The following is a 288,358-nucleotide window of genomic DNA, read 5'->3' as shown; positions in this document are numbered from 1 at the left end:
AGCCACATACTTTATTGTGGTGGAAAATATGATAGTTTAGTTTGACAACCATCTTATATTTCACAGTACTGTAGCCAATGTGATGTCTCTTAGAAAAGTGTGAAACCGTTGCAAAAAAGGCTGAATTTTAGGTCAAATCCATGTAACATCAATTTAAATATCCAAACAACTCATGTGGTCAAGACCCATCACAGTTAAGTATCTGGCTCTATTTTCAGTTTGATATTCCAGAAAAATACCTGAATTTGGTAGACATCTCACTATGTCATGCTATATGCCTTTCAGACTGTTAATGCTTTGAAATGCGAATTACAGTGGAAATTGCAGTGAAAAATAAGCATTAATTCATTTTGCCTGCCATGCTTAGCAGAAAGCTATCTTGGATTGCACCAAACCAGTCCCCTCCTTGCATAGGATTTCTGGATTGCTCTTTGGAGATGTCAAACGGTCTTGATGCAGAAATAAGGGATTCTGGATGTCTCTCTTGGCACAGATGCTTAGTAGGTGCTTTACATCTGGCCATGATTCACACTTCAAAGAACCCTTAAAATATTATTTTACTAATTTCATAAATATTTATACAGCACTCAGCAGGGAAGCTACAGTCCTGATTACAAGCTACTTACAGAAGGCATTGCTGCAATCCAAGTAATAAAAAACCAGATCATTATAAATGTAATTGCTGAATACCTTGAGCTTATGGTGAATTTTAGCTCTTCTCACAGAATTATGGTGTCTTAGTCATCCTTGTTGTATTGACAGAATGTTTGGAGAAAGTCTCCTTATTCAAATAAACCTAATATTAATGCCTGACTCACTGATACTGCAATATTTTTTATACAAATATTTAAAACATCTTGCATTTGATTGTGTATTTTATGTTACTGTTTACCCTTTTCTCCCCAGAACACTAAGTTTTGAGTAAAGAAGTGGACTATTCAAAAGATTGCCTGTAGCTATCAACAGAGCAGCAGTGAAACAGGGAGCAGTCATGTTTTCACTCCCATCATGGCAATGACAGTGACTGTGGACTTTGCAGAGCATCGCCTCTCCCTCGAGGCCAGAAGGTGGCATTCCCTCCTGTTGCAGAATGGAAATCCAGGCTCGGCAACGTGAACCAACATGAACATGAACTTTTGTATAAAATATTTGCAGAAGAACCAATACTAGCCTGGAAGATAATATTGTTTCTTTATTTTATCACAGTCTTCTCATCTACACTTAAATAAAATCATTTGCATTATGACTGTGCTAAGATTGGCGTATACAAAAATATATATTGCTGAGTATGTCCAGATCTCAGCTTCAGTAAGATTTGGAGACACTCAACACCTCTAGTAGGGCTTATGACAAGTTGGCACTTCAGGTCCACCATGCCACTAAAATACGTTTTGAATTTTGGTCAACCCTGAAGTGGTCAGACAGTTGGATTAGATGTTCATTATAGGTCCCTTCCAACCTAAATAGTCTATTCTATTCTATTCAATTCCATTCTAAATTTTGGTTACCCTAGCCATATATTCCTAAAGGTGTGTAAGGAGGAGATGTATTAGTCTGTCATATTGGTTTTATTTGTTATAACATTTGCTTTCTACAAACCCAAAAGTACTAAAACAAAATTGTAATTTGCAAAATTAGAATGTGTGTTTGGTCTGCTCCTCCCTGACATCTTGCTTCGGGTTTTCGTGTTTGTAGAGTCTTAATGTTGCTCTTTCCACATCAATTGTATCAGGCGGCATATAAAGTCATTTAGAACTGGGCTGTGCACCTGTACCCTACAGGACAACTCACATTGTCAAGTAGATACTAATATGAGTACGACTGTCACAGCTTAACTTCTGGTTTATCAGTTGAATCATGATTTTGTGGCACCATGGTCTTTCCTTGAATAATGATAATTTGTAAAAAACAAGAAGTAGAAAAATATTTAGTTCATGAAGCATTCGATTTTAATTTTTTTTTTTTTTAAGTTGCTAATGTCTAAATAACTCTACTCAAATTTAAATGAGCTGAAGCACACTACTTGTAATTTATTTGGTCAAAATAAATAGACAGTATTCTGAAATTATAAAAATTATTATTTCTCCCATCCACTCTTCTTTTTCCTTATTACTCATCTGAGAATACTTTTTTTTAGTTTATTTTATTATTTTGCATTTTCCTAGGTAAGCAATTTCTTTAGATTTTTTTATTAGGAACCTCTTTCCTTCATAATTAGAATATTAAAATTGCCAAAACTTTTACATGTTAGACAAACTGTATCTCCAGTAGTCCAAGTCACTGAAAGGTAGCTTGAGGAACCAGAAAGGCATATTACTGCCGACTGTTTTTCTGACAGTCATATGTGAAACTTCCATTAATGAATTTTGTTGTTCTATCTATGCTATTAAAACATCTTTAATGCTTTAAAGATTTAAGGAAAATTCCTTTACATGCAATGTCCACAGACATAGGGAAGATTACTTCAGTGCAATGTATGATTACAAAAGATAACTACCAGTCTGATCAGCTGATATTCAGATACGAAATAAAGTCAAGTCATTATAAAACACAGTTAATTTAGGGTTAAAGCAAACAACAGCTCACTCTTGCATGCACTACATTTAGTTTATCTCCTCCTTTATGCACCTCATAAGTGAAGGGCAGATTTTTTTATTCTACTGCTCTCAGAGGACTAATGCTAGAGTTTTGCTTTTCTGTATTTATCTCTAAATATTGTAGGATTGTCTTGTTTGTTTGTTTAAATTTGTACTATTAAAATTGTTAAACATCACTACTATATTAAAAGTACAAAAATTATAGGCAATACAGTGAAATTTGTAAATCAAATCTGGCTAAACAGAATGTATGTTAGAATTAATTCAACTTTACAATCAGGAGGCACTTCTTCAGGAGAGATGACAAAACTCTTGGAGAACAAAAAACACAAAGGATATGCCCAGTTACCAGAAGTTACAATTTGAGAAATTATTGTCATTTTATGCTGTAGTATTTGAAAGTTTTGTGCAAGGCAGGAAAATGGGCAGACAGGGACCTTAATACTCAGAATGAGTGAAAGTTTCCTCCTGTGAGTAAAGAATTAGATTTGCTATTAAGGGTTTTGCTTTCTTAGTTATGTCAGTAAGAAATTATGTTAGTAAGAAATTTAAATTTAAAAGCACAACACCTTTAGATAAGGCAGCTGCTTAGGCTAAAGCCCAAGAGAAAAACAGGGGTTTTTGCAGACAGAAGTTTTGGGAGACTGTCAAATTATCTGGCCAAATACATATATACATATATATACACATATATAATTATATATGTATATATATATAAATATATTTTTAATACACATTTATATAAGTTCTCTCTTTGACAGTAGTAAAATGTATCTTGAAGAAAAGAGGTTATGGACATACCCATCTACAGCATCCACGCAGCCAGGCCCCTGTGCCTGGGATCCACAAGACAAGAACATGTGCCCAGTGACTATTTTGTGGGATTTCCAAAGTCCAGTCATTTCTAACACAAGCAAAGAGAGTTTCCAGATTTCCTTTCTCCTGTCCTCTCTCCCCCAAGCTCTGCAGGCAGGAGCTGTCCCCCTCTTCCCTCCCTCCCCATCTCTTCCCATTAGAAATGTCACTATCCCCATCTGCTGCCCCTGAACTCGCTGTGCTGGCAGGAACACACGGCCAGAACAAGCAGCTGAAGTTGTTGAGCACAGCGTGCTACACTGACACTTCAGAGGCAATTACTAGCATTTTCTGCAGAGAAAAATATTGTGCAAAAGGGATTAATGCTGCTATGTATCTTTTGCAATGTGTCTAACACAGATCAGAACACAGCTCCTGCATCATCAAGTCCAACTCGTTCTTGCTGCAGGCACTGTGTAGTTTATTCGTTAGGTATGAGTATGCATGCTTTTTAGCAGCTAAACCAACTGGTGACTGAGGGATTGCTTATGCCTTCCAGTGCGTCTCTAGAAACAAGATCTGCTCTCATAACACCTGAATTATGGGGAATTTTCCTTTTGTGCCTATCTCAAGTGATGTTACGATTTCAGCCAGCAAATGTATGTGTTATTGCGGTCAGCAGGACTTCTCTCGTTTGAAATTATGCATGCTTTACTGTTTTTATCAAATGAAATTGTAATAACACTATTCACAAAGTGTGTGCTCTTATTGGAAAACGCATTTTACAGGAACTGCTTCTTCTGATAATTACATATTTGGCGACAGAGGGTGAGGGGGTGAAGAAAAGCTATTTTCCCATCTGCAGCAAATCCTGACAGCCGCTTAAAAACAACAGTAATGAGGGAGAGAAAAAGAGATATTTGTGAAGGCTTTAGATATTCGTTTCATACAAGTATGCTGCACGCAGGGCCTTCCTTGATTTGTTTTGGTTTGCAGGGGATGGGGCTTTGCACAGCTCACTGAAACTCTGGCAGAATACAGATATCTCAGGATGTGTAGGTCTCACTGAGTATTTTAAGCAAGTGAATTGTTTACTTCAAGTTTAAACTTAGTGAATCGTTTACTTCACAGCTTTCACACCATTCAAACTCTGGACAGAGCCAGGAAATGAAGAGGTAAAAAAATGGATCAAAGTCTACTGATGTAATAAATGGAAGAAAAATTAAACATTCAGATCAGTCTTTACTGAGTCTAAGTAATTCACCTCATCCTGAGTAGACTCCTCTTTGCTGTAGAGCCCTGAGTATGGACTCAGGAAAGCGTGGAAAGGAAAAAAGTTAGATGATAACCGTCGTCAACTCAGGACGACAGTGGAAGAAAGGAAAGCCTCGTAACAGCTCTGACCCAGGAACAAGGCATGCACAGCACAGCTCCGCCATCAGCTCTGCCCTTCACCCTACAGCAACGCAGCGATTTAAGGGTGAGCCATTTGTATGATCTTTCACCTTACAAAAACCTGTATGCTCTTGTCGATGGGGGAACGTGGCGTAGCAGCCACCAGCGCTGCAATAAAAAATCTTCCTAAAGGAAACCTTCCATCATGAGCAGGAGAGAGCTTGAGGCCTTTGCAAGGTCTTTGCTTTATAAAGTTGTGGCTCCTGAGTTCTGCCTTGCAATCCTATCTGCTGGCATGCGTAATCATAACCTTTCAGCAGAAGATCTACACCATAAAAGTCTGCAATGCAAGCTATGGAATACATATGTTTATCATATGACAGCCAACATGGCTTCACCAAAGGCAGATCGTGCCTGACCAACTTGGTGGCCTTTTATGATGGGGTGACAGCATCGGTGGACAAGGGTCGACCAATGGATGTCATCTACCTGGACTTGTGCAAAGCTTTTGACACTGTCCCGCACGACATTCTTCTCTCTAAATTAGAGAGTCATGGGTTTGATGGATGGACCACTCGGTGGATAAGGAATTGGCTCAATGGCCGCACTCAGAGAGTAGTGGTCAACGGCTCGATGTCCAAGTGGAGACCGGTCACGAGTGGCGTCCCTCAGGGGTCCGTGTTGGGCCCGACCCTCTTCAACATCTTTGTCGGTGACGTGGACAGTGGCATGGAGTGCACCCTCAGCAAGTTCGCCGATGACACCAAGCTGTGTGGTGCCGTTGACACGCTGGAAGGGAGGGATGCCATCCAGAGGGACCTTGACAGGCTGGAGAGGTGGGCCCGTACCAACCTCATGAAGTTTAACCAGGCCAAATGCAAGGTCCTACATCTGGGTCGTGGCAATCCCAGGCATAAATACAGACTGGGTGGTGATTGGATCGAGAGCAGCCCTGAGGAGAAGGACTTGGGAGTACTGGTGGACGAGAAGCTCAATATGAGCCGGCAATGTGCTCTTGCGGCCCAGAAGGCCAACCGCGTCCTGGGCTGCATCAAGAGGAGTGTGGCCAGCAGGTCGAGGGAGGTGATTCTCCCCCTCTACTCTGCCCTTGTGAGACCTCACTTGGAGTACTGCGTCCAGTTCTGGAGCCCCCAACATAAGAAGGACATGGACCAGTTGGAGAGGGTCCAGAGGAGGGCCACGAAGATGATAAGAGGGCTGGAGCACCTTTCCTATGAGGACAGGCTGAAAGAGTTGGGGCTGTTCAGCCTGGAGAAGAGGAGGCTCCGGGGTGACCTTATAGCGGTCTTCCAGTACCTCAAGGGGGCCTACAGGAAAGATGGGGAGAGGCTGTTCAGGAGGGCCAGTTATGATAGGACAAGGGGTAATGGTTTTAAAATAGAGGGAGGTAGGTTCAGGTTGGATATTAGGAAAAAATTTTTTACTATGAGAGTGGTAGAACACTGGAACAGGTTGCCCAGAGAGGTGGTGGATGCTCCATCCCTGGAGACGTTCAAGGCCAGGTTGGACAAGGCCCTGAGCAACCTGATCTAGTTGGAGATATCCCTGTTCCTTGCAGGGGGGTTGGACTAGATGACCTTTGAAGGTCCCTTCCAGCCCTAACCATTCTATGATTCTATGATTCTATGATCTTTAAATGTCCCTGATTAGGTACAGAAATTCTATTTCTACCTTTACATATACTGTAGATTTTCTGTAACATCTATAAGGCATTAAAATGTCCTTAAAAAAAAAAGGGAGTACATGAACGTCCTTGATTTCCAGGAGCTGTTGGTCTCTCCTACCTGTCATACTCGCTGCTTAATAAACAAAACATTTCTTCTAACACCCCATATAATTCAGGGCAGCAAAAATCTCAGAACACTAGGTCGCTAAAAACTGTTTTGAGGCTTCACCTGGTAGTTGCCACTGTGAAGTGGGCACACGGGGACATCATACAGTAAGAGTGTTACCTAGACCAGTAATACTATCTGAAATGGGCAAAATAGTAGATAAAAAGTAGGTATTATCAGGCTCTCTGGCTGCTTTTTTGATATTTTAGATGAAGAAAAACTGATTGTAACTCTAGTAACTTGGTTCAAACGTAAGCAGGAGCTGCTGTGATACTCTGTCACGGATCGCTCCTGGAATGATCTGTGGACTGAACGCAAGCACAGATGCTTTCCCATTGCTACTTGGATGCAGGTGTGGCTTCTTGTCTCCAGTCATGACACAGTTCTACTTCTTATATTTTACTGCCTTGTATTTTTCGGTATTTTAGCTATACCAAAACCAAATTCTAAATGGAATATCTACAGTGTGGTTTTTGGTTGAGTTTTCTGATACCGAATTTGGAAAACATCTTTACATGTAAAGTGAGATTAAAAGCTTCATTTCTGCTAATTTTCATGCTTCGTATTAGCAGCCTGAAAGAAGATTGGTTTCTTCTAGTTTTTCGTCTTTTTCAGGCATTTGGAAGCAACTTGCCAGACACAGCACAACCTGGCAGCCAGCGCAATCTGCGACTTCAACACCAGCCCGTTCATTAGGGAAAAGTGTCTGAACTCACCACTGACTGGAGGCTGAGGATAAAAAGCGGACACGGCATCCTGACGTTGTAAAGAGGGTACCTGTCTGAAGGCAGGAAACGTTTGTATGCTGAACCGGTGAGCTGTCTTTCACCATACAGTGGCACCAAAGCACCATGAAACCTGAGAGGATGCTGACTCTCTTCCTAAGGGCCAAATCTTATACTCCATCAAAATCTCATCAAAGCTCTCAGGTGTGGAGGCTCAGCAGAGAGGGAAGGTGAGTACTGAATATCAGGCTGCCCAAGAGGCAGAAGCCAAAGTAAGAGCTTTAGGCATGCTTTTGGTAACTGAGAAAAGTATCAACCTGTTAGGTTGATATTTTCCTCCTCCTTCTGAACGAGACATCTTATGTAGTCTCTGCCCCTTGGACTCTGAGCAAGCGCTAAAAGAGCGCACTATGGGGTTGTGGTTACAGCTCTCGATGGCTAAATTCAGCCATGTCCTGTCAGTGTAACTGGAAACATGTTCCATTTTGGACATTATTCACATCAGCTAGTACCATATAGCAAATCGTTCCTGTGGTTCAGCCCAGTGCAAACAGAGCAGAACATTAGGAAACATCTAAAGATAATCAGAAAATAACAGGAGAATAAAAGACATTTATCAAATGGATTGTGCAAATGAGTTTTATTGTTAAAAGAAAAAAAAAAGAGAAAACAACAGGGTTCCTAGATTCAAATGGTTTTGTATTTGACTACTGGCGAACTTCCGATTCTTGAACTTCAAAACTTCTTGTACTAGTTCAGCTCAGTCTGAAGGGCTCAAGTTTTTTGTAACTCAAGGCATAGCACTGAAATGCAGTCCTCAGCCTGACATCCAGCCAGGGTTATTCTGTGGATTAATCACGATGTCTGATTCCCAGAGATTTTGTGCACATTGACTGAGCATCTGATTATAGCAGTGCTATAAATGGATAAGACTATCCATCATGCAGCTTTCCAGACAGTACATGGTATATTCTACCTCAGGAAAATTAGTATGCTCATTATTTGGCAGCGAGGATTCCAGTTGCTTGCAGAAGCGACCTCTGTACTCCAGAATTATTTGAAACATTTGTTGCATTCAGAAATCATCTTGTTTTATTATCATGGTTAAATTCAAGCATATGACTATATTATTCTCAGAATCATCAGAGAATCCTTGTAAAATAATCTTATAATTGCCCTAAAATAAGCAAGAAAAAAAGAAAGAAAATTAGTGCATGACACTGCCCACTCTTGTCCAAGTAGCTGCTTGGGACGGTTCTGGTGATTTCTGTTAGGACTGAAAAAGATTCCCATCAGGGACTGTTAGCACGGGTGTATTCAGATATATATGATTCTATGATTCTATGATATGTACATAAAAAAAGAGTGCTTGACTTTCTTCTCATGATCGGGGTACTAAGGAACAGCAGCAGGCTGTGGTCCATCTTGCCCATGTCAGGGTCCTCTCTCAAACCAGAGCCCTGTGCTCCCAAGGGCACCTAATCCCCCTTCCAGAGCCCTTCTCTTGACTAATGCTTCTGACTCCGCAAACAGGAACTAACTGAGTTGACACACCAGGCTGCTTTCTGCAGCAATGGGCTTTTTTGTCCCAACTGTGAGGCAGTAACCCCTATTAGCCCTTATAGCTTACAGCCAGCAAGGACTCACTCCTATCAACACTTCCATTTTCTGCTGACTTCCTGTCACCTTCTTGCCCTGATACCCGTATGCAGACCATAGGTAGTTGCAATAACCGCCTCTGTATTTCACAGGCAGTCCTAAGGAAATCCTCCAGGCTACACGCCACACAGCTTCTGACTAGTCTTGTAACAGAGTTTGTTGTGCTGGACAGTCCATCTTTTTGTTTCAGTTATCATCACATACTGGGTATTTAACTGCTATTCAGCCTCAGTGGTGTTTACCAAAATCATCAAGTTATGGTGAATGTATGATGCGAATACATCAAACTTCTGATTGATGAAAGCTAAAGCAACCTCATACTATCATTGGTGGCAAAAAGTTTGTCCTGAGTTTGGACATGATGTCAAGATTGGGATGAAGTACGCTAGAGAGAGGAGAGTGAGAGGAAGGACCCATGTGAGAAGAGCGCTGTAGTCGTTCTTTATTCCCTGATCAAAGCATAACCAGTACTTCTCCCAGTGTGAGGTCTCAAACTGCCAACTTAAATCACACTGTCAGGACCCAGCTCACCTCCCTCCATGGAGCGTCTGCTCCCTGACTAGTGGAATACTGCTTAGTGGGATATTAGTGGGATGCTGAACCTTAGCCGTAAACCCAGCTCCAAGTCAGCCACCCTTTCTCGCAGTGCACACTACCGAAAGCAACACTGGTCATGGCATCAGCTCAGCATTCCTTCCAGACCCATTGCTTTGCTCATCTACATCCATCAGTCTGATCCACAAAGCAGCATCACCCCAGGTTTAGCCATTGTCTGTCTAGTTACCCACCTTCACACCCTCGTGCAGACAGACTTTTGTAGGCATCAGGACAAACGATACCTTGGTGGCCCTTACTGAACTCAGCTTTTACCTCACCTTCTTTGACAACTGCCACCTTCCTCTTCTGATATGGCAAACTGGGGATGAGCACTAGGGAGCTGAAGGGCTCTTAGGGCTAATCTAAAAGATTGGGAAGCTTGTAAGAGTTTCCAGTTCACTCTAAAGGCTATGATTAGGGTTAGCTCCTGATTTAGTAGAGTCCCATTGGGAAGTGTCAGGTCTGACATAAGCACCTCATCTATAGGAGGACTGCATATGGCAGAGAATATTCCTGGCTACTGCCACCTCTGGGGCTAGAAAAGATGCCAGGCTGGACTTCAACACTGTTAGAGGTTGACAAGCTTTGAGTTAAGGGGAGGCTGGAGATTTTGTGCCAGTAGGAGCTCCTTAGTGACATCTGTGAGCATTAATAGGGACAGTAAGGCTGATTTTAGGGTCTTGGGAAGACTCAGGTGGCTGATGAGGCTGGTGTTGGATGAGAATGGGCTAACCTGAGGACTGGTGCCGCATTGCTTTTATTTTTTGATATTGTTATCCCTCTTCAAGTCTTTGAAAAGGGTTTCAGGGAGCGACAGCAACATATTATGAATGACAGGATGAGAGGGTTGAAATGAGACTCAAGTTACGCCAGGGGAAATTTAGGTTAGATATTAGGAAAAATTTCTATAGAGAGGGTTGTGAAGTATTGGAACAGGCTGCCCAGGGAGGTGGTTGAGTCCCCATCCCTGGAGGTGTTTAAAAACTGTGTGGATTTGGTGTTGAGGAACATGGTTTAGGGACCCTGACAGTGCAGGGTGAACGGTTGGACTCGATGATCTTGAGGGTCTCTTCCAACTAGATAGTTCTATGATTCTATGATTCTATGTGAAGAGAACACAAAATAAACAACAAAATCAGCAGAAAGAATATGAATGGATTTTCTCAAACAGACAAGAGGAAACACAATAATTTATCAAGCAAACTGGAATGATTAAGGTGACATTAACTAATACTTTTGGTATTTTCTTTTATAAAATAAAGGAGGAAAAATAGAGGAATAATAACCTCAGGACATCTAGCATTTCAGAGATGTTACCACTCTGGAGTCATCACTTCAAGCATGAGAAAGTTTTCTGACATGTCTTTTTGCTCTTTTCTACAGTTTCTGTGAACATGTCTTTCTAGAAAATATATACATGTAAGTATGTTATTTCACTATTGTTATTTCTTGATATAAAAATACTGAAAAGTACCTTTGGAAACTTTGTTCTTGCACCTTTAATGTCAAATGCTGCTGCAACTGTTTCTGTAAAACAGAGATAGTTATAATATAAATGGTTACTTAATCATAAAGCCATTAATCAAACTTTCTAAATAACTTCAAAGCAATATGACATATCTCTCATCAACACTGCCAATGCCATTCTCTCTTGCAGTGATAAAGCCCTCACCTGTTTCTTCTCCCAGAGCTCTATTTGTCTGAACCACATGTTAGAAAACAGAAATTAACCACGATGCTCCTGCATTATTTCCCACAGACCCATCCTACTGTGATAACTCCAACAATTTAACATGCAATAGTAGTTCAGCTGAATTATGACTGAAGAGAGCTGATATTCACTTTTAAACCAGGGAAAACATGGATTGTGTATTTTGATGTCCCTCCTCATCTTTTTGGCTTTTAGTTTGACATCCTGCCTGAAATCTTCCAGATCTGAGTCTGTGTCATGTTAATGTTGGTTGGTCCCTACAACAAGATTGGCTCTTCTCTAACAAAAAAAAGCATTACACATGGATGTAGAGAATCTCTTTAAAAACCCACCCAGACACTTATGTAAATAAACTGTGTTCTGGATATTAGCAATGCCCCTAGCTCCTCTCAAGTTCTGTGTGCAGTCCAGTCAAATGTAGTCTTTCCGTGTCATTTTAGACATGTTGACAATGAAAGTGTCATAATGAGATGAGGGATATTAGTAATTCTAATTTATAGAGATGGAAACTGCAGTACAAGGATGTTAAAGCATGGAATGTGGAAATTCTCTATTTTAGAGGGGTTCTGGTACTGACAACCTGCCTGCTCTGAAGTCTGCTGCCTGCCAAGTGAGGTGAGTTGGTCTAGGCTGTGGGGAGAAAAATTTGTCTGCATGGGTTGATCGATTAGTATTTTCAGAAATCTGCTTAGTGGTGAAAAAGGGCTGGCAGGATATGGCCCTGTGGTGGAGAGAACCTGCCAGGCAAAGGAAAGGTGCCTTATATTTTCCACACCGACCTCCTTTCAGCATTCCGCACACTGAGTATTTGTCGTCGGCTCCGCGGCAGATGACTTCCTTCCAGTGTAATGCTTTGGCACCTTCGTACCAGACGTTGAAGACGGCCTTCAAAAAGGTGATGTCACTTCCTAGTTAAGACATTGCAAGAAAGAAAATAGTAGCTGATGGAGAGGAAAAACATGTATGCAGACAAGCTATTTAGATAAAAATTAGTTTTCTCTGAAATACAATATTCTTTAAACTAACAAAAATACGTATCTTGAAAACTGTTACCTCCAGAAAAACAGAAAGCTGGTTTTCAACAAAAAACATTAGTCTTAAAACATATTTGAGTGAACAATTTCAAAATCTGTTCCAGCTTCTGGAACATGCATGTTCTTAATAGAAATCCTGCCATACTTGCATAGCTTAATGACGTTCTCTCTCCTTAAAAAAGCTCGCATCTTCTTCTGGCCAGAAGAGCTTCTGTGTTGCAAATCTAGTCTGCTTCTTTCAGGCAAATGTACGTGCACCTAAACCATCTCAGATTTGCACGTACAGTGCCAGTTAGTGTGCAGAGCTCTGGTAACTGCACCAAGTAAAACTTAAACACGGTTATTTCCACAAACCTTCATCATTTCTGTCCATCACTGTAGTTTATCTATTCGATTTTTAATCACGGAAACTGATCTCCTAAGTCATTTGGCATTTAGGGTGAAGTGTCAGGTTTTCACTTGCATTTAGTTTTTTGCATTTGCAGAATATAACTGTCTAATCAAGAGGGACTCACTTGGAATCCAGGTAAGAGTGAGCTTCCAGATGGATTTGTTCATGATGCTGCAAGGTGTCAGATTAAACATGAAAGCATGAGCTATAGAATCTACAGGAAAAAAGTATTTCGTATTGGTAGCATGAACAGGCTTCTCCAAGAAAATAATAAAAATACACATATATACACACTCACAATAAACACATTTACATTTTTAAATGTATTTAATATAAGGTGTATGCTGTAAAATTGTTTAATATAGATATCCATATTAAATGTTAAATATGTATTTTATATTATATTTTTAATTATTTATATGCTTAGAGAGCAAAAATAATATCATATTTCTAAGCAGCAAGAAAAGTCAATTATTTGGTTGATGATATTTTCCACACAATACTCAGAGGCAAAAGTACCTTTATTTCTCTTTTGAAGTTACACAAACTTTTTATTAGCATTAAGCCAGCATCATCCTCAGCTGAAAATATCCCTACTTATGCTAACCATGGAATCTATATAAACTCGCTGACAACAGCTAAAAATATTTTTAATGTACAAGCCTATTTTCCAGTATAACGTAACTGAGCCTTTGAGTAGATTTACTTTGTGAGTGACCCACCTAACACTGTACAATGCATGGTGTCAGATGCAGCATGATAAAGCATCATACAACCTGTGTCTAATCAAATTTAGAGCCCACTAGCTGATCTTTTAATTTTTAAAAACTCATTCAGTGACAGCCTTCGGAAGAATTTCCAGTCAGGATTTTAATTTTGATTTTAATTTTAGGACAGCAGTCTGTTCAATTCAGCTGGCTTCTGCCCTCCCCAGCGTGCTGACGCAGAAACAGCGCCCTGCTCACCGCAGGCCAGGAGGCGGGATGGGGAAAGGGTGCTCCCTGTGCTAACCCAGCTAGCAAACGGGATGGCAGGGTGATTTCCAGCGAAGGGCTCTGCCTCGTGTTTCGGGGATTAAAGCAAAGGGCGTGCCAAGGGAAACTGGCTGGCTGCTGGTAACCAGCTGTCAGCTTCTCATCTCGGATACAACTACGCACGGGAAATTACGACAGGAAAAAGGGCAAACAAAACGCACCGCAGTCTCAAGGGTTTGGTTTGCAAGCTTAAGTACCGCCACTTTTACCCTTGCGAAATTTTTAACATGAGCGTTGAAGTAAAGCAAAGCACCCAAAACAAACATCTCCTCCTGTGCCTCAGTTTATATAGCTATTTTACAGGTGATACACACTTGTAATGCACACAGATTTTCAAAAGACATGGGCCTTTTCTCACAAAGTATCTCTTCAAAAGCCTGCCTTCTGGCCACTGAGTCCGCAGGGGCACACCGAACCTGTTCAACATGGGCATCTAGGAGGTGCCAAGCTCTTGCAGAATTGACCAAAAAACTCAGTGAACTACACAGATACAGCAGCCCACGACACAGAAATGGCAAGAAGGTACTCGCCATGTTGTCCCGGAGCCTGAGTGATCCTACAGCCTTACAGAATATCACATTCCCCCTCTTTTTCCGTATTCTTAAAGCTAATGTATTGGTTAAATCAACGTGAATTATTTATACAATAGAGTACTTGCAAAATGAGTTTAAATCCCTTATCTTCTAATATTTCCTAAATCAAAACATGCCTGCTTTACTTGGGAGTAAACTTTTCTTTCGGCTGCGGCAACCACCATTGTGGTAATACTTACATCTATGCAGCATAATTCTTATAATACGGTAATTGATAACAAATATACTCCATCTGAACGTCTTTTTATTTTTCTATATTCTGACAAAACAAACTCGAAAGAAAGTTCACATTTCCTCAGTCTACAGCAGTAATTATTGTGCAAACACCAGTAAGAAAAGAATAAGCTATTTTTTACTTACCACAGAAAGTATATGATATATCTAGTTCTGACGACTTACAAATAAACTCACTGACTCCAGGTGTGAATAAAATGAAAAAAAAAAGTCCAAACATAGTTACTTATTTTGTTCAGTGTAAAACTTCGTTTTGGAGAAAGAGGAAGAAAAATTCAGCACAGTCATCCTCAGTCACATGTCTTGAGGGAATTCAGTTATTTTGTCAAATTCTCTGCAATCTTGATTAATCCTACTGCAGCACTATCAGTTATCCTCACAATAAATTTTGTGAAGAAAAATAATTTCTGCCTTCATTGTTACATTTTGCCCAGATAACGCAGCTCAAGCCACGAGTGAAAAATGAAAGAGAAAACTCTGTGAAATGGGGAAGTGAGGAGAAGTAAAATTATGATTACCAGAAGCACGTAAAGGGCAAGTTTAGTTGACTCATCAGACATAACATTTGTTAAGGCACAACTTAAAGGCTCACAGAGTTTCCTGTACATAATAAAGAAGAGAAAAATCCACAAATAATGAAAATCAAGTCCACTCTTTTATTGATATGGTAGCAAATAACTCTTACAAGTTTTCAGAATGAACCTGTTACAAAGCTCACCATGCTTTAAGAACATGCTGGCACCCAGACGAGTGTCATTAGATGATGTATTTCCAAATGAAGGGGAGTGTGGGAGCTGAACACAACCTTCTGGCATGACAGAACCACTGATGTCCTGCACGATGTCAGCTACCATCTTCAAAGCTGTATCTATCAATCATGGTTATACCTCTTAGGGAAAGCAATCTTAAAAATCCGTAAAATTACAACTGACAAGTCCCAGCCTCCCTCCGTGACCTCCTCCTGCACTGCATGATTTGCCCAAGAGCAAGGAGCCCAGCCCCTGACTGTTGTGCCAGTGCCATGCACGGGCATGGGTCCAGGCGACCACCAAACACGAGACAATTAATAAAAAAAGCTGTCAAATTTTGACTGAGATGTTTCTAGAAGAACGCAAAATCTATCTGTCACAACTGGAGATAGGTTAGGAGTCCAATTTTAACCTAGGTTGTTGAAAACAGTCCAGGTTGCAGATTTTGATAGACGGATTTGAAACACTAAACCAAAAACTCTTACAGCACTTTTGGTATCAGATACATCGCCTTATTTCTGTCTGTTAGTGCAATACACAAAGAATAACATATTTTGCCTGTATCTGCTATATCAATACTTTGGACTAAACTGGGTCAGCTTTTACTGCACAAACCCAGCAATATTGCTAGTCCCAACTACAGAAACAGATCATAAAAATTCTAATATCTCATTTGAGAGAGCACAATCACCATCTAACTGGCAGAAAACACAATTACACTTTTTTCTGAAAATAATGAAATATGGATACTTACTGAATTTATGGAAGAATGACTTAGAGAACTTAATGATATTTTCTTATGAGTTACCTTCTTGATTTATATGTATGTCTGCAGGTTCCTTTTACATTCAAAATTGTATTTTTTACAAAAAAAGAAACACTATGTACAATAGACAGATATTTGAGGTTGTGCTAAGCAGGAAACACAATAAAAATTACTTAAATATAACTTAATCAATTGTTCTGGCTCTCCCCATTCCCCATCACAGTGTCTAAAAGCTTGTATTGTCACAAATTCTGTGCACATCGGTGTAATATTTTACATGTTTTAAAGACAAAGTAGTAGAAGATTAAGAAATTGGTTTTCAGAAGTCTAAACATGCAATGCAAAAGATTATGTATAGCGACATGCACAAAAACATGACTGATTGTGCCCAGAAGAAGGGGAGAGTACCCAGACTAGTTAAGGAAGGTGAGAATTCAATTAAAAGCACCAACTAACAAGTTAATGCATCTATTAATTCACAAAAAAAAAGATAAAAATTTGAAATTTTAATACGGCTGGAGAATTCTCTTCAGTATTTCCAACCTTCTACAGACCACAAGAAGAGTCTCACCAGCCTGACAGAGTTCAAGACTGAAAGAAACTTCTAACATTTGGCTTTTAAATGAGAATTCAAAATTATACAACTTTCCTGGCAGATCTCCAGAGTAGATACATTGCACACAGATTTTCGCTATTGTTTAATAGGATGCTATAAAACATACAAACCCTTTGTTATCTTAGCAATAATATAGTTCTGTTTCAAAAAGGCCAAATTTTGCATAAAAAAAGTAAAATATGTAGTGAAATGGAAATAAATTGGGAAGGCTGTAATAGTTGGAAAAAAGAAACGGAGTAATGAGACAGCCACTAAGGAGTGATGAAGCAGCCACTAAAGAAGAGCTACTTTGTGCATGTACAGTCAAAAAAGGTTCCTTTCCACCACAAAGCCATGACCACTGGCGTGGAGCAAGTCTAATGAGTTAGACGCCAAGCCAGGCTCTCTGCTGAGTCTTCTGTCAGTCCAATAGATTCAGCAAAAGTCATAGGTCAGGTTGAAGTAGGCATGAGATGGCATTGACTGTATCCTATCGACATATACGATGACCCAGCTGAAAGCGTGTCTGTCCCTGTGTGGCCAGACTTGCACTTCATGCACAGCGTGTTGAGTGGCTGACGCACCCATGGGCAGACTGAAAAGAAGACTGCTGATTTACAAGATTTTATATAAAAGCTCTTTCAAAACAGATGAAGCCAAGCTCTCTGCTGAACTCTGACTTTCTAGACCTGGTTCACGAATTGGTGGTTTTTTTCAGATACTTTCTGCAGGAGATGATATAGATGAGGAATGAGTCCCCCCTGGTGGCTTAGACAGACAGCGACCTCGGGAAACCTCTCTGTCCTCTCCTGTTCCTTATTGTGCTTTTATTGAACAAGATTATCTCAATATTTTTAAAAAATCGGTGTAACTAGACTCCATTTTAAGAGGATCTGGCTGGCTAATGCCAAAATAGGAGCAATACACGCTACAGGTATCAGGGCGAAGATATCACTCATGACCACAATTGTAAAGTCTGCAACCTCGACCATTGTGTCTGATCAAACTGTCTTTCAATCAAAATAACCTCAATCATTTTAAAATCTTTTCAGCAAGTTCATTTTTAGATCTTTGTGGCTTTTGATGCCCATATCAATGCCGTTCATAGAACTGACCTCTTGTGATGCTCTCTGAAGCCCCAAACTAGTGCGCTATGGGTGTGAGGAGTCTGCTCTGCCCCTTTCCGGTCAGTATGAAGGGAACTGGAGAGGAAAGATATAAACTTCTATACATTTTACTTTTACTATATGCTCTTTCTTTACTATAATATTTTTCTTATATACTCTGATCCAGAAGAAAGGTGAAAAGGAGAGAAAGAGAAGTGGAAGGAGCTACACAACAGTGTTACTTCACTCGAGTTTTGGGACAATTTACTTCATTTATTTTGAAATCCTTTGCAACCTCATTTAGTAGGGACTAGCTCTCATATCCAGCTAGCAGCACATAAAATAAGTACAAGTCTAGAGAATTCGGGGCTTCATACCTATGACTTTTCATTTTGTTTACATCTGAGATGCTGAGAGTAGAAGTTTAACTCCAAGCCTCCTCACCGATTTATGGTTGAAATCTTTAAACTAATTTATGATATTTTTATCTTCTTTCTCAATACATCTAAAAAGCATTTAACTTTTTCTTGCTATTGCTTTTCAAAATAATCACTTTTTATTTAGGTTGCTGTCTGCAGGTGAGCACTCTGACCAGATAAGCACTTAGAAGTTACTGAAATCTCCCTCAGGAAAGATTTATAATATACATTGTCATAATATTCCATCACGGGAAAATAAATAACAGTATACTAGTACAGCAGAGGAAAGTACTCTGTTTCAAAGTGTTAGACAGAATTAAAAATTGTTTCCTAGTTCTTGGCATGTACCAAAACCTCACGTCAATGGAAAACTCCTTTAAGATGTTAAACATATTCATTCAATAAAGAAAGAGGCAATAATAATTTAATTTTCCTTGCAGGACCATTTGTGACAGTTTTTGAAGCAGATCTTTTTGCAGCTGGAAGAAGACATGTTTATTACTTCTGATCCTGAGTTTGGGGTTGCTGCTGAAGACATTCCAACATAAAGAGGCTATACGTAAGGTGTAAGGCATGCATTCACAAAACAGAAACACACTCGGCAATCAACATAAAAAGTAGAAAATTGTAGTGATTCACAAGTAAACCTCTATTCTCAAATCCTGTCATCCTATCTTTGATAATATTTGTAGTGGAAGTAGAAAGTCAAGCCCAAAGGTAGAAGATTCTGCTCCTTTACATGCAGCACTTGAGGGTGCCAGGGGAGTCTGACCCAAGAGCAGTGCACCAGCACGTATCCAGTGGTGAGTTGGTAGCATTGAAGTAAGAAAGCAAATAGCTGTGGAAAGAAAGAAAAAGTGATGTACATTATTCTGAATATGTTTTTTTAAATGTTATATGCACTTTGGCTTAGTGGTTTGATTTGAATACAACACATGAAGCCATTGGAGGCTATTAAATTGAGGCAAATACACACCAGGTGGTATCCTGTGGAAACAATTATGTTGGAAATAACTCTCTGTCTGTTGCCAGTAGATTTATGGTTTATTCTTTCCAAGCCAAGTTTAGGATTAAAGCTTATAGTTATAGTCTAAAGTATATATTAAACCATTAAAGTTGTCAAGGAGAAGAGAAAGCAGAGGGTGAAGGGTGAAGGAAGGGCTGTGTCCTATGAAAGCACACCACAGCAACACTGTCCCCCTGATATTCCAGAAATGGGGACATCTGGACATGTTTTGCAGCCGCTTGCTCGTGTTCGCTGTTCTACCCTGCTTAAAATAGCTGCTCGCTGAGGTCTGTATAGGTGTGAGATAATCTTATTATCGTGGATCCAACTCTTAGCTAGCACGCTTGTCCCATTTCTCAGGAGGGCTGCAGCACGCTACGCTGTGCATGGGAGCACAAAGAAAGACATAGTATGACCACAGAACTGCAGGGCAACCAAATCACAGCGGCTTACCAAGTTTCCACCTATTAAGTTCTACTGAGTAATTGTAATAATTCACATGTGTGCTTTTAATTTTTACAGCACGAATAGAATTTCACAAAGTTTCCAACACCTAAATTAGGCTCTCACGGTACTGTGCAAAAATCTACACAGCTTTTCTTCATCTCTGCCAGTGCGCTGACTTTGGTTTGTAAGAAAGCAAGCTCCAGCGAAATTAGTTACCTTTTGATTCTAGAGAGTGTGATTAAGTGTGAAGTACCTCGGAGCTTAAAAGATTTCTCTTTAAAGTATCAAAAGGGGATAATTTTCTCATCAGAATTTTTTACATTTCCAGAAAAGGCTGAGGGTTGTGGGATAATTTAATTGAAAAAATAACATTAAAAAATGACAAGAAGTATTGTACTCTATAATTAAGAACAGACAGAAACTAATGAAGAATACTGCGGACAAAGCCAAAAACTTGAGAAAAAGGGAGAGGGACAGTGGCAAGAAAACAGCATGTAGTCAAAGACTGAAAAGAAAAATTTGCACGCATCCTGTCTGTTTTCCTAGGAAATAAGCAGGTGTCTATGACATTTTGTGGAAGCTCTTAAGGCTGGAAAGGGATAGGAAGCAAGTGTCTAGAAAAGAGGCTTCCTGCTCTTCTCACCAGATTGAGTGAAACTGGTACCAGGGTAAGATGCGAGACGCAGCTGCCAGGGACAAGTGAATGGCTGGTACTGGAAAGGCTGCAGGAGCTGGTAACCTTCATGCTAGGTGTAGCCCTGCAAATAAGATGGCTTGTAAATCCTGTATTTTAGAAGAGTGGGCTTCTACATCAGTATTTCCTTCAGAATCTCCATGTGTAAGAGCATATTCTCTAGGCCTTATAAATTAATTGTTTCTTCCATGTCGTAGGCAAGTTACCTACACCCAAAGGAACATCAGCAGCTTACAGGAATGAAAACGTTAGCGGGCAGTAACACTTCCATAGTTAGAACTGGTTTTCATCAAGCGCATGAAACTGAAGAAAACCAAACTAGGAGAAAATAATAGTTCACAAAATTAATAGGACTGTGAAGGATGTGAAGCTAACATAATCGGGCTTTGGGAACTACTTGGTATCAATCCGTTTATTGAAACACACTGCAGTGAATTCTCTTGCAGAATTTGCTAGCAGCAAGAGGGCCTGTTTCGGAAAGCACGTTTCCTAGCTTAGAAGGACACGAGTTTCCAGTTTCCCACTTGGAAATGCACTCAGTGCACTATGAAATATCTGTATTAAGACAGACTGTTCAGAACTTAAAATAAAACAGAAATGCATCTAGAAGCATTTTGGATTCCATTTCCATTCCTTTATTTTGTTTCTAAGGTGAAAAACAAACTACAGTTGTTTGCATACTAGTCTCTACTGCTCTTAACAAGTTCTAGGGATCTAAACCAGTCATATATGTGCAAGTATATGCAAATACTGTGTTTGATTTTGAGTCCCTCACTATGAGAAAGACATTGAGGTGCTGGACTGTGTCCAAAGAAGAGCAACCAAGCTGGTGAAAGGTCTACAGCAGAAGTCTTACAAGGAGCAGCTGAGGGAACTGGGGTTGTTTAGCCTGGAGGAGGCTCAGGGGAGACCTTATCGCTCTTACAACTACCTGAAAGGAAGTTGCAGTGAGGTGGGTGCCGGTCTCTTTTCCCAAGTAACAAGTGATAGGAGAAGAGGAAACGGTCTCAAGTTGCACCAGAGGAGGTGCAAAAATGGGGAAAAATTTTTCACCGGAAGGGCTGTCAAGCATTTAAGAAATGTGCAGATGTGGTGCTTAGGGGGATGTCTTAGTGGTGGAGTTGGCAGTTAAGTTTACTGTTGGACTCTATCTTAAAGATCTTTTCCAACCTAAATGAATGTATGATTCTAAGTACACGCTGTAAGTAAAAATTGCAAAAAAGCCAAATCTGAGAATACTGGGATTGTACACAAGGACAGGCAGAGGCGGAAACGCTAACGGCGATGGGGCCAAAGCCATACTTACTTGGCAATCATAACAAGTAGTATGACTTTAATATTTACAACTTGGTTATTTCCTGAACTGAGTTTGGCAAGTTAGCAGCAAACAACGTAGAAGCAGCTAAAATATTGTGCATCTCTAGTAAGTTGGGTCTTCCCTTGCTTTAATATAAAAGTAGTATTAAAAGAAAGCTATTTAATTACCACTATTTTCAAGCTGCACATGGGAAGTATACTTTTCTGAGACTGTATCATGGCCAGAATCATCATCTATAACCTGGTAGAAATATGGATTTTTAAATTATGTTTTTTAAATCATCCATGTGTCTGAAAGTCACCTACTAGCTTAACTTGAATTTCACCGCCAAAAGAAAAATATAGAGAAGAAATAACATTTAACTTCCGTACTTTTTTTGAGAAACTTAGCCTCTGGGATGGAAACCTCTTACTATCACTGCTTAAATCTTGATCGGCCAAATCTCAAATTTAACAGTGAAAATGTTCTGCAGTCAGAAGAAAAGGCTGAGGATTTCGATATTGCTTAAGGGGCACATAAATACAATTTTGGGGCCTTTCCTTTACCTTCTCTTGCAAACTCTATTTCCTGTTCTCCCTGTACTTGTATCTTCTTGCACAAGAAGAGAGTGAATGCATCAGACACAGAAGGAATGGAAAAATTATTTTTAATCAATGAGGACAAGTAGTACAATCAGGTGATCAGAATTGCTTGTTACTGGCCTCACGCCTTCAACGCAATTTACGGAAATTTTTTTATATATAATTATTACCTATTAAGTGATATTGGCTTAATAGGGCTAGACCAGGCTTTTAAAATTATAGCTGTACCAACACAAAAAAACAGCCTCAAAAATATCTAGATAGGATGATTTGCTTTTCAGTTACTCAGCAAGTACACGGAGAGTAGTTTCAACAGTCAGAAAAACAGTATTTAAAAACACTGATGTTTTAATATGACTTATAGTGTCATCCTATGACAGGAAACTAAAATAAGAGTCTTGGAAGACATTTAGTCTTTTAAGTACATTTTTTCAGCTAGAACTTAGGAAATATCTGTAAAGGTAGCTATAATTATTTTTTCTTTATTTGCAGTAGCAGGATGACTTAATTTGCAGCAGGCATCAGATTTACTTATTAAAAAAGGCACTGCTATCACAAAACCATTAATTTGAGTTTTGGGTTGGTTTTTTTTTATTCAGTAATTTTTAAGCCTCAAAACATTTAGGCTCCTCATGATTTGAAAACAGGTATCTGCCAGTTTATGTGACAAAACTCTCCTTGGGCTAAAAACACTTAAATCCAATTTCTGAGTACTCAGGGTGCAGAACCAACAGGCCTAGTCACAGGAAAAGATCTAATCCTCTTTTTACTTGAGTTAAAGGTGGGCTTTCTTTGCAGAGCTAAAAATCAAGAGGTATGTTTTTTAAAGGCACAAGACCTAAACAGTACTCCACAGGAGATTCCCTTTTGCTTCCCCACCTTACATGAACGGACACGACAGAGCCCACTTTAACCACCAGCTGCTCGTATTTTAAGTGGGTTCAAATACAGCACGTTTTGAACAGTATATTCACAAAAGAGATCTCATGCTAAGGTGCCTAAACCCCGCCCAACAAAAGAGAGGCTTCTTATTCTCCACCTCCTGGGACAGGGCTCCTTGGAGTGGGCTTCAGCTTAAGAAATCACTTACTAGCTGTGAGTAGCTAGAAATTATTGCGACTCAGCCCTTCTCCCCATCTTCTCCAGAGGCCTGCAGGCCTCTAGAAGGATGCTGTAACACCAACTAGCAACAATACCTGTCTGCTTTCTGTAGATGACTCCTGGCTAGCAATGGTCTCACAAAGAGAAGTCAAAGCCATCTCCACTCCCTTTATGTCACCAGCAGCATTGAGGAAAAAGCCTGATCTGTTTGGATTAAGTACAGCTAATCTTTAAGGCTTAAAAGCTTAACTACGTACTTGACAGCTAATGAGTACTGATGATTTTTTTTCCATGAATGGTTTCTTCTGAAACGGAGGTCAGGAGACTGTCACACAGCCCATGCATTTTACAGTTCTCCTGGATAGTTAACAATAAAAACAAAGCCAAGAACAAACAAGCATAAGACAGAGCAAAGCTTTTTTTTTTTTTTTACTATGTTTTGTGTCATTAACTCTGAAGAAACCCTCACATTGTTTATAAGTTTAAAAAAATTAGATTTTTTTTTAATACATTCCAAAACGCATTTGGGGAACTCTAGCTATCCGATACTTACAAAAGTGTAATAGAATTTTACATTCTTTCACATATGTAGCACTGCACCAAGAAAAATGACAGCGACATTCATTATCTTAAAATCATTTCCTTTCATCAGGTTCCTTCTCCTCCTCCTCTAAGTTAAAAAAAAAGGATTTGTCATAGCCCATGAGATGGTGATAATCCTGAGGGTTCGGGAAAAGCGTTGGATTAACAAGCATTGATTTCGTTTTAGCATAAAATGTTGTGAACATCTTGGTGATGTCTGGAATCTTTACATCTTTCTGATGGAAAACAGTCACTTTTTCCGTCAAGATCGCATTATATGTAATGGCTGTATATGTGTCCATTTCATCTTTATAATAGAGTCGAATCACATAGCCTTTTGTAAGGACATGCAAAGTAACCGGTGTTACAAACGTAAAAAACCCGATCAACCCATAAAAGGCAGCTTGTATAAACAGGCTTTCAAATCCAATACCAGTTTTGAGCATGATGTAGGGCATCATGAACAGGTTGAATATACTGGTGGAGTAAGAGAAAAACCTCACACCTAAACAAAACAGAAAGAAAATGAACATTAATACTTATAAGTAAAATTATCTCTATATTTACATATGTTCTGCTATTATATATTGATGGCATTACTTGAACAGCTGAAGTTACAGAAAATCCACTTCCCTTTTTTTTTCTTTTGCGCTCACAAAGAAACCATTCAAAGTTCAACCTCGTCTTCTTGCCACTGTTCTGGTCAGTTTAAACGTTCATATTAGGTTTATTAAAGCTGGTAGCTGACTCTATTTCTGCGATGAAGTTTTCACTTCAGAGGTAGGAAACTGATTTCAAAGGGCACTTGACTCCAGTCCTGGACGTGCATAATGGTAATCATCATAGACACAACTGGGAATTTCTCTCTTCATCAAAAACTGCTGACGACGTTCAGTGTACATTACAGAGAAGCTTGCTTGGTCTCCCACCATACATAACTTGAAAAACCTAGGTTATTCAGTATTAACAAGTACTCCACAGCAATCTTGTGTGCAGCTTGAAAGACAGCAGCCAGTGTTGTGGATCACCCACAGTCTTTAAGCCACCATGAGAACAAGTAGTCTAAGATGCTGTGATACTCAGTTATGTTAAAGCATACTTCCTCCTTTAAGACACATTTCAAAAATCCTCTGAATTACTTTTCACTAGTTCTTTGTAGTATTAACTGGTCGAAGAAATATCAACAAAGTCTCATTACAGGCAGTGTATTTCATCATATTATCTGTCTACTTCAGAAACATTTAAGTAACCTTTGAAAGCACAGAGATAGTAAATAGCAGTTCCAGCTAGTCTTTGTTTGCTACTGGGTTGGATAATGCACTCCAAAGGCTGCAAGCAAAACAGAAGCAGGCTGAGGGGTTAGAGAGAGGCACAAGTACCTACAGAACTCCCTGAAGACCTAAGCGTAGAAGCAGCAACGAAGCACCACTACCACATTTGTTTTGCTGTACAGAGGATCCAGGTTTTAGCAGAGTTGGAAAGGAGAACATTCTCATTTATAATGTTGCATTTTAAAGTCATTAAGCAGTTGAAAAAAAAAAAAGCAATACTAATAACTTAAAATCACATACCTAACACTGCCTTTGCCAAATTTCCTTTATAAACTAATCTTCCGTGTTCTGGGTGATCATGAGGGGAGGATGTGCACAGGCTGCGAACAGCCACTCCTTGGAAAGATGTCAGCTGAAAGATGAAAGCAGTACATGGCCAAGCAACATCAGTACCAATCTACACTTCACGTATACATATATATATATATACACACAGACACACAAGGTTTCTCCTTGCCCTGAACCAATTCCCAGCATCTTAAATCAGGGATTAAAGTTAGGTTGTACTACAAGGCACATCACGAATAAACTTCAACTAAGATACTGCTCGATTGTTTCAATAGTTTTCCACCTAGTTGTTCCAAACTAGCATTAAATATTTGCAAACCCACTGACGAACATGAAGCTTGCCGTCCTTTTTAAACACGGCTTTGCAGGGAGACATTCCCAGCCCCCGCGCCGCCCAGGTCTCCGTCTGACCTCAGGTATGCCCTGCGGGGACCTCGGTTCCCTCCTCAGATCCCCGTTTTTCGCCTGAAAAACGCCGCGAACCCGAGGACTGCCGCCCTCCCTCCGGCCAGCCCCCCCCGCGGGGAGCGGGGCCGCGTCCCCTCGCCGCCACCCTCCGCACAACCTGCTGGGCCCCAGCAGCGACGGGCGGAGCCCCGCGGCGGCAGCAGGCGGCCGGCAGCCCGCGGTGAGCGGCGCCCCGCAGCCAGGCGGCGGCGGCGGCGGCGGCGGCCGGGGCGGCGGCGCGCCGGCAGCCGGCAGCCCGCAGCAGCAGCAGCATGTCGGGCCGCGTAGCGCAGCGGGCAGCCAGGCCACAGCGCACGGCGGTGCCACCCGGCGGCGGTCCCACCGCCCGGCAGCCCCGCGCTTTGGTTCCGCGGGCAGGAAGGGTCCGCCCGGCGGTGCGGGTGTCTGAGGCGGATCTCCAGGGATTCGTGGGGACGGTCGGGGAGGGGCGAGACCCGCAGCGCACGCCCGCACGGTTGGGAACCGCCCGAGAAGGCAGGCGCTCGGGCATCCCGGCTGCCGCCACCTCGGCAGCCCCGTTCCAACATCCCCCACCCCCACCCCGCGCCGCTCCTGACATGGCGGGCCGGCACCCGCCGCCCCCGGGAACTACGCGCCCCAGCATGCACCGCTCCCCGCCGCACAGCATGCCGGGATGCGCGCACCGCGCGCCTGCCAAGGGCGGGGCGCAAGGGGGCGCTCGCGCCGGGCCGGAAGTGCCCCCTGACCCAGGCGGAGGTGCTCGGGAGGCGGCCGGCCCGACAGCGCGGGGCCCTGCGAGCGGGGCGGCGGGAGCGGCGCTGAGGGGTGAGTGGCCGCGGGGGTGGCGGTGGCGGCTCCGCTCGGGGCGACGAGGCCCCGCTGCCGCCGTTGCCGCTCGCGGGGCGAGGCGGGCGGAAAACGGGGAAGGGAGAGCCCCCGGGGCCTGCCCCTCGGAGGGGAGCGGGCCTCGCCCGCCGCGCCGCGCTCGCCTCGCTCCCGGCGGCGGGGGCGCATTCCGGGCGGGAGCCGGGCCGCAGAGCGGAGGGGCTGGGAGCGGCGCGGGGAGCCGCCGGGGTGCGTACGGAGGGGCGCGGTGCCAGGCCGGCGTTCCCCCGCCGGGACGGTGGCGAAGGACGCGTTTCTCTCCCCTGCGTGCAAGGGTGAAGCGGTCCCCTTGAAATCCCGGCGCCGCCGGGGAAGGGGCTTTCCGGAACCGTGTTTTAGTTAAATATCGCTCGTAAACTTTGTCTGCCACACATGACGTCCACCCTCTTCCCACACCAGGCCCTAGAGAGAGAGGAAAAACTAAGGCCGAAAGAATTTAGGATGCGTCCCCAGGGGTTGTTATACCAAGGTGAGAAGTGCCTTAGCTGTGGCGGTCGATGAATATAAGCAAAGCAAGGCTGATGGAAAGGGTGATACGCTTAACATGCAGGAAGAAAAATAACCTTTTGAGTGCTATGTGTTCCTCAGAGGGAGATTCTGCTTTAATATAAGGGAACCTGAGTATTGGTAAGTTCTTGGTGGCTTCAGATATATGTATGAAAAAGTGACAGTGATGCTAGAAGTTACCTTTCACGGCTGATTTAGTCTTACACCATGCAATACTATGTGCAGGAACTTTATTAAAGATGTTTAATACTGTAGATTGTGAGTTAAGCCTTGTGCTGTAGGAAGACTTGGATAGTCATAGGCTATTTGTTTACTTGGGTTTGCTAAATACCACTTGCAAAAGTTCAGATTGGAAGCAAGCCAGAAAAACATAAATGAACAGATGGGTGAGAGACTTGTAAGATAAGAACCACTTTGTGCACTTACTTCAGAATAATCCCTTACGTGCTCCAATTTCCTCCTTTGCTTTACTAAGAATAAAAAAAAATATTATTGGGAGAGAAATAGTGTTTATTAACCAAAGAGTTCCTTAGAATGGGAATAAGCGTTATTTTTTCTATAATACATTGTCTACCATCTTCGCACATGTAGTGCACGCCTTGTGTCTTGAGATCTGCCTTTTAATGTGCTTAAGTTATGTCAGTAAAATTTTTGCTAATGTTTCCCATTAACATTGAGAGCTTTAAGGTAGTTTTTAGAAACTTTCAGCATTTCAACATTTGATTTTTCTGTCGTTCTATCGGAGAAAAGTAATTTGAGATTGCTTTTTTGGACTAGAATGGGTGATGAACAAATTTAGGTAGTTTCATGTAGTCTTAACCTGAAGACTTAATATCGATACAGTGAGGAGATCTAGCTGACTCTCTGAGATATCTTTTTCGGTCTCCCAACCGCATGTTTCTTTTTCTGATACATTTGTGTTCATGCTTCTGTCCCTTATGCTTTATGTGGGGATAAATTAATAACTTTCAAAAAGATAGTTAGCTTCAGATGTTTTACTGTGTTTTGCAATTCTCAGTGTATAATACAAGAAACCCTTAAGTGTTTTGTCATAAACATATGGATTTTGTCAGATTAAAATAAAGGAAAATTGATGTATTTTGACAAGTTCTCTTGCACCTAGGAAGGTTCAAAATGTAAATATTTTCTTTAGGGGATAGTTTTCATAATAGTAGTTTTGGTGAATGTTTACAACAAGAGGGCAGAAATCCATGCCCTATAAAATTTTGCAATATGCTAGCAGCTTTTTCTTCTGTTAATGGCAAGAGGTGTACAGTACAGGGCTTTTACTGTATGTTAGGAAGAAAACAGTAACACCACCCTACCCTTTCCCCCTCCCCCCCTTCAAACTTTATCGGGAATTACTGAAAAGGGAAGTTTCCTTAGACAGAAAAATAAGATCTTATGTGAGATCTTTGATACTCCATACACAATATCCTACCTCATCTGTTTGTCTTAACTAGCATTCACCTATAGTATACCTTCCTGTCACACTTCAGTGTGACCCCGAATGTTTGAATTTTAGAGCCTGTGAGTATGGAATAGAGAATCAGCTGATTTGGAAATCACACCATACCAATTTTCCCTCATGTTTTTTCTAAATATGCTTCAATCCTTATTTACATTCATTATTTTTTGATGTGTACTGAACAATGAATGCTAAACTGAAGAACAATATATGTCAGCAAGTTAATGTATAGGATCAAGAATGAGACTAGAATTTAGGATTGAACAGTTTACTGGTTTAACACTCAACAGCCTTTGTTTATTGATGAACACTTACTCATATAGAAATGACGCTCAGTAGATGTCACATTTGGCTTCTAAACTAACCTAGGAATTGTGAAGGCATTTGTGTGATGTGCCCTGCGTTTTCCAAAAATCGATAGCATAGAACACAGAAATGTCACCAGCTGAAGCACGCAACAGCCATGTGCACGAGGTGCGGCTAAGGAGCCGCAAGCCATTTGAGTTTCCTTAGACCAGAATCTGAGGTTTTTAAGAGTTTTCTGTGGTATCAAAGAATCTGAGTGCTTGAAATGTTTACATAGATTTAGTTTTCTTGAGCTATCTGGAATAAAGCAATGAGATTCTGGAATCTGTGCCATGGTTGCATGTGTTCGGTTAAATTAGCATATGTCCTTCAAGTCTATTCCGGTCTCATTGACATACAAGGTATGCAAGGAAATTATGTTCTGGAAATTCTAGGAAGCCTGGGAGATGAACACGCAGCTTTGGGAGTGAGGTGGAAGGATAGTGGACGTGCTTCTTTTTTTTTTTTTTTTTCCTTGCATTTGATGCTCAAGAGAAGGAAGAAGGAAATCAAACTGAACTCACTATACCGTAGTATTTCTTCTTAGAGTTGTAAGGAGAATAAGATGTTTAAGTATGCTCACGAGAACACTTACCTTCTGTGAGTTAATTACCATGTTTTATAATACTTTGCTGTATTCTAACCCATAGGTGTAAATGAGCTAGCCACTTGTGAAAATTTTCAGTTCTCTGCCAAGAATTTTATGCTTTCTGCAGCAAAAGCTTCCTTTTTAGACTGTTTGGAAAGTTTTTGCGCCAAATGTGCTGGTTTTAGTTGTATTGTATTCTCCCTCATTGACTAAAAAGTGGCACCTCCTTTTTATGTAATATTTCTGTTAATGAATGACATTTTTGCTCTTTTTTTTTTTTTTAGGAGACAAGGTAGGAGAAAAGTAATACCTAATATGTGCATTTTTGAGATTAAAGTTAGGGAGCTGAGCTACCCAATTGATAGTGTCCTATAAGCTTCTTGAAGGGGAAATGTAATCATGAATGTGCTTCAACAAAAACTAGTGGTTCTTTTCAGGAGTCTGAAATAGGTCAGAAATATATAATAAAAAAGGCAAACATTGGAGCGTTCAGAAAACTTGGATTGTTCTCTTCCCTACTGCTGCGTTGGTGTAGTCTTCGTGAAGTCGGACGGGGGCAGCTATAAAATGTGGAAAAATAATTAAAATATAGGTAGTTACCAGGCGTCTTCAGAATTCTCACAGAGTCCCTCTCTTCATGTTGTCTTGACAAATGTTGTAGTTTATATTGTTTTCATTATACAGAAGGAATATACAGTGACATGTTTTGCAATAAATAGTGTATTGGAAAACACACTGTAAGAAAAGAATTTCTAGTAAGAGAACATAGCAGGTCACTTGCCTTTGCTGCTTCTAACCTGTTATTTAATACTTACGGGCATGCAACTGTAAATGAAAAATATATATTTTGGTGCAGAAAATTTCTTTGCACACTCCTTTTGCTATACAAACAAGTGATAACTCGTGTGTGGTAGGGATTTCTACAGACTTCATCTACCTAATTTCTTTTTTATGTGCATTTTGTTTTTTTCTGGTTAATTTTTTTCTGGGAAATGTTAAATAACAAATCAAGATTTCTATCAAATATAAATATATCAAATATTGCATGTTTTCTGTGACAATTTTTCAGTATGCTTCTTTTGCTGTTCTTCTTTTTCTGTAAACTTATGAACCAATACAATAGTTGAGTGAAAAAATAGTCTGTGGCTTGCGCGAGATCATGTTGATACTGTCTCAGATAACTTGAGTGTGGCTGTTGGGAAGAAGTTACTTTTCACAAAATAGTAATTTTGAACTGCAATATGTTTGAATCTTCATAAAGTGTCATGACAGACTGAAGACTTCTTGATTCAGAAGAGGAACCAATAGATGCTAACAGTTTTTTTTGTTTTGTTTTCTTTGATTTTTCTGTGCTGTCCATGTTTTGTCAGGTAAATCTATACTCCTATCTTTTTAGATTTTTTTTTTTCAGAAATCACACATTGTTGTGTCCAAATAGAAACTGAGTGGAACCAAACCATGTCCGTTTCTTACATGTCAAATGCATCATGTAATGGAATTTATGATGTCTTTTTCTTAAAAGCAGGTAGACTTTCTGCATCTTTTAGTTTTGGCAATATAGTGTTAGTTTTGTTCTATATTCAGAACCAAACTTGGATTCTGGAATAGCAGTATACATTTTTTTCTTTTTTTAGTTTATGTTCATTTGTTGGACTTAAACTGAAGAGTAATGTTGGCATACTTCTCCCTCTTTGATGTTTATCCTTTTAATGAATTGTTATATTTATCTTCATTCCAGTTTTATTTTGCTAAGCTGAGTAAGCAAGACTAATTTTTCTTTTAAACAACAGGCTCTTTGGTACTATCAGTAGCTCCTTTCTCTAGTTCTTGTTTTTAAAACTTCCTTTTCTTGAAAACAGGAATTCAGAATTGCATGTGGTATTCCAAAACAGTTGTTGCTCCTGTGCAACAATGTTCATATTTCTGTCATTTGTTGCAAGTAAATCCTTGCTGTGTATTTGCCTCTTTCTCCGCCCTTGCCCCGCTCCCTCCTTTTTTTTTTTGGCCGCTACAGAAGAGCTGCATCAGTTTATAGTTGACCACAGAATGACTGTACTCCCAAATGACAAGCCCTGACTACATGAAAGAAGCTTGTATTGGTCCCTACATGCAGGAACCTTTCGTTTCATAGAATTTCATTTCATGTGGCTTCCACTAAGCCATTTTTCAAGACCAGTCACTTGTGTGTGTGTGGTACTCTGTTCCCCTTTTGTTGCAGTGTTTTCCACTTCTGTCTCATCTAAATCTACCTATTCTTGTCTGGCAACATTGTTTAAAAAAAAAAGTTGAATATAATTTATGGAGGAGCTAGTAGTTCTTTTCTAGTCCAGTTGTTCTATCACACTGTATTCTTGTAGAAAGTTTCTTTCTCATTTTAAGATTACTCTCTTCTCACGTTTATTTAACCTCAGATGATTTACTGAGTCCAGATTGCATCTTGTTTGAGTTTCCTTTTTTCAAGGAAATGACTGGTTCATTTTTTAAGTATTAGATTGGTCCAGCATGTCCTAAATCTGCTAATTTTTATTGCATTTTTACCCTGTTTTCCTTTTTAATACAATTAAATTCAGACCACTGAGCCAGATGATTTTGTTTTTCTTCTTTAAGTGTTAACTACTGTATTTTTTTCTCTCTCTCATCATATGATAGCACATTTCATTTGATTTTATTAAAATGCTCATTGCAATTTTTTGGGACATCTCTAATGTTTTGGCGTCCACATTGTTTCAGTTTCCCAGCTTCAATGTTTTAGTTTTCTCAAGTTACAACTTTACCTTGGGAGGTGTTAATATATTTGCATTGCCACTAGCTAGCCTGTCTTCATTCCTGTATTTAGTGGCATTATTGGTATTGGAAACCAAGCCACAGTATATCATCACCAGTACTTCCACAGAACGGTGTTGCTTCTGTGGGTTTTTTTTAATTATTATTGTTTATATCATAAGCGCTTTCTCTACCCTTTTGGAATGTAGGGAGGGGTTTTGTGGCTAAAGAACGAGGTAGCACAAGTGATCCTCTTCTGTGAAGTAGAAGTTATAATGTAGGGTATCCCTTCAGTTCCTGAGCACCAGATACTCTCCAGTATGATGCTTGATTTCCATTTACAAAAACTGTTGAAATAGGGTGAAAGATCCCATCAGTTTTGGGCTGCAACTGTTCCAGCACCCAAGTGTAATTTCCTTGGATGAGTTCCTGGTATTATTGAAAATGGCGAAGGGATTTAACACTCGATATTAAGATATTTCCATGATGATATACACAAGTTAACTCTCAAAGGGCATTCTTGAATATGCCTGACATTCAGGAACTTTTCACCTGCAAGAGTACAGGTGAGGATGTTCCTTATACCAGTGGGGAAGGAAAATATTTTACAAGATATTTCTATAAAGTCAGAATAACTTTCAAAGACAGCAACAATGTTAAGTGGAGGATGCTTTTTCCTCGGTTCTCCAGAGACAGCTGAAAACTGTTGGTTGTGCATGTGTAGTTTGATGAGGTGTACATAACAAAGCGCCTTCTTGTGAAAGCTTGAGAAAGCATTCAATTTCACGTTTGTAGTTAAGAAAAAAGGGAGATGGAACAAATCAGCACCAAAGTGCTGTCGAGAAGTGAAGCTTCTCGACGATAGCAACGAGCTGCAGCTTCTGAAGAGATGCAGAGATCTCTGTAAAACTTCCTCCAAATCTTGCAGCTCCATCCTCAACTTGCTTACACTTTTTGCTAAGCTTTTACGAGAAACATAGGAGGGAGGGGATGGGGGGAGTGGTCTCTATTCTGTTTTTTCATACCTCCTGCTCTGGGATCCTTCTCTAGTGAGTAATTGCAGTTCGTGCCTCTGCTGTTGCTCTTTGCTTTTTCGAGCAACAACATGGATTGTCAGAATTCTTAACAGTCTCTTTGCTGCCTCGACTCTGGATATCAGCTGGGAAATCACCCAGAAGTACTGGTGCTGTTTTCCTGAACCTGTGGGCACACAACAGTAGTTCATTGATTTGTACTTGGTTAACGTTTGGAGAGTAACTGTTGACGTGAAAGGAATTTTAGGACATCAGGTGGGTGGGGGAAATTTCCAGAGTTTTCTTTTCCACAGCAGAGATGCAGTTCAGCATAAAGAAATACATGTTGTATCTGAACAGATCGGATTTGTTTTGCAAATAAGTTCTTCTATTTCTCTAACTCTTTGGGTTCATTTATGTGGTGAAATACTTATGCAGCAATCTGCATGCCAATTTATAAGCTATGGAAGCTCCTAGTTAACTTGCCATGTGAATACGTACATTAAATGTCTGAAGTAGATTATCTAAGTGACATTGGTGGCTCTGTCAGGAACTGTCAGTCTTCTGGGAAGGGCAGGTTGGAGGCCGGTGCACACTGATTAGACTGATCCCTGAACCTTCTCTTCTGCAGCCTAAACAACCCCAGTTCTCTCTGCCTCTCCTGGTATGATAGGTGCTCTGATCCCTCGGCCATCTTTGTGGCATTTTGCAGGACTCAGTTCAGTCTGGCATATACTGGGGAGCCCAGAGCTGGACCCAGCTCCAGACACGTCCCACTAGAGCTGAGTTGGAGGGGCAGGATCACCTGCCTCAGCCTGCTGGCAGCACTCCTCCTAATACAGCCAGGGTGCTGTTGGCTGCCTTTGCTGCAGGGACATGTTGCTGGCTCACGTTCAACTTGGTGTCCACCAGCACCCTCAGGTCTCTTTCTGCAAAGCTGCTTTCCAGCTGATCAGCCCCCAGCTGGTACTGGTGCCTGGGGTAATTCTTCCCAAAGTGCAGGAGTTTGCATTTTCCTTTGAGCTTCACAGTTTTCTGTTGGCCCCTTTCTCCAGCTTGTTGAGGTCCCTCTGAATGGCAGGACAACAACCACTCCTCTAGTAGACAAGCCGTTCAGTCTCCTACGTGCCTTTTGCAGCGTGGCAAAACTTGCTTTCTTTGCCTCCCCAGTACCATGGCGTGGATGGCGTCTGTGGTGAGAAAAGTCGTAAGGCTCTTGAAATAACTCTGGCTTTACAGTCAAGGGTCTTTAACAAGCTTAGGGGAACAACTTCTTTACAGCGTAAGCTAAAATTTAGGGGTTCTTGAATATGGTAGGAATCTCTAGACAGCAAAGATAAGTTTCAAAACTTAGTGTTTTCAAAATGTAATGCTCATCGACATTGCATGCTGTGTATCATCATATTCTTTTCTGCAGAGTGTTTATGATAATACAAAGGCTAATAACTAAAGCCGACTCAAGGGATTGTACTACTGACTGAAAACGTTGCCGCTTGTGTTTTTTCAGACGCTCCTATTGCAAAAGCTGCTGTTGAAAAGAAACCATTTTTTTAATAAGAAGAGAATGGGTAAGTTCATCATCTTGGAGGTTTGTTTTCTTGTTTCCTATAACGTGAAGCATTTTCTCTCTTATGTTGGCGGAGGAGGTGGATTGTTAAGACTTTAAATCTTGATCTTGTCACTGTTTTTATCGGCTCAAAAGTTAATGGAACTTCCTACAAATGCTTTTTAGGAGGATTTTCTCAAGTGACTGTTCATTTTTTGAAAGACTTGTTCAGAGTGCATCTATCTAACAATAAATTTCTCTTGCTTAATATGCATAGCACATAAAATGTACTTGATAAAATAGGATGCCTTCAGGCTTTTATAGCACTAAACTTTTAGCTAATGGACAAGAAAATTTCCCTATGTTCTGTTTTATGGTTTTTTGTTCATTACCTAAAGTCAGCTGGTTGAATGCTGAGATCTTAACAAGGACTGACTTTTTCTGATAAATTACTGTGTGTTTGTGTGTGTGACCTGACTAAATGTCTGAAATTATTGTGTCTGCCTCTCTGCAAATGACTGGTCATGAAACACGATTGAACAGCTTCTGGTTTTATCTATACCTTTTCTGAATGCATTTTAGCATCTTTGGCACTGGCAGTACTTTACTAAAAATGGCAATAACTACATGGTAATTAAATTTTAACTTCAAATTCACAAAACAACTTAATTGATTGGGGCAATGTTGTATTTGCGATAATGCTAGATATGATGTAAAGTACTTATTAGAATATAATTAATGTAATTTCTATTCTTTTTTCTGTCAGAAGGAGAAACAACACCAACAATCCAATGTCAAATTTGTAGGCTATATGTGTTTTATCTTCTGTACTGCTGCATACCATCATGAAATACTGGCAGTGTATTACTTCTCTAGAAGCATACAGATCTCTTCTGTTATACTTTTCCAAGCTGGAAGAACTTCCAGGACTTTCATTTTGTACTTTCTGTCAAGATTGTTCTGAAAATCAAATTTTATGTGCAGTATCAACTTCAAGTATTTTTAAATGGAATTCTAGTAATACTTGCTATATTAGTCTCTTAGAAAATACAGTATATGAAGGAATGCATTAACTTTCCAGATTGATAGGAATTGTATATTCAGTAGGGCGGGGGTTTTTGTACACTCATTTTTTCAAAAATATTTTAATATTAACCGCGGTCTTTATTACTTAAAAGTTTACAGGAACTTACAAAGACCAACTACAGAGACAGTCTCCTTAGTGCTATGGTGCCCTGTTGTGGTAAGCACTGTAGAGGCACAAAGTAGTCAGTGGTTCCTGCCCCAGAGAGCATCCTGCTTAAATAGAGAAGATGGTTGCAAGATGGGGAAAACGTTAAAACAGTGCAGAGGGAGCAGTGCAGTGGTAGCAACAGTAATGTTGTTTTTTCGATAGCGATGTTAGGAGAGAATAAATGACTGAACAAAAAGGAAAGGGGGATAAGGGCTTATAGAGAAACAAAGTAGGGAGTGGATATATAGTGAGACAAGGGGGAAGGGAAGCAGAGAAAGTACAGTGAAAACTACTGTGTGAAGAATTTCCAAATTTCCTTGGTTTTAGTGCTTTTGCACTTACCCTGTTTTCCACCAAAAGTCACAACATGGGTGTGCACTAATGCTGTATGGTTCTGGGTCTGGCTGGGCAGTGTGGGAGGATGAATTCTATTTCATGTCATTCCTTCAGTACATGAATGCTGATTGCTTTTGTTCTTACCTGTGCTTCAAAAAGCTCTTTTTTTCTTGCAGTCTGTATTTTTAAATGCTAGATATGTATTTAGGTAACTTAACTACTAGTATGATAAACGTGGAGGGAAGCAGTTCAATTCACTTGAGAATGTCTGAAGGAAAATTTCATCCCTATGTACATTTTAGAAATCGTGTCAGAATTTACTGATGGAGAAATGAGAGAGGAGAGATGTTAATAAAAAAAAATCTTACTTTTTCAAAAAATCTTACTTTAAAACAGATTGCTGAGTGCTTCAGAGAAGTTGTCTTCAAATACATAAAATGCTTCTGTCATTTCTTGTTGTATTGGGTTCTTCTATCTACAAACATAGTTATAGAAAAGACTGCAGTTTGCATTCTTAGTGATGTGAATCAGTTGTCGTGTTCTGAAACTGTTAATCTGTTTTCCATTGTAGATGGAGAAGAGAAAACATACGGTGGGTGTGAGGGCCCAGATGCTATGTATGTGAAGTTAATATCCTCCGATGGCCATGAGTTCATTGTAAAAAGAGAGCATGCATTAACATCAGGAACAATAAAAGCTATGTTGAGTGGGCCAGGTAGGTACAAAAGATTTAGTACCTTCACATCCTTTGTTATCGTTTTTGGACAATTTGAATTTATATCATGCAGTGAGTGAAAGTTGGAGTAAATTATAACTTTTCCAGATCCTGACTAGTTCCTCTTTCCACTGGAACAGTCCACCTCTGTGGGGTGTTGTACTACCAGACATATAATTGGACTGACTCTGGTTTTGGACAGTTAGCAATCTTACAGTGTCATTACTACTGGTTTCCAATGGTATGAGAACTTGAGGGTATTAAATGAAACATATAGCAGTCAAGTTCAAAACAGACGAGAGTTAGTAGTTCCTCATTGCCACCTCCGTGGTGGAACTTTTAGTATTCTGTACTGATTCTGGCTGAGATGGAGTTAACTTTCTTCACAGTAGGTCACATGGTTCTGTGTTTTAGATATGTGACCAAAACAATGTTGATAACACACCAGTGTGGTTTAGATATTGCAGAACAGTGTTTGCACAGTGTCAAGGCCGTCTCTGTTTCTCACTCTTCTCCCCACCCAGTGAATAGACAGGGTGGGGTGCAAGAGGTTGTGAGGGAACACAACCATGCATATGACCTAAACTAGCCAAAGAGATATTCCATGCATTATAAGAGAGAAGGAGTTAGGGAAGTTAGACATCTTTTGCTTGGGAACTGGCTAGGCATCAGTCTACCCATGGGAGGGTAGATCAGCTTACAGAGGGGAAGGACCTCATGTGTTACTGAATATATGAGTCTGCCTCTGGTTTAAAAAGTGTCTGTACTAATTCTTGAAGACAGAAAGGTTGGAGGAGACAACAGGAAGAAGTTAACACATGTGCTTTCCTTCTTCTGTACCTTCATCCCGTACGTTTACCGTTGGCCACTTGAGTGGTGGGCAGTGGGCTACGTGGGGCTCTGGTCTGAACGTGGTCATTCTGTCGCAGTTTTGACCTGGCCGGCAAGCAAACACCACACAGCCTCTCACCCGCCTTCCCCTACCCCTGGGGAATGGGGCAGAGAATTGGAGGGGTAAAGGCAGGGAGACTCGTAGGTTGAGATAAGAAAAATTTAATAATTGAAATAAAATACAATTTTAAAAAATAATGATGATGATGATAATAATAGAATATGCAAACGAGCGATGCACAGTGCACTTGCTCACCACCTGCTGACCAATGCCCAGCCTGTCCCTGGCTAGCAATCCTGGAGGAGAGAAAACCCAAAATCACAATCCTGGAAAAGAGAGAGAGAGAACTTCCCAGCCAACCTTCATATATATATTGAGCAGGACGTCCTATGGTATGGAATATCCCATTAGCCAATTCCAATCAGTTGCTCTGCCTATGTTCCCTCCCAGCTTCTTGCACACCTGCACACTAGCAAAGCATGGGAAGTTGAAAAGTCCTTGATTTCTTAGCAACAGCTAAAACCATCAGTGTATTGCCAATATTCTACCAAATCACGTACTAACTCTAAACCAGCACTATTCTAGCTACTAAGAAGAAAACAAACTCTATCCCAGACGAAACCAGGACGCATTCTTATATTCTTTTTTAAATTCTGGCGAGGGGGATTACTGGAGAGATCTATTTGCTTAATATATTTTTTGATTACTTAGGAACAGTTGGGCAGACTGAGCAATTAAAATTCTCAGCTTAATGTTCTGCTAAATGTCATTGTAATGGTTGCATTTGAAGATTTATAGCAGATCTGTTGTGTCTGATCCACCCATATCAGCCTCCCAGACATGTAAGAGGAAGAGTAGTTACAAGACCTGCTCTGAATTCGTTCCACAAACAATGTGAAGAAATAAAAGGTGAAGGAGCTGCTTAGAGGGATAGAAAACTGACTCTGTGGAGGAGTTTGTATTCAAGCACATTTTGTATAAAAACTACCAAGATAAATGAGTTCATAAGGAAAAGTACCCGTGCTGTCTACTTCAGTAGGTCATAATTTCACTGATGTGTGTTTTCTATTTCAGTACTGTGACATTGCCAATATGCTAAGATTTCCTGTGCTAGAATTCAAGCCAGATTTGCTTCAGTGCATGCAGATGTTTCCACACAAATGTGTGTAGACATGAGTAAATAGCTCTGCTTTGTAGTTAGAAGGGGACTCCTATAGAAATAGTGGGACCCAAACATTGCTAGGTCTCCCATAAGTATGGAGTACCTGTTAATGGGTTTCATATTGTTTTTTCAGCTTAATGAGTTGAAAGTCCAGAGAGATGAAGAAAAGGGGGACGAAGATAACAGTAGAAAGGCTGTGGGACTAACCATCATATCATCCAATTTTCATGCTTATAGACACTAAAGAAAGCTAATGTCAAATATACTTGTGTTTTGAGATGAGAGCTTTGAATAAATTCTTCAATATCGAATAGGGATAAACTGATACTATATGTAACTTTTCCTCCAGTACAACTAGGGTTTTCCTGTCCCTCTTGCCTGCCTGTTTTCACAGCTTATCAAGTTAATGCATCTTTGAGGTTTCAACCTGCTGTCAAATCTGCCTGAAACTGACCGAGAAGTTCAAAGCTAGTGGGATCACAGAAGGGGCTACTGATAAGTGTGCATGTGCAGATACGGAACATCTATAAGCCACTTTTTTTTCTTGGATAAGACAGCTAGAAATTTAGATTGAGGCTTTTTTTTAACCCATTGTTACTGCCACCTTTAGAGCTGAGCACACCACAGTTTTAGAGCACCTATCAAGCATCAGAAGTAAACAGAATCACAGAATGTTAGGGATTGGAAGGGACCTCAAAGGATTATTTAGTCCAATCCCCCAAAATTCTAATTCAAAACTAAAATTCTGATGTAGTTGTTTATAATATTATAACAGGCTGCAGCCAAAATAAACATCTTGTAATGCAGGAGATCTTAATATTCTTGAGGGTTGTGAATGTGGCACGTCCTGCTTTACACTGAAGAATCTGATACCCAGGAATGTGAGACTTATGCAAGTCTACTTAGAATGTGTTGTATTGGTATGGTCAAGCCTTTCATTTTGCAGTGAATTGAGATTCTGATTTTTGGTTTGGTGTTTTGTTTGTTTGTTTTTTTCCCACAGGACAGTTTGCAGAAAACGAAACAAATGAGGTGAATTTTAGAGAGATCCCATCCCATGTCCTATCCAAAGTATGCATGTATTTCACCTACAAGGTCCGCTATACTAACAGCTCTACGGAGATTCCTGAATTCCCAATTGCACCTGAAATTGCACTGGAACTTCTGATGGCTGCAAACTTCTTAGATTGTTAAATAAAATAAATTATAATAAAAAATGTAAAACTTTTTTCAGTATTTAATACATGTAGTTCAGTTAGTAACTTTTTTCAGATAGCATGTTGCGTGTGTGCTGTTGAGAACTGTAAAGTTCACTGCAGAGGCAATTGCCTTCAGTCCTTTTGCATATAGCAATCCTTGAGTTGAAGTTTGTTTTGCTGCTTACACAAATAAGGACTTTTCACAAACTGAGACAAATAAACAAATATGCCAATTAGTAGATGGCTATGCCTTATCCTTTAGGTGTGGTAGAACTTTCTTTTAATACAATGACCATAGAAAATACTGGAGTTTAGTGTAATGCTCTCTAAAAGGTAATTGTAGTTAAATATAAGTAGCCGTTTAGGGTTCCTAACTTTCTCTTATTGTTAAAGTTTCTAAACATCTGAACTTAATCTCCTTTGTAAGATAACTGTCCTTTAGCATAGTTATACTAACTAGATTAGAAGTGACCTCTCCAAGGTTTGTATACTGGCCGTGATACTCCATTTAGGTTGAAAGTGGAGTATGTAGGAGAATGCTTAAGGCTTTTAATTTAAATCATAGTATAGACATGCATAAAGGTGTACTTGATACCTTTTCCTTTTATAACCTGAGTTTTCCCCGTTAGTAATTACAAATATTCAAGTCACTTGTCTGTACAGTAAGACTGTGATCCTGCTGACAGTGGCTTTTAAGGGGAAAAATAAGTGTTAGAATCTGTGTATATTATCTTCTGTATAACACATAAGGTTATTCTTAATGTACTGTCACTTGACTGGATATGGATTTTATATGGTTTCAGTTATGGTTTATTTCCATTGTTGTGATTGGTTATGTAAAGTCTGTATTTAATCTTTAGACTAGTAGTCATTTAAAGTTTGTAACATAGCAACTGAAAAAAGATAGCAATTATCCTATCTTTTACCTCTTCCTCGACCTCTCCCTTGTATCCACAGAAAAAGACCCTGAAATGTGGAGGTCTTTTATATTTGAAGGAAAGGGCATTAAGCAGATGTTTAAGGAGCTGTTTTATAAATTTCATAGGTATTTCCAATGTTTTTACAAGTATTTTAGGGGAAAAGGATTGGCAAGCCACTGACATAATACTAGAGTGGAACACATTGTCTCTTGGTAGTTCCTGCTGGTAGTTGCCTATACTAGCAGTTCTTTGTTCAAAACAAGTTTCCATAAGGGGAAAAAAAAATTAAACTCAAGGCAAGAAGTTGCTTTTTGTTCAGCTGCAGCCTGAAGAACCCTTCTGCCAAAATCATCTGTAAATGAGAATGAATCTAATGCATCATAAAAAATGATGCAAGAACAATGTATTTAGCGTTTCCATCAGCTGCCACTGCTTCAGCTTTGTTTTGATCAAGAAGTAGTTGTGGTCTTTCGTGGAAAAATCCCACCAACAGATGGTGGGACCTCTTTATTGATGTATTAACACATGGTGAATTCAGAGGGCTGAAACTCTCCTCTAAACCTGTTTGCCAATGGAAATACAACTTTGAAGAGACTTTTCTGGGCAAAAATTAGTAACTTACATAGACTATGCAGTCTGCCCATGGAGGAGTTTGGTTCTGACACGTGAAATGTTACTCTGGGCTTGAACAACGCTTGATAGACAAGCTGACGTTTGCCGACGTGTTGATAGATTAGCTGACGTTTATTCCCATCGCATACTTTGGCACAATTTATTGTGGTTAAATGGGGATGTTTATGACTAGATTGGTTTTGCACGACAAAGCTGAAGTGCATTGCAAGGCAATTGTCTGAAATCCTGTGTTTAAGCACTCTGGTCAGTGCTGTTAGTAACTCATTTTCAAGAGCACTAAAAAGATAAACACAAACCAGAGATACCCTGTTATGCTGCTTTTGTTAGAGCCACTAGGAATACCCTAAAAGGTCAAGGAATACCAACATGGATGTTTTAGTCCCAACGACATTTCACTCTTAGCAAGTCTTAAGTTCTTTAGACGTTTTTAATAGTCTTGAGTTTAATGACTTGACATTCAAAATTATTTAGTTCAAAATGGAAGTAGAAGGATGACACTTTCTAAATTTTTTTCCCTTCTTTTTTTTTTTCCCCTTTTTAAGCCTTCTAATACAATTTCCTGTTAAAATACATTGCATTTTATGATTCCATACGTCAGCAGTAAGGTAAAATAGCTGGTTTAGTTCTGAATAATAATTTTGTTGTTTTTCCTTCAGCTTAATGTATCATACAGTAGCTTTGAACACTCAGGAAATGCAGTAGTGTCCTGGAGCGCACTATTTGCAAAACCACCGGCTGTTAAGAAAACTAACCTGCAGATTTCTAAGGGGGAGGGGGGCAGAGGGAATTAGTGCAATTTCCGTGATAGTGACATGGGTATGCTATTATCAGACAATTGGAAACTTAACCACGCTTAACCCCTGAGTTCTAAATAAATTTCAAAATTGAAAATTTTTAAACCTGTGTTTCTGTTGATTTATGACTTCTCAAAACAAGTACTCATATGTAGAATCATAGTTTTCATGGTTATGTGGTGGGGAAATTGCTAGTATAATTAGTATTTGGGTAGTAGGTGGTGGAACTGCATGTATAAAATTAAAGGGCTTTTTCACAGTTCTGAAGAGTTTCATAGATTTAAAGTGTTTAGGTATCTTTGCTCCTCTGAATTACAAATATGTGCAACTCTTAAAAGCAACCAAGTACTAAAAAAGGATGGTATTCCTCAACAGCTTTGAAGAGGATATTTTGAAGACTTCAGGTGTCCCATAATGCCCCCTTTTACTTAGTAAGCTAGTCCTGCATCTGTTGGTTCAAATTTTAAACTGAACCACTGATTTAGCCATAAAAACTTGCAGATTCCTTACTAACTGTGAGCAATGAGAAAAGTCCTGCTAGGTAATGGGTTTTTATCACTTGAGTGTAAGCTGCTGAAGGAGTCTCTGATGGTCTCCAACATCCAGACCAGTAAGAACTCTGCTCCACAAGACGTGGAAGTCCTTTTTGGTTTTGAGGTTGAAGGAAGGAGGAGTCGCCGAGATTCACCACGCACGCCCTTATACTCAACAGGTGTGTTGAACACGATGTCTAAAAGGCATTTCTTAATTAACAGTAGTAAGAGTGGAAAATTAGTTGCTTCTGTCCGCGTTTTATCTCCGTGTATCGTATTTCACAGGTGTAAGTCGCAGCGGTGGCTATTTGTTTTTTTCACCCTTTCTTGCTTCTGCTGTTCCCATTGAAAGGCATTTCCCAGTACCAGCCTGAATCTGTTGGCATACGTGATAGATGAAGGGGATAAAGAAATTAATGGGACAGGAAAGTTAACTTTGTGTCCTTAGTTTTCTTTATTTTGTTAATTCTCAACTGTTGCCGTATAATTTAAGAGAGTAACAGCTACTGCAGAGTCACCAAAAGCACAGTGTTAGTGGGGAGGTACTAATGAGAAATAGCACGTTTTCCTCGCTGAAGACTAAGGGTGGAGGCTCTGGTGTAAACTTAATTTCAACAACTGAATGAGAGAAAAATAACAGGAGCTCATTTTTTAAGATTGAGTGGATTTGGAAATGAAACTATTTTGCTGGGTTTTAATAACAGATAGACCAAAGCTTTGCAATTAGCAAAAAAGGCATTTGGTAGTTTTTACCATGGAAAAAGTTCAACTTTGAAGGATCTTTGGACAATTAAACTGGATTGAAGTGAAGTTTATTTTTAAAAGTAGCTTATTAGGTGGCAGTTTTGTGGGAAGATACCAATGCTGTGAACTCGTGTTGCACAAAGGTTGGAAGAGTGAGAAAAGAGCACATAGTAAATTTTGTGATTATTATCAGCCACCTAGGAAGCTTGTTTGAGTGTCATCACTGGGGCAGCACACAGAAAAGAATGTGACGTTTTACAAGTTCAAGTTTTAACGAGTGTTCTGTGTCATGAAATAAAGCTTTCAGTAGGTTACATCTACAATGCAGGTTGTGGTGCAGCCTCTTTTATATGGGAGAAAGAGCACTGAGATTAAAAAAAAAAAAGAAAAGGAAATATTTCTCTCTGCCATGTTACTGTTTTATGTTTACAGAATACAGAATTTTCCTCCCACGCTATGTGGGAGGTGCAAGATCGTGACTGTTGTTAGACAAATTAGAGTTAGAGTACTTCCAACGTTTTATCCTATTGAACTTAGGTACCCGAGCAGTTTTCAAGATGTCAATCATGTAATGTTCTGTAGCCTCACTTGTTGAGGGTAGAATTGGAAAATTAAGTTAAAATTGCCCCTGAAATATGTACTGTGGTTTAGATTGGCGAAAGTAACAACTTGAGAGTTTTTAGATAAATTAAGATCTTACTGCACGATGCTAAAGTTTCTGGTTTTCAGAATAGTTTTGAGAGATGAGTTTTTTTGGAATACAGGCATGGATTAATGCTACTCCTTACTTATTTGTTGCCAGTTTCTTTTTGCAACCAGAAGTTACTTTGACCTTAAAACCAAATACTGTTAATTCTTTTAATGTTACTTCAAATTTTAAACTGCCTTCTCAGATGAGAATTCACAGCTGAGACTTTTATTCCCATGAAAAAATACTACTGGTATCCTACCTGCACTTAATAAGGGAAAACCCTTATCTCCAAAATCACCACTACACAAAACCGTGACATACGTAACTCATGTCTTCGGTTGCTATAAATTCTTGTTACTGTCTAGTAAAGCAATGAGGTACCAGTTATGCAGGTTAATTCACTCTTACATAACTAGTTCTCACTAGTTTTTTTGGTTGGTATCACCAGGCCTGAAAAACATGTAGAATCTAAATGCGTTTGGCACAAAGGATTTATCTTCTCTTCTTACACAGGGAAAAACTTCCTGCATTACCTTACTAAATTGACATATAAAACTTTCAAGAAGTGACACTCTTATTTGAGTCAGAATGATTTGTAGCAAACTGCTTCAAACATGTAAATGATATCTCAATATTGCACTAAGCTACTTTCAGATTTGTCATAAAGCACTTAAATATTGAAAAATATTTGGCTGATAGTACCAACTATGACTTAACAAGAGAACTGTCAGCAAATATTTAGCTGAAATAGGTAACTGCTCATCCGTTGTGTTTTCACAACATAGCTCAGTTTCATGGAAGGGACATTAAATCATAGAATCATAGAATGGTTAGGGCTGGAAGGGACCTTCAAAGGTCATCTAGTCCAACCCCCCTGCAAGGAACAGGGATATTTCCAACTAGATCAGGTTGCTCAGGGCCTCGTCCAACCTGGCCTTGAACGTCTCCAGGGATGGAGCATCCACTACCTCTCTGGGCAACGTGTTCTAGTGACAAACACAAACCGTAAGTTTGTTACAACCATATAAGTTACCCGAGAAGCCTCTTCTCCAGCAATTTTATCTCGCTTCTAGACTAGCAAGACCAAACAGCTACTTAAAGGAAACTCCTTACCAGCATCATCTTCTTCATCGGTTATGAAGTCAGAGTCACTTCTGGGTATTCCTAATAACAAAATCAACTAGGTATTCATATAACTCTTGGGCTTACCTGAGAAGCCTTCAGTCCACAGTCTCTAGAGGTAAAATAAAATTACTAAATGAGAATTATATTTGAATCTTACAGGTATTATCACTGAGCAGCATCTGAACCCTTGTATTTGACAGACACCGTAATTAACCTGCTCACAGGGGTTCTGGAAATGGATGCTTTTGATGTGGAAGAACTTTTAATAATTACATAACCTTGCACTTTATAATGCATTCATCTATTTAATTGAGTATAGGTCCTACACAATCCTCATTATTTTAATTTTCTATGGCTTTTATCTTCATAGGTATTTATCTCTACAGCATTTAAAAGAGTTAGAGGACTACTGGTGCCAAAAAAACATGGTTCGACAATTACTACAAATTGGTAATTATGGCATATTACTAAAACAGGCAATTCTGCTCCTTTCCCTGGCCACATGTCCTCCCCCTTCCCCTGCAGTAATTATAACAGCTGTGTGTCCGCATAATAAGACAGATTCTTTTTCTGATCTGATGAGAAAATTATTTTGGTAGTTTAGTCTCCCTGTGGATAAGCTGAAAGCCACAGATCACCCAGTGGCTGCAAAATTGTCAAATCCTATTCAAGAAAAGAAACGGAAGCACACGACATCCCAGAACAAGATTACCCTCTTCTGCAGGCACTTCACTTGCAGCAGATTAGGAATAAGGTGAAATTTTTCTTTCTTAGCTACCTTTCGTCCCTTTGAAAGTCCTGGAATGGAAGCGGTAACATGTCTGTTACTATTCAGAACTAAGATGAAAATGGAATATGCTGTTGATGAAAAACCTACGTTATCACTAAGGAATAGAACAACAATAAAATCTCTACAGCTTAAAGACATCTTGTCTTGGTTTGATTCTACATCTTTAGATGGAGTTTTCTGCAGGTGCATCAAGCTTATGTTTATCAGATGATCTCCATTCCACAGACTTTTTAAAATCAGTGCTCTTCCTTAAATTAGCAGGCAGGAGAGGAAGAAGTAGTTGGCACAATTCCTCTGGGACGTAGGGAGTCCTCCACGCTCGTGAGATGCAGTCTCTTGGCACTGCAGATTATGGTTGCTATGCCAGTGGAGCAATAAGGGGAGGTCAACACGAACGTGCAGTTGACTTCTGTGTGAGAAGGAGACAAGGTGGAAAGCTCAAAAAATACGGTGGACACAGACAAAAGAAATCAAGCTCCTGTGTTATTATAGTGGCAGAAATTGTGAAGAAGCAGGCAGTGATAGTTCAGTATGTGCAATGATACAGACAAAAAAAAGGGAGAGCAGAGGAAAAAAATGTTTGGTAATGTTTGAAAATGTTATGGATAACATAGGGAATGGAGTATAAAATTACAGGGACGCTAATCGAGAAACAGGTTTGACCTTTGTGAAACTGGCTAGATATATCAGAAAATTATCTAATAAATGCAATTTGAACATTAGTTGCATTGTTCCTGTAAGGTAATGCAAACTGAAGAAAAGTGGATTTTAGATCAAATTCATTAATATTTACAGAAACAATTTTAGTAGGGGGTACAATTTTTATTATTTGCTCTGTATACAGTTTTTGATATGATTCATAATCATGTATTTGATCAGATCAGTGCAAGATAGCTTCTGAAATAATGAAGATAGATGAAATTCCTCTTACGCCTAAAATTTTGAATATTTGGGACCTAGGACTCCGATCCTTGAAGTCTCTGGCAAAACTCAGGTTGGCTGGTGCGGTATCAGGCTGCATTAGCCTTTTTCATGCTTTCTTTTTCAAAAACCAAACAGCTATTGCTTTGGCTATCTCCACCTGCAACAGGACAGGAAGGGTTAACTGCAAAAGTCTTTTCTTCTACATTTTGCATAGGTAAAGGTCAACACTGAAATGAACAGCAAATTACAACCAGCTTCTTGTGAAATCTACCCACTCTGGGATTTTGGGCCTTTCATTGCTGAGATTACTGAATAACTTAGAACAAAGAATACTATGAGCCATCACAAAATCAAGAATGGAACTGTATTTAAGGAAGAAAATACTGACAGTCAAATAAATTCTTTCTGGGAGTTTGCTAGTAGTGTTTGTTTTCTTATTGTGCTTAAGGGATTGAATCCCCATAGCATTATGGACTGTACAAAAACACTTATTAAAAAGCACTCTCTGCCAGCCAGGTTACTGAGACATGGGGAAAGGGAAAAAAACAATAAAACACAGGGATAATTCTCCAGCTGCCTCTGTTCCCATGATGACAAGAAGCTACAAATGTTGGTCATATATATTAGGCACTTGCATGACACTTGAAAAAACAAAGATGTGACGATAGTGATAATAGATACCTTTGGTAGTCCTGTAAGAATAAACTCAAAGTGAATTTAGGGATGGGGGGATTCTGGTCACAAGTTTCAGCTGCAGAGTAAAGCTTTAGTTTCCTACATACCCAGTTAAGTTAGGGTGGGTAGTAATTTGTGCTTTTTTGTTCATGTGAAGGGCAAACCGCCCCTTGCTTTTCATCCCTGCTATCCTCAGGAGTGGGATTTGCAGCATAGATGAAGCTACCTCAGTTAACGATATTTTAGTCCAAAATGTGTTAAGTGCCTTGTTTTTAACATTGCAAATCTCTATGTGATAGGAAGAAAGACTTCTCAAACATAAGCACAGTTAAAAGCTACGATTTTTTGTTAAGGTGGCTTTTTGTTCAGAGATAATTTTTCTTTATTACAGAGCAGGAGTCATATTTGTACTGATTACAGTTAGCTTAAGACTACAAAGCTGATCTCTCCATGCAAAACCAGCTTGCGGTCTATGAAGTGTGCTGGCATTCATAAGCTTATGCCTTTTCTTATCTCCTGACCTTGAACAGAGTTTTCTGGAACAGGGTTAAGAAACTGAATATAATGGATTGAAATCGGTTTTATCTCACTGTAATTACGTCAACACGGATAGTCAATATGTCCATGTTTATAGCTGAACACATGTCCATTGCTTAAACTTGATGTTCTTGCTATCTTTGTGGCATATGGCATTAAGAAATGTATTTTAGGATAAACATATGTTTGGATCATGCAAAACAACAACATCTAGTAAAACAGAAATAGCGACGTTCTACTCAGTGCTCTAACAGCATAAGTTAGCTCTGAAGAACTGCAGGAAAAAGAAACCTCTACCAGGTCTAAATGTCTGCTTGATGCAATAAATCTGCTGCAACCTAAACAGCATTGCGAAACCGTGCAGTACATAAATACTGACTTCCAGGGAGAACACACACAGCAAGACTCTTCTGACTTAAGTGTTATTTAAACAAAGTCAGTAGAGCAACGCCAGCTTGCACAGCATCAAGAGCCCATAGCTCGTGACTGAGGATTGAGGTTGACTTTAGAGGGCAAAAAGTAGAGGATTCAGTTTACATCATGATACTTTTTCCATCCTTACTTTTGGTAGGTTAGTCTTCTTTCCTACTCAAAAATTGACACGTTTCCATCATCAGCAAACTCTTGCGAAGCCAAGAGGCTTGTTTCCTTCCGCAGCTACCTCACAGGGTAAGGATACTCCTGCTGCCTTCCGTTCTTCCCTTTAAGTAAACCCTGGAAGTTTGTATGGTCACTTTAACATTGGCAACATTGCTGCCACTGGATACAAGTTGGAAGCTGATGCCCTGGTGTGGGTTGGTTTTTTTTTTCCCCTCCAGTTAGCCGTTTTCAAAGTTGAGGATGCATAAAAACATATCAGAAGGCAAAGCTTGGAGGTAGAAGTAGTATCTTGCATCACACTAAATAATATGCTTAAAGAAAGCAGGAAGGCTTTCAAGTTGCACAACCCTTCTTTAGGTCTAAAATTAAAGAAGCAGATTTCAAAAGTAAATACAAACTGAGAAAAACTGTTCAATAATTTAATCGGATGTGTACCTGTTAGGCCATCTCTGCAGGAAAAATCAGGCGCTACTAGTTGAGCAGAAGTGACCCAAAGGGATTCTTTAGCATTATCAGAGAGTGTGGGTGTGAAGGGACAGAGAAAGGGCTCCCATGTTTTTGCAATGTAGAGTGAGATCAGCAGGGAGATGGAGATTATAACGAGCTGCAATATCAGTATCTCTATTAAATCTTCAGGTTTACATAGAATTATGAGTTTCATAGGTTTGTTGTTGGAAAAACATTTTGTAAGTTTATGTTGAGGATCCGTTAGGCCTGAAATACTATAGCTGGAATAACTGCTTGATGAAAAGTGTTTCTGCAAGTTGCTTAATTTACTGATTGCATGCAGGTTGCTTCTAGTGAGTGCTGCTTATTTATTTTCACCTACACAGTTACCACAAATCATCCAGCGCAAAGGACAGAGGATGTTCCAGTCCAGGAAAGGAAAACGTAGAATCCAAAAAACGCTCCCATTTAAAACACACCCGTGCTAATTGGGACATGTATGCCACCAGACCACCGTGCCAGAAAACCAAAAGACCTGTGGCAGAGTAGCACGTTAAGCACAGAAAAACGTCTCCCCAGGCCAGGCAAACCGTTCATCACCCCAAGCCGCAGGCAGGCAAGAGGCCTTCGCCCTCAGCAAACCAGCCGAGTGCCCTGCGGTCCGGAGCCCAGGGAGCCGGGCCGGGCCGAGTCGAGCCGGGCCGGGCCGAGCAAGTCCGGGGCCGGCCTGCTGCGGATCCCTAATCCGACCTTCCCGCCAGGACACACCAGCCATGAGGGAAGCCCGCACAAACCCGTAAAAGGGCACAGCCGGCGCTAACTAAATCCCCTAAAGACTCTGGACGTGCAGATCTAAAACCCTTTACGGAGAAGCCGGGCGGAGGGGTCAGCCCCTCCCGCCCCCAGCGGCGGTGACGGCCGGCCCTGCGGCCCGCTCCCACCGCGGGAGACGACAAGGCAGCCGAGCGCGGCCCCCTCCCCGCCGCCGGGCACGCAGGGGCCGAGCAGCACCGGGGCAGCCCCTCCGCGGGCGCCGCAGCGGTGCCGCCTGCCGCCCGCACCCAAGTTTGGCACGCGCGCGCCCCACCGCCGCCCCACCGTTGGCGCGCGCCGCCCCCCCGCCCCCCGCGCATGCGCGGCCGCTCGACCGGCCGGGCGGGCACGTGACCGGGGGGGGGGCGGGGAAGGGACGGGCGCGCGGCGCTGCGTCTGTGTGGGCCCGGGCCGGCGGCGCAGAGGGCAGGGGGAGGGTCCGTCATGGCGTCTATGCAGGTGAGCAGCCTGCGGCGGAGCTGGGGCAGCGCCGGGGCGGGAGCCGAGCAGCGGCGGCGGCCCAGAGCTGAGAGCAGCCGTTCCTCAGGGCGTGTGCGTGATGGTGCGCTCCGGAGACCGGTGCGGGCGGAGCAGCCGCTGGGGTAGCGGCTGAGGGCGCCGGTTGCTTGGCGTTTCCGGCTTGGCCGCGGGGGTAGGGGAGCCGGCAGCCGCTCGGTGGGGCTGGGGAGGGCAGGGGGAGGCAGGGTGGTGCCGGCGCGGCGCCGGGATGGAGCTGAGACCCTGGCGGGCAGGCTGTGAGGGGCGAGGCTGGGCCCCGGCTGCGGCGGGGAGGGGGGGAGGGAGCCGCCAGTCAGGGCGGGCGGGGCAGGATGGCGGACGGGGGAGGAGGCGGGAGGCACCGGGCGCTGGAGGGGCGGGGGGGAGGCGAGTTGCCTTGGGGAGAGATTTGGTAGCGATGCCCCCTCCCTTCGGGGAGGCAGGGGGGGGGCGAAGGGGTCTGTCTCTCCGTCGGCAGGGTTTGAGGGGGCCAGGGCTTCGCTGGCCGCTGTGGCAGGTGGCGGGCTCGTCCCCCTCCCGCAGTAGTGTGCCAGCAGCGTAGTGGGGGGGGGGGGATCCCTGAGACCTTCTCCCGGTGACACCGTGAGGACGGTGTCGAGGGATGTGACCAACAGCTCCGTCTTCCCGGGCGTTTCTGGCGTTACGGCACTGTAATTCTTGGGCACGGTGGGGCTGGGACAGACAAGTTTTGTCCCAAGCTGTGTGTCCGTGGGATCCTCTTTCTGTAAAATGAGACTGTAGTGTGGTGCTAGTCCTGTGGACAGATAATGTCTGGTTTTACTTGCTGTAGGTACAGTAGCATGAAACATCCTGCTGCTTGACAGGTATTTCCAGCTGAATTATTTATTCATACCTTCTCCAAAGGAGTTCTTCAATAGTAGCTGCAGAAATTGCCCTGAAAGAATGGATCACTTTCACTGTGTACTGCTCCGAGTGGGTGGTGATTTATTGTCACTGGGGCAGGAGAAAAAATCACTGCGTTTTGTGGCAGTGGCCCTTGTCTTTCCTTATTTCACCTGTAGCTGCCCTGCTTTTCCTTGAATTTTTAGAGTGTTCCATTTTGTTTTTGGATCAGGACGATCTAGAGCATCTGTTTTCTTTCTCAAACTGCTGTTTTCTCTTTCTTCCAGTATAACTTATTTTTTTGTCACTAGTAATGGAACAGCCGAGAAAGGGTGTACGAACTGAAGGAAATTAATTTAATTGCCTAGATATTAGGATAGGTAAAAAGAATTAAAACATCAAAGCATTGAACTTTATGGGGTAAAAATTCTGCTCATCAAGTTTAGAAGCATAAAACTCCATGATTTGTCTTTCTGAGTTACTGAAATGAAAAGGGATCAAGAACTTGAACGTACTGAACAGAATGTTCTTCATTTAGCAGTAGTTTAGACAGTCTGATATGCCTTCGTTTTATCAGCTCTAGCTGGCAAACACATTTTTGTGATGCTCTTCTTTTAATGTTCAAACTTCTGCAAGCGTGACTGCAAAATAGAGGAAATAATTTATTAAGTAGTATCTTTTATGAAACTGTGTGAAAACTATAGGAAAATGACAATTGTGAAGCTTGGAGGCACTCTGTGGGACTTTGTAAACCTGTGCTGTGTTACTGTTTTTGGCCTGGTAAATGACCTTCTTACAGCTTGCCTCACCCTCATTCCTGTTGCTCCCTCTGTAAAGGGGAAATAATGATTGCGAATTAAATGAGGTTGTTTAGGATACATGACTTGACAAATGTTGCCTAAAAGTAAGATAAGTTATGTGCGAAGGTAGAACTCACCTCCTGAAAAAACAGCTATGGTAAGTCTAACGTTGTAATTGCTTTCATTTTAGAAACACCAGCTGTAAGATTACACTTTCTTTTTCTTAAAATGGTGTTTAAGTGTCTTTTGATGAGAGGTTCAAGAAAATGTATGGGGTTTTTTTGTCTATACGTTGCTAGTTGTATAATGTTCTGATGACTTTTTCCTGAGTTTAGTATATTACTAATTTCATAATGTAGTTTAGCAAATTTGAAAAGGAATTGTCTAGTTTTGTTGTTTGTTTTTTTTTAAACCAGGAAGTATAAATGAAAAATTACTAAATGAACTGTACAATTAGTAAGTTTCTTAATAGTCAACACTTTCCCAGGTAAGAAAGATTTCAAGGCTCTGAATTCTTCTATTTATTAACATTTAAATCTTCAAGGTAAAAAACATTTTACAAAGGAAGCTGTTGTATATAATTTTAAGTGTTTTTTGGTTCAGGATCATTTAGTTTATTATTGTTAATGCTAACATTTAATATGTAAGTTGCCTAACATAAAAAGGAGACGTCCTTTTTCTGATTATGTACAGTGTTTTTAAATACCCAATGTTTAACCAAAATGTTTGTGCAACTCACTGCAGTCTCTAACTATACCTGTAGTCTGTACCATTATGGCAGTGTTATTTGTATTTCTGATAAGAATGATATATTAGTATGTGAAGTGAGTTTTAGTCACTTCTTAAACGACTGCCATTTTATTCAGCAGTGTATGATACCCTAGTTTAATTACATCTTATTTTTACAGATCCATCAAAATTTCTCTGATTAACTTAAAGCTAGAGTTATCTGAGCAGCCTGTTCTGTGTCAGTCTACAAGGAAAACTTTGAAACGGTAACAAATCACCTCTTTTTGCCAATGGCAGAGAACATCAACCTGAAGACCTACTGCGGTTCCGTTGATGCATAGTAACTTGTAAAACTTGGAAGTTTGAGCCTTTACGTGTATAATTTAAATTTATTGTGATCTTTGTCTCTGTAGACGTTCTTTAATGGTAGTTTTCTGTAATGTTTTTCTTCTGGAAAAATGGAAGCCAATGTTTACAAAATCCTGTGTTTTATTTTCAAACCACTACCACTGTATTGTCCAAAGTGGTGGCTGATTTAACACTGCTATATTGATTTAAATCTGGTTTGTGTAACTTTAAGCAAATGATAAATTTTTTCTTAAAAATGAAACAAACAAAACCCTCAAACAAACCTTGATGGAAAAGCATCTTTTTTTCCCAAGATTTCTCCCTTGTGCAACTATTCTTGCAAAAGACCAGAAATGTTCTGAAAAGTGGTGTAGAAGAAGTGAATAGAATGGATTTGCTTTAGAAAATTTGATATAGTATCTTTAGTAATCTGAAGTCTTAAAGCTACAGGTAACATAAAAATGTGGTAAATAGTGAAGAAATAATCGGCAATAAACAGTTGTTCTCAGAATAGCTGGAAACACAGAACTTGCATTAAGACTAGAACAGCAAGTAAAAAAAAAAAACTAGAACAAAGGAAGTTCAATTGAAAATGTATGGAAAATATACCATTGCTGTGCAAAGTGTTAGATAATTGAGACCTTTCTCTGAACCCAGAGATATGTACTATTAGCATCTGAAACTCGAAAGATTGGCTTTATCCATAATGCTGACATTTCAGTTACTATGGTTTTACCTTTCTCCTCGTTTCATATTTAATACCAAATTACTTCAAACCCTGAATTACGACTGGACACATTTAAACAGCTTTCACAAACAGATGTATGGGAACTGTTTTACGTTTGCATTTTATCACCAAAATAACCTCTTGTCTTTCTTTTAAAGTTTACACGTGTAGATACTTAAATCTGATAAATGCAAAGCTAATGTAATTAATGACACAAATAGCTTTAGTAAAGAGTGTGGAATGTTAGCCTTCACCATGCGTTTGTGTTATCGGGTTTGGTTTTTTTTTTTTTGCCCTTGAAAACTGCCTGTCGATGGGCCGCCATCAAAATACATGCGGACATCAAAACAAAAATTGCTGCTTGAAAGGTCTTGTTACAGCAATAGATTTTTTTCAAAATGTATGTCTAAACAGGCATGTAATAAAATAGTTGTGCTAGATGACAGTGCAGAATTCATGTTAGCTTGAGATCACCAGGAGCTTTTATCATAAAGCACAAGCCAGTAGCAATACAAAAGCTTCCCACAAGTTTCACCCCAGTGTTTTCAGCCATTGGGGTAGGGGATGGGGAAAATGTTTGCAAACAACTGAAATCTCAAGAAAAATTGTGTTGTAATTTCACTATAAGAAAATATTATGCTCTGGATATGCCCACTTTTGGTTAAACTTCCTTGGTACTATTCTTTACCTGCTTTTCTAGTCTCAGTGGAAGTTCATGTTTCCAGCTGTTTTCAGAACAATTTCTAATTGCTTGATCTTTCTTCAGTATTGTCAGCATTTTTATTTAATAATTTGGAAATAATTTTGTCTTTAATTATTTGTCAGCTTTGCCGAGGAGAAAGCTCTAAACTAATTTTAATATATATTAAAAAACCCCCACCACAACAAACTCAACCTTAAGGGAGGAGAACTTTCAGTCAACTGGAACTTCAGTGATGATGCACATGTTCTGTACTGTTAAACGTCACAGTACAGAATGCCACCTGTGTTATTTCAAATAAAATATTTAAAAAATAAAAAGAAATCGAATGTTTACTGTAATTGTATAACCAATTGTAGGATATAAATGCAACAAAATTATTGGTCGTTAGTAACAACTTGAAGTATTTAGTGATGCCGTTGATGAAGTACTGTTGAAGGTAAAATTTTTGATCATTTTTTAAACTGAAAAATGAAAGCACCATAACTGAGACCAGAATGAGTCACACAGTTTCCCCTGTCCATTGACACGTTGTTAGTCCTTTATGTAACCTTCAGTTATCGGTCTGTACTGATAGGTGGTATATTAGTTTTGGCTTATAGGCATGCTACAGTAAAATAAGATAAATTTATAGTAATTTTACCAAGATGAGTGAGTTTAATCTTGGGGCTTTTTTAATAAACTTATTAAGTGAGTTGAATATCAAGTGGATTTTAAAATTTATAGTCTTTAAGCCAGTAAAGATAAATGAAATTGAAGATATGGCTTTAGGCCCTAAGGAGTTTCACTTGCTTGTGTTTGTATCTGCTTGCATAAGTAGGGTTTCGAGAAACACTTTGCTATTCAGCAACTGTGCAGTTTTTGAGCTAGAATGGAAGGATTTGCTTCTGAAAAAGAAAGCAGTAGTAGACAAGTTTACTGAAACTAGTGTCCCTAAGTGATATCAGCAGATGTCTTCCAAATAGACCAACTATATAGCTAAAATATAGAAAACCATGAATGCTTTCAACCTGTCACATTGAATGTTGATATCTCGTGAATATATGTGTGAGTTAAATCAGGAAAATAGGAGATATTTATTGTAAAAAATAGTTATTCCAGTTGTTCATAAACATTTTTTGCTCAGTTCAATAATGTCTTGTGCTTGCTTTTAGGCCTAGCTATTCAAGCTGGGAGAAGGGGAAAAGAGAAAACAGTAGATTTGCAAAAGCTAGGGAATGTTGTCTTGTTAAGCTGCTCCCTTGGAAAGCTCTTTGAGTTTGTAATTAATAAGCCAAAGCAGCTTAGCTCAAACAATGTGCAAAACTCGGTGATAAAGCACTTTCTTTAATTGTTTGCTCAACTTCTACCCAGCTAAGGCTTTCAAACTAAAGGATCTTTGCTATTAGGTATAGGCTGTACTGGTGAATACTCCCAGAGATTATATGATTAAATTACCCCTATTAATGTGAAAAGGAGAAGGCACAACTTCCTTTGAACTTACCCGTAGTTATGTCTGTGTTCAGCAAATACAAATGTGCTCAGTATAATGAACATGTCTCTTGCGTAGACTTGGTTTACAGCTGAGAGACGAGCTTTCAAGCAGTTTGCAGGCTGAAGTTCCTGCTGGGACAGAGGGGAAGAGGACAGCAAAAGTCTTTTACTCAGTGCTTGGAGCCAAAAATTTTGTTCATCTTTAGTGGTTTTGAAGTAGTGAAGGACTGTGAGAGAACTGTGAACTGTGGGTTGCGTTTATGCGTTTTGAAGGAAGAGACAGTAGTATATATTCATTTTAACCTGTTATAACTTAATTTATTAAAAACAAATGAAAACTAAATATATTAAATGTTTTTAAAGAAAAAGAGCCAATAAGCAATATTTTGTGATCAAATGAAGGTCAGATAACCTGTCTTCTGCCTGCTTTTGATAGTTGAGGGCTTTCAAAGAGTATTCTGGAATCTGTGCCATGCTTTGCAGTTGTGGGTTTTTTTGTTTGGTTGGTTGGTTTTGTTTGTTTTTCCTCTGAGGTGACTTTAATCACTGGAATGACAAACAGGTATCAATCTGGATGGCAGTGGAAGAAGGGAGGGAACTCAATCGAGAACCGTATTCATGTGTTAGAAAAGAAAGGACAGAAGTTAGTGGTGGTAGAGCAGGAACTGTGAGACTCCTTATTTTTTGTAGTTAATGATCTGATTGAGAATACTAACTTAATCTTTTCATACACAGTATTAAAAATAACTTTTTCCTTGAGTGATTACAAATACAAAGTTGTGATTTTTTTTTATTCAACTTAGTTAAAAATACTGCTTGATCATCTTCGAGGAAAAAAAAATCCTGTTATATGTACCAATAAATGTTGATAATAGTTTACTAAAGTATAGCACATATTGTCTCTAAAGTCTTCTGGAATAAAATGCTTCATAGAATTTGATGCTGCTTGTTCACATAGATTTATTTATTTATTGTTTAGAAATTGGTGGCCAATAATGAGAAGATGCAAGGAAACTGAATGGATTTGAGGTTTCCCAAGTTAAGAATTCTCTCCCTGTCATATTTAAGGATATGGATTTGATGAGTATTTAAATCTTATTACAGTTTACAGCTTCCAACATTTTGCCACTTTTCTTTCTGGATGGCTTTTTGTCTAAATACAGCATTTTATCTCAGTTATCAACCTTCGGAATGGTTTTTATAAGGGCGAGGAGTTCCCTGGTAGGCATATGGTTGCCCTCATTGTGCCAGCCCGTGCTGTTATCTTAAATTCATTTCTTTAACTGAAGCATTTCAAATAATACCAGGCCCTTGTCCTTAAGAGATAAAATCATTTATGTTTGACTTTAGTACTGCATGAGGCTTGTGCTGAGTGTTGGTACATTTGAAGACTCCAGTTACAAAGCAGATGAGTAGCTGTCAGTTTCATTTTATTCATTAGTGGATTTCGCTTAATTTGCTTTAAAATGACAGGTTCATTGTAAAAAATTTGATTATCTGGCAAAAAGCTTTTCCGACTGTGGAGTACAGTGTTGTGTGTGTAGTTACTGATTTATTTTTATCATACTGTAGTTCTAATTTCAGGTTGATCTTGTCTCTTAGTGAATTTGTCAAGCATATTATTCCTTTTAGAAGAGGACTGTGTTGCTTTGACCTTCCAGTCAAATATTTAAGAATATCTTTGAGCGTGTGAAGATAGTATTCTGTTACCCAACTGAGAAATCAACAATCCTTCCTCCCAACCCCCCAGTCCATAACCTAATGAAGTTTTTAAATGCTCAGAAAAACAGAAGATTAGTGGTGGAAACTTATTTGTAAGTAACTTGTTAAAAGATTCATGCATTGCCTTTTGATTTCTTTAAAAAGAGAGAAATGTACCAAATGCCTGACATTCAGGACTTGAAGTATGGATTGGTCTAGGAAAATAACATTAGAACTGGGTTGCCAGATGTTAACATGTTTTATTAGAAATGAAGAGGAAGAGACTAATCTGCTTCTGCATTCTCAGTACAGATTGAAAACCTGATATTCAGCCAAAAATAGATAAAACTGAAAAACAATTCTTCAAATTCAAATCCTGGTATTATTTTTTTATGGACAGAGTATTTTGTGAAGTTGTTTTGTTATGTGTCCTGCTGGTGCTTTACTTGGGCACATCCAGTCAATTATCTATCTTTCCCCCTTTGGGCCTTGATTAAATCTTGCCATAAGAACTCTTGATTAGGAGAAATTCACCCAGGACTGTGATTATCAAGTATCTGGATGGCTTGTGAGTTTAGGAGTCTGAGCCAAATGATTTCACCTGAATAATAGGATATACTCTGCAGGGGCCTTCTTGAATGACCTGACTGATTAGGGAACAAAGGATTTCTTAATTTGTAGGAACTCTCTTTCATCTTTTCTTTAGGTTTCTTGAGTAGGAAGATGGACTGTAGCAGGTAATTTTTTTCTTAACTGTCACTGTTTTTAATCTCTATTTTGTTTCTCCTCTGTTTGTGAGCTTTTTGGTATTTTCAGTTAGGTTTCTAATTAGAGAGTAACATGCAATCGGTTCCAGCAATACTTACACTGTTAAAAATTATTTCTGTAGAGGAGTTTTGTTTAAAAAGCAAGACTATCTACCTTGTGTTTAGAACTTCATATTCTGGATTTGAGATACTTTTTAGTAAGAAATGTATGAATGCAAGAACCAGAATGCTGGAAATAGAGTTGTTATTTATCTTACTCTCTCAGGCTAGTAGGTTGTACTAGCAGAGTAGTAACGGTTTTGCCTATGAAACAACATGGTGGTGGTGTAACAGCACTGCGGTTGCAGCCTGTTAACAACTCCTGCTCTGGTACAAGGTCACTGTTTGCCTCCATTTGGTGAGGGAACGCTTGGAAAAAAATCTTTCTCCTGCATGCAAAAACTTCTTTAAATCAGAAAGGATGTTTTTTGTGTGACTTGAATGGGGGAGGAGGTGACAGCCTGTAGCTCCTAAGTGAGATGTAAATTCTTTGCCAGGACTTCATCATAGTCCTGACAATGCTTTTGTGCTAACATTTTGCTGAGGACGTTTAAGTCTTAGGGTGTGGAAGAGAATCATTGCTAGTTCCTGCAGAAATATTGTTTGGTCTCCCTAGGGTCCAGTGGCTTTAGCAGCATAAAACAGAAGAGTGGAGCCCCTGTGGGATTAATTTTTAACTTTTAACTATTTATGAATTAGTTTTTCTTCCTCTTTGATCTCCAAACCAGATTAGGATTTGAGTTTACTGTGTCTAGGAAGGCTTGGCCTTGGAAGGCTACTCCCTTCTTACATCATTGCAACAAAGAGAAGGGAATTTGAGTGCATGGAAATAGGTGGTTTCCAACAAAATTGAAGTGCAGATGTTTTGGACACCCATGCTTCCTAGTTTGTGAAGTTGTTCCATCTTTCGGTTTCTTCATATCCTCATGATAATGCCTAACTGAGCATGGCTGGTAGAGTCCCCACCACCCCGGCTGAAAAGGCTACCATATTCCAGCTTAATTGCCCATCACAGCTTGTTTTAGTGGTAAAAGTTGTGGTGATAGAACATTTCGTCCAGCAGAAATGAATGGAAGCTGTTTGCCTGTTTTCTCTTTTTGCTCTACTGCTAGGTTTTTGCTCTACTGGTAGAGCAAAATTGCTTTTCCTCCAGCTGGTATCTACCAAATTCTTACCATTGCCCTTAATATACCTTGTCTTGTACTGAATCTCCCTTTGGTTTAATCAGCTCAGGTTTTCTCTCTCATCCTTCCTTTCTCTAAAAAGAAAAGGAAAGTCTCTAAAGTAGACTTTAAAGTCTACTTAAGAGTTGTTCATAGGTGAAGTATTTGATTAAGATAGCTCATAATTTAGTTTACCCATTTAAGATATTACCCATTTAAGACACTGCACATCTTGTGCAGCATTTCGCGAAATGCCAAAAAGTGGAATATTCAAGAATTGCAAAGATAAGACAGTTGAATGTATGCATTGATCTTTCTTCAATTTTGTTTCCTTTGTATCATTTACCTTTATGAAGTTTGTATTTTCAGCTCCGAGGAGATAATAAGCCAGGAGTATGGGCACACAGTCGAACTTGATTGGATTATGGTGTTAATATTTTACTGCTAATCAACAGAGTCAGGGAAACAGTGTATGTATGCTTTGCCCACTCCAGTTATGAAGTATAGTATGTTAACTGAAACAATATTAATTGACTATCTTGGTTGCTCTGAACTATCTGTACGTGCTTTGTACTTGATAGTGACCCCTATAACTAAGAGTGTCTGGCTTTTTTATTGTACACGTTTTTGTTTGCGTATAGTTTTCTTAAAGCTTCACTCTCTGGGCTCCAGTTTTCCAAGGGAGAGGCAAAGCCATTGTAAAAGTTCTGACAATGGGCGTAGAACTGGAAATAGACACCTGATACTGTGATACTCCTTTTTAAAAGCATTGAGAATGGTAATTTTCACATCCCTGCAAGAGCTAGGTAAGTTCTTGTGGCAGGGGAGGAAAATACCTTTGACTGCACTTGTGGGGTATTGTGCTTAAAGTCTGTCTACCTGTCTGTCCATGGGTATGATCCTTGTTTGTGGTGGAATCAGGAAAAGATCCCTGGTTTTGGGGGGTTGTGATGGTGATATTGTCCTATATGCTTAGGAATGTAGGTTATTGCTTTTTGAGGTAACTGACAGGGACACAGAGACCAGTGAAATAACTTTTTGTCTGTCAATAAGCATTTATGTGATATATAATATCTAGCTCGGTGGTGCACAGTAACCAATCTGTCTGATTCTGGGAGATGTGTTCTGAAATACTCATGTTGCCAGCCTCCAAATCTCCTCCTGTCCTAAATTGCTACCCTCTCCTGCTTTTCACATATTGCATCTTTTTATATGCTTCTGCCCTGCCTCCTGCTTCTTTATATGATTCACCAGGAATCAACACAAGGGAATCCAGCTGTGGCATTTGAGATGTTACCACACCAGTTCCAGAGGTGGCCAAGTAAGATGTGTGCCAGTTTGGAGAAGGAAGAATGTGTGGTTTTGCTTAGCAAGGATGCTAGAAGCTATTTGCTTCAGATGTCTATTTAACTTGAACCATAACAGCCATCTATCAGGATTGAAATGATAGAGGTTGTTGTGAGCTGTCTGGGGAGCCAGCAGGAATTTTACTCCACTGACACCTGGTTAATTTTATGTTCTTTGCTCCATGTGCTTTGAGGAGTCTTATGAGCTTGACACTTTAGCATATCTGTGGAGGATAACTGGAGGGGTTGCACAAATCCTATTTGACAGAATTAGCAACAGTACAAGCCATTGCTGTGTCAGCCATGTCTCAACTACTTGAATAAACTTTCTTTTTGAACTGATGTTTGCATCAGTGTTAAGCTGTGTTCTTTGATTTCATCCTTGAATCGTCCTTTCCTGTAGAGGTAGGTGAATTAAGTAGTCTTAGTTTCCACCTTTTTGAAAATACTTTTGTAAACTACTGGTTATGTCACTACTCCTTGCCTTTGCAGGACAGTGGTGTTATCCAGTCTTGGGTTTCTGATCTTTCTACTCTGCTGTTCTGTTTCCCTCTAGATAGGGAATGTTTTTACCAATTTGATATTTTTTAGTTTTGGTTTGCTTGAAAGTTGCATTAAAAGAATGTTTAAGCATAAACTCTTCTCTCAAAAATAGGGAAAAGATCAAACTAAGGTTGCCTGTGCATCTTTCCTTTATTCACCCTTTAGGTAAATAACTCTGTGATTGCAGTCTGTGTTTTCTTTTCCAGTCTTTTTAAATAGAAAGTGGACAAGCAGGAAGGGAGCTTCTGCATGAAATTTTATGATGGATTAGCAGAAACATTGGAAAGATGGTCTTGGGAGTTGTGCTTTTTTTGTTGTTCTTTTCGTGTCACAAGAGCATATTGATGTATAGAAAACATCTGTTTGGAGGTTATTGTGGGAATGAGTAGCTGCACTAGCTTGTATTTTGACTTAAAGGAGCTAGTTGAGAGGCTGAAAACAACTTGAGTATGTGATTTAAAAAAAATGGTATTCCTGATAGATGGTAAGAAGAAAAGAAAAAGTACTAATGGTATTAACTTCAGATACGCATGTCTCCGCATAGCTGTAGATCTGTAAATAAAGAACAACTCCTGATAATTTAGAGTGTTGAAGGGTTACAAGTTTCTAGAAGAAAATACTAATTTACAGTGACAAGCTCTCTCAATATGGAAAAAATATAGAAATAATAGTGAAAGTCAATATGGCTACATGAGGAGCTATTTAGTAACTTGAAGACCGAAAAGGCTTTGTGCAAAACAGAGAAGTGAAAGTAAGTAATTACTCTTAAAGCTCAATGTGAAACAAAAGGACAAGCACATATGAGTGAAATCTACCCCGTGGTTCCTTGTTTTAAATTAGCAGAGTTGAAAAGCATTAAGAAAGGTTTTTATAAATCACTAGAAGGATGAAGAAAGGGATGAAACTATGTTTAGAAAAGGAACACAAAGAATAGATGACACAGATGCTTAAATTAACAACAAATCACACCAAACAAAAAGGACAAATTCAACACCTTTTAGGCATTGGTTATTATGTCAGTCACTAGGATTCAACTGTGTGGATTGATTTTGTTTTTTTTTGTTTTGGTTTGGTTTAAGTGTTTAAATGACTGAATCTGAGTTTTTTGGCAATTATTTTGAATCAGTTTGCAGATGATAAATGCTATTTTTATTCTTATGCTGTTGTGTGAAAGTATGGCTTGTGGAATTCACTGGACTGGATAGTCTCTAATAACTATAGGATATAATAGACAATTAACTTGTGAGTATCTAGATAAAAAGTAGCCAGAATGGATTTCAGAAGAAGAATCACATCCAAGTAACATGGTTTCCTCCTCTTTTTGTGAGATAACTATTGTGAAAGGGGAGCAGTAGCTGTATTTTCTGACTATGCAAATAGTTTAGGGTTGTGTTAGTGTAATCTTTGAATTACACAGGAAAAATGTGGTCTAAATCAGTGGATTCTTTTGTTTTGTTTTCTTATTAATCACCAAGACCGCTTCTCAAGGTATCAAAGTTGTAGTTTGGTTGTAGTAAAATCACTCTCGTTTTGACTGGGTGTTTGATTGAGAAGAGGGTGTTTGGTTCTGTCAAGCTGAGTGAAACAACTGCCAAGGGGTATTTTGAGGACAGTCTGCATTGGATTGAAAGAATTATGTGTTTAGTATAAAGATTGGGGAAGGAGGAAAGTAAGTTGATATAAGTCAAAGAATTCTCTTCTGTGTCCATGAAGAGTAAGAGAAGTAATTTGACATAATTTATTCAACTCACCTAGATCTCTTACTGTGAAGAAAGTTCTTCCAATTATAAAAGTGATGTGAGATAGTGATGTGGAAGAGTTAAAGGCTTTTAACTGCAAGCATATTTTAAGAATCTTTGATCCATTCTTATGTTAGGAGAGAGGTGACTTCCCTGAGGTATCTTCAAGTCCTAAGTTTATAAGATTCTACAAATAGTTAAAATTGTCTGGAAAGTGTTAAATCATTATACTTTGTCCTGCTGTGTGTATTGCTGCTAATTCTCAAGAATTTTGTGTCAGAAAAAGTTTTCTGTGTTCATGGCTGTCAAATACAAGGAAGGCCTTTTTCCCTCTGTAACTGTTCCTTATCAAATGCTTAATTTCAGAAACTTCTGGTTGCAGCGTGCCTTTTGTACATAATGTGTGTGGGCTTGGTATGTTAGAGTCATGTTTTTTAAAACTATGTAGCTGAATTATCTTGAAGTTAAGAGTGCGTGTTTCTGGATTTGGGCATGATATTACCATAGTCTTTAAACTTAGTGTTACTCTGAGAAAATTAATGTTCTTTGTAACCTCTTTGGTCAGCTAGTACAAATATTGTTCAGCACTGAAGAAGAATGAATTTCAAGTTGTTGCATTTAAACTTTGGATATTTTCTGAATTACTATGATAACCAGGAGCTAAATGTCTGAATTAAACTGCGTGAATCTGACCTTCAAGGGCTTCCTTTATGAGATTTTTTTTTTTTTAAAAAACAAAAACCAACCTTAGATCTGGCTCCTGATAATCCAGTTTTTGTGTATTAATGAGACACAACACAAGACAAATTATTTTAAGCTGTGGTAAAGAGAAGAAGGGGAAAAAAAAAGTCATAATATCTTTGGAGAGTATGTTCCAAATTTTCTGTATATCCTTAGCTATGTATTGGGCTGTGTGTGGAAGTCTATAGCCAGCGGCTCAAGGCACGTGATTCTTCCTCTCTCTGGCGTTTGAGACCACATCTGGAGTACTGTCTTTAGGAAGCCCCAGCGCAAGAAAGACATTGATGTGCTGGAGTGGGTCCCACAGGTGGCTACCTAGATGGTAAGGGGCTGAACTACACCACGAACAAGGAAAGGCTGACTGGATTTCTTCAGCCTTAAGAAGAGAAAGCAAAGGCAAGATCGTCCTGATGCCTGCAACAACCTAATGGGAGAGTGTTGGGAAAAACGGGGCCGCAGTGGGAAGACAAGGGGCAGCAGACACAAATTGGAACATGAGATACTGCAATAAGATATAAAAGAAACATTTTATATCATGAGTGTAGTCGAACACTGGAATGCTTTGACCAGAGAGGTTGATTAAAAGACAGTTTTCTAAATGTTAGTTAGCCCCTCTCTTAAAACAAATGTTCAGTGTTCAGGTTAGTAGGCCTTGGTGCCCTCTACAGTTTTGTTCCAGTTGCTGTAGAGTACTCTGTAGCATCTTTGGGAAAAGGTCTATAGGCAGCTGTTTATTAGTCTTCACAGAAGTAATGGAATTGATGCTTGATAAACAAACCAAGTTTTGAAATGTCTGGTGAAATCTTATTGAAGATACCCAGCTATGTTCATCAGATAAGGTATGATTAACTTGTATGCCATGATTAATGGAATAGTAGAGTGTTGTAAAATAGATAGTATATTTTATTATTCCAGTTGGGGGAAAAAGACCCCACACCAAATAAGGGCTTGTATTCCCAAAAGTATTCCATCTTAAATGTGGATCAGTTGGTCCAATAGAAGTAATTCTTTTTGTGTAAAGACTTTGCCTTGCTTTTATCTGTAATGGCTAGAGTAGTACTTGCGAAATGTTTAAAAGCTTTTTTCTTCCTTTGAGCTGCCTCACATTTTCAGGGTTCCTGTCATTATGGGGACTGGAGAAATCTAGGAATTTATTATAAAATGGTAATTTTGTCCTTTAATTTCAAGGGGAGTTATCCAAGATAGTCAGTGTTAGCTGGAGAGAATAAAAATGAAAAGGTTCTATGCCATCTCTAATCGCAGTTGTTGATCTTCTGTCCTGATTGCCTGCAATCGTGGGGTGAGGTCCTCTTCACTTGTGGCGGGGGGTGGTTTGTTTCTGTGTTTTTCTTTTTTCTTTCCCTCTGTTACCCTTAAGGGGAGCAATGTTTAGATGCGTGAAGTCTGTCAGGACATAGTATAATGGAAAAAACAGCTGATACTTCAAATAGACATAGGGTTGGAGTGGTTACAGTAAGGCTGAAGGGAACAAGACCTTTTGCTGATACTTGGTCCTGTTTAGGACATCAGTGTTAATGAAGAACAAGTCCCGATGAGCCATGAGTGTCTTGACCTCTGCATCCCCTCCTGACCTTTCCAGTGTGGAGCTGTGCCTGGGAACTTTCTGTTAGCCAGAATTGCACTGGAGTTTTTTATACGTAATAGGTAATCATAGTCAGGTTTTCTTTGTGGATTCCCTTATTTCAAAGTGATAAATTTCTTTGCTAAAGCTTGTTTTCATTTTGTTACAACACTAGCGATGTTACAGGCTTGCTTTTCTGGGGGACTTGTGTTACTGAGTTTCTTTGGCTTGATAGTCAGATAACATATCCATCTTCTACTGAATGTGCTCTTTTCAGCTTTATGTAGGACTGACATGGATGTGGGTTTTTTTATTGATATTCTCACTGTGAGCTGCAAATACAGGTCAGACTGAACTTGATGATGATGTTGATACTTGTTTGAACTGGCTAACTTGGAAATTAATTTAAATTTAAATAATTCTAAATTATTTAACTAATAATTCGAACTAATTAAATAATTAGAACTAATTTAAATAATTTCTTTTTTCACTTTAAAAATATGATTTTGTTTACTGTGATACTTTTGACCCAAAGTGTAAATAGTATCTCCTGCTATTTCTCTGGGATGCATTTTTTATATCTTGATATATTTTGTATTGCAACTGATGAGAAGCAATGTGTTGTCTGTATGTATTATTTACATTTAATGGACAGGCCCCCTTGACAGTGTCAGCAAATGTTTTAAGGTCAGAGGAACAGAGCACTTCGGTGGTACTCTGCTAATCAAATACACATTTTAAGTTTGGGGTTTTTTCCCCCTTGGGTTACTGTTTTTTTAGAAAGAACCATAATTATTATGTGAGAACTGAAAAGCTGTGAAGCAGTTGGAGAGAATATTTTTGCACTGGTGAGATGAACAAAAGATTGACTGAGACTGTATTAGACTGAAAAGATGGTTGCTGAAGAAAAGGGTCAAAGGTCCAAACTTGAAATGAGAGGATATTTTAAGTGTTGATAATTTGGAACTTTTGGTAGGATACTGAACAAAATTCCCTCTTTTCAAATCACTGTGTTTGATCAGATACTGATACCTTCACATGGCTTAATTTAAATTAAATTTAGAATGGATTTTAGTCTCCTTTTTGTAGATGCAGATATGTGTAGCTGACCTAAATGTGTAAGTAAATGGATCTACTGATTTATTGGCCGTTCTTATGTACATATGTTCTTTACTTATTTGTATCAAATGTTTTGAAATCACCTCTTTAAGGGAGTTTGAATTTCCCTTATCATCATATATAGTTCTCATCTCTGAACTTCTAAATATGTCTCTGTATGATAATCTACATGACAAGGCCAACACAGGTTGACTACCACTGAGGTTTATTTGATAGTGGTCTTGGAAAGTGTCAGAAAATTGACTTCAAAACGTCTGTGCTACTCAGATTAAGGATTTGTAAAATAGCTTTGGAACTATTTTCTTCTGCAGTTTGATTCATAATAGTGGTGTTAAACACTGTTGGTGTTTATAATCTGAAATTTTTCTGAACTGTGCAGAAAGCAAAAGATGAATGCTAGGAATCTAATCTGGTTTTCACTGTGTTAGCAATGTATGTAGCTTTCTTATGAAAATGCTAACATTGGTTTTTCAGTTTGTTTATATCTATACACCAGTTATAACAGCCTTTAAAATTCTTTTATGTTGTAACATTTCATTTGAAAATATTTGTTTAATTGCTTGCAAATGAAAGACTTTTAAAGTGTGTATTTGGGTTCAAGGTAGGAAGTTTGAAAATAGAAGCTCAAAGCAAGTTTTCAGAGCGGCTTGATAGAGACAAAGTTATTTCGAAATGTAAACTGTGAATGTATGTGGGCCTTTTCTTTAGGAGTTGTGTGTCTGAATTTGTTATAGTCCTAGCTCTAAGGTATTAATGAGATTCTGAATCACTTCTATGTTGACACATGAACGCTTTATTTTCCCCTGTGGATTCTTCTAAGTTCTCCTAAGCACGAGAAAAGTTGTTTGGAAAATTAATAAGAAACAGCTACAAATGTGTGATAAACCTGCGTTTAAAAAAAATTGTATGTTGAATCAAAATTAGATACTAAACCCCCAAACCATTTATTTTTATTCCTCTTGAGTGTAAGGTCATTTTGACTAGTATGATGATGGAAGTGGACTGGGCAGTAAATCTTAAAATTGTTGGCAGGAAAAAGGAGAGAAAGAAATGAGAAAACCTTGAACTTTCCGTTATCTAGATGGCTTAGAAATGACAAAACATATTGCATAACTGTTTATAGGGAGAAAATACACTCTGAAATCAGTGCCAGTGATAGTGCTTCACAGAGGTTGCATTGCCCTTGATCCATAGATTGTAAGAAACAGTTCTGGTAGTTCTTATGGAAGCATCTGGTTGCAGTTACCAATTTATCCCTGTCGAAATAGGTAAGAATTACCGAAGGTACTGGTGTAACACTTTTCTAAATACCACAACTCAGTAGGTTTTAAGATGTAGTTACTATAAAGTTACAAAATAGTTTGTGTTCTGCAAGTCATGTAGTCTTGTTCTAGTTTTGTTTTCTGTCCTCTGGGATGACTTAGAACAAGGCAAACGCTTGCACAGATGTCAGGTAGAGGTGTCTTAAATTTCTTAGAGTAGGAAGTGTTGTGCTTTTAAAATCTTGGAGAATTAGTTGCAAATCTGATGCTATCAGGGGAATATGAAATGCTCACTGCGAGGTGTAGAGCTCTGACATCTTTGTAATCTGACAAAATCCTGGATACCTTTGTGTGTTTTGTAAGACGACAGTTTTTCACTTAACAGTGTTGCAAATGTAAGTGCCGTTGCATTTTACTGAAGACGTAAGTTTAAGGCCTGTGTGTTTTTGCCTGTGACTTTTCAGTTTAATTTCTAGGAGAGGGGTCTTCCCTCTTTCTCACCTTTCAATTTAACTTTTGTATTTGAATTTTCAAATGAAACTCCTTTTACCTTTCAATAATTGATGAAATGTACTCTGGTGTGCATGTTTATTGTTGAACTTATTTAATATTTCAAATATTTTATACAATTTCTTTATAGAAACGATTACAAAAAGAACTATTGGCTTTGCAAAATGATCCACCTCCAGGAATGACTCTAAATGAAAAGAGTGTACAAAATTCAATTACACAGTAAGTATATATACTCTTTTTGCCATTAAGCTGAAAAGCGTAAGTAATGAAGTTCTCTGCATGCCACTTCCACTACTTATTTCAAGTAACATTCTGAATTTTTGTTCTTAGTCTAGGGAGTGAAACATTGTTCTGCTTACTGACCATATTGCAGTAATGTGCTGGACGCTCTCAGGAACAAGATAGTGAATTCATTAAATTTTTATTAGACATTTTCCTGCCTAACAAAATGTCAATTGGTAAAAGCTTCTGCATATTTTAGAATAGAATAACTTAACAATCTTTTGTGGCTACTAACCTCTGCAATCCCTGTAGATTTATTGAAGTAATGGAGTAGCTGGTTTATAGTCTGTTATTTGTGTTGAGTATATTTCCTAGCTGTTAATTCCCATTACCTTCTTTCTCTAAAGCAAGTGGAGGAAACTTCTTAAAGAGCAAAGTTCGTAGAATCATCTGGTTGGGAAAGGCCCTCAGGATCAAGTCCAACCATTCACCCTGCTCTGTCAGGGTCCCTAAACCATGTTCCTCAACACCAAATCCTTTGCACTTTCCTACCTGCTGTAATTTTTTCTGTGATTACCAAAACGAAGAGAAACATGGTTAAATATTCTGTGTTCTGTCCATTGGAAGGGACAGGGATTGTTCCTGGTACTGATTTAAATTATTTTTTAGCTAACTGAAATTCAAAGAATTTAGACTGTGTTGGTATTTCTTTTTGATAATTTTCTTAGTTTAGTTTTAGAGAAATGTTGAAAAATTCCTAGTAGATGTAAACATTTATGAGAGTATGAATCTCATGCTATATGTTCTGAACTCTATTATTGATTGATAGATCAATTTAAAAACATAACATAGATCTAACTTCTGAATTTGCTTCACATCTGCGTTTTTGATGGTGGCACTCAAACCATGAGGCTTTTCTGAGCCTTGTATATACTGAGTTACACACTGCTATTACTTTTTAAATGGTGCTGGGTTTTGTGATATTTTATGCAGATGAATGTGATGAAACCAAATTGAAATAGCACTTTCCAGAATTTGGTACAAATAATAATAAACTGTTGTACGATTGCTGAATTACAGCTTGTGTTTTTGCTTTACTTCAGGTTTTCTTTGGGAAGCAAAATACTTAAATTTTCAGGAAAAAAGACTCAAATCTAATATTGCAAGTGTTTTTCACTCACTTAAACAAAAAGCAACTATTAGGTGAAAGTTTACAGAAGATGAGGAGATGGAAAAAGAAAAGAAAAAAATCTGTTGTTTTTTTTTCCTGTTCATGGATTTCCATTTTTCTTAGGATGTCTCTGTTCCCAGGGTACTGCTTCATTATTTCTTTCCTGCTATATACAATTTTTATACCTTTTGATACCTTGCAAATGAAAACTTCCTGTTTACTGTCATGCTAGACTTTGGAATTTTGGAATTGTCACTGTTGAAGAAGCTTTCTGTCACAAGTAACATTGTATTTTTTCTTTGAGGGTTTTTAGTACCAAGTAGTATGTTCTGAGTTCATTAATCAGGTTGCAGTTTGAACTGGTGCAGTAAAGATTTGTGTAGCAATACTAGCTTGGATTTGAAAGATACTGAGTAAAATAATTGGATCCCATGATGTAATTGGGTCACTTGAAACGTTAAGCAATCATCTGTTTTAAATACAGAGGATTAGAAATTTGAGATGGCTAAACTGTAAAGCACATGGGAAAGATGGGTTCTAGTGATTCCTTGGCCATAAAAGGAGCAATGTCCAGGCAGACTTATCTTCTACTTAGCAAATGAAACTATTTTAAAAACTTGAAAGTGAAGGTTTTGGCTCACAAGGACCAATAAAGCTGAACAGTATTGTTGCACCATGTGGATAAACGTAAAAGCAGAAGGCATATGAAGAGAAAAGTGGTCTGGAGTGCAGAAAGATTAAATCGAAGGAGTCTTCACAACATTGAAATACGGAACACTAGTACAGCCATCACTGTGCACTGTTGAGATGCATTCCTTCTGAAGAGTGTGACAGCTAGCAGTTAAGTAGAGAAGCAATTTTTCTCAAGAACAAAAAAAAGCATGAGTAATAGAAGGGAAGATAAAAAGTGCGCATGGCTTAAATACATGAGGAGAGTGTATATGACAGGAGAATGGAGAGGTTGGGAATAGGATCATCACGACTGCCAACTGAAGGAAATGTTGACTTTTCTGGACACGTTGCTGTTCTGAAAATCTCAGCTGCCTCACCTGAGTCTGATGTAAATTTTTGAGCATTTTTGTAGTCTCTTGCTGAGTGTTTACCTTATTGTGTTGCTCAAAGGTATAAAACTCAATCAAAGATGAGACAAAAACAGGGGAGTGATGCTGCAAAGGATGGTATTAAGTGATCAACAACACAATTTGAGTGTGGCTGTATGTGTTGCAAAGCATCTATCTTTGACTGAATTAAAAAAATACCAACCCAACCCAAAACCAACAATAAAAAAATGCTCACTTAACAACTCCCCTGTCAATTACTTCCATGTTATTATTAGAGAAGGAGCAGAAACAGAGGAAAAAGAATACTGTGACATGTTGAGGTGTTATCTTTATTACAGTTGTAAATAATCCTTTTTTTTGTTTTATTTTTAGTGTTATATACTATGTAATTTCTGAGTTTTTCACAGATGTAAGTGCGAGAGGAGCATTGTCCTTCCCCCTTGGATGCAGATTTTATTTTAATAAAGTCTATTGATGATTTCCTTGACAGAAAAGTGAAACAAATACTAATTTGTTTCCTTCTAAGCTTATTATTGTGTAGGAATAGACTTTAGAACAGGTTTGTCTCACATTAACAGTCTTTTTTTTGGGAACTGATAGGTCTGTGTTGAGTTCAACTCATAATTACTCGTATATTTTGCAGTTCTATATCAATGCCTATGTGTAAAATAACAAGCTTGTTTCTTTTAAATGTAGACTTGATGTGTTATTCACCTTTGTGATTGTTATACTATTGGAGAGTTTAGAAGATTTGGCTGTGATTAGTATTTGATTTGATTAGTCCAGGAGTAATATTATAATTTGTCAGTCCAGAATACTAAAAATTCTTTTGCTCCGTTTCTTAGGTGGATTGTAGACATGGAAGGTGCTCCAGGAACACTATATGAAGGGGAGAAATTTCAGCTTCTATTTAAGTTCAGTAGTCGGTATCCTTTTGATTCGCCTCAGGTAACTGCTTTTGTCCTTCTTGCTTAATGCTACCTTCAGGTTATGACATCCACATATCATCCATGTATCATGATGTGAGGTTTAGTTACTTTAATTTGTATTAAACACATTGTGCAGGTGCCTTTTCTTTTAAAAATGACTCTGCAGTGAGATACAGTGCTGTGACAGTCTACTTGGTTTCATATGAAAGAGCAACGTAAACTGGAGGCTTCTGTGAGGGTCATAGTCGTGTCATATGAAAGACCAACACAGAGCAGAGTAGGAAGATCTCCTTTACTGTGGTATAGGAGCAGAGTAAACAACAAACTGCTTTTTCTTCCCCTCTCTTTCTGCTTTCAACTATTTTTTTTTTCTAGTTTGTTTTTAAGCCTCTTCCATCTTCTCTGCTGCCATTGTTAATACAGCTGGGGAAATACTGTGCTTCTGGTAGGGGTTCTTATGTCAGTTACCTGACATCTTTGAGATGCCTGCAAATCTAGTGGTTATAATTGAGGTGTGCGATGCTGTGTTGCTTTCATGGCAACTTAAAGAACTGAAGGGGCAGCAGCACTACTAGGCTGCAGAATGAGCTCTGTACATCTGTCCCTCTGTTACCTGAGGAGAGTGTTACAGAACATGGCTGGCAAGACTGGCATTCGTCTATCACCACCCACTTTTCTGAGAAAGGAAGAAGAAAAGCAAGAGTGCCTTAGTTCATGTCCTGTCTGTTTCAGCTCAAAAGTTCCAAGAGTGATCTCTGACACTTTTCTTATTGGTGTTGAGACTGAAGCATGGAGCTGTGAGACACACTTAAACCATAAACATTACGTATTTTTAGGTACCGTGATAAAAAAATAGAATGCTGACTTTTTGGCCTTAGGTTTTAAGGAACAAACTGGCCACCTGTACTTCTGCACCTCATCAGATTTGCAGTGAACTACTCATAGGTGATCCACAGGACAGTAGCCACTTTCATTTGGTTCCAAGTGGATACCGTTTGTATTCATTATCCAATCTGTGCGTGTGGCTCCGTGCAATTTATTGTAAAACAGCAAATTGCATCCGTAGATGTACACTGACTTTTAGCACAGAAAACAATCAAGGATTTAAGTACTGGATACTTGATTGTTGGAGATGGCTAGAATTTCTGTTACACAAATGGTACTGTGCATTAAGTTCATTCTGTATTACAAACCTAGGGGTCATAACTCTCTCTCCTGCAAATCTTACTGTGAATCGACAGTTTACACTTCTGCTGCTTAATCACTTGACTGTTTTCTGCCTTAAATGTATGTTGTCTATCATAGTCTGCATGCTTTTACTTACCTAGTACACCTAGTTCTGGTTTTCCTATTAGTTAGAAGTGAAATACATTACTGGATCATGAAGGTAAGCTCTTCAATGCTTAAGAAATGCCAGTTTAAAGATAACGAGAGGTCATTCTGCATTCAGTTTTTCTGCTACCGTAGAAACCTGTTTGCCATTGAGCTCTGTAATTTCAGTTTCCTATATGATGATGATGTTGCTTCTTTCTTGTAGTCAGTGATGAGGTGGATGTGCTGTGTACATGTGTACGTATTTATACACATACATATACATCTATATAATTTAGGAAACACTTAAGAGACTTCTGAGTATTGTGGTTATGAGTGGTAGAGATTTATTATATCATTGCATAAAAGGTGACAGTGGTTACGTTTGATAAGGAGCTCAGGAGGATAATGCTGCTAGGAAGGTTTCACTTTTACTCCATTTCCGTTGGTCCTGAGCCAGTTTTGTATTTGACAAAAACTTAACATAAGAGCAATAGTTGTCAGAATGGCTTTTCTAACCCTTTTTTGACTGTGATATTATCTTTTAATAGAGAAGAGTTAAGGTTCTAAATGCTGTTCTATATTTGTCCGTGTCAAGTAAAAACACATTCCATTTGAAATAATGATCTGAAAATATTTCCTATGTGGTAACATGCTTTGGTTATGCAAGTCCTTTATTTTATAGCTAATAGGATTGATGCATTTTATGCTCTTTATGATGTAATCTGGATGAATTGTCCAGAATTTAGTTTCTATTGTGTCCAGGGTTATAGAAATACTCGTTTGTGAATCTCATTGTGTTTCCTGGTGTATAATGTTGTGGCTTATGAAATCATTAAAATCCAGTGTTTTGGCTAGGCAACTGTATTCCTTAGGACATGAAAGATGGAGGCTGCAAGATATAAAAAGTTTAGTTTGATGTCTTTGCACTATTACCTTTGCATTTTTCTATGTTATATAAATATTCGTAGAAAAAAAACCCCTACATTTACCCATTTATTTAACTTCATCTTCATTAGCTATTTAGGCTTTCATTGTTTTATTTTACATTTCAGTTAATAGTTTCCAAAAAGGAATGAACCTAACATAGTAAAGTGTATTGTTTAGTGTAAGTAAAAAATGGCAGATTCACTTCTTAAATAAGATATTATTGTTTTCCCAAAAGTAATAGTCTTATTTAAAATTTGAACAATAAATTACAATTATGTTTGTTCTTTTTTTTTTAGGTCATGTTTACTGGAGACAATATTCCTGTTCATCCTCATGTTTATAGCAATGGTCATATCTGTTTATCCATTCTAACGGAAGACTGGTCTCCAGCTCTCTCGGTGCAATCTGTTTGTCTTAGCATTATTAGCATGCTTTCCAGCTGCAAAGAAAAGGTATGGGCTTTTTTAGTTGAAGTAGAATAAGTAGAAGTTAATAGTTTTCTACTTTGCAAAGTAAGATTTTCACTTCTGAAATTCTAAAATAGACAAAACCACCATATCTAAATTTCTACTACTGAAAAAATACTAAGCTAGAACTGCAAAATAAACAGTGCAGTAAGTACTTTGTCACTGTTTTCATGGTAACCTGCTCTTGTATCATTATTGGAAGAGAGGAGTGAACGGAACCCTCCTAGTTGTACTAATTGTGAAGTTCAATCATGTTTTAGGGCAATTCTTTGTAAATTGATTATGTTTCCTAAAGGCAGTGCAAAACGACTATTGAAATGTCTTTAGTGCAGATATTTGTAAGGCTTTGCAGCTGTACTATTTTGGTGATCTTGATAACTTTCATTTCAGGAAAGTAAATAGTGCTAAGCTGCTTTTTTTGGCCATAGACAATTGGCACTGATACCTTAGACCTTTTTTGTAGAGGGACTACCCTTTTACTCTCGACCGTTTCTTTTGCAGTGGAATGTCTGTGGAAGTTAGATGTGGTCAGAGCTTGTACATCTCTGCTATCCAAACATGCCTATTTATGTCACATCCCAGTCAGTCCTAGTCATGTGTATGTGGTAGAACACCACCCCCAAAATGGCTTCGTATTGTATCCTATGACTTTGGTTTTGCATAATGATGACACTTGCTAAGAAAGCTGAAGAATATGAAGTCTTGATCAGATACAGATGTTTAAGTTCATTTTTTCACTCACTCCAAGGTGAGACTAATGGATGTGAATTGGATGTGATGTATCAGAATTAGATTCCAAACTGCAAAGGAATTAAGTTGGGTTTTTTTTAACAACAGCTGTTAATTTCTTGTGGGTTGTTTTCTTTCTTTCTTTTTTTTTTTTAAATTTATTTCTCTCTCTATCTGTCTCCAAACAGTTTGATATTTTTCATTAATGTTTTACTTGGAGTATCTCCAGTAAGAATTGTTACCTGGATCTTTAAGAGATATTTCTTGACAAAGTTCTAGCCCTGCCTGTTACCTCATTTTCACTGCATTCACGTGGTAGCCTTTCATAAGCTTATTAAATAGCTTATGCATTATAATATGAGGATTGTTTGATTATTTGTAGGTCTTTTCTTCTGTTGCAGAGGCGACCTCCAGATAACTCATTTTATGTAAGAACGTGTAACAAGAATCCAAAGAAAACAAAATGGTGGTATCATGGTAAGTATTTAACTAGGACCAGGAATTTTGAAGGTTTTTTCCAGACTGAAGGCAATTAAAACGTAGAAAAGTAGGATAAATGCATTCAAAGACTTAATAATTTTTTTAAATTTCAAAAAGTTATTGAAATCCTCTTTAAAATACTCTGCTGTGATTTGTTTTATATCACATTTTAATAACTCCTGATGGAAATTTAAACAATGCAGATTTATATGTTTTAAATTGTAGGTTTAAATTTGAATGAAAGTTCTTGTAAACTGTATTAGTCCGTGACAAGTCTTAAGTTTGGGTTTGGAGAAGGTCCATAATGAAGCTAGGTTTAGCTCTAAACCCAGGATTTTTTGTGATTGGTAGTGCTTTGAGAGCTTTTATGGCCTATGTGTTTGTAAACAGCTATGCGTTTTAATAGATTTCCACTGTTAATCAGAATTTCCAACGTGGGACAGTTGGCTCACTTAAAGACTCTTAAGAACTAATAGTCAATAGTATAGTAATAAGATTCTACAGGTACATGATTAAAAAAAAAAAAAACAAACTATACTAAAATTGCTACATAGAGTACTACAGTGTCTGTAGTGTTGTGTTGTTTTGGTTTGGTTTTTGTGGGTGGGTGGTTTTTTTTCTTCCCTTATCTTTCCATGTGCTCTCTGTCTGGCTTTATACTGTGTGTTTTCTTTCTTCTGCCTCAACATTTGTCATCCTCTTCCCAGACCTGGGGTTGGCTGTATGTGCTTGTCTTATCCGCTCCATTGGTGAGGAAAGAAAGAAGGAAGGGGTAGAGATGAGCTATGCTCTTCTTCTCTCATCTGTCATTGGCCAATACTTTCTTTCCTTTCCCTAGGAAAATACTGTACAAATGGTGGTTATTGGAAGCCCATATATTTTGGGAAAGGATGTGTTAGAGCAGGTAATACTGTGTGCTGGGGTGGTGTAGGAGTTGATCCCATCACTAACTTTCGCTGAAGGGTCCGTCATAAGACATCCTCTGTTTTTCACTCCCTCCCCACCCCAGAACATAGTCTGTCCCCTACGTGAAATGAGACCAAGCGTTTTGAGACAGTGAGGGTTAATGACTGGAAAAGCAAATGCCAAAGGCTTCACCCTTCGATTCTTAAAAGCCCATGGATGCCTTAACAAGAAAAACTTGAGAGTTTCATAGTACTTGCTGAGCCCTGTGGGGGTTTGATGTATGGTGATGTAGCAGAATGGAACTCTGTTTCTCATAATACGCTAGTAGCATCTCTAAACCAGGATGACTTCAATTACAGTAAGAGGAGTGCTGTATGTCATGGGATTAAGAGGTATTTAAGAAACTCAGGACTGTTTATTTTGTGACTGTACATTATGTTGTTTTTAAAATTGACTTTCAGAATAATGATCCTTTTGCCTGCAAGACTGGGTTTTTCATCTTCACCAGATTATTCAGTAGTCACTTTCTCTTCTCTTTCTGTCTTTGCGCTCTTGTAATGTGTTTGGTGCTTCTCCATTTCTAGTTTTGCTTTCTCTTTATGGGCAATTTTGAGAGAGTTTCTATTAAATATTTTTACTTTCACTAGCTAGTTATTTTTAGAAAGAAACACGTAAAGTTTCATTTATTGGCTTTATCTTGTGATTAAAATATGTTCTGTCTACTTTGAATTTGTACTAGTCTCGTTTTGATTCAGGATTGAAGTCAAGGAGAATAATCAGCAGATATTTGATTTCTTATTAATTAAATTTAATTTTAGTTAAACAAGCAAAACACTAAATAAGTACAAAAAGAAACGTGGGTTATCTGACTCTGAAAGTTGCTATGTAATTGTGGCTCAAAGCCATCAAGCTGCTTATAGTCCACTGAACAAGTCATTTGATTACTTAGAAGTAACTATGCAGTGACTGTTTACTGAAAGTCAAAAAACCCCTACCCTTTCCCAAACTCAGAGCAACATAAAAACCAACCTGAGGCAAGAGAAAGCAAGTCAGTTCATTTAAATTTGTAGTGGTTTGCTTTGGAATATTTTAATTTGTTTTTTAGCTTCCTTTTTAAGTACTAATTACGACGATCATGATTAGAAGTTCATTTGGCTTCCTCTCCCCACCATTAAATTCTTCCATTAAAAAATAAAACATGCCTGATGTCCATTGGACAAAAATTTTCTTAAATACTAGAGGGTTCTTCCTTCAAGTTTTACCTGTCAATCACTCCTCCTCTCAGTTACAAGTAATTTTGTTTCTTTCCTGTGGACACAAAACAAGACTGCCAACGCATGATCTTTTGAATTTTCAGTGTTTTCTTAGTGGGTTTGAAGAAATGGTGGGTTACACTAAAATGGGAAGTGTAGCTTGTGTGCTAATTTTAACCACCTCTCTGGAAAAGAACTGTCTTCAACATAAATGTACACCTGAAAAGATTTACAAGCCCTTGGAAAAGGTGATTCTGTCATCTTCGTTTTCTGCTCCTGCTTCAACTAACATGTCACATACCTAATCTTGTGGTTGAACCACTTTGGGCTGGGTAAATTACAGGAGAAAAAACAATCCCAACCAAGAAAGAAAATCAGCTGGCCAAGGGTAACCACTGGGTGAAATAAATGCCAGTGCTAATACAAGAACATGAGGAGGGAGATACAGAGCGGTTCTGCCCTTTCTATTGTCAGCCATTGGACTGGCTTAGCTTTAATGTGAAGTTAAATCCTGGCGTTTTGAAGAGAAAGGAGGAAGGGTGTCATCACTTTGAATACACGGATTTGAAGGAATTCTTTTTTTTCTAGTGGGTGCTTGGAATTTATTTAGCTGGAAGCAAATAGTGCATGGTTGAGAGCGGATGTAAAGCAAACTGATATGAACACAGAGGGATAAAGTGGCACTTTGAGATATATTCTGACATGTAAACATGTGTCTCTGTGCGTTTAGCTTACTACGGTTTTTAATCCCTCATTTCATCCCTGCCCCAACAAAGCAACTTATTCCATAAGCAGAGTTACAGAACCTTGTTTGCTACAAACTGATGTCCTTGCAAGCCCTGTTTCAAAACTCCTGATCTTTGATAACTAAACATATTTCTGGATTGTCTGCCCTTCCCAACATGTGCTTCAACTGTACATTGAATTTCATGTTGAATTTCAATATGCGTTGATGATGATGTCTTAAAAGACAGAAGAGGATCTTCCAGATACAGTTTTCTTGGGCATCTAGGCTGAAATTGGTTTAATAAAGCCTGGCTTTGCTGTTGTCAGGAGGTAGATTTTTTTTTGAAAAAAAGAGGGCAATGGTGTTTGTTTTCAGCCAGCACCTCCTCACTGCTTTTCGGTTTTGGGTGGTTTAGGGTTTTTTTAGGTATAAAGTATTTTCTCTGGTGTTTGGGCTAAACTTTTAGTACACAGTTTAAATACCTCTTCTATCTCTGTTGCATCCTTGCCCAATCTCTTCTATATGCACAGGACCCTACTATAAAAATGAAGTGTTGATGACAGTGTTTTTCCAGTGAGAATGTAGAATTGTTTGCTGCTACTTTATACGTACTAAATCTGTAAACAGTAAAAATACTGTTTATGAGGCTATGTTTTCTAGGTGTGCAAGGTTACAAGTAAGTGCATTAAAAATAACCGGATAGTAAGTTTGCTCTCTGTTAACAAGCTTAATGTTTACTGTTACCAGATGCAAATATACTGCAGGTTGGTATGTGGAAGAGAAAGCTTAAAAGGGAGAGTTTTCACAGGCAAATATTTACTTTAATATTGAGCATGATGCAGAAGAGATTGGCACAGAATATGCTTTTTTTGTAGTATGTTCTGTCCAATCACAGTATCTAAAATATAGTGAATGTAAGTTATTTTCAGTTTTAGGATTTTAGGATTATAGTAGTAACCTCTTATTTTTGCATAATCGTGTCAGCTATAGTTCATGTTGATTCTTGAGTAATAGATGAACACACATAAATGTATAAAATGTTGAGAATGCATCAGGAGAAGCCCACTCTTCCAGGCCTTTTTGCTATATGTTCCTTAGAAAAGGATTTATTAATTCAATAATTAGGGGGACCTGCTGTACTTCAAGGGGGCAAAATGTTAAGCATGTTTGGTCTTTAATTTTCCTGATGAGTGGCTTTCTAAATATTAAGTGTGGAAATTACTCTCTTTTTAATGGAATATTTGCTAATACTAATATCCTTGGGGGTGTATGTGGATTTTGGAAGTTTTACGTTTGATATTCGCTTCTGTTTTTTCCTGAGTCGTCATTGAACAAAACCAGAGAATTATTCAATCGGCATATTTTTGCTGTGTGTCACTGTCTCTGTTAGGAATTGTTTCCAAATTGCTGATTTGGACTTAGAATGTTTATATGTTTTCCATAAATGCTCTTCTTTTATTTTAAAGATGACACATGTTGATGCCACCATTTTGTGATCCTCGTAGCAGAAGATAGTCCTACTGAGAAAATGAGCACTTTGATCATTCAGTCTTTGAACTTTAACCTTTGACTGGAAGTGACCTATAGGCAATGAAGACTACTTCCTTTGACTGCATTTTTACTAGTGTGCATTCTGGGCGCATGTTGATCGCTGGTTCAGTCCATGCAACTGACATGCTTTTATTAGTCATACAGTATTAATGCAGGTGTCCAGAAATGTCAGAATAATTCCATTATTTTTATTTTAAGATTTTTTGGAAGAATTCCAGGTCTTCATATATTGTGCAATAACACTGAGCTCCTTGGCGGTTTTGGTGCATCCATTGCCGGCAATGGACATTGTACCAGGGAAAGGTTTTGCTTCTGCCACAAAACGGATTGGTGCATGACAGAGCTTATGAAAGTTTTGGATATATTTGGATTATAAGCAAAGGATCTACCATTACCTGAAAAGCCACCCCATTCTTTTATATTTGGATTCTATGCACTGTGATCACAAAACTAGCAGCATGAGTTAACATGCCTAGCTGAAGGACTGTAATAAGATCGTTGAATATTTATTAAATTGTTTATCTGCTGTCAAATTGTTTTGACATGGAAGGTTTTTCAAGTGACATTGGCAGAGAGGTACAATGTTATCCCTATGGTGAAATAAAACTACTTTTTGTAAATAGTTATTCATATCTCTGAAGCAAAGGTATGAGTAATTTAGGGTATGAGTGATTTAATCAAGAATTTATTTTGGAGATAGGAGAGGATGGCAGTGATATAATTGAACTTGCTGCAGTCCATAATTGGGCTTGTAATTTGTACTTTAGAGCTTTTTCCAAATAGATTGCACACTGTTATTTCCTGCTAGCCATCAGCATGAGCCCTACTGCCTACACCAATATTTCATTTATTTATGTGTTTGAAAGCAATCCATATAACATTTTTTGTTTGCATTCACTGTTTCTTTTGTTGTTGTATGTCATGTTTGAATGTTACAAAACAATATTTTGATTGAAAAGCTTTGTCAGAAGATATTTTCATGTAAATTATTTCTTTATCTTGTAAGCATCATCTTGTCTTTTAATCCTGTACTATAAAAAGGAAAAAAAAATACATTTTTGACAGAGGCTTAATGTTTTGACAAAAAAGTGTGGACCTTCTTATTTAAGTTTAGACTAAAGTATATTTTCTTAACTTGCTTGTCCCACGCAGCCATACCAATTTTTTTCCAGGCTTTTACTTCACCAAAAAAGGGTAAAAAGCCTAAAATCAGATTGACATTTTTCTATGGAGCAACGTTTATTGGAATGATAGTTGTTCTCACCACTCTGTAATATTTTGATACTGCAATTAGGTTGTCTTTTTAGGAAGCACTTTTATAAACTTAATATCTTTACACATATGCAAAATTTCTATAACTTTTTTTTACTGTTGCCTTATTGTTGCACTCAAAAGAAAAATAATTTTAAAAAATTCAAGCGATTAATGCATGAATGTCTAAATCAAGTTAACCACTTGATTTAAAAACAAAGAAACAAAAGCTGAAAAGGAACCAAACTCAACCCAGAATTAATAACTACAATAACAAACAGAAAATTGGCTGAAAATGCAGATTTTATTTTTTTTCTTACTGCTGTGTGATAACTGACAAGTTTTATAGCCTTGTACATACTTCTCTGTTACCTAATGTTTAAAACATTTTAAAAAAGTATAGATGCTTAACTCAGGGTGGATAGAGTTCAGAGGAATTTGCTTCAGAGAAGTATTTTGTACAGCGACTGAACTATGGATATTGCCAGTGAAGTGAGGCTACAGTATACTTCAGGAACTGCTATTTTTTTCTACTGTATTGAAAATATCTCTTGGCCTTTAAAACTCAATGGTAAAATCTAGCTTTGGATAAAAATTTGATGTGTGTATGTATTTTCACAATGAGCCTTTAAAACATAGGAGTCTGTTTCTTTTGAGAGCCAAAAATAATAATTTTAAGCAAACGAAATAGTTGTTCTGCTCCTAACTTTTTGTTTAGCAAAACTTTATAGTTGTGAGTTAATCAAACTGGTTATTTTTGCAAATGGTTCATATGAAAGAGCAGTAATCTGATACTTAATCTATATATTAGTGTTAACTGCTCTGTATTGATTGAAACGATTGACGCCTCTTTGAGAAATTTATGTATGAATGGTTCACGTAATGGATCCTATTAAATAGTCCACAGGAAAGAGAACTGTGACACAAGGTAATGTCTCTGAAGAAATGGTTCAAGCACATCTTCTCAGATTCGTGGATCTTTTCATATGGTGGCTTGCCATACTGCAATACATGGTTTCAGAGAAGCTTTATGACATGCTGTATGTATTTTGTTGAAGATGGGTGTTGTAGTGCAAAGCATCGTGCGTTTTACTGACCTGTGCTATCACATGGACTGTGATGAAGTTAAATAATTTATGCTGCTCTTTAATACCCCCCAAATAATACACTTAGATCAAAAAAATGCAAGGTAAACTAGAACAGAATGTACCTCAGGTCTTTTAGTTTACAGTAGAAATGCCTCCATTTGTTCTCTTGTAGATCTGTGGGTAAGTTTGCCTATATACAGAGGGCCAAGACAAAGTCTACGTACCACTCAAGCCCTCAAAATAATGCAACTATTCTGACAATGCTATGGTGTCCTGAAATAGGGCTTGAATTAGATGAAGGTGGTGCCATCCTTTCCATAGGGTGTCCCTGTGTATGTAACTTTATTTCACTTGGAAATTCTCACATGAAATGGTTATAGAATTGGCTTGAAACGATCTTGCTTTTATTTTGTGTCAACGTTCATGTTGTTAAACACTTTGTTTTGTGTTTAGTGTCTTTATACTATAACACAATAAATTCTTGTTTTAAAATAGATTACTACCCTTGAATCGAAATACGTGTGGACCTTTTCATGGTGGAGTGCAGAAGCACTGTTCCTTATGTTCAGCTGCTCTTGAGACAAAACTGTCAGTAATGCCAAAATGCTGTGATGGATATCAAGGGAGGAATTTGGATAATAATGAGGTGTTTCCTCTTTTCTCCAGAGGGTGTCTGTTGTAACAGCTAAAGGAAATAGTTTCTTAAAAACAAAACAAAAAAACCCACCAACCAAACAACACCAAAAAAACCCTAAGATGTAGTGCTTTCGTTTCTAGTAGATGATCAAATAGTTCCTTACCACGTTTTTTTTCTGTTTGACAAATACTTCAAATATTGAATGGGGAGTTTCAGACGCAGAATTCTCATGTGCTTGCAATGGTGGGAAGAGAGTTTCTATTACTTTGTTAGCATACGTCAGGACTGTTATATGAGGCAGCAGTCTCATTTCAACAATTGCTTTCAGTTTTGTACAATTTTTTATTCAAGAGATGATGTCTGTTTCGGAAAAAGTAAGACACTTTCTTCATACCTAAAAAACCCTGTTTTTGTGGAAAATGAAGGGTTTTTTTAAATTCATATATAATGAATATATGAGTACTGTTCTGGATATTTGATTTTTAGTTATTACATTATTTGAAAGTGACAAAATATAGTTCACATCTCAGGTTTTAAAAGCTCAATCTAATGAGATCATAAAATTCTCTTGTCAGTAATTAAATTTTAAAGAACAGATTAAATAAAGGTCTATCAGGAAAGGTTTAAATATAATTGATAATAAGACTTTCCAGTCCTGTTCTTTCTGATTATTTTTTTCATATGTAAATATTTATTAAAATGAATGGTGTTTTAAAAACAAATGAGGGAAGAGCACCTGTGGCACTCATGTTTCTTATAACGTATCCTGTTGATATTAAAAGCTTTGTGATAATGCAGACATCTAATCTCTAGCTTTGAGAGGAAGCCAGTGTAGTTTTTGCCTCCTCTGGCAAGGCAACTCAGTGTTATGCTGTGCTTGCACACTCGCAAATCCTGATCACTCTGAAAAAATAGGTTTGAACAAACTTTCTTCCACAACCAGTTACTTTTAATCCAAATCACTCAGTCCACTTTGGATTTGTTCTCATAAGCAGTGGTACCTTATCAACTGGATGTTGAACTGGATAAGGGGAATTAAGCTGCCTCAGTGATATTCCATCTTCAACTGCAGCTGGATGGGGAGACAGACTTGGGATTTGGTTTGTGTGCTAGGTACTTGTTGGCCTGTTGTTTCCAGGACTTCTATGGACTTTCCAAACCATCAGGCTTTAAAATACCTTAATAAAAATGGAAGAGTAGAAATATCATGAGCCTTCGTTTAGTATACTAAAATATAATTCAGAAATACAAATTTGAAAATACTTAGTGACTACTTTTATTTAATTTTACTGATAATAGCAATGCAGGATGTTCCATTCACTTGTATTTTTTTCCCCTCCAGGTTTTAAGTATTTTTTGAAGTAGTGTTTGAGAGGTTTTGACCAGTTGATTCAACTTAAGAAATTATCTCTGGAGCTACTTAAAGTGAAAGGATTTTAAATTACAAAGCAAGAGCCTTTTCAGTAACTTTGTAGTTCCAAAATAATTGCTCTCATGAAGTGGCTTCCTTAGAAACCTGTGTAGGTTTCATTCAGTTAATTATTTTACATCTAAAAAAAACAAAAACTAAATGTAAAATCAATTGATCATGCACTATATGATACCAGTGTAGAGATCAGATTTGTAAGCTTCTGTCCACAGTCTTTTTAGTATAATCCTCTGTAGGAGCTCTTAATGTATGTGTCAGTGGTAGTAGAGTAGATTTTATTTAATGCCCTTCAGTTTACATACGTGCTATCTGCAAGCGTAACTTTGTCTTTTGAAGTGTTTCTTTTTTCTTGACTTGTGCTGGTGAAAGAGCTTCTTACAAGAGACTACTTTTCTGGAATAAGAATCCAGTGAAGAATTGGAAACCATAATGATAGCCTCAAAGAAAGATGCTACAATCTGAAATCCTGTAACACTGACCACAATTGCTTCCCTCATGAAAATCTCCATGGTGAGACCTTAGAACTGCTGTCTTGTCTTCAGCAGTTGGGAACCTATTCTCTTGGAGCTCTTTGGAGTGCTTTCTGCCAAGTAGGTCAGAGTTAAATCTGTTCAAATGAACATTCTGGGCCCTTGCTTTTCCCAGGACTACAATATTATCTGGATGGTTCTAATGCAGTTCTCCAGGGCATCTTATCTTTAGAGATAAAAATCAAGCAGGGTTCCTGCTATTCAGTGTCTTCTCTTAGTTTACTGCCACTGAAATGGAGAAATTTGTGCTCCTCCTTCCTTTCTAGCCTCATGATTCATATTTTTACCTTGCATCTAGCTTTATTGTCTGAGCCTGCACTGAGATGATTTAGCATATTAAACCAGTAGGAAACTGACTTGAAAAGGGAAAGTGAAAAATCTTTCTTCTCAGTTAGCAAATCAAATCACCTTGCTGCATAATGAAGAGTTTCAGAGCTAGTGCAAGAAATGGAAAGGATTGTCCAGCTGGGGTTTGGGAGGTGATGTCTGGCACCTGATTTGTATTTTTAGACTTTTCTGTGGAGTGTAAAGTACTAGAAACCTTGTTTTATGCAGAAGCTGAGTTATGTGCTATGAGAAGCCTGAGCGCTGGAGGTCTGGACTGCCTGTGACAGTCTATGGCAGGGGATTCTCCTATCTGTTGTAACTCTCTTTTCCAGTAAAAATTGTGAGGTTGTTCCAAAACCTTCAAGTTTATTATTACCTCTTAATTTAGATGCCTTGAGTTCCTGTGATTATTTTTTGGTTGGCTTTTTGGGTTTTGGTGGTTTTTTTTTGAAATAGCAAGGCTGCTAGCATTGCTATATGTGATATTTTTGGTGAAGTTTCTCAAACCTAAATGAAATACAGATTCAGTAATGCTGCTCAGAAAATGCCCAGTTATTTTCCAGAAGGAAGGCAATTGTTATGTTACAAATCAAATGTTCTCGAGGTTAGATAGAAAGCCAAATATGGTACAGTCATCTTCTAATACAGAAAACACTTGAGACAGAAGACTTGGATACAGATCTCATTTGTCTATTGTATAGTGAAAGAACAGGACTCTTGCACTGTGGTAGGAAGTTTGCAAGACAGAAGCATACTGTTCCTCGTTTCACCCCTTCCTCTGAAGGTCTTGTTCAAAAGGCAGATGAAGTGTGATGTTTTTGATCTCAATTTATACTGCGTCAGTAAAGAGTGTGTGACAGCTCTCATTCTGACTGACCGGTGATGAAGGGTGAATGGCTCTTGACTCTCTCTTACTCGCTAAACTGTCCATATGTCTACAGAAGCATTGGTAGCTAAATAAAAGCATTGGTGCACAAATAAAGTACACTTTTATTTATTGAGTGTAGACAGTTTATGGAAAATTGGTACTCTGAAAGCAGGAGTATAGGAAGGATACATCACTAAGTAAACAAGTCACAAAGACTGATAAAGCACCCAATCTCCATATGATTTTAAGTATATGGATTCTGAAGTCTTGATTTGCCTAAGGATTTGAGTTTATGGGGAAAAAAGAAATTTACGGCATAACCTTGCACTAAGGTGTTTTGTATCACGCAGAGTTTTGGACTGTAACACCTTTTTAATCTCTTATGGATCTGTGTATTATCATGTTCCCCAAGCAGTAACTTCTGTCTCAAGCATCGTGCTGGAGTAACAGGTGACTTTAACTTCCTTAAACAAGTCATAGCCCAGACAATCCTGCGTTGGGAATGATCCTCCAAATACTCCTGCAAATTGCATTGACTCACACAATGAGGATGCCTTACAGAGATGAGCTGTACTCACAAAGTGGGCTAGGAGGGAGAAATGAGAGGGGAGACAACCAGTTCTTGGCAGTTTAATGGATTTGTGAAGATTCTCAGGGGATTGGTGGCATGATGGTGGATTTTTTGGTGGGGTTTTTGTGTGGTGTGGGTTTTTTGCTTGGGGTGGGTTTGGTTTTGGGTTTTTTTTGGGGGGGGGCACCAGTAGTTGCACCAAGCTACAATTCTTGCATTACAAATTTCTTCAAAAGTGGAAGGGGGTAAATGCAATCCAACTATGGTCATAATGCAACTGAAGGGTCAGGGTACTGTATGAAAACCAATTATCAGAGTTCATCAGGATGTGCTATACTAAGAAAAGCCACTGGTCTGATCAAACTTTACAACTCAGGGAATGGATAGCCCTCTCCGTGAACTGAGGTGATAGGTTTCTTTTTGTCTTTGCAATAATTTTTCCAGAAATACTAGTAAACTCTGAGCCAAGTAGACTTCATACAGTGCCTGTCACGATTCCGAAGTCTTGCATGTGAAGTCTTGCAGGTGAAAAACAGACCTGGTATGGTACTTGGCTGCATGTTTTTGTAGTGCTGAAAGGTCGTTCTCTTAGCTTCCTTCCTGTCTTTAGTCTGTAGGAATACACCGAATTATATCTGAGCATTACTCATGTCTTCCTGGTATATCAGGTACTACTAGGGAATGCTATATAGAAAAGCTTGTGATTCTTCTCCATAAAAACTTCTCTGAATAGTTCTTAATGTTCATCTAAATGTCATCTACTTCTATACTTTCCTCATCAGCTGCTTTGTAATGTGGAGGTTTTTTAGACTTATTTCTGGGCAACACTTTTTGAAAGTGAACATTAAAAAGGTTCGTCATTTGGATGTTGATATAAATTGTCATTTCATCCAGATGTTCCCTATGTTAGTGACTGTAGCATGCAATATAATAAGGCTTAGGCCTTCCTGAATGATTTCTGAAAGGTAAATCCAGCTAAACTTCTTATCCAGTATTGGATGTACCTAGGTAAGTATGACAAGTTGTCTTGTGCCAGCCAGCCCAGTCTGGAGCATCGCTGCCTGCGCCTCATGTTTAATGTCTCTGGGTTCTCTTCGGAGTAAACCAAAAATCTACTTGGAAAATTTGCGGTGATCTCTGCATGAGCCGATTCTGTACTGTTTTGTGGCAAGTTAGTTTTCTATGCATTTCAAGGCAGCTAATAATGCACCTTGCTTGACTTTGAGTAAAGGATCCTGTTATTGTTAAAGAGCTTGTTACAAGGTAAAGCGCTTACTTAATTCTTTCTTATATTTGCAAAGTATTATTACCGGATTTGGCCTCTGGAAAGGAGTCCTGCTGCATGGTCTGCACCAGAACGCTGCTTCTTTCTGTCATAGAGCTTTATTTCTTAGTTTTGGTCTCCACAGTATTTTTATGTGTAGGTGCATACTAAAGAGGGTTAATAAATCTTGCTTAGACCATGCATTCATCTGGGTTGATTTTAGTGTACATCTTTATGTATGTTATATTTTACCTTCCTTGGTACAGTACATAGGACCTTATTATTTACAGCTATTCATTTAGAAGTGCAGGTTTCCATCAACTTCTACATTTTCATTCTTTTTTTCTTAAAAGTAAAAATAATGCATTAAGAATAATCTGGAGAAAAGGAAGCGAGAATTTGCTAGCCTGTGTTTTGAGGTAGAAACTTAGTCTGCTTCCCTCCAAATTTGGATTTTATTGTCTAAAGTGTTTTTTCTGTTTAATATTTTCTTTTATCGAATGTATATATAAAGCAATAATATACTGAGTTCCATAGTGAACTGCAGGTGTAGTAAGCAATTGAAAATCTTGGGATAGTTTTCATCTATCTGTAAAGACACAGCACGTTGTAGATTGCTTATGTTTTGTCTTAATAAGACTTTGAAGGATCAAAACACTATCAGACATGGGGATGTTTCACCAACTTCTTTGAAAGTGTGTGGGCACTGGACTTTAAAACTTTCAGAGAAATGGAAAAATGTGCATATCTATCATAGATGTTCTCTGTTTAAGCATTTTTAATTGCTGTTCAGGAAGTAGATTAGTATTGTTGTCTCATTAAATGAACACAGAACTCAAATTATGTGGGGATTTACTCTTGCTTAAATGCAGAATTCAGCAATGTTCAGTCATCACAAAACCAGTGCTTCTGGTGAATTATTGGATGGGTGGGAAAGGTGTGGTTCAATTAAGTGCTATACAGCAACATTTTAGTAGAAACATCCAGTTAGTGCATCTGTGTCAATTCTTGAAATATCCTAGAACTCCTACAACCCCCAAACTCCCATTGCCCTGGGGCAACTAGCACCTAAATTCCAAACTGACAATTTGGTGACAATGCAGGATAAGTTTGTTTTGTGTTTTTTTTTTTTTAAATAGGAAAATGTTGTGCTGACAGTTCATTTTTAAAAAAGAAAATGACAAGTTTGAACTGCTGCAAAATTTACTGTCCATTGTGTTACATCTTCATATAGCAATAGAATTTAATCCAGCTGGTTTTGTCAGATTACATGTGTATTTGTGCTTCCTTACTGCCAGTTATTTATCATTTTATTAGCAGTCCCCAAAAAAACTTTACTAAGGATTGGAGACTTAATTTTGACAGGACTGTGAAATGATCTGAAGCCGGACAGCTTTAACCAACTTCATCTAACGTGAATGTGTTTGTCTCTCTGTCAGAATACATTGTTATACTATTAATTCACTGTTGTCCTGTGAAAAAGCTACAGTGCTAGTTGCTATAACATACCTAACATACAGCAAACTTCTTGCATAGTAAACCCATCTAGAAATGGCTATTTTGTGGATGAAACTGAGTAGTTAAATTGCATTTGATGTAGGTGGAAATGCACAGATTCTGTATTTTCAACTCATGTAATACCCACTGTTTACTTAGTAGCACTGCACATGCTTTGGAGCTGTATGTTGCTGCCGTCCTTAGAAGTAGCAGACATCTAGTTGCTCTAAGAGCTGGCACTTAAAAAATTATGCAAACTGAGACTGAAGCTGATGTATGCTGGTGGGATGTAGTACTCATGGCAAATTGGAGGCATCGGTAATCCTCTAAAAACAAACATTGAGTGACAATGGTGCCAGTTGTTCCTGCTTTTATTGTTTCCATTCATGAGATTCTATAGGTATGAGCAGGAGTAGGCATAGTGTTAAGCCCTTTATGTCATTTTCTGATTCATGTTTACAATACTAGTAACTTCTGAAGCTTTTTGTTTTAGAGGAGGAAGCCTTTTTTCTGTACGAATGGTCTGCATAATGCTGTGTACAGAGAATTTTCTCTTTTCTGCTTTCTGTTTGACTCCATGTATGTCTGAGAGTCCTTGTTCCCAGAGAATAATGATTTTAAAAGTTACTAATTTAATATAGGTTTAACTTACTGTATAATTTGATAATCTTGCCCAATTTCCTTAAGTCATTTTTTCAACTTCTACAAAATGGTAGATTCGAGTGCTTTTCAATTTGTTGCAGTTTTTCCACTGTCCTGCAACAAAAGGAGTATTTCAGGAGGGTTAGGCTTTGTTTACCTTAACTACCTTGGTGGGGTAGTTAGTGAAGTATGCAACATATTTTACAGCAGTGTAACTTATATAGCTGGGTGGAAAAGCAGACGAACTATGCAACATGGAAAGCACCTTTCTACTGATTCAGTTCTCTCCAGACTAATTGTGTCCTTTTACATCTGCTTAACTATATCAGGTAAACTTAATGCCAGTGCAAGAGTGGGTTTGGCGATGAGTGAAATATTTAATTTTCATGTCCAACACTGGCCTTAATTTTCTTAAAGATTTAAAAGGCCTGATCCCTGCTTTCTCTGTCACCTAGTTAGTTAGTCTGCTGCTTATAAAGTTGTCAATAGGTATGATTAGGTACAGCCTCTCACCAGCATGACTATGCCAGTAAATGCACATAGTATTGACAGTGATGTACAGACAGACCGGTGCTGTTACTAGTGGTGGTTTCGGCTGTGTTTGAAGTATGCTGCTGTAATCTGTGCCTGCAGTGAGAGGCACTAATGAGAATCCAACGCACTTCAAGATGGGTGTGATGCTCTTGTACAACACTGTCAATGAAAATAGCATCGTGTCTGGACTTGTTCGAAGGCCTTCTTATGTAGTCAGAATGCTATCAGTAAAGCAAAACTCAAACAAACAAACAAACAAAAAAACCCCACAGAACAACCCAGACGTGTAAACAGGAATTTAATCTTATAGAATCTATTGCTACTTTGGCCTGTAGTTACACTTTGGCTTCCGCATACTTCTCTCCTGAGCAAAGCCAAGTATTCTCATGGAGTAGCAAAACTCAGTGGTGCAGAAGTCGGACATTCCTAAATGCCTGACTGTGTGCTTTGTAATGTAAAACCGATACGCCATGATCTTCAGGTTGTAGTTCTGGCATTGCCCTCGCTAACTTATCAAACTGTAGTTCTGCTTGTCTTCATTGCCTGTAGTCACGAGATTTGAAGCCCTGATTGACCTGAGTTATCTGGGTTTTCTGATAAAATTCTGAGTTGTGTTTTATAGAAGTAAACCAAACCTAGGCTTTTCTAAATCTGGAAAACACACAGGAAATAGGAGAAGTTCTTGGTGTTCAAAATAGACGATGAACTTGTGTGTAGTAACTGTGCATACACACACACAAGTTCATACAGTTACTACATGTACTAACTAGGTAGACATATATATGCATAATCACATTTTCTGTAGCTGTGAGGAAGCAGATGACTGTTCAGAAAGTTCTTACAGTTCCTTGTGTTGAAAATAAATGGAAAATGATGGAAATGGCTGCCACAAAACCAGTCGTGTTGTTATAAACCAAAGCAAATTAAATGTGCAAATTAAAACTAGAGACTTAGAGCTAGCTTTCATGCAATTTTGAATACATGAACTAGGATAATAAATAGTGTTAAGTTTTCTGAATGTGTAATACAACTCCTACTACACACTATAAAATAATTTACCAGTAAAATTTTTAAATTTCAGTAGTGTTATTAAAAGGGTAAAGCTTTTATTTAGACAAGGCTTTACTATTTCCAGCACTGATTTATGAGAGCAGTGGGAGCAAGTAATTACAGAGAAATACAATTCTGCCTGCAAAGTGGGCCAACAAATGGCTTTGATACAATGATGACAAGAGACCTAGATGTAAGCTTGTAGTTGCAAACTGAGTACATCATTTTGGTTAGATTCACTTTGGTATGTTCTAAATAACAAAACAACGAAAAAAAACACTAAAGGAGATGAGGACCTAGAAGTTGCACAATGTCCTTAGTACTAATAGTAACTTACAGTGATGGAAAAAGTAGAATATATACTGACAAGCGCAAGTTCTAATTAATTTCATTTAGATCCTTGAAGTGATCATGTGATTCATCTGATTTAGGGAACTCTCATTTTAGACGTGAATCGTGAAAGATAATGTGTTACGTGAGTTGTTAAAGCTTGGTGCTCGGAGTCTTCACTGGAGCATAAAGAATAAATGGTTTCCATTACCTGAGAAAACTGTGTAGTGTTTGCTGGTAAGTTTGTTGGTTTGTTCATGTCTCCTTCTGTGTACTACGTAAGGTGACAAATTGTTTCAGTCTGTTGTGTGACAGGCATTGCAGTCAGACATCTACTTTCATAGCCACAGTTCTGCTCTTGTAATTGAGAGCAGCGATCTGATTAGACTTAGGTTTATTAATAATACTGGGTTTAAATCAAATATAATCCCGAACCCCTGGCTTTTGCTTTTCTAATAGCTTTTAGTTATTGGAAGAGTATTAATAAAAAAAATGTGACCCACTCTTCTGATATTTAGCTATTAGAGGCTTTCATTCAGTTGAATGACTAATATAAATAGTCATTTATGCACTCCCTATTGGTGTATTAGGAGCTCTCTGTTTTAGCTTAATTACTCTTTCAACTTTAGTATCAAAATATCATCTGAAGTTCTTTAATATACATTTTAGAAGTACAGCTAAAAAGAAACTTTATCAAACGCTGGAACAGATTGCTGGAAACGGTGGTAAAATCTCCATCCTTGGAGATTTTCAGGACTTAAACGGAGCAACCTGCTAAGTCCAAAGTCGGGTTCGGCTTTGAAGTTGATCCTGTTTTGAGGGAGCAGGGAAGGTGGTGGAGCAGAAGACCTTCAGAGGTCCTTTTCAACCAATTTTTCTGTTTCTAATGTGTTGATTAAAAGTAGGCTCCCACTTCTGTGGTTCTGTCAATCTTCTCTTTGTTAAATACATCACTGTGCACTTTTCTTTGAGGATTTTTTTTGTTTGGTTTCTTTTGTTGCACCAGTGTGTATTGAGGAGTGGAAACTAATTTCTTGATGACCTTTTTTTTTAAAAAAAATACAATTCTAGTAATGAAACTTATAAGTAAAAGTTAAAATATTTGTATTTTTGCAAGTCAGCTTGAAAGTGCCTTTTTTTTTTTTCTGAATCTGAGGTTAAAAATGACAAGGCCAAGTGTCTTTAGGTGTCCTGCACTCATGTATACAGACCAAATGGAATTACTCTGTACCCTGTCCCCCAGTTAAGCATTTATGCAGGCACTGAGGCATTAGTGTGGTGTTTTTTTCTTCCTCTTGTTTTCAAACTGCATACTGAATTAATCACTCCTATTAACAACTTACCTGCTGAAACAAGATTGTTGGGCAAGTCATGTCGCTCCCCTTGTGTACTAATGGAGTAGAGTGGATAAGTATATACAAACTATGCATCTCCTCTTTTCAAAAATGAATTTTTTAGGTTCTATTACCCTAAAATTGGAGGTATTGACTAGCCTTTATCCTATGTCTCACTAGTAGGAGCAAACACCACAAAGGTACAGTAAATCTAAAGAGTGGCTAGTAATGCAACTTAGTTGTTAATATATGTAAAGCTCCAATCATATAGGAAACCTACTAAAAAGCAAAACACTTATCATGGACTTAAAATTTTTATAAAATATTTGATTCTTTGTTTTATACCTGAACAAAATTAGATCCAGAAGTCATGGATGTGTTTAAAATGGTAAGTTTTCAGATAAAATTTTCTTTTATATTCCATTTTCTTTCAGCTGTATGCCGTTTGCAGCACAGAACGTGTAAGAGTCTCAGTTCTGAGTTGATACATATATTTAAAGATGTATTCTTAAACTAAGCTTGTAGCTGTGTAGTAACAGCAATATTACAAAAACGTTAGGTATTGAAATAACTGCACAAACCGGAGATTTTAGAGGCTTGATGGGATTACATCTATCAGTTGCAGAATATTCAGAAAACTTCCCTTGTAACCTGATGCTGACATTCATAGAATGCATTTTTCGGCTGGGTACACCGATAGTAAGTATGTGCTATACTATAGGGTTGTTTTTTCAAAGTACTAACAGTAAGTAAAATAAAAAGTAAACTTTGACGTAAATTAAAAAAAAAAAAAAACAAACATTAAAAAAAAAACCACAAACTTTTATAGACAACGTCATCATGTTTCAGACTCTGAATGAATTGTACTTTTACAAAAAACTTGTAGTAGCCTTATGAAAAGTGTTTGCACTATTATCTGTTGCTAAATTATATCAGAAGAGTACGTAAGAAATTGCATTATACTGTGTACTTCTGTGCTCAGTTCTTAAATGAAATGAAATAAGGGGTAAGGAATCTCAGAAACAGAGAAGTGAACAAGAGAGGAATAAGAAGAGGAGGATGACAAGCTGCCGCGGCTGAGTACAGGGTATGTATGAAACTGTCTTAGCAAATGCTGAGTTCCCAAAGTGTGTCTAAACGAGTTGTAAATGTCATATTAGTGTTCTGTTAGCATGAATAAAACCTTGCCATTACTTAGATACTCATAATGCAGCCCTGCTGCAAAGTGTCGTTACACGTATTTGGTGTGTAAATTATTGTGTAGAATATACAAGCTTACTACCAAAACTCACTGGGCTGTGCGCTATTAAAGCATGTCTATACCGTGAGCACTTGGGAATCCTGTCAGACTACATCTCTCTTTTGCTCATACTGATCCACCACTTGATTTCAAGTCATGAGTCAAAAAAAAAAAACCAAAAAAAAACAACTCATGGAATAACAAATACTGGAGGAAATATGAACTCTAACTTAATTCTGATCTTGATTTAAATATCTTTTTTTTTTTTAAATTACATTTGCAATATCTAATGTTCTAACTCTCCTAGCTGTTATTAAAATCCAATTGCCTGGTAAAAAGATACAGGCATCTTTTTTCCCCCAAAAAAAATCTCGTTTTGTTTCAAAGCCGGAAGAGTTTTGTTTACTGCAGTCTCGCAAATCAGATAGGGAATTTGTTGCTTCACGTTCTGGTGCCTTTACCTGGCTTTGTCATGGATTTAAGAATTCCTGGTTTATCTTACTTGGCAAATAATTACTTGAGCCAATCAAGAAGGCAGATTTTTTACAAACTAAATTAGGTGAGATTGTGGATTAAACTCGGAAGCCTTTTTTTTATAATGAACAATAAACTTTTGATTACTTTGAGATAAATAATTTGAATGTTATCTTTTTAGTGCTAAAGCTGCTCAGAAATTAATGTCTTTGATTTCCCTCCCCCCTTTTATTCCTCTGTTAATTTCTAATTTCGGGGAAAACTATCTACAAGAAACTAGCCTTCAATCTCAATTTTGCATATCCCCAAATCTAACTGCCCAGTGCCTTTTGTAGTAGGGGACAGGCAAAAAACCCCAACCAAACAAAAAAACCCAAGAAAACCTGGAAAGTGGCAACAAGGTAAATAAATATTGCATGATGGCAGAACCACAGAACTGGTGTTGCTTGGAAGGGTATGAAAACAGGGCTGTCCAAAAAAAAGAAAGAAAATGCATCGAAATGCACTTATAAACAAAAAATACCTATCTAGATGTGTGAAGAGGGAGATTTTGCAGCCACACTGGGACCCTGCGCGCTGCCCTTCCCGCCTGGGGAAGGAGGTTCGAGTGATGTCACGGTCTCAACCTTCCGCGGCTGGAAAGGTATTTACGACATTTAAATAACCCCCTTCGTAGCTGGCGGCCGGGGGAGAGGGACCGGGACCGGGACCGGGACCGGAGACGTTTCCCGCGGCCCCGAGGGGGAAGGGGAATCCCGGGAAACGGCGGCGGGCTCCGCCGGGGCTGAGGGCGGTGGAACGGCGGAGCGGAGCGGGGCAGCGCCGCGTGCCGCCGCTGGGGGCGCTGCCCGCCGGGCCGCGAGAGGGACGCGGACGGCGCCATTCGCGCCGCGGGAGCGGGGGGGAGCGAGTCCGCGGGCGGGGCGCCGGGAGCACTCCGCGGGCGGCGGGACGCGGCGGGGGTGGCGGTGGCGGAGAGGCGGGGAAGGCCGGGGGGGGTTGGCGGGCGGTGCTGAGGCGGGGCGGCGGCGGTGGCGGCGGGAGGGCGGCGGAGAAGGGGGGGGGTGTGTGTGGGGAGGGCGGAGTGGTTGGGGCCGGCGGCGGCCGCCGCGGCGGCGGGGTCAGTTCTCTTTAGTGTTTGCCGATGTTGGAGGCGTCTCCAAAGTGTCCCCGGGAAGCAGGTAACCGGGCCTGCGGGGGCGGCCCTGCGCCCCCCCCGGCGGGCGGGGAGGCCGTGGGACGGGGGGAACTGTGCCGGGTCAGGCCGGAGGGGAGTGGGCTGCTTCAGCCATGATGTCCGAGTCCCGGTCCCGTCGCCTCCCTCCTGCCGCCGGGGCGAGGGTTCCGTCGGCCCCTCGGCGCCCCGCAGCTCCCCGGGGTCGGGCAGGAGCTTCTGCGCCACGGCGCTGCCGGCCCGCTCCGTTCCGGCGGGGGGCGGCGGTGGAGGAGTCACCAACCCCGCCATCCGCCCCGGGGCCGCCGCTCGCCTCCGCCGCCCCTCAGCGGGTGCCTGGGAGCGGGCGGGGGCACAGGTGGGCCGCCCCAGCGCCGCCGCCTCCGCGGGCCGCGGAGGAGCCCCCGCCGCAGCTTCCCCCGCCACGCACCGAGCCCGGCTGCCGGCGGCGGCCGTCGCGCCAGGGCCGGGCCGCGGCCGGCGGGGCCGGGCCGGGCCGTGCGGTGGGGCTGGACTCGCCTCGACTCGGCGGGACCGTGCCGGGCCTGTCCTGCCTCAGACCTCGGGAAGTACTTGGGTGCGACCTGAACTTGTCCCTCGTCCTTTGGCCCGCCCCGGCCTGGCGTGCCCTCTCGGCTCGGCGGCGCCGGGTTGAGGTGTGCGGCCTCGGGGGCGCTCGGCGGCAGCTCGCCGCCGGCAGCGCGAGAGGGGCGGCGAGGACCCCGCGGCTCCACCGCCGCTTTTTTTTTTTTTTTTTCTTCTACGCCGTGTTAATCGCCCTCGCTTTGCGCATCTTGCGCTGCCCCCAAACTTCGGACAGGGCCTGAAAGTTCGCCGGCAGGACTGGGCTCTCTCGCTCCCAAAATGGATGTCGGCGCCTCTTCCACGAAGCGATGGGCAGTGGAACGGTTCGCCGGCCTTCGCCCGGCGCGAAGGCTCCGGGGCTGTCGTTGAGGTGGGGTGGGACACAGGGAGACACCGCTGCCAAGCGGCCTAGCTTGGTCGCAGGCATTTTCCTGGTGTTCAGGTCTCTCTGGTGGGAGAAAGTTCCATCTTGCTCGCAGCCGGGCTGGAAGTCACAGCCATGCCCTGCTGGGACAGCATGGGCTGCTCGGGGTGCGCTGGGAGGGCGCATCCTTCAGAGGAGCCGTTTGCCTTGTGCTCAGGGTCCCACCTGCCCAGCCAGTGATACCCAAGCGAAAAAATCTGCCCACAGTGCATCCGCCTGGTGTTGCCTGACGGCCAGCGAGCTGTTTCTGTGGATACCGAGATGTAAGCTGCTCAGGCCGTGCTTGGAACGCTTCCCATACAACTACCGTGGTACTAAAAAAAAGTTTATGTTATACAAAAGAGTAGATGGAAGTGTTTCTGTTGTAATACCTCTCCTTATGTGAAATACTGCCTTGAACAGTACTGAGGAACACGCATGAATAACCGTGGTGTTGTAAGGCACAAGTAAGACTGTTTGTTCTGATGTGACTGGGTGTACTTGCATTGTGCTTCTGTAAGCGAGCATATATATTGCTGTATCTTGCTTATGTTACTAGTGGCATCAAGCTGCGCAGGAGTAAGGTCTTCCTGAGCTGTGTGGTAATTCCAGGCTAGCAGTCTACACCAGTGTAATAATATTAATGTATTTAAGTAACTGACTTAATTCAGGGAGGTTCTGTACAGGTTTTGTTGTGACATTGCTGCCTATAAACAGTGCCTGGCTGATAGATTTCTGAATGAAATCTTTTTTCTAGAAAGCCAGCAGCAGTGTAAGATTTCCAGTACTGATTTCCATCTGCTGAACCTTAGCTTTGCCCTAGAGAAACTCCTGGAGAGAGAGATTTCTGCTCTTACCTGTCTTTGCTAAGACTCCTGTTGCTGACAGCTAGGAACAGGTTTGAGACCGCCTGCTTGTTCGTAGTTTTTGAGGAGAAGGGGCAGTTCAGATTTTCTTTGTTTGGCAGAGAACTTTTCAGTGATGTTGCTGAGCTTTAGCAGAAGTCATCCAGCTTGGGTTCAGTTCAGGCTGTAGTCTGGAGGCCGAAGTCTTTATATATCTTAAACTTATATAGCTTAAACTACCTCGTCCCCCAAGAATTATGTCAACATAATAAATTTGAATAATCTTATTTCTTGAATTGTGAAAGTAGTTTGTAAAGGAAGATCTTAATTTTACCTGCAGGAAAACCTGATTAGAGGTGTTTTAATGACTTGACCAATTTTAAATAAGTGCTTGACTCAATCAGCCCCTTCCTTGGGGGCAAATGTCAGGCTTGATTTTCCTACCCAGGTCTTTAAACATAACTCCACCATAATTCTGGTTTACATTGGTGTGAATGAGGGAAGTGGATCAAATCCGATGTGTTTTGTTTGTAAAGTGTCATGAAAAGTGACCTTGGGAAGGTTAGGCAACAGGCCGTAGTGAAGCAGATCCTCCGATCCCAAGACTGCTTCTGCACCTGTCATGCTCTATCTGGACAGTTTGTTTTGACCTGCCCGAAATATGTGGCGATTGATTTGTCAGTCTTCAAGAAGACTGAAAAAACTCTCATCAATTATGTCCAGCCCTTCAACCCAAAATACATCATCTTATAATATCACACCATTGGAGAGCAGGCCTTATAAAGTGTGCAGGTTTTAGTGCTTTTTTTTTTTTTGGTTTGTACTTCATAAATACATGCATACACGTGCACAGATTTTCTCCCATTAGAGTCAAGTATCTGCTTCCTCAAGGTGTGTCACACCGATGTGGTGGGGAAGGACCTAACTGCGTCTTTTCAGGATCTGTAACAACGTAACTTCTGTTAGTAAGCCACCAAAGCTTTGCTTTTCCTTCCCCTGCTTACATTGATTTCCTGACAGCAACACCAAGATCTATAAGATAAGAGATAGGCCTGTCTTTTGCCAGAACCAATTACTTTGCAGTCCTAATCTTTGGGTCACGCATAGCCTGTATTTTTCACAATATTTCTTGAATTTTCTCTCTGTTCCAACAAGACTGTACACGCGGTCTCTGAAGCCAGTGGGTCAGAAGGACGAGGCAGGGGTTTCCATTTGGTTGAGGGGCATGTAAAGCAAAAGGATGAGGTTCTGCAAAGGCAGGTCAGGGAATGGGACTGGCAGTTTTGCTCAGGGAGGAGAGGATGTGTGGTGCAAGGGGGAGAATAGAGTTGGTGAGAGCGCGTGATGAACTCTGGGAAGAGAGGAAATGGAACCCATGTACAACATGGTTAGTACATATATATTAGAAGTCAAGGGCTCTGCATTCAGGGGGTCTGCTCATTGTCAGTGACCAGTCATGATCAGCATTATCCAGAGTATGTTTGCATTAAAAGATCAAGAGTTCAGTAAAAATCTGAGAGATGGCTTGTCAGGCGTGTTCTGGAAACTATTTAGAATAAAAAATTTGCTTGTCACAACTCCTAACCTAAAAATGAATTTTGAAAAACCATCTGTGGTAGTGTAATGCTAAAGTCACATGCATGTCTGTAGCTGCTAAAGTTCGTTCATACTTCATCTCAGCAGCAACTGTGGGTTTTTTTGTTTGTTTGTTGTTTGTTTTTTTTTTTTTTAAGCTGGTAGTATTTGGAAAGTTTCCCAGTAGAGAAATCTGTACTCCTGGGTCACAGTGCGCTCACCTGTATCGTACTACATGTTTTCTTTTGCTTTAATCAAGTACATTTCTGTATAGTACATCAGTAGTATGTTACAAATTTATTGATACTTAACCAAATAAAATCAAACTATAAAGTGTAATTTTTTTTTCCTGGTAAATAACACCTTTTTTTTTTTTGCATATTAAATTATTCAACTTTGTAACTTCAGTATGTGTCTGTATCCTCATATTCTTCTAATTTAGCCACCATTAAAATGATGGGGGGGGGGACTCTTTTTAGACTAATTAGAAATCAGTGCTTTTCAACACAGATTCCCGTTGGTGTTTGGGGAGGTCCGCAGTAACAGCCAGTGGCAAAGTATTATGGTGAGTATGGGTTAACCTGCTATCCTTAGTTTCTGGGAAAAGATAGCTTGCTAAGATGTTTACCATAGTACCACATGTTCGAGGGGTATGTTTACAGTCTCATCTTCTCCTGAAAACTTCCAAAGGATCATACCGGCAGTGGTCACGCTTCCAGTTTCACTGCTTGCCAGCTTTGAGGAGGCTGTTTGCCTCCAGGCTGAAGGAAAAGTTTTTGAGCGTAGACCAGGTTTTCTGAGGAAGTTTCTTGCAATGGAAATGTCCACCTGTTGGAACAAGAAGAGTTCTTTAAGAGACGAGGAACCTTATTTTTATTGCTATTGCTATTCTTGGTTTCTTTTGGTAGCTGTTATACATTTGTAGTTTTCAGTTTCTTATACAATAAACCCAGTTTAAAAAAGTAGTGTTACATGAATTTAAGGAAATTTCAGTACACTAAACATGCAGATTGATGTCAGTAACTGAAGTTGTCTGGATAAGTCACTGGCTGTAAGTGACAGAGAGTTTCACCCAGATGACACCTCCGTGCAACTCTCACATTTTGGAGGGAAGAAATCAAGATACACTGTTCCCAAGGTGAAAGTGTGGAGCTGATACAGAGCAATGTTGGGTCAATTTGTAGCGTATCCAGTTGTACCGATACAAATAAAGAAATGAAATAACAAAGTCTGTGGGAGCTTTGGCTTTGTTAATCAAGAACAAGAAATAATCTAAAATTTCTTGTTAAAAAGTCATGTTTTTTTTTAAAAAAAATTTTAAAATTTGGATTTTTTTCCCCTCTTCTTATCTTTCTTCAGTCCTGGGTACTAGGTTGCACGGCTTTTTCCTTTCTGGACTGTGGAAAATGTTTTCTCCACTTTTTATTCCAGTCTTGTGTATCTGATAGTACTTAAACCTGTCTGCTTCCAACTGTTCCATATGTGGTGGCAATGTCCCTTGAGTGGACGTTGCTAGTGGGTATTTTGTTTAAGAGTGTAAATATACACCCAAGAGACGTTTCTTTTGTGCCTGTTTAAGGCCTGGGAACCTTAATGAATGACTGCAGAGGGATTTTCTTTGAAACCCTTCTGACCTTCTAATTCAGTGCAAGGTGCTTTACTGGTCTTGTTTGAAATAGGTGTCCTCTCAGCTTCTGCTGAGGCTTAAACAAGTGAGAAGTCATTGACGATGCAAGGACTGGATCCTATTTCCATGGACTTGATGGAACTGTTGTTCCTGAGTACGTTCTTGATGTGGACTTGCAGGCAGCTAGGGGTATTTGCCAGGTCCCAGGAGAAGAATTAATATAGTGCTTTTCTTTAGCTGTCGTATTACAGGGCTCTTCTGAAACTGGCCGTTCCACAAATTACTGTCGGTAGCCGCTCACCAGAGGAGGTGGTTTCAGACACCCTTTCTTGTATGACCATTAAACTATACCAAAAACTTTGACTCTCTTTTTCTGGTTCTCCTCAAATGCTGCTGCAGTCAGAGCCACTTGATAGTTTGTAACATTCATCTTCACTACAGGTGGTCATGAGAGTAAACTCCTGTAGCTGGTGAAATGGATTTTTGATACCATAGCTTTAATACCGTATTTCAGGTATTTTAGAAGAGATACAAGTGACAACTTATCCATTCTGGATTTGAATTTTTTTTTTTTTTTTTTTTTTTGTCATGGTAGTACTTTGAACCTATTCAAGGCTTTCAAGCCAACTCTGTGCTCAACTAGGAAATTTGACATGTAGTACTGAAAAAGCAGTTTTATTTGCTGTCATTGCAAATACTGCCTGGTACTGTTCACCTTTGCTCAGGCACCTCATAGCTGACAGGAGCAAGGGAGACATACTTATTAACAAACTAATATCCCTAATATATCCCCAAGGTAGGGCAGGACAGAGCACTGCAGGTGAACAGGGTTAACAGAGGCATTTGTAGTTACAGGACTGGCTGCTTTTCAAATGTGGGTGTCTTTGCTATTGTGCTGGATTGCAGACCTCTGCTCCACAGCTCTGGGGTCTGCACTTCTACCCAACTTCTGCTGCATGTCATTGCAACCTAGATGCTGGATGGCCTTTGGGCTAAGAGCACTCCTTCCCTTCCTTAATGAGGAGCATCATTTTTGCAGGAGATGAGACTGTATTAGGCATATATATGTAGCCAATCAGTGTGTGTTCTGTTAGAGATCCTAGAAATCAGGGTCCTTCTTCCCTTTTGAAGTGCTTTTTCTTTATTTGATTTTGGTTTTGAGGGTAAGGAATGGGAGTCTTAGCTCAGTAGTGAACAGAAGCATTAGCTCCCTGCGAGGTCAAAAGCAAGTTTGTTCTTTCATTCTGGTTTAGGGTGGTTCCAGAGTCACAAAAGCTAATTTTACCCTGCTGAAGCTAATGGCCCTGGAGTCCTGAAAATACAGTAAGTGGTGAGAAAGTCATTCCTTTAAAGGGCAGCTCAGAGCATCATCCGTCCATCCATTCTGTCTGTAGTCATGAGCCTATGCTGTTGTGAACAGTGTTGTCGTTTCTCATATATGCAAACTTCTTTTTCACTTTCACTCATTCCTAGGTGCTGTTTCCTTTTATTTTGAATCATTTCATGTTACCACTGAATCAGGTTGCACTTTTAGCCAGAGTTGTCCTCTTTTATTTCTGACTCTTTAGCTGTGTAAAAATACTTGAAAGAATTCCAAATTTTAATTCACAGTTTGTTTACATTTTTTCCCGTAGTAGTTATGATTAGAACTTCCTTTGGTCTGGGGAAACAAGTTATTCTGAATCATCAACTACATGCATGGAGATCACTTATTTGCTATCGTGTGATGTAACCTACTTGGTGCTCCTAACCATTAGTACGTAAGGAGTTGAAGGAAGAAGTCTGATTTTTGTCATGCTGGTTCTGTGCACCCACAGGGTGCTCAATTTGAGCCAAATCTCTTTTTACCAGCGCTCGTCCTTTCTGTTGTTGGTTGTTAGTTTAGTATCCTCCTTTAGTATCCAATTCAACTCCAGAGATTAACCTTTTGCCATCCTGCTAGATGCGCATCGTCTCTGGGCTGCGGCAGAGCATGTGCTCAATGTGTGGCAAGTTGATAATGTTTAGCTAATGTTTAGCGTTGATCATATATCCAACAGTGTTTCTTCAGTGTTTTCTGCCTTTGCTAACTCTGAAAGAATCTGTAACACTATGATTTTTTCTCGTCGTGGATTGCCAAAATCGTCTATAATCTGCAGTTTCTTCCGAAGATAAATAATTTATTTGACTATGCTTCATCACACAACTTCATAATTTCTGTCCAAAGCACGGGTTTGCTATGAGGAATCAATAGGCAATTGCTGTCCTGTGTACTTCGCTGAGTTGTTGATGATTCTTTTCATTCTCAGGATGCTTAAGGAGTTTGCATTGATAGCTGCTTGCTGCATGTGGCTGGATCGGTTACCTCTGTTCCCTTTGGCTTTCTCTTAAACTCCTCCAGGCACATGCCTTTTCCCATCTTGTTTGCTGGAGTCCAATGTTAGTGGCCCCAGGTCCTCACTGACTATGTATGATCTGTCCACTTTGTTAATTTTTTGGACTCTCTGTTTTCATTGCTGTTGAGTCAGGCATGCATCATGAATTTTGCAACAGTTCATGACCTTGCCCCCAAACATAGCATCTGTAAACCCTTAATTTTCTCTGGTTGAAAACTTAGATGTTGTGCTTTTCTCCAATCAGAGATCTTGGTACACCCAATCCAGTACTCAGTAATTATTTTGCCTTTATTCATTGACTGAGGAGAGCTGCACTTAAAATAGGAAGGAGGCTCTTCGAGCTCATTGCTGAACTCCTGATCTGACAAGGTACCCTACACCTATGAGCAGAGGTCCCATTCTGTCCCCTAGTGAGCAGGGAGCTAGTCTCATGAGCTGTATGTCAAAATTATCTTATATCCAAGCGTCGCAAAACGTGTCTATTGGAGAGCTGAGAGAAGATGGAACTCCAGGAGTGATTCATGACCAGGAGAGGGCAACTTGACTCCAGCTGTGTCTGGGAGCTGCAGCTTCTTGGAAGCTGTATGAGATGTCAAAGTTGGCGTTCATCACTCTAGCTGTGAAGTACTGTTTTGTTTAAATACACTTGTGAAGAATGAAAAAAGGTACACAAACCAGAATTTTGTCTACTTCTAACTATAGAGCACAACACCTGCCGCTTTGTCCACTGAAACCACCTTCTCTGGTTATCTCATAGCTGTTAATGATAGGGGAGTGATTACAGTATGAGGAGGGCTGGTAGCAGGAGCTGTAACTTTTTTCAAAGAAAAAGGCCTGTTTCTGCTACTTCATCAAACTTTGTTACTTGATAATGAGAAGTAGTTTGTCACAGACGGTCAAGGAAAACCGAGATAATTTTCTGAATTCCATTAATATTATGCAATTTCTAGTTGATGAATAAACTTTTAGTCAAGAAGTAATTTTTGCCTGCTTCAGAACAAAATAACAGTTGTAAGGATATATTACTTAGATCAGTCCTAGAATAAAAGCAGTTTATAATTTAAAGTCAGTCAAAGCTTATTTGAGATGTTAGGAATATAACTACTAGTTGCTACTAATACAGCTTCTAGAAATATATATATGAGAGAAATTTAAAAATACTAATTAAATAAGAAACTGGACTCTTGGAAGGAGCTCTGATTAGACTCCGATATCACAAATAAGGAACCAATTACAGCTTTGATGCAGACGAGTCTGTAGTGGCAGTGTGTCAAGTCTGAGTCATGTTTTTTTCATTTACTTACTTAATCCCTCTCTGCACTTTTAAGCTGATGATTGATTGTTAAACTAGTGGCTTAGGCTTCCCTTTTTTTCAGCTATTTTTCTTCATAAAAAAGCTTAGTAACTCATATTTGTTTAACCTAAGGCGAATGCGGTTTACCTACCCATCATCTGCAGTAAGATGGTATGATGACCTCTGTGTACAATGGCAACCAATAACCATTTCAGTATAACCCTTGGGATCTCAGTGGGATATTTACATGGTTGCACTTGAATGACTTATGCTAGAAAGTAAAACTGAAATATATTTCCCATAATTTGTTCCACATTTTCCTGATTTCAGTTTCTGTGTTCACAGTTTGTGGAGTCATGGTATTAAATAGTTATCTCCTTGAACCTTTCTGACATGTTCTGTGTGGGTAAATTTTGAGGTAGCCCTGGAAATTCAGCCTAATTTGTGTCAGTGTTGCATAGAGTCTCTGTTGATTGTCCTATTCTCCCTTCTCCAGGGACTGTGGGATCAGATGAAGTCATCTTTTCAAAACGTTACAGATATGCCTGTATCACAGAGTGTCTGGAGAGAGAGAAGTTTTCAGTTTTCAAGAAGTCATGGGTAGCTTATAGTCATGGTAAGGAAGAGATGTAAAAAGTTATAATACTGGACAGCCAGCTTTTGTGCTTTGGATTCATGGTTACTCCCAGTTGCAGCAGAGAAATACAAAAAAGGACATTACCCTCTAGTGTTGAGGAGTGTGTGTAATGTCCTGTCTCTGATCTGTAAGCCTGTAAAAGCATCTATAAGCTGTCTTTTTGGATATTACCTCAAACTAAGATGGGTTTTGGATGTGGAAGGCCTTCCACTAAGAAGGCTTTGATGATCACCTTGCTGTTTCTTGGGGGGATTTCAGATTTTCTTCTCTGTAATAATTCAGGGTATCCTGGCTGGGTCTAACTGATGGCTGTGTCTGAACCAGTGTTTTGGCTGGATGGTTTGGAGACTTTTCTGGGCATAAAGTTTGTGGCAGCGTGAGGACTGTATTAGCTTATATTTGCTGTTGGAAATTTCCAAAAGCTTTTTTTACTATCTTCTCTGTTTTCTGAATAGCAACAATAAATTGAGACAATTAAACTTTCTGATGAATTTATCTTTGCAAGTTAGTGGACGTTTATGTGAAGCAGCCTAACCTTTCCCCCCTTGAGCTTTGGGTTAAGAAGTTGAAAAGCATTGGGATGCTCGAGGGGCACAGTTTCTGATGTAACAGATTGACTGTCTTTATCTTTTAGTTTTTTTCTGACATTGAATCTTTGGGTTGATAATACCTTTGATCTCCCATGTCATTTCAAACAGGAGTTTTGTAATTAAGCTTCCCAAACTGCTCTGATGCCAAGGAGCTGTCCCTGTGAAGCATTTGCTCTGGTTGCAGACTGTCTTCTCTAAGGGATTTCCAATGTCTGGGGTTTTTGTTTTGTTTCAGCCTTTGCTTCAGTGATTTGTGATATCGGTGAGGTTGTTTTGTGAGAAGACCAATCCTTTTTTCCATTGCAGTTCAAGATGAATATTAGTACATTTTCTTTACATAGGAGCTCTGTTTCACATCTGTCTGTGAAGTCTCCACTTGAGATGTTAAGTGGCTGTCCAGTATACACAGGACTGGATTATAATTTTTTCTGTTAGAGGAGGAAATTAGCTGTGTGTACAAGCTGAGTTCATTTAGTTTTGCTGTACACAGTAAGATACACTGTGGCCTGAGTTGCTCCTTTCTCAGCTTTTTCATGTCAGCCTTGCTGTTGCCAGGGAAGCGAGGGAAGAGCTGCACTCCTGCCTGTCAATATGCTCCACTTTCTGTTAAGTTTCTCTTGTTACAAGTTTTTAGGCTCTTGCACATGCAAATGTGCACAGTTACAGTCAGTGCCCTGACCCCTGCGTTGTCCATCATTCCTTGCAAAATTACCAGTCTTAGGCAAATACATTAGGTGTGGCACTTCTCTTTGCAAGGGATTTTATTTGCTCCTGTAGTTGTGTCTGTTAGTTTTAATAAGGTCCATGATCCCTTATTTGTCGAAAACAGGTTTGGCAGTAGACTTTGGGTAGGCTTCAGCTGCCCGTATTTCGGCATCTAGTGCAGTTTGAAACACCAAGTTATACTGTCTAGTTTTCAGCTGCCTCTCCGCTGAGTGACATAGCTAACCCTAAGGTAGAAGCCTACTTGCTGATCACCTTGAGTGATCGTAAAGAGAGTTGTTAGAGAAGTACTGAATTGGTGTCAAATGTAAATAATATGTGTTCCCAAGTAACAGTAATCTGACCATTGATTTAGAGACTCCTATGCTTCATGTAGCATCTGGGATCAACATAGTATTGGAGATTAGGGAACCGATACAGTTTCATGATGAAAGACATCTGCGAGGTGAAGCGGTTTCTAGCTCAGTCTTCTAAGGCTTAAGTCCTTTTCTTTTTTTTTGTTTTGCTTTAGTGTGCTTGTCCTGTGTAGTAATTCAAAAGGGAAGTTGAACTGACTTCTGTTTGAAGAAGTGGCTGAAAAGTGTTAGGAGTGCAGATTTTTAATCTGTTCTATTTCCTACTTGATTATTTAAAAAATATCTTCCTGCCTCTCCTCAGAAAGCTTCTTGCTGCTCCTTGCAAAGGATATTCCTCCATGGATGACGATAGCCTTAACAAAGCAACTTCTGTGTTTTGTGAAAGTGTGATGGGATTTAATGTTCTGACCTGTTCGCTGCAGCCCAGCCTTGCCTTCCCAAGGCTTTATCTGCAAAGCTCTTCTGCTCCAGTCCAAGGGCAAAGGAAGCAGCATGTAAGAAACTGTAGTATTTAGTCAGTCCTCAGGGACTGGGTTTAGCGCTGAGCAAACGGGAACTTTTTTGTAAGCCTTGCAGCTCCTTGGATTTTGAGTATTAGTCCTGAATATTCTGTGTCAATTCACTTTCCTTTTTGTGTGCATTTTTGTCTTTGCTTGTAAATTATTTTATCAAAGTAACCAAAATAAGAGTTAGTGATTTTTTTTTTTTTCTGCTCCCTCTTATGCTTCAGGAAAGTGAAATGCTTTTAAGGCCTAATTTCACTTGTTGTTTTGTATTATTTAGTTGTTAATTAGACAGTAGCTATGTCCAGATTTCCACTGAAATTAAGATTCTCTAGTGTGAGGCACTGTAAGAAGAACCAAAATAAACACAAGCCACAGGTTTCTAAAGATTAAATCATTGGGGCGGAGATCATGGGTTTTGTGTGGAACAGTGGGAAGGAGCTGAACTTCGGTGTGTGATTTAACAGTGAAGCTAAGCTGATTAGCAGGAGTTGAAAGACTAATTCCTTGCACCCACTCCAGGTCAGGAGTTTACAGGCCCTTTCTGTACAGACATGGATGCTTCTGTGATCTTCATCCTCATCTGCACGTGAGCTGGTTCAGTGAGGTAAATAGACAGGAGAGTATTAGATTTTTGCTGTAGGGTAGAGAGGATGAACAGGATTGTCCCCTGGCATAACAGCAAGTCATTAGATCAGTTTGGCTGTTGGCAAACCCCTCTAGTAAGGCAAAAAGCAACAAATTGATGGAGGAGCAAATGGGGAGGACAAACAGTGGGGACCAGCAGTAATATATAATGTATACCTGTGTGTAGTCTATCAATTTTGCCTATTTAAAATGTATAAAAAGATAAATTTTTTTTTAGCTTTTATGTAACTAAGTGAATAAAGTAATATCAGGAGAATAGGGAGTTTAATGGATTTTTAAGGATAAACCCAAACCCTCCTTGGTTAGGAAACTTAGCTCTATTAGGGTTATTAGCTCTATTATGACGTGGGACTTCTACGGAAGAATTGCATTAACAAGCTACTAACCAAAGCAGGGGTTGGTCTGGAAAAAAGCATTAAGATGCTGCCTGCTTAGGCACTGCCCCCAGTCTATTGTCATGCTGTTTCTGTACCTTTCAATATTTTCCTTAATGCTGTGGATGAAACAGTACACTTATTAAATTTATAGATGCTCTAAAGCAGGCTCGGAAGATTCTGCAAACATTTGACAACTAGAATTAGAATTCAGTGCGATCTTGAAATATTGAAATGATTGTCTCTTTTTTTCTTTTTGTTTTTAAATAAAAGAATTCAAGGAGGACAAAAATAAAGTCTCCTTAGCTGCAGAACAATCAGCTTCACAAACAGAGCACAGGCAACTTGTGGGGTAGTGATTCTTCAGAAAAGGACTTGGCATCACTAATGTGATACTGTTGTGAAAAATAGACACCTATTAGAATATATAAGCAGAAGTGTCGTGTATATGAGATACAAGATATGTCAAGTAATTTTTCTTACTCAGCAGTGGCTGGCCCTCAGTTGTTAACCTTTGTAAAGGTTACAAAGGTCACAAATATATAGTACATGCCATGTGTTACATCGTTGTACATAGATTAGATTTGGTATGTTGGGTTGTATGACAGAGCAGTGTGAAAGTGTGGTAGCACCCTCCTGAATATATGCATTTTCACTTTCTGCACAGATGAAGTTCAGGCCTCCTTTTGGCTGTTCAGGTCATTAGTTTCTCCAACTGTTGGGTTTTCATACAACAACTTGTGTTTCAAGTCAAGTATTGCTTTTTAAATTTTTGCAAGTTGTAAAAGTGCATTTAACTTGAAAACTCATTGTTTGTGTTTTCCACAGTCCGCTGCCTTTCATGTGCTGTGCATTTCATTCATATCTTATGTCATAAGATCTAAGGATATAAAGTGATGTATGTTCCAGAAAAGGACACGGAATTATAATAATCAGAAAAAATAAAAGTAATTCTTTATGTTGTGTGGTCCTTTTTAGAACGACACAGGTGTATTCACAGTTGTTAAAAATATTCTGCATCTGTGAATATAACTAAATTAATGTTGTGTTTCCTAACTTACAGGAAAAATGAATGGAATATTTGACAGCAATATTTTCACTCTAAAATGTGGTTGAGTTTTGTTCTCTTTAGTTTGTTTTTTTAACCTGAGGGTTTGTTTGCTTGTTTCTTAGCTAGCATAAAAGGAAAATTCACAGCTTATACATAGTTTAACAAGAAAGTTTATACCAATTGTTTAATGAAACCTGTGTACTTGCATTGCCTATGTACAAAATGCTTTCAAAAGTGCAAATGAAGTAAAATGCAATTATACTATATTTACATGCCTTTAAATGCCTGCTGTCATACTTCTAATACAGTTGTGCAGGTTACAGTAAGAGAGCAAAAAACACTGCAGCGTTTCAGAAGGAACCATAAGCTCTGGAATTTAACTTTACAAAAATGGCAGCAGCGCTGCGACTTGCTGACTTCGACCGGGTAGACACGTATGTGACAGAGACGGCAAGAAATACCATTGCTGGGATGTCTCAGCGTGGCAGCTGGCGGCTCGGTAAAGACACAGAGCTGGCGGCTGCAGCTGCGCCGCCCAGCCTTCCCAGAGAGATCCGAGCGTAGGTCACCACTGCCTAGCACCGAGGGAAACTCCTCGGAGACATCGGGGTGTAGCGGTTTCCTAGACGTGAGTTGGGTTAGCCCTCTGAAATGAGGTGGGTGGGCTATTCTAATCCTGTTCATAACATCCTAAATAAACTATCCCTTTTGTGTATGCCAGATTTTTCAAAAATATCCGCGTAGAAGATTTAAAATTATTTTGATTATGTAACTGCATTTAATCTCTGACCATCTTAGGGAAATCTCTCTCCCTGGAGTCCTGCATTTTGTTGTGTGGTAGCAAACAGCTCTGTGCTCGTGGCTGGAAGGCCCTAAAATGTTTTTCTTTCACTGTTTATAAAATGGCATGACCCTGGTATATATGTAAAATATGTAAAGAAAAGATGTAGCATACAGGTTTTGTCCCCTTTTTGTGATGGCATCAAAGGTTATTTGCTTGGGAATGTCAAAATGACATGACAGCACTGAAGCAACTGTATTCTCTCTGTTGTCTCTTTATTAGTGGATTTTTAGAACTGATTACAAATTGATTATCCTCAGATCTCTGAAGAGTTAGTCTCTACAATTATATTTACCTCCTGGCTGTCTTTGTGTGTGCAGATTAATTTATAAAATAGTTATATTTTCTTGTAGAAGTTCTTCAGCTTTAGATATATAAGAAAACTAATAAAATAATCAAACCCCAACCCCCAATATGTTATGATTTTATTCTGATTTCACATTTTAATTTCCTACATACTTTACTGTAGGATAAAGAATGTTTTTTTTTCTTGTAAACTTTATCTTGTTCGTTTTTACAGTTTCTTGATACTACTGTCGAACTGATTTTTTATCCTTAATAGAAAAAGATCAATCCTAAAAAATATCCCAGCAATATTATAGGAGCTATAAATATGCTTCATAAAACACATGATTTTATTTGGTTATTAGTAATGTTTACTTTCTTGAAAAGAAGAATAAACTTTCAAAATACTGGAAGCTAAAAGGATAATTCACAACTGGCAGGGCCCAAGAATAGGTGTTCAATAGTATCTCATACAATATTATGAGTGATGGCTTTCTCTTACTCATGGTTATAAGCTAAAATGCTGTAAATGCTCTAAGAAGTTTCTTAAACTTGAATTATTATGATGGTAATCACCCTCAGCATGTTTGCAGATGACACCAAGCTGTGTGGTGTTATGGACACGCTGGAGGGAAGGGATGCCATCCAGAGGGACCTTGACAGGCTGGAGAGGTGGGCCTGTGAGAACCTCATGAAGTTCAACAAGGCCAAGTGCAAAGTCCTGCACGTGGGTCGGGGCAATCCCATGCACAAGTACAGGCTGAGCGGAGAACGGGTTGAGAGCAGCCCTGAGGAAAAGGACTTGGGAATGCTGGTGGATGAGAAGCTCAACATGAGCCGGCAATGTGTGCTGGCAGCCCAGAAAGCCAACCGTATCCTGGGCTGCATCCAAAGAAGCGTGGCCAGCAGGTCGAGGGAAGTGATTCTGCCCCTCTACTCAGCTCTCGTGAGACCTCACTTGGAGTATTGCGTCCAGTTCTGGAGCCCCCAACACAAGAAGGACATGGACCAGCTGGAGAGGGTCCAGAGGAGGGCCACGAAGATGATAAGAGGGCTGGAGCACCTTTCCTAGAATACTGCATTCAGCTCTGGAGTCCCCAACACAAGAAGGACATGGAGCTGATGGAGTGGATCCAGAGAAGGGCCACGAAGATGATCCGAGGGCTGGAGCACCCCTCTCCTCTGAAGACGGGCTGAGAGAGTTGGGGCTGTTCAGCCTGGAGAAGAGAAGGCTCTGGGGTGATCTTCTAGCAGCTTTCCAGTACTTCAAGGGGGCCTACAGGAAAGCTGGAGAGGGACTTTTTACGAGGGCGTGTAGTGATAGGACAAGGGGCAATGGCTTTAAACTGAAAGAGGGTAGTTTTAGATTAGATCTAAGGAAGAAATTTTTCACTCAGAGGGTGGTGAGGCAGTGGAACAGGTTGCCCAGAGAAGTTGTAGATGGCCCATCCCTGGAAGTGTTCAAGGCCAGGTTGGATGAGGCTTTGGGCAACCTGGTGTAGTGGAGGGTTTCCCTGCCCATGGCATGGGGGTTGGAATAGATGATCTTTGGTCTATGATTCTGTGATATTTCATCTTATGTTGGTTTAATTTTAAAGATGTATAATAAATATGGCCTGATTCTGCCTTCATTGACTTTGATGTTTACAATTAAGAAACTTTTGGAATTAATTCTAATCTATACTAATATACATAAAATCAGAGTTAAACATGTAGTATAGCAAATAATTCTACAGTTATACACATTCTCAGTCTTTAAGTTAAGCCCTTTTAACAGTACTGCTGTACTGCATGATATTTGCTATTAAATGACAGCAGGATTTTTACAATCTGAATGTAGAATTTTTGAATACATGAAGTATTTTAGTATATCTCAGCTGACTGCATATGCGTTTTTAAAATTGTCACTATCAGCATTTAAGTTATTATATTTATGAAAAAGGCAAGTGATTGCATCTCAGCTTCATTTTGAATTTTTTTACTTTTACCTTTCCAGAGATTTAAGCCAGTTGTCTGTCTTTTCTCAGTAATAAAAATGGCATTCCATCTGAACCTCTTCTCTAAAGCACAGAGTCACAGTAATAGGATTTATTATTTTCATTATACTGCCACAACTGTGCTAAAGTAGTTGCAGTCTATGGTGTATTGAGTGATTGCATCTTTATCCAACAATTCTGTCCCTCTGAGTAGAGGTACTTGGATATTTTTTAATGGATGGAGGGGGAGGCAAAAAGACTGATGTAATCAAAATTTTTTATGTAGTTGTTCTGAATTCAGTAAGACCTTAGAAAGTTTTTCGGGTGTTGTATGGGATAGTTGCTTAGGAAGACAGAATTACCCCAGTAGAAACAATAAAGAGCTTAGTGGTAGACGTGCTGCTAGTGAGGGAGGAGAGCTGGGCTCGGGTCCTCCTCTGCCTTAGACAGAGGGACCAGAGCTGCTGCCAGGAGGGGTTCCAGGTTCCTAGGCTATTTGTTGGCTGTTACGGAGTTCATCTCTCTGTCTGCTCTGTACAGGTTGTATCGTGTATGAACCCTAAAAAATCGTCCATGTCCATGCTACTGAATAAAATACATCATTGGTTGCTCCTGATGCCAAGGAGAAGCCCAAGACTTTTCCCTGAGGACTGAGAGTGACTGCCTTCTTGCTTACTTGAGTGGATTGCCTGGGGTGCCTGTTGGCCTCTGAACTGCTCCTTTGTGGTTTTTGCAAGAGTCTTTGTCAGTAGCCAAAATTTTGCCAAGGTGCATGCTCTCAGTGAATAGTATGAAGGAGCCGTGCCCTGACCCTTCTTTGTTTACAAGTGTAGACTTAGCCAGATAAGAGGTATTGGTAATAAATTCATTTGGGCAGATGGAGGGAGAAAATTAGTACCTGTCATAATCCAGGTAAATGCTTTAGGCACTAGATTAACGGCTAGTTTAGGAAATCCTGGTACTTGTGCCACTAATTTATACAAGGATTGAAGTACTCCACCTGTTGACTGGATAAGCAGTGATTTTTCAGAACTTGCTTCTTTGGTGGTTGGTTGGTTGTTTTCTCCTTGTTTTTTTTTCTTTTCTAGTTTGGTAACAGGCAGAAAAAATAGGGATTTTCTCTTGTAGCCTTACTTGGTATTTTGTGTGCACTTTACTGGATAAACTGTCAAAAGATTGCTGTGGTAGTTTTTTGCAAAGATATCCTCTCGAAGAAATTGGCAGGTGCTAATCTCACCTGCAGAATAATTATATGGATTTTTATTCTAGAACAATCATCCTGCCTGCTCTCTTTTGCGCAGGGTCACTCCATAGTTGAGCAACAGAAGCTGGAGTCAGGGTGTGTGGGTTCTGCTCTGGTGATTTTCTTTGGCTGAGAGTTCTGTTTCTCTGTGCATCAGTTTGGAAGTAACGTGTACAGAGGTATGACTTTTGTGGGTAGTTTTGTGACCCAGATCCAGGAGCAAAGAAGTCTTGTTAGTATCACTACTGTCATTTGACCTTCAAAATGCAAAATGCCCTGCTTATAATAATTTGTTTATTGCAGTAATAGACAATGGCACAAGTTAAGATGCAGACTACAGCAAACCTGTCCGGACCTACCATGTCCCCTATGGTGCTACCCCTACCAGCTACAACTACAAATACACTGGGTCTGCCGTCCTCAATGAATGGGTCCATTTCGGAATCAACTGCCAGCTGTAGCAGTCCTACTGCCGGCCTTGTGGATCCCACGCCTTCTAGCAATTCACCAGGTAAGCTGGTCCAGGTATATTCTCTTTCGTGTTCAAATGAATCTTTTTGATGATGACTTGTTAATTTAAAAAAAAACAAACAAACAAACAAACAAAAAACAGCAAAAAGTTAGGTCTTAAAGAGGATTAAAGAAAAAAAATCCTGTAGAAAAATATTTTGGCTAAATAGACTGTTTACTAAGTTAAGGTTCTTTGACTGAACTCAGACTTACAGTGCAGCGTTGGTCAATGATAGAAAAGCTCAGAAAAGAACATGTCTATTTTGTAAAATTCTGAGCGTATTTTTATGGAGAAGTTTTAGTGGTGTAGGAAGGCCTCCAAGTGTACTTCTCTTCCCTAGAACAGAATGTCTTCAAACTGCTTGGCAGTATTTGGTGTTTCCTTTGTAGCCTAATAAATGGTGTAGTTCTGATGCTGGACTGGATATAAAATACAGAAATTTTATCCTAAAAAATTAAGCAAGAAATGACAGTTTGTGTTAGGGGTAAACACAAATAAGTTGAAAAAGAGATAGCAGAAGGCTAAAACATAGTAAGACAGTATACATGAAGTAAGTAGTATAAGAAAAGCCATACAAAATCCTTAAAGAGGGAGCAAAAGTGTTCTTTGGGAGTGGTTTAGAGTGGCTTCATTATTGTGAGAAAAATCTGAAACACTGGAAGGAGGCAGGGAGAAGCGAGTGAGGACCACAGGGTTTCATCTGCTATATTTATCTTGCAACCCTTAATGCTGTCCACTTCTGCTTCAAAATGTGGAGGAACCATTCTGAAAGAGAGTCAATTCCTGGAACCAGCACACTCCTAATAGTAAACTTTGACATAGAAAATGTAGCATATGTGTATGTCCTCCTAAACTGTCATCTTTTATAGAGACAATTTGGAAAGAAATAGTTATATTTTTTAAAATTGCATGTAATCAAAATGGTTATTGTGAAATGCATATTCTCATATGATTAATATGTAAATGGTATTTAAACATTGTATTTAGCATATTTGCAAAAATTATTTTTTAGCCAAAGTATTTTCTTTCTAAGCATGCTGCTGCTTTTGCAAAGCTTTGCAAAGTTGTGAAGAATACATTTCTCCACAAAAACTTTACAGACTCTTTATTTACAGCTCCTCTCCAAGATAACATGGCAAACCCCAAAGAGAAAACTCCAATGTGTCTGGTAAATGAGTTAGCCCGTTTCAATAGAATTCAACCCCAGTATAAGCTTCTGAATGAAAGAGGGCCTGCTCATGCCAAGGTAAGGTCACAGTTCCAGGTGATGAGCCGTACCTTAAATGCTGAACAGATAATGTCATGGTCTGGACAAGTGCGCTTGTCGAACAGAGCCATGTTTCTAGTGTAAGGGTTTCTTACTCTTCTTTATTTTGCTTTTTTTTTTTTAACACTTTCAGAAAGTATGTCTGTATTTCTGTTGAAGCCTCGTAGATCATTTTGTACCTTACTTTGACTTCCACCTTTGAGTTTATATTTGTTGGTTTCTATAAAGACATTTTGAAGGTGCTTTCCAAGGTATCACCACCCTTTCTTAATCATTGTGGAGTGTTTGTTTTTTGAGCTGCATGAATCCTCCTCCCCAGTCAATGTGCCTCTGATAACTACCGCTGCATTTGTTTCATGGTAGTGCAGATGACGACAATGCTAGTTTGTGTCATTTTTAAAAATGCTTACTGACACGATTCTGTGTCCGTAAAGTTAATTGCATTAATACCAGATCCTTGGATCTTGCATTATAGGGCACAAACTTTATTACTGTTCTTTCCTTTGAATTCTGTGCAGCTTTTAAGATTTACAGTGATATTAAGATTCATAATATAATCATAGCATTAAAGTTTTAGTGAACTGACAATTAATTCTGGTCAGTCCTCATATCAATTTGGATATCCAACGTAATTTCATACATACTAATTAGGATGCTTTCGGATGATAGGGATCACAGAGGGATATTCTCATGATTATAATTTTCAGATGTAATTTTGAATTTCCTCCCTAGTTAGGAGCAATCTGGGAGAGAAGAGAGCCTGAAAAACTCAGAGAGAAAATGGTGTAATTAAAAGCTGCTTTGTACTCAGTGTTTCTAGAGCAGCAAAACTGCGAGACTCGAGTGGGATCACACTGCAGACTAGTAATGGTTCCAGCTCATTGTGGACTGTCTCTCTGCCGTTGGCCCTTGTTTCTCAGTTACATGTTACGTTGTCAGCTAGCGCAGAGCTGATGGAAACCAGTAACCTTCTGGTTTGGCTGGTGTTTGTGCATCCTTTAAGCTGGTAGAAATGACGTCAGGAGGTTCAGGGCTGCTGAGAATCAACAGGCTTTTAGGATCTCTCATTGCAAATGGAAATTGAAATGCTCTTCCCCTTCCTATAAGCATTTTGGTGGCACAGGATACACTGGTTGGTTGGGTTTAGTTTGCGGTTATGTTAAATCTGTTGCACTTTCTGTAACTTTTCACTGTTGTGTTGTGTGTTTGTTTTCTTGCCTTTTTTCTGTCATTGTGGCGCAAGAAGTGCTTTGGTTGTACCAAAAGATGTGGTTTTGGCTGTCCGTGTTCCTCTGCAGTAAAGAGATCTGAGTTATGTTATGTTCATACTCTAAATTTTAGCAGGAGATGAAATAGTTTACATATATTTGTTACTATTTTTAAAGGAACTAGTATCATTGAAATGACCTGAGCCCACATTAGCTGCGCTTTCGAAAGCCAGATTTTCAGTGGATTTCTTAATTTTTCAGTCTTTCGATTTACCTCTTATTATTTTTAATTGCAGTCATAGTAGTCAAAAAAAAAAAAGATATGTGCTTTGTAGGTTTGTTGTTGCTCAGAAGAATATTAAGTCTAATTTTGACCTGTGAAGCAAATGAGAACAACAAAGGAGGGAAGAAGATGAAGAACAAGGGTGATATTAATAAGATTATTCAGACTTTGTGTACCTTTGACCTACGAAAAGCAGACACATATAAATTATTATGACTGTTTTAGCAGTTTAGTATAATGTCTTGCTAGTAATAGGATGATACACTCGATAGAACATGTGAAACAGAGCTGAGTTTGTTGACCTGAAGGATGTAATGCTGCTGCTGCTGTTTGCCATTTAAGGAGCGTCTCACGTTGCTGTCCTTCTATACGTATTCTGTTCCTGTCCACTAGTGGTTTTCCTGGTTTTAAGAGACATACTCTACAAGACAGCAGTCTGTGTCATGACCACAAATGCCAGTAAATTTTTATATCCTTTTTTCTAATTGTAAGTTTTGACAACTGGGATGAAATGGGAAGCTAGAAATGGTGGCGCTTCCTGACAGCGCAGTTAGGGTTTCTAGGAGCCTGCCCTCCAGGTGGATTCTTCATCGTAAGAAAAATCAGAAAGTCTTCGTTAGCATAAACAACGTTTTTGAGTATGTTAGATTGATCATTTCTTCTGTGCTTCTGTGTCAATGGCATCTTGGGAGAAAAATTTAAAAGAAGCAGTGGCAAAAGAAAGTGGATAGTGGTAAAGAGGGAAAGGAGTGAGGGACTTAGCAATTCCAAAGGCCAGGAAGGAAGAGAGAAAGTTCTACATGCAGAAAAAATGAGGAGGAAGGAATTGCCAGAGCTAAGGGAGGCTGACCTTACAAACACAGTGGAGTGAAAACTCTTTGAATACAAAGCATGGTGGCCTTTGTATTCCCACTCTCTAGCTGTTAGGTAATGAGGTTGGACATAACGTATACAAACTTCCTCAGAAAATTGGTGAGAAGTGCCTCTCAATCTGTAGCAGAACTGTCAGCTTGAATCTTGCAGGACTTGAGTACTTCATTGGCTGCTCCAGACTTTGTTTTTAGGCAGTTTTATTCCTTTAATTAAATTCTCACCTACTACTGTGTGTGTTTTTTTGCAGGATTTTTTATGTTAGATGGGCTCAGAAGGTTAGAGCTATGGCTATAGAAATTTACTGAGCAAGCCCTTTATTATCTTGAATTTCTGTTTATTGCTCTAAGCACTAAGGGGAGAGTTATAGGTAGATAAGTAGCCATTATTCATCATATTTTTATTTAAATTCAAGATTATTCTCCTCCTATAAAAATACTGCACTGATACTTTCTTGCAAGATATAAAATACATAAACTCCAGATCAAGAAATCAAATTTCAGTTCCTTTAGTTATGAGAATGTATGTTAATAGATAATTTGTATAATTATGGGTGTTTCGCTCTAGTTTCCAGCTTAGCTTTCAGGTGAGGGTGAGAGTAGGGTTTGACTGAATGCAAAATTAAGAAACTATTTCTCTCTTACCCCTTGTCTGTGAGGAAATTGTCATGACTGCTGTGGAAAAATAACATGGCAATAGGAACTGTGATACAGGGACTTCCACTGTGCTTCTGAAAATTACAGTAGGCCAAAACTCAAGCCTATAATTAAGATATGAGTATGTATTTATAGCATTCAGTTCATACGTACTGTGTGCATGTCTATAGAGCTGAGTTGGGAGGCACAATACATACTTGTGTTCAAATGCTTGTTTGCAAGTACATATTAAGTGAAAATATATGTAAAGGCAAATTTAAAGGTGGCCCATCACTCCCATCTCTAGATATCTGGTCCTGGATCTGGCAAGTCTAAATAATTTTAAAAATTCTAGAGCAAATAACTATCTAAATGAAAATTTTACTTTATAGACTGCTCACACTAATATGGAGATTTCTTTATGTTACCTCAAGTAAGTTAGTTTTCTGTTTTTTCTGTTTTCTGAGTTGAGTACATCTTAGTTTACTGTGTGTATCTGACTATTAAATCCTGCCTTACATATATGGAATTGATATGGAAAAGATGTTGAGTTCTTGCCCTTCCTCCTCTCATTCTTAGATGCTCAAATTTAAACAGAACATGTATGTATCTTACAGAAGACCAACTCTAATTCAGGACTTGCACAGTGTAGATACTGCTTGAAATAATGCTTTATTGCAGATTTTGAAATATATATGGTTTTTTATCAGAAGTCCTTTTCTGAACTCTGAATTTTTACAGTTCCTGTCTTCACTATAGAATGCATATTAAAGAACTGCAGTTTCATTCGAATAGTTAATACTTCTTTTCTTTCTTACTTTATATTTTTGAACATACTTGAGTTGTGACTCTGCCCTAACAATACACATTATTTTCAGAAATTAGGTTGTGAGAGAAATTCTTTCACTGTGTAAAAATACTTAACCCAAATTCTCTGCTTCCTTGAAGAGTACCCAGTCATTTATATTCATTCAGCATTATTACAAAATTACTTCTCTTTTTAAGTAGCAGTCTTTACCTGTTTTCTACAGGTAAAAGTGGCTAAACGTGTTCAAATGTGTGAGGAAATGTGGTCTTAACTGACCTGTATATAGTTATCCAACAGCAGAGGACCAGTTTGCGCTTATTACTGCTTGGTTTAAATAATATTCTGTTCTTTGATAGTTGACATTAACATTATGCTATTTTACTTTGCCATTTAAAAGGCCAAATGTTGCCTGCTGATAAGGACCACTGATCTCTGTAAGAATCAGATGTGTTATCTGGGGGTTGAATATAACGAAAAGAGAGCACAGTTTCTCTTCAGCCCTGGAAGTTTTTATACAGATTGGTCTAATCCACAGTGATAATCTTGCCAGTGTTTACCTGTTCTTTGTCTTTGAAGATGTTTACAGTGCAGCTGACTCTCGGAGAACAGACCTGGGAAGCTGAAGGAAGCAGTATTAAAAAGGCCCAGCATGCTGCTGCTAGCAAAGCATTGAATGAAACTACCCTACCCAAACCAACGCCTAGACCACCCAAAAATAATGTTAACAATAATCCAGGTATGACATTTCCCTCTGTGTGTTAAATCTTGTTAAAGTGTTGGAATATTATACTGCTAATACATAATGTTAACAAGGTAGATGTTAAGTTGAAGGATGAGAATCGGCATAGCTGTCTTATGGGTATAATGAAGAAGCTCTAATGAATTGGCACAGGAGAGTTTTTAATTCAGCATTATTACAAAATTACTTCTCTTTTTAAGTAGCATACCTAAAATGGTTGAACTGTGAGTGAATATCGTATTTAGATAAGGCTCGGATGTATACTAAGTGATACTACGTGGTAACCAGTAGACAGACAGAACAAAACCAGGTTGAACTGACCATTACTACTAGTAAAAGTAACTAGTGGTAACTAGTTTTACTACTAGTAAAACATTTTTTGCAAAGAGTTACTTTAGCCAATTTTCCAATGAAATTTGAAATTTTATCCAGTTCAATCCTGTGGAATTGCATCTGTGGTGTAAATAAAAGGTCAGAATTTGGCATGAGAATTTTGACAGGTAATTTCCTGCATCTTAAATTTTCTTCATAGCAATCTGTGCTTTCGAAAAGCTTTTAGATAGCCTTAGAAACTGTTGTTTGGACAATACAAAAAGTGTATATTGGTGTCTTGCATCCATCGTTTTGAGGTGTCACCTATGAGTTGCCTTCTATGTATGCAACACCTTTTGTGGTACACATCTCAGCCACGTGCTCAATGATCTATTCTGTCTTGTTTGATAAAATAAATAAATAAATAAGAATACTTCTAACTGTATTTCACATTAATATAAAAGAGAGAAAACGGTAAGGGGAAAAAAGGTAATTTTTTTTTTTTTACACTTCTTTTCCTCCCCCTTTTTCCCCTTTTCCTTTCTGCTCTTTTTATTTCCCTCTACTACTCCTTTTTTAAAAAAATATCTTCTTCAGTTGCTTTCTTAAAATGGAGTAATTTTGCAGTTAATCTTCTCTGTGGTAGAAAAAAAGCAAAAGTAAGTTTCCTTTAGAGCTTGTGAGTACTATCCTGAGCATTAGCCACTAAGGATTGTTTGAGAGTGATGTGATAGTATTTGCCTGCTCCTTTGGAGATGAATAAATTGCTTCTCCAGACCCAGGACAGTGATTTTGGCCCATGTCCTTTGGAGTCACTGTGACTTTGGCTGTTTAGAAAGTAGGAGACTCACACCTCTATAAAAAGGGATCATGAGTTTAATTCTTGACATTGCAGACTATCACTCTACTTCTAGATTTTTTATTTTTTTTTTGGCTTTGAACATATTCTTAAAGGGAAAACCAGGTAACAAAAGAAATGGGCTTTATAGAACCATGGAATCATGGAATCGTTTTGGTTGGTAGGAACCTCAGAATTCATTAAAAATTGTATCACTTAACACTGTAATTTTTCCCTAAGAAAGGTGTATTGTGTACGGACAGGTATTTTCTCATCAAAATGACGTTTTACATTTTTATTACATGGTTGAATTCATAGTCAGTCCTTGCTCTGGAAGATGCCAAAATTGTTGTGATAGAGGTTTTTTAATAAGTATTCATCATTTGGCATATAAACCTTCAATGACAGACTGACAAATTCATCATAGCTGTTCTAAGGCTAGATTCATTTGAACCTCTTATGAAAATATTTTGAGAAAATATTAACTCCTTTTGATTGGAATGTACACTTACCTCATTTAGGATTTTCTTACAACAGCACAAGTGGGGAATACTGTAGCTGAGCATTTTATTAAAAAAAAAAATGAAGTCACAGTGTAGGTTTCTATTTGGCATTTTGGAGACCATGCAAGTGGGCAAGTGCTGGCTGCTTTCTGTTTTTGTGTTCTGTCACCAGTAGATGGCTGTAATGACACTGATTTCCAGTAGTCGTATTTTCAGTTAGATATTCCTGTTAGATCATCAGTTTTTAGTCATAGCCTTAAGTTTTCAAGTCTTGCAAATAAAACATCTTTTCTAACTTGTGGTAAGATTGCTAAATGAGTGCAGTAGTACCTATTACTGCTTGCTTGTTTCACTGCCTCTTTACTCTATTTGTGGTTTTATTTAATGGTATTCTGTGGCAAGAGACATTACTCTTTTATCTTTATAGTTTCAGAAAGTGTCATAATGTATTATAAGCACTTTGGAAGGATGAATAACCGTCTTGATTATAGCACTGACTTTCTTATCCAGATGTGAAGATTAATCTACTGAAACTGCATTGAGTGTGCACTGAGATAAATGTTCTTTTTCATTGCATGTGATCAAGTTGGCATCTATACTCCTGTCTTTTAGAGAAACTGAAATGTCATTGTAGTTGCTTCTTTTTTAGTTTAAGAACACAAAAATATCATGCAGCTCTCTCTCTGCTGCTCATCTCAGTCCTGCTTGTGTGTTTTGCAGTATTTGTAATTTAAGTGCCTTATGTGTATTCTTTGTATTTTGCAGGTAGTATAACGCCAACAGTGGAGCTGAATGGTCTGGCTATGAAAAGAGGGGAGCCTGCCATCTACAGGCCACTAGATCCAAAGCCAATTCCCAATTATAGAGCAAATTATAATTTTCGGGGCATGTACAATCAGAGGTTGGTACTTTTTCTGTTATTTGATGTTTTTTTGTCCTTTGCCTATCAGTGTGTTCTAAATCCTTATGAACTTTGTAGGTTATTTCAGAGTAAAATAAAACTAACATTTTTACTAAGGAGAGTCTGTGCAGCCCTATTTAGAAACATACATAATCTCCTTGTAGAAAAGACAGGTGCCTGAAGTATGTCAAAAGGAATAAAGACATGTAAACCAACTGTTTCTATTTTTTTTAATGTACATACTGGAGTTACAGCCTACAGCCGTGGCGGTGAGGAGGCAGAGCACTAACTTCAGAGAGAGGTTTTACTTCTCTTTGCTGTTATTTTGTGATTAGAATCTGTGTCATTAAAAATGAAGCACTTTTTTTGTAAGAAATTGGATATAAAATTAGAAGGGCTGCATTTTGAAAACTGGCTCGAAATCATTTACAGGTTTCCACTTTTTAACCATCTGCCTGGTCAACTATCTCAGTTCCTTAATCCTCGGTGTTTGATTATAAAAATCCTTTATTTCATAGTTCAGAAATGTATATTCAGAGCCCTCCATCAATACTATCATTACTGTAGCAAGTTGGAGTAATCGCAGAGAAGACGTATTCAAAATTTTTGTTTTAAACTATGAAATTCTTAAAGATGAAAAAGTTTGAAAATTTAAGTACACGGAGCAATTTTCTTAACAGACCATCTCAATATTGTATTCTTCAATATGTTCCAAATTTTTGAAACATTTTCATCTTTGATATTTGTACAATTTTAGTGCAGATAGAAAAACTGTTCTAGCCCATGCTGAATTAAATGTAAATGGTATCTAATGCAACAGTCTGAGAGAAACTTAAGGTAATATATTTATTAATTTGCAATCTCAAGAACTTCTTTCTCTGAGGTAGATATTCTTCCCGTTTTTCTTATTTTTCCTCAGAGGAACTGTATTAGATCAGGTCTTTTGGAGCTCCAAAAGTGATACCAGGTGCTATCTGTAAAATAAGAAAAAAAGAAAACAGGTCAGGAATTTCTAATGTTGCCTTTCTTATAAAGCTTTACTTAATGGATCTCCTATTATTTTTTATGCATCTCATCAAAAAGAATGAGGTTATGAACTCTGAGGAAGTGTTTTGGTTCAAAATTACTCTTTTATTAGGTATTGAATTTACAGCAATGTTGAAAAATTAAGGAGTTCAAAATGAAAATGCAGTATTTCAGAATTGTCTGAGGAGGATATTTCAGTTGACCTAATCTTATTTTACTTTTTCTTAGATTTTTAAATCATGATAACTTTAGGTTTTTAACATTTCATTCTGTTTTTTTTTTTTTTTTTAATGGCAACAATATCTAGAACTGTAAAAGACAAACAAACAAAAATAACCTGGAAGAAAACTCTTTCATTGCTCTACAGAACAGTGCCTGATTATTGTATTACTTGTGTTGTATTTCTAGTCACTCTTGACCTGAGCCTCCACTTACATATGTCATGGTTTAAAAAGCTAACTATGATGCCTGAAATGAGTTTTGTTAATATTTAGAAATCCTACATTTACTTGCATTACTTTTATAATGAGATTAGTTTGACTAACAAATAAAAAAGCTCAGCTGGAAAAAATGCAAACCAGTAAAAATATAAAATGGTGAATTCTGGAATCTAAACTTTGTTACTGAAACATATTTGTGTAAGCAGAACCCTGAAACACCAATTGCTTATTTCTTTTTATAGAAAATGATTAGTATTTCTCGTGCAATCTTTAAGTTTACTCCTTTGGGAACTTTCTTTCATGGCAACTGTGTTCCCATGTTAGAGTAAGATGGTACATGAACCTTATCTCTCTGGGTGCATTAGATAGCCAGGGGCATTTGATTTTCTGATCACCAAACAAACAGGCAGGGTGGGACAGGCGGCCAGAATCTCTGCTTGCCTACTTCACTGTGCTTATTTGAGTGCAGTTACCCACGCAGGATGGCTAATAATACTGTGGCTAGTGAATTGATAAGTAACTGAAACTAAGTAGTAAATAACTAGGCATGCTTGTCTATCTGCATGAACATGTACCCCCTATACATATACTGGCCCACACACAAATACCAGAGTAAAGAGGAAACAGAATGATTAGTACTATCTTGGGACTACTCCTGTCTTGGAAGTAATTGTTCATCGCCTTGTTTTGCATCAGGAGGTGCTGGTCCATTATGATCTGGGTAAGAAAGGCACTTAGGCTCTGCAAGATGTCATTTAAAATGCTATTTATTAGACCTAATGCTATCAAAAGAGAATAGCGCAGACAGTCTTCAGATTCTGGGAGCCCTGAGCGGTGTAGCACTGAACAGGACTGCGACCCACGTGCGGCGTGCCGTGCAGACCTGTGGGCAGCAAAGATTCTCCCCTTCTCGGTCATTTGTGCTCTTACAGGGATTTTCTTACAAGGAGACAACTCTGTCATTGCTATAGTCAAAGCAGAAATCCTGTTCACATGAGAACTTCTTGCTGCGCTGTTAGATAAAGGCGAGGCCATGCAGGTGGTACCAAGGGGGTGCTGCTGGCAGATCCCTCTCTTGCAGAGAGTCTGTCCTGCAGCTGAGGGACTTCTGCAGCACAGCCCCATCCTACGAGCCACGCTGGGCACGGGCCCTGCCGCACGGCACAGCCTGCGCCGACTCTGGCTGGCAGCAGCATGGGTCACTGGCTCCTCGATGCGCAGGATCCTGCCCCTCTACCCATCGGGATCGCTGTGCACCTCCTACCCAGCCTCACCGGAGGGAAGTCTGGAGGTAGATTCTGGATCTGTTGTAATAGCAAGCAAAGTCTCAAATATGAAGCACATGCAGTAGTACTGTACTATATTCCCGCGGTATGATATGTTACATTTATTAGCTTCTACTGCCATGTTGTATTTAGCATTTGTTTGCTGATTTTTAGCAGTTGGGTAGTAGAATAGAAGTGGTGTTGCAGTTCCCAAGTAAATGCAGATCATATAGACTGTTTAAAAAAAAGATTTGAAGAATAATGTAGGTAATGCTGTAATCAGTATTTTTCAATTTCTTAATTTCTGGCTGTAGATTATTATCTGTTATTGAAACATACAAAATATGTTAAGTAAGCTGAAGCTGTTTTTGTCTTTTATACTGTGACTAAATTCCCTTTACTGATCTCTGTTTAAAAACATGTTCTTTTCAAATAGGTGAAGATACAGATTAGGAGATTGTGTTAGGGAACTTTGATTCTGGCAAGATGAATGGCTTGAGGAAAAACTAAAGTATGAAGTTCATCCCAGGACATATCTTTAGACCAGTTTAGTCTGGTGTTTCAAGTGGCACAAAAGATCCTTTTCAGTAACTCGTGGAAATGTGGTCTAAGAGCTGCTATTTGTATGCAAAGTTGAGGATTAGCTTCCCTGTCAGGCTAAAATGATTTATGTTGAGGTGGCAATGATTCCTTCTCCTTCCTTTGTCCCCGGCCTTTGTGTCCCTGCAAGTTTCCTGGCTCCAGCACTGGGACTTGAGCTGCTTGAAAATAAATCAATTTTTGGGAGGAGAGGAAGGGAAAAGTTACTCCTAGACTTACAACTGTACTTAAACACTTCCTCACCTACTCACACAAGAGCTTGTGCCCTCACTGGAGAGGGGACAGGAATGTGTGTCTGGAAGTTAAGGGCAGCTCAGGTTGATTTAAGCATGTGAAGAGCTACACTCTCACATGCAGTAGAACATATTTATATGGGCAGTGTGTTGCACAGAGGATATTGAAACAGATTTACATGCAAGGTGCAAAGGTCTGCAGCTGATGGCGTAAATTGATACTGAAGGTGAAAGTTACTTCCTGGAAAAAACAAAAGTGGACAAGTGAGAGGAAAAAAAGAGTAAGGGGAAGGTTTTCCCAGTGGACAGCTTGGAAGGGAAGTGGTGAGGTCTCCCAAATGATCATCCTCCTCTGGCTGTCCTTTCCCATGCAGCAAGTGTTCCCTGTAACAGTTTACCATAGTAAATCTGTGTTTTTCATCAGGACCTACTCAAGCTCCCTGTTGCTTGTTCTTGCGTATGATGCTGGTAGTGCTGCATCAGGGCAGGTGTTGAATGCTGATTGCTTATTGAGCTTTGTGCATGCATGTTCCTGGGCTCAGTAATGTGTACCAAAAGCTACTGCCAAGGGGTGGGGAAAGTACAGTACAGTATAGGTTCAACACTGTCAAAGTATTGGTATTTTTAAGTGGAGAGCCTGAACAGCAGAGGGAGAACAGCAAGGGAAAAATACAGCCAGAGAAACTGGAGAACACTGGCCAGACAGCTTCAGTGAAGGGTTACAGAGCTGCAAGTGGAAGGCAGGCTACAGAATTGCAAATGCAAAACTCTTAGCAGGGCAGAGGGTAAGGCATTTAAGGCAGTGTGTAACACCAAGGTAAGGTGTTAGCCTTGCGAGTATCTTCCCGTGCTAAGTTAGGAAGTGCAAGGGCAAGTCTGCCCCCCTCTTAGGGGATAGTTAAGTAGATAAAATACAGTCCAGTTTGAAAGTGGATGAGGTATGGATGTATTAACCTGGCATTTCACGCAAGCTAGTGAATGCAATACTCACTAGGTTGTTAACAGCGCTGGGCCATTGCCATTACACTGCATCTCAACTCGAGCTGATAGAGTCTGTGGGATGCTGAGTTGAATCACGTGAAGTTATCAGCTTAGATCTCTGCTAGGTTTGGTATCTGTATACTGCAGTTCATTTCACAATATGGATAAGAACTTCAAACTTCTTTCGTCTCACGCTGATGAGACAGCTTGAGAGCCCTCTCTGGATTTTCTTTATTCGAGTAAAATTTATGCAAGTTTGGTATTAAGAAGCTTGATGGCCTCTAATAAAGTGGAGCTTTTAAAAAAGCTGTAAACCCTTAATCCAGCCACGTTAGACAACTTTTTATTTAACAAAGGTTTCTATATTGCTAACAGACATTATAATAAAGGGAAAAAACAAAAAAAACAAAAAAAACCCAAAACATTTTGGCACTCAGAATTTACCAGTTGTATACTACATATTTAAAGCCTCACAACTTGAAGTTTTGAGCAATTTTGCAACAAAGGCACATGAAGACCTTTCAGTTCAAACAACATGCATTACAGAAAAGCCACAAATGGTGAACATTGCATTTTGTATGGCTTCTTTTATCTGAGAGCTTTACAAACTGACTCTGGGGAAGGAAGTGCTGATGCTTTCAGTGACTGTTTTCTAACTGACTTAGGTTGCATGTTTGTCAGCACACCAGTTGGCACGATTCAGTAGAACTGGCACGCTACTCGGAAGAGGCCAAGCCTTAAAATGGCAGGTCAAGTTTGAGAAGTATTGGCAGAGCTAAGGATGAGACATGTGCATAATACTCGTATCTGTAGCCAATGCTAGAACTCGTACTCCCTCGCATCTCTGAGTATGCGGTTGGCTTAAACCGTGTAAAAAAAATTAAAAACATAGCTATTTGAGTTAGAGCAATTAAACAATAAAATATTGGTTCTGACTACAGGGTCATCCAGCTTGCCTTGTCACCATTGAATGCTGTTTTGTTTTACTATAAGTTATTTTTTCTTCAATTAGAATTGAAGAGAGTAATTCCTGAAGTTTAATTGTCCTACAGGATTTTCAATTATGGGACGTCTGTAAGTGACAAAAAAAAAAAGATATCTTACAGACTTACCAAAGTGTTTTCAGACAAGAAATAAAACCACTAGAAACTGAACAGCAGCTTTTGATGTTTTGGTATGGAAGGTAGTGTCAAAAAGATCACTAAACTCAACCTTTGTTTTTGGGGAGAATTCAGAAGTTATTTGCTTATTTTATAAAATTCCTTAAAATATGTCTCACCACAATCTAGAGAGCTTGAAAAACCTTTATTGAAAAATAAAGCTTTCAAAATTAAAAACACTTGTGGAGTACAGGAACAAAGAAAATACAAAACAATGACAAGCTAAAGAATGGGAGTAAAGTAATTTAAAAAGTTTCTTGCTTGGTTTTGAGGAATTTAGATGGTGTGATAGTTCTATAAGCATGTCACGCAAAGTGGTAGTGTCCCTGGGATAAACTGCAGCTTCTGTGCACATTGCAAGTTTCTGCTGCTCTGAGCCTTCTTGTTAATTTTGTTTATGGTTTCTTCTTCCTGCGTATATATGGTGTACCACACTCTAAGGAAAAGACTATCACCTTTCTCCTTAGTGCACGGGGGAGAGTGCACAAACCATTCCTCCTTTTCTTTTTCTTCACAGCCCTGTCGTCCTCAGCACGTATTTCTTTGACGTTACTGAATGCTGCTTTACAGTGCTGTTTGTAAGACCAAACAGAGAAATAGAGAAGCAGCATGTTCTTTCATCTTCTGAAGCCAGCCAGGGTGCCTGGCCACAGAGCACAGGGCATCACCCTACGTGGGCATGTAGTTCCAGCCTACCGGGTAGGTAGATCCCCTTCTGGATACTGAGCTCCTACATGAGACTGTTTGCTTAGACTTAGTTGCTCCTGAAATTATGTCTATCAGCCCTGTGCACTAGTGCCCTGAGTATGGAATCAGCACTTCAAAAATTAGGTATAGTAAAAGGAAGTTTGAGGACCAGTCTTTGGCCAACTGCATCTACAACTGCCAACTTGATAGTGGGCTAATATATTCTTCAATCTAATGACTGAAAAGAGAATAGACTCTGTGATTATTGGGTACATTACTAAAATTGTCAGATCAGATGAAAAAAAGATTGCATGGTGAAAGAATGGAATAAAATGAAAAGTTTGTTTCTTCTATGAATGCTGAGTTAAAGATTAAATACGTGCATCAAAGGGAACACATTTGAGGCTAGTGTTACTTGAAACTGAGTCCTTAGCAATGCAATCTAAATCTTCACTCAGCTTCATTTGTTCCTCAGGAGTTAGAGTCCTATGGAAAAAAGGAAAATCTGACAGAACAGCTATACAGCTTATACAAGCCAAATTTTGAAGTTTCACTGCAGGAGGCAATGTAAAATCTGTTGAGTCTATCTCTAGAAGTACACCTACAGTTATACAACCCAGTTACGTAATTTATAGAAAGAGAATCAAGCCTGAAATTCTCTTAGCCTTCAGAAGTCCTTCTGTGATACCTGAGCACTCTGTTTACCTCTCTGCATGGAGAGCCTCATCTATTTGAGGCACAAATAGTTCAGTAGGGGGTAATAATGTAGGGGGTTGTTGGATCTGAAAGACTTTGATCTAATATTGATTAGATCAGCCAGTATCCTGGAAAAGGCAAAGTTCAGATTACTCTGTGGAGTTTGTTCATGACTCCAAGCGTGTGATTAGCCTATTATCTGTTGCTGAATTCTTGTTATTGAGGCTTTCTGCAGCAGAAGATTTTATGCACAGCTGTGTACAAAGCAGATTTTTTTTTCCCAAGCATATGTAGTGTGACAGATGTGAGGATACAAAGTCACCTAAACATAGACCTCTAGTGCCACTTGAGACATTGTAGGGTCTTTGAGACATCCGCATGGGACTGGTGGATTTGGCAGAAGACCTAGAGGAGAGACCTTTACTAAAGTGGCAGCTGAAGGCCGGGCAAGATACCCTAGAGCATTTCAAATGGCCCTGTGTAGCTATGTTTAGGCACATTGAAGGAAGCCCTAAAAGCAGGGTTCAGTCATCATACCATTTCATATAGTCCACCAGGACTCCAGCTCTTCATGGGAAACTTGTGCTTTCCATGGATCAGTCCTGTGTCACATCTTGTGGATGTCTTAGGTACACAACTGCATCTCAAATGGTACTGTGTGCTTGTATTTAGACAGTTAGATGCTGTTCTTTATGGTGCTGGTGGGATTTAGATCCAACCTCAGATACCTAAAGAGTCTCTGCCTGTGCAGTAGAAACCCAGTATCCCATTATAACCAGTGGAAGGTCCAGTCAGAGCAGTCACTAGTCCAGAATGCTATTTGTTAGGCCCTAAACTGCATTTTGTATGGATCTCTCCAGAGCTTCACTATAATAACAACTTACTTTCTACACATTAACTATATACCTAAATTTAGGCATCTGAATCTAGAGCTGGATCCTGCTCTGAGAAATCATTCTAAGCATGTTGATTTGTAATAATTTTGTGAGTGCTATAGTGGGAGTCGTCTGACTATCACAGTGGAAAGACGGGACAAAGATAAAAATCTCTCCCCAGAGAGAAGAGGGAGAGAAAAGTATCCGAAGAACAAACTCTTTAGAGACGTATCTGGGTAATAACAGTTCTAAAGAGAGGCAAGCATGCATGTACTGAAATGCTTTTGATTTAACCAGGTAGTGTTTTGCTGCAAAAAGCTGTTAAGCTGTGGACACCAGTGCCCATAACTCCCCAGGTGAAGTGGACTTTTGGTTCTGAAGCCTGTTGTATTAAGCAGAGTTAATCACAGGAGAATAAACCCCTTGGTCCAGGAGCAGGATAGAGTGGCACTGGCATTTTTACCTTACTACAGCTGTTGGCTTCAGAGTTCAGCAATAGAGTACAACATCCCTCCCTTAAAAAGGCCAGAAGGAGTCTGAGGTACTTTGCCTGCGTTTCTACTCAGTGTTGCAAAATTTTGTTGTTAAAATTTGCATTTTATGGATTAAGAGGTGTAACGTTAATGTTTACTGACTGACTTTGTAAAAACTCCTTTCTTACCCTCGTCCCAACGGACAAGAACGCTTTTGGATGAAATATTAAAAACTACATGGAAATAGAAATTGTTTGATTAGAATAGGTTATATCTCCTTAAATGCACTGTAATTTCATTCTGAAAAACAGATATGGATTTCAGAGAGTTAAAATTTAGGGAAAGGAATAATAGTCCTAAGATTAACAAAAGTGATTCATATTAGCAATTTAATTGTTCAGCTGGAAATTGCTGATTTAGACCGTTAGATGGCAGCATGAATTTGTGTTTTGTTGCAAAAATTTCACAGCAGAAGCACTCTTTCAAAAGTTGCCTTTTTCTATTCTAAAGCTTTTCATTACTTTAAAATGTCATAACTTCAGCATAAAACAATTAAAACCAGGTTTGCTGCAATGTTTTGTTTCGTTGTTTTCTTCAAGTTTCCTTCTCCTACAGTGATTCAGGCTGTAGTGCAATAACTTAAATGGCATTTTCCCTTTTTTATGTAGATTTAGGTGCCAGTTTGTCAGCGGTGAAAATTGAACTGTGTGGTTTATCCACACAAAGACAGCAAGAATTCTGCATTTCACCGTATTATTTCATTTCTCAGGCTTGACTGAAAGACGTTTCCTTAAAGATAAGGCTGAAACTCGTCCACCAGGCCTGCAGTCTGTTCATACTAATGAAGTTTTCTGACGATTTGAACATCTATTCACTTGGAAGGGGTTGAGATTGCCAGCTGATAATTGATTCAGCTTTGTACCTTACCAGTTGAGATAGGATTCAGATCACACCTTAAAGCAAAATGTTGTACATCACACTGTTACTACCCTGCTAGTGTATCCACATTACAGTGTAATAGTCCACTCACAGACATTTAAATGAATTCTTTGTGTTCATCTTCTGCATGCTACATTTCACTTCCCCTGGCCTGTTTGTTCCCACTCATTGCCTGCCTCCCACACAGACATATTGTTATAAGGAAAGTGTTGAGTACAGCTGTGCTAGGATTTTTCTTTGCTAGTATTTGTTTCTAGGAAAGGAAAAGGGAGAAAGTCAGTCCATTTCCTGTTGGTTTAAAACAGCAGAAACATCTGTTTGTCTTAAGATAGTTTTCCCAAAAGAACAGTGGCAAGGGAGCTTGCAGGTGATGAGCTTTGCCATTGCCAGTAGCTATCAGTTTAGACAATAGTGATTAGTATGATTGCCTTAAAAAAACCACAAAAATTCCTTAAATGACAGAGGATGTTTATTCCTGCAATAAATTTTTTGACAGCTAATGTTTAATTTCTACAGCATTTTAAATCATAAAAATACATAGAGTATCTGGGATCAGAAAACCCAGATACTGCTGTGGAATCTACAGACTCCATTACATTCTGTTTAAAAGCGATTTTTCTGCAATCCCCTCACCTTGTTACAGTGAAGTTTCACAGAGCTCACAAAATGGTGTTAAGTGACATGTCCTAGCACGGCATGCGTGTAATCCTGACAAATGCATCTTATTGCTACCATCCACTGCGTTAATGGCTGCATTTAACCTATCAGGGACCAATAAAGCATATACTCTTAAGTATATTTACAATATTAGATTGACAGCTGTTAAAATAATGTTATGTAGACTAAAAATCAAGCTGACAGAATATAGAGCAAACTTTGTGGGTAGTATTCCCAGTACAGTGTCTCTTCGTTCTCCAAATCAATGCACTTACCTGGTGTCATTAAAATCTTTTTAGCCTTAGCTGTAGAGCTAAGATGCTTCATCACTCTTCATGCCTAAAATGTACTACGTAAGACATGACATTTTCCGCTTTTGCATTCTTCTAAACTATCTTCACTAAAGATTAAGTAGTTTTGTCAATAACCTCTTGGCCCTATTTACAGAGGTGCTCCTAGGTCCCAATTCTGTATTATTCTCTTAATGTTTTTCTTCATTTTCTTTCAGAATGTAATGAGCTCCTCAAACCACCTGCTTTCTTACTTTGTCTCATAAGCAGACTGCCCTGTCCTTTTGTGGTCCTTGGTCACATTTTGATATTTCTCCTGAAGCTTCCATCTATTGGACATAGTTTTAGTAGATCCTTTTATTTGGGTTTTCAACTTCCTCAGATCTTTCTCTGCTCTGGAGAAAGTACATCTGGCCCCAGAGCTGTGTCTCCAAGATTCAGCCATGAATTTTCTTGTTCTCACTTAGACTGAAAAACGTAAAGAGTTGAAATACAGATTCTCCTCATCTTCGGTTGCCTAATCTACCTGTCGACATTGCTTTTCCACTTGGGATAGTTCCTGTAAACCTTCTGATTCAAAGATCTTCAAAGCCAACAGCCTGCTCCAGCACCTTGTGAATCCCTTCAGTCTGTTGGCTTTGCAACTCACTGGGTGTCCCCCAGTCCTTTCTCTAGACTTGATTGTTCTAAGGCAGCTTTACTCTCAGGATATGGACAGAAGACTAACATTGTTGGTGTGTATAAAAATAAGCGCTGACTCAGAATGATTTTCTAGGAGCCGGAACATTTTGGATGTGTTTCTTTTTTCTACACTTAGCTTTTTATTTACTCTTATATTTTTCCTGTACTTCTGCTGAACTGTGGATATTTCAGTCAAGAGACCTGTGAGATACTAGGTTCAATGGAACCAAGACTAGTTGGTCTCCCTTCTTGTTATGGCCTTCCTGCTGTGTCCAGAACCTGAATGTTAGTTACCAGTAAATATGTTCTCTGATTGCTTTTTGGTAATGACACAGGTAAACTGCTCAAACATGAATTTGAGAGGCTGTCATAATTTTCCTGAGAGAAGAAAGCAGAAGGAAGGTTAGTGGCTAATTTTTAACAGATTAAAATTGGGTATTGGGTTTGCGTGGCAAGGTTTTGGTAGCAGGGGCGCTACAGAGGTGGCTTCTGTGAGAAGCTGCTGGAAGTTTCCCCTGTGTCCAATAGAGCCAATGCCAGCTGGCTCCAAGACGAACCCACCGCTGGCTGAGGCCAAAGCCCATCAGTGATGGTGGTAGCACCTCTGGGATAACATAGTTAAGAAGGGGAAAAAAAACCTGCGCAACAGCAACTGCAGTCAGAAGAGAGGAGTGAAAATATGTGAGTCAAACAGCACTGCAGACACCCAGGTCAGTGAAGAAGGAGGGGCAGGAGGTGCTCCAGGCACTGGAGCAGAGATTCCTCTGTAGCCTGTGGTGAAGACCATGGTGAGGCAGGCTGTGCCCCTGCAGCCCATGGAGGTTAATGGTGGAGCAGAGATCCACCTGCAGCCCATGGAGGACCTCGTACCAGAGCAGGTGGATGCCCGAAGGAGGCTGTGACCCCCTGGGAAGCGTATTCTGGAGCAGGGTCCTGGCAGGACTTGTGGCCCCATGGAGAGAGGAGCCCACACTGGAGCAGGTTTGCTGGCAGGACTTGTGACCCCATAGGGGACCCACGCTGGAGCAGTCTGTTGGTGAAGCACTGCACCCCATGGAAGGGACCCACATTGGAGCAGTTTGTGAAGGACTATCTCCTGTGGGAGGGACCCCACACTGGGGCAGGGAAAGAGTGTGAGGAGTCCTCCCTCTGAGGAGGAAAGAGCAGCAGAACCAACATGTGACAAAACTGACCGCAACCCCCATTCCCTGTCCCGTTGTGCCACTGCGGTGTGAGGAGGTAGAGAAATTGGGAGTAAAGTTAAGCCTGAGGAGGAGGAACAGGTGGGGGGAGGGTGTTTTAAGATTCAGGTTTATTTCTCATTACCCTACTCTGATTCGATCGGTAATAAATTAAACTAATTTCCCCAAGTAAAGTCCGTATTGCCCATGATGGTAGTTGGTGAATGATCTCTCCCTGTCTATATCTCGACCCATGAGCCTTTCCTTATATTTTCTCTCCCTTGTCCAGTTGAGGAGGAAAAGTGATAGAGGGGCTTGGTGGGCACCTGGCTTCCAGCCAGGTGAACCCACCACACTCAGTAAGATCTGACAGGAATTGTACTCTCTCCTAGTCCAAGGTCTTTGTCCCTTTTGAACTGTAAGTTCTGCCACAGCTTGAGGAAGTATTAGATTTTCTCAAGAAAGGTTTTTAAGATTCTTTTATGATAGAATGTATGGAGTCTGAATGCAGAACTTTTCACCAGCAACCACTGTGTTACAGTTTCTCTTCAGGTCTTGTCTACAGTAGTGAAAGCGCGGTTAACATCTCTTCTGAAATGCTAATTCCCACAATCTTCTGAAGATGGTCTTGTCTTTTGGGGATCTTTTTTAAAGAGGAATGCCACTTTAAATTGATTATTGTCACAGTAAGGATAGCTCAGCTCACAGCATCAGGTACTTTGGCACCACAATTTGTTTGGATGATTTGTTTCACTGAAATGGGAATGAGTCCCACAGTGTTGTGATCAAAGGGAAATCATCTCTGGAAAAATACCAACTCTCTTAGCTTTGAGGCTCTTTTCCATGACAAAAGAGGAGAAAGTGGAGTGTAATCACCTCACTGATTTAGATTCAAGTCTGACATTAGTGTCAGTGAAACAGAAATGGCAATTCTTAAGGAGGTGGACATCAGCAGCAAAGCCTTAGTTCAGTTCAATAAAGGTAATCTCTGTATTGACCTTGTTCACTAAGTCAAAGGTCATCATAAGCATTTCGTATACACATGTGATCAACAGTCCTTGCTATCTCTGTCCTCCAAGTCTTTTTTGGTGGCGCTGTTTTCTAGAATACAATTCCACATCATCTTAAAAATATTTCCTACATTTTCTACCTTTTAGCAAGTCTGCAACCTTATATTTTAGTACATTGACTTAACATAATTAACTTGATTTTGTTATTAGTATTCAGAGCTAAGTTGTATTCAGTGGATCAAATGAAGTAAGTCACCATGTGTTGTTGACCACTACCACTGCACCCTCATCACATTACTTAGAAATTCATTGCTAATAAAAATGTATGTACTTGTATTTATATCAATTATTTATAATTGATATAAATCCATTATGCCCCTTAAAGTTTGAAAATGGAAAGAGTATTGTGTCTGCTACTCATGAATAGGCTTCCTCAGGAAATCCAGTCTTTTTATGCTTTTATATAGAAAGGAATCAAAGCAGTGAAAGACTTCACCACTCATCTTTTTGCTTTCTGACCTTTTTGCTCCTTCCAAACTTCACTATGATTGATTAACAGGCTTTGTCCCATCCTCTCCCAGGTGTAGATAAAGCTTCCTTCATAAGACCAACCACATTGTTTTCAGCATGGTGAGAGGATCAGTGCAAGGCAACACAAAGTGCCCTCTCTCCAATTGACCAAGCTCTCTTTATCTCACCTTTCATTTCTTTCCAAGTCTGGTGGCACAGATAGAAAGATTTCTGGGCAGAAGCTCTAGCTGGCCATGATAGTACGTTTTCAGAGGATGCAGAGATGATAACTAGCGAGGTAGGAGAGTGTGCATCCTCAGTTAACTGCACTCAGCTGCTGAGAGGAGACTTATTAAGCCAGAATTAAGTGTGGATTTTCAGTTTGCTCTTACTTTCAATCCTTTAATTGCCACGTTTAAAATGATAGGTTAAATTTTTTACTCAGAATAATGCAATTTAATGTCTGTATGTTTACATTCCTTCAAGCGGGAACAGAATGCAGCCTGATACACACCAGTTGTTTCTATTGAAGTTAATGTGGATAGTGAGAAATCACTCTGTGAGCTTGCTTGGGCCGTCTTCCTCTGTGGACTTTTAGGTTAATTAATTCCTAGGAAGTCCTAGGCCTGAGATGATTTTGTTACTAAACTTTTTATTAGCATTATATTACCGATACAAATATATGATAAAATTAAATGAGTGAGGTACTTCATTTTCTCATTTGCTTAGTCTCTAGGCTGGCAAGTGACATGATGTTTTTTTTATATGAGTTTCTTATGTAGAAAGAAATGATATTGTAGTCAGATATGCAACATTGTTTATGTTCTTTTACTGTAATGGCTGTTTGGACGGCATTCTCAGTAACCACTCTGCATGCTTGTAAAGATTAGTGAGTAATACAGTTCATGGGAAATTTTATGAGTTGAAGTAGATAAGAGTTTGAGATGTTTGTCTTCTGGATGTCTGCTTTAACCTCTAAGTGTACAGTGTGCATCACAGCTTCATTATTATTCCCTTTTATTCTTATTGTACTTGGTTTTGTGTCACGGCAGAGAACATGTTCTTTTTCCTTGTTCTTTCTTTCCCCCCCCAGCCCCCATCTCTATTTCAGCATTGTCCACTTGACATTTTCCAGTGCCTTAAACTCTGGAGGCAGTATTCTAGTTTCGTTCTTATATTATTTATTCTATTTTTGCAGTCAAGAATAAGTTGAAGTTGTGTTGACCGTTTTCATTACTTAGTTATTCAGTTGATAGATAAAAATACTTCTTCAGAGGCACATAACATTTTGTTCTGTGCTCTCTTGATTTTGATTGTTGTTTTTCACTTGTTTTTTCTGCCTTAGTCTCTAATGTACAGTACTTTGGAGGGTTCATCTCACAATCCTTTTCCCCTAGGTTTTTTTCCTTTTACTACTTCTTAGCCTTTTTATTTTTTTCCCTCTCATATCTCTTTATCTCTTGCACTAGTTTTTCTTTGTTTTAAAAAAAAAGATATTCAGGCTGGTTTCAGACCCTTCTGGCACTTTGAAAAGTGCTTCTTCTAGGCTTTAAGGCTTTAGACTGACGGAGAGAGAGCAATAAAAGTGGAAGCAGAGATCTGAACTTACTGTGCATGGAGGCATCTCTCTGTAACTAGTGCTACATAACTGGATCAATATGTTTGCTGTATTACTTGTTAGCTTGATCCGTGACTATCAAAGGATTTAACTTGTAGTGTCTGTAGCTTTCTGCTGGTTTCTTCTAATTACTGTTGATTAGCAACTGTTTTTTACTTTTTGATGTACCTATTTACTGCAAATGGTAGACAAAGTAGTGATACATGCAGAGTGTAAATATTGAACTATTTAGTTCAGTCAAGTATCTGTATTGAGCAACTTGGCATTCAGAGATACCGTGATGTGGCAATATTATCATCTTGTCATCACAAATTCTCCTGGGAAGATTCCACGTTAGATAGTGTATGGTAAACTGAATCCCTTTTGCTTTTTACTCAGGAATGTTTCAATACTGTGATCGTGAAAACATGAGTCAATGTTTTTGATTAAGTTAGTCATACTGCTTGAAGGAGCTGCATAGTCTCTAGCTCAGAAAAGAAAATAAAAAAAGAAAAGGGAATCATCATTAACTTTATGAAATATTCACAGACTCAGCACAAAGTTCAAAAGAAAGTATAAATAAAGACATGGATGTAAAAGAAAACCAACATAAAGTAACAATATAGTAAAGGTAGATTGTGACTGACTACTGTGTTAACCTTGCATGTTATGTGTTAACACATTTTTTATGTAGAGTGAAGTAGATCTTGTATTTGCGGGATTCAGTTAAGCATTTTATAGCATTAGATAAGGATAGTGTTTTCATTAAACTGAAGGAGATGGGGATTTGTGTAAGAAATGCAAGGTGGGAAAGGAGAAGAAAATAATCAGCAGTATTAAAAGTCAAACTTGGAGAAAGGTTATTAAATGCAGTCTTCCAGTTTGAGAGTCAACCTTTTTAATTATTTTTGTTAAAGGTGTTTGCACAAAAAGTAGGAAAACATTCATGGGATATAGAAGGCGTCATCGCTACACAGGAAGATCAAGATATGCAGGAAGAGTTGGATGATCGTGAGGGATGAGACTAGACTTTCCAGTATAAAATGTAAGGTTAAGACCAAAGGCACGAGTAGTACTAATTTTGTTTTCACTTGAGGATTATTCAGTTGGAAATCACAGGACAGGAGTGTTATCTAATTGATTGTAATCTATTGATTATTTGCAAGATAAACTAAGAACAACTGATGTGATTGAACCAGAGGAGAGGCAAATGTGATTTTTAAGATGTGTTGAGCAAGATACTTTAATATTTTAAATAATATTATTGACACAAAACAAAATGTAAAAGTGTAGCCAAACTGAACATTAGGAGATTCCTAAGTGTCGACTCAGCTGCTAGATCATCCTCCCAGCAAAAACACTGGAAGTAAGTAATCTAATTTCATAGAATCATAGAATGGTTTGGGTCAGAAGGGACCTTAAAGATCATCTAGTTCCAACCCCCCTGCCATGGGCAGGGATGCCTTCCACTAGATCAGGTTGCTCAAAGCCTCATCCAAAATTTGTTTTCTAATAGACTTGAACAGATAGAGGACTATATAATGCAGTTCCCTGCGACTTGTGCATCTTGACTGTTTAGTTCAGGATTTGCTTACATTCTTACATTAGAAATAGAGAAGGTTTGGGATTTCCGTGTTTTAAAACGGGAAGCATCTTTGTTATGTTTTCTCATTATTTTTTTTTAAAAAGTAACAGTTGCTTTTGAATCTCTTTTCTGTTAATATGTGGCTATTCTTTACAATTCTTACATAGAATCATAGAATGGTTTGGGTTGGAAGGAACCTTAGAGATCATCTACTTCCAATCCCCATAACATAGTCAGTTAAACATTCTATTGCGTAGGAAGTTTCTACAACTAGGTCAAAATTGGTTTCATAAACTCATCATAGCAAATATTACATAAAGAAAAAAATATTGAATCATCCAGAATTAATTAATTTTTAAGTTTTAAAGATTCAGATTATATTTTGAAACCATCTTTCAAATGAAGGATAATCTGGGACAAGTATACATGATTATTTTTTTTTTAAATCTCATCTACGTAGCTGAGAAGAGGTTACCATTGGAAAGGTGGAAACAGCAATAGGCTATATAAATGAATCAGCTGAATAGAAATTTCCAAAAATTTTATTTCCATCTAATAAGGGATGTGTTTGGTTGAAAGTGATACATAGTGCCTTGTCTTGCTTGCTTTATGTTAATAATGTTTTTGGAAGATACGGAGGTAATCTAGAAGAGAACAGCCAGACTGATTTGGGGATAATGGACTGCAGTTCTCAAAAGAAGTACTTGGAAAAGAGAGCCTCTTTGTTCCCAGGTGTTGTTGTGGACCTGCTGAAAGAGCCAGAAGGTGGACTGAAGACAAAAGTGGCTATGCTGGATGTTTCCTTCTTCAAAACATAGAACTCACATCTGTAAGAAATGCACGTGGCTAATGGACTGCTTAGAAAAATAGGGCACGGCCAGGGAACAGCTGCACTAAGCATCTTGCTCCCCTAGAGAAATTTCAAATGTTACAGAGAAAAAGTTGTTCACAACGAATGCTGTTTCCTTCTCCCCTGCACGGTCTGTGGCTCTCTATCCTTTCCCTTGCAAAACTCACTGCGTTTTCCTGCTTAAGCAGTGTCAGCAGGACTGCCAGCTTGATTGAGCTGGTATGGAAAAGGTGCCAGAGGGAAAAATTGCAGGGGATGACCCTTTCAGCACGGAGCTGGCATCTGAAGAATGACTTTCCCGTACAATCTTGTGTCTTGTATTTTGGTCGCCCTCTTCTTGCCCAGACTGGTCCCTGTTCTGATTTGCTTTGCAATGTGAAATGGGAATAGAGTAATACTTCCTGGAACACTTCTGTAGCAGGGAAGTAATTGGGTTTATTTGCACTTTTTTATATAGGTGAGGAATACATTGGCCATTAGAATTTAGACAAAACCTCACTGGAGTTTTTAACAGTGAAAAGGAGGCTAAAATTAAATAAACTTCCTGGTCACCTTGAGCTGCAGCTTGCACTTGTTTTTTTGGTTTTTTCTTTTTTTCCCTTCTAAGAATAAAGTAACAATATTTATCAGAAACATTTATGCCATTGAGGAATCCAGAGAAATGCAGGAAATGCAGTTTGAACACATAACGTATGTACTAATACTTTATTTGTCTTTGTGTGTGTGGATTTGATGGCCAAAAAGGAAGAGGCCCCAAGGGCTCCTTAGTATGCAATTAATATTTTGGCTAGAAAAGCAGCAGATTGTTTCAGTATGCTTACATGTTATGACATCATATTCCAGTAAAATTATAATGAACAGAATTTTTGTTTGTCTCTGTGGCAAACCAAAATGAGTTTTCTAATTGTCAACAGACCTTGGTGATTTATTTAATTATAGTGGCGCCCGCTCACACCAACTTAGTTAAGGTCTGTCAGCATTTCTGTTATGAACCCCTATTTTTAGGGGTTTATAACTAGTTGTAAATATTTGCTCATTGCTGAAGCTTGGAATTCAAGGTCACAGCCATAGAGCAAATATCCTTTTTCAGGTTGACTATTCTAAAGTGATACCAATGGCATTAGCTAAAAAGTGTATTTCTGAAGCTATGAAATTTACAGAGAATAAAGAGAACCTGCTTTCCAGACCTCTTATTTGAGGGATCTTCTTAAGATTGTCAAATGTCCAGAAGAGCTAGATGAAAATTAACTTGTTTTAATAGTTTATATGTGGCTGGTTGTTAAAGTATTATCCTTTATCACATTTTTTTCCCCAATCGAATGTATGATTTCACATGTCCTTTTCTTGTATTCTAGTCTTGTGGTGTTCTGTCATTCAGATGTGTCTGTCAGCTTATCTTCTGAGGAGTGTGCCCGTATCATCTGGGAATCTTTTTTACATAAGAATTTTCTCCAAAGGAAAATCCTAACCTTTGTAGTCGCCATGTAGAATGCAGGGAGATGCTTGTTCTGTAAATGTAGTCAGTTCAAAAACTTTCAGAAACCTAATGAGTCCACGCATGATGTGTTGCTGTTGGAAATCCTGACTGTTTCAGTACTGCAGCTGAACAGAACGACAGAGGTCTAAGGAGCATTGGACTGACGTTTAAGTGTTTTCGTGATGGAAAATATCATACTGGTGTGTTATTGCATAATAATCAGCAAATTCTAGACAAATATTCCCAAAATTGTTAATGCTTTCAGTCCTTTTTAGTAACTCAAATGTAACATATGGAGAAGGTTTGTTAATGATCAGTGGCAGATATGGTATCTTATCTTTGCATGAGGTTGTTCCTTAAAAGAGTGTGCATCTTCAGGATGCAGAATTATTCCATATTAAAAATCAGTTTAATCGTTGCACTGTACTTTTTCTGATTGTGATATTAGGATTAGTTTTAAGGCTTTTCTTAATACGGTCTCTGTCCTCACTACTGAAAAGAGGACGATGTTTTGTTTCTATTTGACATGCTCCATGTTGTAAAGAAGCCAATATCCTCACAGATTTAGTCCATTTTCTGAGGATTTCAGGTGCTCCTTTGCACTTTCCTGGCAATGTTCATATTATCAATGCTCTGTTAACTCTGCTTGAGGCCAAGCAGAGCAAGAAAAGTTTAATCAAAACCATGTAAAAGCCTAATGGTTCTGCCAATGCCAAAGAGCTGCATGAGGCTCTAGAGCCGCAGGCTGAATATCATTTTTCCATATTATCACATAAATAGCTCCCTAAATACTCTTTAAAAGAAAAGGTGGTGAGGGGGGAGGGAAAAAGAGAGGGCCTGTTGTGGGATCTCAGTTTATAAAGTGGATTAAGATTCATGTGCTTTCCTCCTTTGCATGTAATGGAGAGAAAGGTAGGTCTAGTAACTCAACAAGAAACAGGAATTTCTGATGGATGTTGTATTTTCCCTAAGTCTAGGTAGTTGCTAACAGCACTACCACGTTTCTTTTTATTTTAAGAGGATTGGGAAGTCATGAAGTGTGATGTGCTATCAAAGTGCCTACTGCTTTTGCATGACAGAGCTTACCCTGTGCTAAGCTTCAGCTAACAGAGGCAGCCAACAGATGCAGCACTTTCCAGGCTCTGTTTCTAGATGTTCCCAGAACTTCTTCAAGGATGATGGGAGGATTTCTGGGAGCTCTTTGAGGAATTGAAGGTGCCTGTTGCTGCAGGGAAAGGACAGCTACAGGAGGCTGTGACCTCTAGCTTGCTCCAGCTGCTGCCAACAAGCTCTGTCAGCTACTCCTGATCAAAAGCTGCCTTGAGCCTTTCTTCCAGCTGTCTCCTTATTAGAGAGTATCAAGCACCCTTTCAGCAGATACTAGAGAGAAGCCTATATAGGTGCAGGACCTAGAGCACCACTCCCAAAGCCAGCTGGCAGATACAAGAGTTTACACAGCAATTCATGCAGAGGGGAGCCAGAAACTCTGCTGAAGACAGTGTGTGTGTACTAAACAGTAGTGGTAATGCACCGCATGGCGCAGTTCCTAGCACCATCTGGAGCAACTATTCCTGGTACATGAGAGACCTCAAGTCAGTTCTAGCTCTAGAGGGAAGACGCAGCTCTCTAGACATTCAGGTAAGCTCCAGGGAGTGCTGAAAGCTGGGATATCCCTCTGGATATGCCATCCAGAGGGACCTTGACAGGCTGGAGAGGTGGGCCCGTGCCAACCTCATGAAGTTCAACGAGGCCAAGTGCAAGGTCCTACATCTGGGTCATGGCAATCCCAGGCACAAATACAGACTGGGCGGAGAATGGATCGAGAGCAGCCCTGAGGAGAAGGACTTGGGAGTACTGGTGGATGAGAAGCTCAATATGAGCCGGCAATGTGCTCTTGCGGCCCAGAAGGCCAACCGCATCTTGGGCTGCATCAAGAGGAGCGTGGCCAGCAGGTTGAGAGAGGTGATTCTCCCCCTCTACTCTGCCCTCGTGAGACCTCACTTGGAGTATTGCGTCCAGTTCTGGAGCCCCCAACACAAGAAGGACATGGACCAGCTGGAGAGGGTCCAGAGGAGGGCCACGAAGATGATAAGAGGGCTGGAGCACCTTTCCTATGAGGACAGGCTGAAAGAGTTGGGGCTGTTCAGCCTGGAGAAGAGGAGGCTCCGGGGTGACCTGATAGCGGTCTTCCAGTACCTCAAGGGGGCCTACAAGAAAGATGGGGAGAGGCTGTTCAGGAGGGCCTGTTGTGATAGGACAAGGGGTAATGGTTTTAAAATAGAGGGAGGTAGATTCAGGTTGGATATTAGGAAAAAATTTTTTACCATGAGAGTGGTAGAACACTGGAACAGGTTGCCCAGAGAGGTGGTGGATGCTCCATCCCTGGAGACGTTCAAGGCCAGGTTGGACGAGGCCCTGAGCAACCTGATCTAGTTGGAGATATCCCTGTTCCTTGCAGGGGGGTTGGACTAGATGACCTTTGAAGGTCCCTTCCAGCCCTAACCATTCTATGATTCTATGATAGGGAGACAGTGTTCTTGTCTGCAGGAGGTGTGCACTGTCAGAGGATCTGTATTACCAACTAAAGGAGATGCAGGAAGATGTCAGCAAACTGTGCATCACTAGAGTTTATGAGTAAGAGATCAATTGGGTCTTCTCTGAGAGCCTACAGGTACAAGAGCCTAAGCGCCTAACAGTACCAAAGGAGGAGCAGGGAGAATCAGTGCTTATTGGGCTTGGAAATGAGGAGTCCTGTGATAGCAAAGGCTGGAAGCTTCTAACTTTTGACACCAGGAGGCAGGTTTCTGCTCCACCTACAGATCTGCAACTACAGATTCAGTGCCATGGCATCAGATGAGGGCCTGGGAGCTCTTGAAGCATCCAATCCAGCCAAGCCTGAGTCCTGCAGCAGCACCAGAAGGAAGCAGCAAGTGATAACTGGGTGACTGCCTACCACAGGGGATGGAGACCACCATCTGTGAACCTGACCTGCTGTGCAAGGGGGTTTACTTCTCACTGAGGGCTTGGACTGGGTCATTGTAGAGAGACTGCCAAGGGTTGTCTGTTCCTCAGACTAATACCTACTGCTGCTCTGCATTGTGGGAGTAATGATACTGCAAGGGGACATGTGGAACATAACAAGCATAACTACAGAGATTTGATTTTTGACAGCTGTGGCATGCTCTCTGAGGATCAATGCTTGAAAGAGACAGGATCCACCTGACCAAGTACGGCAAGCATCTTTATCAACAGGTTGGCCTATCTGGTCAAGAGAGCTTTAAAATGATGGAAAGTGGAGTTGACCTATAACCAAGTGAGGAAGTGATGGACCAATTTAGTAAACAAAGACTCAAGGGTGATGTTGACAGGAGAGACTCTAAAACCAGCAAAACAGGGCTGAAGGGATCCCACCTCAAGTGCATGCACACGAGTAAGGAGCAGCCTACAGGACATCATGAAGGAGGAAGTCCTTATACCCTTTCTAGGAAATCAGTACACTTGAGTTCCTATCTGAAGTGCTACTACACTAACACAATTAGCGTGAAGAACAAACAGGAGGAATGAGAAGTCTGCGTGCAGCTGTTGCAGGGCTGCAGCCTTGCTGGAATCACAGAGGGATGGTGATATGGCTCACACAAATTGAGTGCTGCAATCGATGGATACAGGGTCTTCAGGAAGGACAGGCCAGGATGGCAAGAACAGAATGCTGTCCTTTATGTGAGAGAGCAGCAGGAATGCATGGAGCTCTGCCTGGGGAGGGTGATAATACAGCTGATAGTTTTTGATTCAGGTCTGGAGTGTGTACCAATGCAGGTGATACTGTGGTGAGTGTCTTCTACAGACTGAATCATCAAGAAGTAGATGAAGTACTTTGTTTTTCGGGTAACTGGAAGAAGGTCCGTGGCCATAGGCTCTGGTCCTCATGGGGGACTTCAGCCACCCCAGTATGTGTTGGAGGGACATCACAGCAGGGCACAAGCAATCCAGAAGGTTTCTGGAGTACATAAATGACAACTTTCTGACATAGGTGGCTGAGGAAACTTACATTTCCTCAATTGAGGAGCTCACATTTTCAAACAAAGAAGAACTGGTCAGGGATGTGAAGGTTAGGGTCAGTGCAGTGACCATGAGACAGTGACAGGATCTTGAGAGGAGAGAACAAGGCAAATATCACAGATCACAAACTGGACTTCAGGATAGCAGACTTGGGTATCTTCAGAGACCTGCTTGGAAGAATCCCAAGGGAAACAATCCTGAAGAGAGAGGAGGAGTCCAGGAGAGCTTGTCAAGGTTCACCTCCTTCAAGCTCAAGAACAGTTTAACCCTCCATACTGACGTGCAGCTAGTCAAGCAAAGGCAGCAGGAAGCCTACATAGATGAACAAGGAACTTCTGACTAAACTCAAACAGAGTTTGTGATGCAGGATGGATATAGAGACACTGTACAAGTGTACCGGTATGGGATTAGGAAAACTGAAGTCCCTCTGGAGTTGAATCTGGAAAGGGATGTCAAGAGCAACAAGATGGAATTCTACAGCAGCAAAAGGAAGACTAGGGACCCGCTGTTGAGTAGGGCAGGGGACCTGATGACAAAGGACATGGAGAACATGGAGGTACTCAAAATGCCTTCATCTCAGTCTTTACTAATAAGAGTGGCCTAGGTCCCTGAGATCAGTAGGGAGGTCTGGAGCAGGTAAGACTTACCTTTGATGGAGCAGAATCAGATTGGAGAACATTGAAACAGACAGGGCAGGTCCATGATGCCTGATGAGATGCACCCATGAGTGCTCAGGGAGCTGAATGATGTCATAGTGATGCAACTCTTGATTATCTTTGAAAGATTACTGTGATTGGGGAGGTATCTGAGGACTGGAAGAAATAAATTTCACTCCTATTTTCAAGAAGGGCAAGAAGAAGGATCTGGGAAAATAATAAATCAGTCAGCCTCACTTCAGTCCCTGAGAAGACGATGGGGGATATCATCTTGAAAACCGTTTCTGAGCATATTAACAATGACAGATGACTGTAAGTCGTCAGCATGGATTAAAAAAGGTAAGATTGTGCCTAACCCATCTGATAACCTTACACAGTGAGATTACTAGCTCGATGGATGAGAGGAGAGAAGCGGATGTTGTTTATCTTGACTTTATCAAGGCTACTGGCACTGTCTCATGAACTCATAAAGCATGGCCGGAGAGCAGTTTGAAAACTGAACAGTTAGGCTCAAAGGGTTGTGACCGGTGGCACAAAGTGTAGCTGCAGGCCAGTCACTTGTGGTGTACACCAGCGGTCAATACTGGGGCCAGTACTGTTCAATATCTTCATTAACGATCTAGGGGATGTGGCAGAGTGTATCCTCAGCAAGTTTGCAGATGATACAAACCTGGGGGGAGTGGCTGATGGACCAGAGTGTTCCTCTGCCATCCAGAGGGACCTCAACATCCAGGAGAAGTGGGCAGACAGTAACTTCTTGAAGTTCAGCAAAGGGAAATGTAAATCCCTGCACTTGGGCAGGAATAACCCCATACATCACTATACAGTGGAGGCCAACTGGCTGGAAAGCAGCTTTGCAGAAAAGGACCTGGGGGTCCTGGTGGATGACAAGTTAAATATGAGCAAGTAATGTGCCCTTGCAACAAAGGTGACCAACAGCATCCTGGGCTTTGTTTAGAAGAGACTTGTGAACAGGTTGAGGGAGATCACCCTTCCCCTCTACTCAGCCCTGGTGAAGGGCTGCATCTGGAGTGCTGGGTCCAGCTTTGAGCTCCTCAGTACCACAGAGACACGGACAGACCAGCGCAAATTTGTCGAAGGGCCACTAAGGTGATTAAGGGACTGGAGCATCTCTCATCTGAGGAGAGAGTGAGAGAGCTGAGACTTAGCCAGGAGAGGAGAAGGCTCAGGGGGATCTTATCCATGTGGATAAAATATGTGAAGGGAGTGAATAAAGAAAGTGGAGCCAGGCTCTTTTTAGTGGTATCCAGTGAAAAAGAGGCACAAACTGAAATACAAGAAATTCTGTTTAATCATAAGAAAGGAAGATACTTTCCTACTGTGCAGGTGGTCAAACACCAGAGCAGATTGCCAAGACTGAACACGAAGTGGCCCTGAGCAGTCTACTCTAACTGACCTGCTTTGAGCAGGGGATTTGGACTAGAGGATCTCCAGAGGTCACTTCCCATCTCAACTATTCTGTGTTTCTGTGGTAAACTGAGGAAAGACTTTCAGAGGAGTCATTAGTGGTGTAGAGGAGCCAGGGACAGACAGCTCTAATCTGTGGAAGCTGTGGAAGAAGTGGAGTTGATGGTGACTATACTGATGAAGCTTTTAGTTATTTTTCCTTTGATTTTAAAGAAGTGTAATATTTTTCACCTTGGAAATACAGTTTGACCTATGTTTGGTGTCAAAGCCCTGTTCCTGATTCTTAGGTATAAACTCTTTCAAGGTATTATTTACATCTATTGCCTGCATATTCCTTTAATTTATTTTCAATATTCCCTAAACCAATATTGCAAACCAAATAAAACTAATAAATCTTGGGGAATTGTTGATATAGGAAGCATTTTACGTAAACTCATTAAGTGAAGGGAAAGGGCAAAATTGTCCCTTTCACTTGAAAAACTACCATTCTTTTTGAGGTAAATCTCAGTCTGAAGCGTTTATTTTATTTATTTTTATCTTTTTTATTGTAGATTTTGTCACATTGGTAGTGTCCTGGTATTGTGTTTGTACCTTTTAGAAGGAGTGGGAGGCAGAAGGGGGATGCTTTATGTCAGAAGCAATGAAGGACATTGAAGTAGCTGTTTCTTTGGTTTGACAGCTGCTTTGATAACAAATGGTGCTGTGGTGTTTGAGTTTCATAATGCATTTAGAAGCTTTGTAAAGTTCTCCCAGAAAGAGTGGTCAAAACACTGGAATGGGTTGGCCGGAGATGTTGTGGAATTTTCATCCTTGGAGATATCCATGATACCCTGGACAATGCCTGAACAAGACTGTAACTTCAGAGCTTGACCCTGCTTTGAGCACTGTGATGGCCCAGATAACCTCCAGGAGCCTTTCCAGCCTGAGTTATTCTATAATTTTATGAAAATGTTACATAAGCAAATGCATTTCCATTTATGCCTTAATAATTCCCTATAACTATGTTAAACTGTAAACAGGAAAGCAAATACCCACTTTTTGCATGTCGTAAAGGCAACTTAGCTCACCCCTCCGAGGCCCTATAGCCAGAGGCTTGTTGGAACCAGTATTATGGTTTTCCTCTTTCCATATAAACGTATTTTTAGAATTAGGTACAAAGTTCAGCAACACTGAGGCTGGAGTGCCTATTCATACTTATTTGGGTTTGAAGCCTGCTGCTATCTGAAGAACTTTTAATTTTGTTTCATAGTTGGAACAAATCTTTTACAATTATTAATGAAAAGTCAGAAAATCTTCATACAAAAAAAATCACTATCCATGTCAACAGATGAAAATGGAGACAGCGTACTTTAATAAGGGTCCTTTAGGAGGGAGAAGGAAAGTGTAGTACTTTGCTGTGCTTTTGAGTGATTCTTGTGTTGTTGTGACAGACCTAGCTTTTGGCCACGCTTTTGCAATCCTGAGCTTTTTTACATGGCTGTAAAATACGTACAAGTTATTTGTCATATATGAGAAATCATTTCTGATAGGTATATATTTTTCCAAGGACTGAATCTCCAGTGTGTTGGAAAAGCCTTCGTTTGAGGAAATAGCACAGGCAGACTAGACCATGGAGCGAAGAGTATGAAGCAAATTCCCTCACCTATGTAGAATATAATTGGAGAACTTTTCTCTTAAAAGATTATAATTTTAACAGTGATTAGAACTAATTATCTGTGCTGAGTTGTTTTTCCTGAGTCGGAAAGTGGGGATGGAATACTACTTTTCTGTAGAAATTGCTTAGGTGGACAAGCCCTTATGTTTGTAGTTGTCACAGTGCTGTGGCAGGACCTCCCAAACCCAAGAATGACATTACATCTCTTCATTCGCGACTAGCGAGAGACAGGTTTGAGGATAGGGAGTATGGGTTGGATTACCTATTTCTGCTACTGAAAATAGAGGTGTGGAGTTGATGATGTGAATAAAGATACTGCCGCCTTTGAGGAATAGTGGCTGTGCCAGTTCATAGGAAAACATTCAATTTTTTTGCTTTATCTTTCCTTCGATGTCTTTCAGACATACTCAGAAAAACAAACCCTCTCATTGTACTTGGAAATTTCTCTATAGTATGGAAAAAATAAAGGAAAGCAATGTGGTTGTGATTGCTGCTTTTTTTTTCAGTTCCTGGAAAATGTTTGGCTATTAGAGTTGGAGGAGAGCTTCTCCCTGTCCCCTGTTAATGCTTTTGGAAGAGAATTCCTTCTTATCCTCTACAACAATTTCAATACTTGAGCTTTAAAGCAGAAGTATGATGTCCAGATCCCTCACTTTCTGCAGTCTGACTTTTTGTTGTCCCCAAGAGCTGAGCTATGCCGGCAGGTTTCAGATGACAGACCTCACAATCCTCCTTTGTCAGTGCCACTTTCCTGTGGGACAGGAGTTGTCTCCCAGGCATGGCTTCCACTGGAACTTCTGGTTCTCTTTAGGTTTAATCTTCTCGAGACTCAAACCAAGAAGAGAGCAGGGCTGGGCTGTTGGGCTGAAGTATAGTAGAGCTCGTTGCAGAGCCCTGCAAATGTTGGTGAAGAGCTGATTTGCATGTAGGAGCTGCTGTCAGAGTTACTGACAGCCTTGCTGAGGAACAGTCCATGTATTTGAGTGCTAAGTCTTATTCTGTGAGAAAAGATAATGTTTTGTCCCTAACAACTACTCTGTTACATAAAATTGATGGTTAAAATTCGTAACTTGTATTGTTGTTTTCTTTTCATGACTTCTTTCCAGGTATCACTGCCCAGTGCCTAAAATTTTCTATGTCCAGTTAACTGTTGGCAACAGTGAGTTTTTTGGTGAAGGAAAGACTCGTCAAGCTGCTAGACATAATGCTGCAATGAAGGCCCTTCAAGCTCTCCAGAATGAGCCTATTCCAGAAAAATTACCTCAGGTTTGTGTTTCAGAAAACTGTTCCTAATCTTCACGTTAAGATACCAAATCAATCAATTTAATTGCCAGTTTTTCAATGTTTAATTTTTAGTGATTTTTCATATTAGCCTCAGTAATTAGAGAAGTAATACTGAAAAATTATTAGTCTTATTTCTTTATAACAGTACACCTAACATGGAACTAGACTTAAATAACAAAAATAAGTAAGCAGTTTAAAGATGGGATTGTCAACAGTGATTAAGAAAAAGTAGAATCAAAATAAGATAAAATATTTGAGATTATACCAAAAAAGGAGAAAATATCCATTTAATCAGTGGCTTTATGGAGAATGAATTATTAGGCTTAAATGTGTGTTGTGCCATGAATGTGATCTTTTAAGTGGAAATTACTTGTCCCCAGTGTACCTAAGAAACTGATGGAGCTTTCTGACAGCTGCTGATCACCTGTCTGATGGGTTTAGGCTTTTAGCCACTTTGTTCGTTTTTAAGTAGGTAGCTTTCTTGCTGCTGTGTTTGTAGGTGGTGTATATTCCTACTTAAAAATGAAAACATTTTGTCATATATTAAAACAATATTTAACAGAAAAATTATTCTCAGAATAATCTTTGCAAATTGGAAGGACAAATATAATAAAATTACCCAGTCAAATAAGCCAAAATAAATGCATGAGGAGACAATCTTTTTATTTTGTACACTCTTTCTGTTGACTCCTGTGAACAGTACAAAACATTACTAATAGTACCTTCATTGTCTTGTGTGTTAGTTTTGAGCTGCTTTTTAAGAATGGAAATAATTTTCTATATTAAAAAAAAAAAAAAATCTTTGTTCTTTCTGCCTCACCCTGCATCTATGTCCTCCTTTTGATCCAAAAAGTGTTTGACTCACCCTTTTGTTTTGCTATATTATTTATCTGGATCAGGAAATTATCTTCAAAGTCACTTACTATAATTAATACTGATTTTTTTTTTTTAAAGAGGAAAACTATTAAAAAAGAATATGTGAAGTCTTAGAAGGAACCCCTGTTTTCCTTTTCGTTGTTAATTACCTTCCTTTCTCTTTTGATTTCCAGTCAAATGTATCAGTTGATAATGAATCCTTAGCACAAACCTGAGTAGGAATCTTGTATTATTGAAACATATTTTTAGCTCAGCATGCTCTTAGTTTTTAAAAATTATATGTTTAATATTGTATTTTATCAAAAGAATCTTTGAATTCAAGTTATCCATTAATCAGAATGGAAATTAAACCACTCAGTGCATAGGATAACAAGTAGTAGACAGAAGGAAATAATGTATATCAGTAACATTGTTTATATATGTAGCCCATGTACATATGTAATTTACCTAGCAAGAGTATTAAAATCTTAACATTCTTGCCTAATTGGGTCTATTTAGTGTCTATTTACATCAGTGTCTGTTAGGTTGTGCGGGCTTTTAGAAGATGTTGTCATGGCCATTTGAGTTTCCTAAATTCTTGTAGCATGCTGTAGTGTTGCCTCTTTCATGAGCTAATGAAGTAACTTCATTCTCATCACCATAAGTTATGTATATGTAAACTGGATCAAATCCACAATTAGCTGTGAGAAAAATAGAGAAGACTTGTCAGGAGACAATGCTCTGTAGATTAGCTGAGACATTCACATAGTACTTGCAAGACCTGTAGGAGCACTGTGGGTTTCTGATGCAGAAGTTGAAGACCACTTTGGGATACTGTAGGATCTCAATAGCAGATGTCTGTGAGTAAGAGACTTGAGTCATCAGTCAGGAAAACCTCTGTGGCTTGGTTATGCTGAGGGTAGAGGGAGCTGATTGCAGGCTAGTCATGAAGAAGCATCTCTGTCACTTCATGGGTTAGAGTTGTAGATGACTGGAGAAGGTTGGAGGTAACAACACTATGCCTTAGTCATGATGGAGTACAAAGGGCTTCGTTGTGTGGAGCTGAGTGTAGCTTTCCAGAGAAGTGGAAGTTGGCTGAAGTAGAGTTTAAGGGCTTCATGATGCCAAGGTTCAGGCTCCTCCCTGCTGTTGGTCATGCAAAGTGTACAGAGGGCTGCTATGCAATAGTGGGATGTGCCCTCACCATAGGACATGATCCAGCTCAGTAAAACTCTACTTCCTTCAGCAGAACTGACCTGCTTGGGTCAGTCATGGAAGATGATTGACTCACCATTCCTCAAACATCATGTGTGGATCGGAGCCAGTACACATTAGAGTCTGACTGGCTGCAATTACATGACTATGTTGAGCTGCTTTCTTCCCCAATCACTGCCACTGTGCTTCTAAGGAGAGGAGACTGGGGAGCAAGAACAGACCTGTTGATACTGATCTAGCCCTGCATCCCATTAGTAACTCAGCCGATTTCACTTGAATGGGATCCATGGAATACAGTACAGTAAATGCATGGGTTTACCTTTTGGCTTTCACAGCCGTGTTTGCTTAATGCAGCCTTCTATTTATTATTCTTTCATTTCAAAATACTCTTTTTTTTTCTTTTTTAAAAATTAATTAAGGGTAAAATCTTTTATCCATATTAAAGCACTGAAAAGGAGTACTGCCATCTTAGTACTTCATTGTGCAAACGTGTAGAAGAGCGTAAGGTGAGCAGAAGCAAGAAGCAATCAGCAAACAGGGCAGGGTTACAGGTGAACGTGAACCTGCTTTCATAAAAGAGCCATTATGTGTCTGCCAGAGCACCTCTGCTGCCTCATAGATGCGAGGCTAAGAAAGGCCTTACAATTAAAGTGTCAGTTGTGGAATGAGGATCAAATTTAAATCCAAAGTGCTTGAGACACTCCTGAACATATTAGGGAAGTTGTATGACTAAAGCTTGAAACTGTGTTGCTCAGTACAAAGGTCTAAGCGTTGAAGTTTATGATCCTCCCTATACTTCACTTACGGTTGGGCTCTCTACTATGTTTGGTGGAAAAATATGCACGGAGTTAAATTGAAAGGGCAGAAAGGACAATTGGGGATTTTCTGGACCAATGTGTTTGTATTAATCATGACATTTTAAACAGTAGTTTCTTCATATGACTCTACATATCTGGTTAAGCTAGAGTATAGCTAGAAAACCTAAACCTAAACATTCTTGACTTAAAGGCTTGGTGACAGTCCAGTGGGCTTCATGTTATTTTATGTAAATTATGCCAGTGATTGGTTATTCCCCATTTCAAAAATAATTTGCAAGGTATTTCTTCTAAATTCATTGAGCTTCATTTTCTATCTAGTTGCTATTTTCTTATCTTTGCTAAATGTAACAAACATATAAAAAATCTGTCCTCCACATACATTTACAGATTATGCTGAAGTAATTTTGCATCTTTTTATAGAACTGATTGTTTCCAAAGTGTCTCAGTGTAAAGTTGTTTTTTCTAATCAGCAGTTCATCCTTATGGCTTTTTTTGTCAGCTTTTCAGATTATCAGTGTCCTTTTTAAAGCACAAACTTAATTGAATACAATACTGAGTAAGGTTCTCACTAAGGTTTTTTACAGGATAGTAGTATCCCACTCTTCACATTTGATACTCTTCATGTCCCCAAAATATATTTTTACTTTTAAATATTGTTCTTTTAACTCTTTTCAGTTGGTCTTTCTCTATGAACCTAATCAATGCTTTGCCTGTCCTGTAAATAATAACCTACATTCTTGATTTCAGTGGTACTTTACATTTCATTATATGAAATGAGTTTGAGGTCCTACATAATTTCATTCTAAGTGCCCTTGTTACTGCTTTGTATTTAGCTCCAGATCAGTGTCAAGGAAGTACATTGCTTTTTCAGACTCAAAATTTTGCAACCATTTAATGAGGCAAAATGTACTCCAACTCTGTACGCTGCTGCATTTTTGGTCCTGCATTAACAGATAAAAGATTGACAGATTTCATTGTTAATATGAAGAACCGAATGCGTTTTAAATCCGTATCTGCATTTTGTAGCTATGCTGGTGGCTGAAGATTTAGATCAGACTTTGTTATGTAAGATGGGAACTCGGCAGGAATCCACCTAATTCAGCCCAAGTTTCTTTGATGTTTACCTCCGCTAATAAAAAATTAGGAGCCTGGCCAAGGTTACATGGCTGTTGAGAGATCCCGGTTTGAAACATTCAGAGCTTTGCAGTTTGAAAGTAGCTGAAAGTGAAACCTCTGAGAACTAAGGAAGATGTGGCCTGGGGGACAAACACCAAAAGGCAGCGGTTGCAGAAGGCGATAACTCTTTGACTGATCCCCATGCTGGTGGTTGTCTGAGAAAAATAAGACTTAACCCAAAGTGTAAAGCAAAGCTGAATTTTAGGCAGGATAATGTTTGCATGTGCCTTTTGTTGTTTTATCTCTTAGCCTCTCTGTTTGTTATGTTCCTATGGATAAATAAATAATATTCCGTGTTGAGCAAGCTGTTCGCTGTCACTACCTTTTCACACTGGTCATAACTCCCAGAGGGAAGTCGATGAAGGGGCCATTAACCAGCTGGACCTGCTGAGGACACCTGTAACCTGGTGACCCAGTCAAAGTGTGAGGGTGATTCACTGAATTTCTTCTGAGAGGAGTACTTCTTCCTTGCTTGGAAGGGGTACCCACAGAGAGACTGAGAAACAGGTCAAAGGGTGTGTTGATCCTCATGTTTGACACAAGAAGTGTGTATTCAGATCAGTATTATCCATGTCATTAATAAGATTAAAATCCATAAAAGTTATTTAGCCATCTATCATTAATTTATAAATTAAAGCGAATGTGTTCCTTTATTATGAAACATAGGTGCATTATATATGGCTTCACGGTCAGCAGGTGTCTGATAATGGGGTGCTGAGATGGATGTACAAAAACTGATTTACAGCATGACAGGAGAACTCAAAAGTCTTTGAGAAATCAAGGGAGAAGTATATTGTATTTTTTTATCTTCTAAAAATTGTAATATTATTATTTATTCTTCGTTTTCAGAATGGAGAAACAGGAAAAGAATCAGAAGAAGATAAAGATGCAAACAAGTCCGAGATCAGTGTAGTCTTTGAAATTGCTTTGAAGCGCAATATACCTGTCAGTTTTGAGGTACGTGCTACGTATTTGTTTGCTAAGAAAGTAATATAAAAAGGTTCCATTAAAACTTAACATGGTTAATAATATTCGCACATTATGAATATGAGATTTAAATTCATGCAAATTGTAAATAAAACAATCAGAGTCTAAGACACTGAGTTGTTAACGATTAAATTAGATGCCTTTTCAGAAGTATTAGAGACTTAATGCTTGGTTGCAAACAAGTGGATGGCAGAAAGACAGTTCAAGTATCTTCTGTATAGTGGTTGGGGGAATAGAATCAGTAGCCCCGCTCAATCTGATTTGAAATAATCTTCGAAACAGTCAGCCAAAGACTTTGCTTTAACTGTAGGCATTCATACACCGAAAAAGTTCCCATTGAGATACTTTGCATCTGATGTGCTGTTTTCAGAAAGTCATGAGAATCTTTTTATCGTCTACACTGTTTGACTCCTTATCTATCTCTACTTAAGCCTTCATGTGGGTTTTTTTTTTTTCACATTTCATATGATTATATCTGTCAACCTGCTTCTGACACCTTTGTTTACCTTAAGGAATAAAGAATATTTGGAATAGCTCCAATGCTATCAATGAAGTAACTACAGGAGAATGAGTGATAGTAACAGGAAAATTTTTCCGATGAGAAAGTTCTAACACAAACTGGTTGTAAAAATCTAACGTTGTTGTGATAGGAACCACCAGATTTTACAAGCTGTTTTGTTTTGTTTTTAATGCAGAAAATACTTATGTAAGTGGCTCTCTAAAGTTTTATTTTTCTGCTTTTTGTTTACATTTAAACTGAGTATATGTGAAGGAAGTGGGTAGTGCCATTACTGGTGATGGTTATTTTCTCTAGTGTTTTTCCTTTTGAAGTATAGGCACATATTTGCATGCCAAAAAAGTAAATTATTCTGTGGCATGCCTTTCAGTGTTCTGTATGCAGTTTGCTGACATGTTTGGCTCATATCCATAAATTGGCCAATGTCAAATGAGTTATTTGAACCTTCTTAGAAATCTGAGAAATCTCTCAGAAGGTAGGTAAGAGAGCCAAAGACAAAGAATATTGGTTTTGACTAAGGAATTCCTCAGTATAATGAACGTGTTTGTACTTCATACATATCGTCTATGTACTATGGACTAATTAGAAAGTTAAGAGAATGTAAAATCTCAAGAATAAACTGGGGTGTCTGGAGGTATTGATGTTTCAATTTGCCACTACATGGAAAGAACATAACTCTTAAAAAGGTCAGACATAATGGAAACACATGCCTGTTTCAAAAAGGAAGCTCGTAATTAACGTTTCAGTTTTCACACATCATTTTCTACCTTAAGCATTTAAAAGTGTTTGGAATAGTTCCATACAAATCAATATACTAAAATACAAGGAGATGCATGGTCACAGGTCACAGAATAGCTTGGAGGTTGGAAAGAAAAGAGGGATAGCGTTTTGAATGTTGTTTCAACTTCATTCCTGTGTTTCAGCTTATTTAAGGGAGAGCATTTGGTAAGGGGAGGATGAAGGCAGAGATACTTAGTACAGGAAAAGTCTAATGTGTCACTTGCCAAAAAATGTTAACAACATTGAAAAAAAGACAGTTTCTTGCTTTCCTGACAGGTTTCGTGTTATTTCCTGCCTTTCAATCTAAGTATAAGTGACATTTTAAAATAGAATTTTGATTGAACTTGGTACTGGCTTGTATTTCAATAAAACTGCTAAGCAATTATGGGTAATCCCCAGGATCTGATGTTTCTAATAGGATTTTATTTACAAATGGTTTTGTGTTATTCCAGGCAGGCATCAAAGCTTTCTCTAGCTTTTTTTTGTGTGATAGCTATAAAATGATCTGCCTTGCCTTCATCTGACGAAGCTTTAGCCAATGTTCCAACAGTGCTGTGTTATGCAACGGAGTAATGGTCATAAAGATACGTAAAGTTCTATGTAAACATGTCCTCAGAATTGTGCAAGGAGTGGAAAATAGGGAAAGCACGCAGAAGCCGGTGGTTTTCTTCTATCTATCCTGTTTTGTGTAAAATGGCTGGTTCTTATTGCCTAGGAACTTCAGGATGAGTTTTAAGGAATTTCTATCTATTAAGTCATTAATTAAAATAAAAGCATTCAATTCTGACAAACAACAAGCTTTACTCCATACTTCTTACTGGTGTGTCCTTAGCTAACCTTTATTCATCAACTTCTAAGTCAAAATGCAACTCCTGTAGGGCATTTGTGGGGCTCTCAATGAACAATTTTTAAGGAGGGATACAAAACTGATTGCTGTAGGAATTGTTAGAATAGCTGTAAAATGGTTGTTTTACCTTTTATCCCCTCCTTGATGGTAGGTTAAAATCTTGCTTTTCTTGGTTCTCTTGCAACATACACATTTTTTATTTCCAGCTTGTCAGTAAGGGTTTGGGTGAGCCTAGAAAAGACATAACTGAGGTCAACAACTTCAGATATTAGAACAAGGTGAGATGTTTCAGATTGTAATTTTATTTTCAGTTTTTTTCTTTAGATTGGAGTACTCTTTCTTTAGAATAGCAAACACTATAATATCTTTTTTTCATTCTCAATATCAGGAGTGAGGGGATAGAGTGCCTGAACAGGCAAATTTTCTGCCCCCTCCAGCCCCTTCCAGTGTTTTGCTGGGAAAAAGAGTTGCAGTTCCTTGTGTCCTAGTCAGATCACAGTGATGCAGAGATTCTGTATTTTGAACCAGGAACAGACCAAATTGCTGACTGTGGGAGACTGAGCAGCTTCTCAGGAGGAAGTTTTACACCCATCTGGCTCCTGCTCTTCTGAGGATTAAGGTTTTCAGATTAGATGATTGACATACTGAGTAGCTCTCATTTGTATTTGGCATGATGGTCACCCTTCCTCACTCCAGTTTTAATAAAACACCCAGACTTTTTTTTTTTTTTTCAACTGGAAAAATCTGGTATGTCTGCCCACACAAGCACATGGAAATATATTGGTATTTTCAAACTCCTAAATAATCATGGTTATTATAATTATGATAATAAGTGACATTTTTTTGTTGACCTGTTTTTTGTCTCCTCTATTTTTTTTTTTCCATTTAATCTTGTTATAATCTGTTGAATTTTCTACCTGGAGTCTCATTAATAATTGAAGCAACGTTGCTCTTTCGTTGTAATCATACTGCTGTTTTTCATTTGTCAGCGTGATTCATTAAGTTGAGCAAAATTCACTCTTGATGTAACTTGACCTTAGATGTGTTTTGGCCCCATGTGTTTTCTCTTGCTAGAGTTATTCTTTAAATCAGTGGAACAGAAAAAGAAAAGTATATTGAACTGTCACCCTTAATCAAATTCTCAGCTTTAAATTAGCCATGATTTGGTCCACGGGTCGTATCTTTCAACTGAGGAAATAGTTTAATGTACTAATGCCTACAGTGTTCTTGGATAGCAAAGGCTGAATTTCTTTTTAGTGTTTTCTGTCCCTAGGCTTACAGCACAACTGTTTGAAATCATGTGGAGTGAAAAGATCTAAAATCTGGGGTTAACCAAAAATGTTGTTAGGTAAATATTTTTTTTGCTAAATTACCAAATTTGGATGTTTAGCTTGATCCGGATCCCATCTGAATCCTATGGGATTCATTCCATTGACAAACACAGACTTTTTTTCATTTGCACACTAACAAAGAAACTGCTTTGAATGTTTTCCAGGCAATTATTTAGCTTGTGTCACATACTTAAAAGTTAAAAAGATGAAAAACACACCAGAATACATTAGTTTTATATGAAGAAATATTTTTTCATGTATATGAAAATATAATCTGGTTTTGCATTAATGTTCTTTTTCATATACATATATATATTTCTGTGCATTTTTATATATATACATGTGAAAACTTATGTAAAACTTATATTTTAGGAACTCTGCAATTACATTTCTTAAGCAAGTTATTTTATCCTTTTTCATCTGGTCAGTATAGATGTTCTTGTATACTTTACTAATACATTATATTGCATGTACGTAGAAACACCTATATAGTGGTATTAGGAAGACCACATAAAGATTAAGGACCTTAACAAGGTTAATTTAGCCATGTTTTACAGCCAACGAGTTGTAATACTTGAATAGCAGTATACAGGGATGGATTAAGATACATCTTTAAAACAGAATGGGATACACTGCAGTATGATAAAGGTGTTCAGCACTGACACGAAGCCCGACTGCACCTGAGAGCGCGAAATCCTGGTACAGGGCTCATCCCGGCTCTGATGCAGGCAGTGCAGCTTCCCGTGGGTCAGTGCCTTGAGAGCACCACAGCCTTCTCATGCGGTGAAGAGCTAGTGGGCAACTTTCAAGTGAGATGATCTTGAAAACGCATCTGAAATCATTATCTGGAATCTTAAGTGTGGGAACACTTCTGCACTACAACAGAAAAAGTCGCGTGCTGGCACAGATGTCGTCTTATCCTGGGAAAATGCGGACAAAGTTGTCTGTTAATTTCCATTTTGTGTCTTTTTATTGATATATGCTGTGATAATTATATTTGCTGGGTGAAGTTGCCACAAAAGAGAGCTTAAAAAAGAAATACAAGCCTAAGGAGACCTCATTACAGTGTAACAGCAAAACTAAATAATGCAAGGGACATGACCTTGATAAAAAGAACTTTAATACAAAACATGTTGTAATAATATTAAGGTTGAAGGTTTCAGCCCATTAAAAATATAATTATTACACCAAGAAGGCTCTAGCACCTTTGCCTCAGTTCCCTTGCACTCAGGCATTACAATTCTTCAACAAATGGTTTGATGTAATTGCACCTACAGAAAAAATATGTATTTGTATTGATTTTGAAGATAATTCAAAGCGGTGCCTGTCAGATGCTCTAATGTCTCCTTATACACATTGCAAGTAACAAAGATTAAATTAGGTAGCTGCTTCCGCCCATCAAACAAAATAACCGAACCTTTTCCCAAATGAGGTCTTTAATTCCTCATGGATATTATCCAGACCAGTATATGGTGCATACATGAAGAGATGACTATCTTAGCACTTACAGTGCTGCGATTTGTTGGTGAATGCATCCCAGCAGTATAGCCTCCTAAAAGGAGATGTGTGTGTGTGTAAAAATGAAGATCGAAAACGAGCTAAAGGAAGGTACATTGCTCAGAACTTCATTTTTCCCCATATTATTGTAACTTTTAATAGTGGAGAAGTACTTCAAATGAGTTTTCTCATTGTCCTCCTGAATATGTTTGGAAGTGAATGAATAAGTGAAACTTTTCAGAACTGATTGGCTTTTGTGTGAGTTATGGTGGCTCTTTTGTTAATTCCTTTCTGTACTGTTGGGAGGGACAGCTGAGAGTCGTGGATGTGAGACTGTGGCAGCCTTTCAAATATATGGGGTATCACTCTGAGTAGTGTACTCTGGCAAGGTAAGAGTTCAGAGCAGGCGTGCTGCCTGCAGCGAGGACAGTGTAAAAATACAGACCTTTCAGACTGAAGTTCGAGATCATAAAAAAAAAAAAAATTAAGAATGAGCAGAAGCGATGCCATACAAACATAGCTTTGAATATGCTGTATAGAGAGAAATAGCAAAAATCTGATGGATCTTCATAAATTTCTTTAGTACGTGAAGCACCTCACAAGGAAAAAAACAGCAGCCTTGGTTTAAATATGCATTATTGTTTTGTATTGTTATTGTTGTATAAATCGTTTTGAAAATCTTGGTCTGCTGTATTTTCTGTGAAACACTGAATATGATGGTTAGATCAGCCTTAATTTTTTATCCTCAAACTTGATACTGTCATTACTACTTGTTCAGATTTTATGAAAACCCATCTAAGTGCCTTCAATTAGCAGGGAAACTACATTAGTAGTGAGGACACTGCAGAAATACAAACAGTAAGTTATATTCTTACAGGGTGACTTGATTCGATGTCATTTTTGTTTAAAAGGTGATTAAAGAAAGTGGACCTCCTCACATGAAGAGCTTTGTTACACGAGTTACAGTAGGAGAATTCACTGCAGAAGGAGAAGGCAACAGTAAGAAACTCTCAAAGAAACGTGCTGCAATGGCTGTCCTACAAGAACTTAGGAAACTTCCTCCTCTTCCTGTGATTGAAAAGCCAAAACTTTACTTTAAAAAACGTCCAAAAACAATATTGAAGGTATGTGTCTGCCTTTGTCAGAATGGAGCATGTTTGCTCAGAAGGTAGCAGTTAGCCACGTTTTCAAAGTAAAGGCTCATTTGTCATTTTCTGTTGATATTATTACTTGTTTGCCCATGCTAATATGCCTGTACTTTTATAAATTCTGAGAATGCTGTGAGAGTTCCAAATATAATGGCTTGTAAGGTGCTTGGCTTAAAAACTGAGCTTGCATCAGTGAAATCTGCAGGGGTTTGTTCAAGTCTAGTGGAGGATTAAACCCTCGAGCAGCTCTGTATAGCTGTGGGATTTTTTAGCATCATCTCCTTTGGGAGGTTCTACTGGAATACATGGTGATTCTCTCCCTGGTCTTTCCCTTCTCCCCAGTTTGAGGAGGGAGAGGGAAGGGAAACCTTATCACTCCCTACAACTACCTGAAATGAAGTTGTAGTGAGGTCGGTGTTGGTCTCTTTTCCCAAGTAGCAAGTGATAGGATGAGAGGAAATGGCCTCAAGTTGTGCCATGGGAAGTTTAGATTGGATTTTAGGAAAAATTTCTTCACTGAAAGTGGCGTCAAGCATTGGACCAGGCTGCTTAGGGAAGTGGTTGAGTCACCATCCCTGGAAGTATTTAAAAGATGTGTAGATGTGATGCTTAGGGACATGGTTTAGTGATGGACTTGGCAGTGTTACGCTAATGGTTTGACTCTATGATCTTAAGGATGTTTTCCAACCCAAATGATTCTGTGCAATAGTATATATATGGGGAAAAGGTGCGCAGTCCAGCTTCCTCCCTTCATGGAGCTGGATTTGTGGGTTCGACTTCAATTTGTTTTGATTGTTGAAATATTTGAAAGAAGTCCAAGAGTTTGTTCGCATCTCAGCCTAGTATGTCACTTGTCAAAACCATCTAAAATAAGCAAATACTTTGGAGAGTGCAAAGCTGAGGTTGGAACATGTGCAAAGGACTGACTTCATCATCTTCCTCTTTTCATTTGCCTTCAAAACAGAATGAGTGATTTTTAAAAAAAAAAAATAGGTTATTAATTAGATACCTGGCTCCTACTGAAATTCTGGAGATCTAGTTCTCAAAAACTTTAGGAAAAAATAAGCATAAGAATTATTTAATGCAAAAACATCGACACTAATGCAGCTTTAAAACAGCAAGATCTGAAAAGACTATAGGCTCTAGCAGTCTTGTTTTGCAAAGTTTTTCTCAAGAAAGATGCTAGATGTATAATAGGCCCATGGCAGGGGGGTTGAAACTAGATGATCTTTGAGGTCCCTTCCAACCCTAACCGTTCTATGATTCTATGATAATAGTATAAAAATCTCATATTGCCATATACTGTTTACCATACAATCTCAAAGTGAATTATCTAAAGTTGGCCATGTTAGAAAGAGACATTAATAGTCAAAATAACGTGGCTATGTAGAAGTTTTTTATTTTTTGAATATCCAAACTTCTGAAATGCTTTCAGTGTGCCCATTTCTTTTAACTTAACCTGCATGTGTTTTGAGCATCAAAAAAGTGGCAACAATAACTTATTTTTATTTGCGTGTGTATTTTTGAGGTTATATGTTATGGCTTGCACTTTATTTAGCTTGCTCTGCATTTTGTCTCTGCCTGGCTCCTTGCCCACACAGCTGCCCTTGTACATGACATTGCCTTAATTCGTTCACCTACATCATCTCTAACAACTTCAGCAGTTACACTATTTAGGATTTGCTGCACTGCTTTCTTAATATAATATCCCTCTCTGGTCTTTGCCTTCAGTTGCTGATCATCTCTTTAGGTTCTTGACCACTTGTTTGTTCTTACTTGAGAAGCTCAAACACACACACTTGCTGATCTTCTGTTACCCTGCAAATGGCTTCATGAAAAGAAAAATCTCAGTAACAAAGTCAATTCTACATTAAAATGCCATTTACATTTGCAAGTTCGTTCTTTGTATTATAGTCTGTAAATCAGTTAAATATGATTTCAGATAAATATTTTTGGGTCTTAATTTCTTCTCCTTAAGATCTACAAACAAATATTTTCATAGCTATTTTCTTTAAGAGAGCATTTGCCATGTGAGTAATAACATATTAAAATCATTTCATAACTAGATAATTTGTAAAGATTGTCATTTTTCACCCGTATAATGTTGGAGAGACCAGTCTCTCAGTCCATTCGTTTTCTCCCCATCAGATCAATTCCCCCACCATACATTTTGACATGTTACTGTGAAGATTATTGTCTGTTAAGCATTTGAAATACTTTGTGAGTGGCTCACAATATGCAACATTTCTAGCTGTTGGAGATATTCCTCTCTGTCTTTTCTAGCTTCACTACATAAAAGTATTTTGAGGGTGAACTCCTATGCCATGCAAACAGAGTAAACCTTCTACATCTTTAGTTGCATTGTAGGATGGAAGCAGGAGTACTGAGAAGGAAGGCAGGAAGGCTGAGAGAGGCATCTTCCTTGTTATATGGCAAATCTTTTTTGTCCCTTTTTAAGTCCTACCTCGTCTTAGTGTACTGCATGTTCCAGCACTGTAGCAACCTGTTTTAAGGGGTTAGGGGGAAGGGTCATAGAAATAGGGCAACGAGATATAATTGATGGATGAATCTGCTAATTTTCATCCATCCTCGTAGGACCTCCATAGATAGATGAGGGTATCAGTACCTTACAGATGCTAGGTATGCACACTACCTGCAACAGTGGCAGACAATAGGTGCATATTTTCTGCCACAGTTTTGAGCGTTAGGATTCTTATCTTCCGTCTTATCATCGGAAGATGGGAAGAAATTTACTTTTTATTCTCTCAAAGGGAGTATTAAAGAAGAGGTAACCCTAGTAAATGATTTATTGAAGCAGTGTAATAGTTGTATGGATGTATTCTGAAATAATGGTTCTTTCATTTAAACCTGTTTTAGACTGGACCAGAATATGGGCAAGGAATGAATCCCATCAGTCGTCTGGCTCAGATCCAACAGGCCAAAAAAGAGAAGGAGCCAGAGTATGTTCTTCTTTCAGAGAGAGGAATGCCTCGCCGTCGAGAGTTTGTTATGCAGGTATCATGTGCTGTCACGTTGGAGATAATGCCCTTGCTATGTTATGTTCAAACTCAATCAAAATGGTGGCATAATATGAAGCAGATCCCTCTGTGTTTAGCTCTTTGCTTTACGGTCAGATATACAAGAATTGTATGAAATACAGCATCAGAAAGCCAGTTTGAACTTTCTTCTTTCTCTTGATGAGACAAATGGCAATTAGGTTATGTGCCTTCTAGATGCTTTTTTCATAGTGTTTTTGCATTTTTTAATACTCTTCTTATTTATTGTTTATTCTTATTATCCCTGATGTTACTGTGGGTTTATTTACTTTTACTTGTCTTTTTGAAAAAAAAAAATATTTTTTTTCTATTGTGGATCAGAGGATTGCAATACAAACAAATATGCGGAAATATGGATATGAATATCTCCATATTACCAAGCATTTTGGTTTAAAAAAACCAGTGTTATAAATGTTGTAAGAACTCCTTTCAGATTTTCAATTTCTTTATGGCTTTCTTCATATCTGAAATACCACAGAAAAAACGCCTTCCATCATGTGTTTTAGCCTGTCCAGTTAAAGGCTCTGGACCTAATACAGAAACAGTAGATCATTAATATATCTTTAATTTTTAAATTATGAACATTCACAAAGATTTGATATAACTATGATATTTTGTTAGATAGCACAACAGCAGGTTAAGAAAGATTAGGAACAGGGAGGAATTCTTTTCTCTTGCGTTTTCACTCAGGGGTAATTTTGTGCTGGAACAATTCAGAACAACATACCTGAACATGTTTTGACTTGTCTACAAAGCACACCAAAATGTCACTTCACATCTTAAGCAGAGTTTATGATGTTCCAGCACCTCCTTCTCCAGAAAAATTCTTATGTTTTCACTTAAATCTCTAAGTCCCTCCTTCATATCTCTCAAGATAAGCTAGCAGTCTTCATTTCCTTGGACTTCAGTGGTCTTTCTTGAGGATCTATTATTTTTCTCTCTAAAGCAAAGAAGATTCCTTTTGTTGCAGAATATGATTTATAAGTATAAACTTGGATTTCCAACTTTTTGTGCTACGTGAAAATGTTTGAAAAAGAGTGATCCTATCACAGACCATCCCTTTTCCCTTGCTCAGACCCCTGTGGGAATGTCCACAGTTAGAGATGGTTGTGTGAGGTGTCAGGAGAGGACTGTGTAATGCAGTCCAGTGTTAGAAAGATAGGCTGAGAAGTTGATTTTCTGTTGGAAGAGTCTCAATAATGGCAAAATCTTTGATTTGAATAAAAAAAAATAAATCTTAAAAGCGATGAATACATAGAAGATTCCCTTGTCTAGGAAGACTTGTGAAAGAGTCAAAGAAATTCCATAGATCAGTTGTTTTATTATGTATGCAAACACTGTAGCCCCATTTTTACCCTTTTGTGATATTTTCACACTAAAATCATGCTGCTGTTTCTCCCACCTTCAGGAGTCTCACTGGATTCATTATGACATGCAAAAAACCTTATCAGAATAAAAAGCCTTTGTATAAACTGCTTAAACAATGTTTTCATTTAATTTAATTGAATGTGGAAGTAAAATATCCAGAGATAATATGTTCATTTTTATCTGTCACACAAAGAGCAAGTTTAGATGTGATGAAATGGATCCAATTACTTGTCCTGACCACTAGATAAACAGAAGAAAACCTCTGATGACATTAGTTGGTGTTCTGTTCCCAAAGTTAATTTCAGAAAGCTCTTTCTCTTTGTAGTCAGACCTTTAATCCTTGATAGAGGTTATAATAATAGCTAAACCAGTTTTACAGGTCTGAGAAATAGCAGCGCATTGATTTATTGTGAGCTGGGTTATAAATTATCATTTTGTCTTGTCCCATTAAAGTCCCTCAATTTTATTGCATATAAACTTGTAGCAGATTGACTGTATTCTAATTGCAGAACTGCATAGAAGATAAGGTTTTTATTTCAAGATTATTAATATTTCTATTTTAGGTAACTGAATATTTTTGTTTAATTATATATGTACTTTGAAGGGACATTCATGATCACTATTTATTTACAATCTCTTCTTTGTATTAGAATTAATAGGTATTTGAGTAAAGAAACATGAAAACTTTTAGGAAAATATGTGCATGATAGTTTGAGGAAAGAAAATAATTATTGAATAACATAAATTACTGAATAACATTTATTAAACAATCGTATACCTGTTTTTACAATTTTTTTAAAGCTCCTTCCAGACTGTTTCAGGTTTTTGACCTCTAAGGTTTCTTTTATTCAAATTGCCTCGACTGTTTTATTATTTTTATTTTATTTTCATTTTCGTGCTTTTGAAACCGTATACTATTTTCAGAGATAATTTGGCAAATAAAATGGCTTAATGAACAGGGCACAATGTAGGTATGAAAGAGCTATGAATGTTGCAAAAGTGAACAGCAATGTCAGTGCTAATATCACAAACCAGGCACATACAGCTTCAGTAGTTTCAAAATGGTACCAAACCCAAGGAAAAAGTTAGAGCCTCGCTCTTTGTGGATATCCATTGGCTATAATTTGTCTTTATTTTGAGATTTTAACTTCTTGTTTCGTGAAAGGCATCTTGTTTGTCAGAAACCCTTTGTGCGGTACAGACTACAGGTCCACCAAGGAGCTCTCTCTCCAAAGATTATTTTGATAAAAGCTTGTCAGGTGTAAGTGCGGAGAAGAAAGCAGCCCCAGCCCTCATGTTCCTTGCAGTACGACAAAGTGGGAGGAATGTGAACATGGTTTTCATCTTTCTTTAGAAACCTCTCTTATTTAAAGCTCCAGGTCATTGTTTGTTTCTCCATTGTTCTGGATACTGTCCCAGTGATGCTGGGGAGCTGCTGTAGGCAACGCTCCTGCAAGGAAGAGGAAGTCCAGATCCTGTAGCACTTCCCGTGTTAAGAAAGAGGAGAGAGCAAGGAGGGGGCAGATGTTCAGCGGGGAGAATGGGGTTGGCCCAGAGGCTGGTGGAAGAGAGAGACAACTGTCTTTGCACTGAGGTACAGAAACATGTAGCTCCTGGGTACAAGTTTGGGGACCTTCTGAAGAATCTAAACAAGTTCCTTTGTGTGAAGCAGCATTGTAGTCTCCTTCTGCTCTATTCTTATTTTTCCAAGATTACATTTTCATCAAAAGAGATGAAGGTTGTTGGTACATCAGTAAGATTATTACATGGTGATATTAAGGAGTCATGCATTTATCCTGATTACGATCAATGTTCTCTTTTTTAAGGTAAAAGTAGGCAATGAGATTACTACTGGAACAGGCCCAAACAAGAAAATAGCTAAAAGAAATGCAGCAGAAGCAATGTTGCTACAGCTGGGTTACAAAGCCTCTACACCTCTTCAAGACCAGCCAGAGAAGGTGAGAACCAATTGTTAATGATGCCCACATTTTCCCCGTGTCTAGATTTCTTAGCTGTATGGGCTAATCAGTTAGTAAGAACAGAAGCAGAAATTTGTGCGCCTCCTGTTTTAGGAGGTTGCTTGTCAGAGATCAGCCTTCATTTAGCTACAGCTTTATAGCTGCAGTTAGTAGCAAGTGCAGCCTCTCCTCCTGTAAGAGTAATTAAGAACAGACATGTAGTTCCAGAGGATAGCGTGTATGCAAAAGTGTACATGTGATGTATGTGCCTATTTCTACTTACAAATCAGGATGAACGTGCCTCTTGCTTGTATTCCATTTTGGGCGTCCATGAGAGGACTGAGAGGAATGATGTTATTAATTTTCATACATGAAGTAGTCATAATAGTCAATGTTTGTCTTCCTGTTGCATATGCACTAAAAGCATTCCAGAAGGATAATGGCCTTTTCAGGTTTGATGACTGAGAAAGAGATTGTGTATCTGGCTTTATATTTTTTGTGGAGAAAGAGTGACATTTTAAATTCATCTGTGTTGCAGGTATGTATTTCCATGTTAGTGATACGTAACTTAGCACTCCTTTCTTGAGATTGTTGAGGGAAGATTTTGTAACCAAAATTGGGTGTTAAAGTTTTGTCTTTTATATCCTGAAAAGATGTTTGATAAGATATTTGGCTAAGCCATGGACTCAGAAGAACTTCAGTCTTATGCAGAGTCACTGCATGTATGTATTTTTGTTATGGCTTAAATGTTTGCTGTGGCTGCACCAGCTAGCTCAGGTCAACAGAATGTTCTGCTGGGCTTTTCTGGGGACCACGTGACAAATCTGAATATAATATATGTATCTTCTAAAATACCCTTTATTTTTCTTTTAAAAAATAAATGTATACAGGAAGATACTCTGCTCTGTACACCTAGCCAGGAAAAGATAAATGCCATACTGATGACTTGGCTCCACCTCCTTGTTTCCCTCTCCTTTGAGAGCAGCAGCTCAATGTAAATTATTCACATTCACCTTGACTACGTTCTTCACTGTATATCTTAGTCATATACAAGTACTTGGAGGCTAGATGGTGTTCCTAGTGAGAACATACTGCGCAGTCATAGCCATTTTAAAAAAGCTTTGTGACAGAGTCCAATGATCATTCATTTTCACCAGAATGTTGAGACTTTTCTGCCGTTGAAGATACTTTCTATCAGTATCAACTTTTTCTTCATTGCTAATTTGGCCAAAGGGCTTTTGGGGGCCGGGGGAGGGAGCAAAACAGAAAAGTCAACTTTTTTTTCTAATAGGAAAACGTAGGTTTTTGTTCTTGGTTTTCAAATTGGCTGAACTATTTTTACTCAGTAATTTTCAGAGATAAAGCTTGAAAAAATTTAGCCCACAGCATAGTTCATTTGGAGAGCTCTACACAATGGAAACTTGTGGTTACATTGCTTCGTTTTCCTACGTTTATTAAACTATTCCTTACAAGTGCATTGTCTCTAAAAAAACAGGTTTAGTTATATACTTGCAGACATAGATATCTTAGAATTGATAGAATAGCATACAATGGCCTAATGTTATTCTGAATACAATAAGAAAACATCATACTGTATCCAAAAAATGTGAACTACTCAAATTTTATGTTGTTGGAGTATTCAAGATCATAGAACAAATTTTTAAAGCTTTGTTGGGATTAAGGACATAAAACATCTAGAACATCTGGCTTTATCTTCCATATATAACAGAGTGAACATATTTGCAGACACACAAGTTAGTTTGAGTAGATGAAAGCATTTTAATTCTCGAACTAAACATCCAAAGAGGGAAAATAGGCCTTAGATATCTACCAATTTGAGCATTGCAAAATTCCTTCCATATAAATTGCTCAATAAAGATGTACCATTAGAAGATACTTGTTTTCTCTTTGAATCCAAAATGGGGCCCAGTGTAGATTAGCTGACGTATCAGATTGGCATCTAAATGGACAATTTTCACTTGGGTTGTTTTTGATGTTTTTAAAAAAGGCAACTTCTCTTTCCCTTACCCTCCTGCTTTCCTGGGTCCTTTCATCTCCTTCCTCCTCCCTTAAAAAAACAGCAAAACCAAATTCAGTGTTTTTTCCTTAGCCCTGGTGCATAAAATGTGATTGTATTCATTGTTTTAGTGGAGACCTAAGAGTGTTACAAGAGCTGGTGTTACATGGTGCTGGTGGCAGCACAGGTAAACAGCTAATCCAGGTACTGTAAAAAAGTAGACTCTGCTGTTTTCTGAGGTAATCTGATTCCTGTAAGAAATCGGTAATGGTTGTGCAGAGCCCTGAGGAAAGCAATTTGAAGGTGCCCTGGGAGACTTTTGCAGCTATCAGAATTTTACCTCTGTGGATGAGAATGGAGAGCTGTAACGTCTTCATTTTTTTCATGTTTCCATCTTCTCGTTTCTTCTTGCCAATTTTATTCTCTTAGAGAGAAGAAAACCAGAGTAGGTTGCATTCATGTGAGACAGCAGCACTAAGGATAATTTACTGATAGATGAATTCTTGTTAAATTCCCCATCATGATGAAGTTAATAAACGGTAAAAAGAGAGGAATGAGGAGAGTTGGAAATGTCCTTCTCATATTATAGCTGCATGCTCATGCTGATTTTCCGATCATGTTACAGAGGCACAGTATGGATTCACGACAAAATTGTGTTGTTGTAACAGACAGCAGTAAACACAAACATATTTATAGATTTCGTGTTACTTATTCATTTGAAGAACTGTTGTCTTCCATGTTTTCCAATATACATATTGTCTGCTTCATACTATGAATAGAAGGAGTCATGTGAAATTAAAGTGCATGGAGGTTGATGACAAGCTTGACAACCAGCTCAATGCCTATTCTCGCTTTCCACTAACTATTTCCTGTTTTTATTGCATGTTGCCTAGACTGTAAGCACATTGGGTGTTACGTAATGAGGAAGGGCAGCGGAACAATAATTGGAATAGCTGGTTTGCATAATCTGCTCTTCCCTCTTCTTTCTCAAGGAAAACACATAATCTGATAGTCTGCATTACAACATGATAGGAATCTAAACAGCCTTAACGCAACCTCTGAGATGCAGAGGGCAGATTTCAGCCAACTGATCCTCCTTCCCGTCTCTTCCGCTTTCCAGTCAACCCTTTCTTCCAGAGCAAACCGTTACAACTTTGTCATGGCACATAGACTACTTTGCTGTGAGGTTTTCTGTTTGCATACAAAATCCCAGTGAAATCTGAAAAAGATCATTTGTTTCACATTGGTCAAGCTGGTTGCCAATAGCTCCTAGTTCGTGAGGGAGCTTGAACACATGAAGCTAGAACACCGCCATATTGTTTACTGTGCAGACTTCAGGAATGGTCTCATTTTGTACTTCTGTGTTAATTCCTCTCCTTTTCTGTGTTAGAGTAATACTTGGTGTTAAACATAATAAAATTAATTTGAAAACAATTAGCTTCCTCAAAAAAGTCTATGTATTAAAATAAGGAAAAATCGCAGTCTTTGTTTTGCTTCCACTTCAGTAACTAAATGGATTCGTAAGAAGTAAATATTTTAAAATTACACCCAAAGTACTTTGCAGTGTTTATGCATTCTTTCATAGGCAGTTATTGGGATCTTCTTGTTTTAGAATGTAATTTCTCTCTTGTCTGTGTATGTTTTCAGTTGAGAGCTGCTTAAAACATTTCATCTTAAGTCTGATTTGGTAACATATTGAGTTGAGCCTAATCCTTGGGGAAACATTTATATTTCGGTGTTAGGCAATAGTTGTTAATGTTTATTCATGAAGGGTACATTCCTCAAGTAACCTATTTTGGGCAAAAATTAAGATGTGTTAGCAAAGTTTTGTGAGCAGATGTGGCAATCCCAACTCATCCTTTTTAGAATCTTTCAACTAATTTTATAAACATGACTGTTCTGTTTAAGGAGTAGTTTGCTCTTTCCTTATTTGTCTTTTTCTACCTGTTTCAGCTTGGAGAAAACAAGAGTTGGAACGGCCAGAATGTTGGGTTTCCTGAGCCAACAAGTAACAGTATGTATTGCTTCCTAAATTTATATATTTACTTACTTCTCTTTGTCTCTGTAGGATTTGGATAATTCAAGACAATTGAAATGCTTTTTGTAAATATTTTAGGGATATTATTGCAATTAGGTGAATTAACTCTGGAGTGTCCTCTGTGTGAGTATAGGTATGAAGGAGTGCAAGAACAAGGAGATTTTTATTTACTCATTGAACCATTGAATCTTTCAGGTTGTAAGGGATTTTAGGTCATCTAAACTGCCTGCTCAAAGCAGGGTCAGTACAGAGTTCAGACAAGGTTGCTTATGTCTTTTTTTCCAGTTCTCCAAGGACAGAGATTCCATAGCTTCTCTGGGCAGCCTGTTCCAATGCTTAGTTACCTTCACATTGAATTTTTTTCTTTTTATCCCAGTCAAAACATCTCCTGTTTGTTTATGACTCTCTTGACCTGTTCTTCTGCTACATGACTCAGTAATGTGCAAGGCTTCATCTTTTTGGCAACCTCTTCTTAGGTATTGGAAGGCTGCTATTAGGTACCTCATAGCCTATCACTTTCCTCTAAGCCTGATCATCCAAACAAATTTTCATCATCTAGTAATTCATCTACCTAGACTCCAACATCACAGTTTGGATGCAAGGATGCTGTGGGAGACATGATGTCAAAAGCCTTGCTAAAGCTAAATAACATCCATGATTTTCCTTTCATTCATAAATCCAGTCATTTTATCATAAAAAGCAATCAGGTTGTTGAAGCTATTTTTTACCTGGGTAAATTCATGCTGATTGTTCCCAATGGCTTTTTTTCTCCTGTGTACGCCCACAAATGGCTGCAAGGGGACTTACTGTATGATTTTCCCAGGGACTAAAGTCATGCCGACTAGCCTGCCTTTTTTGATGATGATGCCTTTCTCCAGGCATTGGAGACCTCCCCTGATCTTCATGACTTTTTGAAGATAATAGAAAATGCCTCACAATGACAGAAGCAGGTTGAGTCAGCATGCTAAGATATATCCCATTAGGTCCCATGGACTTGTATAGGCTGAAAATTTCTCAAGAGATCCCTGACACTGATTAGGTTCTGCTACTGTTAGTTTCTCTCTTCCTTGAGCTGTGTCTGTAGACATAAAGGCCTGAGAGACCTTGTTGGTGGAGACCGACTTCAGTTTCACTGCAACAGATAATGAATAAGACAGACCTTTGTGATTTTATAACTAGTTTTTTGCTGTTTAGAGTGGTAAAGATAATATAAATAGTACTTCACTTTTCCATGAACCAAACACTTGAGCTACCTTCTATTTTTTGCCTATATACGTCTGAAGGACATGGTCCTAAAAGCAGGTTTTAAGGAGTTCAGTAGTGTTCCAGTATATACGTGGTCTTCCCAGTCACTAGACCTGGTGAATAACTTGTGCTTCAACTCACACAAAAGTTTGCTAGTATTTAAGTGATCTTGGATTCAGGACATGCCGTTGTGTTTCCCTGAAAGAGAGGGCTCTACAGGATCTAAGACTTCTTATTAATTGCTTCCTTCCAGCGCTATCATCAATCCTCATCAATACTTCTAGGTGACTTCTGTTTGCATTGTCAAAATCTCTATGGACGTGGCCTGTGAAACATCTTCAAATGTTAATGTCTTCAAACGTTAACATATTGGAGTTCAGGACAGAAGAATAAGACCTCTAGCTTTTCTCCTATCCTTGCAGTGTCTTGTAGCAAAGATATTTATAGATGACATCACAGCCATCTACTACAACAACAAGAAAAAACAATCCTTTTCCCAGGCTTCATTTGACTAGAAAATTTTGGCAGTTACACATGTAAATCTGAATCTAGGAGGAGAACACTCAACAGGAGACAAGATCAACAAAAATTATATTTCAAACCTGTGCTGACCAAAGAACTTATTTTTTCACAGATTAGCCTGCTCACAGGCCTTTTTTCATCCACTGCAGGCCATGGTACAGAAACAGATTTTCTTTCTGGGATGCTTTTCTAATGTATGACAGACATGTCTAGATGCCTTCATTTCCGTTCTTCTGATCTACAAGTAAATTGGAAATCAAAGGGCATGTAGCCATCATGTCAGTAGACATAGTGCATTTATTTCTGATGGTGCTGTTCAGAGACCACGGTGCTTAATCCCTTAACTCCTTTTTTGAGGGTTCCAATCTAGAGACAATGTTAATAATAATCAGCTGATTAAAGTGTATATTTTTTTTATTTCAGAAGGACTCTACTATCCTTTTGCTAAATAGGAAGGGTTTGAACCCAAAATGTTACCAACAGGCATGTATTTTTTTAACTCTTTTTTTTTTTTACTCTTCACCTCATAAAGAACCTTTTTCTTCTAGGGTATTTTCTTCAAAACTTACAGCTTAACTGTGATTTTCAGATAAAGGCATAAGAGGGGAATGAATATGTTACAGTTATGTAGAGGACAGCCCAGTCTTTCTTCACTTTACAGTCTCATCCAGGATTCATGGAAGACCTAGAAATGCATTTTTCTTCTCTAAATGTGTTAATGTGATGTCACCCCGGCTGAGTGAATTGCTAATAAGTCATCTTTTTGAGTTTCTCATTGAAACCTCTCTTGGTGTTTCTAAACTAAAATGGCTTTTCTGAAAGAATTATGAATCTGCTGTATCGAATTGTACTCAAGTATATTTTTATATAGAAAAAACACTGTAGTAGCTTCTATACTGTAGCTCTTTCAACATGTAAGTATCATACTATTTATCTGTAATGTATAGGAAGGAACCACAGATTCCCAGATAATTTATTCTATGATTCTATGTTTTTACGTAACCAGTTAAGTTCAGTTGATACCTTCCTACTGAATCGCTCTATGAAGAGGCCTGTTTTTTCAGGATGTGACTGAGATCAGGGTATTGTAACATTTGGAGATGATCTATGCAGTATCACTTGATATTTCTCATCAGTTTTCCATAGACATGATGACTTGTTGAAATGCTGTGCTAATATTTAGTAGGGGGATAATCTCCCCTACTAAAGTACATCTTTACCTATGTACATCTTCACCTATGGGAACTTTGCCTGCTCTTCCTCTGGTAGAATAGCATGTACTAGTTTCCCGCACAGGGAATGCATAAAAAACCCTGAAGAAGAACTAATATTATTAAGAGTTTTCGCTGCACACACCCACTGATCTTCCCCTAAGCCTCAGAGTCCGAGATAACTTCAGAGCTTTGTAGTCAAGGAGAACTGAGGAAATTTGAAGTATTTTCTCCTTTTGAATGAAAAAAGAGATCACTTCCATGCATGATCTTTCATGTACCTGTGAAGTACAGGGTTTTTTTTAAGGCACTCTCAAACAAATTCCACTGTTTGAGATCAAAAATGTCACATCCTTTCAGGTATGAATAGGCTAGTTTATATTCAAGAACAACAGTTGTTGGTAGGTACTCTTGCCGTGTCAGCATTGTAGTAGGAAGTTTTAAAGAGAGCAAATGGAGCACCTTCCTCCCTTCTGTATCCTTCCTTGTAAGAGAAATGTACGGTTGCATTTGTTGTGACCCCAAAACCTAAGTTTCAGTGGTCTTGAAAATATGAAGCTCTGGGATTGCTACATCTACCATTTGGCAGCTCTTATTCAGATTTCCAGTAATTTTATTCCAGGAAAACAATCGTGTCCTGTTAGAACAACGTACTGTGCATCAGTTTCCTTTTCCAGGCAGATATTCTTTCTTTGTGTGCATAAAGCACTATGTCTTCATCTGAAACTGTGTGAAATAAAACTGTAGTAATAAAGTGAAGTTGTATGCTTTAGTACAAAAAAACCCCCAACAAAATCATAACAGTTACATATCTTAGTACCGTTGAAGGACAGATTTCTTTGTACTCTTATTATGTAGTTCTTTTTTGCTGGGAAATACTCGTCAGTCTGTATCCTCCTATGTACTCGCTCAATGCATTTTTAGTATTCTCTGTTAAATATCCTTGAAAATGACCTTCTCCTGTTCCCCTCTATCATGTACTTTTGCAGCCATCCTTGCAACAAACTTCACTTCTGTTCCTTCTACTCACTGGCAAAGCTTCTTCCCACAGGTTTGCTTCTTTACCTTTCCTCTTCATTTCACAGTCTTAAAGATGAAACAAGAAGCTATTAGTTTCTTGGTTTGGGATATCTTAGAAATTTTTCGCACATGAAATAACAAGAATATTGAGTGAGTATTTTCCCTAATGCTTCTGGAAGAGACACTGAAACACTGTGGGCAGACCACAAGCATTTGCAGCCCATACAGGAGATGTTTACTGTCAACAGAAACATGTTTCAAAGCATGAAACAAATAAACAATCCTAATGCAAAGTGCATTTTTTTGGGAACGTATTTGGGTTTTATATTCCTGGATGGGGTAATCACAAACATCATACAGTATATGTTCTAGGAGAAGCTGTAGATGAGCTATGAAGAACAAAATACGTAAAAATAAAAGAAAAAAGTAACAATATTTTTATATATTATAATTCTAACAAGGAAACAATGACCCTAACAGTTTTTGTATGCTCCCCACCCTCAATTTTCCATAGTATAGTTTTCCTTTATCTATTTCTGCCAATTTGGGGAATCACAAAGTATTGAAAAACTACTAATAAAAAAAGTTACATTCAGAACAATCCTACCTCTCTGTAAAGGACAGGCTCTTTGTTTTTCTTGCCGAACATTTTATTACTAAGGATTCATGCATGACTTTACAGTCTTTGTTCTTCAGAGTACATCTGCTCCTGCTGTTTGTTCACCACCTGAAATCATAATCATTTGTTTGTGACATCACAATTAGTTACTGTGAAGATGATTAGATTGTCACCAACAGATGATTATGATTTCAGATGGTAAATGAGCAGCAGGAGCAGATGATCTCCTAAGGAACAAAGATACTTGATCTCATGCAATTGTTCTCAGTAAAAAAAAAAAAAAAAAGCAATGAGAAAAAAGCAAATAGTCAGAAGACTTTCTTAAAATCTGTGATGAGGAAATTTAAGTATTTTTCCATAACATGTACTTTAGTATTTTTTAAATCTGTGTAAATAATAAGAGATTAAGAATATAAGAAATATAAAAAATATAAAAATAGATGGTGTTACTGCAAGCCCTAACTGTAAGGTTACTTTCAGATTCTTACTTAGATGTTTCTTCACTAGTTTTCTCGGAGAAGATAAATGGAAAAAGTCATGTATTTGTGAAATTTTGCAGACTAATACATCTTCTCCTTGAACGAAACAAAATTTGTGCAAACTTTATAGTTCTGGCCCTCACTAGTTTTATAAATACCGTTTTATAGTCCTCTACATGTTTGTTTTTTAACTGGGGATTTTGGTGAAGACTTCTGGTAGATAATTTAATACCCCTGTATTTCCATGAACAGTAATTGAAGTCTACAGTTTGGGAATAAAGTTTTCGTTCTGTATTTCAGGCATTTTTAATTCGAAGTTATATGTTTTATATTTTGCTGAAATATTTAATTCTTTTGGGTGTATTTCAAAGGTGATGTGCCGTGGATTGTATGCATTTTGGCTCACTAATTACTGCTGTTTCAATGGACTTCACTTTTGAATTGCTTCCAAACTTACTGAAGTTCTTCAATTATAATACACTCTTGCAAGGAGTTAGATTGGTACATCACTAAACATTTGTAGAATTATTTGTCATTCTAAAACACTTACTATTAAAAAATACCTAATATTAACAAAACAGGGAAGGAAGTGTGGGTCTTTTTTCCTTGCTTTTTTGAGAACTAGTGACAAGATCCAGTTAGCATTTTTGTGCTTAAGTGGGATCTGAACACAACTCATGTGTAAGACCCGTATGTAAACTGCTGTTGATCTTCCTCCTTTCCCCATGTTTCCCCTTTTGAGATGCTCAGTTAGGTGCTTAAAGTACTGCAAGTTCTGGGTCTTGAGATGTGATGCTTTCTTTGCTGAGTTTAGAGTACAATGTGTATTTCTGAAGTACCTAGTGTTCTAAACACACGTCCAGAAAGTTGGGAAACTTAGATTCAGTTTCCTTCTTCACCAGGAGATGAGTACTCATGGGGTGCAATGTAATCTGGATAATGGCAACTGCCTTTTGGAGATGTGTATCTAATATCATTATGACTTGCAGGCAGAAAATAAAAAATCAGATGCTGTCAAAATGCAAGAAATCCACAGGGATAGAGTGATCTAAAATAATAATGACTTTGTGGTCTATTGATTAAAACACTTGTAAGTGAAGGTGCAGATAGGTATTCTGGTGTTCCCTGGCTGGTTTACACATATTACATTCTGCATATTTTAGATACAGGGGGGAGAAAAAAAAGGTTTACCAGCAACCTGTTGCCTGGTTCTTGAGTAGTATGGATTGTGCATGTTTAAGAAACATATGCTTGGGCTGTGAGGGTTGTGGTTTGTATGCCCTTTGGCTGAGAAGGAACTCAAATCTTAGCTTTCTAGGAGACTACTTAACCATTAAGCTCTTGATGTATAAAACGTATAAAGAGGGAACAGCCACTATGACAGCTGATAGCCAGCTCTATGGGTAGAGGTAATTTCAGAGATATCTCCTTTTCTTTTTACTGGTTCCCTAAAATTCCTATATGAATTAAATTTTTCAAGGTTGTTAGTGTATTGCTTTGAAAAAAACTGCATGTGGAGTAGCAACACGGAGCTCTTTTTTTGATGTTAACTCTCAAATTCAGATTTAATAATTTAATTCTGCAAATTATCTGCATTTGGATTTCCATCTTTTTTGCCAAGCAAACGGAGCAGTATGACACAATTAACCTCAGTACTGTGTTTCTCTAAATACTTTCACTTTTCTGAAGTCTTTTCTCCTTTTCCTGTTTCCCCTAGCCTGGAACCCACCATGTACCTCACCCTTAGTCTAGGATAATAATGTCCTTGAAGAATTGAATCACTTGAACTGAGGCTTTGTTGCTGTCAGAACTGAGACTTAATTGTCCATTCTCTCCTCCATCCTCCTTCCTTTACATCAAACACCTTATCCCTATGACTTCCACCCCCCCACTGCTTTCTCCTCCTCTGATTTCATCTTCACTCATACCTATGCTGTGCTTGTTGATGTCCCCCTTGACCTCCTTGGCTTCAACAACCTCTCTATCCTTGTCTAGTAGACTTGCTCATTCTTTCATCTCTCCTACGTGTGGGTCATGCCTTTGTTTTCATCATCACAATTCTCATTCCCCTCTTAATCTGTTAATGAATAGTCTTGCCTGCACAGGTCACCTCCAGTTGCACTTAGGCACTCTCCTAATTGCTTTACCCCCTCCAAAATCACTTTCTTGCAGCTTTTACAAGCACCTTGATCTGCCAGCTCACTAGCTTGATTTGGTCTTGCTCCAAATTTGCTGATCCTCTTTACTGATAAGAATACTGTCCTTTCTTCTGCATTTAAATTGATTCTTTTCAGAACCTTGTTCATCTTAATCTTAGGTTATCTGGTACATTGATATATATTGTTCGAAACTTATGATGCAGAAATTATCGTGTAAAAATAATGGCGTAGGTGTTTCGTCTGCCTGTTGGAATATTTCATAGAATATCCTTTAGAAATTCCCCAGTGCAGACATTGTCTTATTTTTACCAAAATCTTATGTTCCCAAGAAGGAGTAAAGCTGTGAGAGGTTTCAAAGGACTTTCCTCACATGAGTTAAACACCAAATGTTACAGAAATTTATTCAATTTAAGTTTCCTGCAATACTGCAATTTCTTTTTTGGCTGTACAGAACATGTTCCGGTGAAATTAAGGATATCAAGACCTGACATCGTGAAGAACTAAATAGTATTTACTTCTGTATCATGATTATTTTAAGGTTAAATAAACTAATATTTTAATGAGTGACTTTATATAACATCAGTTTGTTTAAGGTCATGTAGACAAGATCTTTTGATTGAAAGACATTGTGTAATGACAAAACATTTTTTCATGTCTGAATATTGCAGTAACTGGTGACTTAGAAATACCATGGATAGCTGTGTGAAGTAGGTAATGATTGCATCGTCCTATTTCAACCCAAGATTGTTACTGAGAACGTAATGGCCATACTATTCCCCTGTTCAGTTGTTTGACTAATGTATGCTGGGTTCCTACTGAGATAATAAAAGAAAATTCGAAACTATTCTAGGATATAAATAGGCTTTTACAGTGAGTGGAATATAAAACTATAATTTCTTCTCATTATCATATTTACATTTTTTCAGTCTTGTTATTGAAATAGTTATTTGGTTTTGTAAATTCTATTTTTTGTTCTCAGTGGATTTGTCATAGGCTATATTCTAGGGCATGTAGAGAACCTGCCAGTTCTGTGGAGGAATTGTGTTGCATATGAAAATCCTCCATGCTTCTTAAGGTTTTGTCCATATTAGCTTCCATAATAGTGAAGTCAAGGTTAGATTTGGGTCTAACTTTTCCTGCTTAATGGCTTACTGCAAGATTTTGCCACGTATTTTAAGCAGCCCAATAAAAGAAGGCTTTATTCAATGGGAATACAGGTAGCATAATCTGAAAGAAAGCTTTTTGATTATTATCTATGGAGTATTTTATTCAATTCCAAAAATACTAATTATCTCTTTTGGAACAAACTTTTCTTCATCCAGTGATGAGTTATTTCAAATATCAGAGTGTTAATTTATGAGCATGTCATATACAGAATTATATCATGGTTTACTTTGCATCATTACACAAATACTCCTTAAAGTACTCCTTAATGCTGGTGCCCCATATTACTGGTTGCAGTGCAGGGAAGAGCATGTGCTCTTCAGAGGTGTCAGGGGAAGTCATACACCAGCTGACACTGCTTCTGATGTACTAACACATATAGCTTTCCTGTAGGACAGGTGAGAGCTCAGGAAGAAAATTGAAGTTCTCCAAGAAAGAACAAAGTTGTGGATTAGACCAAGTATACTGAGTGTCCTTGGAACACGAAAAGTCAGTGAGTGACCTCGAACCAGGAGAATTCATTGAGTGAAGGCAGAGGAAGAATATCCCTACAGTGCTGATCAAATAGAAAAGAGAGAAAATTAGCACTGAGATATATATGCAGATTGACGATACAAGCCTGATTCTGTAGATCGTCTTTTGGAGCTGAATGATATAATCAAAATTTCAGCTTTTCGTGTTTTCTAGTCTTCCTGACAGAAATAGAAAATTGAAAATGGGACACCAGTGGTACAAGTGTAGACACTAATACATGTGAATCTGCATGTGAACGCTGTCATCATTCTGGACTTTTCTTAACTTAGTAGCCCACTGCTGTGGAGTATCTTGTCACTGTCCCTGTATCAGCAACATAAGACCATTTTTTCAGAGTCTGATTACGTTGAGGCTCATTTGGTGGTATTGTCAGTTGTTCTCCTCCCTAACTCCATTCCCCATGCAGAAAGAACCTCTGATGGTTAGTTTTGTTTTCCGTGAACTCCAGAAGGAATGAAGCTCCAGAGAGTGGGGAACCCTTCTGTAGAAAGGTCCCCCCTGCCTTGTCTTCCCAGCTAAGAACACCCTGTCTTCACAGCCAAAGGGACCCTATGGAGAAAGGGTTAGGGATAAAAATAACGCCGCTCCAATAAGCTTTAAGTTTTTGGAGACTTCCTCTACTACTGCTGTTATCAAAAGACGTGGAATCAGAACACAAAGATGATACACTTCAAGGGGAAGGCTTGTGATGAATAGTTGGGCCATTTTGTGTCTTAATTGTATATTTGCCTCAGAGGCTAAATTGTTTTGCAGTTGTCTAGTACATGACAGCAAAAGAAGAGAATGGAAAATCAAGAAATTTATTCTTAGGTAAGAGAGGTCTTTGGTGTGAGGTTTTCGGAGACTTCAGAAGACTGTGAGAGACTGCTAGCAATTACCGCCAAGGATGAATAAGAGATGTTTTTCAAATGTTAGTGATTACATTGCATAGCTAGCCTGCATGTTTTCGTCGCACATTTGCCCACAGGTTTAAATAATATGAATGGAAATTATTTTAACATGTTTTGTGAATGTACCTCTAAGTTAATGTGCAGCAGAAGGTGTAATGTTGTTCATCTAAATGGTAGTATTATAGATCCTGTGACTCCTAATAATTGTGATGCTACCTTTGGAGTATGATGAAGTTAGTATGGGATAAATATTTAGTGGACACAAAAATCCCAATTTTTTTTTTTTTTTTAGCTGAAAGACTAGCAAAAATATGAAAATATTCACCAAGAGATGTTCTCCTGCAATGCATAAAGGTGTTAGAGGGTAGTATTTGTTTCTCCCGTGAGTTTTTTTTGAAGTGCTTGTTTGAAGACTAATTAAGGTAATTTCTGAAGAGTTCTTTTGTTCTTATATTTACTCCTCTGTTAATGTCCTACTTCTTGTCTTGTGATAACATCTTTACTACTGGAACTAAACTGTTATATCTGTACAGTCTTCTACAGTTCAACAGAGTTGAAGTAAGCAGACAACAGTGAGGAATGATATTTCAAAAAGTCCTCAATTATACATTAAATATAGATAATGAATTAATATATGCTTGATAGAAGTTTTCGGAGACCAAGTTTTTATTGGCTTTTTAAAACAAGTTTGTAAGAAGCTTCATGAAACATAGGCCCTGAATATAAAAAGTTAATAGCTTGCAACTATATTAATGTAATGTCTGGAATATTACATTACTTTGTTTCCAGAGATAATCAATGATGGTAATATAATATCTGCCTCTCAGAGCCAATGTATGATTTAAATTAATTATTGCTTATAAAGCACTTTGAAGTCTTTAGTAGAATGGTGTTGCATAGGTGTAAAAGTACTATTATTAATTTAACATCACCATTAGAGTAAAGTCAGTACTTTAGGAGCATTTGCTATACTCTGCTCAATATCTTTTTATTCATCATATGCTGCATATTAGTTATTTTAACATTTAGAAAGCTTAGTAATCTGGAAGTATTCCAAACCATTGTTCCAGACAGCAGTTAGATATTTGGGTGGATCATGTAAAAACAGTGAAATGGCTGAGAAAGCATGTAAAATGTTTGTTTTAAGTAATATTACATCAATGGAACAGACATCTGCAGCACTGGACTTGCTTTTAAACTTCTTTAAACTTTTTTTAAGTTAACGTTCTACTATGTTTTTCTAAAATTGATTTGGGGGAGCTAATGTATTCTTTCTAAACAAGTATATTGTTTTACCTTTTGTTCAATTTTCATTTCTGTTTCTCAGATATTTGTAGGAAATCAGATTTACAGTGGGCAGGTCTTAGGAGGTGGTGAACACCTGACACTCAATATTATTATTGCTGTTTGGTTTTGTAACCTAACGTCAGCTATCAGTATCTCTATTATCTATTTTAATTTTCATTCATGCTGTCTCTTGTATAAGACTATTAAAAAATATGAGCAGTGATAGCCTTTGGAGATTACAGCCTCACAAAACCAGTATATAATCACTCTATTATATAGTGATTATGCACTGTAAAATAACGCTGCATGTTTACACAGTTGTTGTTACCTATAAAGTTACATTCTGATTTGTCTCAAATGGAGAAAAAGAAATTTTAGGAACCCTGTCCTCCATCTTTCCCAGTAGCATTTTCTCGAATTTGTACTTACATCTAGAGTTCAGCGCAGGGTCCGCTGGCTTTGGAGCCAGTTGTAAGACTGGGTAAAACACCTTTAAAGTTGGAGTTGAAGGTCCAGCCAGGCTCCCCAGCCCCATGAAGGTAGGTGGGGAGAGCAATCAGGTGAATAACAGATGTGTCTGTGTGAATGATATAAGCTGATGTTCCAGCTTTCTGAAAGTAATATTAATTTCAAAGCCAAATGTGTGAGTAAATCGATTAAAAGATTCACCTGTAAGCAGTTTGCTGAATCAGCAGTGAGGAAGTTCAATTTTTGCCATGTCGTTGAAACTGAGGATATTAATTACTGGTAATATTTTTCGAGTCCACTCCTTGTGGTAGACGTTTTGTTTAAAAATACTACTTGTGCTACTAGGATTAGAGGAATCCTTTCTAGGTAGCTGGAAATTAATTTTCTTCTCTTCCTTGAATTTATTCTACATTCTGAGATGAATTTAATCTGTACTGCAAATGAATTAAGCATTGAACCCTTTGATTTCTCTTGGGATGAGTAAATCAGTTAACAAACAGGTTTATCATCCCTAGCATGAAAGGCCGTATGGCTCAGGTTCACCCATGTTATTTTCAGATATATGCTAGAAAATTAAAGTATGCTATTAATGTGAAATTACACAGTTGAAGCACATTTTTCAATTTATTAATAATAAGAGGTTTTCCTCTTATATCAGCAAACTGAGCACTCATGTTTCCAACAAACGCTTCATTGTATATGAAAACTAGCAAACTTCAGCCTTCATTCTGCACATTTCTGTGCACAAGAATATCAGCAAAACTGATCAAGTATATACTCCTGTTTTCAGCAAGGTTTAGGGTTGAGATGTTTTCTGAAAATATATTAAAAAATTTTGAAATGTAGACAAATCATCCCTAATTTACGTGTCACTGGAAATGTTTAAAAGTAATTCACATAAATGCATTTAGATTTTTTTAATGTTTACCCTAACTCCTGTTGTTATTAACGATGACACGTATGTGCTTTCCTTGTCCAAGGCAAGCAGCTATTTACAAACTATAGGATGCCATAGGTGCAGCTAAATAAATAAATAAGTTCCTCTTCACTGAAGAGCAGTCAGTCACATGAGAGTCATTAACACAGTAATGATGTGGCTGCAGGGCAATTTAAGGTTATTTAAGCACAGGCTGCCGTTGTAATTCAGCAAACACTGTAAGCCAGCGCTTGAGGCAGTGCTGCTACCGCAAGAAGCTGTCCTGCCCTTCCTTTGCCTCCGCCAGCTCGTCCTCATGAGCATCACTGCGTGGTCCTACAGGTGCTGGTGCTGGCACAAGCAATAGAGCAGCTGGAGAGTGCAAACAGCAGCTGTAGGTGGCAGAGAAAAGACCGGCTTCTGGCGGCGACATGCTGACATAGGATAGTTTAAATTATTTGTGAAGTAACAGCCTAAATCGTTGTTTCAGGTAGGAGGCAGAAGGCTGTAGTGAAATAACGATCATGTTGCTATTTGGAAGTAGCAGCTGTTCCTCGTGGTTTGTAGATCTCCAGACCTTTATTTGTTCATGTTGTGTATTCTGTCCTAGCCAAAGTTTTGATGTCCAGGTTTGTACCTTCTTAAAAAGAGTGGGGGAAGAGGAAGAAGAGGGGCATGTCAGATCTGCTTTGTTTCTAAATAAATTGTGGAATATCATTTACAGTTCCTGGGGAAAAGAGATACTGCTTTTAAATGCTTGCTTTGTTTTCGACTGCAAAGTGTGTAAATGAAAACAGTCTACATGTCAAACCCGTTCTAGAGTAATGAGAATGATCTTTGCTTTTGCTTTCAGCACCAAAGGGAATACTCCATCTCTCTCCTGATGTTTATCAAGAGATGGAAGCAAGCCGCAACAAATCAGCCCCTGGTACCACTGTAAGCTATCTGTCACCCAAAGAAATGAGCCAGACTTCTAGCTCTTTCTTCAGCATATCTCCTACCACAAATAGCACAGCTACGATTGCCAGGGAACTTCTCATGAACGGAACGTCCCCAACTGCTGAAGCCATAGGTCTAAAAGGAGTATCTCCTGCTTCCCCCTGTTCTGCAGTGCAGCCTTCAAAACAGCTGGAGTATTTGGCAAGGATTCAAGGCTTTCAGGTATGGGAGGGGGAAAATGAAGCTCTTCAGCCAGAATCATAGCATTGCCATCAAGGTTTCACTCTTGCCCTCTTGAATGTGGGCATGCATGTAACTTATCTTGTAAAATTAGCTGGTGTCCAAGGCAGTTTCTGGGTCCAGGAGATACAGCCTTGCACCAATATACTTGTCCCTCCTTCTCTTTTTTTGTTCCTTTCTTCCTTCCATTCACCTTACTGCAGGCCATCTTTCTCTCCTCTGTTTATTCTGCTTAAATAATTACAGGCTTAAATTATGCTTTTTACTTGCACTTCTTTGAGAGTCTTCACCTCTTGGCATCAGAAGTTTTACATATACTGCTCTGGCCTTGGTTTCTCTTTGACTTTGATCCAGAAGGTGCTGACGCATCCCCTTAACTTTGCGTTTGTCTTCTGGGCCGGGTCGTTAAAGCTGTTACTCTGCTTCCCACCCCACACCTATTAGTCGTAACCTGTAGAGTAACATTTTGTTCAGAAGGTGCAGCCTAGGAGCAGACCTGGTGTCAGAGCAATGCAGAATGTTTTTGACATCACAGTCAGTACTAGAGAATGTAAGGTGTACTGCACTGGGTCAGCACGAGTCCTTCAGCACTGATGACCTGTACCCAGCCATCGCAAGTACCCTACATTTCATATGACAGTGGCAGCCTCTGTAGTACATCCAGTCATTTCTGCAGTGTGGAAGATGGGGAAAGGAAGCCTCTTCTCAGTCACCATTACATGCAAAATTACACACATATATGGATAGTAGCGCATTTTACTGTGTTGCACCATCGGAGGATAGGACCAGCTATGTAGAAAAACTTTTTCCTGTCGTAGGTTTCTGTTTTGTTTTGTTTTGTTTTTTTTTCCTTTTCAGAGTTGTGAATTTGTTTCATTTGAAAAGTTGGTTTCCTGTGTTCTAGCATATGTAATTTGATCATGTAACCAAATTCTGGAAATGGGAGGTTTCTGTTAGAATTTCTGCATGCCTGATAATGATTTTTTTCGTCAAAGCCTGTGTAATTTACAAAGTATGCAGTTGTTGGAACTGATTTGAAAGAGGCTGCTAGAATTTGAGAAATAGTGTCAGATGTTCCGTTGGCATAAGCAGCATAGTTAAATTACATTTGCGTACATCAGATATCACCAGTTGTGGATTTGACCTAACACCATTTCTGTGTAAACTGTACACTCAGCTTTCTTTTGGTCTTCATTTTTAAAATGTCATTTTGGATTCATTAGTTTGAATGTCTCTTAATGCAAGAAACAGTCAAAGTTTAAGCCTCACCATAGTAGAGTTAAGCTGCTAATAGGAATTCAGTTTTCCTGAGTTCCATTTGTTACCTGCCTGCAGTAGAAACAGATGAATTCCAATGAAAAGAAATTCAATCCATGAAGTTTTCACTGCTCGCTTTCACTCTTGTCAGATTTCTTGTGTCTACTAGTAACACTTTATTTTCATAGAACCGATGCACAATTTATGTTAGTTTTGATTCCTACTTGCTTACAGTATGTGGTTACTGTAAAATGATTAGTTGTGTTTGTCCTGTTTTTTTTTTCATGCTTTGATTCTAGATGCTTGTGTAGAACCTTGAGCCAAAAAAATATTATATTTCATCCATAAACTAGACTACTACTTTTTACTTGGCCCTGATACAAACCAAGGACTTTGGTAGAGGATCTCCATTATTAACATCTATCTGCTGTGTATGTAACTGATGGTTTTACATCATCTTAGCATGCTTTTTAACACCTTGCTTGAATAAGCCTGGTATTGATGTGAAACTCTGCCACTGCTGAGTGGCTGAGCCGAGGTGGAGCAGTGAACAGTATCTCTGTGGGAAATGGCTCAGTGGCCTGTCAGGTGCATATCACAGGTCTCTTCACCATTTCAGCCTAGAAAGCTCTTTGTGTTTAAAAGCCGATTTCTTTACAGGTTAACTTTCTCAGGCACATTTACCAAGTAGAAAACTACTGCATTTGCAAACAGCTAGCTTGTTTCATGTTTCCTGAATGACCCAAAATGATTTTTAAATTGTTAGCATGTATTTGTATTCTGGTCCAGATGATAACCATAGTTTTGTCTTTTGTTGAAGAACGTATGCATTCTGTTCTGTTACAATGTATTTTTGAATTTTTAAAAAAATCAATAAATACTCATATGATGTTTCATTTGTAAATGTAAAAAAATGTTATTTGCTTATCTGAATGTTTTTTTCGAAGTTCTTTAGCTGCAGGGGACGTGTCTTTAAAGTGTGATTATTTAATTTAAATTCTTCTAAACTGTTTGTATATGACCTCAGTCGTGTTCTATTGTAAGCCCTTAATATTAAGAGTTATTGGGACCAATGTATGGAAAAGTACTAAAAAATTACATTTTTATGTTTTATGGCTCATTATTCTAAAGATATTTGTAATTGATAAGCGGCAGTTCGATGTCACTAAAAAACAGGTGTTTAGCTTGGATACTTTCAAGGCTCAGGCTTCAAATTACCAGTGATAATTAAACACAAATACTTTGAGCAAGCCTTTACAAACTCTGAATAAAGCATTTTTAGTGCTTGCTTCATATTTATGAATGCGATCTAGCAGTTAATTGTTTTGCAGACTTTGCCTGGAGATTGTTTAAAGGAAAATTAAGCTCTGGTAAAATTGTTATTTTTGAGTGACTATGTGGTATTTTGACCGTTGTTTTGTAACTAGATTAAGAAAGTTACAGTTATTTTTGCTGACCATTTAAGTGCAGTAAATTATTCAGAGAGTTTGTTTAAATGGAAACATTTTGAGAAGCTGTTTACACATGACTAATTTGAGCCTCCAGTTTTTACTGAGGCAAAACACAAGTTGCAGGTAGTCCAGTAGGAAATTCCCCCTGGAGTTTCCATGAAGCAAAGATCGTAAAATTTAAAAAGCCATGATTGAGTGCCCACAGTCAGTGCCTGTGCGTGGCTGCAGCCGTACTTGGCTTGCTGCACTGGCAAGAGATCTTAACTTTTTCTCCATAGTGGCTACATAATGAAGCCTCACACAGGGTACGGTTTCTACATGATGTATTTCTTTGATTGCAATGGTTACACAATTTATGTCTTTTTCCTCACCACCGTATTTGTTTAGTGGTTAACTGTGCCTTTTTATACATGGATAGATTTAAATGTTTTATTGTTGGACGTTTCTAAATGTTTCTCGTTTCCCCGAGCAGTAGCAAAGACCTACGTTTCTGAGTGACCGCACCCACAGGAGAAGTCTTGCAGGAGGCTCTAGAGTCAGGCTCACTTGTAGACCCTACGTTTCAACACATGGTTTTGCATTGTCGGCAGAGGTGGTCCTAAACTAAATTTCCACACTTTTTATGAGGGTTGACACTGAGCCCAAACCTTCCCCTACAGCGACTTTAAACAAAACAGACACTCACTTTGCTTTGTCGGAGGTTGGATTTGGAAATCAGTCTAGGAGTGCTTGGGTCTCACTACTGAGATACATATGTGAGGAAAATTTCAGGGAAATTGAGCCCTCAGTGAATTTCAAAGAAAGAGCTGTAGTTTTGGTCTGATCTGTATGTAATTGCAGATCTCTTTGAGCAGGTCACACTTTAAAAAGCACCTAAATACCATTCTCAAAATTGCCACAGGCACTGTGGGTGCTAACAGCGAGTCATTTAGAGGTGTAAAATCATCTAAAAAGGTAGATGCTTCTTGGGGGTTTCCATGAGCACCTGTGCAGGTTAGACACCTGGCTTCCAGTTCACCTGTCAGCCTGGGCGCCCTGCAGAGTGTGTTACACATTCGGGCTGTCGCGCCGTGGTCATTGCCTGAGGTCAGTCACACCTCTGAGACTTCGCCCTGTTCTGTGCTGTCTGGTGCCAACACATCCTCGCATGCTGCGGGTTGTCATCCTTGTGGGAGCGATGACGTTGCTTTCCGCAGTGTCTGCTTGCTGCTTCCACTGAAGGATGCAGTCACTGGCAGGAGGAGCAAAGAGGGGCAGGTCTGTCTCCTTCAGACCCAGCCTATGGCTGTAGCTCCAGCCAAGCCGTGGCCGTTCCTGGTCTCTCTTGGGTTAAGCCGCAGCTGCCAACGAGCGCAGCACCGGAGAACCGGCGCCCGGCGTCCCACATGAACGGTGGCGGGCGACCTTCGCGGCCATCCCACCTGAGTTTGAGAAGGTTTGTGAATCCCAACCCTGCGTTTACCTGAGGTTTCCTTCTCTTCGACCAGTATTGAATTTGCTATCAGAACTTGTTGACGGTGTTCGTGGTAGATAAAGAGTTTTTGATCTTTTTAATTATGATGAGTTTAGGCCTGAAACCCTTTCTCCAGCAAATCTCGTAGACAAAGCCATGAAAATCGGATTTGAATTCAGTGGAAATTTTTAATGTGATTTGAATTCAGTGGAATGAGAGAGAGATTCAGGGTTAAGCTTGAAGAAAATAATTGAAATGTAAGTTGTTATCACAGCTTTTGCATCTTGAATTTTGATGCAATTGCCTTTATCTTTCTTCATTAACATTTTGTGCCCAAGCATGCTAACTCAATGATAGTTGAAATAACAATTTCAATTCAAAAGTTCTTTTCCAAAGCAGGTCACAATTAAGAAATGTTGCTTACTTAATTAAATTAAAATTCACTGGACTTCACTAGATGGAAGCAGCTTTCCTTTCGTTAGTTCTTGTTCATAACATGACCCAGTGAGATATAAATACTTAATTTGCAAGAGCTCCCCGGGAGTCTTGACATTAGCTATTTCCCTTCTTTTTACTTACCTCTGAAGCTGTTTTTTACCTTAGTAAAAGCAACATATTATCCCTTTTCAGTCTATCTTTTTCTCTTCCCACAGCAAGCAGGACATTTTTCAATTGAAGTTTCATTAGTCTTTGCCAGCACAACAGGATATTTCTTTTTGATGATCTTCGGTATAACTTAGAACTGGTAAACTTAAGACCAGATCATTTGCTTATACAAATTCTTGTATCGCTGAAGGTGACAAATTTACACACCAGTTAGGGATTTGGACAACTGAACTGCACTTCAAAATTTTCCATAAACTTGTCACGTTCACAAAGAAGCCATGATGAAGGGGAAGGCTACAGCAAGATGTTTACCAGTCTTTTGAGCTGTTGCAGAAAACAAATCTCTGAATTAGCTTTGAAAATTTGCAAGAGTTCATTGGTATGGATTGCAAGGTTAGGGAGAAAAACAAGCAGGAAAAAAACCTCAAGAATTTTCCCTTGACTTCAGATTCAAATAGCTACAGTAAAGGGAATTATGAGACTTTTTTTATTGTTCTGGTGAGTAGAAGTAAGGTGAAAGCATTCTGAGAAATGCTCATTACTGTGTCTCATTCTCAGCAGAATCTCCCTGCTGAGGAGGCCGATGGGAAGAAATGAAAACAGACTAACAAGAATGCTGTGATGGAGGTGAAAGCTTCAATAGAGGACTTTGAAGCAGCACGTTAAAATGAAGTTTCCGTGGTTTCCCAGAAAATCAGTGGGCATTTCCTGTCTCTAGGTCTCTGATGGACTACAGACTACCTTCCCATCCCAAATGTCCTGTCCCAGTTTTTACAACAGCTGATCTTCATTATTTTGTTGTTGTTTTCATTTCCATTCCCCTCTCAGGATAGAAAGCAGCAACTTCTCTTTGCTTCTTTCAGCCTTTCTCGTGACTCACTGCTTTGCGTAAAGTGGCCTCCGCTATGTCTTTCACCTCCACTCTTCCTCAGTAGTTGTCTACTGAGCTTGCGATACAGAAATTGTAGTTAGAAGTTTAATCATTTTGTGGTGATTGTGTTCAAGTGACCATTTATGTAGGAGTGAAGTGGAGCTGACCTATGGTAAACTGGACAAAAACCAAACTATCTCTTGTGAGTCATGAATGGCTGATGTGATTTTCCCCAGATTCCCCTAAATCGCTTTTGAGGAGAAAAAAAAAAAAAAAAGTAAAGTTTTACTGTGTTTTGGGGGTAAGGGTTCTATGTATGAATCTATTATTATCAATATAGTTGTAATTATAGTGTTAATTGTCAGAGAAAGTGTATTTTCAAGTTCCTTGCAGATGAATGAATCAAAAGATATGTTTTAGCAAGTCTCCAGCTAAAGCCAGTGAGGGAGAGCATAGCAAGTGCTAAAAACTAGAATGTAAACTGAGATGATACTGTTCTGTCCTTGAATGTGTTGGCTGCAGAAAGGTTTGTGGCCACTGTCAGCTTGGGACTGAAATCTCAGCAAATGGGCTGGTTCTGGGGAGTACAAAAGTCTCATTTCTTGTTCGAATTAGAAAAAAGGAACGATAATTAAAGGAAGCTTTTGAAATTATAACATCAGTCTTCCTGGCATCGTTAATGTAAAATGGATTTGAAGACTATATCACCAACTGTTTCTTATAAACGCTTCTTCGAAGAAGATCTTATGTCCAAAAAACCAAGAGAAATTAGGATATTAAAAAATGAAATGTTTGTAGAATAATGTTAGAGAATATTTTTGAAATAAGGCTGTTAAGGAATATATTGCTTCATCTACATTTGGGGTCAACTCCTCCTATAATTCTATGTATATAACTAGGCATCTAGAACCCCCCACCCCAAGGCATTGGAAGCTTCTTTCCTAGCAGGATTGAAATGGTCCTAAAATAGTAGTGTACAGTTGGACTCAGATGGAGCTGTGATCAGCTGATTCACCTTAATGTTAACACTCAAAGGGCAGTGGGAATTTATGTTTTAAAATAAGTATTCATGAAACCCCTTGAGGTAGCTCAAGAGTGGCTGTGTTGCTGTATGTTATCAATATCTATTTCTGCAAAACAAGCTCTGGAATTGGGCTTTTGGTTCCTGTCCTGGTGCCTTGGGTGATAGTCAAGTGCCTGCTCATTGGTCACATCGGTTTCTGTAAAATGATGTGTGGAATCATGTTGTGCTCTGTCATCACTGAAAGCATTGCAATCTGGCCTTCTGCAGAAGGGTATTATCTTTCTGTGTGTTTGTACTATGCCATGCTCGAGTGGCCATACAATAATCTCGACAGCAATGTTTGTCTCTTACCCACAGGGAGTATAAACACCTGTAGAAATGGTTGACAAAGTCCTCATTATCTCACTTTCTGTCTCTTCTGGATACCTTTTTTTTCCTAGTGTGAAGTTTGCACTTTCACCAATTACCAAAGTATTACCTAATGTTCAAATTACTACAGGCTTTTGTTGTGGGTTAACCCCAGTGGGCAGCTTAAGCTTCACACAGCTGCTTGGTCTCTCCCCCCTGGTGGGATGAGGGAAAGAATCAGAAGGGCAAGAGTGACGAAACTCGTGGGTTGAGATAAAGACAAAAGCTGTGTGTGCAAGCAAAATTAAACACTGCTTCTCATCATCAGGCAGGTGTTCAGCAGGGCTTCATCACACATAGTGGTTACTTGGGAAGACAGACTGAGAACTCTGAACATCTCACCTTCCTCCTTCTTTTCCCCTGTGTTTATTGTTTGGCAGGATGTCATATGGTATGGGATATCCCATTGGTCAGTTGGGGTCAGCTGTCCCAGCTGTGTCCCCTCCCAGCTTCTTGCCCACCCTCAGCCTACTCGCTGGCGAGGCAGCATGAGAAGCCTTTTCTAGGCCTTGGTGCTGTGTAAGCCCTGCTTAGCAATAACTGAAACATGGATGTGCTAACAATGCTGGTTTGGTCACAAATCTAAAACACAATACCATACAAGCTGCTCTGAATAAAAGTAACTCCATCCCAGCCAAAATCAGTATATTCTTCATGCCTTATTCCATAACATTTCTATCACGCTCAGGTCCCACGCTATCCGATAGATCCTCATTAACCACCCCGTCCTTGCCGTCCTTTGATGTATACACAGATATCATTCCCTTAGTTTATGGGCCACCCCTTTAAAAAGTCCACAAATGTCCATGGAATTCATTTAGTCCGTTACTTGGGCTCCATCTCTAATAGTAGTTGCTGAGGACAGGAGAGGTGTTGTGTTGTGTGGAGTTATTTGGCACCCAAGTCAGCTCAGATTGGGCCACTGATGCACTTTTATTACGTCTTGTGAGGCTTGTCCTCTGTTGATTTAGGTAGTTCTTGCTTGTCGTACTTCCTATAAGGTGCACCTCAGATCATGGGTTACAACAACTAAGAGTTATATCTGTTACATTCTCCCATTCTTGTCTCTTTGGACTAGGCTGTAGCGTTTAACGTTACAATGAACTCCTCCCCTTGCCCCTTCTCCAGCATGGCCTCATCCACAGGCCACTGTCCCTTAGGGGTGTACCTGCTCAGTGTGACATTACCCATGGGCCACAGCTCTTTCAGGGACGTACCTGCTCTGGCATGGGCTACTCCACGGCCACATGTGCTTCTGGATACGCCGGCTCCGGCATGGACTTATCCACGGTTGCGGTCCCCTGGACTTGAGTTCCAGCCTGCCCAGTACAGCAGCACAGGAGCAGCAGCAACGCCCTGGCCATCTGCCAGCCCATTGCTGTTATCGGTGTGTTCCCAGGAAGAGTAGAATAGGATGATAAGGAGTACAGGAAACACCAGAAGCAAAAAGCAGCCACTAACAAGTACTGGACTCTAATATACGGCGAAGCAAGAAAGCCCCGTGGCAAGCGCAGGAGCCTGCCAATTAGTAGCTCAACAGCTACGAATTTGGTGTAGCATACTCTGATAAAATCTGTTGTTATCTTGAACCCCTCATATCCCACATCAGGTGCCAGAAGGGACTGTTACGGGTTATCCCTGGCAGCCAGCTCAGCCTCACCCAGCCACTCTCTCACCCTGCCTGGTGGGATGAGGGAGAGAACAGGGAGAGAAGGGTAAAAGTGCGAAAACTTGGGCTGAGATAAAGACAGTTTAATAGGTAAAGTAAAACTGTGTGCACAGGCAAAGCAAAATAAGGAATTCGTTCACTCCTTCCCATGAACAGGCAGATTTTCAGCCATCTCCAGGAAAGCAGGGCTCCATCACGCATAGTAGTTACTTGGGAAGACAAATGTCATCGCTCCATCTTCCCTCAGCTTTTATTGCTGAGTATGACATCATATGGTGTGGGGTATCCCTTTGGTCAGCTGGGGTCAGCTGTCCCAGCTGTGTCCTCTCCCAGCTTCTTGCCCACCCACAGCCTGCTCCACTGGTGGGGCACCATGAGAAGTAGAAAAGGCCTTGTTGATGCTGTGTAAGTGCTGCTCAGCAATAGCTAAAACATGGACATGCTAACACTGCTGTTTGGATCTAAAGTCCAAAACATAGAACCATACAAGCTGCTGTGAAGAAAATTAGCTCCATCCTAGCCAAAACCAGTACAGCTTTCGACAGCTTTAGTGGCATCTTTACAGTTGCGTACCACTGGTCAGAAGTCAGGAAATAGGAGAACTCCTTTTATCCGTGTGAGCTTACCGTCTTTGTGCTCTGAAGAAAACTGACACTTCTTTATCAGGTTGTTTGCTACAGAACTTCCCCATTTATTCAAGACAGCTCGCTGCTATTTTTGTTGTAAAGGTAATACGGATTATCAGGGAAAGAAGTTTCCTCCAAGCAAGGCAGCGAGTCAGGATTTTATTGATAATTCTAGTGGCATCTGTGATTTGCACACCACCAGGCAATCTGTTAACTGAGAGTACTTGCCTGGCTCTCAGAAACTTGCAGATGTCCTACTGCACTGAAAATCAACTTGAAATCAAATGGCTATGTTATGTAGGTAAAAGCTTCAAGGTCTCCAAACCCTAATTTACACATGAGTAGCCAAAAGTAAGAAAACATGTTGGGAATGTGAAATAGAGGGAAGAGATAAAATAGAACAAGCTGATAACAAGAATTGTTCTAGAGAGAGCTTCATGTGAAAATCAAAGCACCTGGACTTCATTGCCTTCTGTTTTATAAGGGTTTTTTTAATCAACTAACTTCAGAGAGAAGGTAGGCAGTACCAAGTTGATGGCAGTGACCCAGAGTAGATCTACAAGAAGTGGTGTTATTACTTTCCATTTGTTTCAGAAATGTTTCTGCTGACTACAGGCCATCTAGTCCATATTGCCCTGTCTTTGACCTCAAAGGAAGTCAAAATAGTGGTAGTCATTCTGTAAAACAACAAAAAAAATCCACATAAGAATCATTGGTGTATCAGTTTCTGTAAGGAAAGATATGTAAGTTTGGAAACCTAGCATCTTCATTCACAGAGCATACTGCAGGAGGTAATATTTGCTGCAGGAAGAATGTTTCTGAATTAATTTAAGAGCATGCAGAATTAGGAAAACAAACGTATATCTAGCTACAAGGGGCAGTAAATTTTCTGACACGAGGTCTCCAACTACCTGGATTCTGGCCAGAAATCTGTCTAAACTAGTTTGCCTCTATTCTGGCCATCGTTACCTCTCTCCCTCTTACAAGGAAGAAAGCCCTTTGTTCAAGTGATGCTGAAGTTTTACTCTTCTCGCCTCCAGAAACAGCCAGGTGCTGCTTTTTTGTTTCAGTTTCTGAAAGGAAAGAAGGTAAATGGAGAATAACTGGCTAATGGCTTTGCATGAGTCCCCCGGTGGGGTGTGGACGTCACCTTGGTAACATTTTAGCTTTTCTCCTCTATATCTTGCAAATAACCATTAAAATCCTCCTGCGTATCCCTGCAGGTAACTTGGTCCATGGAAAAAATGTGGTATTTTCATAACCAATTTTAGAATTTAGGGAGTTTACATATGAGAAAGTTTAAAAGCTGTCGAGATCTTTCAAAACACTGCAGCCAGCACTAAACGCACCGGGCTGCGTTCCCTGCCAAAATCTAAGTAAATCCTAACATGACTTGATAACTTAGCTACAGACCTTGGCTTGGAATACAGCCAAAACTTTGAAAGACTGGAAGTTTCAGCTGGCAAAAATGTGAAGGTGCAATGGTGAATTCATAGCAGACTGGGATTTACCTTTAATTATGATAAGGGAACTCAGCTCTCGAGCAAAACCCTTGAAAAGAGAAACCACCTGAAAAGGTGAAGGAGAAAAGAGACGGGTTACAGTTTGTTCCTCTCATTGTGACTTGAAGCTGAGGGTTTCATTTTTGGCTGTCGTCTCCTTCAGTCTTGTTCAGAATTAGGAGCACAATGAAGCAGGATAACTTTCAGAAGTGAAATGATTGTTTCTTGTTTTAATTAAAGGAGGGTGGTTCTTTCCCCATACTGCCCTATATCTAGGTTAGTGCACAAAACCGGTGTCCATATCAGCATCAGACTTTTCAGCAGCTTCAGGCACCAGTTTTGTACTCACAATTTCACAGTGATCCTGTTCCCTCTTCATTAATGCAGCGTTTGGGGCTCACGTGCAGTTTGTAAAGAGAGAACAGTTAATGCTTGCTTCACTCTTCACTCCGGTGACAACCCTCATAATGAAAAAGAGTGTACACGAAAACATATTTCCGTTGATGCTTTTACTTGAAAGTCATTTTAAACCTGAACTATTTTCTCCCTCAAAACTAACCAAATTCCTCTCTCCTTTTAGTTGGTTGTTCAGGATGATACTCAAGACACAGGCTCCTCCACAAACGCTCCGTACCATGCTCGTCCTCGATCTACTTTATTAGCAGAACACAAACTCTGTCACCTCTCTCCTTTTTTTAGGCCATGTGATGAAAATAGGAGATCCCAGAGTTGCCAGTTTTTCTTATTTCCTTTGACTGTGAATTATAAAATTAATTTCAGCTCCTCTCCCTGAAAATACAGTATTTACCTGAATAATTGTGGGTGAATGGATCAGAGGCAGACGAGTTGTTTCTGCAAAAACCGTGTCAGGTATAACTTATATTATTTTGTAGTGCCTTAATTTCTGAACAATTAATTTATTATTTTTTTTATCACGCTTTTCTTCTTTATTTCTGGGGGGAAGATTGTATTCAGTATTTTAGATCACTGTAGTTAATCTGCTCTCCACTGTATCTACAAAATAATACATATCTTAGTTATAGAATAGAGAAAGTGAACAGGGTAGCAAGGTGCTCTTCAACATAAGTATGATTTTTTTTTTATAGAAAGCCATGTCCCATCTCCTGATTTCAGCTTCCCTACCAGACAGGTCTCTCTGCACCCTTGAATGCCGCCCATTGAAAATATTGTTGCTCGCTTTGCCTCTGCTCCACAGGAGCACTGTCTTTATAAATACGTACCTGGGTTAAGATTTAACAGATGGAAGACAAACAGTAAATGCCTTACTGTACTGATTATCCTGGATGCTGCTGTGACAGCAGTGGTGTTAGCTAATTTTCTCTTAGAGCCAAACATCACATCCAGAGGTAGGATGGAGCTGGGTCTCTCTCGCTTGACTGACCCTAATATATGGCCAAACTTTTCAGATCTCCTGCATCACTGAAACGGGAGCTCTGCATTCAGAGGATCTCTAAATAGCATGAAAAAAATAGACGTACAACCTTCTTTGCCTCAGATGATAAACGTCTTTTGCATGTAGCAGATATTTTATATATTCTTTTTGGGAACTGTATCAACTAAGCTTTTTCACTCTTATTTGTACTTCACCTGTTGTTATAGATGTCAAGTGTCTGCCTTACTGTAGTCAGGAACGTAAAATACCACCGCAGTAACCTGTGACAGTGCCTTTAATCTGCTTGTTGTTACCTATTTACAGTACAGTAATGATTTATTTCTTAGTCTGAACCCTAGGACCGTATTTTAATGAAGATTTAAGGCTACGATACAGCCGCTATTCAAACTCTGTAAGAGAGGAGCATGTTGGAATAGCTCAAGATTTACTGCTGAACTGTCAGTCTTTAAGCTACCGAGTATCTTTACCCTTCTGTGCAGTAGCTGCAGTGGAAACTTTGCCCACTGCTGTGAAGCAGACACAGCGATTGATGAACCTGAGGCGCGCTAATCAAACGTATGTTTTCTTGACACAATGATTGTGTTATATATCACATCCAAATATACAGGCCTTTATCTTTCCTTAATGATCTAGCAAGGGGGCTTTTTTAAATGTGGGTGTTTTTCATGCGCTCCTTAGATTTGTTCCACGGGGGGTGACCATTAAAAACATCTGACGGGCATGCAGTTAGCCAACTCCCTGCTGAGATTAGTAAAATACTATATTTAGTAATCTCACTACATCAAGGAACTCCAGTGTTGCAGGAAACAGTTTGATTCAATGCTTTTTTTTCTGATTTTTAAAAAAATTTTCTATTGTATGACTTATTTTTTCATCTGGGACAATTTTTTTTTTCATCTCAGTCTTGTTTTTTGTATTTATTCTATGCTTCAACTTCTCGTAAAAGACATTGTTCATACAATGGGATTTTTCCCCCAATTTCTCTTTTTTTTTTTTTTACCGCACTCCTGTTCTACTGTCACAAATGAAATACATGGAACTGTAAAACAGGTAGTAAGAATGCAAAGTGGCATTCAGAATCTCTCTCATGCTGCTCCATGTCTGAAGAGACTAATCTGTTTTTTGTTAGGAAACCTCTATGGATAATACAAGGATTCACGCTTTTAAGGTCTAGAATACTATACTGTGAAAGCTCCTAATATTGGCTTTCAGAAAACAGTTGAAATGAGCAAGTATATTTAATTTATTGTCGTGCCAGGAGTATTTCTTCACCAATAAATGTGCATGAATCAGAGTCTGAATTCAAACAGGATTGTTTAATTTTTTTTTTAGTAGATGACATGACTAACGGTAGATGAGCAACAGAAAGAGGAAGATAAAAGACTAATATGGAAAAGGCAAGCATTTCACCAGGAAGCTAAAGGAAGAAAAATATTTCATGAGACTTTTGTCCAAGTCAAAATTACTACTTTAACATCTGATCTGTGAGCCGATCCTGGTTTGCTTGTCGCTGTAAATCCAGAGCAACCTATGTAAAATCTTGGAAGTTACTCAGTAAATCCAGGACTAAATTGAGTGCTTTCCCTTTAAGGGACAGATTTAAAGGAATACCATCCTTTGTTCTAACAAAATAGTTCAGGATTGTCAATCCAGAAGATTTGTGCGTTGCTGAACATAATGGCATTTTATTACCTAGTTTATTTCTGTCTAGCATTCTAAGACTCCTGCTGATGCTTTGACTCAGAATAGTTTTTGGTTTGGAAATACGAACTCCAGTGTCACAGATGACTTCTTTTTTTTTTCGTAATTCATATTATTTTTTTAAGTTAATAAGTGTTCAAGGAATAAAGTGTTTGGCTAGACAGAAGTTGTGTTTCGAACTGTGAACACCTAAGCAGCAGTGTGTGAAAACAGTAGCCTTTATTTTTGCTCCCTTCAGTCTGTTAATGCGCAGTTAGCTCGTTCTAACAGTAGTTTAGTATGCTATAGTTAAACTTAACTATTATGTAGTAGTATAACAGGTCTCTCACCTTCCTCAGTTGTGAATCAGTAAACCATAGCCCTTGTTCATCCAAAAGACTGGATGTTCAAATGCAGAAGTGCTCGCTGAAGACCAGCAGACTCTCCCGTGCCTCAAGTTAGGACATTGTATTTACAGAATAATTTATGCAAATTAGCTATGGGTTAGAGTAGTTTATGGCAAGACAAATCCTTTACAGTTTCTATCAGAACACTTGCACATAGGGAAGAGTATTATAGTAAAGCTAGATTCAAGAGACATCTTTATATAAATATGAAAGAAATGGGAAATTTCCTGCTTTTGGAGCAGCGTTATGCTAAAAGTAACCTTAAATGTAATTTCTTAGGCAGTTTTATGCGGTGTAATTTAGTTTTTCCTTTATAAAATAACATAGAAGGTTGAGAATTTTGACTATGCCATTCCATATTCCGTTGTAACATTGCAAACATTCATCTTGTATCTTCCTTTATGTGAAGCTATAAATGTCCATCAAAATATTCGCATCTCTTCAGCAATTTAAAATATTAAAAACAGGGGCCAAATTTCAACATAGTTTTCAAATGGTTTCAGACCTTCGCATACATTTCTATATACATACACCAGTTAGTAGTACCCCTCCATACATGCTCATACCGTGCAGCTTGTTCCTGACTGAAGTAATCTCTGAAAAGGATATACAGTTGCATCTCCTGAGAATATTGAACATGAAAGCATACATGCATGAGCTTGGGAAAAAATTACTTCTAGGATTTATTTCATTATTTTGGTGCCCGAGATGCACATTGTGTTTTACACATGGAGCTTCATGTCCTGCCTCACACAGCACAACAGAGTGCTGTGTTTGGGATTCCTGAGCTGGTTATACATGATTTATCTCACATACTCCATGTATGTAGTTACCCAGGAGAAAAGCTAGCAGTGCTGTATGCTTTTTCCAATAAATGAGCAGGCTCATTTAGAGTTATTGCCAGGATCTCGTTGTTGTGGCACTGCTTTGTGCTGTGCAGACGTACCTTGGAGGAGAATTACGTGTAAATCACTCATATTAGTCTGAGGCTGGAGTCTTGCATTTTACTCAGAAACTTGCACAACTCTTACTACAGACATCAGAGTGCTGACCATTATTTCCTAACCAGATCCTAATGCTGTTCTATAAAAATCTCTGCTTATGTGTTATCTGAATAAAACATTCTGAAATTTAATGACTAAAATTTCATTGCTGTTTAAATCCTTAAAATGCATGGAGGTAATTTGTGAGTGTCCCTTAATAGCAAAAGATTTAAGCCTGAAAATTATGTCTGGACATAGATAGAAATTATTTTCATAACTCTTTTATTTTTACCTCCATAATATATAGAAAGAGAAAATGACCAATTGTGGTTAGACCAGAGGCCTTAATGACGGGTTATAGTCCCAGCACTGCCATTCACTCCTGCCAGTGCCGAGTGAATTTGGATGAGTCATTTAACGTCTGTCCACAAAGTGTCCTTACCTGCCTGACAGAGTTATTGCCAGGATGAGCTGTAGTTAAGCACTCTTGACTCTTGAGGCACTGAGGAACTTAGAAAAGTATTATTGTCGTCATGAATCTCAATAATGGCCATGTAATCACTGTTGGAGCACTTGGCCAACCTTCAGTCACCATTCCTTGATTGCAGATACTGAATCAAGTATTTGCTGTGCCTTTATGTTCCCCCTGCCTTAGATGATATGATATTCTTAAATCAGTTTTATAGACATTTAGGTTCCTCCCATACTTAGTCATAATAGAATGAACATATAAACTGAAATATTTGCAAAATACTGCTGGCCGGAAAACCTAAAAGCATCTGCTGCTATTCAGACTATTTGGTAGCTAATGACTACTACCGTGTCTTTCTGAGTGCCTGTGTTGGATGTTCTGCTCAAATAGATAAATACTTAATACTTCTGGTTGACAAAAAACCCCAAACTTTGGTTCATAGATCAAATTTGAAGATGAAAGGAATAAAATAGAGAGTTTGAGAACGTAGCAGCTGGACTGATAAATAACAAAACAGGATTACTGGGAAATTGCACATGGGCATGCTAAATGTAGAAGAAATCTGAATGTTTCTGCTGACTGCACAAATCTGTGAACCAGAGAGATTTCATGAAAGGACAAAGTTTTATTCTATCCCTCATTCGAAGTCTAGTCTTTTGGTTTTTATATCACTATTCATATCATTAAAATAGAAAGCGTTTATTTTGGTTCAACTGAAGAGCTTTAACGAGGCAAGTGAGAATTAGGGGACTGTTGTCTAAGAAATTACAAAGTTATGGCCTTGATACATTCAGATGAGGCCAAAAGTGCATCATGAAATTCTTTCGGGAAGGTTAATCCTAGAAAGATACTGAAATTCTGAATTTATTGCAATTTCAATATGAGACTCTAAAAGGGGTGTGGATAAAATCTGCTATTGCAAATAATGATGTCATGTAATACTAATAGTACTTTTTCCTCTGGATATCTCCTGTTCTTTCTGCTTGTTAACCTTGCTTTATTCCGGTGGACATTAGTGAAGTGTAACCTTACTCATATTATTCTCATTAAAAATAAGCCTACAAAAACATGCTGTGCAGTTCAGAAAATGCCATTTTTTCCGTTTCTCCATTTGTTCTCTAAGACAGGTACTTTCCTCAGTCACCAGATTTTGCCCCTTTTGCTGTGTCATATTTGCAGTACAGAATCATCCTGTTGAGCTTCTCTACCTCATTTCTCCACATCCCGTTCCCACAACACGTATGTAGCAGAATATCTAGCTTGCAACCAAATACCACAGTTGTGGAAGCTCGATAAGTCCTTGTCATAACAGTAGTCCCTGACGTTTAAAGAGCTTCAGTTTATATTTGCAAGCCAAATTTCATACCTTCGTACTTCTTTTGATTAATCAAAGTTAAACCATTGTATATGTGAAGGGGCCTCTTGTGGTTTCTAAGTAAGTAGTATGGCTTTTCTGGCAGAGAGCCACGAGCAATTTAGTAGGCACATATTGTGGGGGTTGAGAGGAAGAGAGACAGGGATAATCCAGAAAGCTTTAAGAACGGCTGAGCAAAATCAATATTTTTCTGTACATAGTACAAGAATTTTGCATTCTGTATCTCACTTTTGACCACAGCAAAACTGTTTCGATGTGTTGTCAGTAAAGTAATTCTGAAATATAGCACTGACTGGGTTTTCCTCTCACTCAGCCACTTTTGCGCTGGCTTTGCTTCAGCTGAAGTATTCCCAATTTGCACCTGTGGCAAAAAGGAGTTAGGCACAGGGGATTCAGCATGCATCGTGTACAATTAAGTGTCATATATGTCACTAAATCATTTCCACAGGAATAACTCTAATGTAGTTCCTAGTTGTCTTCAGAAATAATAAAGTTTGATTTTGTAGCCTAAATGTCAAGATGAGGCTTTATCATGTAACTTTTGCCTGAGAGTTATACAGCTATAAATAGATACTAACATAAAAGGTCTGTCTCCAGCAGAGCTGATCTCTCTTTCCATTTCTGACAGGGGTCACATAGCCAATGTAAATTACCACCATAAACTAAATTCCACCTCTCCTGTAGAACAAAGTGCTTGATCTGCCTGTCTAGAAGCCAGGAGCTACACAGAGAACTGTAATATTTTAACAATTCAGCATGAGTGGCAACCTGTTCTTAATAATGAAACAATGGCAACATTTAATTTCATTTTGTCTCAACATTAAAACCCATCCTTTCTTTAGAGGTTTTAAACACAATCTGAAGGGAACCTGAAGACAAGGAAAACAATTCAAGTAGGAGCACTATCTTCCTCTGTATTTCATGCAAGATTCAGGTTCAACATGAACATCTTGGCATCAGTGGGGAATGAGTGATTCTTAGAAAAGGATAGCCTAGACATCTCAAGAGGAATGTGAATTCTTCTCCATTTTATCTGTCATTTAGATTTAATTACAAAATCTAATTCAAATATACAACATTACGTAGCCATGACAAAAAAAAAGTTAGTGAATTTTAGTAGAAATGGCATTACAGTTGAAAAATTGGAACTATTATTTCCAAGTTTTTGGAGATGTAGTGATTTACATGAATGTTTTAAAACTAAACTATGAAATGCTGTTAAAAGTGACATCTAGGCTGGAAACTATCACTTGAAACTAGATTCTTATAATTTTATAGATACAATGTCTTGAATTCAGTCTCAAAGGTCTCAGAAACTGAAGAGTGCAGCACTTGAAAAACTGCCCAACAGACATATCAGAAAATTTGGCCCCAGTTCAGTATGTGACTACCTAGAATATTTTACACACTCCTCGTTTTATATTAAAGATGAATTCAATGTAAATGGTTGGAATTCTTCTTACAAACTTGTTGAAAAGGGACAGTATTTTAGCATGCCTCCCTTGTACAAACCTGGTGTTTAGCAGATTACGTATGTTATTCTGTTATAGGTACACTACAGTGATAGACAAAATGGCAAAGAGTGTATGACCTGTTTGACACTGTCTCCTGTGCAGATGACTTTCCAAGGTATCGGAAGCTCCATTGAAGCCAGCCATGACCAGGTATAATACCTTCACCCCACACTCTTGTAATTTTATTAATATCTAGTAAGGCCAGAATGTCAGCATTAGTAGATTTTAAATTTCAACACATCTTGTGCTTTTCATATGGCATGCTCTTGTCACTGGGGTTTGGCTATCTTGCCATAGTCACATCCTGATTAGATCTAAAGAGTGACCTGAAAAGGAGACAAACCTATGTTGCCTTTGACATATTTTTAAGACATATTAGGAGAGCCTGAAGAGCTTGCTTTAGTTTTTAAAGGCAGATGTAAGGTTTCTGCAAAGGTTTTGTTTAATTTTATATATGTATCAGGTCTTGTCTATCCGATTTTCACTAGAAGTTTATAGATAGCTGGAAAAGCAAAGAGATGAAGCCATCATCTCTATCCATCATCTGTCACAAGAAACTGGCATTTGAGAGGGGAAAGGGATTTTTAAACAGACTATGTAAAACTCTCGTTTTGTTTTGCTGTTTTTAAAATGTTTAATTCAAACCTCTGGCAAAAAGCCAGGAGAAAAAAAAAAAAATCTCATCTTTAATTGCTCATCACCCTACTGCTTCAGATGGGAACTGAGGGGGGCTTCCATTCTAGCCTTCTTATCCTCCAACACTCTTATGTATAAAAGCAAGACAAGACTTTGATACTCCAAAAGTTTTAAAAGCAAAAAGGAAACAAGTAGAAGAAAGCTTTAAACTAAACCTTGTACCTTTCAGATCGTCAGTAGATTGGAAAAAGTACTGATTTTATTTGCCTTCGCAGGCCATCTTTAAATTTTACTGTGTTCACATTTACCTTACATTTTATCAGGCTCTATGTAAGATTCCCTAAGGAAAAAGGAAAAGTCACCTTAAAAATTATGAGAATTAGTTACTTGTGGGGAAAAGGTTCAGACACTCTTAGCCATGTTTTAGGTCGGTGTTTTTTTTTTATTGGAAGTTTCTAAGTTAGTTGTTAACATAAACTAAACCCATTAGTTATTTACATGGTAACATGAGGATACTTCCTGTCCTTAAGTGTTTGGTGTTTCACAGTAATGGAGAGCTGTGGTAAGTCAGACCATACTTTGACAGACGTAATCCATTCAATTCTCATTTCATCCAGCAACTTGTTTATGCTGTTCTAAAGTCACTCCGTTTTTCTTTCAGTAAAGATCGCCTTTTAAAATGTAGTTATAACTCAAATACAATATTTAGACATTTCAATGAATTTAAGGTGGTCCCTGTCAATTTGGTAACAACTACATTCTGGGCTACCAGCCAACTTGGCCTTTGTCTTAGCATTTATTTAGGCTAGAGTATGATATGTAAACAGAAAAAAGACTTTGTAAGCAAAAAGTACATTCAAGCCATCTGAATAATTATATATTTAAGACATCTAGATGAAAAAGCGTTATTGAGCCTGCAAAGTCAAGCACCTAGAAATTAGGAAATTCCAGATTATGTGCAGCATTAGTTTGATCCCAAGTGTACCCATTCAGTGCACCAAACAGGACATTCTTCGGGGGGAAAAAGGGGAAACATAAAATCCTATAGATAAAGAATATATAGCATGTACACAAATGGGTAGAATTAACTTTGCTTGGGCCATTATGAAGCTAGAATTTCCTAATCTTGCTTCAATTTGAAGTTTAAAAAGTGTTCATCATTGGATTTAGTTATGTGTTTTTCCACAGGGTTCTTAAAAAGGCAAGAAAAATATTTTACCATTGCGTGATGGGGTGGTTATTGCATTACTGAACCCACATCACTTATGCAAAGATTTCATCTAAGCTGAGAGCAAAAGAAGATAATAATCTAAAATCCAAGTGCCAACCAGTGGGTCACAGTATAGATCCACGTACTGTTTAGGAGTCACAAACTTCTGCTCGTCGCCTCCTTAAATATCAAAGGAATTCTACTTTCTGCAGAAGAGAGATGCTACTGGCTGCTTGTGTTTGATAAAGGAGATGGCAGGATGAGATCGAAGCATTATTTTATGTCACTTGAATAAATAGAGAAAAATGAATCATTAGAAAACAGAAAGCACATTGAGTGTTTGTCAGGCACTGGAATTAGTTAATGACAAAATTAGAGCTCTTAATGGATGAACTGAAAAACAAAAATCCCCTCTTCTTCCTTGTTCCTGTGTGATTGGTATGATTTTCTTGTTTTTCTACAATTTCCTTCACAGCAGGTTTATTTGATACTGTTACTCTTATAAAAATAAAAGAACTGCTGTACATTTGTTAAGCTGAATTATCCACATTTTAAAGTTTCAAATGAAGTTAGTGCAAGATAGCCATATGCTATAGAACTGAAATTCTAGAAACCCTTCTTTAATTTATAGAATTTGTTACATTTAAGTCATCTCTTTTGTATTGTATAGTCGTTAATGGACTAGTCACCTGAAAGCCTGTGATTCCAGTGGAGGTGTGTTGATTTGTGTCAGCAAGGAGGCCTGACAGAGTTTAACTTCAGCATCTGTCCACTTCTGTGCTTATGAAGATAATTTTTCTCATGTTCCTTCTAAAAGATAGATTCCATAAATTCTAGGTTTTTTTAATGGAAAACTGTCTGAATGAGACTCTGGAATAGTTTCTTTGTGGGAAAGTGATGGAATCTGTTGTGTAAGAATGTCTAATATAATAGTTGTATACCAGAATTGTCACTATATTGTGGCAGAAAGACCGCAGCTGACCACATACTTTGATCCAAACAAGAAACAGAAATCAAAAAAACCCACAAGAAAAACAGATTCCCAGTAGCATTTCCAGCACTATAGTCCACCTTTTAGATTGAACTTGTGTTTTGCAATATAGATATATTTCTCCATTCACATCCAGTGGGGGATTTGTTACCCAGCAGATACCAATGTGATTACAATCCTACATGATATATTATCTTGCTTTTTCAACTATGCCAAGACTTGACACAGCAGTTTTTTAAGTCACTTGCTTTTTTTCGTCTGCTCTGTAGGGAGTTTTCATTTTTAGATTGCTTTAGCTTGTGTTTTCAATGAGTTTAGTTTTTTTTCCCCACATACTTCATTTGAGCAATTTCAGATTAAAATAAACATTTCATACTGATACACTAATTAGTGTGTATTTCTAATGTCTGATTGACAAGGCGTATCTCATTCGATCATGAAGCAGTATTGTGGAAGCAATTGCTGGTCTTTCATTTTTCTTTTGGCAAACTGTAAAACCGGGAAACATTTCCAAAGTACCACTGCATTCTAGCCTGCCACGTGTTATGTTGGGTTTTACATTCAGGTATGCCGACCTCTTCAGTAGAAACGTAAAGGTTTTTAGAATATCTTTTCTCTGAATTCTTTCTTTTCCTATTTTCTGGTTCCCAGTATCTCACTATAACTATAAATTTCTCTCTCCTTAATGGCCACTACTCTTTGGGTTTTTTTCAATAGAATTTAGGTACAAGCAGCTTTTAGTTAAAGTGGTCACCAGGTTCTAGTGGCTTTCTCAAGCAAATCAGAGTTGGTCCTTAATGGTAATGAATCCTGGTATTTTTAACCTTGCTGTGAGACTAGAGACAACCTATTCTCAGGGCTTATGATGGACTTTTGGCATACAGTGGAAAGCTGAGGAATTGATTGAATGTGAGTAATACAAAGAAACAGAAAGGAAGTCCAGTTAGTCGTTCTATTTGTTTCACTGAGAAAATTCAAGATATGAGGAGTGTGAGACAGAAAAGGGAAAAATTCAAAGATAGGAGACTATATAAGCAGAAATAGAATGGAGCAGAAATCTAAGGAAGTGCAGGGAAATGAGGCAGTGAATGTCTAAAGGCCACAGAAGTGGGATAAAGAGAGGAAGGTAGTTCTAAGTGGAAGACGATGCTCAAAACTCCACTAAAATGAACAAAGACATCTTCTCTACTGCTTAGTCTGTAGGTCTTACAGAGTTCTGCCTGCTTAGTTTCTCAAAGTATTGAACACTGCATTGCTTCTAGCTAGTACAAATAAATAATTTTCAGCTTTCGCAGACTAGACTATATGAAGAGCTCTTTGAATTCTTGAGCAAAGATGTACCAAGACTTTTAGTTAGAAGCTGTAATTCTATTGGAAGGAAGTAGAGATTTCTGTTTCTCCTAAAGACTTCTAGTCAATACCATTGAGTTGTTCGAGATGTGCTTCACTCAACACAAATTACTGGACTCACTATACTGGACTCACTGTAATGATAGCTAGATTAAATTTAACAGCCTGTGTCATACAAGACACCCTGTGACATAGTTTCAATCTAAGAACTGACGCTTCTGCTACATCTTGAACAAGCCAGTGTCAAACTCAGCTGCCATGTTTACACATCTATTTTGGAAACTTGCAATGTTACCATCTTTTGTGGCTTTGTTGTAATTGCTGGTTTTTTGGAATGCTTCAGCTCTAAGTGAGTGTAGAACTCTGCTTCAGGGGTATATGCTTCTGTGGTTCTCATAGCTGTGAAGAAAAACCTGAAAAAACATGTTGGGTGCCTTCTTAAGGCTTGCTGAACAGCAGGCAAATTGAAAGTATAAAAATTTATTTTTTAATAAAATTATTTTAAAGTCAATCCTAGTGATGAGAAAGAAAGAACAGACTGGGCCCATTTTGAGATTTTTGAATGCTTGCCAGGAAGTACTCTGCCTGTACAACTGAATTTTTAATCCCCTGTAACTTGATGTTCATTGAGGGGTGACCAGTTCTCTACTTAGATTTCAGGAGACAGCTCAAAGACCAGCACATATTCTTAAATTCTCATTACTTTAATAGTTTTTTATGATTTTGGAGGCTTTAACGTATGTGCGGGTTTTGGAGCTGGCAATACTGCCCATTTGTTTATTACTGACTTCTGCTGTTTACTTCAACCAATAGTCCCAATGAGATGTGCTATTAAAGTGATGACAATGAATCTTTTATGATCATATCTTGAGTCTATGCTTTCTTAATCCCATCATTATGTTTGTGTTGTATATTAGACCATGTTTTTAGAACTTTCCTACACGTTACAATGCATAAATAGAATATTCTATTTTCTAGGACAGATAACAATTTTGTAATTGGTATATAATCTACCACTATTACCACTTTTGGTTTTAAGTACAAAAAAAGCTGAAAAGATAATTTGTAGAAGAAATCATAGAAGTGGAAGAGCTATTGATGAGATAGTCTTGAGAAGAGAATCCAGCAGGTAAGGGCTATACTTAAAGGAAGATACCAGTTTCAGAAACGACTGATGGAAATTTTGACAGATAGCAGTGACAAGCAAACTGAAATGTGGTACGTAGCAAACCATCATTGTCCGCCTGCAAACAGGCATTTCTGGGCAGGGTTAACAGATTACGGTGATGCCCAGAGGTGAGCAGCTCCTGATGTCACTTGAACACAACAAAGGTGGAAGTAGTTCTCTAGGGACAAAAGACCTCAGATGTGGGTGACAGGCTTGAGGGAAGGTGCTCGGATTTAAGAAGAACTTTACCTTGTAACAGCAAATACATAATACATATAAATGTCCATGTATTTGTTATGATCTGAGGACTGTTTGTAGAGCATGCTCGGGAGGCAGCACCTGGGGAATTTATGCCAGCTGGAGTCACTGACTGACTGAGATGTGAGAAAAACAGAGGCCCAAAAAACTAATGATGCAGTCAGTGAGTATGCAGAGGATGAGAATTTGTCCAATGCTGTAACTGAAGAAGATGAATTGGATTGGGGTTCTTTGTTAAGATACCATTCCACATCAGAAAAAAAGATTCTTTATAGGACAGAACATTAATTCCTGATTAAAATTACTTTTGTTCTAAAGTGAAATTAGTATTTTCTGGATGTTCAGATTTCTTTCACAGTAGGTGCTTGTGTCCTGGACATAGCCAAAAAAAATGAGAAAATGCTAGGATTTTCTTTAAAGAATACATGTATTCCTTTTTTTGGCTGGTGTTATGTGCTTCACTTGTCAGCTCATTTCTACTTGATTTAGTGTAAATGCAGTTCTCATTTATTTGGAGTGGCTTCTTCAATAAAATGAGAAAACTTCAGTTTGACTCAGTAAAAATCTTCTAGCAGTTTTCCCAAAGCTTGACGATTCCATTACTGCCCCTTCAGCATCAAGACTCCTACCTGATCTTGTAAAAACATCTGATGCAACTAGGTCTCCTTCTGCTGGTGTGATCTGGCTGGCTGCTGCCTTCTCCTTGATGACTCCATAACCTTCAGGGTGGGCCAGGCATGCCCACAGCTGAGTGCCTGGTGCTCCAAAAGAGACACTTCACGTGGGACAGAAATATAAACTGCTTTTCATATATAGCACCATGCTTCACTCTTCTCTTGTGTGGGGAAAATTGCACCTCTTAGGTTGATGTTGCAGTCAGGAATCATCCCGTCAAGTTTTAGTTAGGCTCATAAGGTTCTTGTCTGCTATTTGGTACTTTTTCTTCGTCTGCTGTGCTCCCCATGATTGTGTGTGGAAATATTGGTACATTCTCTCCGTATTCTTCATCTTCTGTTTCACATTATCTCAGTCTGGATGTACATGACAGAACATTTGCTTTTCCCTGGCAGCTGCTGAAGTTTTCCTTGAAGAGTCCAAGATCAAACACTTGTATTTGTTCAGGATGTGTAATCTTCCACTTTCAAAAAGTGAGTTACTAATTAACTGCCGAATAGGAACAGAATGTAAACCAAGGCATGGCTATCTCCCTGCCAGACCCTTTCAGGGCTCTCATTCAGGGCTTCCCAAGTAGCTTCCCCACGTGACTGCCTCTTGCTGAAGATGCAGAATAGGATTTTTGAGTGCTCTGTGAATGCATGTTTGTTTACACAGTAATGTCAGCAGGGTATGAAATGCTACTGTTGCAGTCTTTGAGTATCTTACATGCTTGGCATGTAAATGATGACAAACAAAGACCAAGTATGTTTTGGGGACTGTTTCCTTGTCTGCTGGAAGAAAAAATGGTGAAAAATCCTGGTGACAGCTATAGGAGAGGTTTCACAAGAGCGTTGAGGTTCACAGAATCACAAAATGGTTGAGGTATCAAAGGAACTCTAGAGGTAATTTTGTCCAACCCCTCTGCTCGAGCAGGGCCACCTAGAACAAGCTGCCCAGGCCTGTGTCCAGGCAGCTTTTGAGTATCTTCAGGGTGGGAGACTCTGCCGTGATTGTTCCTTCCCATTGCCTTCATTGCCAATCCTGGCTGCTTCATAAACCGCAGAGCTGGCAGAATGTAACTCGAGTTTTTAGCCAGCTAAGTGAGTTGAACTGGTCCACTGGGATTTAGATGAGTAGCAGCACTGAAACAAGGGAGACATCAGGACTGCCCAGCCAAGAGAAGAGGAGGGGAAGCGATCCCCTTCCACAACAGCCAGCTAATTAGATCAGCTTACACACCTTGTAAAACATTGCTTGAAAAGAACGAGGCAAAAATCAACTGTACAGAAAAGTGATTTTCTTGAAGAAATGTTTGTCTTGTTTTAGTACCCTTAAACCTGTTCACTGTGCAGTAGCATGATCTGGCATAAAGAACAGAACAGGAATGCACACAGGAGAGAGGAAGAGCAGGATCATAGCAGCCCTGACCTAGAGAAGTTTAGCTGTTCTGAAGCTGCACCCTTAGTAGTTGCTTGCATTAAAATGCCTTAGCAGGCTTTCAGTGCAGCATACCATGTAGAAATGAAAAGAAAGGCATTAACAGCATGCAATGAGCCAACCTTCCATGGACCACAGACCAGCTGTTCATCATCCTTAGTTTGCAATCTGTTTCTGGTTTGATTTGTTTTGCTGTTACTTGAGGCTCAACTGGCCGATGGTGAAATGTAAAAATCTCAAATTTTCTTGCTGCTCTGGCTGTTAGGGAAGGGAAGAAGCTTAAAAGGGAAAGGTATTGAAGAAGTTTGGTAAAGCTAAAAGCATCAGGTTTTGCCACGTCATGCTGCAGCAGGAGATTCAGCCCATTTGCAATATTAAGAAATCTAACAGCTTTTTCCTTGACAGGAAAAAACAGAGGGAAGACAACAGGGATAGATTTTTCTCCTACTCAACAGTTAAAAATGGATAGACATACACCTGCTAGACAAAAGATGGTGACAGGTATGAAGGCAAAAATGAAATAGAAGGAGACCCCCCTAGTAGCTTGTCTTGCAGGTGGGATTGACAACGATCTGGATCTTTCATCTTGACCCATGACAGGCAGCATTTTCATTTTAAAAGCTGTGTTCATTTTAATTTCCAGGACTGGTAAAGCCTTTCAAACCTTAGGAATCAAAACTGACGCTCAGTCAAAACCCAGTTGCCTATTTTGTAGACACCTGCATTTTTGACAAAGAAAGGTACTAGCAAAACATGCACTTAACTTTGTTGCCCACCCTGTACTTGCCAGAGTTACTCTGTGGCATTTTCCACACACTAATCAAAGTAATGCTATATCTGTTTATTGATATGTGCTTAATCACTTGTCATTCAATTAAGTTGCTTAATCACTTGTCATTCAATTAAGTTGCTTAACACTAATTATATAATTGCCATTTCAAAATACATTTCCTTAACCGTTCTACAAGACAAAATAATGATTTGCACATGTTGCATGTAAAGAACAGTGTTTTTGCAGAACTGTGTTTGCCACCTAATTTTTTCACTTCTCTTGAAATAATATCAAATAGCTGGCATTATGCATTTACCTAGTACAAATGAAGTTTCTTAGTTTTTTGTTTGCGTAATCGTCATACAACCCCTGGATCTACGTAGCACAAGTAGAAACTAAATTTGACATTCTACACCCCTGCATTTCAAGGAGTCGTTTCAAGAAGCCAGGATCTCTTAATAAATGTTCCGACAATAGACAAAGGGAAATGAAGGAGGTTGGGGTTTAAATGTAATTACAGGGCAGTAGACAAGCTTATGTGCTGTGAAATACAGTGGGATAACAAAACTGAACGCTCCTCTCTGTCACCACTTTAGTTTCATCCAATTGGTACAATTTTCCTCTGACTATCCACTCAGAGTTTTAACACCTTTTCCTTCTTCTTTTTGGAATGGTTCTATACAACAAAACCAGGCCTGGTGGTGAGCTAGTCTAAGCACTTCTGTAAACTTGGGCTGTCTTCCAGCACCACGTTCCCACAACAAACTCCTGTCATCTGTTGTGTCTACATAACTCACGTGCTCATCTGCATGTAGTTCGGCCCCTGTTTTCAGTGCTGAAGCACTTCTCTCAGCCTGTTGTAGGCAAACTCGTGTCTATTCAGGGCAGAGGCAGGATTGCTGGAGGAACAAAGGAATAGTTTTGTCAAATAAGGGGAAGAGTATAAAACTAGTCATGCATGCATGCTCAGTGCAGATTGTGGCAAGTTCCTGTCCAATTTAAAGTTCAGTTCTAAAGTTACTCTGTCAGCTATGCTACCTGTAACACAGATCGGTACGTAAAAGGTCTGGATCTCTGCTGAGCATGAGGAGGTTGTGAAGCTATGTTTAGGAGCACTAAGATTAAACTCAGTTCGTAGATGTTCATGGTGAAACAACATCCTGCTTTCTTCCTTGGACAGTTTTTTAAATACTCCATCAAGAAGGAGCTGAATACTTACCCTAGCTCGATCACTAATGGTTTACCTGAGAAAATAATTTCACTTTCCTTTTTTACATGATTGCCATTAATGCCCTGATGGAAAGTGTCAGACACCTCCAGTGAAAAAGGTGTTCATATTCTTTTCTATAACTCGTTTAACATAGCATCTGAGTCCCTCTCTTGTCTCCCAAACTCATTCACGTACAGGTTGTTGTATGGGTTTCTCAGATCATCAGGTTTCTCAGATCGAGTCAGAACATCCCACTGTTTGAGACAGGAAGGAGTCACCAACCAACCTTCTCTTTAAAGCATCAAATGTGCAATATCCACACTTGATACAGGAGTTCCTGCATCCCCAGAAGCTCCGCGTGTACTTGTGTCCTCCATTTCGTAGCCCTTACAGACCGTCCATGTTCCAATACTAATGCTTCATTCCAGCAAGATCCTTCACATATGCTAAATGTAACACTGCTTCCAAGTAATTCACTCTCTCAAGGATCCAGGACTTGAGATAATAAACACTAAAATGGAGATATCAAGCAAAACCAAAACAGTGAACTCTGAAGTTAAACTTTAAATTTTATACGTATCTCTTCATATTCATTCTTTCTTTTTCCCATCATTAGAGAGACTGTGAGACCTAGTTTTCCACAGATCCTTACGGCTGTACAAATAATTGATTTTACAGTCCAAAATCTTCTCTCTCATCCTTCATCCCCTCAAAAAAACAGCTCAAATTGGTCCAAAATAAAGAAAAAAATGCTTCTAGCCAAAAAAAATAATTCATCTTGTAGTTCGGCATTTGTATTGAAACTAGGAAAATGGCTGAGATTCACAAAACTGGTGGGAAAGATGATGAATTATTTTACCTACAAGCTCAGCGGTTCACACATTCACACAAGATGCAGAAGATGTAAATTTGATTCTATGCCTGTCCCCGCAGGAGCATGAATCCTCTGTAGGATCCCTCCTCATGCTACAGAGCAGCACAGCTGGGTAGCCACAGGAACACAAAATGATAACCACAGAGTAGTCATCTTCTTTGACTCACTGTTTAAACAGTGTGCTCAGTAGGGCTGCATGAGCAGAAGAATTTGGGGGAATTCTCGTTTTGTGATACCCCACAGGACGGCAGTTAGGGCGCTATTCTGTAAGGTGAAAAGAAGGATTTGGATCATCTTGGGAGTCAAAGAGCCTGAAGTTATGATTTTCCACAGTCCAGTATCGACCATCAAATGAATCTTGTAGTTTGGTTTTCACTACAAATGCCAAAACTAAGCAAACTGTAAGAGATAACGTCAAAGTTTCTGAAGTTATTTACAGTTGAAGTTGCAGAATACCTGTCCCAAGTCTGGCAGCAGATTTAGCCAATACAAAACTGCTTTTTCCAATATGTATCTATTTTTCAGGAAGAATATGCTTACTTTTCTCTACGTCTGTCCCCATCTCTGCCACTGATATGTACCCAGCTGGTGGTGGCATTGTTCAAACCTCCTAGCCATGTGCTCCTCATGGTTGGAAGTTGCCACATGGACTTCAAGCAGGGACGGGCTACAAAGGCAATTTAAGGTAGTAAGACATGCTCAGTTGTAGTCACTGTGTTCCCCAGCAGTACTGGAAAAGTCTTCTTCCTCCCTTGTGTAATTCCTCTAAGCATAACCTGCAGAGAAAATGGAATCTTCCATTAGCATTCAGCTGTTCTGCTGTCTGTAAAAAAGCTTTACATTTACTTCAGGATTTTTAAAACTTGGCGTACGTTCATAAAGGACATCTTGGCATGCATTTATACCTCTGCTGTTGCTGAATCTCTTATATTGGCAGCTTCATAAAGTAAGACAAGTACCAAAGGCTGTTTCCTCTGTGTGCTGGTAGCAGTGGGGCTCTGAGCAGTCCCAGTCCCTTTACCCATCATGCCACACCTATTTACATGGGAAGCACATCTTTTGCTGACACTGGCTACAAGGCTTATCCCAGTAACGTAAAGATTTTAGCTGGTTTGTGAGATCATAAAAAAGCCTGTTTAGCCATTACTTCAAAACATAGGGCTGTTCAACAACTCAGTCCTGTTTCAGACTACTCCCTAAATATTTCATAATTTAACATTGTTTTGAATAATTGGAGTAATTTTTTCTAGCGCAGCATGCTGTATGAAATTATGAATTGAGATTTCTATGTTGTCGTATTTGATTCAATACCCCATTGTCATTTATGCGAAGTGGTACAATAATACACTGTCAGTCATTTAGGGGACAGCTGGATGTACACGAAGCTTTGTTCATGTGAGAGGGGCTTCCCAGGGTGCCTCAGTTCATCAGTGCAGATAATGCTGCAGGACCTGGGGCTTGATTTTGGAGTGTGCCAGAAAACAGGATCATGCTTTCAAATTAAATAAAAAATAAACAGGGATCAGTGTGTAGAACTTTTTTTGTCATAGTGTATCTGTCCATGCTTGTGAGGAAAATAATGGAAAATAATAATAAAAAAAAACTGGAAAGCAATGTTTGCTGTAATTTTCTAAGCTGAAAAATAGCTAAGCAAGAAGATATGGGTTTGAGAGGGAGTTAAGGAAATTAAAAGGAGGCATCAAAATGCTTAAAGCCCCATTTGCCCTTACAGTGCGAAAATATTAGCACAGAAGAAGTCTGACATGCTGGCAAATAAAAAATTTAGACATGTCAAACTGCTCCGAGAAAATTTGCAAAAAAATGAAAGTTTTTTGGCCCTCATTTAAATAAACTAGCTCTTGTGGAGGTTTTTCGAACTTTTCTGAGAAGTAACACTTAAAACACTTTTGATCAAATACCCTTTCTCAGGCAATTACATGTTCTTAATTTAGGGGCCAGCTCAAAAGATTGCTTGTTACCTTCATTTACCGAAGGCTCAACTGCTGCAGTTTTCTGATCCTTTCAAAAAAGGCAAACAGGGAGAGTTTACACAATAAAAGTTCTTTTTTTATTCTCAAATTAATTATTTTGAAATATCTCACAGATTACATCAGTTTCTTACTTGCATTCATGTTGCAAGATGGCGACTATTGTATATTGCTAGTGATGCATTAAATTAGTTGTTTACATTATAAAAATCTAAACATATTAGAATCTTTTGTGTTTGTCTTCAAAGATTCCTATTCTAATAAAGCTTTCTGAAACAAGTAAGGTTGTCTTTTTTGTTTAGTTAATGCATCAGTGGAGAACCTAAGGATTTGCAGCCGCTAGCCATCCCTGTCTGTGTTTAGTAGAGTGTAAGGAAATTGTGTTTGGGACAATATATATATATATATATTTGTTTAAAAAGGAAAGTTATACTTTAAAATTAATCATTTTACATTTAGAAAAGGTAACACCTGAGACAAATGTAGATGGGAAGAGTCAAAATTCATCCTCTTTTCTCAAAGATTCTGTTTCGCTGCTACTTTTAATTGGAGTAAAAGAAGTACGTGTAGTGTACTGAAAAATAAAAGTTTTGGCTGCTTCCTTCCTATTTCTGATGGCTGTGTGTCTCTCTTCAGGTCAAAGTGTTTCTGAGGGTTAAGTTATACAAGACCAACAGTCAGTAAAGAACAATATTTGGGTGGGATTTTAAAAGAGACCATGCAATTTGGACTCTCAGTTTTGCTCTTTAACAAATGTTTTAACAGAGAAGTAATGAAACGTTAAAAATAGAAGGAAAAGCCGACAGCTTTAATTCATCTGGAACTGCTCTGTGAAAGTAACTTTCACTGTTGAGGGAAGTTCATGAATGCATTTTTAGCAGCAAAGGAGCTTCTTGAGGAGTCAGCTGAACAGCGTGGCAATGAGTGTCCACACTTTCCCCTCAGCACATTCCTTTGAAGTGCCATACATCTTAGTTCTTCAGCTAGAGAAATGGCCACTTTAATACGCTTTTTAGGTCATATTGCATCTGCCTTATGAATCTGGGTTTTGCTATGTTTAAACATACATCTTCCTATCTTAACAGTGGTGGCAGGTCGTGAGAAAACAATAGGATTTTATTTACCTGTCAAAAACCAAAATAACTTACATTAAGCCAATGACTTCATAAAATTGTCACAGTTATACTTCATATTGACAAATGTCACTGAAAGGAAGAGTGGCAAGCTATGTGTTAACTTCAGAAACAGGTTATTTTCTGTGCACAAGATATGCCTTTTAGGATGACAAGCCAATAGCGCTTCATGTGTAAATAGCCTCTAGAACATACAGCAATATCACGAGCACTAAGTTATAGTAAGACTTGGCAAATGTGACAAAATAAACAGGGGAATGAAGAGAACAGTACTGAAACCAGTTGGAAAAACAGGAAGTATAGAATTTGGTGAATTATGAAATATCTTAAGGAACGTCTTGTTTCTGATCGTGACTAAACAGTGAGAAAAGTGATAAGGAGTAAAATACCTATTTTTCAATAAATCCTCAACTTTAGACAAAAAAGCTAAGTGATTAAAATGGACTGAAGACTTTTTTGATTAAATAAAAGTGTAGCATTTTAAAGTGTAGGATTGAAAAAAAAAGGAATATATTTTTATTTACTTGAAAGACTTTTTTAATGTAAGAAAGCATAAAAAGGTATGAAACAGTTTGATGTAAGAGCCTGCCAGAAGTTGTTTCAAAGGTTATCACTTGCTGAGATATTTAGGCAAGATGTGTTCCATCAGCAGCCTAAGGACAGTGCCATGTGTGACAGGATAGTAGCACTGATGCTATCTGGATAGTTTTAGTAAAGTTAAAGGTTAATCATGAAGCTTCAAAAGTAATACGGATTGTGATCCAAAGTCTAAAGTACAAATTAAAGCCTGAAGAGAAAAATTAAAGGCTACGTTTCAAATATATCCTCTAATTCAGACCTTCTGATTTGAGATACCTTAAACTGTGGTATTTGGAAACAAAGAGCACCTACAGCTTTTAAACAGATGCATGATTTATTTTTTGCAGGAGCTTTACCCATTCAGTTTATAATGATACCAGATGAGTATCCACACCACTAGTTCTTTAAGAAATTCTGACCAAACATCCTGTAAACATTTTCATACTCATGTAGGTCTGCATGTGAGTTGTCCCATTAGATTACCTGATGATCAGTCTGTGCAAATGTACAGACAGTCAGAAATGCAAGTTCAACTAGTGTGAATGGAGGTTGATCCGAGGTGAAATACCAAACGTAGCTACGTTGCCTGGGCTTAGTATCCCATCTTTGTTTTGGCTGGGATCTTGTCCAAGTGCATGAGAGTAAACACGGCATCTCTGAATGCAGTCAGACTAAGAACTGCTGTTCCTACAGTTAGTTTGTAATGTCTAAACTGCGTGAAATCTCTAGTTTCCAGCCATATCACAATCGTTATAGTAGAATGAATAATTTGTATTTTGAACTGCCTTTTGCTCTTTCTATTTTCTTTTACAACTCATTGTAACTGGTACTTGCATGCCCATTGCCTCCTGCTGACCAAAAGTGACTGAAGGGGAAAATTTTGTTCATGGTTTTAGAAAAAAAAGGTGGAGGAAAGTATAGAAAAGTAAAGGCTTGTTGTTGGAATCACAGGAATTCACAGCCCTTGTCCCGAGAGCAGATATGTGTGCTGGGTTGTATCTTGAAGAGCCACAGTGTCTCATAGGTCTCCTTTTGGGTAATGCCTCTTACTTCTCTCCTAGACCTCCCTTCTAAAGCCTTTTTCCAGATCACAAATCATTTCACAGTTGAGAGAGCAGCAGCCCCGAGTATCAAAGACTGGTATTTGACTGATGGTTTGAGCAGGAGTGCAGTTTTGACAGGGATGGTCTTTATCAGATAGTACAAGACTCTAGGGCATATGTTATGTACTTCTGCGTTCCTCATCACGTTCTCCATTTCAAGTAGAAATTAGAAGGTAAGCAAGCGAAGTTGCCAGCTGAGAGTGATATAACCAGGTAACATCCTTTGGCTTCCATTATACAAAGAAGTCAGAATAGTCCTTTCAGGTCTTGAAATGGACAGTGCAAGTATGCCAATGTAGTGTATTGGCACTGGAAACTTGCTAAAGATGATATTCAGTTTTCAGCTGAAGTTTCCAGTACGTTCCTTGTCTGGCAGAAGAAAGAAAAGGCAGTATCACTCTTACCCTATTGTAGTTTTGAGTGAAGTTGTGCTCCTTTCTTCTTGTCTGATCTTCCTCTACCTTTTACAAGATGTTGATTTTGTCTTTGTTACTTTTGAGACATCTCCCTGCAAATCTCTCTCATTGTAGTTACTGCAGGTCTGCTATTAGGTTACCCACACCTTCTCTCATAAGACGAATAACTTAAGCTTCTTTAGTCTTGAAATACAGGGAAGATTTTACACACTCGTCTTAATTTTCTAACTCTTTTTCAGAGCCATCTAGTCTGTCAATGTGCCTTTTAAACTTTGGAGCTTAAAGCTAAGCATGGTCAAGTTCTAGAATGTCAATACTATCTCTACTGGTAATGACACTTTCTTATTTTTTGTTATCATTCTGACTATGTGTCTAAGGCTTTGCTGTTGTGGCCTTTGCATTACTTTTGCTGGTTTAGTTTGTTCCGTTTTTAATTTTGTCCTTTTTTCTGGAATAAATGAGCTGCGTCTGAATGAGATCGAACTTGCATCACTGCAGATTACCTGTTGAAAGTTCCATTTTTACAATGATTACATGTCAGCGTTAGGGGTTTGCTCCAAAATAGCTGCCTTTTATCAATTCTTGCTCTTTGCTGGGGAGAAAGCAGAGAATGCAGCAAGAATGCATTATCTGTCTTGAAAGTAGGTCTTTACATATAGAAAACAAGATTCAATTTCCCCTAAATTTCATTATTTCATGAGTTGCATTCCTTGGGTACTGGGAATAAAGTTCAAAATGTTAATATGCTGGTATGATTAGGGTACTTTTGATGAATGTGGTCTGTATGAAGCTGGGCTCCTGTTCAGAATCAATCAATCAGTGCCCAGCAAGTTTTGTAAGAAAATGTCATTAAAGGTTGCGTTTGCTGAGGGTGTATTTGTGTTCTCTAGATAATCATCTGGCATATTCTCTGCGTAACATCCTTACGTAGTGTCAAAAATTACAGAGAAAATAAACCTTAAAAGATGCAAGTCTTCTGTCTACAACTGCACAGGAAGCAGCGTACATCTGAGCAGTCCTGTTGAAACCGATTAATACCGTCTTAGGTCAAAATACCTATACAATGTCGAATAGAATAAACTTAAGGCTGTGAGTACGAACAAAATTCTTACAAATTACCTCAGAGCAAAAAAAAATATATTGACATGCTGTCTGTACAGCATAGGAAGTAATATATATATTTTATGTTCATTCTTACCGAAATTCCAAAAACTTATATGTAAAATTACGAAGCACTTATGCGAGTAGTTAAAATTAATTCACAGGGATTACTTGTAAGTAAAGTCACTCAGTTACATAGCATTTTCAAGATCTGGCCCAGACTATATGCATCTATCAACATACTTAAACCAACTTGTCACTGTGACGTATCCTGCATAAATTAATAATCTGTGTATACATCAGATACACAATCAAATTATATTTCACATTTGAAATATATTTAAAATATTTTCCTTTGATATAAATTTCTTCAGTACTGTGTTTTTTTCTGCTGAAATTGGAGATGATCTCTTTAATTGTGTAGTGTTGTGTTTCAGTAATTCAAGTCACGGTGCAGGTGGTACATGCAGTTTACTGATGTTAGAGATAGTATTTAAACAACTCCATGCTCAGAGGTAGTATATCAAAAGTTTTTAAATTGAGGGTGACAGGAACTGGTGCTGCACTTTCATGTTATCCAACAATGTGGAAGAATTTTGACATACAGCTGGAATGATCAAACTGCACCAGTTTTACTGTCTAACTTCATTTGACGTGAATTTCAAAGGTATTTGGGAATTGTTAAATTGTATGGTACATTTGGAGAGTTTACCTTCCTTAGGGAACTTTTTTACAAAGTCTGATACGAGGAGGCTTATGTTCTCTAAACATTGCATAAAGCTGATATATCTTTTGATAAATCTTTTATGTTTAATTTGCGAGTCATGCAGAAAGCTGTAGTTTCTACAGGAGCTGTTGCTATAAAAGTGAAGCACGCTGCTACTAACCTGCCCACGTTATTTTACAAACGTACTTCTTCCATTGATACAGGAAGAGACTGGCCTGAAAATACAAAAGATTACTTCAGATCATCAGTATTTTGTGTATGCGTAACTGGTGAAATTGGAAAACAAAGGCAACAACAGGAAGCCCAGAGTAGCTCGGTGATACAAAATTGGTTCTAATTCACGTCATAAATGATATCATTTGTGCAAGTTTAGTAAGTGTTGTAGAGTATTTACTGGCTTGTTGCTTTGCGACAGAAAAGCCAAGCAAAGTTTCTCTAAATCTTTTTGTTGTGTTGCTTAATACTGATGTGACTCAAAGAGCATAGTTGTAAGCATAGAGATAAACACTTTTTAATAGGGTAAAAAATGTATGTAGTTTAAAACTTTCTGTGGATACTTCTATTTCTTCAGGATTCTGACAGCTGTGACCCATAGGGCCTAATTTACTTTTATAGTTACGTTTATGTATGAGTCATATAAAAGAAATGAGGATTTAAAAACTTAACAAAATTAATTTAATGACAAAAAATGCTGTGAAAACTCGCGATTGAAACTCAATTATAAAAAAAAATCTTTTTGAAAATTGCTTCCTGGGTTTTGAATGTAAACTTTTTATTTTTTGTTTAGTTAATATGAAACATTTCCCTACTTTTTTATTTACAGTAAGATCTTTTGTATCAGTGATGGCTCTTTCTGTCCGAGCACCAAGTGATTACCACGTAGTGATTCATAAAGGGTACCTCAATATAATAGCGTTTCATAATTATCTGACAAAGCAGCGGATGATCGTTTGGTGTTTGCCGTGCTTATCTGCAGCAATAACAAAGGATTAAATGCTTCATCGCTCCCGTGTTACAGTTCTCATACTTTCCCTGCTAGCTCACATAGGCGAGAGAGGCGTGTTTATAGCAAATATACAGTTCAGTAGAGACTGTAGGAGGGAGCTGGTTACTAAGAAATCGATATATGTCGCATACAAGCGAAACCAGCGTCCCCCGCGATAGCGATTTCTGTTAAACAGAAGCCCATGGGGGGAAGGATTATGGTGTGTGATTGAGACACCTGTTGAGAAAATAGGCAACTATTGACAAGTCTGATTCATGACTGAGTGACTGCTCTGCTAGTCTTCACATGATCCCCACCGAGAGCGAGCCTCGACCGCCTGCTAAACAAGGGCCGTTTGAAGTTTCTTTTTAACATTTCCAAGACGTTAATTCAGCAGGACATCTCCACTGGGGTTCTCGATGTCACCAAATCAGCAGCTGTTGAAATCCATTCACTTCAGCATGAAATGTTTGCATAAGTTTTTTTCTTTTTTTCTTTTATTTGTGACAACAGCAAAGTAAATAAAACCCTAAAGATCCTGCACTGCTCAACTCATGTGTATGTGTGAGAACAGCTTCTGGTCGCAATCGTAGCTGCTAAGGCAAAATGTTTATTTGTAGAGAACAACGACAATCAGAGTAGTTTATTATGATACACAAAAAATTCTGATTTTAATAGACATTTCTGTGACATTTTTCCAGTGTAAACTTTCAGATGATTTTTGTGCCAGCTGTCGAACTTGTGTGAAAAGTGTTTTGAAATGGAATTTTCTTTGGTTTTCGATTCCAAAAAAGTCTTAAAAGTCTAAAAGCAAATGTTTCCTATTTTTTCCAGTTAGTAAATGAAAAGCTGTTTCTCTGGTAGGAAAACATTTCTATCTGACTCACATTTCCCTGAGAAAACAGCTTGTATCATAGAATTAGTTTCGTTTGAAGGGGAAACAGAACAAGGCAAGACATGTAAACATATTACAAAGCTTACTTTGATTTTTAAATGCTTTTTTTTCTTTTCCTGGCCATCTGAAAAAAGGTGTGGTGAATGTAGTCAGTTGTAAATAGAAACTCTGTATTTTCAGTCAGCTTCATTGTTAAACCCAAGAACTGCTGACCACATATGAAGACTCCCGGTTTGAGCCATCCCTCCTCTGTTTATTAAATCTGTTAAGACTTAAGTGTATTTTTACAAGTTCATTAATGTATTCCATTCTCTCTGATGTATTTTTCCCACTATTATCAGATTTCATTATATGGGAGGAATTATCAGATCAACCCATTATACAGCCGAGCAGCGTTAAGTCTGATTGGAATTTGGGCTTCCCTCCGTTTACAGGGGGAATATTGTGTAAATCAGACTCTCGGGTTTCAGTGGGAGGCACAGGGCTGCACAGCATCCATTTGTCAAGTTGATTGCACCTCAGCGAGGCTGCATTAGCTTGTCTTTGAACAGAAGTGAAATCCTATGCGAAGCTCCCCTTTCTGTCATTTACACTAACATCCATCCTCTTAAACCAAGGCCTCAGAGAAAAAACAAAGTGATGGCACAATATAATCAGTCACTCAGGTTGTCTGTCATCTGTTTTCTTAAGGAAATGACTTTTAAGTTAGTGGAGCAGAAAAGTGAAGAAAATTAGCAGAAGGTTGTTGTAGAAGCAGGAGGAATTTTTTAAAATTGCAGATGTACGTAGAGAAGCCCGATTGCGTACAGCAAATAGAAACGCAGTTGATTCTGGTTTTTAGCTTACTGCTAATATAATGCCAGCATACCCGATATGTAATAATTCAACTTTTAATGAAACTTTATTCATAAACTTCAATTGGGCTGTAAACGCACAATAAAAAGCTGGTATGCACATTTTCAGCTTTTATATCAGTGACTGTGTTTTATGATGCTGAATACTCAAGTAATTTGCACTCTTTTCCATGTGTCCAGAAAGCTGCCTACGTATCTCAGAAATGTTAAGCTGGAAAGGCCGTTGTAAACAGCTCTGTGAGGAGGCTTGTAGGTTTTCTGAAAATCAGAGAACTGAATTTTTATTCTGATGCAAATGGCAGCAGTAAGTAACATTACTTGTTTTAAATTGATGTACAATTAAACTCATACGGTACTGTTGCAACAGTTGCTACAAGGTTAATGATATAAATGAAGAGAAGATAGAGATGTACATTTTGCACGAGGTAAAAAACATCACATTTTAATGTACTTTTTTTTCTCCCATCTTTCTAAACTCCTTTTTTATTCACTGTGGAAGTAAGTTTTTAATTAAAGATTCTTTTGTTTAACTTCAATCAGTAAGAAAATCAGTTTTGTCTTGTGTATCTTAAGGGAACATTTTTCACTGTGGTATTTTTTTAAATGAGGGTTGTGCATTGCTATTTTAAGTTAGAGCAAAATAACACATTCCTCATTTAAAATAAAAACTGTGAGCTCTTGCAACAAACGAGTGTGAATTTTGAATGTATTTAGTTATTTTGGAATAGATATGCCTTCTAAGGGCTTTCCAGACATGCAGGAAGTGATATGACTAGCATCTGTCAAATGTACATCTTTCTTTCTTTCTTTCTTTCTTTCTTTCTTTCTTTCTTTCTTTCTTTCTTTCTTTCTTTCTTTCTTTCTCCCCTCTTCATTCTGCCCAAGGGAAAATTGCATACGGTCTTTATTTGATTATATGTTGAAGATGTAGTAGTCTAAATCTTACAGCGTAGTAATAGAAATTTTACTGATCTTCAGCGAGAAACCTATTTTCTTATATTCCTTTTTCTTTATATTCCTTTTCCTCCATATTTTTCTGCTAGAAATAGAGGTGCAAAACCTCACAAAACAAATTAAGTCATTAAATTGCTGCATCTTAACATGCCTTGGAAACTTCAGATGGAATATGATATGACAATATAAAATTATGATATTGATGTATGCCAATATACTGGCACATTGTCACGTGGAAAGAGAAAGGGAATGTAGAAAAAACCTTACTATTTTAAATACTATGCAAAGCATATTTTTATAATTTTCATTCACAACTGTACTTTGCAGCTAGTTGAATTTTTCAGTCAGTAAGTATTAGATTTTTCATGTGTCCCTTGAAGAAAAGTTAAGTTGGCTTCACAGTCTTGAAAACACTTAAATTTGAATAGCTTTACTCAGTAGAGATGCTATATTCACTGAAGTCGGTCAGATATGTAACGGTCTGCAGGATCAGAGCATAAATGGATCCATGTTTCCCCTCAAAAACAAATCCTAAAAGATTTCAGAAGGGGAGTGTTTTTAAACACAGCATGTAAAATTATATAAAAAGTTACAGATTATAGAAATATCAAGTACACTGCTCATGCAACTCATGTTTCGTTAAGATATGTATTACTCGAGGTTGTGATGTGAAGATAATAACAGCTACATTCTACACTTCTTTTCCTTTTTATAACTTAATGTTAATGTTTAGGAATTTGGGAACTTGAGAGCTCTAGTCGATCAATCTTGATTAGTTTATTTTTCTTTGTAAAGATTTTGATAGCCTGGTAATGCTTTTGTTTGAAAGAGTATTCTTTACTTCCTCTTGTGGGGAGTGAAATATTGTTGCACCCAGCTCTTCCTCTGAAATAGTGAAAAACAATTTAGGTAACTGAATCTTTGATGAGGAGACCTTAGATTGAAAAGTGTGGCATTTAATTGCCCTTTTACTCATAATTCTTCTACGTTTAACCTCAAAGGTGATTTAAAAAGTTACATCTTAATTGCATAGCCTCATTCAATCATTAGTACTTTGCCTTGTAGCAATTTATTACAACTTTATTTCCCTGAACCATCAATGAAGATGATGCTGAATTTTGTATTAGCCAAAAGTCTTTTTGAGATTAATGTGGTAATATAGATTTTATGCACGCTTTTTCCACTTTAAAATTTGTGTTATAGATTAGGCTTGTAAGTATAGCACAACTGCTTAAGTAGTTTAGAGAATGCTGCGTGTATTGCCTCAAGAACTGATGCTGGAGATTTATCTGAAAATGTGCATCTGCAAGAGGAAATACTAGCAGGGCATTCTCTGATGTGCTTCTCTCTCCAGCTATTTTTACAGCTTACTCACACAGGGTTTTCCCCTTTGAAGATAATAGTTGGACTCCTGTTGTGAGGAAAGCACTGTGATCAGATGGGCTAGGAGATGGGGGTATGGGCACAAGGGCGCTGTGCCACAAATGCCACCGTTAACATTCGGCAGGTCACTCTGTATTTCTCTTTCACAGTGTCTTTCGGAGGTTCCTACATTCTTAAAATTTTTAAGAGTTCCAGATGCTAAGGCCATGAAACACCAAAACCTTCTTATATCAGTGCAGGATCAAGGTAGAATTCATCATGAGCATGTTTCCTGTTCTGTTCTCCTATTCATTTGGATAGATATTTAAATATGTCAGGTAGAAAACATTGAGACCCTTTATGCTACTTTATGTAACTGCCATAATTTAAAAATTCACAGCTTTTCCATACCATTCCTATCCAAATTCTCAGATTAGAACTGGCAGCTACTGGCATCTACTACACAGCATTGCTGCTTGCACAAAGCTCAGGGAGATTTCAATGGCTGAAGCTAGTTTGATGAATACTTCAAGCCAGGTGTGCCTACACCAATGCCAAAAGCACCATCCTGCCTTTCCCCTGCTCCTGGCTTCTTGTTCCTGACTCTCTACCATGCTTTGCTTTGAGCTATTGCAGCTGTTTATCCTGCAAGCAGTGAGAGAGACAAGGCTGGGGGAAGACAGGACTGCTTCCTGCACTCACACCACTGGCACAACCAGCAGAAATGTTGGTTTGGCTGCAGACCCCAGAGCCAGCTGAGTGGGGTACATAGGCAAACCAGAAATGTCTCCACAGCATTCAAAAAATGAGAACTTGTAGCATGCATCTTTGGGTAAAACGCCGTCAAAATTGGTGAATCTTACATCCTTCCTTTAATGAACAGGTAAGCTCATGCTAGCAGCAGTTCAAACAATATTAGCCTCCACCCTAATCTCAGTCACGTTTCACCTCCTGAAACAAAAGCATATGTGGGGACACTCAGGTATTCAAATTAGGTGGAAGAAGGGTATGACTGGATATTAAATTAATCTTAATGGAAATGGGGTATATCTGGAAGAAAAGTACAGAAGAAAAAGAAAGAAAAACAGATAAAGCAGGAGAAAAAAGCATAGCAAAAGACTGAAAGGAGGAAAATAAAGTGAGAAAAAAGAATTAGATAAGTACTGTGACAGTCCCACAAAGGCCTGAGTGCTGGCTGAAACGGCTTCAAGAAGGGATGTCAGAGATTTTTTGTTGCGGTGCATCTCTTGCATTCAAAGAAACAGGAGTGAAATTGGGGGCAGGGGACTTTGGAGATGTTTTTTTAACTAGATATGCCTAAAAGATGCTTGACTTCATAATTTTCTCCTCCTAATAGAAACAGCCCTCAGGGCCTCAAACTTTGGCTAATCATTTAGGTCAAAAGAGTAATAATAATGTAGAAGACCATGAATTGGAAGTGTACCCTGGGGAAAGCTTGACCCAATGCAGAAGTAGAAAATAACCATACGAAACGCTGTAATGGGATCCTCTGAAGCTGAATGGGAAAATGAGGGCTCATACAAATATGCTCACCATCTAATATGAAACATAACTCCAGAAGTATGTATTTTTATTCCCTGTTACAAGAGTGAAACCACAGTGGAGTTACTGTAACACTGAGGCTGAACTAATCCCATCACAGGATCAGATCTTGGTAATAAATAGTTCCAGGTGTGATCCAAGGATTAGGAATGTTTAGATTTGTTTAAACTGAAAGGTGTGGAGTTTTTTTCAGTCTTTCCACTGACAAGGGAGGGTTGTATGAGGTGTGTAACTCCTGTCTCTCAAAAGAGAGACCTGCTTATCGCATGGTGCTTTTTACTGGTATATCTATCTCAAATACTTAGGGAAATGAGTGATGAGGATGCTCAGCATCTTGTTAAAAGTCAGCCACCATGCCAGTGACAAACCTGGAAGTATAAACACAGCTACAGTGCTCTACTTAGTGGGCTCTGTTGCTTTCCCTTATACAGATAGCTTCATTATGATTTGCCACTATCTTTATCATGAAACTTTGGGTTTGCGATGGGACAAGTTTGGAAAAGAGCTACTCTTTTGTATATGCCCATCTTGCGAGTGGCATTGGACAGGAATGGAATGAGCATGTATTTAAAGATTGTGCCATATAGCACATACATAAAGGATCATACTAAGATTGCGTAGGCAATCTCATAGCCAATGCCTCTGTGTTTTTCAGTCTTCGGTTTTATAGTTTTCTGGACTATATCTAATCAAGTGCTTGAAGATCTATGAAATAGGCTATACTTGTATATGAGGTTGCTAGCCCCAGTTCTCAGTCCCTTTCCACAGGCTGTGGCTGTCTTGGCAGCAGACAGAGTTGGCAGGCAGTAGATAGAGTTGGTTACCTCTAACCTGAGACGCGTACTACAGATAAGTTTGCAGCTGAAAAGGGAGCTGCCCAGAGCTGGCTCTGAGGACATGCTAAGCATTTATATCTGTTTCTGTACCATAGCCACTGCTTAGAATTTAGACAACAGTATCAGAGCAGCAGGTAGGTGGTGACTTCCACTCATAACCCAGAATTTTCTGTGTGTGCACCCCATTTACGAGCAGGAACAAAGCAGTTTGTAGAGCATTTGCCTTTTTCAGTCCAGAGAGATCAGAATGGAAAGAGAGAGCATGGCAATAGAGAAGGAGTGTGGAGATGGCTGCTCTCCTGCACCTACGCTGGCACTTAGGGGAAGAAAGTGAGCGGGTGCTGGGGATCTGTGCAAAGAAAATAATCACCAGTAGGCACCAACTAAAGGGCCTCAGAATATGCTTTTCTTTAGCCTGTGCTGCTGAGCAGAGGCTCTGAGCCAGGGACAAAGTGTTCTGGGACACGTCCTCTGTAATGCTTCTAGATTTCTTGAATAACTCACAAAGCTTTTGGACCCCTTTTCCCCAAACACACACAAAGCCAATTGTTCTGTAGAAGAGAGTTTGAGAAACTCTGTAAGGAAAGCCACTTACTTCTTCAGCCTTTATATAGGCATTTTAAAGCAGGTTTTATTATTCCCTATTTTCAGTGGATGATGAAGCTGACCACTTAGTTTTTGCAGAGTTCATACACTGTAGTGATTTACTTTTTATCTCTTTATTAGTGTTTTACTGCCTTATTTACATTGTAATAGCAGTACTGATGTTTTGCATATAGTCATATTGCCTTTGATTTGGAACAATATCAAGAAAACCAAGTACTTCATGATTTAATTATTTGTGTTCTTTGCAAGAGTAATTGAAGGATCATGCCAAAATCTTATCAGAGCATGAAAATTTAGCATGCCAAGAGTGAAGCTATTTAAGTGGCATGCCAATGATTTATTTACTGACAAGATTCAGTTTTAGAACCTCTCTCTTCGCTGTTTCACTACTGGTAGTTAGAAGTGTAAAAAGTGTAGCTATCAAAAAGCATTAGTAGGAAGAGAGAATAGAGTTTTCAAGTGACCTGTGATTGTGAATGCTTCTTTTTTTTAAAAAAAAAAAAAGTCATTAGAGACACTGATTTTGTAGAACTGAGCAAATATTTTCTGAAAAATCAAGCCATGAGCAGGTATTTCAAAGTCACTGACACTGCTACTCTTGCTAATCCTTTTCTAAATCTTCACCATAAACTTTTAGGATTCTAGTTACTCATCTGGAACACTGCTTTAATCTTGTTTCAGAAGTATTACAGCTGAATAGGAAAAACTGGTGATTAAGTTGTTCTGAATCATTAAACAACCTAAGACATTGTAAAATGGCTGTAGTCCATACATGCCCTATGAAAACGATCCGTTATTTGCCATTAGATCTTCTTAAGCCACAAACATCTACCTGGTTGTTTTTTCCTAAATATTTTCTCTATGAAATTAATTCCTCCACTCCCAAACAATAGATTTAGCTATCTCCAGTAAAACAGTTTCGCATGACGCATATACCTTGACCTACAAAGTTAATCCACAGCTTTTCTTGAACAATTTTTGTATACTTACAAACACTGGTTTCTTGCAGGAGAGACTTAAAAGGATTTATCTGTAGATGCTTGAAGGAACCATCATTTAATAAAGTAGTATGCAGATCTGCAGATCATGTTTGACATTTGAAATGTATCAGTAGCACTAAGTCAGTTTTGGTGTCTCGGCAACTAACTGGTCCCAGAAAGAGTATCAGCGGTATCCCGCAAAGTGCTGATCTTCAACATTTTTAGTGCTTTGCAGAACTGATTTCTCAGTCCCAAGGCAATTGTCCATATCATGCAAGCGCTGCATACTATTATAGTCAGAAGCCTCTGTTTGAGAGTAATCCAAGAAAGAATACCAGGATTTTGTTTCCAAGTTCTTTTTGTAAAATATTTGGCTCCAATGCATAGTTAATTTTCACAAGGCTCTTTGAAAGTCTCTCTTTAGAAAAAGATGTATTTTTTTCTACATGCATAGTTCATTTTTAAACCAAATCGAGCTAAAAATTGCCACATAAGCTGTTTTTTCAACAGAGGGACAAATAGCCATATTTTTGCTCCTCACAGAAGGAATAAATTTATTTTTTTAAACTATATGTATTAGAGTAGTCATATAAAATAAGCAACGTAAAGGTACCATATTGAAATAATTAAGATTTCTCTCTTGTATGTAATCCCAAGTATCTAGATCCTTCTAATTTTATTGGCAGAGGGAGCAAGTACGTGGTTTGACGTTTCAGCTGGGCTATGAATATCTAATGCTACCACACCTCCAAGCTCATGTTTTGGTTTGATTTTCTGCCTTACAAGTGACTTTGATATTGGTTAAGAGGTCCCAATTGATGCCATCTCCAGACCATATTTAGCAGACAGATTTTGCCTGTCCCGTTATCACCCCTTCAAAGCGCGGAGAGAGATGGAGTGTCCTTTGGTCCCTGGTCCCCTTGGCTGCTCAGCTCTGGGCTTTCTTGCTGCTCTTTGTTCGCTAGAACATAACTGCAGGCAAAGTGAGACAGCACGTTTGCCAGGCTGTGGAGCTGCCAGGCCCTAGAGAGCCATGATTCCCATGGCTATTGCTGTCTCGAGGAGCAGAGGCCTCAAAGAAAACCAAAGGCAAAGGACGGGTCACTGATTTGGTCTTCTTCTGTGATATAAATAATTATTAGGAAACAAAATTTAGCTTTCGCTTCATAACCAGAAATTAGTACCATTTTTGTTTGACATAGTGACATCTCACGTTGTTAAAGAGAGCCCTCGGTGGCTCCTAGGGATTAGTAGGGGAAAATATTTCGCTTGCAGGTCACCTGCACAAATCTGGCACGGGGCACGGGTGATTGACGGCTGTTCAAATGTGATGTCTGTAGGAGTCCCCTGTGAAGTAAATTGCAAGTTTTGGTCTGGGTATGCAGATGTCAGCACTACAGACCCACTCTGCCGTAATTAGTAATCTCTGCCGGCAGTGCCGTGCTGGCTGCCGGAGCGGGGACCGCATGGAAACCCGGCCTCAGGGTGGTGGGTGCAGACATCGATGTGACGTGGGGGTTTTCTGCTACCGGTGGTGTGCTTACATGGCGAAGCAGGGTGAAATTCACACCCTGTGCATCCTCTGTCCTGGGGTAAGGTCCTACAAGTGAAGCAGGAGCCTGTCCTGAACCACTTTGTGCAGGCTGTTCTCTTTAAGCGTAAGCGTTACTGTGCAGCGTAGCCCTGGAGAAAGCAAATGCCAAAGGAAAGGTTTTAATGCCCTTCACTGTTTCTGTCCCAGATTCTTTCCTGCAAACCTGCATTTCACCAGTCCTTTCTCTTACCGCTTCAGCTCTTTGCTACACTTTCCCATGCAAGCTTTTTTCCCCTTGTAAATGATGTGAAGCAAATACCTAATGTTATCTTTAGTGCTGACGCAAGAAAATTAGAGGAGGTATATTGCAGTTCTGTTCACTCTTCTTTCCAGAGAAAACTGCTGGTTAGGTCAATTTACTTGGCACTGTACACTGCTTTAATCTTAACTTGAGGCCTGCTGTAGATATACAGCAGCTGGGTCTAATGTCTTCATGCATGGTTGCAAGTAAGCCAGTTAATTTCTGTTTGTTGAGAGGTAGGAATCAAGCAAATTTTCCCCTGTTGAATGAAAACATTGTGGGGCTGGTAACAGGTGAATAAGCAATACTGGATAAGAAAACAACCTGGAATTTCTGCCTAAACTTTGAAGGGCTGGATTCCACAACAGAGAAGTCACAGTTTCATCCTGTTTGTGGCAGTTTATCCCAAAATCTTTGATTAGAAGCATTAAAGAGAAGAACTGGCGTGACAGACCTGGTTCAGGAGAAAATATGTCACCAGTGAAGAAGCACTTAGCTTCGAGTTCACTTGCATCTTACAGCTGCTAATTGAAGTGGTCAGTGTATTGCTAAACCTATGTGCAAGCTACAAAAGCTAACCAAATTGCTCCCCTATCACACAGGTCTGCTTAGGCTCTTGATGACCTCCATCAAGATTGTCTTTTGTGTGTTCACAACCTGTTCAGTTGATTTGGCAGAGTGTTACCCTCGGATGGCCCGAATTCCTACCACATTTTGTGCAGACCTCAAAGATAGGACTAAATTTACTGGATCTTTTGACTTTAAACAGATCTTTAGAGTTAGAGCCAGTCAAAGAGTTAACTACTTAAAAATTAATGCTAATAAAAACACCTATGTTCTGATTAAATGTAAGTTGCAAGAGCTATGGCTTTATACCTCACTCTATAAACGATTAGGCTCCTATCATATTAATAGTAGCTTACTTCCAAAACACGTTACAGTTATACCTTGGAATTGCCTAAATCAGTTCATATATTTAGGAAATAAAACTTTAGACAAAATATAGACAACAAATCTTAATAGTAGAAAATTAAATCTAGATCTTTCTTCTCCCAATGATCACCTATAGAGTCAGGCAACTGTCTCCTCTCTTGCTGGGAACCTTGAGCAGAGCGTACTCCCAGCTGAGGATCTGATGTGGGCAAGGTGAGAGAGAGAGAGAAATAATCTGAGTGGATAAAATCTTTTTTTTCCCCCTCGATTTACTCTAATTCTTTTTTGTTGTTGTTGTTTTTCCTGTATCTATATTCATAGAACAGAATCATAGAATGGTTAGGGTTGGAAGGGACCTCAAAAGATCATCTAGTTCCAACCCCCCTGCCATGGGCAGGGAAACCCTCCACTACACCAGGTTGCCCAAAGCCTCATCCAACCTGGCCTTCAACACTTCCAGGGATGGGGCTTCTACAACTTCTCTGGGCAACCTGTTCCACTGCCTCACCACCCTCTGAGTGAAAAATTCTTTCCTTATATCTAATCTAAATCTACTCTCTTTCAGTTTAAAGCGATTGCCCTTTGTCCTATCACTACATGCCCTTGTAAAAAGTCCCTCTCCAGCTTTCCTGTAGGCCCCCTTGAAGTACTGGAAGGCTGCTAGAAGATCACCCCAGAGCCTTCTCTTCTCCAGGCTGAACAGCCCCAACTCTCTCAGCCTGTCTTCATAGCAGAGGTGTTCCAGCCCTCGGATCATCTTTGTGGCCCTCCTCTGGACCCGCTCCAGCAGCTCCCTGTCCTTCTTGTGTTGGGGACTCCAGAGCTGAATGCAGTATTCCAGGTGGAGTCTCACGAGAGCAGAGTAGAGGGGCAGAATCACCCCCCTCGACCTGCTGGCCACGCTCCTTTTGATGCAGCCCAGGATACGGTTGGCTTTCTGGACCGCCAGTGCACATTGCCGGCTCATGTTGAGCTTCTCCTCCACCAGCACTCCCAAGCCCTTTTCCTCAGGGCTGCTCTCAATCCATTCTCCACCCAGCCTGTCCTTGTGCTTGGGATTGCCCTGACCCACATGCAGGACCTTGCACTTGGCCTTGTTGAACTTCATGAGGTTCTCACAGGCCCACCTCTCCAGCCTGTCAAGGTCCCTCTGGAATCATAGAATGGTTTGGGTTGGAAGGGACCTTAAAGATCATCTAGTTTCAACCCCCGTGCCATGGGCAAGGACAGCTTCCATTAGATCTAGGTATTCCGAGTAGAAGACCATACTTCCAAGCACCATAATATTATATTACAAGACTTTCTTCACCTATACAGCCTACCGTCTCTCAGTTAGTTAGTGCATAAGCACTTAAAATAAGTGGGAAATCTTGGGCTAAGAGGGATGTCGAATTCTTACTCCATAGATGGTATTACTGCCAAAGTCTCTATTTTCAAACCACCAGCTGAGAGAAGTTGCACTTCAGAAACCTTTTACCAAAGAATCGATATCTTGCACAGAATAGAGACTAAACAGAATTAATCCTACATGTGTAACTGCCATACAATGTATTATCGCCACTGTTAGTTAAAAAGACAGCTGAGATGCAAACTTTATTCTGACATTTCCTCTGAAGCTTGACTGCTTAAAGCGCTTTCCTGCAAATTTCTGTGTTTACCTAAGCCCCTGGGTAAAAAGCCACCTTCCTCTCCCCTACAGCTAGTGGAGCTAATGAGCCATGCCTCTTATCCTCTCAAAACTCTCAGCTCAGCAGAAATTAATCCACTTTCTTTGCCCAGTTCTAACACGTGCCACCAGGTTCAGCCAGAAGAATGAACCTTCCTACCCTTTTATGCTCACTGGAGGATTGACTGGCAGACAGGTAGTACTTCTTTGTGTTTCATTATTCATTATGTAGTTTGACACTAAAGCTAAACCAACCTAATTGCTAGCTGCTACCAAAAAAGCCAGTCGCATCCCTCTCCTGCCATCTCGCTCCCAACTGCATGGTCACCCTGGCTCCTTTGCATGGACATCTGGCCCCACAGGAACTCAGTTCAGAGGTCTAGACCTAGAAAAAATGAACTCTGAGAAAATATTGGAATACATTTACAGCTCCACTTGGGAATCACTCAGCTACCCATGGTGGCGGAAGAACAGGGGCAGGAGCATGTTCCTTGGTGGGAAGAGGAGAGATTGGACAGCTAATTTTAGCAGTGACATGGTGTTAGATCGGCTTAGCCATCTTGCCAAAGTAGCCTTGATATTCTGTAGAGAATAGCATAATTGCACTATTCTGCAATAAACCTGTGGTTCCTGTTGTGAGTCAGCCTGTATAACTGAATTAACTTTTGCAATGAATCATATTTCTAATGTAGTTCATCAGGCTTGGTTGCACAGACCATCTCTTAATGCTGACACTAATGTGTATGCCTGACATGCCACCCCTTGTCTTGGTGCAACTCTTCAGACCTGTAGAAGGAATGAGATAGAATCGTAGAGTAGAATCATAGAATGGTTAGGGTTGGAAGGGACCTCAAAAGATCATCTAGTTCCAACCCCCTGCCATGGGCAGGGAAACCCTCCACTACACCAGGTTGCCCAAAGCCTCATCCAACCTGGCCTTGAACACTTCCAGGGATGGGGCATCTACAACTTCTCTAGACAACCTGCTCCAGGTTTCTTTTGAGGTGAGGAAACTGACCAACATTAAATATAACTTCTTTTTTCCTGGCAGATTAATAGCAGGTAAGTCATTGATATGTCCTGTCAGACAGTTGTAGCAGCATAATTGATGGTGCAACACAAGAGCTGGAATGGGGATGGAGATGGGGATGGTGAAGAGAAAAGGCGAGAACTACTTAAGCATATGTTGGCACCAAAAGAAATATCTGTATAACCATTGCTGTAGTAAGGGTTTAGCAAAGGCTGTCCTTTATCTAAAGTGTAAGGGACATTTGCTTTTGGAGCAGACGGTCTGAGTTTAACCACGCTGCCAACATACCACACTGTGAATCATCGTGACAATCTCAAAGATTAACAGAGTAATGCAGTTTGCTTCTCGTTGTCAGTCAAAGTAGGTGAGACTCTGAGCCCTGAGTATAGGGTAAGATAAAGAAGCTGTCTGACCAAAACTGTCAGTAAGTTAGTCCTAGAAGGAGCTTCTAGGATTAGATAGCATATTCAGGTCTAGTTGTTCAAGCAAGGTGAATGGGGGAGAAAGGGCCTGGGGATAAGAGGGGGATTTCACAGATGTCACATCACCTGCTCAGGAGCATGCTCACCTTACTGAAATGGCTAAGCTGGAGCAGACAAACTGGATCAGGACAAATCTGTATGACAGGACAAATCTGAACCTGCAAAATATTGTAATTATATATATATACCTTCGTTAGCATCTGAAGGAGTTACACTTATATCAGCATTTTCTAGCTACAGCTCCGTGTTTTATCTGCTGGTATTTTTCAATAAATGCCATTGCATGAAGAGCTGTGGGGCCAATGCGCTCTCAGATTCTCAGCAGGGGATTACTGAAGTGGAAGGGGAAGGACAACAGGATCAGTCCCACAGCACAATAGTGACATTTTACAGCTTTGAAACATTTTGGATATGTAATATTTTGCAGTTACATGTAAAGTTCTCTGATGTCTTTCGGAGCAGTTAAAAATGTTGCCATATGCTCCAACCTCCTTTTTGTGTGGCCGTGGGTTATGTGCAAATCTTCGAGATGACTGCTAGAACTGTCGTGAGCATATTGGATGCTTGCATGATTCGGGGCGCAACTTGAAACGTGCTCAGCATCCCACGCTGCCGGCGGCCCATCGACCTGGAGTGCTCTCAACACCTCGCCCCAGCAGGCTCTGAACAAGTGGACTGCATCACATTAGCTTCCCCAGGAGGAAATCAAGTACTACCCTCTTAAAATCGTTTGTGCCTTTCTTCCTGCCCAGATTTGTAGGGGTTGACAAGCTTTCTCTCGAGTAATTCCTTTGCTCCACAGTGTGTGAAGGAGGAAGTTTGTCAGGCAGAGCAGCCTGCGAGTCAGACCTGCGAGGCATGTCACTGGCACGTCAGGTTCTTACGCGGAGGCTAAAAACAGTTTGTGTCAATGCTCCCCATTAGCCGCCCTAATTTTCAGATGGAAACTTGACTGTCACTTCGACTTAACTGCATCATTTCCTAACATACAATGATGTGCAGGTTTTGTTTTCCTAACTGTACTGTGTATAAGGCTTTATTGCAAGACCAAAAATGTTGGTTTGTTTGTAAATGAAAGCTGGTGTTTCATATTCATCCTCTTTCTTACGACCCTTCAAAACAGAGGCAGAGCTCTCTGTATACAATTTTGTTCTTCTTCTTAGTAAAAAAACCCATTCATTTCATGCTAATTGTGGATAACCTTTTAGTCAGAACAGGATCATTTGAAGTACTTTTAAATTATGTCTACAGAGTATGGCTGCATACTGCGTAACACGTTAAAAACTTGGAATATTTCACATGTGTAAATATGCTTTATTACTAAAAGTTTACTTTATGTACTGTGAGCCCTGATCTTTATTTTAGGACTTTGTTCTGCTTCTAGCTGTCTCTATTACTAAATTTGAGGCGTACAGCTCCAATTCACAGCTCAGTCACCTTCTATCTAAAAAATATGTTTTGCTTGTTTCCCCTGGAAAATTCTGAATTTCTAATTATGAAAGGGAGCTGTTTATCATTGTTTGAGGTGTCTGTTTGACAAGCAGTCATGCAGAAATAGTGCAATGTGTAGGCTCCTAGTATAAATAGAAGCAATCATGATCCAAACTGCGGATAAGTAATTAGAATAATAAGTAGAAATAAAGAAGCTTTGTCAGTTTGCATTCCTTTTTCTGAAGCAGCTAAGGGCAAGTGTAGAAACTGATCCTTATCTTTAGTTTTTCCCCTAAAATAAGGATAAAATTGGATTTAAGAATAAGAGCTTACCATATGAATTTAGGTTTATGGAGGATGTACTCTAGACTGTCAAAAATAGTATGCCTAAGGCAGATTTCCTTCTAAAGAGAAGAATGCAATAAAGCTTAGAGTTATACTGAAACCGAACTGCAATATGTTATGAAATAGTTTAGTCTAGTAATTCCTGGATTGTTACATTCAGATTTTCAGTCACTGTGGTTCTTTGTTGATTAAACAAAATCCTCTGATAAATGCCAACGACCAGTGAAGTTAAGGGTCTAACTTTTCTTTCTCTCTGAACCTTTCAAAGCAAGAAGGAGATGATAATTTACACATCAAAAACTGAATAGTGACCTGAAGCTATTAAATGTATTTCAAAGACGTGATTGAGAATAGTGACAATGAAACTAGTACCAGCGAAAAGTGACCATCTCTGACTAAGAAGGCTCTCAAAAGTTGGTCCCCTTTCAGATGTTTCTCACCCTCTGAACTGCAGTCTAGAGGATGAGGTCAAAGAAGACTGCACATTGTATATGGTCTGTACAGTCTCTAGCATGACTTAATCATCCTAAATGCTGCTCTGAATTACAGCAGAACAAACTAGTCTTCTGATTCTTCGTTATATAATATACTGAACACAACAGTCTTTTTGATTCTTTTCTGCTACAAGTTTGTAAATCTTCTGGAACTAAAAAATAAGCAGATGAAAACCATTTTTTTTTTGGTACTAACAGTTCTTGTTTGTAGACTAGATGTATAAATAACTCTAGGACATCTGACATTCATATAAAATGTGTTGGCAAAATTTGGCATGAATTGGTTCCATTTCATCAACTTTCTTTTTGGTCCTCTTTTTTTTTCCTTTTCTGTGGGAGTATTTCTATTTTTTTAATCATTTTGGAATTTGCAAGTTTATTCATATCTTCTTAAGCGTATAATAGTTCAAGGAACACATAATCCCTTTTAGGCAGCAGCTTTTACAACATGTGGTGGGTGCCTCTGAATCAGCATCAAATGTTGGCATCTCCGCTTCCTCCTTCATCAGAAGTAGTGAAGTTTCATCAGAACTAGTGAGAAAAAATATTTCAAGAGAACAAAAAGAAGTGGTACTTCTTTCCTCAGGGAAAAATAAATAGTATTAAACAGAAGAACACAAAGCTACTTTTCAAAACCATCTTGTGTACTTCCTTCAAACTTAACAAGGAATTAAAAAATTCTCATTGAGGATGGACATTGTTGATAAATAATAATGAGAATTGAACATGATTTGTCATAAGACAGAGCTCCTTTGCCTGAATATTTGTAATATGATTTGATGTTTTTTCATGCGTGGAAAGCTTGTATGCAGGATATCCTGTTTCTGGCAGGTCTAGAAAAGAGCAAAATTCAGAATAATGTAATTTTCAATCTGTGCAGTGAGATTAATAAGATGCCCTACTACCTACTTTCTCCAGTTTACTGATGCATTTGATATAACTACTGGGAAAAATATTTGAGCTCACAATTTAGAAAAATACTTTTGAGAAGTGTTTTTGAGCTCCTGAGACTGGTAGACATGTCTTCCAGCCTCACATGGACAAGAAGCAGGTGCCCAGCAGCCCTCCTTCCTGCCTTCTCTTCACCCTGAGTTTCCCCAGACCTAATCCCAGTGCAGAGACATTGCAGCAAGGCCCCTGGAGCTGGCAGCGGGTACCTGCTCCTGCGGCATTTGGCGTATGCACCTTGGGAACTGCTCCGATGCAGACCCTGGGACTAGGCACCAAGGTGAATGAAATATGCCAGGTCTGGCCATGAAGAGTGCCGAAAGTCTGTGGACCGTGGCCGTTCTGCTGCCTGATGTTCATGTCTCAAATAATTCCGTTGTATCCAAGTCTTCCTCCTCCAAACTTGAAATCCTATTGTTCAACACACTGAACTCTGGAAGAAATAATTCAAGGAAACGCTTCAGGCAATGGAATGTAAAACTTAGAAAGGTCCAAAGGTTTCTGCTCGTAATGGGATCCCAACATCACTTAAATTCATGGATTATCTGATGCTTTTTTCTTCTTAAATTGGATATTTATAAGATAGAAAATCCGCAGTGTTTTAGCTTTCAGGAGCTTAGTGGGAAGAACCCATTATACTATAGGCAGGTATAGCCCTCATCTCTCTTGCCAGTCTCCCTGGTTGGAGTAACAGCCTGAGAACAGGTCACTTTATACAAAATAATATCTTTGGGGGATTCATGGCTTTGCTCTTCCCAGATTATGAGCCCAGACACAAAAGTCTGAACAAAGCAATGGAGCCTTTAGAAAACCTTTCCAGAGGAAGGGCTGGATGTCTAAGCTGTTTTCCTATCCCAACTCAGAGAATGGTTTTTCTGGGATCATATATCAACAAATAAACTTTTAGCTAAGCTGTGGGAACAAAACTGAGTGGTTTTGGCCAGTAATAACATCACAGTTGAGAGAGGATGATGCAGAAACCTGAATTTTCAAAACTTAATTTTGTCTCGTATTTCTAATACTCTACTTGAAATTAATAGATGACATTCTAGCTTACTTTTATTTTCACTTTATTTCACAATTAAATTTTTCATCAAAGCCACAACATTTCTCAATATTGAAATCAATATTCTCTGATAACTTAATTCCATTTCTGGATGCAACAGACCTAGATTCCTTTCTACACTAAATGGAAACAGAGTGCAGGGTATTTAATATCCTGTCATTGAGACAGTGCAGGCTTCTACTATACATTGAGTAGTACGTAAGTATGCAAGTTTTGAGAATTAAAAGGAGCTGGTAAGCTAATAATAGAGTAAGATGCAAGGATAGTCATTGTTTTTACATCTAAGTAAGGCCACTCTAAATAATTTCAAGCAGTTTGAATGTTTTGAACAATCTGGTTTAGGGTAATCTGTGCAACTAACTCTTCATAGCATTAATGCTTTGAAATAATTGATTTGCAAAACTGAAGCAAGCAGAGCATGAAGTTTAAGACCGCAAGACAATAAAAAATAGGTTTCATGTAATAAACAATTTTTTAAAATAGCAGCACAAGTGCAGTGAAGCACAACTCATATTTTAAGAAAAACTTTGTTTGTCTTGTGTGGAAAGAGTCCTATCATTTATTATACAGATATCTTTTATTTTCTTGAAAGAAACACAGTACTGTTTAGAGGAGCAGGGCATTCATAGCTCTGTTGGTTATAACAATCTACAGTCTCAGGCTGTCAAATTCAGGATATACAGCTGTTTATGACTTTATATACTCTATAGCTGAATAAGGTAAACACCCACTTGAGCTGGAGCAGAGCCGTTAGCAATCTGACCACTTGTGTTCATAATCGGGGATTCAGTACCTGTTGTTGCTCCGCTGTTGCCCAGTAGTATACTGGGTCTGGTCGGAATGAAGTTAATTGTCTTCATAGCAGCCTATATGATGCTACAGTTTAGATTTGTGACAAAAACAGTGTTGGTAACACACCACTGTTTTAGCAGTTGTTGGATAGTGCTTGCACAGCGTCAAGGCCTTCTCGGTTTCTCACTCTGCCCCAGTGCAAGCAGGCTGGGCTGGGCAAGAGGCTGTGAGGAAACACAGCTGGGACATCTCAGCCCAACTGTCCAAGGAGACATTCCATGTTATATAACATCATGTTCAGGAATAAAGCAGAGGGGCAGTTTTTCCAGAGTAACAATTGCTTGGAGAGTGACTGAGCGTCGGTGTGCTGGCAGGAGGTGATGAGCGATTGCCTTTGTGTCACTTGATTTTGTGTCTTTTTCTTCACTTATTACACTGTCTTTATCAACCCATGAGTTTTTCTCACTTTTGCCATTCCAGTTCTCTCCACCATCCTGTTGGGGAGAACTGACCAAGCAGCTGGATGGGGGCTTAGTTAACAGCCAGAGTCAAGCCACCACAAGCAGGCGAGATCTCTTTGGACACTTTCAAACATTTCATTTCAGCAGAATACGGTAGTCTGCATTAACAAAGTGTATAGTACTGAAAGCTCTCAGCTTCTAGTTTGATAGTTTACATTACTGGCAATATTCACATTTATTCTCATATTATAACAAAGTTGTGGGCTAAGAATCTCTTTTTTTTTCTTTTCTCCTTTGTTAAGTCTGTTGAGAATGCAGCAGACTAATATACAGAGTTCAATGCTTTGATTTCATATGTATTCCTTAAGCCTAATCTACCAAAGAAGCATGAGAAGGCCATGGATTTTGACCATGCTGTGTACTAGGAGGATCCACGTACCTAATCTGCACAGAAATCAGACACCTTGACCTGCAGTGTCTTCTTGGCACATATAAATATCTCCATTTCAATCCTATCATTGGTTTACACAAAACTGAAGAGTAGGGCAGAAAATGTGACTTGACCTTTTATTTTTATTATGTATACAGAATTTCCCGGGTTATTCTGAGAAATCTGTTCCAGTACATGATAGACTTTATTGCTCTTTCTTTACACTATACAGAAATAAATACTTCAAAACTCAGTTTTGATTTTCAGTCTTGGGTTATATGCAGTATGTTCATCAGTGGTCTGGAAGTAAGCATGAAACCATCTCTCGATAACGTGTGCTGATAGCAGAAAGACCAACAGAGTGTCAAATGGTGGTAAGTTGTAGAATACAATGTGGTAAGCCTAGCTGATTCAACGAAGTCCATCCTGACACAGCTGAATGCACAATTATTCATCAAGGAACAAGAGATCAAGGCCATGCTGACAGAACAGAGAATTTTAGCTTGAAAGTAAGTAACCGATCGGGGGGTCATATAAAATAAGCAACTGGGTAAGAGTTCCCATTACAGTACTTGACCACAAATGCCACGGGTAATAGTAGGTATGAGTTACAAGGTATATCCTTGTATATGGCATTGGTCATTGGTCAAGCTGATGGTGGAAGAATTCATCTAGTCCTGATGTCAGCATTTTTAAAGGGATATGGAAACACTGAGGTAAGTTCAGAAAATGGCCACAAAAAAGGTATTTGCCGGAGAATGTGGCGGGGGGGTAATGCCTTCTGGTGAGAGACTTGAAAGCTTATTTGGTTTAATATCTAAAGGAAAAAAGTGAAAATGACTTGACTCTGTCAAAGTACTTACAAAGAAAAAAATACTGGTTCCTAAGGGACTCTCTGATCTAGCTGAGAAGGATATAATAAGAACCAATAGCAAAAATCTGAAGGTACACAAATCCAAAGGACAAAGAATGAGTTCTGAACAGAAAAACACCTATCCACGGAAAAAAGCTGCTAAATATCTCTAAAATTCAGTGGAGCAGAATATGATTTCTCTGATCAACACGCAAGCACAGCACTGTCACAGTAGGATATTCAGGAGGTCAGACTAGACCAACCCAGATGGCTTTATGGATCGGCTTTACAAATTGATGCACGTCTGTTGTTTATAACTATGGAACAGAAATCTCACTAAGTGTAACTTTTGTCACTGGTCCAAACAGTATAGAACAGGAAAACCAGTACACATTTTCAGCGAGGGAGAGGAGTTAAATTGAAGGAACTGTACTGGGATATGATGCCAACTAACTTTCATAACAAGGTCTCGGATTAAATCCGAGGAATGAATTCTGCTGCCTGAGGGTGCTTCTTTTTGAAATTGATGAATCGGTCGGTCTCTTCTTCACTTCTCTTTGGGGTTTTGTGTAGTGAATTCATTGGTTTTGCATTGTGTTCTAGGCCTGTCTATCCATCTCCTGTAGATGCAGTTTCTAGCTCTGATGAAATTCTTCAAATAGGAAAGGAAGCGTGGTGTCCGGTCTCTGGTTATTACAAGCACAACTCAAAACTGCAGTTTTGCAAATGGTTTAAATCAACACCACCAGGCTCATTATTTGGCTTGTTTGCTATTGTTTTCAGAGGGAAGGCAGGAAGGGTTGCTTTTTAAATTCTTATATGTAACTTGGTCTCTATTCTTACCTTTCTTGTTCAATGCTGGGAATTGAGGAACAGACCTCCGAGTGCCAAACACTGTGGGTCACTCTGGAGTTCTTTATCCATCTAACAAGTTACTTTTACACTCCTACTACTTTTTTAGCATTGGATTGTGTTTCCTTTTTGTCAGTAAAAAAATGATTAATACTTTCCTATGAATACTATGCCTTACCACAGCTTATGTTTCCTTCCACAATATTTTTGTTTGCAGAGTGAGCCTATTTTTGCCCATGTTTTATGACTGTATGAAAGCTTGAACACTACAGAGAAAAAGTTAAATAAAAGCTCTCAAAAATATTTAGTGACTTAACTTGGGCTCTGAAGCTGTGGGTTCAAAGCCCATCTTGGATCTTGAACTGGCAGATGGTAACTCTCAGTTTGACTATTCCCTATTTGATGCATCATTCAAATGAAAACACATTCATGGTCTGTTTTTTTATCTGCTGGAGAGTTCTCTTTTTCTAAAGATCTCCTTGTTCTCTACAAAAAGATAAATTATTTTCTACTCCAATCTTAAAGAGATGGATTTAGGGTAGGGGGTTGTCTTGGTTTAACCCCAGCCAGCAACTGAGCCCCACCCAGACATTCACTCACTCCCTCCCCAGTGGAATGGGGGAGAGAATCTGAAAAGTAAAAGAGAAAACTCATGGGTTGAGATAAAGGCAGTTTAATAGGTAAAGTAACAGCCACACACACAAGCAAAGCAAAACAAGGAATTCATTCACTGCTTCCCATCGGCAGGTGAGTGTTCAGCCATCTCCAGGAAAGCAGGGCTCCATCACATGTAACAGTTACTTGGGAAGACAAACGCCATCACTCTGAACATACTCACCTTCTTTCCTCCTCCCCTGGCTTTATATGCTGAGCATGATGTCTTATGGTGTGGAATATCCCTTTGGTCAGTTGGGGTCAGCTGTCCCAGCTGTGTCCCCTCCCAACTTCTTGTGCACCCCCAGCCTACTCGCTGGTGGGGTGTGATGAGAAGCAGAAAAGGCCTTGGCTCTGTGTAAGCGCTGCTCAGCAGTAACTAAAACATCCCTGTATTATCAACACTATTTTCAGCACAAACCCAAAACATAGACCCATAGTAGCTACTATGAAGAAAACTAACTCTATTCTAGCCAAAACCAGCACATTTTCCACCCGTTATTCCATACCAATTACGTCATGCCCAGGTCTCATGCTATCCAATATAACCTCATTAACCACCACCATCCTTCCCATCCTGCTATCATTCCCTTAGTCTATAGACCACCCCTGTAAAACGTCCAGAAATGTCCACAAATATTCACAATGTGTCCACTGAGTTCATTTAGTCCGTGACTTTGAGCCCCATCTGTTATGGTGGTCACTCAGGACAGGAGAGGCGATGTGTTGTGTGGAGTTACTGGGCACCAAAGCCAGCTCAGGTCTGGTCACTGCTGCACTTGCACTGCTTCTTGTAAGGCTTGTCCTCCATTGATTCAGGTGGTTCCTGCTATAGTAATTCCTATAACATACAACTCAAATCATGGATTACAACATTTTAAAGGTATATCCATTACATTTTTTGCTCCTGGTCTCTTTGGGCCAGGTTATAGGGTTTAACGTTGCAATGAACTCTTCTCCTTGCTCCTGCTCCAGGTTGGATTTATCCACAGGCTGCAGTCCCTTAGGGGTGTACCTGCTCCAAGTGGAGCCTTATCTATGAGCCACAGTCTCTTCAGGGGTATACCTGCTGCAGCATATGTTTATCCACAGCCGTGGTCACTTTGAGATGTACCTCTTCCAGCGTGGCCTTCTCCATGGGCCACAATGCCTTCAGACATATACCTGCTCCAGCATGGACCAACCCAAAGTCACATTCCCTTCAGAAGTAAATGTGCGCAAGCAAAGCAAAACAAGGAATTTACTCACTACTTCCCATCGGCAGGCAGGTGTTCAGCCATCTCCAAGAAAGCAGGGCTTCATCACGTGTAACGGTTGCTTGGAAATACAAACGCCATCGCTCTGAACATCCTCCCCTTCCTTCCTCCTCCCCCAGCTTTATATGCTGAGCATGACATCTTATGTTGTGGAATATCTGTTTGGTCAGTTGGGGTCAGCTGTCCCAGCTGTGTCCCCTCCCAACTTCTTGTGCACCCCCAGCCTACTCGCTGGTGAGGTGAGGTGAGAAGCAGAAAAGGCCTTGACTCTGTGAGCACTGCTCAGCAATAACTAAAACATCCCTGTATTATCAACACTATTTTCAGCACAAACCCAAAACATAGACCTATAGTAGCTACTATGAAGAAAATTAACTCTATTCCAGCCAAAACTAGCACAGGGGTTTCCCCGCATCATGGAGGAGTTTCTCCTTAAGCCACAGAGTAGTGCAGAGCTTTTCAATGGCCCCAGCACAGGCTTTTCATTTCTTCTCCACTTAATAATCAGAATCCATTAACAAGGCTCAACGTATCCAGACCGATCTTGCTCAAGTCGTTATCCCCATCTAGTTCCGTTAGTGTGAAACAAGGTTCTGCAGTCTACAGAGGATACCCCACTCTCCTCCAGCATGACTTCCCCTCAGATTCTGCTTTTTTGTTCCACATACACAAAAGAACGCCACTAGCTGATTTTAAGACATCTCAGGCCACTCTGCAGAAATGGGCAGAAATTTTTGCAATACAAACAGGTAATATTGTTCTACGATTTATAACTACTATGCCAGAGTTCTGACATCCAAAGCTTCTTCATAAACTATGCAGTCACTGAAACATCTCGCATACCTTTCAGACAACTACAACGCTTCTAGGTTAGGCTAGTTTTATGAGTTTCTCTATAGTGAAAACACAGAGAGAAGCATTTCCAGAGGCTGATTCCTCCCAGCTATGTATGTAGGATGGGATAAACTATGCTCCAGGGATACCTATCTCCTTCCATTCACAACAGACAATGAACTTTGACTATGCCCTTGGCAAGTTCAGAATTAAGTGAAAATGAACCCATCCATGAATTACTAGCCTGCCGTTTCTTCTCCAATCAGCAGTTTATTGGAGGTTTTCTTAAACAATGCTACTCTTTATGAAACAATTAGCCTTATAAATAAGGATAGTTCAAAGTTTTGCAAAAACATCACCTGTAGTGATGCATTCCAGCATTTGCAGACATTTTGCAAAAAATGTTCATAAGAGAAAACACCTTTGCAGATTGGATATATAGAGAGACTTGGGTAAGTGGTACATGGTATTAGGATCTTGCAGAATCAATTTTAGGAGCGGAGTTCTTAGCAGTGGAGTTCTTGTTCTGAGCAGTCCAGTTCCCAGTAGTTATTCCTCTCCAAAGAAAGTCAGAGTTTTGTTAGCTTGAGTCTGGGCACAGAAATCTAGCCGTATTTAGCTCTAAGAGAATATGTATTCCATTGGTAGAGGAGACAGTTATGAGAGGATGGCTTTAAATTGGAGAAAAAATGTTTCAAAGTGGAGGGACAATTTAAATTCTTTAACATCCGCTTGTATTAGCTACGTCTTGGCTTCTAGTGTATGAAAGCTTCTTGGCATGTGCCCTGCCTAGGGTCGAGTAGGACGTGGGAGAGATTGTGCTTGGATGTCTGGAGTACTACCACTTGGGGGGGAAAATGTGTAGCATTCCAACAGATATAATTAATGACAAGTGTTGTTGTCTTTCTCCTGTGCCATCCACCCACTGGCTGCCTGGTGCTGACCCCTTGCTATCCTGCTGACCTCTCCAAAGTTTATTTTAAAAAGGCATCCTTGCTTTCCCAAACTTTTCAGTTTGGCTTCCCTTGGGCTTCTTGTTCAGTGCATGCCCAAGACTGTGCCTGTGTCCACTGCTCAGTGATCAGACACAAGTGTTTCCATTAGAGGGATGATTAATGGAACCTTCCTTGGGAATGGGAAAGAGAGAAGTGGGTAATACAAGTCAAGAAATGTGTTACAACTGAACAAAGGAACTTTGTTTCTTTGTTTCAAAAATAATTTATTTTTCAAGTGTGCTGCGAATTGCCCTTACTCACTTGGGTCCTGCCCACATCAGTGAAATGCTACAGTTGTTTCCACAGTGGTGGACTTGGGAGAAGTTTGTGCTTTCAACCCGCTTTATAGTGAGTGACCACATCAAATAAATCCAAATAAAGCTGAACTGGCTTCTGTGTTGGCAGATTTAGTAGACATAGGGTTTAATGCTGTGTAGTGCAGGTGCGTGGAGTTTTCTACATCTAAATGCAAAGTGATAAAACAATGTATGGAACTGAAGAGTACACAGGAATCCAGACAGGCTATTACGAGAGCACAGCTGTCAAGTTACTCCTGCCTGGTAGCATTCTCCACAGACAAAATGGCATGACTAAGTCCCTCATTTGCATGATGAGGATCACAGATCAGTTTCTGTCTGATCTCAAGCCTCACCTCACCCTCTGCTTACCCTTTTTTTTTTTTGATGTTAGAGGCAAAAACCTGTTTCTTCCGTTTCCATTAGACTCTGTGCTCAGCTCTTTGGATGCCCAGGGATAGCATCCACCCTGTCGGCCAAAGCAACCTGCAGATGGAAAGAGCTCAACAGCAAAATGGGGATGATTGATTTTTCACTGCTGAGGGGAACAGGTGAAAACCATGAATGAGGGACAGAGAGAGTAATAACATTGGAAAAAGGAGGGCTGGAGTTTCTAGCGCTACCGGGTAGGACCTTCCATCATGCTTTACAAGGAAGACGTTTTGTTGTTTTCCAGGAGAAACTAGTGCTTTTGTTACTTGCTCTTTTCAGCCTAACAGCGTATTAAGAGCTTTGTAAAGACAATAGAAAACGTTATCTTCCCACAAGCCAAACAGTGTGGGCAGCTTCTCTGCCTGCCAAACTTTGCTGTTCATCAGAAACAATCAACTCTGACTACTTGGTGAGCTTTATTCCGCATGTGCACATCGTATTCTTTAGAGAGTCAATTTTTCGAGGCTAGAGCTTGATCCTGCGGCCAAATCAGAAAAACTGGGCACTTGCCCTGTGGTGCAACAGAGAGACTGAGGCATAGGGCTGGAGCTGCTGTTCTACACAGCAAACCAGCTCTGAAACTCCTTTGCCATCTGTATGGCAACAAATAAATTAATTCTGTGTTTTATTCATGAAACTGGTTCTGCACATGCTTTCGCCCTTTCCCATGGCCAAACCCCATCGAGCATGATGTGCTTGTGAAAGGTTGGTGCTGGCTGGGACCTCCACGTGCCTGCACAAAGGGAAGGCCTGCCCCTCCCCTGCATAGCAAAAGCATTCTGCTTTTATGGCATCTGGGCCACTGCAGCTGTTAGAAGGAGGGGTTTACTCTTTTTAGAAATTATTAGCAAAGTAAGCATGTTGTTTATTAAAATATGTAGTGCACGTTGTGAACTTGTAACTATGGTACAAAAAATATCAGCATGTGATTCTGCCAGTTTATTGAAAACTTCCTGCCTTTACCCCAGTGAAGGGTGGGAATTACATTTTGATTGAACATGCAACTTTAAAAATACTTTTCTTTTTTTTTTTTACTTCTGTGTTTTGCCTTTAGAATTCAAAATAATTTCTATTCAAATTATAAACATTATAAGTTAAAATTGGATGTTGAAAATCATATCAAATTATCAGGGAAAAGTGTTTGACTTTACCTCTTCATATAGGATCAGCTTTGATGAAATCACTGCAACAGATAAAACACAAGAGAGCTAGTGATCACAAAAGCAGCTAAGGCTTTTTTTTCTTCCGTTTCCTGAAAAGTGCTGTCCATGTACAAGCACGTTGTTAACTCAGTGTGCAACTGCTGGTAACACTGATGCTGGTAGCACAGCTTTTATCCAGGCACAATATTGTAAATAAGACCTAGAAATGATCAAATGTTATCAATATAGCAATGTAAGAAACGTATATGGCTCTATGAGGGAACTAACTTTGTGTAAATACTGCAGAAGATACTTTCTTAAGAATGACAGTTTATTAATTTTATTACATTTTTTGTGTGTCATCTTCTTAATAAAGTGGCCTTTCACAGTCTGTTATGTGTAACAATGATTAGATTTTTTTTCTCCAAGATCAATGAGTTTTTGTCAGCTACCATTCTTCATTTCTTTTATTTGTACATAGAGATTTTTTTTTTTTACTGCATTTGAATGATTGATATTCCTTCACCATATTGTTAATTGTTGCACCCTTACGGCGAAGACTAACAAGCTTTGTCAGTTCATTACTGCTTCTTTGTTTCCTTTTGTATGACTAATACCCATTGTTGATACCAAGTTACAGTTCAGTCAATTGTGGCTGAAAGACAAGAATGAGATTAATCTTAGGGAAATATAAATTATTAATCAATTTGCAAGGGTGGTTGATTTTAATGAAGTGAGTTTCTTTACTATGTATGTATTTGAATTATCAAATTCCTCTATGGCATGGCTAGAAAGAAAGAAATGCCACTGCTTTTCACAGCATTTGCAAAAGGGAACGTGCTTGTATCATATCATTAACTTCTTATTTGAGTAAAACGTTTTTCAGCCTTATACGATCTCAAATTGAGTAGAAACGGGCCAAAAAATGGGTAGGTCATAGACTTCACTTTCAGGGCCGCTAGGTTAGTCCACTGCTTTAGCATCTCTAATATTGTGTCTTGCATCTCGCGAAGCCTCACCTAAGAAGTACATAGAGATTTACGCTTCCAACGCGCTAGCTATAGGCAGAGAGAACTGGCCATAATCTTTCATATCTCTTCTAGACTGGCACATGTGTTTTAAGATCTAGAATAATTTGCTTCTGACTGCCAGGCAAGGAGAAAAACTACAGTTCTGAGGTAGAAATATGGTCTACAGAAACACTGTATTTTCCTGAAAGAACCGAAAGGTTCTCAGCATTTGAGCTTCTCTTTTTGCATGTAGTCCATAGGAGAAAGAGATTCACTGTTTGGCATGCATATTTCTAAAAATGGAGGTGAATATTCCCATGTAACAAATAATGAGGACAAAATGGGTTTCTTAGAGGAACAGGCTGAAATGCAATAGGCATTGGGGTGCATTAGGAAGCCTTCTCTTGTACTGTTGGTCCCAGGCTTATTTTTGTTTTGCTGGACGTGTGCTGCAGTTTACTAAAGACACACAAGAGAGCTATTACCCTCAGTATGGGGATTAAGTTGTCTTCTTTCTCTAAGTTTTAAGAAAAGTATTCCTCATTTATGGGGAAAATGGTTAGATAAACATGAAAGTACTCCTTACTGATGGCGATTCCAGGGACTTGCTTTATTTTTTGTTAGAACCATTGTAGTACTATCATTTGCAGACTGACATTGGTTTACATCGCAGTTTGGATGATCTTCTCCAGTTGTATAATCACAGGCCAGCATGCAGAGTCTGTGGGTGGTTTTAAGACATTTTCTAGGCTTCTTTGTTTCAGGAGTTTGGTGTCCAAACATTATATGATTTGTTTATAGTGATTTCATTATGAGGGAAACAATAAGTCTGATCTCCTCTCTTTGTTGTAACTTGATAGCATGACAGTTAGGTCTTATTTGTGCTTGAAGAATATTGCTGTATAATATGCATGGTTATGAGTGTATTTTCTCCGCTTCTTGTGGCAGCCTTAAAAAGCTAGTGTTTCCTTCATGCCATGATTATATTGTTTATATGACAGCTGAAAGTATTAAATTCTTGGTATTAACTGAGACTGGGCATAATGTTTTACTCTTACTGCCATTTAGGTTACCTTATTATTTCTGCTTTTATTGTGAGTATGTTGATTTTGAGTGACTTAATTTTAAGTTTTAGTCTATCGTGGCAGAGTAAAACTGCTTGTAGCCTGATCCTGGCAACCTTCTCATAGGGTTTGCATACATGAGCAGGCTTATTGGAATCATTTGCATGAAGAGAGCTTGAGAATGAAGGATTATTATTATTATTATTAATCTTAATTAAATATTTTATTTAAGATACAGCTGTATATTAATTAGCGTGCCTCATATGGAAAAATATTAGCCAAAATAGCATCCTGAAGGCTTTTTTTCTTAGCTGTGGTTGGAGCGGTTGCTATTGGTTTCCATGTTTTACGCAGTAACATAGACTTAATCAGGAAACACAAACTTGGACTGTGTTCCTTCCACAGCCTTAAGGTATGCATGATGACATGTCACAGGAGACTGTCTAAATGCAAGTAAAGCTATTTATCTACCTTCCCAGATAACCAGAGCCCCTGTATAACAAAAATTTAAAATACTCAGGATTGCACAGGGAAAGCACAAGAAGGACTATTTTTGCATCCTACTAGTTAAAGAAGCTACTGAAAAGCAGAAGTACTGGATTGCAGTTCCTGGTTTCATCAATTCTGAACTTGATGTTAAAGTAGTAATTGGATAAAGAACAGAAATTATCTAGGGAGCATGGGGTGATCCTCAGAATAGCACAGTAACTGCTGTGGTCCTTAGCCTTCGGAGTCAGGCTCTTCCTTGTGCTCTTTTCTTTGATCCATGAATGTTGAGTTATTTTTTTCTGCAACAGCTGAATCTTCCCTAACACTGATCCTGGAGGTTAGATTGTCACCTAGGAGGTGGGATGTGTGGTTTCTTGGCTTAAAGCTAAGAAATGTAAAATCTATATCTCTTGTACTCTGGATAAGCGTTCTCACATCTGTGCCATTGACAAAAAGGAGAGTTTCAGCTTCAACCTCTTCTTCGGTGGTCATCTTTTCTGTGACAACAGTGAGCTCTGTTCAGGCCTGTCAAAGAGCTGGAAGAGCCAGCTGTCTTGAGGAGAGGATTGTGCATCTGTAGATACTAGCTGACCAAGCTGCCAAGTCTTCTGCGTGTGGTCCTGGCTTTGCAGCTGAACTCCAGAAAGGAGCAGGAGTTCACCTCTGGGCTTGGAGTACCTCATTGCCTGCAGGTAGCTCCATAATCAGCATTTGGCTTTCTCAGGTTGTTCTTCAGAGAAATCTGCCTCTTCTCTTAACACTGAATAAAGAAACTGAGAACTCAACTTTAGACCTTTGATTTTATTCCAGGGATGTGCCACTTAAAACTTCACTCTTACAGTGCCTAATTTGTAAGCACTTGAATTCTTTATTGAATCTCATCCTGACGGGTTATTTTGTAACTAGCAAGATTTTGAATAAGCTCTTTTTGACAGCCGTGGTTAATGGATTTTAATAATAGGTGCTGGGATGAAATGATAAAATAGCCGTTAGCTGATCTTCCAGACTAAAAGCCAGCTGTTCAGTAAAGTTGTTGGACATATATCTATATTTTTGACTGTAACTGTAAATGGAGGAAAAGCAGGTCCATAGTTGCAGAGCTCAGTTAATGAGAGTCAAGAAGCGTCTAATCTGCACTGCTGAGCTGCCAGTTGGAGAGGTTCCTGAATTTAAGAAGTCAGAGTTCTTGAGGAAATCTCATTCCTGCTTGCTAACATCTCTCTTTAAGCACTTTTTGAGCTACATAGTATCCGAGTTATACCCTTCCTACCAGAGAAGCATGTAGGATGGCATTCATGGTGCTTGATCCATCCCATATCGTTAGTACTCTAATATTCTTTCTATCTGTATTGCAGTAGCAGCCAGAAGTAGGAGTTAATGACTGCATAGCAAATCCAGGTGCGTATAGCCAGTCCCTACTTAAATCAACATACAAATGGTAGTAAAAGCTGAATCTGAGGGTAGATGTGGCGTTTTCATTAAAAAGGGGAGCTGCAAGCAGTACAAAATCTAAGATAACCCAATAAAAAGTACATCTGCCACTTCGCAAAATTAACAGGAAGGTAGCTGATGTAGATTTTTGGTGAAGGCTAATCCTTCACCTCAAGATGCATTTGCTAAAGAAGTGGTTGAATTTGTGTATAAAATAGCAGCACTGGACTAGGCAGGGGGAAAATGCGTATAACTAGAGTTTTCTGTGATGCTGTCATTTAACTTGATCACTGGAGTGATGAGTCACTGACAGCAGATTAGTTTTTTATTTCGCCTTTAGGAAATACTCAAATACCCTCACAGGATTTTGAGGTAAAAGGAGAAGCAATGAAGTCATGATACTGCTCCTGTGCTCTAAAAAGACAAGTTAAAATATTTTACTTAAAAAATATATATATTAAAAATATGAATATAAGCTTGAAAAGAGATAAAGGGGACAGAAATAGTATAGTTTTCTTTTGTTACTAGAAAACCAGGGTTTTTTCTTTCCTCCTGGCTGTACAATAAAGGCAAACTATGAGACACTGAAAAAATATTCTCATACCTGAGATAGAAAGCTGAGTCCAAGTGTAAGGCTCAACCTCTCCTCTCCTGTACTAAAGGGCTAGACAAAGTACAGCTAGCATTTTATCTGACAGGTCCAGCAGCATCTTCCAGGTTTTCCAGATATTGTCAAAATCCTCAGATCCAACTGGTAAGTTGGAATTTATACATCTAATATAAAAATTTCAAAAATCTGTGGAAGAAGTCCTCCTTTAAATATTAACTTTTCCTGTTGCTGCCTTCTGTCAGAATATGTGGCACTCACCATACACTAACTGTCCCCCAAAAGTGGTTTTATTTTGCAGTTCATCTCTAATTCCGAACACTGAGAGCAGGGATTGCTGAACACTACAGGCTAATAAGGAATGTATAGGAGCTTAACAGCAGGAGCAACAGACCCAGGTTAAAAATTCAGTGACCAGGAACAAATGTGCCCTTTATTTCATCTCCCAGCTAAAATCTTAGATACAGTTTATTGACTTTAAACGTTTCTCATTTAGTAGAAAAATCTAAGCTTAGTGTTTCTTCTTAATCACAGCCACTTTAAGTGGGACATATATGGCTCTATAAATTAAGCTAGCACAGAAGTATTTTTTGTTTAAATACTTGGAAATTGCTTGACATTTAACTATTAAATGGTATCTAAAATCCCTGGAATTTCCTCTGGAGAAGTGTATACCTCTACTGAGAATGACAAAATCAAATTCACACCACAAGTGATGGAAATGTACTACTTGATGGTCTCAAAGTCAGGAGCTAAGTCTACTTGATGGTCTCAAAGTCAGGAGCTAAGTATATGTCTGAAAAATACTGAGCTAAAGTGGTTCTTCAAGGTCACACAGCAGATTAGTGGCAGAGTCACTGTCTTTTGAATGAAACAGATTTTTTTTTTATCCTACAAACACATCAAGAGTTCAAGTATTTTCATTCACTTTGAAATGAACTAGAGACCTCTTGAACTTTGTTCGTGCAGGGAAACAAGCAACTATGAATGTGCCACTGCAAGCATAGTCATTAGCCCTGTGGTTATGTATGGCACTTGTCTGTGATATTTTGACAGGAGAGTCTTAGAAAATCTTTTCTCAAAACTGGCATATTCTCATAAAAAGGTTTGTTTCTTGATTTAGTGTTTTTCTGAGAAGGAAATTTGACCAGCCCTCCTTCTGATTCCTAGTTCATTGTCACATCCAACCGGTCATATGCCCCCCCTAGCAAATAAGTATGAGTTCCCTTTTTGAGGAGCAGCAAGATCTGCAGCATCTTCCTAATACTTCTGATGTACTTTTCTTCTCAAATTTTGGATCTTGACATAAAAAGACTGGAATGAAGGATATGGTGTTGTGCATACCCAAGTGAAGGCAGGGAGCCAACAAAATGCTGTTGTAATTACAAGTGAACATTCTTGTATCATAAAACTGCAAAGAAAATGCTATAAATCAGAGCTGGCCTGGTGGTCCCTGGCAGCAAAGCGCAGGAGATTTGAACTCATTCCCTGAGCTAGCCAAGAGTGGGATCCTCGTGGAGACAGCGGCTCATTCCAAGGGAAGGGCATTCCTCGTGTCTCCTGAGTGATGGTCATGAAGCACTGATTTTGGGGGGAGTCAGAGCCAGCCTTCAGCCCAGCAGGAGTGATAGTATGAAAAGTGATGGCCATTGTGAAAATCAAAGCAAACTGAGAGCTGGAGGAATTTTGTCTTCAAGAGCTCTCATCCGTGTGTTTAAGAGCCTACCACTGTCAGTGTTAGGCCTGCGCTATTGTCCAAATCCCTTATTTGATCATAATTGTTGTACTTGAGTATGTAAGATTGTCCTTTAATTCAGGTACCTAGTTTCGTGTTTCCATACACTCATGACACCAGACTGTGCTAAAACCTTTTTATGGGCGTTAGAAAAATGAAATTAAGTAACACTATCCAAAATATCTCTACTGAAGTTCCTGCCACTAGTGAACATGTGGATTCAAACTTCATCTTCCATTAGAAATGTTTTTTTTTCTTCTATCCTGGAACATTTCTCTTTTTTTCTTTCTGGTGTCTCATGAGGATGTAGCTCTTTAAAAATCATTGGTCTGTCTGGATAATTGACCAATTTGAAAAATAAATAAGTAAGTAGCAGGAGGGTAGGAAAGTATTAAAGCTGTTAAGTGTTGGCTACTTTTCTAGAAACTTTCTCTAACACAAACTGTGTGTGGGGACATGTTTCCTGTCCTACTGAAAGATGTGGCTTGAGCTGAGCCCACATTTACAGAGAGTTCAGGAGGGGCAAAATAAGATGATCCACTGTTGTTACAATAAAAAATAAAAAAATCCTGAGAGTGTACAAGTGATTACAGCAAAACAAACCCCAAATTGACAGCTGCACAAACAGCACTTGCCCAGCAGTGGCAGTCATCTACTAGGAATGCCTAGTTTTGCATCAGATTGATAAGAATATATAATTAATAGCACATTTGGGGACTCTTCTGTAATGAAACCACAATTTAATCTGCTAACCTGATTGTGGAGGATGTAAAGGAGAGAGAGCAGAAATTCAGAGTCTCACTTTGCCGAGTACATTATCTCCCTGTTGATAGCAGAAGAAGACCAAGACAGACAGCATTTTCCGGAATCAGCCCTTACACTGGTTTAAGAGCTGCAGTCCTGAAAGATGAAGGGCTCTTCCCCAAACAGATGTGACCCCCTTCAACTCTGATAAACTTCCCGAAAAGATGAGGGAAATCTGCACTGCACAGGATGTGCTCAGCACATTGAGGGATTGAGTTAGTAATGTCCCTGATAATTGTGGATACCTCATTGTAGGAGTCAGTTTTTATTTAAATTTTTTTAATAGGAGTATACACATCTGTCTTTATACCCAGCAGCTTTTCTGGCCCACAAGAAGTCCTCTGTGAGTTTCCCCAACTGAGCTCAGTGGGATCTCTGTCAGCTGCAAGATTTATGTCATCTTTTTCAGTCCTGAGAACTGTTCCTTAAGCTTTTCACATCTGGATTTAATTGGAAAGACATTAAAAGACATTAAGTGTGCTGGAAAAGCATATTTTAGAGAAGATCTTTATAGACACTTCCATTAAAGGAGCTGATGGTTGTAGGGTAAAATGGGATGAGGACAAGCCATCAACAGTTAGCAAGGACAAAATTACATTACGAACTACTTCAGATGAGAAGTTCGGTCTGTAGCTTTTGGGCCTGACTCTGATCTCACTTAAATCTGCTTCAATTCGGAGAAAAAATACCAGTTAATGCAGTGTAAAAATACTCCGAGATCAGAATAAAGAACTTTCACCTTTTGGAAAAACTCAAATTTCTAATTACCTGCCATATACGCTAAATAAAACATTTTTAGCTGTCAGTCTAGATTTGGTACTTTGTGGGATGTACGTGCACACTTGTAAAATGAGACTTGGAGACTGAAGAGAGGTATTGGTCGTTAGGGCTCTGAGGGTGGAAGAATCCTTCTCTGAATGCCGATATGTGGGCCACAGGAGTAGAGTTACACAGAAGCAGAGGTACGATATAATTCAGTATGTGGGCTTCATTACAGATGTTGTAATGCAAGAATTTACAGCCCGAAATTCCCCATTGTTCCAGCTATAATTTGCTACTTGAAGAAGCCAATAGGCACTCCATCCGAAACCAGGACAAAGTGTCATCTATTGCTTTTGTCTTCAAACCAGAGTTTCTAATCATGTTTAGACTGACACACACTTTAAATGTAAGGTAATGATCTTGGTATGAGAGAACAAACATTCTTTCACTTTAAAATTGCTAAAACTGAGGAATCTGATATTTAGGAAATTACTCACATATCTAAAGCAAAGTGTATGGTCTTTAGAAATAGAAACATGCAAGCTTTAAAGAAAAGAATTATTTTTGTAAAACACTGGGAGGGGAAAAGTACTCTTTAGAATATTTCAGCAAAACAGACTTGTTAGAGGCTCTCACCTGTCCTTTTCTCCTAAAAGGGAGTCTTTTTCTCCACTGTGTCATGGTGAGTGTTTAGCATTAATAGGAAGATTATTGCTTGCTAGGTGATAATGACAGGAACGAGGCATTTCATTAAAATTGTGGCTGCAGTGTAAACTCTTCTTTTATTTTCTGTCATTAAATACCTTTTTTCAGAATCTCTCTCGTCTATGTCTTGGGCTGTGATAAAATGCATGTAAACTAGTAAAACTGATTCTTACTTTTACTGCCTGACCTTGGGCCAGCCCTTTATGTGCTCATGCACTCTCTCTTCACTTCAGTTTCCTTCTCTTTAAAAACAGGAATAATAAAACTACCTCTGGTCCTTAGTGCCATTTTGTCTCATGAAGAAGAGGATATTTGCAAGGAGAGGTAAAAAGTATTTAAACACTACTTGAGTGTGTTTTACAAAGTGGAAGAGTAACCACGTTGAAGTAAGTGTTGAGTAATACTTGATAGTTTGAACTTTGTTGTATACTAATTTTTGTGTGGATCTTTGAGAATTCATAAAAATCTTTTAATACCCAATTTTTTGACCACTCTGCATGAGCGGTTGCCTAAGAAAACCACTTAAATAGCAGAATAAATGTTTATATTTTGTTTAAATATAGCTCAGTTTAGAGATCATTCATTTTGTTAAAACAGTTCTGGCTACATCTATGCTACTAATATGGGTCAGGGCCCATTCCCCAGTGGGGAATGACATGGTCTTTGCCTCATTTAGGTGCTGCTAGCTATGTAGTGAAGGTTGTGGTAGTGATGTTAAAAACAAGATGGAACTGTGGAGGTCAGATGGATGAAGAGGATTGTCTATTGCAGCAAATTTTAGAAGTCACCTTGAAATCTTACACAGCTGAGAACCTCAATTCACTTATTTAAAATCAAGAGGTCAAAATCTCCTGCAATACAGATAGGGTTAATGACAGTGGACTTGCAAATATATGGCAGTGATGTAGAGAAATGCCTATAAATAAATAATTAAATAAACCAAATTGTTCTGAGAACACAGCTGACAAGGATATTTTCCAGCCATCAGTGATGAAAGAGACAGTGATTCATGGCCTTTCTTCCCTGCTGGTGCAGGATTTTGCCTGAGGATATATATTCTGCTGCTTTCAGTTTTAGGTTTAAAGCCATGTTTCTTAAAATCTCTTATAATTTTTGCATGCAGCTTCTCAACCATACTTGAGTATTATCTCAATTGCATGATTTAAACCTCTACCTACCCATACAATAAGTGGCCATCTAAATGCTCTCATTTGGAAGGCTCTAGTTATTAGTAGCACCTATATTACTTAGATGTCTATCTCCTGAAAATTAGTGTTTAATTAGATTTTGTCTGAGAACACAAAATTAGAAGCAAGATTAATTTAACATTAAGTGCTGTCAGGTGAAATTCTGTATTATGTATGTAGTGTAAACATTTGGAAATTTAATTTTAAAATATTTTTCTTCATGTTCATAAGCAAGCTGTGATGGTGCATGATTCTTTCGGTCTTTGTTCTTTCAATTGTAACAATTGCAAAAACTATGATGTTTTGAATTTAGAAATGCATATTGTTTAAAATAACTTCCAGATTGCTAGACCAGAACTGAAGAATATACACTGAAAAGGATACTGGTGCTCTGGTTACCCGGGACATAGAGAAGGCTGAGTTACTCAATGACTTTTTTGCCTCAGTTTTCACTGATAAAGCCTCTTGTCTTACCACCCAAGCTGTGGAAAGAACTAGCAGGGACTGTGAGGATGAACCACCGCCCACTGTACTTGAAGAGCAGGTTCAAGAACATCTGAGGAACTTGAAGGTGCACAAGTCCATGGGACCTGATGAGATCCATCCGCGGGTCCTGAAGGAACTGGCGGATGAAGTTGCCAAGCCACTGGCCATTGTATTTGAGAAGTCGTGGCGGTCTGGCGAGGTCCCCGATGACTGGAAGAGAGGGAACATAACCCCCATATTTAAAAAGGGGAATAAGGAGGACCCGGGCAACTACAGGCCGGTCAGCCTCATCTCTGTGCCTGGCAAGGTCATGGAGCAGATTCTCCTGGGAACCATGCTAAGGCACATGGAGGGCAAGGAGGTGGTGGGTGACAGCCAACATGGCTTCACCAAAGGCAGATCGTGCCTGACCAACTTGGTGGCCTTTTATGATGGGGTGACAGCATCGGTGGACAAGGGTCGACCAATGGATATCATCTACCTGGACTTGTGCAAAGCTTTTGACACCGTCCCGCACGACATTCTTCTCTCTAAACTAGAGAGGCATGGGTTTGATGGATGGACCACTCAGTGGATAAGGAATTGGCTCAATGGCCGCACTCAGAGAGTAGTGGTCAACGGCTCGATGTCCAAGTGGAGACCGGTCACGAGTGGCGTCCCTCAGGGGTCCGTGCTGGGCCCGGCCCTCTTCAACATCTTTGTCGGTGACGTGGACAGTGACATGGAGTGCACCCTCAGCAAGTTCGCCGATGATACCAAGCTGTGTGGTGCTGTCAACACGCTGGAAGGGAGGGATGCCATCCAGAGGGACCTCGACAGGCTGGAGAGGTGGGCCCGTGTCAACCTCATGAAGTTCAACCAGGCCAAATGCAAGGTCCTACATCTGGGTCGTGGCAATCCCAGGCACAAATACAGACTGGGCGGAGAATGGATCGAGAGCAGCCCTGAGGAGAAGGACTTGGGAGTACTGGTGGACGAGAAGCTCAATATGAGCTGGCAATGTGCTCTTGCGGCCCAGAAGGCCAACCGCATCCTGGGCTGTATCAAGAGGAGCGTGGCCAGCAGGTCGAGAGAGGTGATTCTTCCCCTCTACTCTGCCCTCGTGAGACCTCACCTGGAGTACTGCGTCCAGTTCTGGAGCCCCCAACATAAGAAGGACATGGACCAGTTGGAGAGGGTCCAGAGGAGGGCCACGAAGATGATAAGAGGGCTGGAGCACCTTTCCTATGAGGACAGGCTGAAAGAGTTGGGGCTGTTCAGCCTGGAGAAGAGGAGGCTCCGGGGTGACCTGATAGCGGTCTTCCAGTACCTCAAGGGGGCCTACAGGAAAGATGGGGAGAGGCTGTTCAGGAGGGCCTGTTGTGATAGGACAAGGGGTAATGGTTTTAAAATAGAGGGAGGTAGATTCAGATTGGATATTAGGAAAAAATTTTTTACCATGAGAGTTGTAGAACACTGGAACAGTTTGCCCAGAGAGGTGGTGGATGCTCCATCCCTGGAGACGTTCAAGGCCAGGTTGGACGAGGCCCTGAGCAACCTGATCTAGTTGGAGATATCCCTGTTCCTTGCAGGGGGGTTGGACTAGATGACCTTTGAAGGTCCCTTCCAGCCCTAACCATTCTATGATTCTATGATTCTATGAAAAGGTACTGAAATTATCTGACAAAAGAGGCTTGATTAGGATTTGTTTTAACTGCTGATACAAGGGCCAAACTTTCACACCTCACTTCACTGTTAGAGGATGTACACACATCTGAGTAGATACTGGCATTGAACCCGAAAGCTCTTTCGAGATGTTCATGAAGAAATGCCAACTTACTGGTTTCCAGAATAGATTGCTACGGAGGCAAAAGTTAGCATTTTGGTAGCACTTGAAAATACTGCTCCTCACAGTTGAGAATATGTGAAGAGAGAGGAGTCTGAGAAGATACAGATTTAAGAACAGTCCTGTACGGTCTTAGTCTTGTACAGATCTTTTAGCAATCCTTTCCTCTCTTATTCCCACCCACAAGTAAGAATGCAACCTAAACTTGGCAACCAGAGAATGCTTTGCCATTCATTACTCCTAGAATTATTGCATAGTCCCAAGAATGGTGGTCAGATTTCTAGTGTGGGATTTGCATGCAAAAACAAGCCATGCCCAATTGACTCGCTCTACTGCTAAGTCAAGCAGTCCCTTTACTTACGTATGTTATTGAAGGTGAAAACCAACAGAAATAAAATTCCATGTTGAATAGTGTCTTTCATTCCATCCACTTTTTGCAATATTGAAAGACATGGAGGAATGAGTACATGTGTCTGATAAATCTAGGTGGAGGAAGGTGACATGCATGTTGTTGTTGTTAGAAACTCTGCTTAATATATTGAAAAAAATGTTCAAGAACAGTTAATCCTTACTTCAGGATTACCCTCAGAAAGCTGGCAAGGTCAGGCTGTACGTGGATTGTGTGTCATTTAAATTCTGGCTGCGTGAGTTGCCTGGGGGTAGCATTAACTGCTTTGTGGGACTTGTTCTAAGCTACATCTGTGAATCATCATTCTTTGTTTGAAGATAGTGGACTCCTTCTATCCTCCAAGCTCCTTCTCTTGACAGGTGCAATCAGTAGCCTTAATTGTAGTGCCTATCAGGTGACTATGCCTTTGTGCAGAGATTAATCAGTTTGGAAAATGCTATTTCCATGTATACTACATGAGTTAATCAGATTATAACCCTGTGTTTTTCATGCATATCATAAACTGTGTGAGGGAAGGGCTTAAAGTCATTTAATTAAGGTTTACATTGTGCAGTGCGAAAAGCCTTTCTGAATTTAATTTTTAAACAGATGTTAACACTGGTTCACATGAAATCTAATAAACTGGGGAGAATGGCACATTGTGAGGAAAGTGGCGAAAACTCCTAGCAGAAGTTATTGCTTGTGATACATTTACAACAGAAGCTGTGGGGAAAAGGGATTTGCTTGCAATACCCATCACCTAGTTTTTGTTCAGCTTGTATGTAGCCAGCCTGGAAGGAGTCAGATTTTAGCTGCTTTGTGTGTATGTGTGTAAGTCTACACAAGCAAATGTATCTTCCCTTTGTGCGTTTCTGTATGCATGCAATTTTGGATCTGGACAAGTTAAAGCCAGGTGGAAGCTTGGTCAAAAATTTCTTCACTGAGAGAGCGCAAAAACAATGACCAAGAACAATAATTTTGAATAGATACAAATTTAAATAGTTGCTTAGCTTTGGGACACTAAGTCCTCAAACTCACCTCTACAGCTGTGATATTGTTGAGGTTTTTTCAATAGCCTTTAAATGTGAAATTTAAATCCACATATTAAAAAGTCATGAAGTGCATCTAATTACTGACGCAGACAGCTTTGCTGCAGTGTTATTGCACAGATGATATTGCATTTTGAGGGAGAGGGAAAGAATGTCCCTGATCTTTCTCTTGGCTTAGAAAACAAATGAACATTGATTGTTTGTAAATACACTTGCTACCGGTTTTGTTCATGCAGTAACTCTGCTGTTGTCTAGGCTTCTGGCTTGTAAGTGAAATCAAGGACTAGAGTTAGATCTGTCTATCATTTTAACTGGGCATGCAAGCACCTAAACTTGGGCACAGCCTGAGACTTGTTCAGGAATATGGCACATGGCTACAGGCGGCATGACCACAATGAGTCATTTGACTCTGAAAACTCAACCTTGGACTAAGACCCAGCTACTAAAGAGAGTAAAATCTTGTCCTTCATGACTTACTCTGGACCCTGACTTAATTCAGTTTTTGCAGAGTAACTACTTCTCCCCATAATTTTATGTCTTCAGAAAACACTGATTAAGGCCAAGATGAATATGTTTTTTTTATGTACTTAGAAAACTGATGTTAGGAGACATATCACTAGTAAACTAACAGTATCAAGCAGTGTGTTTATTAGGATTGTGTCAGACCTCCTTGGTAAAGTCAACTGGAAGGGCCACAGAGAACAACAAACTTTTACAATTTTCAGCTTCATGGAGTAATCTGAAATGTAATATAGATTTAAGAGGAAAAACACAAACCACATACTGTGCTAAAACAAACATATGAACATTTTATCATGAGGATGTGGTCTTAAAAGCACATGGGCTAGTGTAGTGCCTGTCTGCTGTTCTTGCTAAAAGAATGATCTAATGTTACTAGACTGTCATTATGACGCTTAATCCCCAGAGTGAGAAACAGGAAGAATATTCACAAGTTTCATGCTATTTACTAATTGCCAATTGACTTGAGGAAAGCTAAAAAATGATGGAAACATCCATCCCTATCCTGATACACACACATACTAATAATGGAAATGGCAGCCAAGACAAACAGCTAGCAGTGCGGTGCATCCTGTTGGCATCGTATTTTTGGCACTGTTGTAGCTACACAGAAAACAAGTGATACAAGAAATGTGTAAGGACATCTGTTCTGTAACCTATGGGGCTTCACTCACAAAACGGTTGTAAAATCTTCTGGGGGAGAGAAAAATTTCTCTATATCTGTGCAGATGCTCTATTGTAAGAAAAAATATCAATGGAAGGAAGTGTTGAGCCTTTAAAAGAGGAAATTGTTCACCAGATTCACTGTCAAATGTTCCATTATTTTCTTTCCTTTTCATTTAACCTAAGTTATCTGCCATTCACAAGATAATTTAAGCCAAGTGGTGTAAACCTGTTGGGACTAATAGAATTGAATCATGGATTAAATTAGCCCAGTTCTGCTTGTAACTCTTCTTCACTGCAGATTACTTGGGCTCTGTGTCACTCTGCTGACTATTCAGGTCACAGCCTCTCAGCTACCAGCTTCCTTCCTGAATCCAGCATCTTCATGTCTGTCTAGGGGCATGATGAGGAGAGAAGAAACATTAAGGACTTCTGTTAAGGTCCAAAGTATTGTTTACTTAACAACTTGTCTCAGCTTTGCCGATCCTTCCAAACATGAGCAGGCTATGGGAGAAAGAAAAGAGGGAGCTTTTAAGACACTGCAAGGCTCCCTCTACTATTCATCTACTGCCCTTGAGTCACATCCCATGAATGGACGTTTTAAAAAGGAAAGAAACTTTCCCAAACTTCAAATGTTGTTGCAAAAGTTGGGATGTAAGCTGGGCTTCCCCACAGGTAACTTACAGAAAGAGAATCATGGTTCCAAAAGAAAGAAATCGGATCTTATATAAACCTGGAACACATTAGGAAACTGGAATCTGAAGAGGGACTATGATGTGTAGGAGGTTGAGAGGACTTGAGGAAGGAAAGTATAGCTCTGGGAGCTGGGACAAGATGAGGGTCCTGGGTCGGAGAGCATTTAGGAGCAGGAAAAAGTAGGAGCCTGGATAGAGAGAGATTTGTGAAGAAGTAGAGGTGATCACCTCTGCTGTAAAAGAAGTCAGAGCTCTGGGCTGGAAAGTAAGGAGGGGAAGACCAGGGGTGCTGGAGTGGCTTGGGAAAGATGTGGGACTGAGGCAGAAGATGTGGGGAACGGGGACGCTGTAGTGAGAAGCATGAGCTTTTGAAGAGATCATCAGCTTCCAGAGCAGCGAAGGTGAGAAGCCTAGCAATGAGGGACAACGTAAAGGGCTGGCTTTTCAACAGCGCTCACATAAGCACCCTGACCCTTCTACTTGGAATATCAAGGATACAGGTACAGGACTGGTTACCTGCTGCTTCCCTCCTCTGATACTTGATTTCAGAAATATAATAGATCTGAGATCTTATCTTTTATATGACATTTCAGTTTGGAAAGGGCATGGCTTGAAGAAGGGTGAGATGGAGAAATGAGACTGCACCACGTTACAAGCATTAAGATTTGGATGTTATGTTGGTATTAAACAGGCTTGTCAGTAAACACCTTGAATCATACCTCCATTTTATATGTTTCCTCTAATTGTTCCATATTTACTTCCTTGACACCCATATAGTAATGATCCATGCTTACAGGCGAAGATTTCATTGGTTTATATTGTAGTACTTCTTCCCTTGCAGTTAGAAGAGATGCCCTTGTGATCTGGTTCTATTGAGATAGTGGCTAATATTCCTTCAGAATGTTCTGAAGCAGTTTTTCCAAAAAGCAACCCTGAAAAGTGCTCTGTAATTTATGTGGTATGCCTTGCAATAGCCAGTTCTATGAGTAAACAGTAGGAAGTAACAGATGTACTCATATTCAGAGCAGTTCTAGAAAGGAATTAGGAAGTTTGGGTTGATCTAATTAATCTCTTGATTTGGGGATTTCAGTGACCACTGATCAAGATCAGACCGTTCTGCATATCATGTGATCAACCTGTGACTTAATCTTGAATGAAACCCTACTTGGCTCTACTTCTTACCAACTACGATCAGGGCCTTTTCATGCAAGCCACTGTACAAACAAATAACCTGAACGAATAGTTCTTCCACAACAAGTTTACAATTCACACATCAGACCCAGAAGCTAAGAATGGATATAAAAAGGTAAATAAGGTGGGTTCGAAAACAGATGAGGTAACAGTTAAACTGTGTAGGAGGAGCAGATGTCTCAGCTTCCTTCTCTCCTTGCAGTGCTACCTGGTAATGATTTTTGGATTACCATCCACAAGAAGAAAGGAGATCCTGATTGTTTTGCTACTGTGCATCAGGAAAAATGGATATGAGAAGACAGGAGATTCTTGTGTGCCAGTCCCTACCCACTGAATTGTTTGGTTCTCATAGTTGCTAACCCATGTCCAACTAAAGTACAATATAGAAGCAGTCTTATGCAAAGAAGCACGGGAGCCCAAATTGCTCCCCTTCCTCACACAATGAGTAGTGCTTGCATTGTGATGAAATGGACCCCAGGGAGAGGAGGAGAGGAGAGAAACTGGGATGAAGAAAGGTGTCAGGTTACTGGAACAAACAGAAGAGTTGAGAGGAGAGTAGATGAAAACCCTTGTTGCCACTGGGAGAAATTATCTGAGTTGAACAAACAGTGATTTTACTGTGCTGTCGAGATCCAGGATGGAAAGTCAGATGGTGATTAGAGCTTGTAGGAGTTGAGAATGCATGTCTAAAACTACAAGGGACACTATGAGGTGGTGGAGAAAGAGCTGTCTTATAAAAAATGCAAATATATCAAAATGTCAAGAAAATCAGAAGAAATGAGGAAAGGGAGAATTCATTCACTGGAGAACTCAATAGGTGATAAAAATGAAAGATTCTGTAATGGGGGAAGTTGTTATTGAGGTGAAGCTGAGGCTCAGCTCTTAGCAATAGCATGGAAAAAGGATAAAAAGAGAGATACAGGCAGCAGAGATTTGAAGATGAAGTGGAAAATTATGTCAATGGATGGCAAGAAGGAGCAAGTAGAGAGCAGGTTAGCTGTCAGAACACGTGGTAAAGGTAGAGTGGATGGGTAACAATGATAATCTGGGGTGTACCAAGACACTTTATAAAATGTTTAGCTTTTTATTTGTTTGCTAGGGCAAAACCCGTAAAACTTCACAGACTAGAAGGATTCCACCTTCGTGCATTATGGGTGGGAGTACCTTGTACAGCCTTCTGAAGCTTTGGCAGCTAGTCATTACAATAGACAAATCTGAGATACATGGTCTTTTACTTTACGGCATCCTGGCAATTTTTGTGCTGTTATTCATCTCACCAAAATACACATTGTCTAATAATATTTAAGTTGTATAAACATATCTTTCGGGGAAAGGAGCTGTTGAGAGAATCCAGGCAAAGAATTAGTACGAAAGCAAATCTAGCACTTCATTACAATGGCAGCCCCTATTCCCGACATAGTCTTTGCTGTCCGAGAGGAGGGAGAAATGAAGATAGAGACATGGATTCTTTCTGTCCCAACAATTAAGAAGACAGCAACTTCTAATTTTCTAAATGTCAGTTGTTTCCTCACTGTGAAGAACAGTGTCATAGGGCCTGCAGTCAGTTTCAGTGTTTGAGATGCTATCTTAGGTGACAGTGTCTGTGAAAAGTTACATTATTTTTCCCCCTGTGGTTAGTGCTGAACGCATGTTAGGCGGAAGTGATTAGAAAGAGAAATCCATTTTTCAGTTCTGCTTTACATTTCACCTTCAAGAACTGACCTCAACTCCTTCATTGTGCTGAGTGTGTTTTCGAAGTCAGCCACGTGGTGTCTAAGAGCTTCACAATCAACCTTTGCTAAATTAGTTACAAAATATCATTTGTCTTTTACCAAAGTAGTTAGGTGTAGCAAAGATCAATTTCAAGTCCTAAAGTGGGACTCATAAAGATGAAAGAGAAGCTAGTCAATAAAGAATGCACTTGCACAGAAAAATGTCAGCTGAAAATTGATCATTCTTCGATCGCTGATGCTTCATAATCATTCCGTGTTGGCTCATCCTGTTTAGCACAATTCACTGACCTAGGTATAAGATATCACTCTGCTGCGTTGTTTGAGATCCAGCCTTGGAGTGTTGGTAGTGTCCTGCTCACCCTCTTCCTGTTGCTCACACCTTCTGCAATCATCTACAAGACAAGAGTTTGTCCACAGGAACTCCAGCAAGCTCTAGGAAAGCACATGGGGAAGCTGGAGAGACTTTATAGGCCAGAGAGGCAAGAATCCTAAAAACATCATGGTCTTCATGGATTGAAGACCATGATGTTTTCTAATGTCTTCTAATGGATTGAGAGCAGCCCTGAGGAAAAGGACTTGGGAGTGCTGGTGGATGAGAAGCTCAACATGAGCCGGCAATGTGCACTGGCAGCCCAGAAAGCAAATCATGTCCTAGGCTGTATCAAAAGAAGTGTGGCCAGCAGGTCGAGGGAGGTGATTCTGCCCCTCTTCTCAGCTCTTGTGAGACCCCATCTGGAATATTGTGTTCAACTCTGGAGTCCCCAACATAAGAAGGACATGGAGCTACTGGAGCGGATCCAGAGGAGGGCCACGAAGATGATCCGAGGGCTGGAGCACCTCTGCTATGAAGACAGGCTGAGAGAGTTGGGGCTGTTCAGCCTGGAGAAGAGAAGGCTCCGGGATGATCTTATTGCAGCTTTCCAGTACCTAAAGGGGGCCTACAGGAAAGCTGGGGAGGGACTTTTTACAAGGGCGTGTAGTGATAGGACAAGGGGCAATGGATTTAAACTGAAAGAGGGCAGATTTAGATTAGATATAAGGAAGAAATTTTTTACATTGAGGGTGGTGAGGCAGTGGAACAGGTTGCCCAGAGAAGTTGTGGATGCCCCATCCCTGAAAGTGTTCAAGGCCAGGTTAGATGAGGCTTTGGGCAACCTGGTGTAGTGGAGGGTTTCCCTGCCCATGGCAGGGGGGTTGGAACTAGATGATCTTTTGAGGTCCCTTCCAACCCTAACCATTCTATGATTCTATGATTCATGTAGGTGACAAAACTTGCATTGACACAAATGGAAGTCACTCGTACCCAGGAAGAAGAATATATCCTCAAACCCGTCCACAAGCACAGATGTTTATCCTGGAGCTGTTATGTATCCACTCTGTTAGCTCTGTAGCCTAAATGGCTTCAGGATACAGGAAATTATTTCCATCTAGAGCATTAAAATACACACCTTCCTTCATTTGGTGCTAATGCAGTTGTGCCAGTGGGTTTTTTGACAACTCATTTTTTCTTTAGGCAGCGTTAAGTGCCTTGAAACAGTTTTCAGAACAAGGACTGGATCCAGTGGAAGGGGCGATGAAAGTTGAAAACGGATCACATGAAAAGTAAGTACCATTTAAATCCTCTGCATTTTAATGCCTGTGTGGTGTGGTAGATAAGAAATGTTAATTAAGAGCTTAGTTGCCCTTTTAAACCTGTGCAAAAATATTTCCTCTGGAATTTAGGTACAGTTTGTGACAATTTGAGAGGATAAACAAGATTTCAGGTTTAGCATTACTGATAATGTTGACTAATGAGCTATGAGACAGTCAGTCCTCCTATAGAAATCCTAATGAAAAGGATTTTCTTTTCATTGTATGGATTCTGTATAAGTAGCATAACATGATTTTTGTCAAATGTGTTGTAGCACATGCTATTGCTTGTAAATAAGGATAGCTATCTGCCAATAAGTCTTTATGTCTGCAAGATGAATTTTGCCCAAGATAATTTAAAAGTTAAAATTTCTTTCAAGTTTTAAAAAAACTTTTATATGGAATATTAGCTTTAAGTAGTAGACAATAGAATCAGGTTTCACACTGGATTTTCAATTATTTAAGAAAGTGGGATCGTCTGTCCAGTACATTTTTTTTTTTCCCAGCTGCTAGTCTGTTTACGTAAGAAGTTAGTCTTGTGTTACTAAATACATCAGGAAGTAATAGAATAAGAGAAAGAAGACTAAAACTGGCGTTTGGAATTTTTAATAGATATATCGTGGCTATTTATAAACTAATTTGATCAGCACCGTTTTTCCATATGATCTCATCAGCATAGTATTTGAACATAAATATTGTTGTTTCACTTTAAAATGTTACCTTCCACAGTGACCTTTGAATCTCATGTGCCATCTGCTAATAAACATGTCTTAAAGATGTGCAACCCTGGACCTTACCACTCTTGTTAATGTATTAATCTTTCAGACAAGTCAAGCATCTGGGAGAGAAAGCAGACAATAAACAGACTAACTCAGGCACCATTGCTCAGGACTGCAAGGATTCAAAGGCTGTCGTCTAGGAGCTTCCCAGCACCCACGGCTGCCACTGCATCCTTATAAACCTGTCAACACGCAATAGGGTGTATGTGTACAAGGAAATGAATGACTAATACCATTATTTGAGTCTTATGTGAAGACAACGCTATTCTAACACAAGAGATAGTATACATGGTACTGTTTATTCAACTGTGGGAAAAAAAAAAATTGAACATTTCCCTTAGAATGCAAGATCAGAGCATAACTCGATTGTGCGGAGGCAGAAGAAGTCTGATCATGTTACTGAAGGTTAAAATAACAACCAATTAACAAAAAGTGTTACAAAAAAAAAAAAGGAAACTTTAAAATTGATTAATATTGAGGAAAACAAGTCAGCATTGGTTCAGTTATACAATTTTTTCATAGTGTAGCTTTAAGTTCAGCTTACTGTTTTTTGAATAATGCTTGGATATTTTAAAATTAACCAATGACAGTGCTGTGAGAATTGTAGTTGTTGTCTTCATATATAGTCATACAGCTTATCTTTTTATGCAGACATTTTGCATTCTTCATTCTATATGAATATGTATGACTTTTTAAGATGCACTACTCAGAGTTGTATGCAAACAGAAGTTTAAATCATGACAAGTATTCGCTTAACATGAACGGATGTTAGTTATGATCAGTCTCAAAATACTCCAGGAAAAAATCAGATATGGTATTTGGTTTTCCTTGCCATAATCGATTAAAGAGGCATCCTGCCTCCAAGCAACATTTTCCCCTTCAATTCTGCTCTCTGTTGTGTGAAGCACATCTACACCCCATTCTGTGTGTTGTATCAACCCACCGTTTGCATCAACTGACTGTTTTTAATCTCTGCATTCGGACCAAGAGCAAAAGACAGGACTGCAACATTATCAAGCCGAGGATGGAAAACTGTTGATGTCAAGATCGTTCTTTTGTGAAAGGAGCGGCAGCACAGCTAAGACCTGTGGCTGCTCTGTATCAGCATATTTCTTTTCGGTGTGTGGCCAAATGCAGTAAAACCACATCAGTTCATGTGTACAACGACAGTGTCGTCTCTTTCTTTATCGTTCACGGGTAGACAGCTAAGATAAAGAAGTGAAAAAAAAATTAAAATAGCAAACTGGCAAATGACTGGCCAGCACGCCAAAGCCAGTATTCAACCTACCTTTCCCCATGCCGCCACCTTCTACAAACTCACTGCGTTGGACCAGTCATCCTGGCATTTAACCCATTTATTTATCCAAAATGCAGTTATTTTATTTGAAGTAAGCCTACTGCAATAAACATGTAAAGCTTCTACCAACTGCATAACAGTCACGGCAACATTGCACAAGATTTTAGAAGCACTTAAACCAGGGATAACAACCCAAGTGACTCACTCAGGAAGGCAGACAAACAGCAATGTAAGGAAGTGGTGCAAGGTACAGTGGTGTTGATTCAGCTCTGGGACAAGTTTTCAGGGTAGCATGCATCATGCTCTTACAGAATCAGTGGTCACTAAAAATTTGGAGTCTTTTTTTTCTACTTCATGCTTCTCATGGGTATGATTCACTCTCCCCCCAGCAGATGAGGAGCCTTTGTTCTAAAAGTTTGCCATTTTCCAGGGTCTGACTCTATAAAAGAGTCAGGAGCAATCTGAGTCTTTCAGTTCCCACAGAACTGGGAGATTTCCAGAGGCATTTGGCACCTGGCAGACTGAAGTTATTCGGACAGAAGCACACAAAAATACTTAGCTCTTGCACACCGTCTTTCTCAGGGATATGTTACCTGCCTAACTGGCAACTGGAGCAGAAATTCTACTGTTCCTTCACCTCAGCAGCCAGCTCAGAGAGCTCAGAATCAGGCTCAGTCTGTGCTTTAGCAGTACCTGCCACTATGCAGAATACAAACGGCATTACTGTCCACTCCCATGGAGAAAAACAACAAAAGGAAAAGGTAAACCCATTCCTTGACAGTTCTGTCCTAATGGCAAGAGGCTGAGCTTGCTGGGGAGAATGTGACAAGGAGAGTGGCCATACGGTCTCCTCTAACAGCAGCTCTGTGGTGCATTCGCTGTCCGGTCACTACACCTTTGTACTGGTTTGTTCAGAAGGTCAAGATACAGCTTGATACTTAGTGCCATTCTCTAGGCACAGCCACAAAAACGTGCCCAGTAACTTGAGATTAGTTGCTTTGTTGCAGTTGGCCTCTGCTTTGAGGCTTGCTTCAGTGCATGTGGAGAAGAGTAAAGCGATGCCACCTCGCTCTGAAGGAGCAAATGGCAACCAAATGCATGCAACCAGCTGTCCAGGCCCAAGGCTGCTCATTCAGCTCCTCCAATCAAGACAGCAGTAAAGAAAGATCATCTCTATGAAACCGTCATCATCTCAAGTCCTCTTGCTGGTGAGAAGGATGCTTAATTCTCACTGTCAAAAAACAAGGCAAGTAACAGAGTTGGGGGGGGGGCTGGGGCAGGCTTGCTCTTTTTTTCTCAAAACTGTAGAGAAACACTGAGCAGATTGCTGGGGGAGGTCATATAGTAGCAGGATTTCTAACTATTTTCCAAATACAGGCTTGACTAATAATTGTCGTAATCACAAGTCAGAGAATTCTGTGAAGCCTGATGTAAGGTGCACACAGATGGCAGTTTTAAAGCCCCTCCCAAGCCACAGGTTAGAAGCCTCACCGAAGAGGTTCCAATGAAGGCTAAGACAGACCTTTTCCTGGCATAAATCTAAAGAAAGAGTTCCTGCTCCCTACAGGTACGGATGGGATCACAGAGACTTCAGCATGGAGCTCATCAAGATACCACACCTAAACTCCATGATGTCATTTTGGTATCACTAAGGCACTCCAAGGCTCCTGTCTCAATGACGAGATTTCAGTCTGTTCACCTATGTATCATACATGAGAAGCTTCTCAAAGAAAATCCTGCAGTATTTACACACATATATACAGAAATGCACTTTAAATGTAGTTTGGCATTACCACTAGCAGCCTCCCAAGAGCATAGATGTTGCAGCAGCTGGTGGACATGTCTCCAATCTTCAGTCTTGGTGGTTCACAGCTGTTCTTAGTTCCTGAGCTGGCAGCACCTGAAAGCTGCTGGGGAGGGCTTAAGTCCAGTGACCTGAAAAATATTTTATTTTCCTTCAGCAGGCTGATATTTTTTCTAATTTTACTTCTAAAAATTAGATAAGAGTTGGTAAATAGTGGGACAGAGCAGCCTTTATATTTAGTTTTGCTTAATAATTAGGTAGTGATGGACACTGGAAGAGTATCAATATCTTTTAATGTTATTATTAGTTCTAGAAGGATTGAGTTGCTTTTATGACAACAGTTTATTTTTATTTTTATTTTTTAGATTATACCGTCTTTCAGGTAGAGACTTTTCAACCTTCTGTTTGCAAAACACCAAGAATAGTTTAGTTCTCTGTTTAGCCCGCATCCCACACCGCTCATCCTGGATCTCAGAGCAGTTTCAAAGATGAGCAAATGCCATATTTTACAGATGTGGTTCTGAGCTGCAAACTGGTGCTTAGGAATAAGGAACAAGGCTTAGGCTAGGCAGTCTGCCTATCTAGCAGACTACTGAGGGCACTGCAGTGAACACTGTGTTCAACTCTTTAATGACTCAGAACCCAAATTGTCATCAGTTCTGGACCTACAACTCTCATTAATTGGGAGAAATTATGCCAAAGAAAAAATAGGACCCTCAGGTATACTGTCAGAAGATCTTCTTAACACGTTCTGGGGGTCAGTGAATAAGAACTTGCACAGGAAAAGCCTCATCACTGGCTGAATGGAGGTATCTGATACAACAAGAATTGACGTGGTTAATGTTATATCTGAGTTATCATCTCCAATTGCGCATTGACCTGTCAACAACTCAACACACTCCGGAAGTTTCTATTCTCACGATGACACATGTAGCACTGATTTCCAAAAGGACAGACGTGCTGCTTCCAACGAAAGCAAACTGCAACAGCATCGGGGCAGTGAAGCTGGAGAAGAGAGTGCAGATTTCTTTCCCCAGCTGTCCCAGCATTCCCCAGTTTACAGGGGAGCTCAATTTACCTCTCAGCTATAGTTCCCAGTGAATCCAACAGCGAATTATACCAGTATATGAATTCACTTGATCAAAGTCATAGTCATAGGATTTAAAAGATTTAGAGCTTAGCAGCAGCATTTTTAAAGACTCTTTGGATAACAAGTAGAGAGGAACCTCGGGAGCTCTTGTTCCCTCTGCTGTCCCTCCCCTCTTAGCGTGAGGAAAGGGCTGAGCCGCAACAGATTTTAAAAATCAGGAGAGGAGTAGTCTGGATGAGTGACTGCAGGAATACAGAATCCCCTCCTCCTTGGCCTGAAATGACAATGAAATTGAATCCTTCCTAAAGTGTATGCAAAGCCCTTGATCTCTCTGACAGTACTTTACTACATGCATTTTATTGGTGGGTGGCTGCTTGTTGTTGTTCTCTTCTCTCTGGCCTGCTCCAATTCCCCACGAAACAGCAGAAAGTTTCCTATTTCCTGCAGCGAGAGTTGAGCAAAAAATTTAAGCTGGATTTGTTTTCCAGTTAATAGGCAAAGGGTTGGTTTTTTGTTTGATTGTTTCACAACACTGTGTAAAAAAAAATTACACTTGGTAAAATCTCTTTATCCTCTCCTGGGAACATCCAGCATGTGGGTGCTCTCAGTTGCACCCCATAAGCAGGTAGGATTTTCTTTGCTAACATAAGAATGGGTTTTCCAACCCCAGAGGAAAGATCAGCAGAGGCTGGAAGGCTATTTTTAATGATGATGAAGACAAGAACTGTGTCAGAGCCCCGAATACAACATAGCATGATGTTTTTGTCTGCTTTGGGGGGACATTGTTCTTTGAGTGGTGGGAACAGATAGTGACTGTCATTCTCCAACCTTCCTGCTCAAACACAGCAAGTTACCTGCACTGAGCAGTAGTGCTCGGCATGTATATTAGGTGTCGCTCTCCAAGAACATCTCTAGAAGAACTGGAAGGAGAGAAGCGATTCCTGAGTAACAGCTAGTTCTGCCTTTCCCTCCCCTCAGCCGACGAACCTCGAGCCGAAGTGGTAAGGTACCGTCAGGATGAGGCACAGGGAAACACGTTTCCCCTCCGGGTATTTACCTCTCGTGCTGGTCCCTTTCTGCTTGCAACTGCATTCCTGCGGCATGATATGAGCTGAGCAAGTGTGTACGTCGGTAGATGAGACGTGTATGAAGTGCTTTGGTGGTATGATTTCTATTATTCCACATGAACGGCACTGGCTTTCGTTTTTGATCATATGGCTTGTTATTTGCTTTATGCAGTTAGTCATGGTTGGCTGTGCACTTTTGTGCTTGGTGTTTTAACTCTGTAGCACTTCAGTACAGAGGAAATCTAAAAAACAACAATGAAAATGTTTCTAATCTGTTCTTAATTAAATAGACCTCAATAATTGATTTATGAGACTAGGGAAGGCGAAACAGAGTGGTTGCTAACCTGAAAATATAACTTATTTAGGGGCCAAACTTTCTTTTATTTATGATAACCAGGATCGACGGGAGCCTGAATGCACATGAAGTTTTATCCAACAGCACACAATAAACGAGAGGAAAATTAACCTGGATAAAACAGTTTATGCCTCTCACTACAACATACTAAAAATATCTTTGCGTATTAAAACAGATCATCTAAGCCTGCTTATTTACTTTTGTTTGTGATTATATGTGCAGCATAGATTTTCTTTTTTATAAGCCACTGGTACCTGCTAAAAATGTTCAAGGACAATAATAATGAAGTCAATATAGTCTTATTCCCTGTTTTAAAATGGCTTGTTTCCACTCCCCACACATTCCACCCCCACCACCACTCCTAATTCACTGTAGTTGAACTGGGCTGGGTATAGATTTGAGGTTTTTGAATTTATTTAGGTTTAAAGATAAGAGGTCTTCACACGTGATTCAAAGCGAAGATGACATATTTAAATATGGTAGGGAAAAAGTAATCAAAATGTGGCATCCATCTGTGGTGCAAAATTTGAATTATCTATTGCCTAAAATATACCTGATTTTTTTTGAAACTGAAAGACTGAGCTCCACCCAGGCTCAGCTGAAGACCGTAGATGTTCGTCCATTTACTTCAACAGAACCTGAATGTAATCCAGTGTTGTACCCCCAAGCCATGTAGCCAGCTAAACCAAATATACGTGTGATAACCCAGTTATAAAATGACAACTTATTGCAAGCCAAACTTGACTTCCTCCTATATGGAAACAAACTCTAAAATAAAAGAGGTGCTGAATTTTTTCTTGTCAAGGAAGATGTACCAGTCCAGAGAGCAGCACAGTAACTGTGCTCCAACAAGCTTTTACACACAGCCTTATTAACCAAGTCCCCAGTTGTCATATCACTAGGATTACTGGTGACTGAAAGTTGAACCCCAATGATAACTTGTAAAGTTGGGAATTGTTTCTAGATGCACTAGAAAGAGTGCAGGTAGGTATCTGGTAAGCAGAGACTACAGATCCCATGTACAACACATGGTAGGAATAAACAATTAAATGAGTGCAGAAAAGAAATAGTTCCTTACAAAAGAGAAGTCACCAACCCTGAGGCTGGGCAGTCAATTTATGCAGCTCACTTCAACAAAGCTACTCTTACTATTGTGAAATACTTTTTGTGTGTGATCAACACATCACAGAGAAAGATGTTGCTACTATTTCAATGTTTCTTCTAACTTGTAGACAAAATAACCCAGGGCCAGAACGTTAATAGCACTGACCTAGTAAAAATATACCAGAAAAGATGGGATTTTCTGACATCTTCTGAAATCTGATCCCAACTGGGCACAATTACCTTGAATATCACCTTTGGACTCGTTTTGAAACTGCTTTTGAAATACCAGCAGATCTATCAGCCTATTGTGAAGACCTACAAAAGTGAGTGGCTTGTTGAGGAGGAAGGACACGCTCAAGGCCCTGACACCCTTATGTACAAAATTTTGTGGCAGATTTTGCAGGCATCTGAAGGTAAGTGCAGGAGAGTTCTGTCCCTTCCCTCTGCAGAGGTTATGCTCCTAACTGCCGAGTTTACACAAGAGCTGAGGCAAAAGTTTCTACACAAATTTCAAAAAGATTGTGAAAACAAGTCCATGAAACAAAAGTTTGTGAGAAATCAGAGACTTAATAACTTCCATGATTATTTTTTCATTATTTTCTTTTAAATTTTGGTTTACCAAAAAGCCCTAACGAACCCTTCCCAAGTAAATCATGGTTTCCCCTCTTTCTACAAAAAGAAGTCCTTCTCATTTTGTTTCAGTTGAAGAATAAACACAAAATCGCAGCTTTGCAAAATCTGGAAAGAGACAGGTTTTTTGAATGGAGTTAAATATTTTTATAGAAATAATATTTTATATATTGTATCATTGTATACGCATACTATTCTTAAATGTTATATATATATATTTGTGTTTGTGTGTGTGTGAATGAATTAAAACTGCACATATATAAAAGTGATCTATCTGCCAATTTGAAAACAGAATGCTATTTTAAGAAGCACACACATTCTAGATACACAAATATTTAAGTGCCTTACTTGGGGGAAAACTAGGCATGGAAAAATCTCTTGGCACCCCAGATCTAACACAGAAAGTCTTGAAGACCATAGATAGTCAACTTCTCAAAGCAGAAGATTGCCCATGTAAATCTCCATTTCTGGGCACGTTCAGAAGCACTTTGATCTTAGCCACGCAAACTATTTCCTACTCCTTTGGGACTCTCAAGTCGGATGATCCCTTTCTCCCAAGGAGAGGATACCCTGTCCTGTAGACATTCAGGGATTCTTACCAGTTTGGGCAAGATACAAAGTACTGGTGAAGGAGGAACTCCTGCTAACAAAAACCTGCTTTTCATTCAGTAGCTAAGACTGGAGTTTAACAACTTCCTCTGCACCTTGCTTCAGAGAAAGGCCTGAGCCACTGGGCTGTAGTGTCTCCTGAAGCAGGATGTCATCCATCTCTCCAGCTGGTCCTCTTCACTTTGGACAGATCTATTCAGCGTTCACTAAATCAGTGAGAAAGGAAAAGTTTTCCTGTTACCTGGTGCTTAGGGTATTTGCAGAGTAGGATAGAAGGAGCCTGGTGTTCCAAGTTTTTCCCTGAAAATAGTGAAATATCAATATCAGCTAATCAAGAGGCAGTTATTGATGTTCACTTTTGTACTCTCTGAACCACTGAATAGTAAATTATTCTCTACAAAATGGAACAGTTTCCATGGAGATGGAAAGTAGGCCTATGATTTCCATGTTTTGATGGCTAAAGCATTCTTTGAAGGTGGAAAAGTAAATTCTACCCACTAATCAGGTAGAACTTTGTTCTGATTTGTTGTCAGTGCAACAAAAATTCATAGTAGTCTTACCCTGTGCATCTTACAATTCAGTTTGGACTTCAAAATCACGTGGAAAGTACAGCAGTTGAATATGGTGTACATACACCACTCTTTCCATAAGGAAACAGAAGTCTTCTTACTGAGAAGGAAACTACCTTCCTTCATGATTACTCCACTTGAGTGATGAACTTCCCCTAAGCAACAGGTGATGTAAGCCCGAGAAATGCATGACCATGACGTACTCAATATCTTTACAGAAAGGCTCATTCTCATGGATTCTTGGAATCAGAAACCACCTATTGCATCTAAAGTCAAGAGGGACCTATGTTCTAAAAAGTACCTTAGGTTTATTTTCCTTCTTAATTGTATTTAAAAAGGGAGTCTTTTTGCTTTTCTCTCTTTAATCCAGAAGTTGTATTACAACATTGCGCAGAGCTTCAGGCTTCTGTGGCCTCTCAGCTCTGTTTTTGCTTGTATATTTGCTTCCCCTGGTTTAATCTTTTATTTTTGTTTGATAACTTGGATCCATTCAGATTCAGTCTGTCATATTTCAGAGAGAAAAGAGTACAATAAAATTTGAGAACAAAAAGGGTGAGTGCATTGGGAATAAAATAAGCAGTTTTATTTTATTGCTTAAGGCCTTCACCAAGGAAGAATTTCTGCAACACTGCTGAAAGCCAAAGAAATCTTAACACAAAAAGAGTCAATAGTTTGATAAAACCCAGGCCTCCTGTGTTATACAATTAAAGGTAAGACAGTGATAAGAGCTTTGATTTACCTTGGGAGATATTCATCAGATTTTGGATTCATTTAAAATATGCTTCCTGTGCATTTCTTGCCAGGTGAAGGTTCTTCAATGGTTCCTCTGGTGCAGAGGAAGAGAAAACACTTTCCGAAAGTGAGCTGAACTCCACAAACCCAGATACACTTATCAGGAGGCTTTCTCCAAACTCCAGAATTCTGTGATTTTTCTTCTAGCAGCCAGGAAAGTCAGTGGTATGAATTCCCATGTGTGCTAGTTTGATGTGAGTTCTGTTATTATTAATTATTTATACAGCACCGTGCATGTGCATGACTCTTTATAGACAAAAGATAATATCCCCCAAGAGTTTGCAAAGCAAATGGCCCAGTGGTACAAACACTTCTTTAGCTTTCTTAGGATGTACTACCTGGAATAATCCACTGTTGTCAGTGGGCTACTTACGTGCTGGTAAGTGCTCCGCTGGGTAGGAAGTGTTTGCAGGATTAGGCTGTAGTTAAACCATGACGTGGCCATGGGTGATGAGAGAAGGGAGGGCAAGCGTTCGAGCAATAAGATCATGCTGTTTCTTTGGTTATAATGAAGGTGTCAAGGGGTTAGGGCATTTTTAACGTTTTATGCTATTTGTGATCCTGTTACTAAGAAGGAAAAGGTCAGCTTTATAGGCCACACGGAAGACGTCAGCTGCCGAGAAGGAAGACTTGCTTTGAGCAGGGGGAGAGGCACAGCCTGTTACGTGAGGAAGAAGACTCCAGAGGTAAGGAGGAAAGCGCAAGAAGAGATGCTAACCATATACTTGGAGAGTCTTCGTCTGCTGCTGCAGCTAGCACGCGTCCACTACAGCCTTGAGAGCTTTTTTTTTTTTTTAATTGAGGGCATTTTCAGAAGTTTCTTAGTACATTTCCAGCTCTTGGCAAGACGCAGACACATCTGTGACATTTAACTGATAGCCTCCTTAGTGAAGGGAAGGCTGCCAGCGAATCCTTGTGCAACTGTTTATGCTACAAACCAAAGCATACAACTGCCAGTTTCACTCTTACAACACAGAGAGCATTTTTCCTCCTTAATTGAAAGTGTGGAACACAACAGAGTCTTTAAATGCCGAGAAAACAGCCAGCTGAAACAAGTAGTAAGAGAGACATCAAGGATGACAGGCAGTGGGCCCTCTGCCTAGTGAGACACGCAGCCAGGGCACACTCTATTTTTAAAAGCAACCTACAGACTTCAGAAAGAATATAGGATCTGAGGGGCAGAGAGGAGGTTGTTCCAGGATTTCAAGGCACTTTGGAGAAATACATCCACCGAAAAGGGACGGTGCCTTCAGGGTGAAGGCATGGACTAGCTGTGAGGTTGGGATGAGGATCCGGGGAGATGGCTGAGTTGCTGGCTTGGTCTCAGTGGAAATCTGTCCTAGAAAGGTTTTTCAGGTGAAGACTTTTTTACACAGAAGTGTGGGACTGCCTCTCTATGCGCACAAGCCCGTAGCAGAAATGGGGCGAGCAGCAGACCGGAGCATCAGCACCTCCATCCCACCAAGGGCTGTACAAATGGACCAAGTGGCTGGAGAAAAACCCTGCCTTTGAGGGGGTAGTGTAGGAGCCCATAAACTCACTGCAGTTTTGCTTTTCTGACAGCTCTGAGAGTTAAAATCTGGGAGAAAATAATTTTAATTAAGAAAGTGACAAAATTACGGAAATTAGCAGGGAAACTCAAACAAGCGATTAGCTTCCAGCCACTTTCTGCAGTATGAATCTTTCAAGTTTTCAGCATTTTGTGGGAACAGAATGGGTGCCACAGTGGTTAAATGAACTGAGAGACACCTCGCCCCTACACTTGAAAGTTGAGGATGGCACTTGCACAGAAACAGACGTCACCAACCCTCACTTTCCTGAATCTCCCCTCAACTTAATCCCTCCGTGATTTTTGAGACTTTTCTCTTCCCTGAGCTGGTCTGTGGTACGTGACTAAATTAGTTTCCATACATTTTTTAAAGTTTTTAAATAATCTGAGAGATCACAAAGAACACTTGAAGCAAACAGATACGTGTAGGCAGATCCATAGATTATAGAACTCAGATACAGTAAATGTTCTCTTCTCTTTTTGGTGTTTAACCTGTTCCAGACAGTATTACTGTTTTCTCTTTTAACTTTCACATTTTTTAACCTGAATTTTCATACTTTATTGGTAATATGCTTTGAATTCTACATAAAAAGAACTGGTGATGTAAACAGCCAGATCTCACTCTCTGACAAATCTTTTACATATGACAAATATAAAACTAACCAAGAGATAGTCTGGTTCTGAGCTTGTTTTCTTTACCGTACAGACAGCTTTTGATGTAAGAACCCTGTATATATTTACTCAATGCATCTGACACTTGAGATCAGGTTTTTATTGGTACAAGGTACTCCAGACTGTTAGTCACAGTGAAATGAACCATTGTCCTCACAGATAATTAGCATGCCTCTCCCCTCATAGGAGCATGTTTTCAAAGTTGCTTCTGACCTCCAGCATAAATGGCGTCATGCATACTTTAGCTGTAACACACGCAGAATAACATTAGTTGCACCACCAAGAAGCGCTCACGCTCTCTCCTGCTTGAAGTCAAAGATAGGGCTGGTGCTTCACAGGTCTAAGTGGTGGATCCTAGTCCTCGCTGACCCTCAACAGGCAGCTTTCAGTAGTATGTAGGTGCTTGAACCTATGCTGATTTGGTCTGACAGGCTGGAGAGATGGGCCTGTGAGAACCTCATGAAGTTCAACAAGGCCAAGTGCAAGGTCCTGCACGTGGGTCGGGGCAATCCCAAGCACAAGTACAGGCTGGGCGGAGAATGGATTGAGAGCAGCCCTGAGGAAAAGGACTTGGGAGTGCTGGTGGATGAGAAGCTCAACATGAGCCAGCAATGTGCACTGGCAGCCCAGAAAGCCAACCGTATCCTGGGCTGCATCAAAAGGAGCGTGGCCAGCAGGTCAAGGGAGGTGATTCTGCCCCTTTACTCAGCTCTTGTGAGACCCCACCTGGAATACTGCGTTCAGCTCTGGAGTCCCCAGCACAAGAAGGACATGGAGCTGCTGGAGCAGGTCCAGAGGAGGGCCACGAAGATGATCCGAGGGCTGGAGCACCTCTGCTATGAAGACAGGCTGAGAGAGTTGGGGCTGTTCAGCCTGGAGAAGAGAAGGCTCCGGGGTGATCTTATTGCAGCCTTCCAGTACTTAAAGGAAGCCTACAGGAAAGCTGGGGAGGGACTTTTTACAAGGGTGTGTAGTGATAGGACAAGGGGTAATGGATTTAAACTGAAAGAGGGCAGATTTAGATTAGATATAAGGAAGAAATTTTTTACATTGAGGGTGGTGAGGCAGTGGAACAGGTTGCCCAGAGAAGTTGTAGATGCCCCATCCCTGGAAGAGTTGAAGGCCAGGTTAGATGAGGCTTTGGGCAACCTGGTGTAGTGGAGGGTTTCCCTGCCCATGGCAGGGGGGTTGGAACTAGATGATCTTTTGAGGTCCCTTCCAACTCTAACCATTCTATGATTCTATGATTCTATGATATTTCACCAGGTGTGATCAGGTTCTCTGTAGTAGAGTGGAGTGTCCAGAAAGATTAAAAGAGATGCAGTAGCTCTGAATGAGGAAGGGAATGGCCCTCGCAATTCAGCAGATGGTTGTGGCTGTCCTGCCAGCAGCCCTGGGAGCATCACGGCCCCATGACACCGCCAGCAACCAAGGGGAAAATTCACAGGGAACAACTGTCCTCACCCTCTTCCTTCTGATCCTTGGGAATAAACATGACATGGGACGTCACCTTAGACCAGGCAGATGCAGCCTCTGAGTGCATTTAAGTTTCTCTTAACATCACTGCCAGACTGCAGCTACAGAATTTTGCATTAGCTTTTATACTGATTTGCCAACAGAAATCCCAAGAGGTTCCGTCTCAGAAGCATACTTAAAGAGGGAATAATGTCTGGATGTAATTTAGCTGCCATTGCCCAGCAATTCCACAGATCCCTTTGACTTGTGACATTAAATATATGGAGCAAGCATATGAATGGATTAACATACACGGTCCTATAATTAGCTATGTTATTAAATTTGCTAAGTAGTTGGGGGAAAGGGGCTTGTTTGCCATCTGTTTAAAAAGTATCTCTCTTTCCACTGAAATCTGGATATAAAAAACCCCAGACATGTGGGCATGACCGCCTTACATACATTACTGGGATTATTTCCCTTGAGTTAACCAATGACAAGCATGATTCACATATCAGTAGAATGTTGTGCAAAAATGTGCACAGCATTTTTTCACATAACGTTCTTTTTCCTTCCCATTGTAAATTATGAATCATATAAACATCATGTATTACAGAGTTTTGTTGGTCTGGGATTTTTATTTTTTCATCGTGACCCTAAAAACTACATAATGGAAGAGTAATTATACCAGGTAGTATGGTAAATTCTTCCATGAAAATTATTTTTTAATCCTACGCTTGTCACTATGTAACCATACAGACATTTGCTTCAATTTCCCTAGAAAACTTGAAATAATTGAACTACGATTTTAAAACCCAGGTACACATGCATACACACACATGCACGTATACATTCCAACTGCCTTTGAATAGAAAGTACGTTTGTAGAGGAAGAGAGAAAAACTGGCAATGCTTAGAATAGCAATCCATATGAAATATTTAATTATTAGCCTCAGTTAATGTGAAAATCATCTTCACAATGTGAAAACAAGCTGCATTCTAAAAAACTTAAGAGTAATACTCTACTTCACAAACTCTTAGCATAGCTCTGTCACTCACTCAGAAGTGCCTTGAAAGCTTGTGCTGGGAGAGCGAAGAAGAAGAGAGCATTCAAGAGAAAAAAACATCCCAAACTGAAAGACTCCAGAGCATGGGAATATGGTAACTAAGCAGTACTGTAAGTTGATATTTCTGTGTAGAACCTTACTTTTAATGCCACATTTCTTTAGAGTGATGAGCAAGCATTTGTGTTTTCCAATCAACCATTTAGCAACAGTTCCTGCAACGTGCAGACCAAGTGTTTTAATATTTTTTTTTCAAAAAGTACATACGATAGCAGTACAAAAGCATAGTTGAAAACAAGGTAACCTGGATCTGAGTGGTTTTTCCATTTGCCTCAGGCTGCCTGAGAGGATGTTCAGCTAAGTCAGAGGTGGAGAGACCCACTCCAATGTCTTCATTATGAGTTCGGGATTCGTTTTCACATCCACAAGGATTAAATTCACAAGTTGAAAGCAATGGAGAAGGCGCAGCATAAACCAACAGGAGAGCAAAAGGGAAGGGAACTGTTAGGTACATCGACACGTACAGTCTAACTTCAGGCTTCCCATACAGTCATCAGAGAGGGTTAAGCTTTCAGCGTGGGTGCTCTGAGTCACTGCCTGGAGGAGCTCAAGGGGTGATTATTTATAGAGCACATTAACGGCACAGGAGTATATAGGAGGTCTAAATTTCAGGAGAAGAACATGAATACTCCCCGGAAGATGTGGAGTTTGAGTTTCTTTCCTATATGCCACTATCCCCATAGCCCCCATGAACTCCTCCAAGCCACATTATGGAAGACCAAGAAACTTTCCAGTTTGCTCCAGACAGAAACAGCTGCTATCAGTGATATAGACTAAAGTTTCTCTGGCTATGTCCTCCTCTCTGGCAGCGGTAAAAAACAAGTTATATGTTGGCTGTTTGTCCCTGCACAGAACAAACCGGCCAAGATAAACTAGCTGGGTATTCTTTGCATGCAAAAAAAAAGAAAAGAAAATGAAAACTAAAAAAAACAAACTCCCTACTAAGGACTCTCATCCATCTGTTTTTCTTT

General features: G+C 39.2%; 5 protein-coding genes across 10 annotated transcripts; 3 read left to right on the top strand and 2 right to left on the bottom strand.

Moving 5' to 3' along the window:
- Positions 1–8,125: 8,125 nt before the first annotated feature.
- LY96 (lymphocyte antigen 96) lies at positions 8,126–14,969 on the bottom strand. 2 transcript variants are annotated; one of them, XM_009986790.2, is made up of 5 exons: positions 14,745–14,969; positions 12,882–12,971; positions 12,112–12,240; positions 11,096–11,148; positions 8,126–8,542 (listed from the first exon to the last, which is right to left on the bottom strand). In XM_009986790.2, the coding sequence occupies exons 1-5, from the start codon at positions 14,836–14,838 to the stop codon at positions 8,441–8,443; spliced, it is 468 nt and encodes a 155-aa protein (XP_009985092.1). In that variant the 5' UTR covers positions 14,839–14,969; the 3' UTR covers positions 8,126–8,440. The 2 variants fall into 2 exon arrangements, with proteins under 2 accessions (XP_009985092.1, XP_086465529.1); XM_086609403.1 differs by lacking the exon at positions 12,882–12,971.
- A 285-nt stretch (positions 14,970–15,254) lies between these two features.
- Positions 15,255–26,322, bottom strand: TMEM70 (transmembrane protein 70). Of its 2 annotated transcripts, none has more exons than XM_086608702.1 (5): positions 26,167–26,322; positions 25,554–25,665; positions 23,658–24,487; positions 20,350–20,464; positions 15,255–19,091 (listed from the first exon to the last, which is right to left on the bottom strand). In XM_086608702.1, the coding sequence occupies exons 1-3, from the start codon at positions 26,320–26,322 to the stop codon at positions 24,036–24,038; spliced, it is 720 nt and encodes a 239-aa protein (XP_086464828.1). In that variant the 3' UTR covers positions 15,255–19,091; positions 20,350–20,464; positions 23,658–24,035. The 2 variants fall into 2 exon arrangements, with proteins under 2 accessions (XP_086464828.1, XP_086464829.1); XM_086608703.1 differs by lacking the exon at positions 26,167–26,322 and adding an exon at positions 25,933–26,102.
- Positions 26,323–35,107: 8,785 nt separating this feature from the next.
- On the top strand, positions 35,108–40,920 carry ELOC (elongin C). Of its 2 annotated transcripts, XM_086608701.1 has the most exons (4): positions 35,131–35,168; positions 36,325–36,389; positions 37,288–37,431; positions 40,489–40,920. In XM_086608701.1, exons 2-4 carry the CDS (start codon positions 36,374–36,376, stop codon positions 40,677–40,679), a joined length of 351 nt encoding a protein of 116 aa, XP_086464827.1. In that variant the 5' UTR covers positions 35,131–35,168; positions 36,325–36,373; the 3' UTR covers positions 40,680–40,920. The 2 variants fall into 2 exon arrangements, with proteins under 2 accessions (XP_009987890.1, XP_086464827.1); XM_009989588.2 differs by lacking the exon at positions 36,325–36,389 and having other exon boundaries at positions 35,108–35,168.
- Positions 40,921–51,321: 10,401 nt separating this feature from the next.
- UBE2W (ubiquitin conjugating enzyme E2 W) lies at positions 51,322–84,056 on the top strand. 3 transcript variants are annotated; one of them, XM_086608698.1, is made up of 6 exons: positions 51,322–51,369; positions 69,692–69,783; positions 72,864–72,966; positions 75,485–75,640; positions 76,786–76,861; positions 81,217–84,056. In XM_086608698.1, the coding sequence occupies exons 1-6, from the start codon at positions 51,355–51,357 to the stop codon at positions 81,228–81,230; spliced, it is 456 nt and encodes a 151-aa protein (XP_086464824.1). In that variant the 5' UTR covers positions 51,322–51,354; the 3' UTR covers positions 81,231–84,056. The 3 variants fall into 3 exon arrangements, with proteins under 3 accessions (XP_086464824.1, XP_086464825.1, XP_086464826.1); XM_086608699.1 differs by lacking the exon at positions 81,217–84,056 and having other exon boundaries at positions 76,767–76,848; XM_086608700.1 differs by lacking the exons at positions 76,786–76,861; positions 81,217–84,056 and adding an exon at positions 76,157–76,282.
- A 13,446-nt stretch (positions 84,057–97,502) lies between these two features.
- Positions 97,503–273,414, top strand: STAU2 (staufen double-stranded RNA binding protein 2). Its single transcript, XM_086608697.1, has 15 exons — positions 97,503–97,548; positions 115,776–115,983; positions 117,099–117,229; positions 121,631–121,790; positions 124,212–124,347; positions 152,461–152,620; positions 157,552–157,659; positions 163,573–163,785; positions 166,687–166,824; positions 170,060–170,191; positions 174,162–174,222; positions 187,614–187,921; positions 206,688–206,801; positions 272,380–272,468; positions 273,321–273,414. Exons 2-15 carry the CDS (start codon positions 115,785–115,787, stop codon positions 273,412–273,414), a joined length of 2,043 nt encoding a protein of 680 aa, XP_086464823.1. The 5' UTR covers positions 97,503–97,548; positions 115,776–115,784.
- The last annotated feature ends 14,944 nt before the right edge of the window (positions 273,415–288,358 follow it).

Source organism: Tauraco erythrolophus, chromosome 3 (genome assembly GCF_009769465.1).
Source record: "Tauraco erythrolophus isolate bTauEry1 chromosome 3, bTauEry1.pri, whole genome shotgun sequence".
Classification (NCBI taxonomy): Eukaryota; Metazoa; Chordata; class Aves; order Musophagiformes; family Musophagidae; genus Tauraco; species Tauraco erythrolophus.
Note: the sequence above shows the minus strand (reverse complement) of the source record. Positions and strands in the feature narration are given on the sequence as shown.

Excerpts from the sequence above, each read along its gene's own strand:
- TMEM70 (XM_086608702.1), bottom strand. The coding sequence starts at position 26,322 with ATGCTGCTGCTGCTGCGGGCTGCCGGCTGCCGGCGCGCCGCCGCCCCG. Across the intron at positions 25,666-26,166 it reads TCGCTGCTGGGGCCCAGCAG|CTGACATCTTTCCAAGGAGT; the intron begins GTTGTGCGGAGG and ends TTCATCTTTCAG. Across the intron at positions 24,488-25,553 it reads TTTGGCAAAGGCAGTGTTAG|GTGTGAGGTTTTTCTCTTAC; the intron begins GTATGTGATTTT and ends TGTTTTGTTTAG.
- UBE2W (XM_086608698.1), top strand. Across the intron at positions 72,967-75,484 it reads ATCCTTTTGATTCGCCTCAG|GTCATGTTTACTGGAGACAA; the intron begins GTAACTGCTTTT and ends TTTTTTTTTTAG. Across the intron at positions 75,641-76,785 it reads TTTCCAGCTGCAAAGAAAAG|AGGCGACCTCCAGATAACTC; the intron begins GTATGGGCTTTT and ends CTTCTGTTGCAG.
- STAU2 (XM_086608697.1), top strand. The coding sequence starts at position 115,785 with ATGGCACAAGTTAAGATGCAGACTACAGCAAACCTGTCCGGACCTACC. Across the intron at positions 166,825-170,059 it reads GTCGAGAGTTTGTTATGCAG|GTAAAAGTAGGCAATGAGAT; the intron begins GTATCATGTGCT and ends CTCTTTTTTAAG. Across the intron at positions 272,469-273,320 it reads GAAAACGGATCACATGAAAA|ACAAGTCAAGCATCTGGGAG; the intron begins GTAAGTACCATT and ends TTAATCTTTCAG.
- ELOC (XM_086608701.1), top strand. Across the intron at positions 37,432-40,488 it reads AGCTATGTTGAGTGGGCCAG|GACAGTTTGCAGAAAACGAA; the intron begins GTAGGTACAAAA and ends TTTTTCCCACAG.
- LY96 (XM_009986790.2), bottom strand. The coding sequence starts at position 14,838 with ATGTTTGGACTTTTTTTTTTCATTTTATTCACACCTGGAGTCAGTGAG. Across the intron at positions 11,149-12,111 it reads GTGCGGAATGCTGAAAGGAG|AAACAGTTGCAGCAGCATTT; the intron begins GTCGGTGTGGAA and ends TCTGTTTTACAG. Across the intron at positions 8,543-11,095 it reads CAAGAACAAAGTTTCCAAAG|GGCAATTATAAGATTATTTT; the intron begins GTACTTTTCAGT and ends TGCTTATTTTAG.